The following is a 262,438-nucleotide window of genomic DNA, read 5'->3' on the forward strand; positions in this document are numbered from 1 at the left end:
TAAAAATGGTTTGTTAGAAGTAAAAGTCTTTGTTTCGGTAAAGTTTCAGAAACATTATAATCAGAGTGCACAGAAAAGGTGCTCATTATGCAGAAGGGCCCCTGTTAGAGTACTGTATTATTATAGAAATACTTTATAAATCATCATCACTGATATATCACGCAGCATTGTAATTCTGTAGCTAAGACTGAGCTACCTTTAATTACTTTACATACAGCTGGGTAGTTTAATCTACAATCCAGATTTCATATTTTGAATGTAAAACCTTAATCAACCTTAATTGGCTAAAAATTGTACTGAAGTGCAGCACTTGAGCACTTTGAGTTACACTTTCTTCAAGGAAATGCTGGGATTGCTTGTTTTCCTCTGATCTTGGTATCTTTGCATGACAATAGATGAGCTATAAACCCACTGCCCACACGTGCCAGGCAGATGGAAAACCCCTTCCCTGCAGCACTGACTGGACCTGAGTAGTGTGGGACAGACACAGTCACATAGGACTGACATGCTGCGAATGAAACAGCAACAGAGCCCATGCACCGCCACAGATCCCCAACACTGCAGAAGAGCCCTTTAATTTACCGCTGAGGCCCTGTGTGTTCCTTAATTATCATAATCTTTAATTTAACACCACTTATCCTAATTAGACGAAGTAGGATTGACTTCTCTAACCAGGTAAAGTCATCACACGACGCATCAGCACAGTTTGATGCACATGACTAAGAGCAAAATTTCCACCGCTGATGTAATTCCTCTGGGGACCTATTGCATAATGAACTCTCTCTGGACTGGAGCATGTTGCATAGATTTACACGCACAACATAAAATGTCGAGACTTAATTGATTACACTGTTTGATTGGGATCTTTCATTAACATGTGTAATGCATTCGTTGTCATCACTATCATTCATGTACAGTCACCAAAGCCTGTGTGTTTTTTAAACATATTTGGACATATGGATATTCAATATAAATTTTAACAATACTGAGAGATTCAAGTAACATAACTATATATAACTAACAATTAAAACTGAAGAAAAGACTTTTTAAAACTTTCTGTAAAATATAATTTAAAAAAAATTCAATTTCTAGTGAGGAATAAATTGGGACACCATTAAAATCACACACAGTTGTATCACATCAGGTCCACATGATTAGAACATCGTTACTCAGCATTTTGAAGGAGGATAGCCCTATTTAAACCTCAGACATTTAGTCTGGTGCGCTCCTGACTGTTCAAGTGAGAGTGAACACCATGGTGAGATCGAAAGAGCTGTCTGAGGCCATCAGAAAGAAGCTTGTAGCAGCTTATGAGTCTGGTAAGGGATTTAAAAAGATCTCAAAAGAATTTGAAATCAGCCATTCCACTGTCTGGAAAATAGTCTACAAGTGGAGGACATTCAAAAACAACTGCCAACATGCCCAGGTCTAGCTGTTCAAGCAAGTTTACCCTGAGAGCAGATCGCAAGAAGTCTCCAAAACCCCTAAGATATCATCACGGGACCTACAGCAGGCTCTTGCTACTGTCGATGTGAAAGTGCATGCCTCTACAATCAGAAGGAGACTGCTCAAGTTGAAGCTCTCTAAGAGGAACATGAAGGCCTGACTACTTCACCCCTCAAACATCTCACAGCTTCACAGCTAAAAGAATTCTGCGTTGAGGAATGGGGCAAACTTTTCTCAGACCTACATCAGAGACTGGTAGACGGCTACAAGAAAGCGTCTCAGTGAAGTTATTTCAGCCCATGGGGGTAACACTAGCTGTTAGGGGGTCCTAACTTTTTCCTCAGGTAGAATATGCATTTTTGTTTATCTTTTGTTTAATGAGTAAAACAAGGTTAATTTTTGTTGTTTATCTGCAACTAAATCACTTTCTTTTCCAGAGATGAATAAAAACAAGATCATCTATGTGAACATTTCTTAAAAAAGAACTGAATATTTAATGGGGTGTCCTAATTTTTTCACATGACTGTAGGTGCTGTTTGCACCTCTGCGCCACTCTTAGCCGGCATCATGTTGTTTTTTTCCTTTATTTGGGCAAACGTAAAAGAAAATCTCAATATAGTTGCATCCATGGAAAGCTGCTTAATAACTACACTCATCTATTGTTACCCTTTTGTTGAAAGTTGAAAAAGCTCTTGTAGCTAAATTTACACCAGTTACATCACACTTAAAGTTTACTTTTTTCCCGTAGTTGTTTACTCTCAAAATATGAAAGAAATAGCCACTTCCCGTTTTCGTTCAACCAATGTGTGCTGGAAGATCGACGAGGAAATTACATATGACGTTTTAGTTTTCTTATTGCTGGCGCTCCTGCAGGCCGATCAGAGGGAATCCCCCGAGAAGACCTATAAATCTATCTGATGAGGAGGCAGCAGCACAGAGCTGCCAGACTCGACCACAGATACCGATCAGATTAGAAAGATGGCAATCCTCAATTTCTGTAAGTCAGCGAGCCACTTGGTTCTGCTGTGTTTTGTGCTGCACCTTGAGCACCACTGTGTAGACCCATAAATCGCACATGTTGATGATGGTCATTACTCTCTTGCCATGCAGGCTTCTCCAGCTGTGTGCTGCTGCTGCTGCTGACCTTCAGCTGCCGCACATCCACAGGACTGCCGGTGCCGGAGCGCACCTTGGACGCAGAGAATTGCGCACGGTGCTCGTTGCTCTTCAAGAGCCTCCTGCTGAACATCACGGAGCTTCTCAAGAATGTGAGCAGAGTTCACTGCAGCCTGTCCGTGTTGTTACTCTGTTTTTAACTCTTTAGCTCCGTCACACACCTCTGTAGTTTAACACCCTTACTGTGTGTTACAGGATGTTTTGTGCTTTGGCATCACCTCTGACACAATGGTGGTGAGGAGTCAAACTGACACGGTCCTGGCCTGCTCGCCCAATCTGACTCAGGTGAGACTTTATTGATTGATTGGTGATATAAATGATAGATTATCAGATTATTATTATTATTATGAGTAAAGACCGATTTATTTGCCCATCTGTTTTGTAATGGGAATATAAGTCCTAATACTTCTTCAGTGCATAACTTTCTTTTTTTAAAATGTATTAATGAAAACAGCCTCAAGCCTCATAATTCAAGTTCAGCTTTCACTAACTTTTATTTGGTCTACATATAATGATTCCAGTGTTTGGTTCAAACACGCTTATGAGCGCCTGCCTTGACCAGTAAAACTAATTAAAATGTAAAATGTTTTGTTTTTACCCTACAGAACTCAGGTTGCATGATGCTAAGAAATTCTTCCTTCAACGAGGTACGCTTTACTTACTATCTCTTTAGAAATGCTTTTTAGATTTATCAGACATACTGTATGTTACTTAATTTGTAATAACTAGAAACGTAGCGTCTATTTTACTCAAATAAAACTAGTTGTCTGCTATTCTACTCATCAGAATTAGGACATTTACACCCATTCAATCACTTACTCACTTACTTATTTACTCTTACTCATTTTTTCTAATGGAGCCAGATGACTGATGGGTATTTTTTCTTGTATGTCTTGACAGAGTGAATGTCTGAAGAACATCATGAAGGACTTGGCCCACTATGCTGCTGCTATTCAGTCCTACCTAAACTCCCCACTCAGAAGTCCCGTGGAAGAAGTTGCACTTCTGAGCCCAACTCTGGGAATAATAAAGAGCCTGCGGAAGGTGTGTTTATTATGCATGTGTGGGAGGCATGAAAAAAAAAAAGAGTCACGATTTTAAACACAGAACAAAAATAGTGAGAGAATCTCCTGGGAAATTACATTTGAAAGTTGCCTGATGAAATCTTCTTTGGTTTATACAGAACTGCTCCCTGATGCCAAATGGAGAGAAAGACTCCTCAGAGGTATTTTTCTATTGCTTCTTTTTTGTTTGTTCCCCATTTACTCCTCACATTTCAGTCTTTAAGAGGAAAATTGAGTTCTATCCTTGTAAAGTTTTTTTGTAAGACTGACTGGGAAGTTTGGGTGATTTTGTGTAACCAAAAAACAGCCGGAGATTTTTGTGTATTCATGTTGTTTCCGTCTGGGTTGTCTGTTAGGACGACACCGCCCAGATGTGGGGAACTGACACCTTCAGTAACAGGCAGGAGATGTGCAAAATTATGAAGGGCTTCGAAATTCGAACCATCACCATCAACCGAGCCATGGGCTACATCGCCTCAGGAGACTACAGGAACTAAACGCCCTGCAGTCTCGTCACCATCGTTCCAATTAATACCACAATATTCCTTCTTCTACTTTAACTCATCACAACTGAACAAACCTTCCAGATCATTCATGACTACTAACAAAGTGGTGCTTAACACTGCACATGCTGCACAACTGCCTGCGTCATTACTGCTCAGGCATAAGCTATCCTCACTCAGTGAGAGCTGAGGGAGTCAATCTAATGCTATGGTTAGCAGTGGAGGCCACGTTGGCCCATGTAAATGTATGAATGTATTCCAATATTTGGGGGAAATGTATCTATTTATTTGATCTATTTATTACATCTATTTATTTATTTATTTATTAATTTTGATGGCCTGTGGTGTTATTTGTTATTTATTCTAATAAAGTACTTTTTTGCTATCAAATGCTGAAGTGGAAGTGATTTTTGAATCAAATGGCACTTAATTACAGATAGAACTATTGAAGAAATTAGATCAAAAAAGAAACACCCAAGAGACCTTATCTTGTTTTATTCAGTCAATATTTGTCATTTTACAGTTATTCCACAATTCTTTGGAGGGACTCAGACATCAAGGACAGCCTGGATCGCTGGTGGTAAACTGTTAAAAAAGGAAGTGCCCCATGTCTCTGGACGGAAACAATAATGCTTGATATCGGCACGGAAGATTCGACGTTCCAGATGCCATTTTGCAGCTTTTCCCAAATAGTGTTGAGATGTCTGGAGTCATTTGAAATTAAGCAAAACGGAAACAAAAGCTGTGACTGATGTGGGGACGTTGAGAATATTTAACTTAAATATTTCCCCAGGCAGATTACAGTATAGTTTGTTTTTCAAATCTTAAATGTTCTAAGCCGTGAAATAAGCCTTAAAAAAGACGCCTGATAAACATTCATGAATGTTGCCAGGCTGTAGCTGCACACACACAGGGAGAATACTTAAATTCATCCCTGAATCCAAATGCATGAATTTTCTGCAGTGGACACTTTTGTAACACGCACAAACATTTATACTTAACAAACAAAAGATGTGCATTCCAGTCACAGGAGGGCAGGAATGGATTCATAATTCAAGTGAAACAAAATCAAGATAATTAGGAAACTCAAGTTAGTTTTACAGGTTTAGACACAAACTGGCATAAACAGAAAAAAACAGACTTAAAAAAATAAATCACAGGTTTGAAAAGTTGGTAAAAAAAACTCAACATATATGCATTTATTACATACGTATTCAGTCACAGGCATGTGCTTGTGATGTAACGCTTAATTGTTCTGTAAAAAGCCCCACAAGCACAACATTTAAAAGTGAAACAAAAGACACAGGTTGGATTTTTCCCATTTTTACAGTTTCAACACTGCAGCACCTACATTTACATCAGTTACTGGCTACATAATTAGCTACTGAGAACCTCAACGACCTCTACACCTCCATCTCCACTGGTCATTTTTAAACCTGGTGATGCTAAGCATCGAAATCTGGCTACACTAAGGAAGCTTTAAGTACATCTTGTCTATTCTGTATTCACTACAGAATCTAACAGATTATATTTGAACAAAATGTAGGGAAAATGCCCGTTCACATATAAGACAGTGGCCCTTTTTCATGAAATGCAGCAATACAGAAATGTCCAGAAAATATTCATTAGAGAAGCATAAACATGTTGTCTTCTTTGTTGTGTTCCTGAGAATTTATTTTTTTTCTTTGTGATGATGACGATATCCAACAGTCAATTTAAGTCAAATCTCTTTCACTTAGCTGCTCGATTGTCCATCATGTCTGAAGAAAGATACAACAAAAAACAAAACACCATAACTTGTCTGTCCATTGTTTATGTGTTGTTTCTCACTTATTATTTCAACCCAAACCATGACCTCTTCCTAAACCTAACTAAATACAAAGATTTGGTGCCTTAACTTAAACAAACTGCAACTGGAAACTGTTAGTAGAAAACTGGTAATACTAAGTCTACATTAACATTTTGTCTCACGCAGGATTCAACCTCTGGTCTCCTGGCTGAAAGTCTTGTGTCTGACCCACCACGTCCTCCTCTATATGAAGACTTCATCAGTATTTGTACTATGTCACTAGGTTGCGTGTAAACACTTCACATGAAAATAATAATAATTCATGTGACCTCATCAGCAGGCACAAAAATGTGAAAGCATTAATTTCATTTTGAAGTGTGACTGAGAAAATAAGCACACTTCAGCATTTGTAAAACTCTTTATATATTATTATATATATATTATTATATTATATTTTATATTTTTAGCAATTTTAGCGACACCAACAGGTTGAGATTTCAGAATTTTAGTGAAATGTCTCATCAACTATTGGATGAATCATAAAGACATTTTTGACAGACATTCACCAAAAAGTTATTAGATTTCATGTTGAAGGGAAAATCCTCAAGATGAAATGTGATAACTTCATGAGCACATGTGTTTCTGTTCATCCGCCGTTATTATATCTATTACATGGTGTTTATATGTCTGTGTGCAGTTCATTACCTTGTAGTGTCTGATGGACCTCATTTGGCAAGTCATCCAGTTCCTCCACACTTTTCCACAGGTGGTACGCCGTGGACTCTCCCGGCTGCCTTCTGCTCTTCCACTCCACCAGCATCTTCAGCTTCTGCATGGTCACATCTTTCTCCGCTGACTGGATGTCATCCAGCTCCCTGGAGTTCAAGCCTAGATAGATGGCCACCTGCTTCCACTCCTTCCCGAGCCGCTTGGCCACCTGCAGTAGCTGCTTCTCTGACATGTCCTGGCCCTGAGTCATCGCTGTTTTCAGTCCATCTGGAAATAGACACACAACACACACACACGCACACAGGTACTTCATTTCAGTTTAATTTCAAACAGGCGGGTGTGCCTGGAAATGGTTTCCGTCGACTTGATTGGGGCAAAACAAAGCTGTTCTTCTCAAATCAGTAGTTAGTAAAAGACGAGGAAAGTCACCTGGCTCGTCCTGCCATCGCGGTCTTTTACAGGCCGTTTCTTCTTCTGAGGGGCTGCTGCTCCTCTGCCTGCCTTTGAGAGAAATAGAGGAGTAGATTAGTCAACGTGTAGATGCTAAAAGCATGTTGCGATGGAAAAACCGGATTAAAAATAAGAAAACACACTTACTTGTCGTCCTTTTCCTTGCCTTCTTTTCTATGTTGTTTTCCACACAGTCACCTAAGAGTAGAGAAGAAAAGGTAATCATCACCACTCTGGGGTAGAAACCAAATCACGCACATGCACATGAAAAAAAGATAATTTTCCTGTTATGGCCAGCTGACCAATAAACATAGAAAGGGACACGACATAAATATAGTCTGAAATGTGATCAGTGTGAGGCTAAATGCACTGGTACCTTCTCTGATGGTGGCAGACCACACAGTCTCATCAGTGTTAATCTCTATGAGAGACAATGTAAAGGGTGGAGGCTGCTCAAAGAAAGCTTCAAAGTAGCCTTTCATCTTAGTCACCGCAAGGGTGAATTTTAGTTCCTGTACAGATACACATAACCATAATTAAAGATCAGTTAATGGTGTTAACAATTCATGAGAGATGATGATGATGATGATGATGCTGTTGCTGCTTCAATGCAGAAGTTGTGATATAAATTGTTTTTTCATTGTAGCAGACGAAGAGACACACCTGAGGTTTGATCTCTCCCTCCGGCTCGCTCAAGAGGCGATACGTCCCCTCATCCAGTTTACATGTGGGAGGCTTCTCTATCCGAATGTAGCGATTCTTGTAGCCCCGCACCTGTTTGGCTATATCCTGGTTTACATGAGGTCAGCAGGAAGTTGAGATGAAACAGAGGATAAGTCACTTCCTTAGATGAAGAGCAGGCTGAGTGGTGGCAAAACACATTTGTCGGTGTAGAAAAACTGAAGGTGGTTCAGACAAACAAAACCACTCAGTGCCGGTCAGTGATTGTTGGACAGAGCAAAATAGACTAGATGGAAAAATACAAATAAAGAAAAATTTTCTGGATTGCGATAAATTTAGTATGATTGTTCACCAGCTGCATCAACTAAAATACACATTGTGACACAACAATAACACACTTCCTGAGTGACCTCACTTTGAAGATGACAGATCTACATGGCGCACTTACAGTAACACACACGTGTCATCAATACCATTCTCATACATACCACTGACCTTTTTTACTTACTACCATGAAGGCTGTTAAATGTGACTCGAACATATATCAGAGGGCTTTTGGTAAAGTCAGTAATACCAGAATCAGTGATCACTTGAATTGATCATCACCAAAATACTGACATTTCCTTTCAACACTATAATAAAGTGTATCAACTTTGCATTAGTGGAAACCTGGAAATCTGGTGCTTATTCGAAAATGAAGTCTTACAGCATTAAAGCCAGTACAGTTACAAAAATGATCAACCAGTGAAAGTTTTGGCTCGAACTTTTTTATTTTTCATATGCAATTTCACAGGCATTTTGCCGGAGTTTTATCCAGTAACGAATCTGAATTATTGAAAGTCACAATTGAAAAATGTAGTCCCATGAATGGAATATTTCTTTGCACTGGATGAAAGGGAAGGGTTTTTTAGTTTGTTTTTCCTCACACCTCAAGGGAAAAATCCCACAAAAATACACAAGTGAAAAGTCATGAGGAGATTGTCACTTTAAAAGTGGATTGTTAACGTCATAAGAAATGGTAAGATAAAATATGACATATTACTGTTTGGAGAAGCCGGGCATCAAGATGTGCATTTCATAACTCTGTGTGTGTGTGTGTGTGTGTGTGTGTGTGGTCAAAAAAAATTCAGACCACAGCCCTGTGAGCACTGTATCTTGTAATGTAACTACAGTATTTCATCACCATGCAGGAACAGATACTGAAATGTTAGACGGATGGTGGAGGCAAGTTTATAGTAACAACAAGGTTGTTTTTTTCCATGACACTGACATGTGAAATTGCCAGATATGTCAAAGTTACAGATTAAAGTGCCTGTTTTACTGTGGTTTCCACTGTGTATGGCAGACTTACAGTTTTTCTTTCTTTTCTGTCACTATAGGAGGTTTTGAAGAAATTTTACCACATTTTCCAAACAGCTGTCATGCTTGAATGTGGCGCACGCATCACTGCTTCCAATGCTTACCTTGATGTCAGATGAACTGTTGGTGGCCAGGTAGACGTGGAAGCTGTAGTTGTTGTTATTGCTGTCACCACCCAGCTGCTTGTAGATGAGGACCACACCATGGTGCTCTAGTGATTGGCTCGTCTGAATGATAGGACCCACGGGTGACAGGGACGTCACATTCCACTTGACGTGACTACCTGAGTGGTCCACTGTTGGCTCAATGAGTGGACGGTTGTCCTTTATGTGCAGGACACTGAATGTCATCTCATTTTCTGGATCTGAGTGAAGATTATGTGCCAAGAGAAGGTTTTATGTTTCACCCAGAGCAACTTTAAATTATAGTTAAAAGATTATGACACTCACTAAAATTAACTATTTTGTGTAAAGGCCTTTAAATGGATCATAATCTTAATTAGTAATTAACAATTCTATCTTTTTCACAGAAATCAACTAAATTAAAGAGAACCTCCCAGCAAAATCTTTTTGGAAGTATTTGATGTTCACAACATTGCCTTATGGGCATTATATATTTCTATATGTGCGAGTGAGCCAATCTGGATATCCATTCTTACCGGCAAGGCAGACGGAGTGAGGGAACTGGATAGACTTGAGGACAGACGCATCCTTATCGACTGTGTCCACATTAAAGATGGGTCCAGCAAATTTCCAGGAGTCCCGGAGGAATGCGCCAAACTTGGACCAGGACAGGACCGAGTACCGCACCAGAACCCGCTCTGAAGCTTCAAACACCAGGCCGGTGACCGAACACTCAAACGTGCCCTCTCCTTCCAGCTGCACCCTAAAACACACACAGACTCAGTGACACTGTACAGAGAGAATCAATGTGCAATCACAAAAAATGTGCATCAGTGGCAGAGAGGCGCCGTCATACTCACTGTAATCGTCCCTTGATGTTCCTCCTCGGGGTAACAAGCTCATTGCCGTGGCTCTGTCAAGCAAACCAACACGGTTTGTTTGGAATTATAACATCATAATATGATTTTTATTGAAAAAAAACTATAGATGGATAAATGAGGAGGAGGACGGGATTATACAAGGTTAACTCCAATACCTCAAGAATGTCAAATATAATCAAGTATAATTTAAGTCACCAGGCACACAGGACATTTTAAATCAACACATTTTGTCAGATAAACATACGGTGTCTGCGCTCACCTGCTGGATGGCTTTGCATTTTTCACAGCATAATTTGAAGTGCCTCTCGACTGTTGAGGGGAATAACAAAAACGGGATGTTATTTACAAGACCTGTGACGCTGTCTCCAGAACATTCATTGTGTTGTAACATCAGTTGCCCCCTGCTTACCTTTCCCATTTGAAACCTCTGCTTCAAGTCCCGGGACGGACTCTGAGGGGTAAAATATGTCTGATATTATCATTTTAGAATATTAAGTCAGTGGCTGAGGCCTGTGTTAAGCCTCTGGCAGACATATTAGAGAAACTTTTCACATGATGGGCCAGTTTCCTGGTTGTGAGCGAGGGTGGAGCACACTCAATTACATGTCGAATTTAATTCTGTGTTCCAAAAAAGCCAGCAGAGTCTAAAATTTACAGCATAATTATGTAGTATTGCTGCCATTTAAATGTGGTTGGGGCAATAGTCCACTGAGTTACGACTGAAGCCATGGTGACTATGACAACAAGCAGACATGATGGTCTGGATGTAAACAACACAGTTTTAAAGAGCACATCAGCTGCTTAGTAGGCAGGTAATGATATTTTGTAGATGTGATGTCGCACCATTTTTAGACTCCTCTGCATCGGCTTCTTGATTGTCTGCAAAAAAAATAAAAAGGAGATAAATTCTGTTAAACTGTTCTAACACCATTCACTCTCAATCTCATTAAATTCTTGAATTTCAAAGATTTAGAAGGATTGATAATGGGATGTTAGTCATCACCTTCCTCTCCTCCATACTTTTCAGCACCACCTCCTGGTGAAAGCCAAAATACAAGAGAGAAAGGAGGGTGAGAAACAGAGAAATTGTTAAAAGTTTAATCGCTTTCCTGCAGAGCTTGAGGAGAAATCCAACACCACTGTCAATCCTGTTCAGTAAAACATGGAGCTACTAGCAGCAGCCACTTAGCTTAGCTTAGCTGGAAGACTGGAAACGTGGGGAAAGAGTCACCCTGGGCTCTATCCAAAGGTAACAAAATCTGCCCTCCAAAGTCTTTGCACTCATTAACACGTAATATCTGGTGAGTGGTGTCATTCTTCCCGAAAGCGAAAAATGCAAATTTCCCAAAATGTTGAACTTTCCCTTTACTGATGTATGTGCTGTGATCAAGCAGTTCAATGTGCGTCTCTCACCAAAATCCCCTTCCTCCTCTTCATCCTCTCCATCCTCATCTTCCTCCTCCGAGCTTTCCTCTGTGGATGTTCCTGCGTTCTCTGTTCGATAAATCAATATGTAAGCTACGTGCAAGAGCGCGGAAAATTTTGCACTGAATTTCCAATATGTGATAAGTAAAGGGCAGGTTAAATGTCACCAGGAAACAAAAAAAAGACTGGGGGTATTAAAAAAAGAAGTTAAATGTCAGAACCAATGAGGTTTTCTGCAGATGACCAAGTTTTCTTATGAGTTGTGGTGTGATATTTGTGCTCACCTGAACTACTGCTGTCACTTTCTGTCAGATTATCTGTAACAAATTTGATTAAATGGTTAAACGGTTAGTGCTGTTTGGGAAAAAAACTGATGCAATCATATCAAAATGTAAGAAAAAGCCCACATACATTTCCACCTTAGTAGTCATTACTATTACTGCATCATTATCAATATTTGTTATTATTATCATCATCATCATCATCATCTTTATGGGAACTTCACAACTATTAAAAGGTCTGACAGCATCATCAACCCATTACTTCTGTGGTTGTCATATTACCCAGCAGTTCATACATGACCAGTGGGAGGTTTCAGGAAGAGTTACGCTATGTTTTATGCTAATTCAACCTGAACATGAACCATAATGCTGCAGTACAAACAGAAAGGAAGTTATCATTAGTCACTTTCTACAAACTCACAGCTCACTGCATGCGGGGGGGAAAAAAGCATACTCGTGCTAACTTTCTCATGCACCAAATCCTATTTCACACAGAGAAAACCTCAGGTGCAACCACATTCCTTGTTATCAAACTCATCTCACCACTCACACCATTTGAACTGGCCTTACATAAGGAAAGTAATAACAGACAGACTCATGATTTAAAAGTACAGAGTTTTACCTCTTGTCGCCGGGGCTCTTCCTTTAGCAGGTGCAGCCCACGTGAGAGAAATCTACTTTTACTTTACTTCTATGTTTGTGTACTCATTTTTTTTTAAGAATAGTTTTCATCCATATTAGTCATCAAAAAAGCCCTCAGCATGTCTGACTTACACCACCAGCTTTTACAAATCCATCATTCCTTAGCAGCTGAACTGTGGCACCCTGTGAGGAAGCCTGTGATAAGTGCCATGCATTAACATTCTGGCACATTTATACAGATGGGTCCAGAGGATCTGCTTCTCCTCTCTTCCCAGCAGCAGTGAATGTCCGTGGACCGGGCCATCTGGCTGAGTGCCTGGCCGGCTAATGGATGGAGCCCGTCCTCTCTGGCCCACAGAGTTTTATCTTAGACTAACAAGCAGATGCTGCCATCGCTGCACCACTCGCAGCACCTCCCTCATCAATCTCTCTCCACCACTCCGCTCAATCTGTCTGCTTCACCTCTCTCTGCACTTTCTCTCTCTCTCCTCTATTTCTCCCTCCTTGTCCTCATATGCCTCCCATGGACAATCTCCATCTCTGCTGCTGCTGCTGCTGCTCCATCTGAGCCAGCAGGCACTCCTCTTCACTCTGGCATAGCCGCTTCCCTTCATCAGACTGACAAACAAGGTGGAGAGCAAACACCCAAACGGATACACAAATATACACACACACACACACACACACACACACACACACACACACACACACACACACACACACACACACACACACACACACACACACACACACACACACACACACACACACACACACACACACACACACACACACACACACACACACACACAAACACACACACACAGCTTCAAAGGTTTGGATAGTTTCATGGTTCTTGCCTGCCATCTGCTGGCTTAATGAAATACCAAAACCAAGCGTCTAACATTGATGTGGGTGCACAGCAGGGCTTCTTAACCATTTTGGGCTTGTGACCTATATTGTCACAAGCACTGATCCAATTAGGAAGTCAGTGTCTGGGGAGATAAAGTCAGATCACTGGATTCCTGATCATCGCCATTTGCACGTGTCTGTCTATTGTTACTACGTCCACTAAAGTGTTTTTTTATCATTTAATTTGAAAATGCACACGTGGGAAGACGAGCAATCACATGACTGCACATAACTCTTGCAGCCCTTTAAGGCAAACGATATGGAAATGAGGGAGGCCAAACAGTGAGAAGAGAGAAATGTGGGAAGGGATAAAGAAAGAAAAGAAAAGAAAAGTAATACTGAATAATAGATGGGGACGCACACCTTTTGAATATTAAAAGAAGACAGAGGAGGGGTGCAGCACATTCACTGTATAAAAAAAAACAACACAGACGCATGTAGCCTAAAATGTGCTCTGTGAGAAAGTGAAATGAGAAAGAGAAGCCAATAGTGAGAGGGAGGGAGGGAAGGAATGAAAATGGGTTGTTTACCTTTGTTTTCGGGCGCAGGGATATCACCATCTCTGTAGGGCAGAGGGGACAATATTCAAACAACTTTAAATTACATGGAATTCGCCAGGAGTCGTGTGGGACGACTGGGGTTTGTGAAGACAATTATAGAAGAATTCAGAGGTTGTAAGCGACAGCTGTTAAATGTGTGCAGCTGCAGACTCTTGCAGAACACCACTTCTGCTTTCGAATAGGAACACACGCCGTTGGATGAATTCGAAAAACAGGAAATGTGTACAAGCTCTCTGCATCTCACTTTCTCACACGAACCCATCCTGTCCAATGATAGATTCACCTTCCATTCGCCACCATGACCCACATTCACATGAGGGTTGATGATACAGGAAACCAGCCATGGAAAGATACTGGCTGGGTACTTTCGTTTAAACAAAACTGCTGCGGTTCATACTCTTCTTTTTTTTTTCCTTCTGCTTTCATATCTCAGGTTCCTACACAGCAGTGGGGCTGGACAATTCATATTCAATGTAATTAGTTCTTTACTTTCAGTGATACCATACTGTGATAATGTGATTGTGTGGTGTTATCATTTTATAACATCTTGGTGTCTAAATTATTGATTTTAAGCACATTGTAATTAAAAACTAACCCATGAGAGGATGTAAAGTGTAACAGTGGAACACAGTTCACTGCACTGACTTATTTTGCATGTGATTTTTTGCATTCCCCTCACCTTATTGTGATATACATCTCAGAATTAAAACATTAAGTTCAACCATGTTGCCCAGCCCTGCACAGCAGACATCAATGCCAGTTATTCCTGACTATTCAGCTATCAACAACTTTAGATAAGAGCGTGACTGTCCAGGAATGTAGTGTATCAAACAAATAATGAGTCATATACAAGTAGAGTAGTTCATATGTTGTGTCTGAGCAGAGGACTGGAGCTGGAGCAACCTGTTGACAAAGTCGGAGCTTCAACAAGAGGCAACACGCCTGAGATCCGTCAGGGAAAAAAGCCAACCCCACAAGAGCCAACCCTACAAGAAGAACTAGTTCACCACCAGCAGGCGTAGAAAGAAGTAGGTCACATCCCGCCCTGCGTCTCTTCTTAAAAATGCACAACTGGGTGATCAAAAGCAAAATCAGGAAATTAGGATTATTAAGACTGAGCAAACTGTGGTGTTTTATTTGACATCTGTTAATCCCGATAAGGCACTGTGGTTTCCTTTATGTAGCAAACATCTGCCCAGGAAACACAGTTTTCTTCTCTTCAAGGTCAGCCCGTTCGTGGCTCTGCCAGATAATCACACCACAACAGCACGGAGGCTCATTAGTTGCCATGGTGGTTATCACTTCCTTTGAGAGAAAAAAGGTTGCGTTTTCATCGCCACAATGTCTTCAGACAATAAATAAACTCCCTGCATGAGTTCTCAAACTTTCCTCTGCTCTCACTTGTTTCTATCTTCCTCCTACAAAATATGATAACTAACTCCTCTGTGAGGGTGTTGGTCCGTATCTGGCTGAAAGATAAAGGCACAACATTTACATGCTTCCTACAACTTCCCATAAACACAATGAAGAGAGAAGACATCTGTGTGTAGATAAACAACAGCCAGTTGGTCTGCGTCTAATACAAGGGAGTGCCAAAAAAAAACTGCTGACCTTTCCCACCTTCAGTCATTAATATCATACCTCTCTGCTTTCACTGACATTGAAAGTGGGTCAAACACATTTTGTCCTACTGCTGCTTCTCGGATAAAGTTCCCTTAAAAAAATAACATTTAATTCAAATTTCAAAGTCTTTAGGTGGTAGTTCACTTTTTCTAAAAACCTGTGTTGTATTATTATTCATTCAGCCTGACAAACGTATGCATGCATTCGTCCACGGCAATCCACAGATTACAATTTATACAGAACTCAGCTAAATGAGTAGCACCCAGGACAGAAACGTCAGGCCATGTTTTAAAAATGCAACTCAGTATCCCCCCCTGTCGGTCTATAAAGCACTGTTGTGGCTGCTTGTGGCTCCACAGAAACATTTCAGACCTGCTGTCACTTTACAATCCCAGCAGATCTCCTCCATGAGCCTGGGGCATTTCCAAAGTCATCTAAGTGCATCTAAGGGATGGATCAGTGTAGCTGCTGATCTTAGATACTTGCTGCAACACTGTGCTCTTTTAAACCCAAACTAAACAACTTCCCTCTCAGTCGGGCACTTTCTCAAATAAATACACCTTATTTCTACAGTATGTTTGACTGTATCCACTTTTTTTGCCATCTTGCGCTGCAAAGTACTTTGAGCTGCTTTTGCATGAGGTGGTGCCACACAGGAAACATTTGAATTGAATAGAATAGAGCTGAATTGAATTGAGGGACTTAACGTGCCCTCAGGGTGAATGATACCACATAGTAGAGTTCACAAGGGACAATGAGTCATCAGTATCACCTCACCTGTCTGTTGCCACAATGCAACACATGAATACTGTATAACTATTAAAGAGATTGGTATAAATCATATGAGGATCATCCTGTTTTTAAATTAAAACTATCTTAACTGGGAATGCATGTCAGATGCGTTTTTATAGCTTCCTCAACCACAATGACAATCTATTTGTTTGTAACTCTCTGTATGATCAGGTTACAGTGACACAAATGGTTATTCTTCTCTTATATTATTCCTTTTTGTTTATTAAAAATAATTGCTTTATTTTCTTCACCCTTCCTTCTCAAACACGCTACTCGCTTTGCAAACATCGTGGTGTCATATTGTCGCCAGCAGCTCATCACGATGTAACAACACGACATCACGTCGACTATCCTCTTACTTCCTCTTTGCATCTGCGTTCAACTCTGCGTATTTGCGACGAGGAAACAAAGACTGTTGCTTCGTCTCTTTCAATGAGAACGCAGAAAAACAGATGAGCTCATAACAAAAGACACCACTTCCTGTGCTGACTGGATTTTTGGCGCTGCATCCTCTGCAGGCATCTTGGTGTCCAAACTGCGCACGATGAGACGGACACGGACAACAAAACAACAAACACAGTAGCCTGCTCTCTTCGTGGCAAGAAAGAAAAAGTCTTACCCGTCCTCCAGGTGACAAGCAGCTCCGCAGTTCGCCATCTCCGCCACCATCCTCCCTCTGTAACCAAACCCCGTTACGCTTTCTGTTTCCCCCCTGCGTGCAGCACCTGCGCATAGAAACACCTAAATATGATCCTATCATCGGCTATCAGAGTCTCGTTAAAGTGCTGGGCAGTAACAGGCGCAACGATGGTTGATCAGAGTCCTCGTGGCTGAACAACTTCACATCACTTATCCCTTTAGCTGCAGCATCCCCTCTTCTGTAAAACAAAGCATCTGGATTTAACCAGGGAAAAAATGCGTTTCTAGTTTCCCAAACTGAAGCAGAAAACAGCCAGCGGTTCTGCAGTGTGAATGTGGATGTATTGTTTCCTCACGCAAACACTGGCCTTGTGTGAGGGCGCTACATAAACACCGATCTGCACATCATGTGCAATGCTGCGCTGCACACAGGCAGTTTAACGCAGCAGGAAGCGCAGCTTTCAGGATCGGCGGTGCTGCGCAGTTGCGGCGCAGCGCATGACAGCGCATCAATGAGTGCCACATGTGGGCGGGGTGCAGCAACCCGCCTTCAGCGTGGGCTTCATCCAGTTATGTTGATGATTTACAGCCGCACTTTTACCACTTTTTAAATAAAAGGATCCATACAAGTAGATAAGGAGCTGTTGCTGTTATGCTGTAAAACCGACTGATATCAGCTGCACGTCTGTCCCCGGTGTATGTGATAACAGAACAAAGGGAACAAAGTGAAAGCAATCAACATTTTACAGAGTCGCCGCACACACTCACATTTGCATTGGATCACACTTAAAAGTTGATCCTAAAAGCAGCAGTCCATGTGTGCAGAAAGTTGTATGTGAAGTTGGAAAATAACAAGCAAAAGTTATGTTGTTTACCGGGCTTTCAAAATAAGATGCCTGCATTCATCTGAGACTTATTTGTAAGTTGCACATCTTCTCCCACACATGAAAGGAGCAGCCAGCGCTCCGCACAGCAGCGCAACTAGGTCACTTTGAGCGGGAAAACATGCACACCAGATTGCGGTGCTGCACTACTGGCAAGGCACCACCAGATGGCACATCAGACAACAAAACAAGACACAAAGCAGCAGCAAAAACCCATGCCTCCCCAAAATATCCCTGCTCTGGAAGACACATTTATACTAGACTCATGTATTTGACATGAGAACTTGTCAGAGGGTCAATGTAGCGTGAGGTTAAAATGAGAAGAGCGAGGAATCAAAGTGCCTTTCTGTGGCATAAGCTCACTGTCCATCAGTGAGATCAAGAAAGGTAGGGAGGGCTCTCTGAGAGCGACTGAGATGTCCACTGGGAGGAATGAGTGAAGGATCAAGGGCTTTCCTATTGATCTGCCACGCATTGATCTTTTCCTTTGCTCCTCTCTCCATCCACCCGCCCAGCCCTCACGGATGGATATGTAGCTTGTAGCAGGGAGGGGAGAGAGAGAGAGAAAGAGAGAGAGTGAGATGCCGCAGACTAACAGGGACCTTATCCAAGTCTCAGAGTCTAAAGGGAGAGATCAGCTCCTCGGTGCAGGAAGAGACAGCGCAACACCAGACTGAGTGGCGAGACGATACCCCCAATACCTCAGGAAATTAGAGGAGATAAAGCAGTAGAAGTGGAGGAGAGGGGGGAAAAAGAGAAGAGGACAGGGAAGGTCAGGAGGAGAGAAAAGATTAGCTCAGAGAATAGAGGAAGAAGAAGAAAACGAGGAGGAGGAGGAGGAAGGGGTCGTTGGGACTTAAGATGCAAAAATAAGGACTGACTTGTGACTCTACTCAAAGCCTCCTGCCTTAAGATTCAACTTGACCCGAGACAAAAAGCTGAGGAGATTTGACCACAGATCAATAAATGATTAACAAGACCATGACTAAAGCCTTTCTGGCAGCTCAGTGAGGCTGCACTGTGGCACAGTGGTGCTTTGAACTAAATGCTAACACATTTTAGCCTTCTCACATTTGCCAATCAGCACTTAACACAAACTACGGATTAGGATGACAGGAATGTTATTAGTTTGCTGGTATTTGATCTAACATGTTCAATACATTTAAAATTTGACTCGATGATGCAAGAAACATGAAGGGGTCAGCTGAGGGGAACATGAATGTTTGAAAATAATCCATGGCAATGACTCCAGTAGTTGTGGAGAGGAAAAGTCAGGAGATCATTGAAGTCATTTTCATCCTCTGGGAACCACAAATTTTATGCCAGTCTACCTCGAAGATGTTTAGATTTTTCACTGGATGAGTGACAGTGCGACCTGCTGGTGGTGATAAAGAAAAAGCCACAGGACAACCAAAGTCACTGGTGTTGATCCTACGGGGACGATAGAAGCCTGTATTTATCTGAATCTATCCAGCAGTTGTTGAGATTTTTAAGTCTGGACCAAAGTGTTGGACGGACTGCAGTTGTCAATTACAGAGCCATGAAGCTAATGTGACTAAAAATGCTGTACTGATGTGCATTTCACCCACATTGAGATGCTTTGGTTCACTGCTTGAAACTTTGAAGATTTGGGCTATCGTGCTACTGTAATTAACATGTAAAGCATTAATAGACTGGAAAGCTTTTTGACTTGTAAAGTCAAGCGTCAAAGACCTGAGATTTGAACCAAAAGACTTAAACACGACCCTGGAAATTATGTAAAGAAATATCTGCTGTGTTGTACTCGTAAAAATCTGAACTTTAAAAAAAAAAAAAAAACAGGTATTGGAAAAGGTCTTTATCGAATTTAACAACTGACATCCACCTCTGTGGGGGTTAGTTAAAAGCCTTTCATTGTGGGTGTGTGTGTGTGTGTGTGTGTGTGTGTGCGTGCGCGCGCACATTATGACAAGGCTCTTTTTCCACAGAACGACCAACCTGTGTGGAAACAACGATGTCACACACCCTCGAGGGTTAATATGAGCCCTCATTGTGTAGACTCATTATTCATCACATAGACACACACTCAAAATAACACACAAAAACACACAGTTACTCACATACAAGGATACTCAGTCAGGCAGGGAGAAAACCCATTCCTCTGTGCTCCAGCATTCCCTTTATAACATACATGTATTCCCACACGCAGATACACAAAAGGTATCCTCTTACTCTGGAGATGAGGAATGCCACATCCTTTCAATTTCAATGGGCCATTTTGCCATCAGGGCTGAGTTATCACTGGAAAGATCCATAGTAACAAAAGAGCCGTGCCTGCCGCTGCCCTCTATAAAGAAGCTGGAGAGAGGTGAACAGGGACAAAGAGCAACACCTTTGCACAGAGAAAATGGGAGAGAGGCTCTGGAGATCATCCAAACGAAAGATTTCACAGGCAACCTCAATGCATAATGCATAGGCCTAAGAGTTGGCAGTTCACTGATATTCTTTCCCATGCAATCAATAGGATGAACTCCCTATAAGAAAGCACAAAAACAGCTCAACAGAGCCACGTTGTTGTACTCAGATACAAGGTTTTGGATCAAATAGGGACAAATGTTTCGTGAAGTGTAAGTTGGTTTAATAACAGATAACTCCTGGATTCAAAAGCCATTGACTTGTGACCAAACCTGTGGTTTCACTTACTATCATACACCCCCTTTCCCTTTGATTTGAATTTGCATCAACCGAGGCCTATATTTGTTCGGTCTTTAGCTTTATTTTATACATTTTGTCATTTTTCAGCAGTCTCTTTGCTGTTGCCATCGTATGTTATTTTTTCTCATCTCGTCCACTTATTTCTGTGAGAAATAGTAATAAATACAATAACAGTTATTATAGTTTTCATTATAACGACTCTGAGGCTGTACAAGATGATGCTTTGTGCTAAATGCTGACTTTAGCATGCTAACATGCTCACAATGACAACTGTGTGTTTTCTAAGAATTTAGGCACATCTGTCCTTGATGTAGTGTTTGGATTTGACACCTACACAGTCCTACTAAGAGGTTCTTGGGACGGTTTCATTGTTCCCACTTTCACTTGAGGGGATTGAATTTAATTGTTGTGCATTTCCAAATATTAACAGATTTCCTGTCTCCAGACATCCATAAAACTGGATGGAGGGAAGAAACGATGTGAGAGAGAATCAGAGGGAGATCATAATTTAGGCACCAAAGGGGATAAAAAGCGGTTAGTTCCTGCTTGATCTCTGGGGAAGTTGGATGTGAGATTCTGAGTTGAATACCCCTCTTCCTTTCCTTCCTCACATTAGTTTACCCCTTCCCATTGCATTCACAAACCCCTTCACTCTATATTACACTAAGCCTGTAATCATTTCTGTGTAATGCGCGTTATGTCATGGCCTCTTTTCCCTTTTTATCTTTCCCGCGTTCTCTCTGTGCTGTTGATTCTGTATTTCTGAGCCCTCGGGGAAACCTGTGCATTCAGGGGCCAGAAAAGAACAAGTCCCCCGATGTAGTGTGGGCGTATGGTAGGAGGGACGCGACTCAAGGCCGTAGTTCTGTCACCGTCTGAGACGCAGACCCCCACCTCCTTTAGGAGTGACTCAGCGCTGTAGTGCGGAGGCAGGGGGTCAAAAATCCCCTGCCCTCCGCCTCCACTCAAAACATGTGGGAATGGGAAAACTTTATCCTATATTTAACCTCCAGGTGTCTGTCTGGTTTGTGTGTGTCTCAGTGACTGAGTCATTGGCAGCTGCTGTTGTAGACGGGTTATCTTATAAGGGGAAAATGAGTTGGGTCTTCTTCTTAGGGGGTTGGTTGGGGGCTTTTAGCAGTCTAGGAAAAGCTCTGTGTTTGCCCCCTAATGCTCCACACTCACCTCCCTCTGATGAGAACTTTCCCCATTAAATGTGCCTAAGGTTTAAGTGTGTGTACATTAGATTTGTGTGAAATGCAGATACTTATACTATGAGAAAAGACCGTAATTGTGTATATCTGATTTCATTCTGCGCTGTCAGCTGCATAATATCACATAATGCAACAGAAAAACAGTTCCCTTCCGTATAAATTAAACAGAATTTAAACAGAATTTGTTACACAGAGAGTAACATTAGTGAGGTTTAAGATCTTGAGTTGCTTATTTCTGTGGCAGTATGGAAGGACGGTGTTCCCAAAAGGTAAAATAGACAGTGATTGATGAACAGTGTAACTATATAAACCTTTCTTGGCAATATAATTTCAACAGAAGGCGATGATGCTGAGTCAACTCACTTAGTGCTATTACCCATCAAACCTGTCTAAACGATAGCGCTGCAGTATAGTCTATGATCATCATAAGGGAAACCATATACTGTCATCACCGTAAAGTCAAAAGGCCCAGCTCAGCACAAACCTCCCAACTTTTTAAGAGCACTGAGACAGAAAAGGGGATTTTAGCCCTCTATCTTCTGTTAAGGATTGTTTGGTCTCAGTGCAGATTTTCTCCTCAAAGGAAGTCAGGACTCTGACTCTACTCCAAGCCAAAAACGACACAACGCTGGGAGAGCGAGCCACATAAAGGTAAGAGGCGCACACTTTCTTTCAAACATATTTGCTAGAAGTGACCACATCCACTCACTTGTTTGGTTGAGATCTGAAGAAAAGCATAAAGTTTATACTACGCAGTGTTCTGAATAAAGTCTGTCCCCACATGTCATCCCTTCAACCATATCCCACTCAACTACATATTGTCCAGTGACGTTAAAAAAAAAAAAAAAGGGAGAAAATGCTTGAAACCTCACAAAGACACCCACACAAACGAACTAAAACATAAATATAGTCGCTCCATACTCCCAACACACACACACACACACACATGCAATGCTGTACTCTTAAAGACCTCTGAGCCAGCAGAGCGATAAGATTAGAGGAAGTATGTGGGTGTGAAATAGCTGTGGTGTGGGACTTTCTGAATTCACACAATCTACACTGACTGCAGGCCCTGCTTTTTATTAGAGTTCAAGCTGATGGGAATACACAGACGCTGATGACACCCACACACGTATCCTGTAATTCTGGGCTAAGAACTGCACAGATACAGTATTTACACACATAAATAAGGCAAAACTTGTGCATTCATCCTCATGTTTCCCACACATATCTGTTCTTCTGCATGCTTATAGAGCAGGAGATGTATGTATGGACGGCATATCACTTCATGTAAACATCAGATTTTCTTAAATACAGTAAGTAAAGAAGTCACAGAGGCTGACGTTGGTCTCAGGGCAGTTACCCTGAGGTTGTGACTTCTGCTCTGGTGCAAACAAAGCGAAACCCAGAACCATCAGTGGGTCCATTAACAAAGCCAGAGGCCTGACAAGGCTTTCTTTGTTTCATAATTAATGCAAACGTGATAACCGTGACATTGACAGTTGGGCGGTCCATACTTCAACGTCTCTGACACGTGAAAATGAACGCTGCCATTCATCATTACATAGGGCTAATGGACCCCATAAGACTGAATTATTAAGCACAACACAAGAGACCTTTGTGCCAGATTAATGGAGGCATACAGCACAGCACATTCATTACACTGATATAGTACTGTCAGTGTGTTATTGCATTAATTGTTAGCCATACAGGAGGCTCAAACTTCAAATTATTGTGCCAGTTAATGCAACAGGAGCAAAGTTGCCTTTGTGTTGCTGGTGTTAACAGATCTGCTGTGTATATACGCTGCTCGCTCTGTATCTATTGACCAGTATCTGCATTTCTGCCTCTGTTTGCATCAAGGATTCACTCATCTCATGATATCTGTTGGGGCACAGATACTCAATTTTCTGTAAATTCTTTTGTTTTTCTTTTTAGTGCACTGATGTGATGTAAAGCACTTTGTAACGTGTTAAAAAATGGTGTTTTACAAATAAAGTTCTACTACTTACTAAGTATACATGCATTATGAGAGACCATAGTAGTAGAATACTTGTCCCTTTGTGTTTCCTATGGGATGTAGTTGGTCTCCAATTAGCTGAAAGCGGCTCCTAGATGGACGAAGAACAAGAAAGAGGGGAGGAGGATAAAAAGAGAATTTATTCAATCAATCTTACTCACACAAGAGCTGCACTTTGTGGTGGATTTCAGGGAAGGAGAGAAAGGAGGCAGGAAGTGGTGGGTTAGAAACGGACCTGAGGAGAAATAGAGAAAGAAGACAAACAAAAAAGGAAAAGGGAAAAAATACTGAATGTTATGTACTTTTCATTTATACTTTGAATTTTCGTCAGGATGAATGAAGTTCTTTAATATCGTATTTCTTATCTTACCTTCATAGTTGCTTTCATAGGTTTGATTTGGGTGTGATTGAAAAGTTTAACGGTCTCTGGTTGCACTCTCTACTGTGGAGATCGCAGCATGTTTCTACTTTCCAGAGAATGAAAGCTGTGATCAAAAATAGCAGTTGTTACCTATACATGTCAGTAACAGCCCACTGGGTAGCAGAATAGCAGAAGTTCTGGGAAAACCCTTGAAACTATGGACTGAAAAGGGTTTCTCTCGGAGCCACTGTCCACAGGCTATTGATTGTGTATTTGTTTATTTGGTTAGAAAGGGGCCCTGCTATCACATTTCCCTAATCGACACAGATCACATAAAGAAATACGATGCTGCATAAATTAGGCTGCATGATGTTACCCTTCCACTGAATTTCACGTCATAATGCTTCAGTAATTAGATTTGCCTTATTGTGCATTAGGCCTTGTTTAGAAAAGAAAGGAATACAGACTGGCTGTTAGTGACAAAGAGTAACATGAAGACAAGAGGGGGTGAAGTGTTCCTGTAATTTAAAAGGATTCCCTACATGATTTATACCATGAAGACTTGACAAAAGGCTGTTGAGGCCATATCTCATGCCCTTTATTCAAAATACAGGCTAGTAACAGGCTATGGTCCTCTTTGTTCTGCCTTAATATCATAAATCCAATTCTTGGAGGAGAAGGGGCCATAATCCTTTCAAATCCAATAAGGGCATAAGGCTTTAAAAGTGACCTTGGTCACTCCACAACCACTGACGAAATGTATTCATAGTGTTACTGTTTCATTGCAGTGCAACAAACTCAGCAGACTGGTCTAATTAAACAGTTAACACTCAGTACTTGCAGAGCAGCTTACTGAGCCGTCTGTCATTCTTGGATCTTATCCATCTATAGTGTAAATTAACACGTTGGGCGAGGAGGCTGTCGTTTAAAGTGGAGATTTAGTTTTATGGTTATGTTCTTCATTGCTGCAGACACATGGCCCTCTAGGGTGATGCTGGACTAATGTGAATCCAGACACTCTTCTAATGGGGGGCCATTACAGCCCACATTGTAAGAACTATTCATTTTTTATGAGGGGTAGATCTGTTAGCGCCTTATATCAGGGGCCTTCACCCTTACTAGTTACATCTGGTGCTGTGTCCACGCAGGAGTCAGTGAAGGTACACGTTTACAGCGCTGTTTAGCCTTTTGGGGGCGATGGATTATGAAGTGGGGTCTGGGGACTTGCAGGGATGCTTTAGAGGTTCGCAGGCCCTTAGTGGTGGGTTGAGTAGATCTACTCAAGTACTCTACTGCAATATGATTTTTAGATCTTTGAATTTTTATTTCCGTTTTGTGCATCTTATATTCCACTCCAGTTCAGATGGAGATATCATATTTCCTACTCCACTACCATATATCTGACAGCTTTAGCCATCAGTCAGGCTACTTTACAGATTAAGATTTCATGGAGAAACACATGAGGAGTTTAAAAGAAATGTAAATCACTGTTATAGATTTAACCATCAACCTAAAGTAGTTCCAAGTAGCTCCATCACAACAAACTGCTATAGTAAAATCACTTTATCAATATCATTGACTCTAAAATGCTACTTAGACATAAATAACTATAATCTGATAATATGATAAACATTATTTAACACTCTCAACACGTTTACATGCAGGCCTGATTAAGTATTTCTATATTGCCATATTGCTGCTTATACCTATATAAAGGATCTCAATACTTGCTCCGCCACTGCAGATTGAAGGCTCGTTTAGTTTGACAGGCTATCTAAGCACAGGATTTCTCAGGATTTCTCACTCTGTCTCTCTCCCAGCTGTGGTTGTCACCCCTCCTACATGTACAGGATTCCCCACAGAATCCTACCAAACAACATAAATCCCGGGGCTCTGCAGCAAACATTGAACTCATCTGAGGGAGGGAGGGGTTGTTGAGATGAAATAATTGGGCTCGCAAGTCTTTTGGGCAGTTCAGGTAAGGTTGAATGTGACAGTGTCAAGTGATGGGGGGGGGGGGGGGGCATATCATGTGTGGGCTGCACCGGTGTAAGGACATGCCGGGGAGCTGATAAAACTGTCTTCACGTAATAATGATGTAAGATTATTCATGTCTCTCATCACTGCTCCCTCCATTCACTGATGTTGCTCCCCTCCTATCGCCCATACTACAGCAGACAGGTCGTCCTCAGCGGGGGGGCACCTGCCGTCCCGCTCCGCGCTGCAGTGGCTCTGAGAGGATGAGAGCACATGATTAGTGCACAGCTGGAAATACAGGCAGACCTGTAACACCTGGACGGACTTTGACACTACAGCATCTCACGCACGGGAGACGCAACACGCGGACTACTTCTCATCCCAGAAATGATGCCCCGTCTGCCGGGCGGCGGCAGGACACCGTGCGGCACCACTGGCACCTTTTTGTCGGCATGTCTGCTCTCGGCTTGTGAAGCCCTCCGAAGCTGCGGGGAGGTCCAGTGCGGCGATGGCCAGCAGTGCTGTCCGCCCATCGTCACCGGGAACGGCAGCGCCAGCTCCGCGGTGCGCTGCTGCAAACTCCCCATCCACATTTTCTTCGACAACGTAGGCTGGTTTACGCGGAAGCTGTCGGGCATCCTGATCCTGTTGCTGCTCTTCGCCATGGGCTACTTCATCCAGCGGATCATTTGCCCGCGGCCCCGCCGGCACCCGCACCACGACCGCAGCGAGGAGCCCTCCCTCTTTCACGGGCACGCATCGGCGTCCCAGGACTCCCTGCTGGACCGGTACCCCGAGTACAGCCTCGGGGGCTTCGCCTCCCCGAACCTGCCAGCCTACGACGAGGTCAAATATTTGCCCACGTATGAGGAAAGCATGCAGGAGATGCACAGGGACCGGTCCGATGATAACTTGCTGGCGGAAAACGAGAGGAGCGGGCAGGGCAGGGTGAGAGCGGCGGGACCGAGAGCTGGAGACCAGAGACGGGATGTCCTGGAGGTGTCAGGACCGCAACACAGCCCAAGGACATCACGGAACTCTGTCTGATGGAAAACAGAGATTGGGCAAAGCTACAGAGACAAAACAGCATTCTTATTTTAATATAATCAGGGTAATTATCTTGCAGAGATATAAACTCAAGTGCAATTATAATCCTGAATGTTAAGAATAAAGGAGGGGGGGCTGAGAAAATGTACGTGTTTAGTGAGATTATGGAGGATTACTCGCCTTTTGTATGCAAATGGCCGCTTGGGTTAAGGAAAGGAGATTATAAAGTAAGCGAAGGCGGCTGAAATTGATGCTCTTTGTGCTGGGGACAGCTAATTTGGCTCCGGTACAATCGCATTAAGTTTTACTTCAGCACCTCAATCATAAGTGGCACCGTGAACCAGTTTTTCTTCTGTCAAAATCTCGTCCTGTCTCAGTCTTAATGCTAAATATTCTGCTGAACCTGAAAGACCTCCTTTCTTTTATTTATTTCTTAATGGATTTGCATGCAAAAGCAGGAATATTTAGATTTTCTCCCTCGGTGACCTGCAATGTGGGGATGTAGGAGGGAGTGATGGGAGGAATATCAATTTTAATACTTTCTGAGGTACACATTTTTATCTGCCAGCTTTCGAGCAAGTTAAATTATAGCAATATTCTCTCAAACTGACTCTAAAACACACACACACACACACACACACACACACACACACACACACACACACACACACACATACACACACACCACATCACTGGGGGTTGACAGATGAGCTTTTTATCATGACCTGAGCCATGTCTGATATGCCTCCTGCAAAAGCTGAAGCCACAGCAGAAAAGTGCAGTTTTTGAAAATGCTCTGATCCTGGGGGCCTTGCTGCCCAAGGCTACGTGTATCAGTGTCTCCCAGGTTCTGAATTCAGGAAAAACAATGGCAGAGATTACAGCTGGCATACGGATGGGGCTTTGGCTGCCAGGAAACAAAGTTGTATTTTGATGATAGCACGTCAGACAAGATCACAACTGCTGCCCCAAGCAGAACTGACATGGCCCAGCTCAGACCAAGCAAAGACAAAGGAACATCTAACAGGAAACAAGGATGAGACAGAGACAGAGACAGGAGGCAGACATACCCCCACAGCTACTTGTGTGTTGACCACACTGTGTAACTGTCTACTGCTAATTTGCATTTCTGACAAATGAGACGGGGAGTCATTTTTTCTCTGGTGACATTACACACTCCTAATTACATCAGGCTTAATGGCCCATTTACCTGAATTCAAGATATAGGTCTATTTGCCATTAACTGTGCATTAAAATGCCTCATCATGTTACAAGATTGAAAAAGTTCATTTGTCCTTGGGCGTTATTTTACTTTGGCATTAACTGGATGTGCGGTAAACTGTCACACTTTGCATACCCTCTTTCCAGCACAGACTTGAATCATTAATCATTAATCCCAGGCTAAACGAGAAGAAGTAAATCACTGAGAGAATCTCCATTAGGGCTGTAAGTAACGATTACTTTCATTGTTGAATAACCTGCCAATTATTATCACGATTAACTGACTTATTGTTGTTCTATATACTGACACACAACGAATGGTGAAAAATGTACATCCTAGGTTCCCAGAGCCCAAGATGTTGTCTTTGACTTGCTTTTTTAACAATAGTCCAAAACACAATGATATTTAGTTTACCATCATAGACTCACATATGAGAGGCTGGAACCATTCAATTTTGCTTAAAAAATGACTTAAGCGATCAATTCTCAATCTTAATCATTACCAAAATAGTCGCCAACTAATCGTTTCAGCTCTAACCACCATTATCAAATGAATCTCTCTAGCTATGGCAAATGAATAAACTAATTTACGTGCCTGTCCAGACTGAGAAACCTTTATTTACCTATACTTCAATCATAAAGCATAAAGCATCCAGTGACCAAGCTCTAGGGGAGTTCTGTGCCATGAGAAAGACCAACCCATACTCGTCAGGACAGCGTAATAAAAGGGAGTATATCAAAGCATTCTTATTCACCACACAGTAAAACTTCAATTTCTGTGAAATGTTTAGCTATTAAAATATGGAAGAAGTGGCTGCTGAAGCATCTGTATCCGCAAACCTAGACTTCACAATTAGAGACCCTGAGCTCCGCTAATGTTCCTGACAGTAAACGTCTGAGTGTGATTGTGGTGGCTTGTGTAATCCAACACCGCCAGACCATGATGGCAGAGCCAATAGTGAACACTGATGGCTTTGCTTTCCAGAGGGAAAATTGTGGGTGGGTGGAGTTTGCACTTAAAAGCATTAAATCCATGCTTAAAACCCACTGATGGGTAGATGAGGTGGAGTATGTGACCCTCAGATGCATGAAGCCATGTATGAGTGCTACTCCAAGCATGGGGAATGTGAATGTTAGGTTTCACTCTCTCCTTCATTGTCATCACCGTTCACTGGGAACCAGCTCTAAGACTGGTTTGGTAGATGGTCTTCTACAGTCTCCAGCATGAATCTTTAAATCACATCACATAAAGCTGGGACGTCCACCTGGCATGGCAGAGGACAGTGATATAAGTAGTTTTCTTAAATGCATCAAAACTTAACACATACTGTATGTGCATAAATGCAGAGAAGAAAAGAAGACATGCACACAAATAAACACAGAGATGAATACACGACACACACACACACAAAATGGATTTGGCATTTACAGCATTAGAATGTGAGCCAGTGATACAGTTATTCTAGTGCTCACTGGACCAAAGAACAGACAAACTATAAAGGTCAAATCAATGAGCATTATCCTCCTCATAAATTCTACATTATATCTGGGAAGTGTATTTTGGGGGGGAGCTGCATTGTTTGGCCGTCAATCTAATATATGAGAACCTGCTAGTCACTGAATGTGAGTGCAGCTCTGTGGTTTAATAAAAATGCAGTATCCATTTAGTATTTTGTGTCAAGTGTAAAGTGAAGAACTAGGTAAGAATACCAAATATATAGGTCTAATAAATACATTGTCAGATTAACTATTTTTCATTATCAGCATGCAAAGAATCCTGGTCACTAGGATTGTTAAAGGTATTAAATGCATAGTTTACGAGGAAGTATGAATACGGCACACAATTCATTTAAATTCTCATTTTCACTGTGTGTGGCCGCTCTCAGTGGTAATGCATGCGAAACCTGACTCCTCGCTGATAAGTCTTTTCATAGATTAATGGTGTTTGGTCTGGATGACTATGGTTTATCACACAGTGGGAAGGCTTAGAAAGAAAGCGGATGGAAGGAGTAAAATAAGAGAGAGACAGTGAGTCAGAGAGAGACTTAGGCTAGCTAAAAGTGTGGGCCGCTGAGGGGAAAAAAAAAAAAGCAACAGCATGAGAGAATGAACCCATTGATAGATTTTCCTACATCTACCGTATTCTCTGATGTTTCAGCATCTGTGGCCACTCACAGTTTCAGGGATTATGCCGATCACTTTCTACCGTATCTGTCCACATCATCGTGATATGGTCTAGCAGTTGTTCCTGGAGAGCCCTGAGACAGATCTTCTCCCTCATTCGTCCCTCCTGAACCACTAGAGGAGATGGATAGGCTATAATGGTCCGCTGATGTGCTGGCCTCCTGCCAGCCAGGGGGTGGAGCTGCATGGCAAGCAGTTGGTTTCACACCTCAGCAGAAAAGGAAATACAAGAATAACTCAAAGCACATAGTGTAGATATATTGGAGTCTAAAACACACATGCACCCAGAAATACCCTCTGGGTGCATGTGCAAAGCTGAAAAAACATCTCAAAGATACCCTATGATCTTTGTATAAAACCAGTGAAGCATCAAGACATTAAAGGAATATAAAAAAATAGAGAAAGCAAGGTAAGAGAGAATATTTTGGCTGAATACATACAGTATTTCCATTGTTTTTATTAACTGGCATTCTTAGTGGGCAAGAATATATAAACCATAAAAATGTCTATACATATAAAAACACAAGACAAACATTGTCCACAAAAAACAAAGCAGTACATTTTGTATGACTGAGCATACCAAGTTCATTTTGATAAATGTAAAAACAATCCACTTAGAACTTGACACACTGGAATCACTGAGAAGCTGATATGACAGAAAGGCCATAAAGGTGTTGTTGCTGAGAAATACAGATTCTCCTATTAAAAAGGTCAAATCATCCACCCACAATAACACAACGCCATGTACAATGTTTTGTAAATGTTTCACATTACGCATATGTATATGCATCTATTACAGGATTGTAGTGTAAGAGTTGAAGTGTCATATTCTTCATGGCCTTCTACTTATAACATTTCCAAAAGTCCCCTTGTGTTTTTACTTAAACTCACTGTATTAATGGTAGACATTGTGCATCAAGTACAGAATGTTTTTTTATTACTCTGGGACCGAGCCAAACCACCTAACATTCACAAAATGTCAAAAACACATGGGAATCAATTTCTGCGAAGCTGGTGTTTTAGAGAACGGTCATGTGAGCATCAGCGTCGCGAGGTCACGCTGCTCCTCACAGAGGCATTAGCAGCTTTCTCTCTCTCTTTAGACAGCTCCATCTCTATCTTCGCCTGGATTTTCTCCCAGTCCACCTCAACCTGGCAGAGACGCAGACAGACGAGATGAAATGAGATAAGACGAGCTACTGTATATTGCTTTGATCGGTGTGGGATTGATAACGCAAAGCAGCTAAATTAGTCACATTACATGATGAGGCAGGGATCACATTGGACGCCTGACAAGCCTGCTGAGTTTTAATGCTTTTCCCGTCCCAAACCTGATCGCACTGAGGAGTGTTTTTTGCTGCGAGAGGCACCCAACTAATGCTCCTCTAAGCGATCAGTGACATCAAACAGCTCAAGCAGTAGACAGCGAAAAGAACTAGGCTTTCCTCCATTTTTGGTTTAGTTTTGCAAGCTCCTCTGAATGGAGAACAGAGAAAAAGCCGAAGTGACATGGAGTGTTTATCCTGTGAAAGTCGAGCAGTGGCTAAAAAGCTGAAAACCCACGGGACACAATTAAAAACAGACACCGTCCACAGCTAAAAAGGCATCCAGTGTGATTGCTGTCCAAATTAATGCTTAATTAATGCAGTGCAGCAAACAGCTGCCCTAACTTACCCCTTCAGCGTACTGCAGGAATCTCTTATTGGTCTCCTTCCTGCCAAATTTTTGCAGGAACTTCTGCCTATAGGCCAGCACGGTGTCCACATGGGTCTTGTGTTTGACTGCCAGCTCCAGTGCCCTGAACACAAAATGACGTGATATAGATGCACACCCATCCTGTGTGGACAACTATGCTTCACCAAAACTCTTGCTCAAACTTAATTTTAGACCTTCTCCTAAAAATAACCCTTATGTGAGCCTAGAAAAAGCATCCTCCAAAACGACTTGTCTGTCATATACACAATCACACAAACGCTAAGTTGTACCTCTGCCAGTTGAAAAGGTCAATGCTGACTTGTATGGCCTGGTAGATGAGACCAGCTTGTAACAGAGTGGCCTCGGCCTCTTGGACCTGCCCGCTGAACAATAGCATGTGGGCCAAAGACGACTCCTTAGATGGCTGCTCCTTTATAAAGTTGATGTACTGTACCCGCGGTAACTGAAAGAAGAGAGGGAGAGGACATGCAGAGAGAAAAGAAAAAAAAGATATTGTGAATGAGATGCCTTGAAAACTATGCTCTTTGACTTACCTTTTCTGTCAAAATCCTTGAAGTTTCAATAAATTTAATTTTGTGTTTTGTGTTGCAAGTTATGGTAGAAAATCAGTGTGTTCGATGGAATTGACCATTAACTAATGCTCTCACCTCTCCAATGGCAGCATAGGCCATCTCCGCTGTGGTCAGCTCCCTGCTTGCCATAGCCATACCAGCGAGGCATGCCCACAACGTTTGGTCCTATAGATGTAGGGAGCAGAGATAGTGAGGATCTGAATATCTGACCATCTGACACAATGACCTACAGACTAGTTTTTGAATGCATTTCCCCATTTTCCATTTTGTTTTTCTTTTTTCACATACTTCTTAACAAATGTTTACTTATTTACAAATATATCATTTACTATTTCTTGACCTTGTGATTTATAGCATTTCTTGTTGTGATAGCTGCGTTTTTCAGTCGTCCATCTCAGGTGTGTCTGATAAAACACTTCTATTTTAATCAGTCAGCTGTCTACACATCCAAACACACACTACCTTGTCCTAAATGTTTAATATAAAATGTAAAGTAATTTGAGTGATTGAGAATATAGCAAAGCATGATGGGGTATGTGCGTGTGTGCACAGGGACAGGTTATGACGGTGTCTTTGCAGTCATTCAGCTTATATCCTGGCAGGTCTCACTGTAGTCGTGCTCCACGGCATTAAGAAAACACACATCACACACGTAAAAACAAACATACACAGACATTTGCCGTACACATCTATGAATGCAAACAAATGTGTCACCACTTTATTACATGCAGCTGCATTCATTAAAATGAAGCCATAACCACCAATTGGCCAAGAGTTGAGCAAACTTCACACTCGAGTCACCACTCTGTAATTCTCCCTTTAATCAGTGTCCATCACTAAGACAAACAGCTCTATTCAGAAACCACTCCTGGAAACAATAAATAACACTGTCAGCCACTGCCTGAGGTCATAAACTTGATACTTGACAAACTATCACAATTTCAGGCGAAACCTTCCTTTGGTGTGACTGTATCACAATTAGATTATAAATGTCATGTACTCTATGCTATGGATGTTTGTTTGTGTGTATGACTCTAAACTATCACATGGATCAACTCCCATTAGTTGAGGCCTTACTGACAACCACCACTGTGATTCTGGGAAAAGCCTTCTGGTGAGGGTTTACCAGAAGTATGGGAAGGAAGGGGGGTCCAGGAAAAAATCTCTTTAAACCAGAGACTCTCTCTGCATCCTTTTTGTCCAACCCTCCTCTTGGTACTAGCGTCCATTTCTCCAGGGTTGTGGTTATTGCATCATCGTTGCCCAAGAAAAGACACAGTCTAACACTGCATTTAATATGTGTGTGTGTGTGTGTGTGTGTGTGCATGCATGCATGTGGAGAGTTTACACATAGTTGGTATTTATGAATGAGGTCTATGGGGACTAAATCCGGTAAATGGTGTCACCAGGCTAATTGAAGGCTAATTAAAGCCTGCTGGTCTGCTCCCATAAACCTGTCTACTACCTTCTCATTTCAGACTCTTTGCATGCGTGTGTGTGACACACACCACAGGAACCAGGACTGTGACAGAGCCCTAGACTGCAGGACATGTCGCGCTATCTTGAGGCCACTTATATAAATAAAAAGGCAAAATACAGCGGTAGTTCTGTTTGGGTATCTAAAATGTAAAGACATACTTAAAATATACACAAACACTACCACTAGATGTGAGAAATGATGAGGCAGCAGGTATAGCCAAGTTCAAACCGACAATTTCTTCACCAGTAAAATTAGTTCAAATTAGTAGAGATCCGCAGGTATTTTACCTTGGCAAAGCGGCAGAGGCGTAGTGCATCTTCCCAGCGTGCAGAGGTGCTGTATTCGTGTAGGAGGGCCGGGTATGGAGGTACACTGCTGTACACCAGTGAACCGTCTCCTTGGCGTAACGTCACCTTGGTGCCAACGTAGCTCAGAACTTGGGGTGCACGGCTGAACTCACTTTTGGGGGGACAAATATGCACATCAGAGCTACAACAAATATATGTGAGCACATCTTAACAGCAATCAGCAAGGAACACTCTCTGTCATTATTGGGTGTGAAAAAAGTATGAATGCTTTGGGGGGAAAAGACTGACAGTTCAATTATATAATTAGGGTAATGCAATATGTTTAAAAAAATAAGTAAAACATGATTTATCGTGTTAACGTGTAGGGGATGAATTGTGCAAATTAAGAAAACAACAATTAACTTATTGACCATGTAGGTTTTGACAGTGTGCGTGTGTGCCAGAATTTCAAATACAAAGAGTAATTTGTGGCAGCCCACCACATATACAATTTTGCTGAATTGATGAAATAACTTACTGACAGTGCTGCTTTTGTAACTTGCACTGTACTTGGTCCAACCAGCCTTCCATCACCTATTTTCTAAAAACCTAGACACATTTGTAACATTGGAGCCTTTATATTGGTATATTTATTAACTCGTACCACTTGATATCTCATGTTCCCCATTTGCACATTGCATAAAAACAAACTTTTAATGACTCCCATGATAAAATCTGGCTTCTGGAGAACCAAAATAGTACAAGCAAAACAACAAAAAAAATTGGAAAAAATAGCAACTCAAATTGAGGCTGTGTTAATAAGCAACCAACTGTAAAACTTGATCCCATTAAGAGTCTGAAAAAGTATAAAAGTATATGTATAACAGCAAGCCATAAACTGCAAAAAAATAAAGAAGTATACAGTTTGTACTATATGAGGACAAATAAAAAAAAAATGTGCAACCAAATGTTCAAATTAGTGTAGCAGAGACATGCAAAAGTAGTCCAGGATCGCCTGTGTAGACAGTGCAGGCACTCTGCCTCAGTACCTCCTGTACTGGCTGAAGCTGAGCACTTTTGGGCAGGAAGCATTGTACAGTCTGACAGCTGCTGGCAACAAACAGTGCCTACAGCGCTTTGTGTTGTACCTTGGGGAATGAGCTTGAAGGTGCAAAAAAGCAGCTTCTATCCCTTTTTTCAGCTCTTATTTTACATCTTTTCATGCTACTTCTCTTCAGTGACTGTTTTAACCTCATATGAAAATAGTGAGGGCAATTTGGCTGGATTTCTACTTCTCTTTGAAATTCTGTCCGGCTTCTAATTTGAACATAACCATTCTGGTGAAAAGTATCAATCGTTTATGCTGAAATGCCAGCACATACGCGAAAACTAAGGAGTTTACATGTCTACCTGCCATCCTTTATGTACAGTGTTTTCGGCAGCAGTTCCTTGTCGGTGAAGACAGCACTCGGGTAGTACCACACTGTTAGCTGGTTGTCTTGGACTCCACACAGGATGTTAGCAGCATCATTCCATGCCATACTGTGAACCATGCTACCTACAGGACAGACCACACATACAACAAACATGTTCATCCGACGTTAGCGAAACTTGTATAGAAAAATAAAGAGAGTCACTACACTTCATGGCAAGTTCCCTCCTCCATGCCTCACCAATTTTGCAGATTTTGGGTTCTCGCCCAAGATGACGTACAGAGGTCAGGTAAAGGTCACGGTTCTTGTCTACCAAGGCAATCTTCCTCTCAGTGGATGGGCCACACTGGTCCAAAGCAACATCCACCACCTCCAGCTACATATGAATAATGACACACACAAGTCCAAAGGTGAGAGGGGACTGAAGAATGAATGATGGAAGGACGACAAAAGATCAGGAAAAGGGAGAGAGCGATTTGTACCGTGACCGAACAGGCTTTTCTGCCAAGTGTGTGTGTGTGTACACAAGACAGAGAGAGACAGATAGAGAGAGAGAGAGAGGGACAGAGAGAGAGAGAGAGAGAGAGAGAGAGAGACATCAAGTGGGTATATGTGTGTCTGAACCTGCGTGTGTGTGAGTGTGTGCGCGTGTGTGTGTGTGTGTGTGTGTGTGTGTGTGTGTGTGTTTGGCCAGAGCCAGCTGGCTTCGGTGCAGTGTCTTGGAGCTGTGGAGTACTGGCAGACAAAGCCATGATGACAAACAGTAAGTACAGCTACCTCTACTTCTTTTCCTTCCATTCTAATTCTTTCCTTCTTTTTAGTCTCTTTCTTTCTTAGGTTGACTCCAAAGCCCTTCCCCCATTCTCTTCCTGTGTCTTTACTGTCTGTCCCCCTTCTGGACATGGGTAATTTTTTTTAGCACAGAAACTCATTCTGAAAAGACTGTTCCCATTCACTAGGTCTATATAGATGAAATGCAGCATGTTTGAATCATCACAGTGAACAATGAACCACTACCTGTAGCTAAAGCTTAAAGGTTGCAGGCAAAATATCAGCAGCCTCACTAGTTGACTTTTTTTGTGTAGAAGACATACAAAAATAAAGAGCAGCATCAATCCAATAACGCAGGCTGGGATCTAGCTCAAATATTAGTGCAACATTTTAGGGAAAAATGTTTTTAATGTTAGGATATTTACAATGACACAACACACTTCGACAAACCACACAAAAGTGAGATTTATGCTTTATTGTCAACATTTTCACACAACTTGCTCCACATTTTTCTAATAAAAAAGGCTTTGAGAATGACAGTGATGAGTCATCTCCCTGTGCCTCTCCTGAACAGAGCTGTTTCTAATGTAACCTGCAATCCTATGAAATAATATTGTTACCTGAAGTTGGTTAATATTGTTAGTAGCATGCTGGCTAGCTAGGCATGCTAACACTCTTTGCACTGTTTGTTTTTTCACTCTGCAAAGGTGAAACACCCTCTTTAGATACAAAGTATCTCTTTTATAGTCACACCAGCATTTAAAATAGCTAAAATCTGAAATCAATTATTTTCAATCAGCATGATGAGCATGGTAAGTGGAATTGCAAGCAGAGTTTGAGTAAATTTGCACTGTGCATTTTTAGTAGAGGTACATTTTAGGGAACTTTAACACAAGTTTGTACTGTTGACCAATTACAAACTGTATTGATGGTAATGACCTTTGAGGGAACAGAAAGGAGCACAAATTCTTAAATAAAAAAGCTACCACATTTGCTATTTTGTACAACCCACATTATGGGGTCACTATGTCACCAAGCTTTCAGCACCACATACTGTATTTTGCAAGGACACACAAATAACTTTCACTGTGCCAGTTTCTCGTGAAAGCAGGCACTCACTACTGTACCATGAACATGGCTTTGGTGTTGCTAGGTTATGATGATGTTTGTGGGAGGGGTTAGTTTGAACTTAAGCTAGTAAGAATGATGAATGATGATAGGGGGCAGGGTGTCATGTCCTAATAGGTATAGCAACACACAGGAGAGTGAGAGATATGATATGACTTGACACCAAGACAGATATCAGATTACAAAAAAGATGATTTTTAGCTTACAAGTAGCTCCACTAGCTTCCTGTGTGTTGCAGCAGCAGTTTCAGTCAAGTATCAAGATATGTGCTAACTAATCACTCAGAGGATTACTCACCTTATGAATCAAGGGCTTCCCATCGCCAAGGGCTTTCCCAGTCAGGGCATCAAAGATAAGGATGACTGATAAGGAGAAAGGAGAAGAGAGCATCGTAAAAGGACAGTCATTCCTACTTATATCACTATAGTGGTGACAGTGATTCCCTCACCTTTTTCATCACTCTTGTCTCGGATGGCAATGGTGTCGTTACTAAGCGAGACACCCTGGGCATTTAGGATGTCAGCTCTCATACCAGGGAACCTGGGGGAGGATATCAATCGACCCTCATAGGAGAACGTATACAATCCTGCTCCATCCACAAGCAGAAAGTGTCTGGGGTGGGGGAGACAAGAGTGAAAAGTGAATCAACTGACGCAAGCAGGTCATTTAAACGTGTAATGCACATTAACATAGCCTTGACATACTCAGCAACTTACTCAAATTCAACTGTCTATTTAGCTCTATACTGAGAGTATTGCACAAGAGCTACTCCATAATAATCTAATTTCCCCCCAGTGGTTTCACTCTCAGCCTTATTGTATGACAGGGCTGGCTAATCTAGAGCCCCTGTGTGTGTGTGTGTGTGTGTGTGTGTGTGTGTGTGTGTGTGTGTGTGTGTGTGTGTGTGTGTATGCGTTTGGTCGTCTGCTTGATGATTGGTCAGTGTGGAGTAATGAAGCATTAGGGAAGCTGATAGATGATCAAGCAGCCTGTTCTCTCTACTTCAGGAGCAGTGTAACAAGAGAGAGACTCACTTCTCCGCTTGCAGGATGAGGCTCACTGTTCCCTCCTTCAGGTCAAAGATGAGGGGAGTATTCCAGTTCCTTGAGCTGGCACACATAAGCAGCACAAACACACACAGTAAAATGTGTGAAAATGTGTGTGCAGAAGTGAGAAAACCATGGAAACATAACCAGGAAATGAAAGGAAGCATGTCAGTAACAAACAATGTAAAACAAGCATCAAGTAGAGCAGATAAATCTACAGATAGGGCATAAGGGGTGCAGTGATAGACGAGGACTGACACAAACAATAATTACACAAATAAATAAAGAAGTAAAAAGGAAAAAAACATCATGACACAGACTTTGAGGAGTCCTCCTGTCGTCCATAACAAGTTCAGAGACTGCCTGTGCTCTTAATTATGTCATGTACATAACATGCGAAAAGTAAAAATGACACCTCAAATTAACCTACCATATTTCATAACACACGCAGAGATGATCCGATAACCCTAACCCTGACAAAAATTTTGGTGCGAATTTTGAAGGCTTATCTATTTATACAGCATGGAATTTCAGTATATTGCAGTTGGGTCTGAAGATTATGGTCAGTATTTGGTCATTAATCTAAATGAGCATGTGTCACACAAAACCCTGATGTGAGAGGAAGGAGAGGAGCGGAGGGAGGAGTGGGCTACTGACTTGTAGACATAGCACTGGAGGGAAGTCGCGACCACTAGATGACCGTATGCCAGAGACGCTTTGATGACTCGATCTCTAAACTCCAATATGTCCACTGCATCGTTCATCACATTCCTCACCTGAGAAAAAAGATGGAAAAGAGAAATGGGGGGAAAAAAGATTAGGAGCTGAATTAAAAAAAAAAAAGATGATCAGGAATGAACAAAGTTCCCAAAAATAAGTGAACAGGCATAAACTTTATACTTCTGAGCAAACACTTTACATTTAAACACGCAAACAACAAAGGGGGGCACTGGCTGCACTAACAGAGGGGTGGACATAGTCACGTACACACTGGAGTGAATTTATTCTCAGTATACACAGGAAACAGTCTACAGTATGTCCAAGAATACGTAGGGCAACTGTGGTCAGAGAAAGCAGTTTTTACTGTTTTAAGTGTGTGCGTGCAGTGGTTGGTACTCGTTTTTTTCACCTGCATAGATAAATACTTCCCTCCAGCTCTCCCTGTGAATGAATGAAAAGGCCTTTTCCAGCACCAGGTGAAAGGTGGGGTTATTTTTACAGCTTTACAAATCTTCCTCCTCTGCTCCCTCCAGCAAGCCAAATTTACATGCAACACAACCAGGAATAAAAAACATTTGACCGCAAGGTGGTAAATTTAGCTGGCTGATTCACAAACCACTGGCAGATGTGCACTTTTAAAAAGGCCTGTGAGGAGGCGAGGGGGAGGAGGGAGACAGAAAAGCGCCTGCAAGGCTGAAAATAAATAGCTGATGACCTGACTTTGTTTGGTGCACTTGGTAAATATGTTTGTGGCAAATACGAGCATGTGTGTTGGCACACATGCATGTGCTTGACCTGTTTTCTGTTAGTGTGCGTGTGTCTGAAAGTATAGCAGTGTGTGTATATGTACATTTGGGTGTGTTAACCGCATGTAAACGTTACCTTGTGGTTAGCATGAGTAAAACAGTAGAGAATAGTGGAGTGAGAGAGGCAGCTAGACAGGCTGGTCATTGTCATTGCAGGGCTGCACACTGGGAGGGTCCTGCTTCAATATATAGCCACAACTAGTCAAGGCCTGGGAAGCATTTAAACTTTACATATAACATTCATAAAGCTATAACTCTTATGGTGGACCAGGAGAATCAGTCCAGCCTGATTCTTTTGCATATATAACTGCTAGATTTACCAAAAATGTATTTCTCTTCCTTCTGTTCCTGTCATTGCTTAGTATTATATCAGTCTTTTATTTGCTTATGTTTCATTAAACAAACTAAAACTTCACAATGCGATCAGTAACTGAATCCCTGTATAAGACTAACGCGACGTTCTTTAAGGTTGAAAAGGAGCAGAAACGTAAACGTGGATGCTTGTGTGGCTTTTGCTCTACCTGCATGGTCCTCCTCTTGGTAAGGGTGATCACAAAGTTCTTCCACTCCCAATGCTGCTCCACCACATGAGCAAAGATGACATGACCGTTGCCACAGGCCCCAGCCAGCTGGGTGCCATCTGCAGACCAGGCCAAGCTGAACACACTCCCTGTGTTGGGCTTCTCCAACGCATAGGACCACTGAAAGGAGGGGGCATGGGGAGGGAAAGGAGATGGGAGAGAGAGAACAATATGCTTAATGGCTACAGATATTTATCTACAAGCTTAAACAATTACCTGGGGGGCAGCTTAGGGATAGAAACAATGAGAAGTTTAGAGAAGAGAAGCGGTGAGAGTCCCGTATGAGTGAGTGCACGTGTGTGTGTGTGTGTGTGTGTGTGTGTGTACACATAATGTAAACTCTGCTAGAAAGACAGGGGCCCAGTCAGTCAGTCATTGAGCTGTGATGAACTGTGAGACACTGAAGTAGCGCTCGGCTCTGCCAAGTCCAGCACTCGCGCTCGTAACATACACTCTGCTATCCTCATCTATTACATACACGGGGGGCAGTGGTATAGGGAGGAAAAGGGAGGGTTTATATACGAGCCCCCAAACTAAAGCCAAAAGCTGATTAACAAGACCTCTCCCTTTGTTTTATAAGAAAAGGTTTGAAAGAGGTAGAGCTATGGGGAGTTTTTCTCCATGTCTGCTGTGCTGCATTGTCAGCCAAACTCTGCACTGTTGATGACCGTCAGTGATGGCGAAAGACACAAATGAGAGATATGCAGTCCTTTCCAGTATCTAAGACAAGAATTCCTCTCTCGTCTTTCCCTGTTTCCCCCAGTCTCTTTTCTCTATGTAATCCCCATATGTTTTCTCTGTTTCCAGTAGTTTTTCCTTCTTCTACCACTGCCTTTTCACACTGCATTTCCTCAACGCTTCTGTGGAGTATCACAAATGAAAAAAATAAAATCTTGCGCTAACACAAACCAGTTGAGACAGTCTGGATCCACCAGTAAAAGTTTCCTGATTTATTATTTTCCAAGACGATTACTCATAAAGTAAGGCCTTAGCTAGATTAGCAAAGTAAGGTACACTAAATAAGATTCTACCTCCTTCAAATATAATTAGTTTTTGTCTGCTATGCTCACCTGTATCTTTCTGTTACCACCAACCTTCCTCATCCTTCCCAGCCCTCCCTGCCTTGAGTGCCACAAGTGGCTCATCTGAGTCGGGCTAGAGGTTTCTCAGCTGCAATCTTCCACGCAAATACATGCATTCGCACTGTAAACTGCTTATGAGGGAAGAAGTGCTAATGTTAACCTGGTGCTGTCTGCTCGCCTGCGATGGAGAGACAAGTGTGGTGCTGCGGGCCAAGCGCTGCGGTGAAGTGTGGAGAAAAGGCCTCAGTGTGTTTGCTGCCTCATACACATGCAGCTGCGGGATGTGAGGTGTGGGGTGAGGTAACAGTCGGCAGGCTACAGGTTACAGGCCTGCTGCCTGGATCTCTCTCCCTCTCCTGGTCTGCCTGTCTGCCTCATACACACACACACACACACACACACACACACACACCGCTCAGCTGGTTTTGGTCAGCACCCTCCCAGCAGTTAATGTCATATCAGGACCCAAAATAGTTGTGGGAAGAAATAAGACCTGTGTAGGCATGTGGACAAGAGATAGTTTGTTAAAGTAAAATTAATTGCTATTTAACTTCTTTTCCCTCCTTACTCCCTTTGATTTATGCAGCTTGGAGCTTCCTTACGTATAAATCCTGTAACAGAACTTGCCTTTCTTTACATATTCTTTATGTAGACTTTTTTTCAAAACCTGAGTCTAACCATGTGCTCATGCATGGGGCTTGCATGAGCTCCACAGCCAAGCAGCCTGGACCAGAGTTTACAGTAATGAGGGATCTCATCTATTCTTCAGCTAACATCTTGAGATGGCCCACTCTGTGTTAAAGCACCCCAGGGGGAAAGGAGAGGGGAGGGATGGAGGAGAGCAGGATGGATAGATTGAGGGTCAGAGATGCAGCTGAATGTATACACCAGACTGTAATGAAGCAGGACATATGATATCGGCCTGAGGAGCACTGCTGGATCCATGCTTACCTAATGCTTTTAACACATTGAGCCATTTGACTCCTTCTTGAGCCAGCCGGCAAGCCAGCAAGTGAGAATGTGTGTGTGGGAATTGGGGGGGTCTTTGTATGTGTGTGTGTGTGTGTGTGGTACTTGTGCACGTATGTGCCTGTATGTTGTTTGTGTATTTGTGCGCCAGAAAGTATTGATAAGATGGAGAAAGTCTAAACACACTAACTGTGAGAATTGAGGAAATTAGAGGACAACACATCAGTAATTAATGTGTGTGCAGACAGGGAGAAATAAATGTGAGTTCACCCCCTCCCTTTCATGAGTGTCCAATATCTGTTTGGAAGGTGTGTGTGCATGTGTGTAAAAGAGGTGAAAATCCTCAGGCTTGTCAAGAGTTGTCAGCCAGTGTCTGACTATGGGACGCAGGGGGATTCCTATAGCTGTCCTGAAACGGACAGATTGGGCCAGCAGAGGAGGAACCCGGGACACAAATACCTTTTCCAGGGCAGCATTCAGACACAAAATCTCTGCATCTCTCCCTCCTCAATCTACCGTTTCTTTTATTTATTCCCTCTCTCCTTACTGGTGAAGAGTTTAGATGTTCTGACAGCCTAACAAGAAAGTGCTCAGGAATAAAACTGCATCATGAAGTTCCACAATAAAAAACGAAAAGTTAAGACCAACTGACTTAGGACATGTCCACACTAAAGCTGTGAAACAAGACAATAAGAGAACAACTAAATGTTTTCTTCTCCGTCCTGTTATAGTTTGCAAACATCAAAATTGTGCATCTTGTAGGCATAGGGCAGGGCTAGCCTCATTGCTTTGCTTGGTCTCAGTAGGTTGAACCATTGTTTTTTCAGATCTAACTTTCTATTATTATTTTTTTCAGTGTAGCTAAATGCAATTTACTATTTCATGGTGCCAACTGTCAACATACATATAAATACTGAACAATGGCAACATCTGTATTGTGTGATGGGGATTTGTAATGCATATTGCTACTACAAACCACCTGAGATTGTCTGAGCAGACGTATGTGATGTATACTATCATGAAGACAGGAGAGATAGAGGAGACAGGGAGAGGGGAGAGCAGCAAGGGTAGGTGAACCAGGCAGTGGCAGCTAACTGTAACTTGTTCAGCAAAAAGGGGTGAAGGTCTACTGGACCAGGCTAGAAGGAGTTTCCAGATTAGTATGGAGAGATACTATACAGCTAAGGAACAAGCAAGTAGGCATTCAGAAAGATTTAGAAGGGGCAAGCTGGATGCAGGTCTGGGCCTTCATCTAGCTGGAGTCCAGTCTCTGGTCACTGAACCCTGTCTGTCCATAATGGGCAGCTTTGTGGCCACAGAGAAGGTGGCAGACATGACGTGTAGTTCTCAGCTGAGCTCTGGTGGAGAGAGGGGGAGGCCCCTCAAACTTAGAATGAGCCTACACATGACACTTGTGATGATCACTTTGAGCATAGGGCAAAACACCCACGCATGCATCCTGTGTGTGTGTTGACATGTGTGTGTTAACGTGACTCAGAAGCACACACGTTAGTTGCATGTAGGTGATGAACCCTCGAGTGCGGAACTGGTAAAATGACCATGTGGGATGCTGTAGTAACACACAGGATAATCTCATAACGCTGCTCTACCATCTACCATCCTTCACCATATTTGGCTGGTGGCGTAACTATCTGGATTTCTTTTGGTTTCAGAGGCAGACCTTAGTGATGATCCACAGACCTACCACAGGCCCACACAGACATGCTGACAGTTCTGCAGACATCGGCACGTTTGCGCATACACATGTGCATGCACGCACACAAAAAAACACAGCCAATCTACGAATGCACAGCCTCTTTAGAGGCTCTTTAAGGAGTGTGCTCTCCCTCTCTCCCCTCCCCTCCTCCTCCTCACTCTTTCTGCATTTCTCGACATATGTTTACCATTAAGACTGGCAGGTGTTGTGGGCCTGCCCCTTCTCTCTATTGTTGCCCTGCAGCCGCAGCCAACATGGAGAGGCCTGCAAAAAGGTTACGTAAAAAAAAAAAAAAAAAAGTTAGCTCAGAGGCAAGGATGTTCTTTCTTTGAGAGCCCCCAAACATTATCACTCAAACCTGTTACTATATGCACCCTCTGCCTCTTGTTCTCTGTGTGCTCCTCTAAGGATAGGTACATCTAACTCTGCCTCGTTACTTTTTTCAGTTCTGTCTTTTATATATCACCCCACAATTAAAGTGATACTCCACCCATCAATTTAGTATGAAATTCCCATACCCATTCCCATTCCCTGTGGGCTTGAAAGGTGGCTGTTAAAAGTTCAGTCCTCTTCACAAAACAGCGGCTGTGTTCAGCTTGACAACTTAGTGACAACTTTTCATGGCAGAAAGAAACTATAAAAAAGTCAAAAGTATCAAGTTTGTACCTTGTATTGTGAGTTGTTTTCAGTTGTCACGAGCCACTTAATTTGTCACTACAAATGGAGGCTGTGTATTTAGACATATTTCGGCTAAAATATGAGTTCTTGGAACATATTGCACATGTGGCAGGATAAAAAAAAAATGTAGATTATGTAGCAGGAGTAGTTTGAGAAGTTTCTATGATGACAATTATTAGGATCCATTGTGAGAAATGATGTAGACTATAAGATTATCCCTTATTTTACATCCTATAATGTAAATGTAAGTATTCAATGGATAAAATAGTTTTTTAGTGGTATATAACTCTATCAAACATCCTTATTTTAACTTAGGTTATATACAGGACTTGCCTGGTATGTGAAGCACTGACTGACAAAAATACTCAGAAGAGGCAAAGGCCTCTTTCTTAAAAACAAAGCACTGGAAAGGAGCGAAGCACAGAGACTGAGAGGGGAGCAGGGAACATATCAGAAACAAAGTCAGAGCAGAAAATGAAAGTGTGTGTCTGCGCCATTGGTTTACCCCTTCCCCCTCTCTCTATCTATCTGCACTACCTGACACAGTGCTCTGGTCTTCATGGCCCGGGCTGAGGGGAGTGGGGCTGGGCGGGGGTGGAGCTCGGGCCAGGGAAAGGGTTAATGACACATGTCTGGACTAATGACTCCCAGTGGAGCTATCTGCTGATTCAGCCCCATTACTTCACAAGCATTAAATATGTCTGCCCTGACCGCTCTCTGCTCCCCCCAGCCCTGATGCAAGTCAACAACATGTTAATCAGAAGGGGGCATGAGATTTTCCAGGCTATTATATTTCTATGCTTTTCTCACCCTATATCTCTGATACTCCTGTTACACTGCAGCAAGCATCTAGGAATAACTTGTAACATCCATTAGCGTCAACCTGAGGCTGTGACCCTGCTAAAAACCTGCACTTTATGCAACTACAGCACTGTTTGGCCAAAGTATAAAAAGATGGACAAAATGTATGTATAGTACATGTGCAGCAGTGTATAACACAATAAAAATTATACAGCGCTAAATACTGACAGTGATCAGTAGCAATGTCCACTCCTCTCAATTTCAACAATGTTTTAACATGACTGTCAAGTATTACTTAAATGAAGAGACATGTTTTTACATGACATTACAGTATAGGCAAATCAATAGCCTATACTGTAATGTCATGCAATGCCATTTGACTGTCATCTTTTTTAATGAAGTGGAAACATGACAGTGACATAATCCAGGTCTCACAAGTGCTACCAAGAAACTTTCCTCAACAAAAGAGAACTTAATGAAATTGCCTGCATGGTGAACACCCTCTCTTTTTTATTAGAACTGCATATATTTGGTAAAAGCTTGAAACTTTAAGTATATTTCAGATAAAGTGTTGACATTATTTTCCAATAATGTTTCCATTTTTCAGGCATACTTTGCATCCATGTGTGACTGTTCTGTCTGCCACTGTTAAGTCACAGCAGTTCTTCACATGAAATGGTAATTTTGCTGTTAAAGTGTTAAAAGTGTTCTTATTATTACATAACCAATATTGCTACCAAAAGACCCAGCTTGTTCAGGCCTATAACATTATGTACACTTTGTACATTGGTTAAAGGAAGGCTACCATCTCTATTAGTTTATCGCTGTGCTAGTGAGCTTGTGGGAGCTAGTGGGAGCCAACCTAGTCCAGGGTTAACAGTCTTACATAAATCAGAACAGATGGCAGACTCTCTGCAAAGCCAGCTGGCTTCAGTTTGCTTGTGTGTCTGTGTGCAGGACAGGACCTGGCAGTGCAGGTACAGCGTGTAACTCCCTGCACATAATAAACACAACACACATGTCTGAGTGTAACGGACACTAGACATATACAGGCAAATATCTAGCCACAAACAGACATAGGGTGTATGAAATGCTGATACAAATCTACTCCTCAAGATAAAACCCATTTGCAAACCAATTCTGTAAGATGAAGTCGTGTCTGAGGATGAAACTAAAAACAAAGCCATTTGTTGTGAAGGAAGGAGGAGGTGGTTCTAGATGAGGGTTCATCAATCTCTCAGCAGATTAGGTGGCCTTGTAAATGTCAGCTTGAAGTGACCCCTCTATGGGGGATGGGGTTGCCTATTAGGATAAGGACAAGCTGGGCCTATATCCAAAACTGGTCAGACCTATGTGTGGAAGAGAATTAGCTTCTAAGATGGATCCAAGTCACCACTATGAACCAAAATACTGTGAACCAAACTGTGCATGTTTAAAGGCAGGGTCTACAACTTATTTTAGAAGCATTTTTTGTAGTATTTGTTGAAATGCTCATAACAGCCTGAGGTTGTCTGACAAAAGAAGCAAATAAATCTGGTGTCTGTGGCTGTCACTGGTCTATGATAAGCCTGTCCAATCACTTCATTTGGACCAAATGAAATGACTGATTTGATGTCAGACAATGTGACAATTAATTCTACGTTTCTATGTAAGTAATGAATATGTTTATGCAACAGTTCTACCAAGACGGCATTCTTAGTCATATTTGTAGCATGTGTGTGTACACGTGCATTTGTGTGCATGCAGAACCTTAAGATAAATCATTTTTCTAATGCCATATACTTTATAAAGAAAAATGTAAACCCTGGTGTCAAATTCATACTATGAATGCGAATGAGGAACCAGGTCCATAAAGCTACACACTGTCAACACTCACAAATCACCTGGGAGAATCTAACCAACCTAGATACAAGCCTCAGGTCAAAATGCAATTCTACACAAGAAAGTTACGGTGAAGAGAGTTGGAACTTTAAACTCAACCTTCAACCTCTGATGCACTATCCCTGGTAAATTTGTAAAGAAATAAGAAAAACAGGCCTTTGAGGAATTTGTGAGGTTGTGAGAAGAACTAGAAAGAGTTCAACCATTCTCTTAAGTATTAGTTAAAGTTTGTGTTTCCAAGACCACTGTGGGAGGCACATGTCACACAAAATCAATCCATGACTTAAAAAATGGCATCCTTGCAAAATAGAATTCTTTTGTACTTTCTATGTACTATGCAGGTCTTTATTTCCTCAGAAGTTGTCTTCTCAGTCTGCCTATTCTGCAAAGGAACTGTATGCACATGTGCAAGTGTGTGTGAAAAAATGGCATATAATGTACAGTGGAAGATAAGCTAGAAACTAGTATAATAGTATAATAGAGTTATGGCCTACATCATAACACAATGTAAATCTGTAAACTGTTAAAGTGCCCAATATACACCAAGTAAACTTACCAGCACTTACTTTCTCTGCCTGCTTCACAATAAACCATTTGCATTCCTTGACTCTGCAATAACACACAATAACTATAGCTATCACATAAGCCATTTCTAAACATAGGCCAGTGAGAGGAGCTCTGCAAATCTCTGTAGTGAAATACCCACTTGGCTCGGCTAAAGAGATACAGAGCCTGGCCCTGGGACGAGTGCAGAGTGGCTCAAGTTGGAGCTTTGGCAGTGCAAGGGGAAACGAAGAGAAAGAAAGAGAAGGGTGGGTTAGTGACGAGGGTGCAAGACAAACTAGAAGATAGCAAGAGAGCGAGAGCGAGAGAGAGAGCAAGAGCGAGAGCGAGAGCGAGAGAGTAATGATCTACACATGGTTTCATGCTGGAGCCTCAACATAGTAACCATAGACACATGCTGGGGCCTCCTGGGACTCATCAGCAGGACACAGCTGTGAGCTGGACAGCAGAATTCTATTAGCACCAACTATGCACACATGTGCTTGCAAACACGCACGCACGCACACACACAGGTAATTTGGGTATTTGACTGTGTTTGGGCATACTACAAATGGCAGAATACATAAGACTCTTCACCCTCTGATAGAGTTACTACATCACTGTTGGCAGATCTAGAAAATACTGGATCACATGGTTCATCTAATGGCCTACAAACAGGTTGAAGCGTTAAAAAGCTGTGTCAGCTGACTGGCCTAAATTTTTCAATGTGGTTCCTACAGACACAAAGAGTTTTTTGTACCACTGACAAGCGCCTCTAAACTGTTCTTCAATGGGTTATCAAATACCTGTTGATAATAGCCAGTCCAAATTTCATCCTTAAATCTTGGCTAATCTGGTATGATGCGAAAATCACATTAGATCTTAACTTAAACAAACACAGGTATCCACAAAGCAATACAAACATTAGCCATTACTTCTCTGTGGAGGCAAACATATACAACAAATTATACCAAATGAAGGATCCAGGCAATGAATTAGTCAAAGTCAAAGTGTAGCACCATTCTGATCCATGTGGTAGCCAGCAGAAGGGGGGAGGAACCCTAGGGTGCAGCCAAAATTAAACCCTTTCAAATCATCCTTTTCTGGACCCTGGTCCATTGCCTTCAGCCCAGCCCTAGTCCTCAATAACAGCCCTTAATGAACTCTGGGTTGGCAGTAAAGCTTGAAGTGATACCCCAGTTACACACATGCTCTGCTTTCATGCATTTGTGTGCATCACTGAAGCCCTTTATTTGCTCCCTGCCTTCGTCACTCAGAATCACCCTCACTCCTCAAACCATTTCATCCGTCTTTCCTCTCTTTCTGCCTCTGTCTCTCTGTGAGTGTGACATGTTTGTCTAGCTAGTGGAGGTAGTGATTTAGTGCCGCTAAGAATGATGACTCTGCCAGAGGGGCTGGCAGGGCACTGTCTCACTGTCATACGCTTACTCCAGCCGTGGGGGGAGGGAAGGATGGAGGGGTGGAGAAGTAAAGAAAAAAAGGGAGAGGGACGTGAGCAGAGAGAGAGAGAGAGAGAAAGAGAGAGAGAAACTTGAGGGAAAGAGAAACCACCGTCTTTTATGGAGACCAATCCTCCAAGCCTCACTGCCTAGGCCAACTTTACAGGATATATTGGACAGTTCCACACTACCCCGCCCCCCACCCCTCCAACTGCTCTCTTTTCTCAGCTCTTTTTCATGCTCCCCTTTTTTTTGGTTTCCAACAAGGCAAGCCTTTAGCCGAACTCTAGAGAGGTGTAAAAGTATTACCATGTCAACAAGTGCCTTTTACTCTAACCCACTTTATGCACACAGGCATCGTCTCTCTCTCTCTCTCTCTTTCTCTCTCTCTCTCTCTCACATACACACACGTCCACATTAAAAAAATTGGGGTCAATCATCTGCAAGAACGACCTTAGTATACACTGTTCCACAGAGTGTGCCAGAATAAGTTCAGCAACACAGCAAACCAAAGCCTGTTCGGCACAAAGGACCTAGAATACAAAGGAGAAACCATTATCCACACATTCTGGTAGGGAAACTAATGAGCTCCTTGGGATGATAGATAAAGTCTTCATGTAAGTATTGCATCTTCTAGTCCTATGCCGTTTAAAGACTCAACAGGCCTGGCAACTTCATCAAAATGTGTTGAAAGGAATGAGTAAAAATATTCCTGTGAAAACATGGGAGAAAACAGTGGCGGAAGAGAGCTCTGAGGGGTGAGATGGACCCCAACTGCCCTTTCAGGACTTGTGGTCTCTTTCTACTAATTCGCAGTGTACGGAGCAAGCTTACTACAGTGAGAGAACGGAGAAGAGGAGTGCAGAGCGAGCAAGAAATAGCATGCAAAAGCACAGATTCGTATGGGGTGGGAGGGAGGGGTAAAGCAAGTGGAGAGAGAGAGAGAGGAGAGAGAGAGAGAGACAGACAGACAGAGAGAGGGAGGGAGAGAGAGAGAGAGAGAGAGAGAGAGAGAGAGAAGTAGCCCTGCCCAGTTGCCTGGGGAGAAAACTGCTCTGCTGCTGACTCAGGACTCTCTTTGTTTGACAATACTCCCTCGCTTTCTCTCTCTCTCTCTCCCTCTCTCTCTCTCTTTCTCTGACATACTCACACTCTGAAACGTACTCGTCTTTTTTCAAACACTCAGTCTCCATCTTTTTTCATGTGCACATACTCTTTCTTTGTCAAACTTACGCCGATAATTTCACTTTGACTTAGTTTTCATGCTGTTTTTCCACCCCTTATTCTGTGTGTGTGTGGGTGTGTGTGCATCTGTCTGTCCTACTTATGCTGCCTTTCCCTTCTTTTGCGGTGACATTTTTCTCCGTCTGAACTGTATTGTACTAAATGTCCCCCTCTCATGTGATGAAAATAGATAAAGGCTTGCAGTCTAATAAATCTACAGTGGTTTCTTTTGCCTTTTCATGCTCCACTAACAGTGGTTCACGATCAGGAACATAACTGTGGGCCGTTTTATTCTCTTCCAGCAGCGGCAATTTCCAGATGTTGGCCGGTCAGTGGTTGGCAGCAAACTGCCAGCACAGGCTCAGGTATATGCTCCCCAATGATTGAGGGGAAAACTGTTACTGTTATGAGTGACTCATTGAAAAGACAGGGAAGCCTGGAGTCTGGCAATTAGGGAGACGGTGGCGTGTCAGAGATCATGAGAGTCTTCGGCTCAGAAGAACCTAAAAAAAAAGACCACAAGAAGACTGGCAGAATAACAGACAGTCAAGAGTGATAGACTCTGTGAGAGAAAATGACGGTTGGCAGCTATAAGGATGGCAGACAAAGATCCTATAGAGAACGAGGCTGTGCGTTAAAGAGGGGAAGGGAGGAGAGAGAAACAGAGAGAGAGAGAGAGAGAAGCGATGGTGATTCCAGCTGGACGTGGACCCATTCCCAGAGTGGCAATGCTGAGCAAGGCTCACAAAGACCTTAAGGGGACCCCCCGGACTCACCCAGAAAAAAGGGGGGTAGAGAGGGCCCTGGGGAAGGCTGCAGGGAAGGGGAGCCAAGAGGGGGAGCACTGATAAGCACAAGGTTGTCCAACACACCGTGACACAGGGAGGAGGGAGGCATTAGGAGTAAAAGAAGGAAAGATAGAGAGGGATTTACTCTTAGCCTCAACATGGGAGAAATCCCTCTTTAAAAAGAAAAGTGTGCTTGTATCTCACAGACAAAGAAGAGGGAAAATTACATTGCTCAATCTTCCATTTAAATACATGCAGAATAGCAGTCAGACTTCTTTTTGTCAAAGATAGTGGTGCTGGCAGAAAATCACTGCTAGAGATATGATAAATCATTGATGTATGGAATAACGGCCAGTGCCCACAATTAGATACCAGTGGTTTTGCAAAACCTGCTCCTGAAACAATGCTGCCATTATGAGTTATAACTTTGATACATGATTTGTGAGTACTCATCCCCCACTGTGAGGGTGACAGCTGTTATCACACTGTCTGAGGAAAACTGCAAACATGTACAATGCTCGGATGGAGAAATTTTACTTATTACACATGACAAGGGTGTCTTTAAGAAATGGGGCTTAGCCTGAGACTAACATTAAAACCTTATGATCCTAACCAGGTTGCCTGTGGTTAAGTGTAACCTACAAATGGGGGAGTAGAAAGAAGAGGGGCGGAGAGTAGAGGGGAATAGAGGGGAGGTACACTCGCTTATCAGAAGGAGTGTGACAGGAACCTGGATCATACCAGGGCTAAGATCAGCCACGTCTTCAGTATGAACTCAGTTAAAACAGACCAGGACAGGGAGGGAAGTAGTTACCACTAAGTTCGATGAGGCCTGGGTCTAAGGCCACAGTCAAGTTATTAGCCCTGCTCATTCATTTCAATGAGGCTAGACTGGTAAACACAGGGTTGTTCAGCAGTGGTGGCCTGCATTGTTTGAAAACAGGGCTGTCGAAGGTTTGAATGTCCGCTAAATCGAGCATGAGCATCAAACCATAAGGAGGGAGGGTAAGATAATTATGAAATCTGGCTTTGAAGCTGTGTCTTAATTATACGATTCTGCCCTCCTGATGTGACCTTGTGCAAAACACTGAATTTCTATCAACTCTTAGGACAGTGTCCTGCAGTCTGTCTATCCAGTAGTAAATGTCGAATTTTCTCTTCTTTTATCATGAAGGTCTCTGAAACACCAAACAAAGAATAACTGCAAAATTCAAGTTACATAAGCAACATGATTTTTCATTCAACCTGTGGAAGTTTTAAAAAAAAAAAAAAAAAAAGGGGAAAAAATGACCGTGCAGGAATTGGAAAAGCAAAACCAAACAACTATTATATTTATGTATGTGAGCATGGGTGTACAGTGGAGAGAGAAAAAACAAGCGCAGAAGAGAAGGGGTAGGAAAAGGGGGGGGGCAGAGAGAAAGACGCGAGAGGGTGCTCGCCTGGCACAATGAGTCCTACTTGTTAGCCAGTGACAGTGTCAGGGATCGTGACAGGGTCCAGACGCTAGACACCAGCTGCAGCGCCTCGTAAATAGACTGCTGTCTCGCAGGCACATTTGCACGGCAATGGTTGCACACATGCACGCACACACACACAGGCATGTGGGCACATGCATATACTATGGGAGGCACACAGACAGACACTGACTTATTGTCTCTCCCAAATCTTGTAAAAGGGACAGTGAACCTCTTTGTGCCTTGAGTCCTGTTAAAGCTCCTGTGTAGAGAAAATGTACTTCACACAACAACAAAAATTTTTAACTAAAATAATTTAATATGTATTAATAATTCAATAACATATTCAATAACAAAATAATGTGCAAAAACAAAACAGAAAAATCTGTGTATTCAGTCCATGAGTTGCTTGCTGTAACAACAAGACTTATCTCTCCCAGTACTTTTGCCTTGATATAAACTTTGTGTGTCTGTGTGCATGTGTATGTTGGTGGGTGTGTTTGAGAGTGTGCGTTCCCCCTCCCTCCACAGTGATAAAGAGGGGGGTAACACACTACATCTGCCCTGTGGTGCGTGGAGGGAGAAAATGTGGAGGAGAAAAGGGAAAAGAGTAGGGGAGAGCTGAGCGCTTAGGTCGAGAGGAGAGCCGAGCTGGACGGGAGGTGAAGGGGTTAAATGCGCGGGACTGATCCTGCTGAGCCAGCAGCAATATGTTAAAGTGCAAGGTTTCAATGTAGCAGATACAGAATGAAACTCCTTCCCATTAGTCACGCTAGTAACTGAAAAGGCTTTTCGCACTGCTTAACCCTTACTGCACTGCAAACAAACCACAGCAACTATCCAGGTAAAGCCCTTATAATTGCTTAATGGCTTCTGTGTTTGTGTATAAACTCACATGCACAATAAGATTAGAGTAATCATAGCGCAGTGACCAGGTCTGCATATGTTTGCAAACTAAACTATCTCTAACCTGATGTGTGATGGGAATGTAAGTCTGAATTCACACATAGAAAGCGACTCAAATGGAGTTACCTTTGAGGGGGATTTTCTCTTTCTAAACTCTTTTCTCCCCCCCCCCAATCCTCATCTTGAGCAAGCCTCCCACGCCACGCTACAGCACACACTGTCTCTGAGGGGCTTAGGGAGGAGAAGACAAGCATACCCTTCCTCCAGTTAGAGCAGGGCAGAACCATAATCATCATAATTATCATCATCATCACACTGCCTCAACCAAGACACACCACAGCAAAGCAAGTGGTGCAATGACGAAACAATGGAGCAAACCAACCACGTAAACAAACCCATAATGGGAGGACGTAAGGTGAATCAGGTCATTCTAAAAAATAAAAGGGAGCAAGTTGTGCTCAGTTCTGTCTGTGGTAGTTTTAATAGCGCAATGTGTTTTATTTTTGTTTATACAAAGAAAATGGATACAAGCTGGCCTCATGAATGATTTCATCAACTCACTGATTCATCAACTCACGGACATAATTTCTCTGAAATCCCTGATTTAGATAACTAAAACTGATGGTAAAGAATAAAGTATTTCCCCAGTCTCCTTTCGGATGGTCACAGTCGACAAATTATATTAGCGTAACCTCTCCAAAACACATACAAACACACACCTTAGCCCTCTGGAGAAGACATATGTGTTGGCTCAGTCCTCTCTCCAGCCCATTTGTTTTAGTGCTCCAGAAAAAAAAAGCCATTTGATCCTAATTAAATCAAAATGGAGCATGAAATGCCTGGTGATCAGCACACAAAAACCCAGCGCTGGCTGTTTGTTTTCATTACAACAGGTCTGAAACAGCAATGCAGTGACATCTCTGAGTAAACTCAAAGAAGCCCTAAACGCCCCGCAAGGGCAGAACGCGGAACCAGTAATGTTGTTCCTGGCCAAATGTTCAGCAATAATAAAACAACAATTACCATTCATCATTCTCTCATTTCCCCTCTCATTACAACTCCAGTTACCATCAGCACCAGGTAACAAGAACATGTGGCATGCAGCCTAATGCGGTTTACAGAGATGAGCAGTGTATGGGAGCATAAGACCTGCAGTGAGCTGCACAATATAAACCATACTCCACTGGAAAAGATGACAGTGCACCACATATGCTGTATGTTTCAGGGACAAGGACACAAAACACAACACAAAAGCTACAGTATGTGGAAAGTAAACAGAGCCAAAGCTCTACAGTTGCATAGCTTCTGCAAAAGTTCTCAGCAACAGCTGCTCATATCTGAGGTCAGGTGTGGTCTGGTGGTCTGGTCACTGCAGCCTCTCAGCGGCATTCAAATGTCTAGTTCTTCTCATTGAGGGGCAATAGCTCATTATTCATCAACATCAGAGTGCTGATGTCAGTCATACAGTGCTCAGGTGTGTTAAGCTAGTCTGAGATGATTTAACTAACTATGTGCTCAAAACCAATCAAGGTCAGGGATGTGTTCAGGGTTTAAATGAGTGCATCATTTTGTTTTGTTATCTAGCACATTGAATGGAGAATGTTAACATATTCGCTTTTTATATCTGCTAAGGCATTCTTTTGTGTAAGGCCTCAAGAATTACCACCAACATGCAGTGAGGGCTGAATGGCTTCACTCAAAGGCGGAGAGAGAAGCCGTGAAAATGGGGGTGTGGGGGGCGCAATATAGTTTAAATATGGGAATAACAGCGCATAGTCAGACAGTCTTTCTTGGAAGACATTCATGATTTTTCACTTAGTTCTACATGACAAGTGACAGAAATCGCTATCTAAAGTACAAGAAATAATTGCACTGTTAATGCAAGAGCGCTTGCAAGTGTACTTGTAGTGGTAGAGAATGGACTGCCTGAATGGTGTTTGCACTGACGCAAACACCACTATACATAGATTAACAAACTATCAAATTTTTCCATCAAGTCTGAGAGGTAGCAGATATTTAAAATCTCCCACTATTTTTTCTTTTTACAGCTATACAGCTGTGTGGAGAAATAACAGTCATCCCTCACCATGTTTTGAGTTGCGAATTGTGTGAATTGAGTCGTGATGGGACACAGCAATACAAAAATATGGCACTGATGGAGAGTAAAAGGAAATTTTCTTACTCCAGTCTTGTCACAGAGCCGCAGGGTGTTGAAGGAGCCCACAGAAAACACCTCTCCATCTGGTGACCAGGACAAAGAGGTGATCGGGTAGTCATGAGACGATGAGGAGTAAAGCAGGCGGCCAAAGCTGTCCCATACCTGTTGAGGAAGGGCATGGTTTGAAAGGTAATAGAAAAATCTAATACCTCCGAAAACGTCTAAAAGTATACCCAAACATGGCCCACCTTATATTTACAGTCTTCTCCACCTGACAGTATGAGGTCGTTGACTGAACTCCAGTCCACCTTCAGAACAACCCCATCATGAGCCTTCCACTAGAGAGAGACAGATGGAGAGAGAGAGAGAGAAAACACTGTTTTAGGTAAACACAAAATCACAATGCTATCCACACATACCTTCTTCCCTTTGTTGAGGAGAAGTGGGAGACATCTCTAATAAATCCCTCCACTGCAACAAAGCGAGAGTAAACATGAAAAATGACTGGGATGAGTTCAAAAGAGAGAGAATGGCATTTTTTCTGTTAATGAAATGTTTAATTTGAGCCTTACTGAAAGTTTACTCTCTACATTTTGTGTTACAGTGTAACAAAGACCAGAGAGCCTGTCACCAGCTTTATCTTACCATGTTCTTATCTTGTTCCTGTTCTCTCTACATGCCTACACTCTATTTTTTTACACACTACTTGCTCACTCCATGTGCCCTAGGGAAACGCATATAAATACATGCACATGTCTGCTGCGTGTATCTGTGCCTGTGTAAAGGATGGCAGAGGTCAAAGGGGATATTTTGGGAGTCCTTTACACAAAGCTGTTTGTCACGCCTCTTTCATATCAGCCAGGCAATATCCAACCCATGTTTAATCCAAGTTTTCCAACATATGTTGAGCCTTTCAGATGGAGCCCACACAGGTTCAACTTGCATCACTGTGTCTCCAGGGGGTCTGAGGGAGAGGTGATGAAGTTTGATGTGTGTATGTGTGTGTGTGTGTGTGTGTGTGTGTGTGTGTGTGTGTGTGTGTGTGCTCGTGCCTGTGCATGCATGTGTGTTAATAGCTGAGAAAGAGTGAAGGGTTGAGAAGGCGCACATTAAACCCTCCACTGTTTATCTAAGGTCCCAGGCGCTATTCGGCTTCAAGAGGAATAAAAAACAAATGTATACATGAACAAGAAAAATACTCACTGGTGTGAAAGCTCCTCAGTACTACACCCTTTGCTAATGCAGAAGCACTTAAAGACATATAGATCTATTGCGATTATATTCTTTTTATTTAGCCTTTATGTAAGACTAAAAAATTGTGCTTGCAATGCAAATCACTAAACCTCAAGTTTAATTTATAAAGACCTGAAATGAGGCAAAGGGCCTAATGATGTCATTATAGAACAGAAAAACTGCCCATTACTTATGATAGAAGTAAAGATATATAATCAATGTAGCTATAGAGCCCACAAACTCAAAAAAGAGACAGAATATAAAACACTGAGCAAACCTGTAGGGTTACTATAGGTACTTGGTGTAACATACTTAACTGGGTGTAACATAACATAGACACATGCTGGCTCTGATATGTGGCACACAGCTAAACGACAGCCACTGTCACAGCAAAGAAACTAAATTACAACCTCTGTATAACATATACTGCTTAGTGAGGTGAATTCAGTTTGAGTTCGTATGTTGAACCATCCAAACATCCAGTCCACCCTGAATGTCTGCATGGCCACATTAAGCTTGCTGTATTTTTAATCAATTTTCAAAGAAGAAATAAGAAAAAAAAATCTTCTTTTTACTACTTGTTATAGGTTTTCACATGTAAGTTGATATTGACTGATTTGTGACCCTGACCCTAACCCTAACCCAATGTAGCTAAACATTAAGTTGTAAAATGTTTCCTTTACCTTTTTTAATCTTTTTATTTATAAAAAAGAGCCTGCATAGACCATAAAAAGGTGATCCATATTGGAGAGGTTTTTGATTGATTTCAGGTCAATTACTGCAAATTTGAAGTCAGTCAGTCAGAGTTAGTTACAAGTAGATGTGACCAGATGTCCCAAAAGAAATTCAGGAAAGTACTGAACTACAAGCAGGTATCCCAAATCCTGCCTTACAAGATCCACTCACACACTCATTGTTGATTTTAACCTCTTAAAAGAAACGCATAAAGTAAGCGTACCTGTATGACTTTGGCGCTGGGTTGCAGAGGCTTGATGATTAACTGTCTTCCTAATGTGTAGAGGATTCTGTCTGAGTCTGGACCCCAGGCCACAGAGTACACAGGAGACCCTGGAAGATATGCAGAGACACAGAAGATGAGATCTTGTATTAATCCCAAGCCAAGAGCAGTGGATTGGGCTTCAGCACATAAGGACTTTGAGTCTTACTTGATCTAATATATAAAGATCTATGTGTCTATGAGTTTAACAAACTAGGAGATGTTATGAACAACAGCGCTAGGATACAGCAGTGCTAATTCCTCATCTCAGGAGGTATCATATTCCCTCAGAGATCTCACCTCATTCAACTTATGGAACAGCACTTAGCTTGCAGGCGCACCAGCTAAGAAAACCTGCCTAACCTCGACAGTATACGCACAAGTGTGTGCATGTGTGCTTGCATGCACATGTGTGAGGGAAAATGTGTGTGTGTGTGTTGTTTTGTGGCTAGGCACGTGTGGAGGGGAGCGGGCCTGACATTTAACCCCACTCCAGGTGCATGTGGTTTCTCACAAATGCCAACTGGTCACATGATCTAAATCTGACAAAGGTGACGAGAGGGGTTAAGACAAGTTCCTCCCTCCTCCCTCTTGCTCGCTCACCTCCAATCTCTTCCAAGAGCTCTCACTCTCTTAAAATGGGTCATAGTAACCAAGAAAAACAGCCCACACCTACAACATGTGTGTGTCAGTGAGTGTGTGTGTGTGTGTGTGTGTGTGTGTGTGTGTGTGTGTGTGTGTGTGTGTGTATATATATATATATATGCAGTTGTGGGCTCTGTGGAGAAGCAACACCTGCAGTGACCTGAGTGCCATGTGGAGGATGGTGTGTATCTGTGGCACTGCCACTATATCCAGGTGTTCTACAAATCTGTCCGTCTGTTGAGCAGCCCACCACCCAGCAGCTCATTCTCCAAACAGCCAGCTCAGGAAAAATGTTCCTACATACTGGGGCTGAATTGCTGTTCCCCTGCCAGGTTTTCCACGGCACCCGTTATTCAGCAAGTGTGCCATCCATTTCCCCAGAAGCCAACTTTCATCCACCCCCCCATCTTTTTTCTGTCCCACAACTGAGAAGAAACGTTTAACAAGTCAAACAGCACGATGAATCAATTAATAAGTAAGACATCTGTAATGTGACTGCTGGATAGAGAAATGTATCATTAGGAGTCTTTTTTATAGCTTTTAATAAAACTCCACTCCTATATAAAGCTTTGGAACTTTATGGCTCTTTTAATAAAAAATAAATAAATAAAAAAAACAGAACTGGAAGACCGACTCTGCTTTTGGTTGTACTGAGCACAATTACGTCCTAACAGGCCCAACACATACACACACCACACACACATGTTCTCACAATCGCACAGAAAAAAAAAAACATTTACTCTTTGTCATTTTAAATTATCTGGCTTAAGTAAAAAGGCAGCTTCAACACAAAAGAAAACCTTGCAGATCGTTCAGCGAGTGTGCCGACATGTGACGTACATGCTCACGAATCTAACAACGACACACACACTTTGTATGTAGAATTTAAGTCTGAATAATAAAATCAAACAATGTGTATGGTGTGGCAATTTATTTGCCATCTGAGACCATGTGCAAGACTGGATTTGCAACGCCCATCAAGGGTCGGTTATTCTGAGCCTGGTGTCAAACTGGAGCCAGATGAGGTTGAGAGCTTGTGTGTCATAGCACCACGAGAGAGAGAAGGCCTCCCTGCTACACATGAACGAAACTGAAGGTGTGAGTGCTCTTTGTCAGGTCTCTGCTTCCTGCTGCTGCCTGCACTCTTTGAGCTAGAAGGTCCAAAAGCAATCAGTACTATATGTGTGTGTGTCAGTGAGATAGGTAGAGACAGAGAGCGTATAATTGGTCGGCATGCTGTGTTGTGTTTACTAAACGCCTGCAGCTGGTTGGTCAGTGACTGGCTGCACATGGCTCCTGCTGCTGTCTTGTAGCTGTTATGGATGTGACATACTTTAAATTGTATCAGTCTAAACCCAGTTCAGCTACTTCTCACAAATTATGTCAAGATTCATATAGAGGGGGTCATGAACTATGGCCACCTTACATATACAGCTATGAGTTTTATTGTGCACACAAGGTTATTGCTACTGTTTATTTACAGTTGGTCACAAGTTAGCATATCATGACTGATTAGCTAACTTATAAACAACAAATGAGAATGTGAGCAGTCTATCACCTGCCATGAGTAGCTTTGTACATACAAATGAGTTTAAATGTGAATGGCATAGTGGCTTTAAGGTCGTAAGTTATAAGAATAAAAAAGGTAAAAAAAAAAAGGTTACTAGTTGTCTGTTATTTACACTCTGCAAGTATACCAAGCTTACTGCTGACTAACTATTGTGAGAAAATGATGACATGCACTCGTACTCACCATTATGTTCAGTCTTATAACATCACAAATTCTCTGTGGTTTTTTTCTTTCTCCAAAAACTCATATTTGAACAAGTATAAATAGCGCACACACACTGACATGCAGAGAGTACATTAAACAGATTTAACTGGCAAAAGTTTCACTTTGTACACTTACAGAGTTTTGTTCCTTGACTACAGCTGATTAAATTTGTTGGCTACAGTTGTCCTTTCAGGCAGTAAAAATTAAACCTAAACCTTCACCTCTATCATTTAAAAAAATCATAGCTGCTGCAGTTTGAAATCTTCTCTCTTTCAAAGGACTTATTTTAGAATTGACAACGAACTGGCACTAGCAACATTAAATTTAATCAAATTTTGGTTCAGTGATCGCATGAAAATATGTCGCCTAAATTGTCTTGCACCTTACCTTGGCTGGCTAGTGTTGAACGTAGCATCCCACTTTTTGACCAGATCTTGATCTGCCCATCTTCCCCAGCTAAGTAATAAGGGGAAAAAGTTGAAACAGACGTCAGTAATGTATATATTTTAACAACAGAACTAACAAAAATCTAATTAGAATTAGAATTTTATAGCAGGCTGATTACAGTAGTATTTGTTGAATGAATATATCCACGTCTCTGTCGTCTTTACCTGTGATAAGAGCAGTCCCGTCATAGTTCCATCTTCCAGCCAAAACAGCTCCTTTGTGTGCTTCAACACTTTTCTCAATGCGCCCCATCTTGGAGGCCAGGTGGAACTTCCCTGAAAAGAGACAAAAAGAGGCTTTCTGTAAGGCAATTCTCTCTAGGCCTGGATTAATGTAAAGGCTCATAGATCATAATTTGCCTCTGGTCTTTTTTCCTGGTTTTTATACCCAGTAAGATAATAGTGTCACACTTGATCATTAGAAGACCTGCGCAACAACTTAGGAGTCGTTGTTGATAGTTTAAGGGAAATCATCTCTGCCAGTTTGATATTTGTGCTTTTTCACAATTTTTGGTATTTTTTTTTAATCACTCGAGGAACGCTAGCGTCTGAGGTAATTCACGGGCTACTACATGGATGTCATCTTACAGAAAGAATACAGGCTTCTAACATAGAGCGACAATGGTTTCATAAGTCTGATTGATTCAGTTTTGGGCAAAACAATTTTTTAAATTTCCAATCCAGGAGACCAGTAAGGAGAAAATATTCATCAACCTAAAAAAAAAAACTTCATAATCTAGCACTATAAATTAAAGTATAATAACTATCAATCCCTTGACACACAATTAGCAACAACATGTTCCCTTCCAAACCAATATCATAAAGCAGATGAGAGAAACTAAAAGGTTTCTGCTGGCTGAATTAGGCCAATTTTCTATTTGTAAGACACGAAGGGTGATCAGGCATGGAGACAGTTATTGAAGACGCTAGCCTAACATATACTTTGTGGCAGTGCGTATTAAAAAATTCTGAATGTTCTATGTAATTTCTGGTGGCCTAAAACTGCAAATCAGCATGCTGCTGCTCTCTCCCATTTCTAAATTTGGACAACCCAACAAAAGTGGATTTTACTGGGCCAGCAGGTAGTGAGTGTAGCCGGCGTGTACAGCTGTACTGAAGGATTCAAAAGAAAAAAAGAACACATTTCAAAATATTATTTCGGTTTCTATTACACGTGCACTCATGTCAACAGTCCTTATCTGTGTAGCCAAACATTGTGTGTGCAATGCTTTTTTGTGCTGATTTGTTTGCTTGTTATAAAGCAGGTGTTTTTTATTATATCTTATCATGGCAGTATATTAACCCTATCCTATTTTATACACGGTTTGTTGAAAAATTCCTGATGATACATCCGTGTGAAATTTATTATGACGCCACAATGTAGTTCCACAGGATAAAAAAAGAATGAGGCTGACAGACTGTTGTTCTAAACAGAAGCTGTGGCGATATCCTTCATGCTTAATTTGGTCCTCTTTGGGACAAGCCTATGTCCTTTCTGGTAGAATGGAAAATGATGCATCTAAGCAATGAAATTATGCTTAGACATGGGGAAACATTAAGCATCCAAAAATAGGGAAGTATTCTTATTAATTAAATGTTTGACATTTGAGAGCACAGATGGAAAATAGTTATAGAATATATTATTACATATACAGAAAAATGAATTTAATATGCTGGCACTGGAAAGGGAGGCTACTAAATCATATAAGGTTAGGAAAAGCCCCAACATTAATAAAGAGTCCTCCCACCCAATAAAACCCTGCCTGGCAGCTAGACTGCTCTCTTTTTAACAATATCATGCGGATCTCTGAGAAAATGTCAAATATCCAGATTTCATCCAGATTTCAAAAATTGTGACAATGTGATTGTCATATTTTGGTTTTCAATCAAAACCAAAAACTTATTCCAAGCAATAACTATAGAAATAGTGATATTTGTAACAAGGCAAAAAGCAGAAGAAAGCAGCAAAAGTGAATCATAAGAGAGTTACAGAGTACTCTCTGGTCTGCCAGAGAAAATTGCTGCTTCAGTTTGTGGGTGTGTTTATGCAACCCTACACTGCCATTACTGTTGTGACCACACATTGCCTGCAATAACAGTACCTCCATATTCTGTGTGTTTATATCTAATATAGGCTGAAGAAGAGGCATAAGAGGCCATGTGGATGCATGTCACACAGGCAAATGTACAGATTCAAAACAAAAATACACCCTCTGTGATTTGACATTGAAGACCTAATGAAAACAAGAGCCGACTCACTCATTACTGTGATAAAAATACCAAAAGTGAAATTGTGAAAAAGTACAGGCTTTTCTCGAGTTCTCTCAAGTATCAAACTGGCAGAGACAATTTCTCTTAACCATCAACAACTACTGAGTTGTTGCCTAATTCTTCTAAAGATCAAGCGTGACACTATCATCCTACTCAGAATAAAAACAAGGAAAAAAACCCAGAGGCAGACAAGAGAAATAGTGAAACATCTGTTATGGTTAGTTAGGTCAGTTAGCGCATGAGCATTTCTACTCTGCATGATAATGTAACTAATTTTATTTCCCTGTATAGACAGAAGACAATCACTGGTCCTTGTCACATGGCTATTCACTGAATGAAAAATGTGTGAAACAAAACTGACTCCCTGATTTTAGAGAATATGGAGACTTGCCATCAGTGCTGGTGAGGACAAATATCTCGCTCTGGTTCTGTTTCTTGCCACCGACGGTTTTGGGGAACCAGTGTAGGTCAATGGGGTAAATGTCCTCTGGCAACCTAACAACCAGACTGGTCTCACTGGTCAGCAGGTTCCACTTGAGGATCTGGTGGTCCTCCCCGCATGAGTACAGCTCATCTGCTGTGGTCCAGCCAACACAACTCACAAGTTCTTTATGTGATCTGCTGTTAAGGAAAGTGATCAAGGTGAGTTATTAATGAACATATTCTAATCGATCATATGGAATGACATTGTAACTTCTGCAATAAGTAAGATCTTTTAAACAAAGGAATCACCAGATTGTATATTTGGTACTGGTTAAGTGTTAAGTGTTGTAGTGCTAACAGTGATAGTGGCAACAATAGCAGCAATATGTTTTTGACTTAATATTTGAGCTACACAAAAATATAAATATAAGGCTGTATAGCCAACGACATAATAAAAAGGATATGTTTGGGTTCCTGCAGCAGCGATGTTTTCAACCTCATGATGGAAGTTTGCTTTGTTGATCCCTAAACGAACAAGAAATAGTTAGTTAGACTGCAACTCTCATACTAAAGATCCTTATATCACACTAGTGTCAAACTAACACACAGAAAGACACAATATAGACGATAAAAGCCATGAAACTATGAGCCCGTACCGTGTAAATTAGCTGCTGGCATTCTCTGGTAGCTGTAACAGTGAATGAAACTAGCGTCTGCAGTTGCTACGGTACCTGTCACTGTTGCTAACGTGAATCCTCAGATGTCCCCGACTCTTGCCTGTGACTTCAATGCTAATGTTAACTTGGTTAAAACAGACATTGTTCTATCCTTCCCGACTGTACTGTAGGTCAATACGCAGTGTAGGCATGTCATTTCCTCCAGCAAAAGATGCATGAATAGTCGACACAGTGCAGAGCAAGCCTATCCATCACTAATCAGCAACTTACCGCTAACGTTTTCAGAAGCTAACCTTTGGTAGCCATTTAATCTGGGTCATAAACAGCTTGAAAAGTGAGCTATCGCGAGAGTTGGAAGTCTCGTTTTATTGAAAACGGATATTTCGAATTATTAGTAAGTGCAGTGTGACATCTGTTAAATATATGTATTTAATAGGACTCATTAAAATGAAAATAAAGCAGCGTTGATCGTCGATCTATCGGAAAATATTTCTTAAAAAATGTAAACTGTTCTTCCGGGCGGGACTTGGTTCTACTGTAACCAGGCAACCGTTTGAACACGTAGAAACATTGGGCTTTGAATCTAACAATAATCTTAAATAATATACAACATAGTTGAGAAATGTTGCTGCTTCCTACGTTTTTGTCAGATTTTCTTGTCGTATGATTATCGTTTGTTTGCGGCGAGGCGGAGTTGGCTTCGTCCCCTTTTTTGAATTTTGTGTTTTTTTCCCCTGCCCTTTGAACGTTCCATGGTGCCTTGCGTCAGTTTGTAACGAATTTGGTTCGACAGCACAGTTTAGGCGCCATTTACAAGTTAGAGTTTTCAATAGGGGAGCGACTCGGAATGACACGGGGCTAATTTCTGTGGATTATATTTGCCAAATTTTGGATTAACGTTCACTTTTTTTTCGAAATCGTGATTTGGGTCGGAAAGGAAGACACTTGGCAGACCGTGCCCATATTGTGGAAGGTACATGGAGACGTTTTAGCTGAAAGTACTGACTGGGTTTCGTCTATTTCCTGAAACGCATAACGTTAATTCCAAACCAGACTTGACATTAACAACTCGTTAACTCAAGTTTTACCATTCGCTACGCTGGAAAACTTACTGTCAAACGTTAGCAACATTTCGGAGTGTAATGAGAGTTAATCACTTTCTTTCCTTGACTTATATTTAACGCAAAATTAGCCCTTTCGTAGACACACACCCCTAACAGTAACATGCAACTTTTTCGATTGTCTAAGCTAATGTTACTGTTGCTAAACTTTTAGCTGCAGTAATTGTGCCTGGTTAACTACCTATCCTAGTTTTAGCCTAAATTAGTCGGGAAAACGCGAAGTTAAGCGTCACTTTCAATTCAAATAACGCTAATTTGAACACACTAAACGTTGCGTTAATGTTATAGATCCGCAACGCACATCGGTTTGCCACTCAACATTAGCCATTACATTAGCTTTAGCTTTGCTGCGTTATTAAACATAAGACAGTTAGCCATAGCAGCTAACTTAACGTTAACAGTAGCAAAGTGAAAATAGCGCAGTAACGTGGCATAGCAGACGCTACGTGTTATTTTTTTAATCTAGTGGCCAGGCTAGCGTTACCAAGTAGCTTCGCTGGCAAACATATGTGTAATTAAAACGTTACTATTGGTCCAACGTTACCGTAAAGTTACATTGGTCTTTTGAATGTGCTTTCCAATTAGATGGCGAGTTAGGTCGTCCCATGTACACCTCCGCCCACAACATGAAAGTTAAGGGGATTAAAGTTAATATTAGTGTCAATCTGAGACTCGATCAATTTAGGACGCTGTTTTTACCACCGACCAGAGAGCGTGTTTTGTTGCGTCTATTCATTAATGACCATATAGCATACGATAGGCTGAAGAGAGAACTTAGCTATTTGCGTATCGGCTGAATATGTTTTCCATTGGACCTTATTTTCGTGTTTTTCCCAACATTGCGAGGGACATTAACCGTCCCAACTTTGTGACGCGCACATGTAATGCTTACCGTAAATACAGAAGGACACTCAAACCAGTCTGTCACAGGGGGAGGCCATTCATTTTACTGTTATTTGAGTTTAGAGTCAGAGTAACATCTAATTCGCCACAATCATCTTGGAGATGTGCAGCCTGATCGCAGCCACCTCTTCTAATGTTATCAGGCCGAGATCCTTTTTTAATACCTCACTTTGTGCAGGTCATACACACTCTTATCCACGTTGTTACTTGAGCTATTGTTGTAGAGAAAAAAACGTGTGTTACCCAGTGAAAAATATACCGTCTAACAGTTTCATGGGCGGCAGTGAGATCTGACTGTGGTAATGATTTAAGCCTGACAACGGTAGCTGCGTGTGACCGACTGAAAGTGGAGTTGGGAGATTGACAGGCACAAAAACCACTCATGGATATTCCTTTTTTACCAATGACCCCTTCAGATTTCAAATCATGCCATCTAAAACTGCAAAGAGCTCCACTGCCTCCGCCAAGCCAAGAGGGAAAGGGTCGCAGCCTCGGGATGACTCCGAAGACGAGCTGGATGTACCCCCTCAAGAAACCAACTCCAATGGCCAAGAGGAGGCACCGCCGACAACTGGCAAGTAACAAAGGGTGTTTTGGTGTCTGTGAATCTAAATAAGTTGTGCTCACTCAATGGCGTTGCGTGTATTGCTGTATTGGTAGTGGCCAATTGGCACAGCTGTGAAGCGTTTTTTTCTTACTTAAATCTCAACACGTAGTTAGAATGGCTGAGATATTTTTTTCTAAAGTGTCAGTCATCAATAAATGTCTTATGATTTTTGAGATGGTTTTGATATCGTCGAGTGCACTTCTTTCCCGGAGCTTCTCAGCAAACGAGGTAATTTATTTCGGACAATGAAGTGTTTTATGCAGTAGACCAAAATGGTGTTTGGCTTAATTCTTATAACTGGATATTTTATCATTTGTATATCAGTTTGTACGCGAAGCTAAAGATGCACATAGGCATTAAGTAGTGTTTGTGCTCTTTAGTATACGCTGAAATGCCTCTCTGGGTGTGTGGCTGCAAGAATTTAATTTACAAACATCGACCCCTTAGCTTGTTTATGCTTATGTGAGCACAATAGATTTTGGACAGGTCGTTGTGGCTTGGTGTGATGGCAACATGATCGGGTTTACGTTGCACATTATCATCACAAAACAAGATTTTCCCTGTCTGTGTTTTGAGTGCAGTTCAGCATGAGTGAAAACGTGACGTTGATGATCGAAATGTGCACTTTAGTTATTTATTATCGACGAAATGAATGTGGCGCATCCACTGTCACGTATCAACGCTTCTCGTGGGGAGCGTTTGTATATTAATGTGGGTTTGTTCATAAGCGGCCATGGTCTCTTTTTTTCTTTTTTGGGTTGGCTCTTGTTTTCAGAACAAAGAAAAATAACGCCTGTCAACTTTCTCGGGAGTCGTTGTTTGACTGCTGTTGTAACTTGCTGCCTGTGTTTTGTTTGTTTGTTTTTTTGCTCCTCCACCCCTCCCCCACGCACCACTGCCCCCCACCTGAAACGACTCGCACAGAGGAATAAAAGTTGTACTTTTTTCTGTGCCACAGATCCGTCTCACGGGGAAGCTGCCGAGGCGGCTGATAATCGAAGTTTGGAGGAGATTGTCGGTAGCATCCCTCCACCCCCGCCCCCAGCAATGACCAATGAACCGGGCGCTCCTCGCCTGATGATAACACATTTAGTTAATCGCAACTTTAAATCATACGCAGGCGAGCAGATTCTGGGGCCTTTTCACAAGGTACGACCAAACATGGTTACAAATGTCAACCCTGCGTGGGAAATCTTTGTTTATGTGTTGTGCTAAGCTCACAGATTTCCCCTCATTTGTAGTGTTTCTCAATTTTATTTTATTTGTCTTACATTTCATATTGAGCAGCTGTAAACTAGTTGCCTTGGTTAGAGATAGACACAAAAAGTACAAAAATACTAAGGACACTGCATTATAACATTTATTTAATTTTTAGAATTTTTTTTTCAAACTGGAAAAAGTCACACTCCTCCATTTTGATTTAGTCAGTGTATTGTACAAGGGATAGTGATCTAATGATGTGCTGACATTTCCCTCAAATTGTGACTTTCTTTAAACTTTGTCTTTTCACATTTTTCTGCTCCCCTCATTGCTCTGCAAATATAGGTATATTAAAATAAATCTTAACTACACCCACATGGAATACAGTCACTATCCCATTGTTACTATGCTGATAATGTTAATATAAGGGCTGTAATGTTATGAGATGTACATTATTTGTTTGTGGATGCTTTATGTTTTATATAATTAATTAATTTATATTTTTTTTCATCTTCTCTCTCTCTCTCAGCGCTTTTCCTGCATCATTGGTCCAAATGGGAGTGGGAAGTCCAATGTGATAGATTCAATGCTCTTTGTGTTTGGATACAGAGCTCAAAAGATCAGATCGAAAAAGCTCTCAGTGCTGATTCACAGCTCTGATAAGCACAAAGATGTGCAAAGCTGTACTGTGGAGGTGCATTTTCAAAAGATTATTGATAAGGTACATATACATATTTCCCTATATCTCATATAGATTCACATAACACTCACTCTGGCCTCTCTGTAATTACAGTTGCACTGTCTGAATTGAAAGGGTTGATTCTCTGGTGGACTGATATTTTTCTTGAATTTTAGATATTTTTTATTTCCTAAATGCTCATGAGTCAATATTGCTGTACACATATCACACCAGTGAATAAACACAGACTCAAATCAGTCGTGAAAGTTACAACTAACACCCACATATGTAATAGTCAATTCATAATGTGCTAGAACTGATTCCTCTATTTTTGAATAATTTTTAAATGTGCCACTTAAGTGACTAGGCTCCACTGACATGAATTTACTGTGAAATGTCAATAAAATGGGTGTTTGTATAAAGAGGGGAATTTAGTCTGTGGCACTAGATCACAAATTACTTTAAAAATTGTCTATGGCTTAAAAATTTTGAATAGAACATGTTTCTATATTTGATCTGCCACAGGGGGTGTAAGTTTTGCCTTGACCACTGTTAAATATGTCTAAGCCTTTCTGTTCGGTCCATTAGTTCACAGTAAATTCAAATTAAGTTGTTAAACAAATGGCATACTTTCATGAACTCTACAGGCTTTACAATCAGCCATTTCTGAAACCTAAAAATAGTTTTTAAGAACTGGTGTACACAACCTGAATTATTAGAGCTGTTTTTAAAATTAATTCACTTTTAGGCAAATTACTGACCTTTTTGCATTGCATTTCTAATCTCATTATCTCATATAACATGTTTAAATTCTATAAATGCAACAGGATACAATACACTTGAGTATTGATGTGGTTTATTTACATGTTAGTGTAGCTGGTCTAGATTGGTTGTGTGCTTTTTAAACAAACCCTTTTTTAAATAGTTTTTTTTTAATGTGGGATGTTTCTCTCTAATCACCCTCAGTGGATTTGTCAGTATTATTAGTATTATCATTTGATGTGTAGAGCTGTTTGAGTTTCTCCTGAGCTGTTCTTCACTAAGCTGCTCTGTGTCCTCTGCCCCTCCCCCCTCTGAGCCAGGAAGGAGATGACTACGAAGTCATCCCCAACAGCAAGTTCTATGTTTCCAGGACTGCCAACAAAGACAACTCCTCAGCCTACTATATCAATGGCAAGAAAGCTACATTCAAAGAAGTGGGGGCTTTACTCAGAAGCCATGGTATTGACCTAGACCACAACAGATTTCTGATCTTACAGGTAATTTTATTTTTTTTTATGTAGTAAACTCTTCTACTTCTAACTCTTTTTTTTTTTTTTTTTTTTTTTTATTACCCTTGCTGTGACCATCCCATTCTGTCAGAGATTTCCTGCACTTCGTTTCTTTGCCCATTTCCCAGTCCACTTTGAGTCAAATGTTTCATGGCTGCCTTGAAGCCATGCCTGTCTGTAGGAATAACCTGTTGCACTGGAATTGGAAAAGAGCGAAAGTGTCCTCTGCCAGCCCTTAGACTGCTATAGCAGCGCATCATGGTTTGAAACAATGTGGAAAAGGTGCGAACCATTATTTGCTGCTTTAGAATTTTAAGGAAAAAAATGCAATTTTACCAGTACATGGACCTGGACAAACTCACATTTTGTAGTGGGGGAATCTGTGATGGGTTTTGACCACCAGTGGGGACAGGTTGGACCTCTCCCCCCTCCCTCCCTCTCTGTCCCATGTACCTGCCACGCTTTAGCAGCACGTAAATATTGGCGTGTGAGAATAGACCCCAACCCCAATATTAGCAGTGCTGCTTCAGTGTGGCTGGATCAAACACCCTCCATTACCATGGCTTTGATATTGGTTCAACATTTTCTTTGCTTTTTTTTTTACCTCCACTGTGAATGTAATGCATTCCTGTATATTTTTAATTTATTTTTCCTCTTAGATTTTTTAAAATTATTATTATTTTTAATTTAGCATGACCCAGTTCACTAGTTTACACTCCTGTCCCTTCTGATTGTATGTGTAACCTACCCACCATTACTGATTAACCCAAGGCTTATGGGCTGATGACTCATGTCAGAGTAGAACAAAATGGCTGGTTAAATCTGTGTTTTTCAATAAAATTTTATTTCATTATTTTTACAGTATGGGGCAATTTCAGGTGAACACTTAGTTTCTCCCCTCAACTGTGGTTTTGTGGTTAGTTGGTTGATTACATGTGTCCTGCTGTCTTCTGTGCGTGCATGTGTGCGTGCGTGCGTGTGTGTGTGCGTGCATGTGTGCGTGCGCACAAGTCTATTCTCACTCTCCTTGGATGTTAGATTCTCTGTCTATAACATGGCTGTATGGGAAGAGGCTTTAACTTGTTCTTCAAGGTCACTTTTCCAGGCCTCTGGCTAAGGGGAAGCTGTCTATTTTGTGCACTGGTCAGAGCAGAGGATGACGTGGGATTCCCCCCTCCTCCTCCTACTGGCTTCTTCTTTCTTTAATACGTAAAAGTAATATGTGAGCTGCCGTTTTTCACTGCATATAAATGAAACATAATTTGAGACTAAGGTAGTTCTTACAATATCTTGATTTAAATTATGTTTTAACTTTTATTTATCGTTATTCTTAGCCAGTCTATCTTAAAAATAAACAAAAATGAAAATGAACACATGTTCAGACAAATAATTACACCCAAGAGTAGGCCCATGTTGTATACATGTACAGTATTTGGAAATTCAACTAAGGCGTCGCTACAAAAAGTAAAAATTTGCATGCTATCCAGAGCATTTGTTTAAAAATCACTTTAATTTTGGAAATACTGTTTATTTTTTTTTATTTTTTATTTTTTTTTAAGACAAGTTTTGTAATGTGTAGTGATTGTTGGTAGGATCGGGTGGGGTGGTGAGGCAACAGTATGTCATTACAACATGAAATGTCTAAGTGTTTTGAAGCATGTTTTTACATGTCTGTGATAACACTTTCCTCATTCATCAAAATCAATCATAGCTATTATTTTTTCTCATTGAAGAATGAGGAGCTTTGAAGTATTTTAATTTCATATTTTCAAGCTTAATGTAATGCTGGGATTATTTTCAATTTCTTTGAGTGGGCAAGTCATTGTGTAATCAAAGGGAACCGCTAGAATACTTTTTTGTTACACTGTACATGACTGTATGTGGAATGTGTGTGTAGCAAACTAGCATTATTGTAAATTTAGACTTGTGAATTCAATTGACCACATAGGGGTAATAGTAAGTGATATGGACAATTTTATTTTATCATTTTTACAAATCATCAATCAAGAGTTTTGGTTTTATTATAACTTTTAGCTGTGTTTGATGTGAATGATTGCATGCATGTCTTGTCTATGTGTTGCTCTGGACTCTGCTTAGGGCGAGGTGGAGCAGATTGCCATGATGAAGCCTAAAGGTCAGACAGAGCATGATGAGGGCATGCTGGAGTATCTGGAGGACATTATTGGTTCCTGCCGCCTCAAGGAGCCCATCCAAACCCTGGCTCGCCGCATTGAGCTACTCAATGAGCAGAGGGGAGAGAAGGTGACATACACTATCTGCTCACACACTCAAGTTAACCAACTTTCCTTCCTGTGTCCTGACTTCGTTTTCTGAACATTAAGGGGCTTTCTTTTGTGTGTGCGTTGTGTTCGGAGGCACGTATCTGGGATGAAAATAATACTTTTTTATTGTTGTGTAACTGTGAAGAATGTCAGATAGCAACTACCTCAGTCATGATTAATAGCTTTTCATAGAAAACATTTTTGTGCACTGCATAGATATTAACTCGGAAGACTATCTTAGCATATTGGCAAATTTCCTTTCTTCAATTACATTTTATTTTAATGTAATTTGTATAAATAAATGAATGCTGGAATAGCCTTTATCATATTTATGTGACATCAGAATGGCTGTAAAAATGAAACATCTTTTTTTCTTTTGAATATTTGAACATATAATTATTGTCTAGGATCTATATTAAAGTTTTTTCACATGATATTAAGTACTGCAATCTGTTCACTGTCCTAGCTAAACCGAGTAAAGTTAGTGGAAAAGGAGAAGAATGCTTTGGAGGGGGAAAAGAACAAAGCTGTGGACTTCCTCACCCTTGAGAATGACATCTTCAAAAACAAGAGTCGGCTCTGCCAGTACTATGTGTGAGTGCACCAGCACCATCTCTTTGCTCTGTACAAGACAAATTTAAAAAATGATATAATCTCATTAAATTTCAAGGTAGATTCAACTGTAGTGTAAAAAAAGATAAAATATGTAGAATTGATGCAATTTGTACATTTTTATATTCAGACACCATTTTCATAGTTTTATGTGTACATTTCCACCGTTTTACTGTTTTTTGATATCTCTTGGTCATTAGTCATGATCTGCAGAAGCGGGTGGTGGATAAAGAGCAGGAAAAGCAGAAGATCTTGGAGGACACCAAGGAACTCACTGAAAAAAATGCAAAGATATCACAGGAGATGGAGAAAATGAATCAAGAGCTCAAAAATGTGGAGAAGTAAGGCATTATTTTTTCTCCTGCTTCCCTCTTATTAACCAATGTAACATGCTTAGGAAGTCTAACTTTTCTACTAATTCAATAATTTTGTGGCGGTTGTCAGGGACTTTCTTGCTCTGAACATTTTTGTTTAGAGTCAGAATTGCAGTTCAGGTCTGGATTAAGTATAGAAGTAACACAAATGTTCCTGTGGAAAATAAGGACACCATCAACATCATTTCATAAATGTCTGACTTAATGACCATAAATCATTTTTAAAACGGACAAAATTTCTTTGAAATGAAAAATATGTAGGGACTAAAAACTGGGTGACCTTTAATGTACTATGAGCTTGTTGTGTTATATTGTGGAAACTGAGGCAATTATTCTTTGTTATACACATTGTTTTGTGTAATTTTCAGATGCTCATAGTTTATGTAGTAGTTTAGTTGGTCCCTGATTGACTTGACTGTATCTAGTAAAAATGCTGTTCCTCCACCAGGAAACAAAATAAACTCAACAAGTACATTGAGACCCAGAAGGAGAAGTTCACCCAGCTGGACCTGCAGGACGTTGAAGTGCGTGAGAAGATTAAACACTCCAAGAGCAAGAACAAGAAACTACAGAAGCAGTTGGAAAAGGACAAGGAAAAGGTGTGTTGGCCTTTAAATTGTCATCCACTATTAATGCAGTTTAATTACTTCATTTAACTTGGTATTAGTGTTTGCTACTCTGCAGTATTGGTGATTATTTTACTCCATTCTCACAGTGTTCAGAGGCACACATGCACATTATCTGTCAGGAACATAACTCTAGCCTTTTTTTCATAATTTACAATACATATCCATTAAAATATACAGGGTTGCACTAAGTCAAGACAAGCTAGCACCAGTGGTATGACACTCTAGTGTTACTGTGTGTTTATTTTGTCCTGTGGCCAAGAAAGAAACATGGGCACTAGAAATACAATTTCCCTTGCTTATAGAAAACACACAGGGCTGCTGTTTTGAGGCTTAGAGAAACACATTTGTCAAGGCCATACAGAAACCTACATATAAGTGATAAAGAAATTGCAGAATTAAACAACTACATTTTAATTTCTATTTGTGCCTCGTGTGTTTAGTTTGCAATCACTTAGAATCACTTGTAGGAGGAGTTCCCCCCCCACACAGCATCCCTCATTTCACAGGTTCTTGTTTTACAGTTATAAACACAGCAGTGTACTGTTTCTGTGTTTTCTTGTGCTGTACAGTTAATTTTATGTTGTTTGCCTTTTTAGATTTGTTATTATAAGTGTTATTTGTCACAATAAACATGAATTCTTCAGTCATGCATTTCTAGATAAAGAATGAAAAATGTGGTAGGCTTTAAATTGTATTTATTTTTTCTTGCCTGGAGTAAAGAGAAATCCCCATATTTCATGTAAATTAATTGACATTATCCATAGGAAAAAATATAAGCTCTAAAGACTGGTAACTCAAATTTCATGGCAGGAACGGCTATCTGCCCTAAAGTAGCCACTAGGGGGCTGTGAAGTAACACACAAGTGGATTGTTGGTGTGTGCCTAGTGACAGCCCACTCTCGCTCTGATTCCCTGTTGCTGATGTTCCTGTCTGTCAGACTATTTTTTCTCCATCTTGCACACTTACTGAAAAAGCTTTTCACACAAACCAAGAGTTAAGAGTTCCCTTGTAACTGTAGGTCTATCTCCCATCTCCTTCTCTGCTCTAAACCCCTATCTGCTCCACCTACAACGGCTGCGCTCTGGAAACGTCTTGGTCAGAGGCAGGCAGGCCTCTGGGGAGCAGTGTTCTGCTGTGTGGTAGTCAACTATGGCCTGGCTTGTGTAACACTCCCAGCAGCCACATTCACATTTCACCCGCAGTTAACCCTACAAAACATAGACTATATACACACACACCACTCCTTGCCTTGTTTCAGCCCTGCCAAGCAGCAGGCTGTTGTGCCAGTCTTAACCAGGGCTTGCTCAGTCCTAAGTGTGTGTTTATCGTTGATTACAGTTGTGTGTTTTAGCCTGCTACTGCTACTCTAGTACAGTTGTTTGTAACTGGCACCAGCACAAAACTTATTCATCCCATTTAACTTAACTCTTGTCTCTTAAAGTCATTGATCCCTTTATCTCAGCATCTAATCTAAGAGGTAAAGGGCTGTCACTCTGTATTTGGTTGAAATGTGAATCACTGAATTTTGTTAAACCTAGACAGGTGTGTAGTCACTGTTGGTTGATATCCAGAGTCAGACGCATCTCATCTGTTTTTGTACATTTTCCTGTCTGGCTCTTCTTTCAGCTGGAGGAGGTGCGCGGTGTACCAGCCAGCAGTGAAAAGGCCATCTCTGAGGCAACAGCTCGCAAGGATGAGCTGGAGAAGCAGAAGGTGAAAGAAGAGGAAAAACTTAAGGCGGTGATGGAGAGTCTGAAGGAAGAGACAAGCGGCTTGCAACACGACAAAGAGGTGTGTGTGTATATGATTTAAGATATGTTATTGTTGTGTTATTGGATTCTTGGTTAGTAATTTTAGATGGCTTTGCATTGTTTCTGTAAAATCTCGTCTCGTCACCTTCTAAACTTACCTGACCTATTTTTGTGCTCTCTAGACCAAAGAGAAAGAGCTGATGGAACTCAGTAAGGCTGTAAATGAGACCCGATCTCGTATGGACCTGGCTCAGTCGGAGCTCGACATCTATCTTAGCCGCCACAACACGGCTGTGACGCAGCTCAACACGGCCAAGCAGACACTCCAGACAACCTCTGACACGCTGCGTGAGCGGCGCGCTGCCATTAAAGACCTGGAAGTCAAAATACCCCAGAAGGAACAGGAGCTCAAGAAGGTCAAAACACCCTTAACATTGTTGTTGTTTGAACGTTTACATGGGATATCAGAAACCACGCATTCAGCTGTACTACGTCTGTTGAGCATTGAATGGCATCATTTGTGTGAGCTTCTTTTTGAATGGCTCTTCTTTTTTACTCTGCAGGATGAGGAAGAGCTGGGGCAGCTGATGAAGATGGATAGTGAGACTAGGGAGGTGGTGAGGGAAATGAGGCAGAAGGTGGATGAAGCCAAGAGCTCTCTGTCCTCCAACCGCAGTCGAGGGAAGGTTCTGGATGCCCTGATGCAGCAAAAGAAGAGCGGCAGAATCCCTGGCATCTTTGGAAGATTGGCAAGACATATTAATACTTCAGGATAGCACAGCAACAATTTATTTATCTATTTGTGCACAACAGCTTGAGTCTCATCATTGCCATATTAACATCAGTTTCAACATATCAAACTTATTCTGTTTGACTTAAAGCTGGATTGCAGGACTTTTACATATAAATCAACATCCATTACATTCAAGCCCTTACCAAACAAGTTTACACAGTGCTGATTCAGCCTGTCACCACCAGGTAAATCTTTGCATTTAACAGCATGCCAAAGTTTTAAATCTGGTGTCTGGTGTGACATTTGGTCATCCAGCAATGATTGGTTTGCCAGACCCAAAGGGGGAAGTGACTGTAGCAATGGGAGTAGACTACAGCAACGAGGAGTATGGCGGAAAAACCTAAGAAGCTCCAAGAAAAGTTCTTGATGCTTCAGATAAAAAGAAACTCAAGTAAATAAGTACACATAAAATCAGCCCGTGTCATAAGCCTGCATTGACAGCGTTTGTAAAATTATTTTCTCACCACCAAAAGAGTAAGACAAAAAAAAACACCTGTGTTTAAGCATTCAGTGTCTGTAATGATGAATGGATTTATGTGCTTATAGGGAGACCTTGGAGCCATAGATGAGAAGTTTGATGTGGCCATCTCTTCCAGTTGTGGCGCTCTGGACAACATTGTTGTGGATACCATTGACACAGCTCAGAAATGTGTTACATTCCTCAAAGAGCAGAACATCGGGGTCGCCACCTTCATTGGTCTTGACAAGGTATAAATCATTACTCGTTGGGTCCTCAATCAAGAGAGTGTAAGCGGATGATTTGGCCCGATTGACAATCTCTTATATTGCTGCCCTGTCTCATTTCTTCTCACCTCTTTTGCTCAGATGAAGGTGTGGGAGAGGAACATGGCTCCCATTCGCACTCCAGAGGACAGTCCTCGTCTCTTCGACATGGTGCGAGTGAAAGATGAAAGTGTGCGACCAGCTTTCTACTTTGCCCTAAGGGACACACTGGTGGCCCAGGACATGGAGCAGGCCACTAGGATGGCCTTCCAGAGGGACAAGCGCTGGAGAGTGGTCACCCTGAAGGGACAGATAATCGAGATGGCTGGTGGGTGGCCTGCTTTTTCTGTCATAATCTTACCTGGCTGATCTTTTGTTTTCTCTAGCTAGTGTAGAAAACAGTACATAAATTCTGATTTTACAAGTCAAGTGTGTGCTTTACAGGAACTATGACTGGAGGAGGAAGAGTACTGAAGGGCAGGATGGGCTCCTCTCTTGGCACTGAAGTCTCCCAGGAGGAGGTGAGTGCAAAATACACACATCAGGGTTAGTGTTTATCAGATGTTTTGGAAAAGAAAATTTCTCCTACCTGATTTTGCAGTAGATACATTTACACAACCATGCCCACTCTGCAGAAAACACATTAATCTAATTTGTTCTTAACTAAAAGCTATTAATGCGCCACAACACTAACAATGCAGTTTGCACCACAAACCCAAATATGCTGTATGATAAATAAAAAAACAATAAAATCCTTTAAACTACCATTAAAGATAACCTGAAGGATTCAAATGCATACATGATGCTTGATATTTTGGCCAAATGGCACACAGGTGCAACTGGACCACCACCCCAGTTTTTAACCACAGAATGACATCAGTGCCAGAGCACTGCATAATTTAATATACCACACATTTCTAATACGACTTTGTATACATTAACAACATCACAGATAGGCAAATTAAACGCCATGACTTGTAATACAACTTCTCAACTCAAAAAGATTAAATTTTATATTTTTCAGTTCATGTAAATTATATTCTGTGTGAAGCTTTTAAAGGTGACACCATTTTCTCTGTTTAGTTTGTTTTTTCCTGCATGAAATAATTCTATCGTTCAGTCTTGTGGATGTGACTCTAAACCAGGGGCTGTATTACAGAAAGTTCCTAAGTCAATGGTCTTACCCCAACTTAAGTTAGAATTAGTTTCTTTAATTCCAAATTGGGAAAAATCCTATTTTTCACTCTTCCTATCTTATCTAAAAGACATCATCATTGTCATCTGTACCACAAAACGGTGATGCCATTCGCTCTTAAAGGAGAAGTTTGCTCCTCACTCCAAGTGGGTGAAAAAAGCTTCATAATTAAGTCCTAGTTCCTGCTGTTTGCTCGTCAAGTTTCCTAGAAGGGATTCTGAGGCACTGGACTGCTATTAGTGAGATGATGATTTTCATGTGTTTTCTGCAGCTTGACCGTATGGAGAGCAAGCTGAATGAGAAAGTGTCCAGGCTTCAGGGCTGCCAAGAGAAGAAGCTGCAGCTGGAGGAGAACATCCAGCGCCTGCGGCCGCAGCTCCGGGATATGAAGAACACCCTGGAGAAATACGCCAACAGCATGACTGTACGGCAAATACACCTCTTCCTTTTCATTCTCTCTCTGCCTCACCCATTTGGGTGTATTTGTGATCTAAATAAGAGACATTATAACTCATAACCAATCATAAAATGTGACGGTGTTAACTGATAACTTTTTGCTCTTAGCTCACTGGTGTGACTAAATATTTTTCATCGTTTCTTTATTCAGAAACTGGCTGACCAAGAGACTCACTTGAAACTTCAAATGAAGGAACTTGAGGCCAATGTTATGGCTGCAGCTCCTGACAAGGCCAAACAGAAACAAATGGAGAAGAGCCTGGAGGCCTTCAAGAAAGGTAGGGTCCTTCTGTAAAGATCAAATATTGTTATTAATTTGCCATTAAGTTAATGCTCGATCTCATGTTAGACTGAGCTCTGATTTGTGTCTCTTGCTCTCTCAGACTATGAGGCTGCATCCAGTAAGGCTGGGAAGGTGGAAAATGAGGTGAAAAGGCTCCACAACCTGATTGTGGACATCAACAGCCACAAATTAAAGGCTCAGCAGGACAAGCTCGACAAGGTCAACAAAGAGCTCGATGACTGCTCCTCCACCATAACCAAGGCTCAAGTGGCCATAAAGACAGCTGACCGGTGAGAAAATAAAGCACGTTTAAGCTCTGTAATTACACATCTTTGCTATGTTCATGCTTATGTTTTTGTTTAAAATCAGAGGGATCAGCTACTCTATTGGCTTGATTATAAATTCTCATGTTGAGCTATGATAACATAATATGTTTCTAATACTGGGGAGTACTAAACTGCTTTTCTTTGTCTCTCATTAGTCTTTAATTTTAGTCGTAGTACGAGGTCGTTAAGTTATGCGTTACTGAAGCATCCCAGATTGTCGACATCCCACGCTGGGTTTCTAGGTGTGGTTTAAGTCGCTCATCTGACCCGCCAAGGAAGTAACTGTTTTGTTCTGCTTATGCCAGCATTTGTGTGAGGTCTGTACATCACGTATTAGGAGCATTAGCTTACAGGAACACTCTCCTGTCCTCTTCCTTCTGTTGTCATTTGAGTTAATCAATGTTGTGGCAGTAACAACTAAAAAGGGCATTTAGTCATCGGTATCTGTTGCTGGAACATTAAGATCGATTGTGTGGGCAGGACAGGACAGCCTGGCTGTCTGCTGTAGAAATACAACTTTGGTGGCTACATGGGACATTTGTCCTGCTGGAGGAGCTGTCCAGCCAATTAAGAGCACAGTGGAGCTTATAAACTGAGACACACAGTGGCTCTTAAGTGGTCCAGTACAGCCTTAATGCAGTACCTAATGTCCAAGCTACGTTTCTAACCATCGTTACCCTAACATACGCATCATTCTCTCTCTATTTTAGCCATCAATTCACACTAATACCTGATTTTATGTGACACAGACCACAACAACTGTGATTGGTCGTTGCATCCATTTCTCTGTGGCCAGAGAAGTACAGGAAATTCACCCTCTTTAAGCTACGAATGGTTCAGTGGTGGTACACACCATCTCCTCTGACCTCTTCTCTCTTTCTGCATTTCTGCAGTTTCAATAAAAGTAACTGTAACTAAAGTAACAATCCGCTCAGTTTTAGCCATCATTGTTTTGAAGTATACAAAGAAACTGGAAAGAACTCCTCAGTGGCACAGAAAGCTCACTGCCGAGTAGAGTCTCTGCGGTGTAATTGCAGAGTGACGCAGTCCCTCCAGCGCACAAGTATTAAAGCTCACAACAGTGAGGCCTCTTACAAAGATTACTGCATAGGTTCAACTCAGAAGTATAAATCCAGCTCAAGCAGGTATTTTTCCATGAGGTTCTGCTGTATATGTAGATAATTTTGAGACACATTTTATTGTCTGTATTCTTTCTGGTAGTTAATTTCTGTGTGCCAGTCTGAGTCATCACACAAATGTTGCCACTGATCTGTATTTCTGTTCATGTTGACTTCACTGGCATGCCTTATTAATTTGGGAGAGGGTCTCAATGCACCACTGCAGGGATCACTGTTAGTCTTGTTTAGCAAGTACTATTTATGAGCTGCATCAAATCACTACCATACCTTCGTACAGTTGCCTGACAACAGAAACAGTAAATATGTCTGTTGGAACATCTGGGATGTGCATGCAGTTGTATTGAACCGTAGTGGAAGTGTTGATAAAGGGCAGGGGTCTGTCATGCTGAGAAGCGCTGTGTCGAACAGTGTTGTGTTCTTCTGCAAGACCGAACCTGACATTATCAGCATCACACATTAAACACGACCACTCAGACAGGCTAATAACTGCTTTCCTTGCTGTCCGTGTCCTCTCTGCAGCAACCTGAAGAAGTGCGAGGAGAGTGTGAATCGAGTGCAGGGTGAGCTGGAGGAGAATGAGAAGTCGATGGCTGAGCTCACAGAAAAACTGACGAAACTGGAGGAAGAGGCCGGAGAGATCATGAAGGCCTGTCAGGAGGCTGAGGTTTGCACTCTTTACTCATCATCATGTTTAAGATTTACACGAAAATGTCCAGATATTTGATAACAGTATATCTAAAAGTCCTAGCTCCCTGATCTAAAAAGGCATTCTTGTCAGCAGTTCATTGTAAACTTGGCCTTCTTGCGAAGTAGATTGATAGGACTACACACCTTATCACTTTTATGAGAAAAAGTCCCTCAGAGGAATGAAAAATACAATAAACTGCTTAAATACAGTCCTGAAATGAGTTTTTACACTTTTTGATCAAAAGAAATACTGATAAATTCCACAACTTCTATTTTCATTTTACCAATGTGTTTTAAATGTGTAACTGTCCTGCTTTGGGGCTAATTAAAACAATTTATGTATGTATGATTTCTATCAGATTTTGGCATATCTGTAGATAATTGATCATTCAGGGCCATTTCTTTTTTTGTTTTTTTTTATTAAAGAAGTCTCCTGTCATGAATACTTATGACCATCTGTGCTTTTTTTTCCTGAATCACCACAACCAAATTAATTTTAAATAAACACTGAAATAAGTCGTGTACCTCCGTTTTCTTTCTCGTCCTCCAGGCTGCACTTCCAGAGGTGCAGGAGCAGTATCAGGGGGTGCTGAAGGAGATAAAGGTCCTGCAGCAGCAGGAGCACACACTGCAAGAGGAGTCGCTCAGCGTCCGCCTCCGCATTGAGCAGATAGAAACGACTATCACTGAACACAACAACAAGATCAAACACTGGCAGAAAGAGGTGACGATAACATTATACCGCAACTCATCTCCTTATTTAAAACAGTGTAAAGAAAATGTGTCAATTTGTCATTTTGGCCATGTTCTAATTGTTTAACTTGTGCTAATTTTTCTTTTGTGTCCAAATTATTCTCATCTGTGTTCTTCAGGCCACCAAGCTGTCCCTTCATACCATTGAGGACAAGCCAGCAGAGGAACTTCCTGTTCTTGCTCTTGCTCAACTTGAAGAAATCTCAGATCCCAACGTCATCATCAACAAGATGATCACGTTGGAGACCCAGTGTGCTCAGATGAAGCCCAACCTCGGGGCCATTGCTGAGTACAAGAAGAAGGTATGAACAAATATTTATATTTCTTTGAATGGTCTTTACTAGAAGGAAAGTAAAAGTGAGAAGTGTTGGGAAATGACAATAAAACCATGTTTGTGTGTGTTTGCAGGAGGATCTGTACCTGCAGCGCGTGGCTCAGCTGGACGAGATCACTACAGAGAGGGACCAGTTCAAACGCGCCTACGAGGACCTGCGCAAACAGCGCCTCAACGAGTTCATGACTGGATTCAACATGATCACCAACAAGCTGAAGGAAAACTACCAGATGCTCACACTGGGGGGCGATGCAGAGCTGGAGCTCGTGGACAGTCTAGACCCCTTCTCCGAGGGCATCATGTTCAGGTGAGAGAAGTCAAAAGACCAGCGGCACATTTGGTTCATCGCCGTCTGCTCCGTCAGCTCTGACTTTGTGTCTCTCACCCCTCTAGTGTGCGTCCTCCAAAGAAGAGCTGGAAAAAGATCTTTAACCTGTCAGGAGGGGAAAAGACCCTCAGCTCCTTGGCCCTGGTGTTTGCATTGCACCACTACAAACCCACACCGCTCTACTTCATGGACGAGATAGACGCTGCTCTGGACTTCAAGAATGTCTCCATCGTCGCCTGTTACATTTATGTGAGTATGGACCAGTGTCTTGTGTGCGACGAGATACTGTGTGATCACTGCATGAAGTGATGAAATTTAAGGCTCCACCAGCTCTGGACATTTGTAATAGAAAGCTGGTGTGATACATAAGTCAGGAAGAGCTTCCTCTGACAAACATCTGCCTCTTACTCTGAACTCTTACTGTGCTTCAGTAAGGCACTAAATCCAGGGGATGTAATTTTAGGACCTGTGGAGCGGATCACTGACTCATGAGAGCTCAGTGTTCCTGTTGTGTAACTCTGGAATAATGGAGATCAGAAAAATCACCTGTTTCTTGGAAGCTGGATCAAAACTAAGAACTAAGAATTTAACCGTTTGGCTCCACTGTGTCCATTATTTTTACCAGCTTTTGGATAAGTGATCGTTTCATTAACGTTACAAGCTTACAGCAGCAACAAGTATCTGATCTTCCGTTGTGACAAAAGTCTCAATCAGTCATTTCTCTCTGCAGGAACAAACAAAGAACGCTCAGTTCATCATCATCTCCCTCAGGAACAACATGTTTGAGATCGCCGATCGTCTCATCGGCATCTACAAAACTCACAACACCACCAAGAGCGTGGGAATCAACCCCAAGACCATCGTGTTTAGAGAGCACGACGCCGTCACCGCTTAAACCCCAAGAGCCTCTGCTAGACTCAGGGCAGTGTGACAGCTGTTTTATTTTCCTTTTCTCACACTGTAAATATTCGTATATCTTTTTATCCTGTCCTTTACAATGAAATGCTGCTATTCTACAGTTTCTGAACTAATAAATGTTTTCTGGTTAAGATCTTTTCCTCGATGCCTCAAATGACACTCGTATTTTGAGTTCTTCTCAAAACATTAGAAAAAAGCAGTCGTTGCTGTTTACATTGTGCCACATTATTCTACAGTTTGAAAACATGTAAAAGGTTCATAATGAATTCTGTTTTATTTGCACAGCATAGGTCCCATCACTGTGCAATTTAAATCAAAAAACACTTACAGATTTAGAACTTTATTCATATAGCACCTTTTCAACAGTGACAAAGTGCTTTAAAAAGAGGATAAAAAAGGTAAAGGAAAGCTTCGCAAAATGGTTACCAAATGCTTAAAAACAAACGGTCTGCAGTTTAAAAAAGAATCAGGGTTACATAGTGCCTTTATATCAATAGAGGAATAAAAAAAATAACTTGCAACAGTGCAATAAAACCTAAGTAGAAACAGAACAAAGTAAATGGAGTGATTCACTAGAACATAAAATATTTATATAAGAGTTTTCAGGTATGATGTAATAGGACACAAGCAGCCATCCTGAGCTCCTTAATGAAAAACAAGAATAACACTTTTGGACAAGCAGCATTTATCAGCTTAGAGTGACTGCATTATTATAATTATCATAATTTTGCATGCTGAAAATGTAAGAAAATTTTTTTGTGACTAAACAGGACGCAGATTCCTAAAACTATGTTCATCAACTTGAAGCGATAAAACGGGCAAATTAATTACAGACATGATGCTCAAACTGCTGCATTTAATGTAATAATTTCTACCATCTTAACATAACAATCCCAGTTTTCCTGCATGAACACTGGAGACTGTGCTGAGCTCATGTGACTGTTCGGACATCGTATTTCACACTACAAAGATGACTGTAGCGACCATCAGCTAACTGAGCACCACTGCAGCGCTAATCGACTGATCGACCATCTCATACGGGCGCTCAGGCGGCTTTTGAAAATTATGACTGCTACAAAAACTAAAGGCATTTGAACAAGTTTATTGAGATTTCTTTTTTAAATAGAGAAACAAAGTTTATAAAAAACAAAATCGAACCACTACAACAGGTCTGGGTAACATAACATTTGTAATAAACTGCTGACCTGCATCATACTGATACCTGACTGAAGCTTCTGTAAAGGCAGTGATTTTAACAGACCATTTTAGTAAAAACAACTCTGTCCTACTGATCCTGGTAGGACCGACAGTCCACTACAATAAGGCAGCTATGTGCGGCGAGCTAAAGGCCTGATGGGTAAAGGCACGGCGAGGGAGCCGCTCAGAGCTGCAACACGATCTGTGGGCTCTTTAGGCTCTGAGGTTCACCTACTGTAAACACTCGTGTAAGGAGAGACGTGTGCGGCACCGTACCGCCGTCCTCTGACGCCACGGGAAAGCTGCTGTGGTGTCCCACTGCATGATGGGAAAGGTGACATAAGAATCCTTCGGCACCAGTTTAATATTTCAGGTTTTCACCTTGAACAAACCGTAATGTATGTAAAAATGTTTGATATGATAACAGTTCATTAGTTGGGCAGTGTGACCCATAACCTGGAATAACACACTCCAAAGAGGAGCGAAGCACTTGACCGTAACAATATATATTTAAAAAAAACACAGCTACATAAACTGCTCAGATTTTGAACTTGACAATATTTTTGAATGTCCTGTTTAATTCTGTAGCAGAGAAAAGGGGGGCACGTGTGATGCTTTTCTTCAGGACTCTTTAAACTGAGGCCAAACAGATTAACATTATTGTCTCCATGTGGCGGCTAACGCATTTAAAAATGTAGGGCTTTTTTCCTGCTGAAGTTTTTGCTCATTTTTTTCAAGTGGAGTTTGAGGCGTCGCTGCAGGTTCAGTGTGGCTCTAAAACCCTTGTTTCATTGTGATCCACTGCTAAATGTGGTTTTGCTATCAAACTTAAAACAGCAAAGTAGTCCCAGGAACGCCTGATCACGGATAGCAGGTGTTTAAAGGTATTTTAGAGTGTGTGGGAGCCCTCAGTAAAGGTTGAGGGTTCCAGCTTGGTCTCTTTCAGTGAGACGTCAGAGTTTTAAATAAGGCAGCCAGCTGCTGGAAGGCCTTTTCACCCACCGAGGAGAGCTGAGAGCCCCATCTTTCGGCGGCAGCCTCCGTTGCTGTGTACGCCGACCCCGCTGTGTCCCAGATAGATGTGACCAGTTCGCTGCTCACGCCGTGGACAAGCTGGCTGAACTGAGAGAGCAGAGAGAAACCGAGCGACGCCCCTCCGACCGGGTTCGCCCACAGCGCTGCCAGCAGGAGCAGCAGCCCCAGCAGCACCACGAAGGGCGTGGGCTGCAGCTCGCACCACAGGTCCTGCGCCCAGCCCTCGGGCCGAGCCCTCTCGACTTCCGTCTCCACGCTGCCGCACCTGGCGCAGCAGCACACCTTGGGGACGGGCGCTTCCTCCAGGCTCCCGATGGTCACAGCGGGCCAGTGATGCTGGAGGTACTCTGCCGCCCGCGGGGTGACGGACAGGTTTACCACTGAGGGCAGAGGGGTTTTAATGAACTCCTCCACCCTCTCTCTGAACAAATGCACCTTCTCCAGGAAGACCAGCGGCGAGTCCTCCTCCTCTACTGATGAGCCCAAGGACACCAGGTCCAACTGCTCTTCCTGCAGGAACAACAAGACCATTATCGGCGCCGTGGAACGCCAGCAGTGCTGAAACCATTGGTTGAATAATCAAACGAAACAAAATGAATGGACAATCTGATAATCATTTTGTCATTTATCAAACAAAAAGTAGCAAACTTGCTTTTCTCTGTTTTCTATTACTTTAAATTGAATGTATGTATATATTGACGTTTGTAGGAAAACAGTCTAACTAAAGTCACACTAAATGTGTGATGATGAGTGCAATGATTTGATGTGAACCAGTCACGAGCCCTGATGCACACCTGTAGCTCCTTCACTCTGTGGATGAGGGGGTCGTAGGCCCGTGCCACCTCCGCACCGGCTTTATCCAGGGCCTCCATGTAGGCGTGTCTCTTCTTGGCCACCGCCACCTCCAGCTTCTGAAAATACTGGCTGACGTCCTGTCTGTCCTGCCTCACCACACCCTCGCAGCGGGCCCTCTCCTGCTCCAGCTGCTCCCCCAGTTCACACACCTAAACAGAGGGGACGGGACACGCCGCAGGTTTTTCAGAGAATATTTCCATGTGAATTTGCCTCAACTCGGCGTTCGTCCACGCCAAAAGGACTCCCCACCTGTGCCCATCTGCGCTCAGACAGTCTGGCCAGCAGCTGCGATGGCGTCTGTTTCTCTCTGATGAATGCCGCCTGCAGGTCGTCTATGGGATGGCCCTGGTGCTGCCCGACAGTCAGACACAGCCCACAGATCAGCTGCCGATCCTGGATGCAGTACATGTTCAGCGGCTGCCTCTGGTGCTCCTGGCAGGAAGGGGGTCGTGGCTCGCTGTCCTTCTGGTACTGACACAGCAGATGAGCAAACAGACATGCGACACAGGTGAGCACAGACTGAAGCAGCAAAGGGTTTCAGACAGACAGGGAGTCAAAAGGTAAATGTTTCAGCCAAACACAAGTGATTCAGTCCTACTTTCTCGATGATGGCCCGCAGAGATACGTTGGTGGGCAGAGCGTCTACGCCCGCAGGGGGCAGCTCCATCACGCTGCGACAGTTGGGGCATTTTAGCGGCAGGCGGAGCGGACGCCAGATGGAGTAGTTGGTCGACACCTGGAGCAAGTTGTCCAGGCAGGTCTTACAGAAGGTGTGTGAACACGGCAGGACTCGAGGGTCGGAGAACAGAGAGTAGCACACGGAGCACGTCAGGTCCTCCTCTAGGTTGTCCATGGCGGAGCCTAGAGGCCGGGCTCAGGGCTGAGGGATTAGGGAGAGGAAGATCTGGCAGGACAGCAGGACGGATGAAATACTACGTGTTCCACCTGTTCAGCAAAATATATTGACTTGCTACAACCGCAAAATGAATATAACCTGGTGATAATTGGGACAGAATGTGAGTTTAGACTCAATCAACCACTTTGATTATCACTAATTTTCTGAGCAATACTTCAAGGTTCCAGCTTCTTAAATGTGTGATGATTTGACGCTTTCTTTCTGTCATATCACAGTGAAGTGAAATACAGTTTGGACTTGGCCTGCTGGTCACACATGAAAAGACATTAGAAGAAGAAAAATAGGCATTTTACCCAAGACGATCAATTGAGAAGCAGATTAATCAATAATGAAAATAATCCTCTGTTGCAGCCTTACCTCAGGAAAAAAATATTTAGTACACTCCAGAGTTATTTTCATGACGGTGTAAAACCCATTTTTAATTATCATCTCCGCTCCTCCAGCCTGTGACTGTCAGCACACCAGTGTTACACTCAGTGGCCTCTTTATCAGGCTGCATGTGTTCACTAATGCAGTCGTAGTTAAAGGTGGTGTTGTATTGGAGGATATTTTGAGAGGGGTTCTTTTTTTTGTTTGTTTATTTTAAATATAAAGCAGTGGAGTACAACACCAACATTGATTATGACCTCCATGCTATAACATATTTTATCAACGCCTCTATAGCTGTCAAAAAAACATGATGGCCATTATAAAAGTAGACTTTAGGGCAGAACAGTTGCATTAGACAGCACAAGTGTACCTAATAAAAGTGGCCACTGAGAATATAATTAGTGTTTCCCTGTTAATATTAAGAGGTTTAACTAGTAGGGAATGTCTCATTCACCTCAATACAAGAGAGGAAAAACAAGAGAACAGCTCATGTTAGAGGATCAGAGTGTGTGTGTGTGTGTGTGTGTGTGCTCCCTCCTCTTGTTACTGCCTGCACCGCAGCGACAATAGGAGGCCTAATGCCAGTCCCCCCCCCCCCCCCCCCCCCCCCCCCCCCCCACCCCCCCACCCCCCCCCCACACACACACACACACACACACACACACACACACACACACACACACACACACACACACACACACACACACACACACACACACACACACACACACACACACAGTTGTGAGGACAAGCTGTCCAGCTGTGCAGCCGTCCCCCCCAAAACCTGATCCTTGTCTGGAGACACACTGAATCTGGGCTAACAGGTGTCCTGCTGCGGCCCGATCAATAACACCAATTAAACCCATTGTCACGGTAATCTTAGCCATGTCCACACACGTAAAGGAGAATTAAATGTTTGGAGCCGTTTTTTCTTTCTCCCTTTACACCTTATTGTGAAATGTCAAATATTGCACGCTGTTAGCCGGACAGGTTGAGTTTGTATGCGAGTGTTGCATCAGTTTTACTCCGCATAACATTATCTGATTAAATCAAAGACACTTAACCGCCTTCACAGATTGACACCCACATAAACTCTCAATCTGTGTTTTCACGGAGCGGAGTTTCGGATCAAACTACCAGAAAATGTAGCGTCCACAACATAAAGTCTGTTTTTAGCCTTTATTGAAACTAACCAGGTTCTCCCACATACTGGTTGAGTCAGTCACACCAGAGTTGTTGCCACTACGTTCTACACAACCCCAACCCCATTTGTTATCTGGTTTTATAACCTCTTCGTTTAGAAACAACGAACACGGTTTGAAAAGAGGCGTGAGGCGAGAAACTAGTAACAAACTCACCGTCTGCTCGGAGCTAAGCGTCTGTCCAAAACACAGCTTTCATTTCCTGTTCCTGCTCGTGCTGCCTTCAAGTGCTCTCGGTAAATTCTCCTAACTGCTGCGAGCAGGAGGAGGAAAAATACCAAACTTTTAAGTGTACGTTCAAAAGCTAGTGTAAAATAAATATACGGGAAGTTGTGTGTTTGGAAAAGTTTTCAGATTTGTTTCAACCTGCTTCTCTTACATAAGTAGCTCTGTGTATCGTCTTGCCTTCACCCCATCATTATTTCATCCTTGAATTAAATATATTTTTGGCGCTTTTGCTGGTGTTTACGTACTTAGTTCCCGTAATAACTTCCACATTTCCGACAATTCCGAATGCACCGTTTCTTTTTAGCGTAGTGCGCATGCGTATTAACTGTTTGCCTGGCCAATCAGGTCCCGCCATTTCTCGATTTGAATTTCTCTACCTCTCGGCTCAACAGTCGCCAGAAACGCAGACATTTGGCTGTTTTTCATCTGGTTTAAAAAATGGGGAGAAAAAAAACAAGAAAATAGGCGCTAAAGGATTAATCACACCACTTCTCCACAACAGACCACACACACACACAGTCTCTCGAGTTGGGTTTCACTATTTATTTTCTCGAAGACAACCTATCCTGTAGCCTATCTCCCAAAAAAAGGTTTTTGGGCAAACCACCTTTTTTTTTTTTTTTTTAAACTTCCATGTCATAATTTTCGATTTGAAACCACATGTTTGCTAACAAGGAATGCTGCAAAAAATACCCCTATGTTCAACAGAAGGTGTATGAGCACAATGTGTAATCATTTACTACAGTGTTTGAAGTTAACACAAAAAATGGGTAAGCAGGGGTAAGCTTGTACACCTAGCTGGTAGGAGAGGAGAGGGGAGTATGGGGCTGAGGACTCTGCAAGGTACTAAAGGTACAGCAAACTTGTTCATGGGTTTATTTATTATTCAGGAGAGCCCGCTTAGGACGACTCCAGTCTGACATGTGGGACACCCTTTGACCTTGAGAAAAGGGAGGTTAAATCCCCTCTTACGTCTAGCTGAGATACATTAGCAGATTCATTACTGCTGCTCCTGAAATAAAGTCATTATTTTCTCAAGTATCACTAAAAAGCATCATTGGATTACTCTAGAAAGACAACAAAGATTGTGGTTGAGTGATGCATATTGTAGAGGCTGTTGGCAGGTCAAAACCTATGAAACCGACCAACACACCTTCAGAAAGACTTCAGGCCTCACTTTGCAGTACATGTGCAAAACCATAGATTATTTAGCAAATTGGACACTAGTGAGGGGGAAGGGAAAGGGAGACATGTAACATTGAAGCACAGTTTTACTTAAAATGAAAATTACACTGTATCCACAGCCTAAGGAAACTAAAATACCCTAAAAAATAACTGTGCTATAGTTTAGTACATGCAAAGGTTATGATTCACAATCCTACGTGAAATGGCCATTTGTTCTCTTCTCCCTTGGTGATAAGTCAAAGCTATGGCAACAATACTGCAAAGCAGTGATTTTGCTATAAATTGAAGGAAAAATAATAAGGTGTCACAAGGGGAACAGGTCATTTGATTGATTATAGTGATGGTGTCAGAATTTCACAGCATCAAGCCCATGTCTGGTGCGTAGGTTAGGGTTCTGGTGTGAGGGTGGAATACGATCATCGTCAATCACCTTTACAGAAGCAATGAAACTAAAAGCTGAAAATAAAAAATATCATAAAAAGGAACACACTGGAGGCAAAAAGAAAAGCCCAAAAGCCACCAAATGCATCTTAATACAATGCACTGCTGCTCCACACCTGCCAATAGCATTGTCCAGTGTCAATTAATACTAACTTAATAATAATTCAAAACAAAAAATGAATCCTTTGTGATGACGATTTCTTTTTTTCATTTCCAAAGTTCTTCCTTTCAGGGATTTTGAGGATCAGCCTCTCTTTCAAAGGCAGAATTTCTTTCCTGAAACCTTTGCTAACCTCATTGTTGCGTTTCTCAATTTTGTTTCTCTTCCGATGTTGTATTTGTGGGTTTCTTTTTTTCCCCGTCTCTGCATGCGTTCTCACCCAGACTTGCATACTCCCAGTCACGCACGCAGCCAAGCACACACAACTCATCCGTCCATTCTCTCGCACATGCGACACGCGCAGCCGGACTCCTGGCCCCGCCCACCAGGGGGAGAGAGGATGGTGCCCTGTTGGGGCGTCTCGTTGGAGGAGATGAACCTGGCTCCTCAGCACTGAGTCCAGACATTCATACACAATGGGTCCATTCACACACATGTCTGATAGCGTGGCCGATTGGGGGAGGGGCACTTTGAGGGTGGCGCCCTCTGTAGTCGGAGGACCGCAGAATTGTGATGGTTCGTGGTTCATCTCAGTTCATAATTATAGTTATATTCATGTCTGCGTTTTGCTGTATTGTAACGTGTCAAGATCACTTGATTTCTTATTTTTGGATGTCCTTGGTTCTCCCCGGGCAGACATCGAGTTTTTTTGTTGTCATTTGAAGTAGTTTTCCGAAGACGACAGCTCCAATAACACAGAAGTTATGTCGGCATGTCTCTCAACGCATTCGATGTAGATGTTTTGCTTTTTTGCAACATGTAGCCACTCATTCTCACTCGCACCCACTCGCCATCTCAAACTTCATTTGGGCTGGTTCCCCTGGAATGCCAAATGAAATCCACACATTTTTCTCTCAGATAAGATGCAGCCATGGATCCCACGAGCCAAGCACAATGGATCAAATTTCTCACACTCTCGCTCTCTTTCGCTCTTTCTCTCCTAATTTTTTTATGTTGAACAGAGTGCTGCATCGTGAACAAAACTCCAGAATACCCCAGATGCCGTCTAGAACTGGAATCCCTCGGCTGGCACGTTGGCTGAGTTAAAGCCGTAAGTCCCGCCCTGGATGGCCTCTGGGACCAGGCTGGTGTCTTCATCAATCTGAGCGAAGAGACGAAGCAGCGGGGCATTAGCGGTGTACAGCAAACATGGCAGGAGACCAAACACTTGTACTACTAGTCCAACTTCTGTACTATACAACTTGTGACTTACATCATCAGATGAGAAGAACTGATCAATAATTTCGTATGCCAATTTGTAGATATCTTCATTTTCATGATTCTGCAGTTGCTCCACTTTTTCCAAACCTGAGGAACAAAACGAAAACAAGTTGTACGTCATTCATTCACCCGGAAACACCTGAAGTTACTAAATACCAACACGATGACCCTCAGTGGTACGAGTGGAACTTACCTCCACATTCCTCAATAAGGTTAGCGATTGTTTCAGCCTCGTCATCGGCCATCTTGAGGATGTTGCTGAGGCCGTCAAGAACGACCTGCACGACCTGGGCGTCCTTTACTGTCAGCAGGTTGCAGAACGGAGGGATCACCTGCTTCTCAATCAGGTGTGCCACCTGTAAGCAACAGAGAGATGCATCAACATGTTAGAGAGGGAGGGAATACTTGATCAACGGGAGCATTTTCACTCCAAATTAACAAATTTTTGCAGATGTTCTTTTTTTGCATTTGACTATTTTAGTATTAAATGTTCCAATAGGGGTTAAACAATAAAACTCAGCCTTGTTCAGAAGATTCGTACCTGATCTTTTCTCCCACTTATTGTCAGGTTGCTGATGGCCCAGGCTGCTTCCTTCTGAGTGCCAAAGTCACCCTAAAAAAATGAAGGCGTGTGAAGTGAGCAATACATCTCTTTCCTATACGCGCTCCAAAAGTAATCGTAACATGAGCCACTTGTTCTTCACACAGTTTATAAAGACAGATGGATACACACCTTGTCGAGCAGGTGAATGATCATGGGAACTAGCTTAGCGTCAATGACAGCCTGCACCTGCTGCTGGTTTCCTGCTGTGATGTTGGACAGGAACCACACTGCCTCCTACAGGACAAATAGCACAAATACAAGAGTCAGTGGCAGCTTTCTGCTGTTGAGACGGCCAGTCGAACCATGGAGCATTAAATGTCGACAGGTTTTAACCTCAAAGAAGACTGATTTTACTGTCACATGTTTAACTAGAGGAGGAGGAACTTGTCAGAGAAACCCACCTCTGAAAGATTTTGATTAGAATGAAACATGACAGACTTTCCATCTTCTCCAGAGCTAAAACACTTGTCAAAATTGAGTTTGTGTGTCTGAACTGGATCAGAATCCAGAGGTCCAACTCAGAGAGTTGGACCTCTGAACCTCTGGAGACAGAGTGCTATGGGCGGGGCAAGGGTGGTTTTGAGGCTCTGATCATCGTCCAGGTCACAAAGAGGGCCTCGTTATTTAAGTGACCGGTCTCAGATGCACTCTGATATCAGCAGAGACACATGGTCCTCAGCACCCTGTGCCACCAACCCATGGTATCACACATTCAATCACATGCACACAGAAAACCAATCCCAATCCCCAACCCACTTACTACAACTAGACCCCCACTGAGATCCTCTTCGTTGTCCTCATCTTCATCCTCACGATTCTCGATGTTGTCGATGTGAACTGCTAAAAGTAGCTATCTGTCCCATCTATACCATTCACACAACATTCATACTAGCACCAAGTCTCCGATTTCATCACTTCCAACACAACTTGCAGTAGTTTAAGGTCAACAGGGTGCGTGTTCATGTTTGGGAGGAGGAGAATAGAGTGCATTACCTTGTTGATTTTCTCCTTCGGGTGTGTGAGGAGGGCAGGGAAGTGGCTGAGAGCATCACAGTTGAGCACCACCTGGGTCTGTTCGTCTGTGCCAGTCACTATGTTCCCAACAGCCCTCAGGGCAGCAGTCTGGACATGGAGAGGAAGTGTAGAATTGTAATGATGATGATAATACAATCTATTAAATAATTGAATTCTAAATATAATCAATCTCATCTCTCCATACCTGAACTTTGACTTCCTGGTGACTGAGCAGAGGTACCAGATGAGGGACGATGCCGGAGTCGATGACCATTTGGATCTGCTCGTTCCCGGCGTCTGTCAGATAAGACAGAGCCCACACGGTGTCTACCAAGATCTGGAGGCAGAAAGGAAGAAAAACTAATGAATACGCAGTTATAACTTAACAGGGATGCATTTTGTGGGAATAAAGCGCTGCTAATAGTTGAATGAGGCCAAAGCGCGGCAGCCTGTCTACAAAACTTGAAGAGGGAGTTGGTTTACTCACACTGACATCAGTGTGGTGGATCAGCACGCAGAGAGCAGGCAGGATCTGAGAAAACAACCACAACAAGAAAAGACAGGTGGAATCGTTAGGTGGAGAAAATTACAACAAAAACATCAACACAGTCCCCATGTGATCTACAAAGGCTTAGCAATAGTCAATATGGCTGCACTCTGCAATACCTGATACACCATCAGTTTCAGCACACAATGGCAACACACTGAATTTTCCCTCATTTAACCAGCTCAGGTAGGCCACTGATGGAGCTTACAATAAACACATCTCTCTTAGATTTGAGGAGAGGGGTGGAGGCACAGTGACTTCACATGCATACAGAAAAATTGAGCATTCACAGCAGCAAACAGACCTCAAAATATTTAAGCTCCCATCCAAAGATTTTCCTCTGGTAACCATTTTTGTAATTTGTGTCACATACTGTAAACCAGATTTCCTAAAGATAAGAAAGGACCCTTCATACGGTCCAAAGTTTAGAACTATTTTATCATTTTAAGACACCCTTTTCAAACCAACGTGGATGTTCCTCAACAGGGGTTTTCCTGGCTTTGATTGGGCCTTTGGTGTTTACTATGCGCAACACTAAGCACATCTGCAATCAGTAAAGGCAATTAGTCTGTGTTAACTAATTTTACAGAAATCTATTCATTTTCTGAACATAATGCTAGTTAACGCCCTTTCACACATGCAGCACACTACAGGATTGTCCGTGTCAGAAACAGTCTCACCTGCTGGAGGTTTGGTCTGGGAGAGGCATGCAGCAGGCAGTGCATGACGCAATAAGTATGCTGCTGTTGTAATAAGGCGTTTTTAAGATTGACAAATTGCTATTAAATTCATTCTGACAGGATTTGGATTGCTATTTGTATCCTCAATTTGTATAATTTTGGCCAGCAGACATTGTCGATCTCTTATAGTCATGAGTCAGGATATCTTGTGTATGAACTGAACAAGGCCGCATCCCTCACTGACTTCCCATTCATAAACACTGAAACAAACACCAAAATACTACCTTTCCATAAAAATGTTTCCCAGAAATCTTGCATACACGTGTAAAGTTCACTCATTTTCACGCTCCTCCTCCACACACATACACACACCTCCTGAATCGTCTCCATAGGTGGTGGAGGGTCCTTGTGGCGGCACAGATTGACCATGACCCAGGTGACATTGCGGAGGAAGGTGATGGGGATGGAGGGACTGATGAAAGAGAGCAGGGGCTTGACCACACCCAAGCTGATCACATAGTCTCTGCACTGAGGGCCATCACCTGCAGAACACACATGCACACACACGATCGTACGGATGGAACTCGTGTCGTCTCTGAAAAGACCGTATTTTTCTAAACACGCTCATGTTCACACCAACAGCGACTCACCTATGATGTTGCCCAGGGCCCAGACAGCCTGCTCGCACACGTTCTGGTGAGGAGAGTGAAGCAGCCTCAGGAACAGTGGCACAGCGTCTACACAAAGGAAGCAGACCATTGTCGATCACAATAAAGGACATCTCATGATCAGATGTGCTGCCTTAATTCAGAAGTTATAGAGCAACTCTAGTAAAAGATAAAGGTTATACTTTAATACAACTTGAATCATAGCGTGCTAAGAGAGAAAGAGGGAGAGTAGGAGAAAGTCTAATAACCATTATTGACTTGATTATTCTGACATAAAGCAATGCACAAACAAATCCAGTTCTTTACAATCAGATCTTTAAAGAAAATAAGATACGGATGAAATATGCTTCAAAGTCAAATCCAGAGATACACACACGCTGCCGTTAAGCCTGCATAATTAACCACACATTATAATGTTATGTATTGCGAAAATCAATAATCCTGAAGTTCCCTGATTTAATTGCGTCAGTTGCCTTATGTTCCAGCTTGCGATAAGTGGCAATATTAATGTGACAAATCACATCCTTTGAATGTACAAGCAGCAGGCAGCTCTATTAAGAGAGAAAATGTCACATGGGCCATCTCACAAAGTTGAAAAGAATCAATAAACCCAATATTACAAAGGAAACTGATGCTGATGTAGCACGGCGTCTGATTTGCAGGCTGTTTTTCGTATTTTTGGACGCAACACCCATAATTGAGTACAATTTAATTATAATTTTGTTTGGTAAGTACAAACTAAGAAAAGTACTGCTGACTATCCAAGTGATCAAGATAAATATTCATAGTGTTTGTGCTGTAAACAAGTTTTCATTTGTGATTCTTGCAGCAGACAAATGCAGACCAATGTAACATAAAGTCAACAGTTAGTTGAGCATTCAAATTCTTCCTTAAAGATGGTAAAAAAATAACAAGAAGAGGGAAGAAGTGGTGTGTTGTGCTAGTGCCACTCACTGGACTGGACCACGGCCTGAGTCTGCTCTGAGGTACCAGAAGCGATGTTGGTTAGAGCCCAGGCTGCCTCAAACTGGAGAGATGGGCTGTGGAGAGGTGAGAGGCGGATGAAGGCAGCGATAAAACCGAGTTTGACTGGGCAGTTGCGTCAAACAGTAAGAGTGTGCTGATGAGTCATTTATATTTCTGCCATTCCCGGAAGGTGAAAACTAGAACACATTAACATAACAGCAACAGCTCTGATGTAGGCAGGGCTAAACCCTGGCGGCTCATTTGCATAACTTTGAAGTGTACATAAACGCAACATGATCAGGGAAAAAGGGCTAACTTGTACTATAATTACTGCACATGAAAAAGCATGATTCACTGCTGCATGCAGACAAACAGAATTACAGCCTGCTTACTTGTCATCCCTGTCCAGGCAGTGGACCAGTATAGGAAGGATCCCAGACTTAATCAGGTCATCTATGGGAGGGTTACGGTCACTGGACAACAACTTCCTACAAAAACAAAGAGGAAACAAAAGACCATTACTCACACATTCATACTCGCGTAGCTTTACTGACACATACCAGCGAGAAGGACCAATTACACACAGAGAGAAACAGCCAAAGAATGTGAACTGTCTACACACTGCAAGTCAATCACAATCCCTGTGACTGTACTGACAGGAGCCATCACGATGCTCATGACCAAACATCAACATGACAGAACAGCAGGTACAGTCTGATGGCATCTCCAGTGTGCAGATAACGCTGCAGGGTAGACTTCAGTGATATAGAAAGAATGCAAGACATATGGTAAGGCAAGCATATGAAAAACAACAAAGAAAAGCTCTGAAATATGAACATGTTTCATGAATTCAGCCACCTTATGCTGCACATAACCCAACTTAAAGAGGGCTGCACCACTGAGCTGCGGTACCATTTATAATGTCCATTAATCAGACGAGGCTGACTTAGTGTAAATCATCCCCGTCTACCCACGGTGGAAAAACATTCAGCCCCTGAAATGTCAACACTGAAACGGTATTTTTCAAGCGGCCATCAATATTAATCAGAGAACCCCTTAGAACAAAGTACTGCTGTTTTGGTGCAGAACCTCTGATTTACAAATGGATGTGAATCTGGATTACACTCAAACTGGTGCAAACAAATCCTCAGCATGATACAGCATTAGGTTTGGGTGACCAAGGCATTAGTAACATCATGATAATCATGAGAGTATTGTCTTGATATTGATGAGTAAGTATTTAAATCCACATAATAGGTTATATGGTGTTTCAGGAGTAATAAAATACTCCTCTCTAGTATTGGAATCTCATGCCGTGTCAGATGCCACAACTTTCTTTAGGTCACTTTCAGATCTGTAGATTATTATAAAGATCACTAATAAGATTCCCGTCCTTGACAGATAACACTCAGACACATTCAGTCGTAGCATTTCTTTTGAATTCATACTGACACCACAATCCCAAAATCGTGTAGTCGATCCACTTTGCCTTCACACCATAAATAAACCACACCAGCATCTGCTTAGACTTTTCTCACATGATCTCAGTCTGGTTGTTTAGCCCGCACCGCTTTCATACCAGCCCAACTGAACAAAACTAAACAGGTTAGATGTGAAAACATACCAAGACACTTAGAACTAGGGTCGAACGACATGGAAAAATAACCTAATTGCAACCTTTTAGACAAATATTGGTATGTTTCGATTCAGTGTGGCATTTCTTCCTAGATTCCATATCTTCTGTATTATTCACTATAAGCAAGCAAGCTATATATCCTTTTAGTATACGACCAACACAACACTGGATACAGTCAAAAACATAAAGTGCTCTTTCCTGTAGGCCAGGCCTTCATGTTACCATGAAAGGAGATGAATTGATGTGAATATATAATTTTGTAGCCACTGAATCTTTTTTTTTTTTAAATCAGAAAAAAGAACTATAAGTGTTGAGAGGTGTTAAGATTACTTTATAAAAAATAAGTCTGATCTCCGGTCAGTTACCATAACAAATCAATGCTTTTTTTAGTCTCAATCATAAGGAGTCCTGACTCTTCAACATTTTGATCAGTGATACCTGCCGAATGGTAGTCAGCCTGCTTGAAACACTGGTAGCCTGTTTTTTCAGCCATTTAATCGTCATACATGGGCAAGTGATGCTTTTTTAAATGCTAAATCGTGTGTTAACGAGTGTTAACTCGTCTGGTAGTAAGACATGTTCTGCCCAATACCAGACTGTCTAATCCCAAAAAATGTCCCAACAACCAACAAACTGATTCGCTTTAACACTAAAGTCGTCTCTTGCTCTTTGGCGTTCGGTTCTGCCGAGGCCATTTGCACACGGCAGTACTGTCACAGCTTGCAGGTGGCATTTTACAAGTTGTTTTCTTCAGCTAATCTCACTCATGTGTCCCCTGTGAAGCAATAGAGCAGCATGTGCCATGTGTGCATGTGAAGCCCACAGGACCAGGCCTTTCCACCACTCAGTGTTTAAAAAAAAAAGTCCTACTTAGAACTGAACATCAATACTACAAGACACTAAATGATTAATTCAGAGACAATAACAATTATTGTCCAACTACTGGTGTAAACTGATGGGATAATCAGTATTGAGCGTGTAGAGTGTGAGGGTGTTTTCTCCTACCTTGCAGCCTGCACAGCACTCAGCTGGACACCCTGGTTATCACTGGTGGCATTCTAAAACAATGCATAAGCCAACAGAGTCATAAACAACATTGAAATTACCCAATAACATTCCTACAGTCTGTATGCTGTGAGCAATTGTTTTTTAAATAATCTAAGTTAAAGATCAGCCAGCTTCCTATTTATATTTGATAACAATATAGTGATAAGAAATGTGACTTTAGTTTGGAGGACAGGACATAATATGTAAACTGCACATGAGACAGGCTAAATGACAATTTAATAACTACTTACTTGTACTATTGCTTCAAGAGAGGTGTTTTGCTAGAAAAGAAAAAACAAAATAGTCATAAAGTTGTAAGTTACAAGATGATCAGTAGCAGGTAAAATTGTAAAGTTGTGGTTAGGCAAGAAAAACAACACTGCCAAAAACAGAAGTCCCCATAAGACAAAAGCCATCTGAATTTCCTGAGGAGCGAATACCCTGGCAGTACAAAACGCATGTGAGCGAACATCTGCTAGCTTCTTCCTTTGCATTAAAAACAGTTGTTCCTAAAACTGCTTTTGTATGCGAGGCTGACAAAGCAGGAAGGAAAGTCACCAAAGCACCAGTGAGATCAGCGAGGGGCGGCGATGATTGGGAACTGCCTTCAGAACAATGTGATCACTTGCATTTTCACTTGAGCCAGTGTGGTGCTGTGGTGTAACAGTCAGCAGGCTGGACGTGCAGGCCAGCATTCAACATGATCATTTGCCAATTGGCAGCCTCGCCTGACGCCCTCTACCGGGAGTTCAGAGCCCAGTGCAGGCTTCTCCTGGTGGGAACCCTGAGTATCACTTTTAATCAAGCACTGAACCGTGACTGCGGGCCACAATAAATAAAGTTGACCAATGCCTCTGATAGCCAGCAGTTGCAGCTGATTGCCTGTGCTTCCTCAAACAAAAGGGGGGCAGTAGACCTAGAGCTAAAATCAAACCAGAGGGAAAAGATTCAAACACAAACCTGCATACAAATATGTGCGTACTTGCAGTAGATTTATATTTGTGTATTAGATTCCATGGCTGTGGGGGAAGATTGAAGAGACAACTGTAGCCTAGTTGGGCCTCTGGGAATTAATAGTGGTGATAAGAACTCAGGCAACGGCTGAAAAGGCTTTTCAAGGTTGAGGGAAGTATGGATCTGATATAAAAGGGTATATATGTATATATTTATAGCCTAACAAGTTCAGCAGGCCTAAATTTTTGCTTTTTAAAATGGCAACAAACAGCAGCAACAATGTGTTATTTTAGGCCGACTGAAAACAGTCACACGGCGGCCATTGCTTTGTCAAGTATTTAAACTAGATTGGCCAACATGCTTTTCCACAAAAGCTTCTCTAATGTCTTGCAGTGAGTCATAGCAGCATGTCAGTGTTGATGCACTGCTAAGCAGCCCGTTTCGAGTCAGCCCTCTCAATACCACTGGGCAGTTACTGTGATTGAATTTCTGAACTGCTGAGTGGCCATTTTAATCCAGCAATGCCACCAAACGTAGAGCCCTATAGTGATGGTGGGATTCTTGGTTGGTCTACTTTTGGCGATGTCGTTAGCCTAAACTATGTAGGTCTGATGTGTGCCAGCACTGCACACACGAGGGGGGTGACTACCAAGGCATTTACTGGTGACCTTTAAGGTTCATTTTGAGCGGAAGATGCACAAACATACCGATCTGAAATCTCCATCAACATCAGAGTCCTCACAGAAGTCCTCATGGGGCACATTTCTCCTCTTCAGAAGGTGCTCATCTCTTTTGTTCTGTGGTGGAGGGGACATAAATATCATTTCATGTATATTCCGGCAGATACTAATGATGATAAAATGGAAAACTTAATGTAGTTGTAAGAGTCAGCTACTGCAATTATCTGGTAGTTTGTATTTTATGGCACATCATAGCATAAATGTATTTACCTTTCTGAGTTCCACCACGACCTCAGTCCTCTGTCTTCTCATAGTCTGTGGGTGAGATAGCGCTTTAACATCACACATCCAGGAAATTTAATCCCAACCCAGCTTTGCCCAAGAGAGTGACACCAGCTATGGCATCAATTTTGGGCAGAGGCTGAGACCAGGATCCAGTCTGTGCGATGAGAGCTGATCCGCAGTATCAGTCATACCTGGGGCATTAGGTCAACAGCCCACACTCTGCGTATGATAGCACCCAAACACACTTCACAAGAGCCTGGTCTCATATGACTCAGCTGAAGTTACTGTAAGATCATTTCATGTGCTTCAACAAACCAGCTAACTAAATATTCTATATCAATGCTGTTTTCAGCATGTTCTCACCCATAAAAAAAAAAACATACAAAAGTTATGATAATGAACTCAGTTCCCAATTAATTGTGCACATTTAGCCAAAACTAACAAATCCTGCAATAACACCTACATTCATCAAGGTTGTAATGTTCAGTTTTTGCTGAATTCTGATTTGTGGTCTTTATCCAAGATTGTAGTTTGTGCTGTTATTCGGTTGAATCCCATTATATTTCATTTAGCTTACAAACATTGCTATGAGCCGGATATAACATTAGAAACACCTCCCAGATTATCACAAACTCCAAAATGACCATGAAGTTGAATCAACTCCTGAAACAGTTCAAACACATGAGTTCATGAGTGAAGGATTTATTATAGCATCAGTTTTAGGTAAATAATGTTTCATACCTGAACATATGGCTCACTACATACATTTAAGCAGGAGTGTTGTTTTAGTAGGACTTTAGGAGCAGATGTTTGTCAGTGATGCTTGTGTTCATCAGACAGATCTCCACCGGGGCGGTAACTAGTTAACAGGTTCACAGGCAAGTCATGTCAAGTGGCCTGGCTGGCAGCACAAACTACTTGTCAAACAGGATGTATGAGTGCATCCTGCTCACATACATCTTAGGAGAGCCCGCCTGAAAAAAAACCACACATCCCCTGCTAACATTAGTGAAGCAGGGTCCTGCTGAGTTGCCTGTAAATCAACTGGTAACTTATGGATCCGGCGTTGGCTAACATGCAACATTAGCTTTGATCAATCAGTCATGTGATGGTGTTAACCAGCTGGCCGTGTTAACCTTGTTTTCTAAGCTTGTGTAACCTTAGTAAACCACAGAGTGCAAAAATTAACACTGCGCCACAGTTTAAAAGAGCCAGGTAACTGGCCGGCTAAGAGGCTAACTGGTTTTCCGCCATTGTTTTTGGTGATAAAGACGGGGGATGGGTGGATCTGTAGCCACCAGCACCACCGAGCTTAGCGGTAGCTAGCACGCAGGTTAGCTAACTGCAGTATCAAAATAACGCTAATCTGCCGCTGTTTTAACGCGCCAATCAACCAAATATACCTCTAAACTCACACGGATGTTAATTATATGTACTTTTATGTGCACCTTAAGACGTTTTCACGAGCCTACACATCGACCTAACCCGCTCCGGTGGCTGATATGCTTCAGTTAAGCTAGCATGTCCCCCGTGGGCCTGGCTAGCAGCGAGCTCCGGCTAGCTTCTCGGACGTGTTTTATAACGCGGCCTCACGGTGCGACGGAACCGGTGAAACCCGACGTGAAACCGCCCAGCCGAGGCCGGCGGGCCGGGCCGGGTGATCTGTGAGGCCCCACGGCCGAGGCTTTGGGCTCCAAGTCCCCGATGGTGGACATTAGAAAACGACGTCACAAGGAAGCCAGGAGGCGAAGCTGGCGCCGAGGAAACACCGATATGCACAACTTTTACCTCCAAATCACGGCCCTTATTCTTGAAATTCTTCAGCCGCTGGTTGTCCAGTTTCTCGTTGTCGGCCATGTTCGCAATTCTGGTTTCGTTAAATACAGCTGAACTGGTGGATTTGGCTTCAGAGCTGCCCTTTTTGCTGGTTCCCCTTTTTTCTCAGGCTTTCGCTAACGGACTATTTTCTGCTGCTCTGTCCGCGGTGCATACTGGGAATGCCGGTGGTGGAGGGCAGCCTCGCTCTGGCGTAGAGGAAGGGTGGGGAAATCCCCTTTACTCTCATTGGCTTCACTGTGAACATCCATCTGCAGGGCGCGCCTCTCAGCAGCATACAAACTCAGGTTTCACCACTACATCCAATGACAATTAATTTGCACTGTATACATTTACATGCATGTGCAGTTTGCATGTTCTGCAGTACTGAGTAATTCTGCTTTATGCCACTGTATATTTCTCTATCTCATATTTGCATTAATTTTTATATATTTAAAGTTTTTGCACTAATTCTGCTACTGACACTTTATTTTTGCACCTTCTGTCTCCTCTGTTGCTGTAAAAAGTACATTTCCATTCCATTCCATTACATGTATTTTACTGCTGTAGTTACTTTGCACATTAAGATTTCACGTATCAAATATGTGGTCATCCTAAAAAATATGATGCACTTTTACTGTAATTAAACAGTTAAACAGCCAATTGTAAAGCCACTAAGCAGGGCAGACAATTACCCAAACATCACTAAAATCTGTTTTATCCTTTCACAGGAGGACGTTTCCTTGTCACACAGATTAAAACAAAGAGGGAATATTGTGCTTAAATGGCAATAACTTTGATTTGACTCAGTCAGACTACTGAAGCTTCATATTAAATTTGGATGAATTTAAAAATGTATTTTCTTTTTGTGAAAGCTTTCGGTAACGCTTGATATATTTTTATTTTTACCGTTCTTATTTATCTTACCTTATCTTTATTCTTTGAATTGATTTTATGTGCTTCTTGTCTGGTTTTGTAAAGCACCTAGTCAAGAAAAGTGCTATATAAATAAAGTTGTTATTATTATTATTATATTTGTGAGTACATTTTACGAGGACTGTAGATTTAGTTCCACATCGCCTACATTGCATTGTATATTCAAGAACTCTTTCAACATACATGTGAGCATGTGAGTAATGTTTTAATACAGACTTATAAAGATGAACACATTCTTTAAAGCTCTATTCTATATGGGCCTGAAGGCAAAATCTGTAGATTATAGATTAAATAATCTATAGATTATTTTAGTATATTTACATGTAATGTCATTTTTACATTCTCGTATTAGAGCTTTTTCTTAAATAAAAAATTTGAATACTTGTTCTACTATTTATTTTATCACTCAAACTCCAGAAGAACAACCTCATTTGATTCCACACATTTCAACAACTTTATGTCATTGCAACAAATAGACAAAACAGACATTTATAGACAGATTTGACACTTTTGTAACTATTTTAATTTGTTGAATGTCACAATTTGTTTTCTTGTACACAGCATATTGTGAGACAACACTAGCAGTGCCACTCCAAATAGATAAATAAAGCAAATCTTGCAAAATAGAATGTTTTACACAAATTAATAAAAAATAAATAAAACAAAAATGGATAATACAGGATTGGAAATCAACATTTCTTTGAGCTGGACAAACTTGAGTAACAAACACGGGCCAGTTTTCCATGTACAGTACAGTATGTAGGCTACGCTGACAGAATGAATGTATTTCGCAAACAGCTCATATCAGACACTCACTGTTTTCACAAAATCATCCCCATAATCCAGGAGTACTCGCCACCTCCTCGTGAGTTATCACCACGGTGTGAAGACATTTTATCCTCACCAGGTCTGAGTAGAAGAGATTAACCCTTAAAACTTTGATCATGTCATCAGTTTGGTTTCGGCCACAGTGAGCTGATAATAGAGGAGGAGTCCTGCTTAGTCGGTCAATGAATGAATCTCCAAGAGGGATTTTCAGCCTTCATCTGCTGCAGGGCAAGACTTGTTTCATAGCTGTGATACTGAAGCCCTTTGACCTCATCTTCACCTTAATGTCCTCCTGAGTCTGTTTCAGTGGAGTCTTCATCAGATAGACAATCCTCCTGAAACCTTCCTCTAGTCCCATGCCGCTGGCGGCTGAACACGGCTGGATGAACCAGTCCCTGCCCTCGCACACTTTCCTCAAGTCCAGTTTCAGGCAAAGCGCCTCAGGGCTCAGTGCTCCCTGAAGGTCCTGTTTGTTGGCAAGGACCACGAGAGGAACCGCTCTGAGACTCTCATATCTCAGGACCTGTGGAGTGGAGCCAACACAGAGAAGAACACTTTAACTACAGTTTTAAGATAAATCTTTCCAAAGCATGAGGGTGCTGTGTTTAACCGAAGTACGAAAACACTCAATATATGGCTGATAACACACTGTAGTGTAATTGTATTTAGAGATTAGGACATTTTAGCATTTATTAATGTATATGGCAACAAAAATATATATAATATAACACAGTTGATATAAAATATGTCATATTCATTTATTCTATTTGTTTATTTATTAATCATGTATTTATGTAGAAATCATAGTACATGACAACTGAGTAAACTCCATCCTTACAAAGGCAGTGAGCTTCTGCCAAAAACTGATTTACATATATATATATATTTGTGTGTGTGTGTGTGTGTGTGTATTTCAAACTACTATTTCTGAGTTCAAGAATGGCCCCTCAAGCTCAGCACATGTTCATGAGTTGAGTAACATGCACCTATAAACAATTTTAAACCTGTTTTAAGTAGGTCGTGTAAATGTGCCACGTTTCTGGGTCTGATATGGTTTCATTCTGTGATATTCAAAGTGAGCACAGAGAAACTTTCCCCCTTTAAAAGACGAATGGTAAAACCTTCTGGTGTCAAACTCTGCACCAACATCATTCTGCACAATGAAGGTCAAACATCCAAATAAAGTGACAGTAAGTAAAACACATGTACTGCTATATAAAATGCTAAATAGTGCTGTTAAAGTGCTATTCTGATCACTAATCAAATATTCTCTAATCTAATTACCCGATGAAGTTCCTTGCGGGCCTCGTCCAGCCTCTTCTGATTCCAGCTGTCCACCACAAACACCAGTCCGGCTGTGTCAGTGTAGTGATGCTTCCAGTGGGGCCTCATCTTCCTCTGGCCCCCCACATCCCACACCGTCAGGCCTGGGCTGCTCCTGTCTGTGTCCAGTGTCTCCACGTTGAAGCCCACAGTTGGCACGGTCACCACGCTCTCGTTGTACTTCAGCTTGTAGAGCAGGGTGGTCTTTCCTGATCCGTCCAGGCCCAGCATCAGGACCTGGGCTTGTTTCTGAGGCTTGGATCCATGCACACCCATGTTGTAGACAGTATGGCTTCTTCTTCTTGTACAACTGTGTAAACTCAGCTGTCTGCGCCCAGTGGCTCCCTTTGTACTGTCTATCTGTAGGCTTAGTGTGTCTGGTCTCTTATGGAGGCTGTGGGCAATCAGCATGCTTTATGTACGCCCCCGGCAGAGTGATCCCTCCCCCTCTGTTGTGATGGGAATCCTTCTGTCCCTGCGTAGCTTTCAGTAAACCTATTTATATCCAAAGTGACGGTGCATGTGAGCAGCGCTACATGCAGTTCTCTGGTTACCACATCACAGTTGGAGGAGTCACATCACACCTGCCCCAGATCATCATGCACACCGGCAGCCAGGAAGTCCACGTTTGGTACAACGAGAAGATTGTGTTACTTGCTGGCTGGATGTCCCGCAGTAATGACATCACAGGGACATTTTGGTGGAGGGCTGGTTTTAACTTTAGACTGAAGGTGCGACTCCAGAAATCTGCCAGCAAAAAAAATTTCTGCAAATCTGTTGTTCATCTTAAATTAATACGAGTGTATATATACAATGTTTTTAATCATTTTACTACAGTGAGACAGTGGATTCAAACAATCAACGTATTGACTAGTGTGATATGATAAACCCTGGACTGATCAGAGAATCATAATGTCAGTAGCAACATAAATTCAGCTTTCTGTTTCCCAGCCCTGACATAATGGTAAATGTGGACCGCTGTCCTGAACATCTTCTAATCACCCAGCAGGTGGCATAAATTGACTAAAATCAAGATTTTAAAAGTTAAGGGCTTTTTCAATTTCAAGTGAAGTTGTTGAATCTGTTTTGCGGTTTTTCCTTCTGTTTAAACAAGAAAAATAAATCATGACAGAATATTTAAGGGAAAACTTGGCGAAAGAACAAGCAGTCATGGTATTCAATGAGAATAATGATTATGTTTTTGTTTAGAGTGTTTTTAACTGTATCGACTAAACTGATGTTCAAACCTGTACAGTATGTAGGAGACAAAGGTTTTATTTTTTCAATGTGAGATGTTGAGTCCATAGGATTAACACTGCATAGGGCTATGGCTAGTTTGTATTTATGTTGCTGTCTAAACTATATCTGTATATATTTACACACACATTTACTTTCTTTAAAAAAAAAAGAAAAGAAAGTCACAGACACAGGCAGGCAGATACTGAGAATGATACGATCATTTGTCATTTTAATGTTACCCTTTTGATTTACATTTTAAAATTTCAGATTTTTTTTTTTTTTACAGTTTATTAAAGTCAACAAAACAAGTACAAATGCCACATAAACATTCTGTAACGTACATGGTCAAGGAAGAATGTGAACTGAAAAAGCAGTTTTATCTGTTATATCTCTCTGAAGTTAAACAACCCAGGAACAGGCGCGTTGCGTTCTTCTTTGCAGTATAAACAGTGGAGGGTTGATGCTAACATGAGGACAGTATGTACATTCATCTTACAATGTCATGTCCCTGTGAGACATTCTTTCAACAATGCAAGAATATTCTACATGTGAGTGAACAATCTACGACTCTGAGGTCGTGCAGTGTGCACGGTATGATCGACTGCATTACATTAAAAACCCAGAAGTAGTTTTGGCAGCAGACATCATTACAGGAAATGGACAGCTGAAAAAAATAAGGCAACAATAACACATTTCATTCAAAGGCTTGTTACATTTTGAATTACAGTTCAAGGAAATGTGATATGGGATCTGTATCGGGATGGGGGACTTTTCAATTAATGTGACATGGCATTAACAAATGGCATTTTAATTTCAGTATATCATCTAAAAGTCAGATAAAGGAGTAGCATGTCAGTATGTCAAAAAAAAGCCTATTCTAAGGGTTGTAAATAATGGTAATGGTTAAAATATTGCCAATTATTTCAGTTATTACCATCTCACAAATTCAAATGAGCAGCCAGTGTTATTATATTATCGGATAACATTGGAAAAACCTTTTGTAGAGCCATAATGAGATGTTACAACTTTATCACTGCATTATCTGAGAAGGTATTGCTTTAAAAAGTTATTATTACATTTTATACCCATTTACAGTGAAATCTGGTGACACTTCGACAACCTACTGCATTATCCCAGTTATTATATCATCAGTAGTTACATGGAATATGAGTAACAAAAAGGAGATCAAACAAGAGTCTCAGCTTTAAAAAGTCTTAAAATATATCAACAATCACAACAGAAATGAGACTTTATCAGCTTCAACTGAGACATTCAACAACTAAAAGTAAAAAAAAAATGGTGCATCAGGACAAAATGCTTCAACCGTTCTTACAACAAGAATCCCAACATTCAGTGAAGAAGGTACAACATAGTTATAGGTTCTCTTGCTGTACAATATGAATGGCGAATATGCATATTATCATCTGTGCTGTTCATGTATAAAGGGAATACAGTCATATAGATTATTTGCACCAGTGACATGTATTTGCTCTATGAAAAAAATCTTACAATCAAATCAAATATCAATCAATTAAATGGCGCGGAAACAGAGAGTTAGGACACAAAAAATATAAAATTAGTGCTCACACAGACACTGGGAGAAAGACATCATTGCTGAAATGAAGTGGAAGTGAAACTACATGCAAACTTCTACTTAATCTTTAAATTTCTCATTAATGGCTGGACAATGGATTGGTTGTTAATGTGACAGTTTATCTCACACACACACACACACACACACACACACACACTCTCATTTTTATTTGCATAACAGTGACCCAGCTCGTATTACGGTGTCTGGACGATATGGCTAAGCCTGAATGAAAGTCATTTTCTTAGAAGTGTCACCTTTTCAGCAGTTAAAGTACAGAGGACGGGATGGGACGTGTTTTGATGCACTGAAGGTCTAACGTCTGTAAATATCTGTGATAGAAATAGTTCTTGCTCAAAAAAGTTGCGGCCTTGGTTTTTAAATCTTTCATCTTAAGCCTATTTTATTCTTACTTATATTCAAACATAATAGAGATACTGTGTGTGGTAGACGGGCGGTCTACTGCTCGCTGGCCTTGCCTTTAAACTTGACCACCATGACGGTGATGTTGTCAGGGCAACCACGATAGAAGGACTGGAGGACGATGCTCTTTGCGCCAAGATGGGGCTCGTTCAGTCGTTCCCTGATGAAGCGGACCGCTTCCTCGTTGCTGAAGGTGTCCCACAGGCCGTCCGACGCCAGGATCATGAACTCCGGCTGCAGCTTGTTCAGGTCAAACGACATGATGTCGGGATCAGGGATGACCACGTTGAGGTTCTTCAGCGGGTAATCGCCCAGAGAGCGGGACATGGCCAAGATGCCCTGGACACGCCAGGAGCCATTGAAGCTGATGAACCCTCCTGAGGAGGAAGAGAGAGGGGAAATGGTTGGATGATGATAAAGCAAGGAGAAGGGGGGAGGTGTTAGAAAAGAATGTGAGGAAGAAGGAGGAGGACGACGTGAGAGGAAAAGTAGAGAAACAGATGTTTTCCACGGTACTATTATTAAAAGAAAGATAAAAGATTATTTTTATTCCTCTGAACCAACTTGCAGCATGTCTTCATTTTTATCCACTATGAGTCTGCTGCAGACCGCAGATGATGATATAGATGAGTGCCACTGACTTGTTTTCACTCGATGCTCATCGTTCATGCTCATGGAACGAAATGTTTATGTTGGATAAATTTCAATTCATGTCACATCCTGCTAGTACAGCTGTGTCTTTTCGGTGGCTTCAACACATTTGCGAGCAGGGAATTGTACTGGAAATGACTGGGTGATACGAAGACTTCCATACTAGGACAGGATGTCCTCCTACTTCCTTGTGAGCGAGGCCTGAGCCAGGACTTTAAAAATACTGAGGTTGAAAGTTCAGGCATTTAAAAAATCCCATTATGTGTCACTTGCTATTATAAACCCCATTAAAGTTAGTTAAAATCTCCAAATTCCCAGAAAAAGCAGAGGGCATGACCTCCTGAAGGGATGTTTGGTCTCTAATTGCAATTTGTACAAAACCTTTCCCAGCAATGAGGACTGTAGTTAAACTAATAGATGCATTAATTAGCAAACATTACCTCCCTCATATTATCATTAGACTATATTTAACGTCAGCACCAACTTTACTGAAAATGCAGTGCTTCAGTTAGAGGCCTTCAGGCATCAGACTAACAATATGAACATCGTCGTTGTCACAGACTGAAATCCCTAATATGACCAACAATGTATCTTACATTAGAAAAAAGGAAATATGAATCACTTATTTTGCTTTTCATGACAAACAAATAAATGAACAAATGAATGGATCTTTTACCGTCAACGACAAGGCTCATATACAGGAAATAATCTTCATAACTTAAAAAAAAAAAAGTTAGAAAAAAACATATTCACTGTGACATTTTTGATCTAATTTGGGTAATTTTTAAAATCAATTAATGGTAAACTCGCCTCCAGTGTTTGTGATTTAACCTTCTTTTTTTATAAATTGGTTGCTGCAGTCTGCGGCTCTGGTATCAAGATATAAACATTACATTTCCAACACACTTCATGCTGACGGCGTGCGTACATTTAGACTTTCTTTGGACATTTTTTTCTGTGCATAAACAACACTTTGTCTTCCATTTAGGAGTTACACCAGTTTGAAAATCAGGTTGCCCTCATTAATATGCAAATGTATGCAGCTAGGTGCTCCAAAATCTAATCAGATCATCAGCTCTGCCTCTGGAGCCTGTGGTGTAGGTTTAAAGTTTCTGTCATTAATTGTTCCTGAGTGTCTGTTTACAAGAAGGTGTCACAGAGAGGCAGACAAACAGCACTGTAACGAGATAGAGCTACCCCCTGAGAGGGAGCTACTGTATAAACAGTTTTTGTAGTATACTAGTGGCTCCTGTGTGAGAATTTAAGATTAAAACATCAGGTGAGGCCCCCTCCCTGAGGGTCACTGAAACAAAAGAGAATCACAGCTGCTGTATCATAATTGCAAGCATATTACATGAATAAGATAACAGTAACATAATGCAAAATACATCCATGAGGGGTTTTTTCAGTACCCAATTAGACCATTAGGTGGAGATGGTGGGCTACCCTGACAGTGACCACACTGCCTGACTTATCTGCCAACCTGCCAGCAAACTCTCCTCAGCCCAGAGAGTATGCAGATAGGGTAGGAGGGAGAATTATGACTACAAACACACCTTAAATACTGTGCTCTGTCTGGCTGTGTTTGATAACATGCTGCTTTAGAGGCAGACTGGGTTATCAGTCACCAGGGTTTGATGTCAGCCTGAGACACAAGATGTGAAAAAAAAAGATAATGGTGCTTAGCTTTGATCATAAGAAGACTTATTTTATGCTTTCATGACAACAATCTGAGTTTTGATGTTGCCTCAAGTTTTAACCAAAGCCTTGCTTGGCTGCTCAGAATCAGTGGAGGGCCGTCTGTTGCTCTGGACTGCAGCTGTGTTCTCACCAGCCTTCTTGATCCTCTTGCGTTCTTTGAGCTGGTAAGGTTTGTGGTCATGCGATAGAGGGATGGCGTTGCCGTCTTTGTCGCAAAGAACTCCACGCGAGTCTCCGACGTTGGCCACTGTCAGCTCCTTATCAGACAGCAGGGCCACCAGACACGTGGTACCTGAAACAGATGGGAGAGATGGAGAAGAAGAGAAATGAGAATAAGTGAGAAACTTTTCATGGATAAAATTACATTTATGCATTGATCATACAGGATAAGACTGGCTTACTGGCATATACGTTTTGCCATGTTCACCATCTTAGTTTAGTGTGTTAGCATGCCGACAGTAGAAAATTAGGTCTAAACACATGGTACAGCCGAGGCTGATGTCTTCAGTTGTGCAGGTGTTTGGACATAAACCAAAGTGCTGGACTATTTTAATTTGGGCCTGATGATGAAAATTACACGATCAAAGTTTTTACAATTCATCCTCAGGTGACAATGACATTTTATAGGAGTTCATCCTATAGTAGAGACATTTCACTCAAAACATCAAATGTCAACCTCATGGTGGCCCTTGATGAAAAAGTCACGGGATCACTGAAATCATTAGGATTCATCCTCAGGGGACCATGACTGTCTGTGCAAAATTTGATTGCAATTCATCAGCTGATTATTGACTAAATTCAGCCTGGACCAAAGATGTGGAGCCACTAACAGAACAACACTAGCATCCGTTGAGCCACAGTGCTAACGTGGCTAAAAGAAATCCAAAATTTCCATAATATTGCAACTTTAATTGAAAACTTCAGTTATCTAAGCAGGAAAAAACACTATTTTTCATGATGCCTGGGAAAAAAAACACACTACACTTCCAGTACACCCCCCCCCCCGCACTAAAGTGAAACACATGAAGCAATGTGCAAACATTGCAAAAACTCTTTGAAGTAACTTCTCTTCCTTGAACCACTCTCCAAAACGCTTTCATTCCTTCTCCTCCTTCCTCTCTTTGTTTAGCTTCCCAGCCAGGCAGAACAGACTCTGGACTCAGAATCTGAGGCCTATTGTGTGAGATCCAAAGTCCTGTAGAGAAAGAACAGATTTGCCTGTTTGGCCATCTGCTCACACAGAGCAAAGACAAAAATGGAGAGAGAGAGAGAGAGAAAGAGAAACATGGGAGAGTGGGGGAAAAAAGAGGAGAAAGTAGGGGGTCCTACTGGCCTGGACCACCTGGACAGAGAGAGAGAGAGAGAGAGAGAGAGAGAGAGAGAGAGAGAGAGAGAGAGAGAGAGAGAGAGAGAGAGAGAGATGTGAAAATGATACATACAGTTTTCAGGATTTTAGTGTAAAAAAGGTAGAGGTAGAGGAAAGACTAAAACAAAGCTGGTTTTAATATCATCTGAAGAATGTGGATGACGTACTAACTTTTGAGACTTCCCTTTCAATAGCTCCACGTCTGGGTGTGATGTTGACTGTGTGACTGTCAGACCAACAGTTTACGCTGAGCTGCATGAAATAAATCCGCCACCCCCCCATGAAGGGTCTGTCCATTTAAATCACAGTTAGTCTCTGCTAGACATGACAGAGTCAGTATGCGAGGAATGAGACAGGAGGGAGAGGTAACACAGGCAGCAGTGGATGCAGATGAAGGCTATGTGTTGAGGAGGGCACAGATATGAGGAAAGAAAGAGAAGAGAGATTACTCTTGAGCGAGACAATGATTTTATTATTCCCATTTATAGCTTTGAGTGAGAAAAAAAGTGATAAACAGAAAAGAAGGAGACAGAAAATAACTGAGAGAGCACCAGCTGGAAGCGAGGCTAGGATGAATGAAGTGAATATTGATGCCACTTAATTGTAAATGACTTACTAAATCTTTTACACATTTTGTGAAAAATCCATTTCTAATACTTTCATCATTGTATGTATCCCTAATCCTGCTGCTCATGCCTATGGCTGCTACTGTACTGTACCATGCTGCCCAGCTAATTATCCTTATCTGTTTCCCATGGTGATAGAGATAATGGACTGAGGTGCCTTGCTAGCACACCCTTCCCCAATTAGCGCGGCCATGCCAAGCACACGTTCAGCGTTCCCTATTAAAATGGCACCACGGCCTGCATGCACCCTGTGCTCATGCTAATTATTGGCTTAGCTTGGCCAGACACACCTTCAACAATCCAGTAAGATTAACATCTCAGCCCCAGTTAGTCTCCCATTCTCATTTGTATCACTGCACTGATTCACTCTCTCAGAGTTAGCAAAGAGTCTCTGTGCTCTCGATAAGTCTGGAGAGTATACTAAGTGTGTGTACAGCGCCACAATACGTGGATTTATGTTCTTTACCAAGCTGCTTGGCATTTAGGTGAAATATGTGAGGACAGGCCTGCCACCACCCTGCTCACCCTGGCTCATTGTCTCCGTCAGAGCCGCTCTCTAAAACACTACCTGCCCATTAGACCATCCATATCAATTTTTCCCCCCCTGTAAGAGCTGCCATCCTGTCTTACTTGCCCTCTTTGGACTTGCACTGTTGACATTTAAGCTATTTTTAGCATTTTGCACTGCATAAAGAATTTTCAAGTGCTTTATCAAGTCTGTGCATAACTCTGAATTTACATACTATGTCACAATGAAGCTTTAGTCGATCTCTTTCTATAATGTGTAGTTTCTATTCCATTTATAACTTTCTTTCATAATGAATAGCTGCCTCAGGGCCTGCTTCAGCTTTATGTGTGAGATTTTGCTTTGGGTATGTTTGAACCACCTAATCATTTCCCGTTTCCCTTCTATATATATCTTTATGATGAGAATCAGAAAAGATATATAAATGTAATAAACTACAGTGACATTCAGGTCATGTGGGGGAAAAAGCATATGATTTGACAGGCCTATGGGTCCAAACATCTCTTCTAATTATTCACAATATGGTTATGGCATCATTGACAATGTTCGCCCTGTGGGTCAGGAGGTGGTTTAAAGCAGTACTCCAGCATCACGCTCCTATAAATAACACTGTGGGATTCGTGATAGAAACACATTCACACATTGATCTTAATTATCAAAAGCCTGGCGCCTACAGTACCCACAATGCAACCCGACCGCCGACAGTCGAGTGAGAGCTTTGGTTCGTTAGTAGCTCATGTTGCTTTGAGCTGCTCGCCTCAAACATAGATGGAGATCAGGATGCAGAGGTCAGGTATGCTCACGACTTTCTAACTCCTCCTCCTCAGATTTCTTCCCTTTTTCATACTTGTAGTCTCGAGCCTCAAACTTCGAGTTGCTCCTTCTAAAGCCACAAAAAGGAAGTTACTCCTTTAGGATAATCGAGCTCTCAGTCTCCTTCCTCTTTGCAAAACCGAGTGGGAGAAGAAAAATAAAAAGCTCCACACATGGACTCTTTACACACTTTAACAGCTTCAGTGAAATCGCTGAGCTCTTCATGCAGAGGTCAGACAGTTTGAGCACTTTTAAATCCGACATCAAACTTGCAGAGACTCGAAACCTCCTTGAGATGATAGATAATTCATGGAAAACCTCACCGTCTTGGCTATCTAATGGTCCTGCAGCCATGTAGTGAACAAGAACTGCTTTAAAAAAAAAGTCTCCTTGGTGAGTTCAGGCATTGGAAATATAAAAGTCAGCTGCCAGAAACCACTGCAATGACGAGCTGTGTTGTTATATAACAAGAACTGTCACATCTCAGTTGTCAGAGCTGTCAGAGAACATGATTGTTTTTTGTCAAATGTTTAATTTCACTCGTCTAAGCTACAAATTTCCCAGTGCACTTTTGTCTATACCGCACATTTATAAACCTTTAGGAAGGGATATTGTTTCAGTCTTTTTGAGTTTTGAGTCTTTAAGTCTTTAACTTCACTTGATTCCATAAAGTATTCAGAAGCCTTTGGCTAAATAATTTGGGCACTAATACTGTAAAGCAGGACCAAATATAAAGAATGTCCTGACACAATATGCAAGAATCAGTATTAGTATGACCATGCCACCTTTTTTATGGATTGCTGTCATCTTTTATCCTTTATTGTACACCTACACATCATTTATGTATTTGACATGCTGGGTCCACTAATGCCTCAGTGGAACATGAACCTATTCATTAACACATTTCCATTTATTCTATTTATAATGTCTGCACCGACTTTGAACTTTGGGTTTTGTCTCATTTCAGTGACACAACACAGACATGGTCAAAAAGTTGTATTTTTGTCTTGTGATGATCAAAATTATTTGCAAGACATAACAGAGGTTATTAAGAATGGTGTGGGTGTCATTCTTGGGTTCCACCGCAGTTCAAATGGTGGTAACTGTGCGACAGACAAAGTGATCTAAAGGAGGAAAACCTGCAGTGTTTGAACAAACTGCTGCAAATATACTTTGTGTGAACAGCATTTACTTAAAAGAGGAATGGAATATAAAGTGCTTTTGAAAGTAATCAGACACCTCAGGGAGAAAAAAGAAAACAATCCGAACGAGTGAGAACAGAAAAAATGACTCATACCAATAAAGAACAACGACATCAACCCTCAGCTAAAAATAACTTAAACAGCAAACAAATGCATAGCTTAGGAAAGCTAAAACATAATGACTGGTACTTAACAAAATGAAGCTTCACTCTAAAGTAGAAAGCCTGATGAGCATTTCTAGGAAACTAGGGAAGAGCAATATAGTTATTGTAGTATTATAATCTACAGTGATACACCTTCTTGATAATCAACAATATCAGCAGTCTGGCACCAGTAATGTGAATACTTTTTGTTGCATTACCGAGGCAGAAATACTCCCTTCCTTCCTGTATTTGATTTTTAAAATGTTCTGCTCTGTGCAGGCAGTTCAGCCTTGTCTCAGTTTGACATTGAAATTATGCCATGTGTTGCTGTGTGTGTAAAGAGGGCTCGGTCTCTACGCACTCACTGTTTTTTGCCTGTCTATAAAACATGAAGCACTCCAATATGCAGTGAATAAAGAGAATAATGCATTTTTAGAGGTGCATTTTTTCTTTTTCTGAAGTCAGATGGTGGTGCACAAAATGTTTTCCCCAAAATATTTCCACACATACTTCCATTAACTAATCTCCAAAATGTCCTAATCTTAACCATTCCTAACCTGAACCCTTTACGCAGGATGGCAGAACTAAATTGTCTGCCTGGTCTCTACATTACTTCTTGCAACAATACCTACTGATTATTGAGCTAAAGCACAACTGTGTGCACTTGTGTGGGTGCAAGCGTATGCTGAGAGACATGTCACATGGCTACTTAGAGGTTAGTACTGACAGAATACCACACCGCATTAAGAAGACTGTTTCCATAATAGACTCTAAGCTCCTGGCCATTCCATCAAAGTCCCATCTCCCTTATCTTTCTTTCGAGCGCTTTTGTTCGCTGATAAACAACAGAGGGATGAACGAACAGGGGGATAAATCTGATACGCCGTTGTCCTGGGGTCTGGGAGCTGAATTGAGAATGAATCTCTTTATTTTCCCCTCTCTCTTCTTTCCCTGCCAGCTTAATTTAGGCACCGATTGCGACAGAAAGCAGGGAGCCGTGCACCCTAAATGATGCGATTGTTGAATCAGATACAGGGACAAGAATGCACAACAATTACCTGATCAGCAGATCCACTCCCCCTGAGACGCTGACAGGAAAGCTAGGAGAAACACTGCAACAAAATTCAATCCCTGACTGTCTAATGCTTGAATGCTTTCCATTGTAACGGAGCCTGACTGCAAATTTATCTATAACCTCGGTGTCAGGCCTTCTTGCTGTGCTGTCCAAATACAGCATGATAGAAATATAGAGGGATAAGAAACCCATATGTACAGGTCTTTGGAGTGTGGATGCAACAGGTCATGTAGCTTAAAAACAGAGGTAAGCAGAGGGATCAGGAGGGGAGATTTAGTTGGTGGCCGTTTTAGGAGCAACATCAATCAAAAAGCCGATGCGTTATCTTTAGCTGAGGAGGAGGAGGAGGAGGAGAAAAGAGGATGATGAGGTTGAGTGTAACAAAAGGTAGCTGCTGCAGCGTATCAACCTTTAGTGCTATGAGCAGGTAATAATCAGATGATGCCTCCGGACTGGGTGTTCTAAGTCTGTGATTATTCTCTTTGACAATCAGCGTATCATATGATCCATCATTCCCTGGAGGACATGAGGCCTTCTCAAAGGCCCTTTCATACCAATGACCCCCTCGCCAAACTGCATGTGAGTCAAATGTCAGCTGTGCAGGTTTTCATTTAGGCTGCACACTGTTCAGATTCATAATCCAGAGGTAAGCTGCCACGTTCTTTTTCCTCTTGTCTCTTTTCTTGAGGAGAATTCCTGTGTTACAACATCTTTTGTGTAGTTCTAGCCATCATTTCTATTGGCTATGATAACACTGAACTCACCGAAGTAATTGTTAAGATCTGGGAACAAGGTGTCATTGCTGCAATAAAGTCTGATGGCGAAAGAAACACAAATAGATATAGATTACATAAAATACCTACGTCATTTTCTTTTAAGAAAGAAACTTGACTAGTGAATTTTACCATTCACTTTCATTTCTCTTACAAATAAGTTTGGTTTACCTGGAGGCTTGTTTCAAACCTGAATGATTGTGTGACTGCTAGTTTTCTCACTCAACTGAGAGAGTTAGTTTAATCAGGGGCACTGGAAGGAAAAGTGACCTTCCCACAGGAACGCCGAATTCTTGAGGTTGCAGCATGTCACTGGAGTTAGTCCGTGTGATCATCATCATCTTGTAATCCATATTTCAACTCTGCCCTCTGCATGTTCAATGAGCCAATAATGTTTCTCCGGTGGAAAAATGCGTCATAATCACAAGTGTTAAGATGTGGCCTTGGCCTCCTCTCATTTCTTGTGATCCTGCATTTTCTCTCTTTAGTATTGATGTTAAATTAATGGAGGTGGATGAAGAACCACATGAAACTCTGCTGCACCTCTCCTGTACTGTTAATGCCTCTCTGATGTCTACAAACCCTATTATAAAGATGATTTTACCTTTGTTGTAATCTTAACAAGGCTGTAATAGAATCTAGAGCAAAGTCAAATATGTTCGTGAATTAAACCCATATGTCGCTACATTGTGTGATTCTGCTATGAGACTTTTCGTTCTCCTCTTCCTCTCCCCCAAGGTTTGTTTTCGTTCATTCAGATTCTTCCTTTCTCCTCACCCTTTGAATGTCCCGCCTGCTGTTTGTTCCTTTCCTCTCCTCTCCTCTCCTTCCTAACCCTGTGTCTCAGCACTTATCTTTTCTTGTTCTCCCTTGATTTTGCCTGTCGCACAGGTCACTCATCCCTTTCTACATTATAGCTCTTACTTGCAAACTGTCCTCCTTGCGCACACATCCTTTCCCCCTGACCCTTCTCCTACCTCTTTCCATCCATCACTCTCCCTCCCTCTCTCTCTCTCTTGCGTTACTTCTCCCTCCCTGCCTCCCTCCAGACATAATTACTACAAGCCTTGTGAAGATCAGCTTGTATTTAAACAGCTGAATAAGCAAGGCCTGGGGCTGCTGACAGTCACTATTCAACAACAGTCAAGTGAAACAGTGGAGTAGAGAATAATAGTTAGTGTGCGGCATTATAGGGGACATTTAAAAACATTGCCCGGGCTGATCAGATGCTTTCTTACTGTGTCCCCAGCAATGGGCATCACTTGTGGGTAAAATCCATCTGTATGTGGCTTCTGGTCACACACTTAAATTGATATTCTGCATGGAAACATTTCCATCATTACTAATTAATGAACCAGGGTAGCATCTAGACAGACAAAACCACTGCGGGAAAAACTGTCTTATATGCAATACATGAATAGCACTGAATATCTCATGTATATAGTTATGTTTTTATAGGTTGGGATTTTTTTGTAGGCTCTTATGCTGTAAAACACACACTGACACACACACACACCACACACAACACACACACCTGCTTCATTGTAAGTAGCGGAGAGCTTGTCCAGCATTTCCCTGTCCAAAGACAGGATTTGCTCCTCCAGGATGGAAGGATAGGACCGTCCGCCCCTCTCCTTTTTTTCATCTTTCTCCTTGTCTTTGTCTCTGTCTCGTTCTTTCTCCCGTTCGTAGGTCAGTAGCTGCTGGCGGAGAGCCTCGGGCAGGTGGGCCTTGGCAAACTCAGCAGCAGCCTGATAATGGAGAGCAGAGGGAGACAGAGGAATTAGATGGCTGCAGATAAAGCATTAGTTTGGTCAAAAACACTATCAGAAGTGTAACTAAATATATTCTGACCTCCACATTGATGAGTGTTTTCTTTTAAACCGAGCTGGTTTCAGCCTCTCACAGGGAAGAATTTTCTGCTCCTATCTGTTTTATATAATTGTAAATTGAGTATTTTTACTTTTGGGCTGTTGCTTGAACAAATACAGAAATGTTAAGAAATCAACTTCAGCTCTGGGAAGTTATGACATTTTTCCCACGTTAATACATTTTATAGACAAAATGAAAAAGGAAGGATCAGAAGCTTCAATAAAAAATGTTTGTTGCAGCCCTAATGCTTATGTCTCCGTATCAAATTGGAAGATGACGAGCAGGGCTACAGCTAATGACAGGCTGGAAAATGACTTGAATTTATTGATTATCTAAATAATTGCCAATTGATTTCCTGTTTCCTGTCAGCTGATCATTTATGGCCCTCAGGCACGTTATGAAAACCTGGCAGCCAAAAATAAGATTCTTCTGTGATTCTTCTGTGTAGAGGCCATAAACATACAAAATTATTGATATAGAATATCATAATATTAGCATCTTTATTATTTACACACACAGGCTACAGTGGCAGTAGCCTGCTTGTCCTTTCTGCCTTGCTGAAGCAGATAAACCACAGATGAACAGAGATAAAGACAAAAGTGCATTGCCAATCAAACACACACGCTCACACCCTGCTGTGGGATAGAGCTGAGCCAGAGAAAAACTGTACCCTCACCTCTATCCATTTTACACCAAGCATAACACCAAGTAAACCTTTTCTTTTTTCCTGCACCCTTTCCCACTACTGTTTCAGAGCAAATAACGCCTCCCTCTCCTGGCTCAGCGCCAAACAGGGAAGACAAGCCAACCCAAGGTCATGGAGTTCAAAAAGTACAAACGTCATGTAATATTCTGCTGACATGCCAGTGATCTGCAGCATCCCAAATTCATATAGTTCATATTTCATACGCGGTGGAAAGCCAGGGACCTACAGACATTAAAAACGGTGGATTAAGAAAACAGAGTGAGCTCGTAAAGACTGCAGGAGAGAACAAGTTTGCAATGTTCTGTCACTGAATATAATGCTTTGAGGTCATATGACAGAGACCCATAGATGAACCCTCTGTCTTAAGTGCTCATGTTCCCATTTAGCTCTCTCTCTCTCTCTCTCTCTTTCCATCTATATCTCATTCTGCTCTGGGAAATTACTTTGAAGAACTCAGATAACCCTGCCTCCTCTGCTTCTTCTCTACACATGAAAACAACTCATCTACTCCTCTCTTGTTATATCTTGTCAGTGTTATTGAAGCTTTCCTCTGCAAGCTCCGTCACTTTTCCCCTATCTTCTCCGGTGAAACCCAAACACTCTCAGTTTTCCATTTCTCACAGTTTCTTCTCTCTGCTTCCATGGTGATATTCAATCCAAAATCACTGCGAATCCTGACTATATCCCTTTCTGATACTCTCCTTTGTCTTGTGTGATCACTGTTGACATACCTACATCCTGCAGTTACCATGCAGAGAAGAGGAGTAATAAACTCAGTTCAAAGGTCATAAAGAGATTGGATTATTACGGCGCCAATTAACGAGCAGTTTAATTGTTTGCTTGTCAGTCCTTTACAAAGCGCTGGGGTCACAAATGTTTTTTCCAGTGAGATTCCCCCTAAACATTTGACTGCAGATGCACGTGTATGGACCAATCTGTGTTTAAGGCACTGCGCCTGCATGTGTGTCTTAGCTTGGGAACAGCAGACAGCCTTGACTGAGCGGGAAGTTGAAGCTAAGCCTTGATTATCTGACAATCCAACCTGCTGGCTAACCAGATCGACACATCGAACACCTGGCTGCAGAATCTGCACCAGCTTAGCGGATGAAAGGAGGAAAGGGCAGATGAGGGGGGGGGGTAGAGGGGATGGATGAGGATGAAGATTGTGGGATAGAGAGATGAAGACAAGATGGCAAGGATAGTAATACAAAGGGGAACAAAATGGAGGATGAGATTAGCGGTTGGCACAACAGAGGAATGCAGGAGGAGCTGAAGGATTAGAGGGCAGAGGAATAGACGCAGAATACGTGGCTGGCTAGAGCGGTGGGAGAGTCATTTTATCTGAAAGAGAGATAGAGAGGGGTCAAAACACACACATAAAAACGTTGGTTCATAGCGCTACTAGTGGTCAAAACTGACCAAAAAATGACACTTTTATGTTGAAAATCACATGTACTGTATGTTTCAACCTTTTTTCGCTTCACTTTAAGCCATATTGCAAGATGAGTAATTGGTCATCCACTGATGCTGTGCTTGAGGTGAAGAGCTTTTCCACTGAAAATACCTCTCTGCTGCAGTTGAAAACAACGCAGATAAGAGGTGAGAATTAGTCAAAAAGGTTATGTCACAGGCAGGGAAACCAAGACAATGAGCTAAAAACATGTAGAGCTGAGGGGGACTGCAGAATTGGGTGATAATTATCTGTGGGTTTGTCACTAAGGCTCCGTTCACTTTACACATATTTCATTTGATTCACCGTTGACGCAAAAATATCAACTACTGCAAGGTTAAGCCATTAATTACAACATCTAAGGCTTTTTTCATTATCGATTACTGTGTCAATTCTGTTTTGGATTAATTGGTTGATTGTTTGGTTTATAACATTTTAGAAAATCGTGACAAAACACATCTACAAATTGCTGGTTTTGTCAGACTACTTGATACCAAACCCAGACATATTTAATCTGAAATAATATAAAACATCTAGTGAAACTGGAACTAGCATGTGTTTGTTTAAGTCAATTATCAAGCAAAAATAGCAAAGTAATATACAATGAATATTGTCAATTTTCTCTGGATCATCTCATTTATTCATCAGCCAAAACTTTCAAACTGGATGAGAAAATGCAGTGGAGAAAATCATTAGTCCCAGTCCCAACACAGGGGAGGCTCAGGCTCAGGGTGCATTCAGTCATGGCTGTGCACAGAGTCACATTGGGCTCTCCTTCACACCAGACTTCACATGCAAGCACAAAGGCTTGTATGCACATACAGCGAGTACACAAACCCACGCGCACACCTTCCTATCTCAACAGGGCCACCTACACACACTTTCACCCTTTGCATCATCTACCCCGTCACCCAAACACTCCCTCCTGACTGCTAACTGTGAGCCACTCACATGAACAGTCCAACAGAAATAGTCAGGCCTTTTAAACTCTTCCATCCATCACGTCGCCAGGCTGCCAGAAATGAGGAAAGTCATCAGAGTTTTCCTTTTGAATCACCCTGAGGGAGTTTCATAACTGAAGTAGAAAAATCTCTTTCTGCGGTCTCTCTGACAGATCAAGCAGGCAGATGGAGGGAAGAAGAGAAAAGGGAATGGAGGGGGAGAGACTGAGGAGGAGTGCAAAAACCATTCATTAGCATCACTCGAGCACATCATTAAAGAAAGAGAGACAGACAGAGAGGCAGTCCTCCCAGTTTAAAGAGATAAGTGACAGAAAACCATCACAGCCATGAAATACAGAGACAGCAGTGGATAGTGGAGAAGAGAGAGGCTGGAGAGAGAGAATTTCAAAATAATTCTCTTTGTTGTTTCGATTTCCAATTCACAAGTTTTGAATCATAATCACAAAAGCGATATCTGAGTAGACTACATTTGCAATGTTCCAATCCCAGTGTAGTATGCAATGACTATAAATTGCCATGTGCTGAATGCGACGGACAGTAAGGATTTACAATGGGTCGACACTCTATAGAAACACTTGTGCTTGCTTCTCCTCAGGATGACACTGCAGAGCTCAGGCTGTCCACAGGGCCGAGGAGAGCATGAACGTGGAGCCCTAATTTGATTATGTCACACCTGTGCTTTGTATGTGTCAGGGCAATGCCAAGTACAGTTTGTGAGGGGGGAGTGTGTGCACGGGCGTGTTTGTGTTGGTACAATGTTGTCAATGCAATGTAAATAGAAGCCCTGTCATTTGTACTTAGGAGGAATGTGAAAGCAGGCAAACAACACTGGGGTTAAGTGCACATGAACACACACCACACACAAACATCATTTGAGAGGTTCAGACTCAAAATGAATTATTGATCTTGGAAACAGCAGAGATGAAACGTCCTTAAAGTGCGAAAGTGGGAAAAATGTAAATTTGAGCATTTATCAATTCAATGATAACTGAGCCCACTCCGTCTGCTGGGGAAGATCATTTAATACAATCAAAAGCTCCAGAACAACTACTTAATAGACCTTGTGGTGAGATTTTTTTTCCAGGAAACGACGAGAAACTTATTTGTAGATTTTTTTTTTGACTAAAATTATTGCAAAATTGAGAAATTTCCTTGTGCTGATGGAGACTGGCCTCCAGAGTGGAAATTGTGAAATTATCTTAATAGGCTGACTTGTATATTATCAAGTTTTGAGATCTTATCTGTTTCTTATATTAAATTGCATTTTTAATCTGTTTTGTCAGTTTTTAGTTTGTTGGGATCATAAATTAGCTGTTTTAAAAAGATCAATAATGTGCATTGTCACCTGTAAAGAGCTACAAATCAATAAATAAATACATACATTTTCATGACAGGAGTGTAGTCGTCTCACTTGTTCTATGTGGTTTTAAAATGTTGACTTATTTCTAAAGAAAAAGTCCTCAAATAACTGCTACTTTTCAGAAAACCAACTTGTAGATCAGTTTCATTTGTTTTTACGAAAAAATGATTGTAAGACTAAGAATTAGGACTTAATAACTTGCTTCCTGTGCAGTGTGAGCCTGGAGCCAGATTGGAAGTGTTTGTGTGGCCTTGAAAATACCCCCTTGAGCCAAAACACACAGATTTTACGCAGACATCCCAAAACTATTTTGCTCTCCCAGCCACAACAAACATTCGGAGCACAGATGGGCTGAGGGATGGAAGGCTGGGGCAGGGTGGCAGTGGTGGTACTCTGAACTTCAAATCTCCTTTAGCTGCCAGCACGCACTCAAAAACACACACACATAGACACACACTTCGGGAGCTCAAAAAACATTCAAAAATAAACCATTCTGAGTAACATTTGTGTTAAAATACCAGTCATGTCTCAGAGGGAGCATGTAATGGGCCAACTCTGTGCTGTGTGGCTGACAGTGTAAAGAGGACAGAAATGACGTCTGTGAAGTGAATGAGGATTTCAGAAGTGAAAAGCGGAGCTATAAAAGTGGATCAGGACTGGAAAGTTGAATAGAAGTCCATTAAAAGTGGCAGGAAATGCTTCAGTGCCTTCAGCCTTCAGAGAGAGACAGAGAGACAGAGAGACAGAGAGAGAGAGAGAGAGAGAGAGAGAGAGACATGAAATACTGCCTCTTGGCTAAACAGAGTCAGCCCCAGCTCTCTCTCTCTGGCTGTGAAAGAATGAGAGGTGTGAGACTGGTATGATAAGAACATCTGGTAACCACGGTTACAGCTGCCAAAGCCTCTGATTGGCTGAACATCTGTCCCACCTCAGCAGAAGTCCCCTTAAACTTGCGATGATACACAAAGACCTGCCCACGAGGATGACAGACCGCAGGTTGTTGGCTCCGTCAGTTGCCAATAAGCAGATTTTACAGCAAAGGTGACCGTCTAGTGACTGTGAATCTACCACTCATGCACACAGACAGACAGACAGGTATGCACCCACACACAGACACACAAACAGATCCCGCCCCTCGTTACTCATAAAGTGAAGGGAACTATTATGGATGTGATTCACATTCAGGCAGTGAACAGACTCGGAGCCATCAGTCTGCCTCTCCTCTCGCAATACACACAACTTGGGAGTAAGATCTCACCGTGTGTCCTTCCTGCGACAGTCGGCTCCATTAGAGGAGGTGAAAACTCATATTAAACCCAAACAGTCTATTAGGACGAGGCCGTCTGGTTGATCCATGGCTTATTAAAGGCTAACCTCGTAGTAGGAACACCCTGTCAGTGTCTAACGCCTGAACACCGGCTTAATAATAGACTGATGTTTAGTTTATAGAAGGGAAGCTTAGCATCATTTCCAAGGCCCATAAGGGCTGGAGCCAATCCGAGCTGACAGTTGGGGAGTGGCGGGGTACACCCTGGACTGGTCGCCAGTCAATCACAGGGCCGACAGACAGACAAACATTCGTGCCAACATTCACACCTACGAGAAATTTAGAGTCACCAATTAACTAAACCTGCATGTCTTTGGACTGTGGGAGGAAGCCACAGCACCCGGAGAAAACCCACACAAGCACGGGGACAACATGCAAACTCCACACAGAAAGGTTCAAGGTTCAAACCGCAAACCTGCCGACCAGCAGATTCCACCCTGGGTCCTTCTTGCTGTGAGGCATTGCTGAGGCGTGCAGGAATTTGAGCTGCTTTGAGCCTGACTGATATTGGATACATGGTGATGATACAGATATCGATATTTGAGTAACAAAATGTTTTGCGTTGTGATCAAGATATGTACTGAGTGAGACATTTTGCATGTATTCATGCATCAGTAATTTTCAGAAACATGGCTGATGAGTACAGTAATTAATTTAAGAATTTGTGCCTCAGCTTTGAATTTGTAACTTCTCTTGAGAAAAGCAGGGATGTTTTTATTATCACTTTGACAAAACAATCTTAACTCAAGGTCCATTTACTAGCTTTAGCCACAGCTTTCAATGGCATCTCAAAGTCTTCATCAGTGCTCAGTTGTCATGGAACCAAGAAACAAATCACTTTTCATTAAATTTTCTTAAAATGTGTTTTTTATTTGACTGAGGCTACCAGTTTCCCTCAACTTCCAGTCTTTGGGCTAACCACACCCTGGATTAAAATCTGTCCTGGACAAACACACAGATGAATTGATTCTTGCTACATAAAATGCTTCACAAAATGTTGGTCTGTTTCTCTAATCTACCATCACGCTTTGGCTCTCTTTCACCTCTAACTCCATCAGTGTAAAGCTGTTATGTTATGAAACGTATGTTTCCCAAAGGCAACAATGAAAGTTGGACTGTTTGTATGGTGCACTAAAATACAATTATACATATTACATCAGTTAGGCAGAAGTATGCATTAACAACTCATTATCTGACTTCAAACCTGCTAAGACAATATGGCATTTTATAGCTTTATTGCAAACTCATTTTGCGACAGAATGACTGAAACAAGTGTTTTATAATGGCTGCCAGTGTTAAAAGTGAAACGGCCATTGTTTATTTATTGACTAGCACCGTCTTTCATTAACTAGGTAATAAACTTGGATAAAGTCAAGTTCTGTGTCATCTTGTGTCTCTCTCCCTCCCCTCATTGTCTGCCTACTCCCTACGGTCCAACACACTCCATTGCTGTGTGTTGACTGACCTGGCTAGGTTTATATATAGTTGCTTGCCTAAGTAGCATAACATGACACAGACACACAAGATGGTTCACCTTTTAAGTAATACATTTCACAAGTAAATGAGCCCCTTACCACAAACTTAACAACGCCACTAGTCTGCTTGGCTGTGATGTGTTTACATGGAAATTGCAGTGCTTTGTGCTGGACAAACTATGTAATTGTAAAGCTTTTTCTAAATCACTACATTTACTATCAGCTGCCAAATACAGATAAGTGTAACTAAAATCAGCCAGTAAAGTGTATCTAACCGGTGCATCAGTTTGTGTGAGTAACATTGTTTGGCTTCAATATTCACCTGATAACCTCAAGAAGACTTCTGTCAAGTATACAGCAAAATGAAAAAAAACATACAGAGAAATGCAGAGTGGAAAAGTTCAGAGACGTTGATTGGTCACACATGTCCAGCATGGCGATAAATAACCTTCAGACTTCTACCTCGCTGCCTTCGTTTCATGCACACACACACAGACACACAGTAAATGTGGCACCCATGAAATGTAATGCTGGATGTTAAGCACTTCAGCTCTGTAATTTCTTGGGTAATCTACATGAGTCTGAGTGCTAAGAACTGGGGTGTAATCAAAATACACTTTGGGGGGTACAAGTACTCCCAAATATTCAGAAAGTGTCAAACTGTCCCCTCAGCAATATATTGACAAAACCAGTATCTGACCCCAAATTGCTCTTTGGCTGTTTGACCTGTGTTTGGCATCATAATAATAACCATGAAAAGGAACAGAGACGTCAGGCTTTTCTTTGGAAAATTACAAAGGAGGGTGAGCTGAATAAGTGAAGATTAGTAGCCGGTTCCACATCTGTATTTGTATGGCAGATAAATGGCAGCAGAGGAGGCCGGAGCTGCGTAGCTAACAGTAACTACATACACTGTTGTGGTGACCGCTTCAAGTAATGCATTAAACATTTACCATTTTAAGTCTGTGATTATAACAGTTTTTAATGGGCAATTTAACTGGAAAGTCTCTAAAAGATTCTCCTAGTGGGAACCCCTTATGCGACGCACAAGGTGTACATTGAAAATAGTCCATCCAATGTGAAATAGATGATTATGGTCCTGATTAAGGAGCAGTAATGCAGAGGAGTAGCCTTGTGTTGTGTGTACATGTGTGTCCATGTGTCAATATTCATGTGTGTGTGTGTGTGTGTCACAGACAGTTATCACAGCTGGCCTGGGCGCTCCACATGTCACATGCCTGTCTCACAGAGCAGAGGGGTGACAATTTGGATAACTCCAGCTGGCATAAATCAGCATGGGCCATAAACACCACAGTGAGGGGAGAAGAGAGTGACGAGAGTAAAAAATGAAATGAGGAGGTGAGAAGAAGAGAGCAGAGGTGATAAAACCCTTTTAGATGTGAACTCAGGTGAGAAAAATGTGAGGGGGAACGAGATGGAGAGAGAAAAAGAACAAGAAAGAAACACTTTCTGCTCAGGTCTGCTTCCAAATTTCTTGGTGGTGTGGGACTGATTAAAATATACTCAGACACACACAGACTGTGCTAGCGGTCACTTTCCAGCTCAATTTATACGCTTTTATCACAGCGGATTTCCTTTTTAAGCATGCATTAAGCATGCATCATTTCAGAACTTCCGTCTTGAGAAATAATGATGACACCATATGTATATAACCAGAAGGAGCCATGACTGACCACAACAAGCACTGGAGTTAGGTTTTACGTCTAGAAATTCATTTATAGTGACACTTTACCCAAAGCCCATTTCTAGAGCTCTATTTCTTTACAGAAAAGCAACACTTACGCCATGATTACGGGCAAACATGCTAGAACATGATGTTACCGTGAGAAGGCGGTGTTTTCGTGTTTTGATCCGAACACTGACAATGCTTTGGATACTTTCTAATCCTCCACCTCCAGCAAGACTATTATTACCAACAGCTACCAACATCAACAATACATAAACCCACGCCTTTACTCCTGTTGCAAGAAAACAAATGATAACTCTGAATAAATATTACGCATTCCTACATTACAGAGCAAAGGAGATTTCCCACAAGCGTCGTCGTCCACAACTCCCTTGGAAAACTACAGACTGTGATTACATTGGCTAAAAAAGTTGGAGGAGGGGCAGGCGGGGGCTGCAGAAACAAATAGAGCAATGACACCAAGTTGCAGGGTCAACATTTCCACTGCTCAGATCACCGTGTGTCTTTAACACAGGCAAAATTAATTATTGATTGCTTAGTGCCAGCCAAGGCGTTACATACCGAGAATGATAGTCCTATCAGTCTTATTAATGTGATGGCATCAGGACATGATGCTGTCATATTAATAAGACTGATTATATTGTGTGTGACATTAGTTTATTGATCAGTGTAGAGCTGAAACAATTAGTCAATTAATTGATTAGTCAATCAACAGAAACTAGTCAGGAGCTATTTTGTCTCCATTACCTACTAATACATATAAAAAAAAAAATGAAGACATTGCACAACTCTTCTCCTGTACATCATCTTTCATTCACCTACTTGATGTCTCAAGTAGAGTAAATATGAAATTTGTTAAAAAGATGATTAATGTTGTTTTGTGTACGTTATATCTGTGGTAACCTATAAGTCACATAACTGGTCAGTTTAGATAAATGGCAACATTTAAGGCGAATAAAGAACTAACAAAGATTTGCAGCTTTTCATTATCTTAATATTATTCACTGGTTGTGTTTTTGCTTTAAAATACCAAACAAACGACCAAATGATTGATTTGATTGATCGCTTAATTCACGAAATAATCAGCAGATTAACTGGTAAAAAAAATACTCATTAATTACAGCCCTAGATCGATGAATATTGTGAGATTACCAAAGGGGGGATGGCAAATCAATTATTTTATCAAATTGCCAAAATGAATATATCAGTGTTGAAATAATTAGTCAACTAATTGAACATTTTTAATAAATTAATCATTAAGCCATTTATCAAGCAAAAAAAACAAGAAATCCTATTACCGGTCTGTCAGTTGTGATGATTTGATGTTTTTCTTTAACATAAAAACTATTTAATGAGAAAATAATCTCCAGGTTAATCGACAATCTAAACAATCACTTGTTACAGCCCTGCTGATTCCAGCCTCTCGGCCATTACAAATACTTTGAGGTTTTGAACTGTTGATGAAACAAAAACGACCACTCTGAAGCATCACTCTGGGCTGCTGCAGACTGCAGACATTTTAATGAACAAACACAACTAATTGATCTGAAAGAAATCAGAAAGAGAGCAGGTGAATAACCAGAGGAAGGGCCGGAGAGTTTGGAAAAGAGTGGAAACCTTTATTGGGGAGTGGAGGTGCGTTATTATTCATCAGTCTTTTTGAAATTGCAGTGTGTTGTGGAGTGTTTCTACATGTTTTTGTTTTACTTGTTTTTATCTGATGTGTTTCCATTTCCTTGTTAAATACGTAAAGTGCATTCTACTAAGTAATCTAAAATGAAAAGATAGACTACAACCTGTATAAGAGAAAAAAAATCAATATGGGACTCATATCAACTAATACACAATAAATTGATATGGTCTGGAAATGTCAAACTCTAGTGGGGAAAAAACAGCTTGCTTTGATGCCAATACAGAATTATGACAGGAAGCAGACTAAATTATTGCCCTTTTGCAGTTTTCGTAAACGAACAGATGTAAGGCTGGAGTGATGACCGCTTCTGTTCAGCACCCAGAGGGTTTGGCTAAGCACTTCTCAGATATCCCTCAGCCTACAGATGTCCTTGTGCAGAGAAAGAGCCACCACTATTAAAAGTTTCCGAAACATAGCTGTACATAACAATAGCTTCATATAGTCTCCTCACATGCATGCTTGAAACAGATTACTGGAAAGTGCTGATCTATAGCTAGAAGTAAGAGAAGAGGAATGAGGATCTAATCAAATATAGAAGCTTGATGTCTCCATAGGCTTGTCCTCTGGCATCTATTAGAGTTTCACTTGTCCTTCAGACCCCAACACCTACCTCTGGTCTATTTATATACACACCCCTGCATGATTTGTGTGAGTGTGTGGAGTACACTTCTGACATTTACTTGTCATCATTCTCCCTTTTGCTTTACAGGAAAGGAAAAACCTGGGGGAGTTTGTCTTTATTACATAAAGTTATAGTCTTCTTGTTTTCAGGTTTCCTGTTTGTCTGCTGCTATTGCCTTTATGTTTTCCTACTTTGTTCCAGTCTTTTAATGTTCACAGACAACCACTTACCTGATACACTGTTAGCAGGGGACCTCTTGAAAACAAGTTCCTTGCATTTCATATAATTCTTCATAAGGACCTTTGCTGTATTTTCACTTAAGCCGAGCGGTCCAAGAGAACCTAGCATTGTTGCCACTTATCATCTTACCTATTAATCATATTGACACAAATTTTCCATGGCGCACATTTCACTGCCTTGATTTAACTTGGAATAAATGATAACTCAATTTTATCAAAACAGCACAAGTATTCTATAAAATAATCTATTCAGAGATGTAGGCGTTGATTCGAAGGTCTGGGACCTCAATGGAGAAGTTTGGCTTCTCAGAGGGTTTTGTAGGAAAACATGTTTATATTTGTAAAAGTAATCTTTAAAAAAGTACCGCTTATGCAGTTGCACAGAAACCTCAGTACCATATTTCCACCAGTATCGAAAAACCTCAATCTGCACTCAGCACTAACACAATCCAAACATCTGAATCAGATTTAAAGGATAGGTTCACATTTTTCAAGGTTATCTTAATACAGCACTAACATGCCCACACTGGCAGTGAAAACATCCCTTCCTAATGTAATTCCAGTGGATAAAATTACATTGTGTGCATTGTATGTATGATTAAATTTAGCTTAAGTTAACATCAGGCCTCAGCAGTCTGAACTACTTAAGTGTATACCTCCAAGTTTTTTTAGTATGAAACTCATCGGATAGTGTTTTCTTGCTGAAGTGGGGCAGAGGTCAACTATAAGACCTTAGATTTTGTCCCCCATCTCTACCACTGGGGATCTTTTCCCTGCCAGACAGAGAGAACATTATAAGACAGATTTGGAAAAATCTTTAAATCACATGATCTTTATAGAGGCCATTGATAATTATCAGTCTAATGTCTAGTCAGAGTCATCTCTTATTTTATTTTGTACCGTCACATAGAGCTTTTTTTCTATCCACATGCTCTAACCAAACGCCAGGATGTAATATAGTGATGGAGGATGAGTTGTGAAGACAGCAGGCAAAAGTTTCAAAAAACAAGAGTGAATGTTTCTCTCCCTCCTTTGAATGTGGGGCACAAAAAGCCTAGAGCAGAGGAGCTAAGTAAATGTCAGCTACGCCTCTCTTTCTCCCTCTGACACACACACACACACACACACACACACACACACACACACACACACACACACACACACACACACACACACACACACACACACACCCTCCCAATTGCTCATGCACTCCGGGCCTATAATCTCCCTGTGCGCCCACACACAGATCACACACACACATATCCGCACACACTTGGCAAGTGTTCTTATTTGTATTCCTGCGATCTGGAGCCTGCGTTCTCTGGCAGACACTGATATATCAACTGCATGAATATTCATTCACGAGTCAGAGTGGCAAGCTTCACCAGCCTCCTCTCTTCTTTGCAAGCGTGATTGCACACATATATATGTGTGCATGTGCGCACACACACACGTCTCACACTATGGTGATGCATTCCTAAACAAGGCTAACCTTCCACATGCACATACAGTCTGTGAACACTGAACTGTTGAGAGCTGCCACAGCGGCGTCTTTCACCACAAGCTAATGAACCCTGTCAGTGTCTGCCTGTCGGACACACACACACACACACACACACACACACACACACACACACACACACACACACACACACACACACACACACACACACACACACACACAGATGTGAAGAAGTGCATCTCTGTGTCTTTCCCTCAGTGATTGAAACTGCTTATCAATCTTTTCCTGGTTGATTAAATGATACAGCGGATCTCCTGGTAAATTAATAACATCTGTGTAAAAGCCTTTTTATGTTTGAGTAGCTACACTTAGGATGCTCCCACAAACACACTACTATTGTGTCCTTAGATGCCCTTTTTCAGCCATTAAAGACATCAGCTAGAATCCAGGCTGATTTAAAGAAAAAGACATTTAAAAATCAGTAAATAATTTAAACGACTGCAGCTCAAACTTAATTTTCTCCACAAAGACTCACATTTCTTGGCCTTTTAGTTGGGCACTGATGTTGTCAACTTCATTAGAGGGGGCGTACGAATCTCCCTCCCTGTTTGTGCGGAGGAAGTCATTAAGGTGCTGGTGATGGAGAGACAGTTCAAGCCCTCTGCCTTTGCGCTATCGTCATCTCCGCTCACCAACTTTCTCTCCTACGTCGTCACGGCTCATTGCTCCCGTGCTTCGTCTCTTTCGCTCCCACATACAGATGTATGTTGCTGCCATACAGCTTCTCTGGCCTGATCTGTCAATTTGCATTTCTCTCCACTTCACTGCAAGCACAATGCACATGAACAGAGCGATACCATATCACTCCCTCTCAGTAAAACCTTGTCCTTGTTCTTTTCAGTCTCACTTTCCTCAGCTTTCATTGAAGGGCTGATTATGTATGTGGCCTTCATAAAAGCAGAATCTGAACTCCAGATTTCTCTCGTCGCTCCCCTCCTGCTCTCTTCAGTTGGATACATCATTGCTCTTATCAAAGACAAAAAGGCAGCACAAGAAGAAAGTGAAAGTGAAATAAAGAGAGATGGAGTACAAAGCTAGCACCCCCAGTCAGATCTACAGAGGATGGAAGAAACACAAAGATTTAGACATGAAAAGAGGGAATGCGAGATAAGAGAATATCCGGTATAAATATCAAAGCTGTTGTTTGAGAGGAGTTTCCTGTTTACAGATTACCACCTCTGTTGTGCGAGTGTTTTATCACATGACAATGCCTTCACAGTGGAGACAGAGGGAAACAGCGAGATAGGATAGGACGGCAGGAAGGAAGGATGGAGCTGTTTACATATTGGAGTAAGCACACACTGGCCTAATGCCTCCTCCATCTCCTTTATTCTTTATTCCTTCTTCCTGCAAAAGTGAATGCCCCAAGAAGGCATCTAATATAGAATCGTGATACAACATGCAACAGTGGCATACAGCTGGACAGCCAGTCATGTTGTATGTGTTGTACAATCCACAATCCTCTTCAACAATGTTGACAAAGAAGACAAAGGCGGTATTACTTTGTGCAGTTCAGGTAGCTGAAGAAAATGTAGACAGTTTGGTCTTGTCTGATTTTCCTTCAAGGTCCATTTTATTTACATCACAGCACAATCAAGACTACAGTGGACCATAACATGTAAAATACTACTCCAATAATGTCAAAACAGCAGCCATGTGGGAGACTGTGCCTCAGGACTGCTCAAACTGCAAGACAGCCAACTAAAATTTTGTAAATCCATCTGATCGTCCAACAGCCAGATTGTTGTCCGCTAGTGCAATCAATCAAGCATCACAACACCTCTCAAACTGAATGTCCAACGACAGCTGATCCAGGTAAAATTCAACTGCCTTCTAAATTAGCTTAGAGCAACCAACCTGGCGTGGCTGCATTACTGTATCATTAATTCATAACATATTTATTTAATTGACAAACTGATGAATCGACTTTAGCTCTGAATATAAAAATCCCTGTCATTACCTATCACCTGATGATTATTGAAATGCAGATTGAGTCGTCGTGGTCGTTGACACTCTGAAAGATTCTTGCCACCACGAGGCACACTCTGCCAAAATCCACTTCCACCATCCTGAGTCAACAGCTTCCTGGACTCCATTCATCCCTTCCTCCGTCCATCCATTCATGATCGCTCTCATCTCCATACAGCTGGCTTCTCTGGCACAACAACTCTTTCAATTAAACAACATGGCATATGTGAAAAATAACCCAACAGTGGGCATATGGTGCAAAGTAACCATTCCATATTTCACATGCACACGCACCTGATTTCCATATACAGCGCGTTGAGCAGCAGCAGGCGGCCTATAATTGGGGCACCCATAAATAAGGAACAGAGTGACGCCTGGATTTCTGCTGATCTGTTTTGCAAGAGATGCATGTGTGAATAAATTGATGTTTTGTTTTTTTTTTCATTTTAATAATGCCGCACTCCGCTGGTGTCATCTGGATTACTCTCTCCCTCTCACACCTTTCTGGTACTCCTCCTGCACCAGCTCACATCTACACCGTCTTTCACTTCTCAGCCTCTCTCTATTTATGAACACCCTCCATTCATTTGCTTACTCCTGTGCTTCCATCAACATCCTCTTCTTATTTCTTAATCTCACACTCTTTTTCTCAGTGTCACCATATCATATTAATTACAGACCGCCTGCCTCTTCTCTTGGTGTCATTGGGAACGTAGAAGAAAAGAAGCACCACTGAAGAAAGCCACAAACACAAGTGCTTCACCAGGGCTGTAAGGATGTGCGCGCACGCGCGCACACACACACACACACACACTTCATTGCAGGGTTATTCAGCACCAATCTTAACCTCTGTCCTTTTGATTAACTGATATGCAATGCTGAAAATTTGACTGTCCTTCACTAGTCCAAACGCTGGCCTCTTAGCATTTCACCCACTGTGCCTTCCCATTCATCAGAGAGAAGAGAAAACACACAGCGATCAATGCAACGTCTGTTTGTGTGCGTGACATGGAGCAAAACCAGACTGCGCTAGTTGATGAACATACAGACATTCATAAAGTCAATATTCATGTACTCCATCCACTGCTGCTGCTCTCATAAAGCTTTCTGAGGAAAATAAAGGCTTTTGTGTGTATGCATCACTTTGCGGGGAGTACAGAGCTCTATCAGTCACATTGATTAGATTCAATGGACCTCAGTGGCATATGAGGTGGACTGTTAAGTGCGTATATGACAAGGGTTTGCGTGATGAAGCCAAGAATATGGGAACAACACAGTAGAGTAGGACTGGGAGATATGAGTGAGAGTTAAGAGAAGTAGCTACTTTCAGCATGTGAGTCATGCCACATACAAGGACAGAGACAGCGGTAGATCATGCATCACATCAGACTGTGTGACAGGCTTGTGGGAGACCAAGACATCCCTTCCCACACTCTGGCAGACGAGATACTGGCTGAGAGCAATGAATGTCTCTGAGAAATAAAGATCCGATCCAGGATCACTGCACCTTCTACCACAAGTCCTCCTCAATCTGCAAATGAAAACAAGGCACTCGCTGAACCTAAAACTGGTCTAGAAGCAGAACTCTAATTGGCTCAGTGACCTTTCTGATGTTCATTTTCCTTTATTTATACCTTAAATCAATTTGACCTGAGGGAATGAGTTAAGTTTAAGTGGTAAATGGTATAATGACAGAAGATGACACATGCTGCTCCATGATGCCTCAGCTCTTCAGCATGGCCAAGTTCCCATACTACATAATGAGGACGGGATGTGTGGCCAAAGACCAAACCCAGCGCCCACTTTCCAAAACAATTCTGAATGTTGCCCATTACAGCTCAAAACTACACCGTGGGCATTTGGGCTGGCTACGTCAAATAAGCTGTACATGGAAGGCCTCCAAAAGCTCTGCTTTCAGTAGCGTCCAGCCAATGAATTGAATGGAAGCTTATATGCTGAATAAGCGTGCCCACGTAGGGAATAATTTTGGATTAAAAATGCTTCTAATCATTTCTGTTCACTTTTGGTTTGCAAGTTCTTGACAGCTTGTGCATTTGCTGTCGTGCCTGGCTGCCTGGTGAGGGAGGGCTGCAGGCGCAGTGGCAGAGCCAGCAGGCGTCAGGCCATGGGTCTCCAAGGCAGCCCAATTTCCACAGCAGGTGCAGCACCATCATGGAGCAGGCCCACTCCACTTTGGCCTGCTCACTATTTCCAGCCTTAGACAGCACTGCCCCCAAAGGGACTGCCTGCTAAGAATAGGAAGAGGATGTTTCAGCCTTTTGCTGCATCAATTTTTATGTCTTTTTTTTTTTCAAATTTCACATCTCGCTAAATTCAAGGAAGTGCTTCATGTTTTCCCTTTTTTCTCCACTAATTGAAAGGGGGGTTCCTTAGAGCTTGATATATGTGATACAGGCTGCACTTTGATGCTAACTTGGGCTATATAGATAAAATTGACATGACAATTCTAAATTGCTTTTTTCCCTTTACACTTAATTATATCATACTAATAAATGTTATCTTAAGATCAGCACAAATGCCTGCAAAAAGAGAAATTAGCTACTGACACATTTCCTTTTCATGGAATGATACATTGACAGAGAAAATCTGAAAAATTTCCCACAGTCACTTCAGCAAGGTCTTGAGTTTTCATGGAGCCACAATCCAGCAGCTATTAGGTTGGCTGCAGTGTCATTTTCTCAAATAATCAATTATTCACTTGGGCTTAAGATTTCAGAAAATAGCAAAAAGTGACAGTTTCCCCTTAGTCCAAGGTGATGAGTTTGAACGTCTTGTTTTGTCTGACTAACAGTCCAAAGCACAAAGAAGTTGAGCTTACATTGATATAGAATGGAGACAAGTAGATAATCCTCACACTGGAGAAGTTACACCCTGAAAAGTTTTTACTCACTCATCAAAATAGTTGCCAATTATTTTTCTGAAAATTGATTAATCGACTAATTAATTCAGCTCCAGTCAGGACTCCCTTGTTTTGCAAGACAGCATACTGTTAACTGGTGCCACGGAGCTGGGATTGTTACGGCAGACCCAGAGTCACTCAGGCGTACATGCCAACGGGCCCTCTGACAGTATATCACATTGTAATGGTGCAGAATATCTTCAGAAGATTTAGGTTGTGATTTAGGTTGTGTGTGTATATGCATTTGCACGTGCATGTGTGGTGTAAGTAAGCGTTGTGGACTCCCTTCAGGACTGGAGGCAGCAGACTCTTTAATATTTCAGAGCAGTGATAAATAAGTCAGACAGACTGCAGAGAGATAAGGTGACTCTGTGGGTAGGGGTGAGGCTTGAGGGGGAGGACGAACACAGAGGTAGGAAAGCAGAGGGGGGGAAATGGATATAGTGAGGTGGAGAGAGATATATAAGGCAATAGAGCAAAAGGTCAGAGCAGACATGAAGAAAAGGAATGGCGAAAACAGTGGAGACTTTTTATACAATAAAAGGCACTACAGCCTGGACCTGGACAGACTCAGTGTGAATGACAGATTTTGATTTCTGAGGACAAAAGAGATCAGAGGGGGATGAGAGGAGGTAAGAGATAAGTAGGTAAGGAGGAAGGAAGGGGAGAGGATGGAGAGGTGGGAGGGAGACGAAGAGAGGGAGCGAAAACAGAGACAGTTACTGTGGGGAAAGGTCAGCAGAGACAGAGAGCAAGTGTGAAAGAGAAGATGAAAAACAGAAGAAAGGGGTGGAAAAGTATGTCATGCTTTCTAAGGGGGAGGACCTGCCCCACGGTGCCGTGGCCTTCAGTCTGACAGACCTACGATTGAAAGATGAAAAACCTCCACAGGCACTTCATAGACAATCTTAACTCACAGCTTGTTGTACAGTTACGGTATGTTTAGCCTCTGTCAACACTTTGCTTCACATGGACTCTTTAAGCCTCTGAATCTACACAAACTTGGTGCTTACCGACTAACGCGACTCCAAGCCTAGAAAATCTTTAGGCTACGGGCAAGGCATCGCCTCTAAGCATCCAGGTCTTTATCCCCATCTCTTCTGAAAGAAATAACTTCTTCCCTGCCTTTTCTCCACCTCCAAACAGCAGCTTTAAGCTCCTTCTTCCACTATCTTCGCTCATACTTCTGTAAGCCTCTAGCATTTTTATTCCTCGGCTGCTTTGTCAATCCCTTTCCTCTTTTCCTGTTCTTGACAACTTCCCCTTCTTCTGTCATTTTCTGTCCGGACCGACTGAGGGCACTTATCATCCATGCCATCATTTTCCTCTCCTCTCACCCTCAATAAAGCATCTCTCCTCCTCTGAGCAGCCGCAAGTATAGCTGTCAGCTTTGCTGCTGGATAAGCTCATTAAATCAACTCTGGAAGAGGCCAACATACAGACTTCTCAGGATAACAAATACATGCAGGTACTGTATGTGGAAATGCATGCACTAGAAGGAAGGGAAGTCTAAAAATAACAAAAAGTCCAACAGGACGGGGAAGAGGAATTAATTGGGGAAATAAATACATAGGAAAGGGATGGTGAAAAAGACGACAGTGAATCCATGGAGAGAACGTATAGTCCCAATCTCCCCAGTGGGATTAGTGTAAATCTAATCTGCCCCGCTGTCTCTTCTATTCCTTTTAGCCTCGGCTTAGAGACGCTCTCAGGAAGAGAGCAGGGATCCTAAGAGCCTTGAGCTGTTAGCATTAGCTCACATCACCGTAAGCTTCCTCTGCACCACACTAATCAATTACCAACCCTGCTTATCTGCCTCTAAACTTCCCATCCACTCCAAGCCATCAGCAGCCCGTGACCCTCAGAGCGTGCGCGCGCGCACACACACATACACACACACACACACACACACACACACACATAGAGTTTTACAATAAAAGAAGGTTTAAAGAAATACACTGTATGTACTAATATATATTGATTCCATATTAGCATCAAATACTGGTGTGAACTGAGATACAGTAAAAAGATCATTTTAAACTTAATGACTGTGATAAAATTACATGGTTCCAATATAAAAAGCAGGGCTTGATGTGGATGAGAGAAGTCACGTCAGTGGGGTCAGAGCATGTGCACAATTCATTTCTCATTTTCTAAATGAGGCCAACGAGACCTCCGGAGGCCTCAAACATTAAGCTCTGGCACCCAGTAGACATCTCAGCCTATCGCTGACTGGGCCCTGGATGTGTTAGTTGTGGCCTTCAGCCACTGCTGACTTGCCTCAGGATTAGAAAAGGTCGGACAACTCCAGATTGAAACCAACATAAAATCCCATTGGAAGGTTGTGTTTATTAATTGCAGTTACTCTGATGAACATGTGGGCTTCATCTTTAATCTGTTTGTAAATTACTCTCAATCTGCTTCTTTACCCCTTATCCTTGTTTTGTATTTTTCCTTTCCCTCCTCAACCTCATTTGTTTTCTCCTAAGGACTAACAACTTTGTCTAACCCTCACACAGCAGGCTCACCAAAAAGCCTTACCAGTGTTAGATTGCCCCTACACCACCCTTCTCAATAAATGCCCTGAAAAAAGAGCGAACCACAGAGGAAAACAACAGGGTAAAAAAAAATCTAAGGGTCATAAATCCTAAAGCCATAATCAACAGTACATGGCAGAGATCCAGCAAGACCCAAAACAATCACACAATCTCTGCCTAAGAATGCATGCAGAACACACACACACACACACACACACACACACACACACACACACACACACACACACACACACACACACACACACACACACACACACACACACACACACACACACACACACACACACACACACACACACACACACACAGTCTTGTGAGCACATAAGATCCCTCCTCCACCCAATTTTAATCACAAGCACGAATTAATGACATGCTGTGGCGTCAGATCCTTTCTCTTATCCCACGAGCCTTTGTTACAGTGTAAATTAAAGACAACCTGGCACAGGGTTGGTTCACCGCAGAGTAGATTTGAAGGTTTGTAGCTCACAGCGAATAGAAACCATATGCAAATATCAAGCTTTGATATCAGCTGCATTCCTCCTGTCTGGATGGATCGATGTCTGGAAGGCTGTGCAGCACATGTGTGCAGCAGACTGGCTCCGGCATGCAAACTTTAAAACATACAAGCAAACATGTGTGCAGTGGAATCATGCGTTTAGGGTAAGTAACATGGAAACTGAGCAAACTCATTCTACAAATGAGAGACAAGCTGTCAAATGTTTTATTTTAAGCTGCGAGAGTTTAGAATTTTTTTAAATTAACAAACGGTTTATGTCCAACTTGTGGACATGTGTGGTGATAAGAGACCATGGCAGACAAGCACAACCAGGAGGCCCGCTTCCATTTACCAGGATGCACCTGTCCTACCCACTGGCCCATCTGGCCAGCGTGAAGAGAGGAAGAGCCACAACTGTGAGTGTTACAAAAATCACAGCCCAGTCTCTTTGCACACACAATCACACCAATGTCACTAACTCTGAACAGCTGCGACTTGCTACCTTCTCTCAGCCAACATTTTTCTGCCGCCATCCCTCACTGCCAAGACAGCAAGCAGGCAAACTCCAACTGACTCATCTATTTTTTCAATCAGACAAACAAACAATTGTGGAGCCGGCGCTGGCATACAGCCTTAGGCTCCTATGGTTGGATTCAAATTGTAGACGATACTTGAAAGATATAAAAACACAAGCATTCTTTCAGTTCAGCATTTGATACAAATGCCTTCTACGTGAGGAATGTCCCCCTTTCAAAACAAAGTGTAGATTAGACCAAGCAGTCCAGTCAATTCCAGCCACGTGATTAGATTTAGAGACTGCTAATCAGCGACATGCCAAAAATGCACAGACTGTACAATCTAATAGCTTTGGACAAATGTAGTTCTGCTGTAGGCGAGCATTATGCATTCAGACTTGTAGCTTTGCAACAAACTGAATTTTAAACCGACACGGCCAACACAATCAGCAGGGTTGGCATTTAAAATAGGCAACACATCACATGGGGTAGTATGTTGCAAAACATTGAGGGGCTGAACGTGGCAAGCGGCCGAGGCAAGTGTGGACACAGTGGGGGTCGGGGGAGATGCTATAATGGGGGGACAGCAGGTTGACACGGCCTTTGAGATGGAGTTTTTGTGGCCCATTCATTGACTGCCAGCCCCCCAAGAGAGAGAGGAGAAGATGGAGAGAGCGGGGGGAAAATAGGTGAATAGAGGGAACAGGGTGATTGCGGGTGACAAGGGAGGGGGTGAGGGTTGGCAACCAAACACAACAGCTCCATTACCAAACCCACCCTTCAGCACCATGTCAGCTCAAACTAGCCCCACTGGGAGAGAAGTGGGTTAAGTGGAGGAGTACAAAAGAGAGGCTAAACACCATGAAGCTCCAACTTCACAAACAACTTTACAGACAAGACCTCCACCCAAAAAAAAAAAAACCTCAACATGCACAGTGATACATGCAGTGTGTGTGAGAACAATGACCTTGTGGATTCCTTCTGCTTGGAGGTGCATGTATATTTAGTCAGGGGGTTTTAGCTGAAGTGTTTGACAGAGGGGGTGTTAAATTATTGAGCAGTCACTGCCAGCAGGGAATGACGGCACACTGAGGCTGAAGAAGGCACTCTTATCTGTCGCTACATGCTGTTGGCAAGCGCACACACACACACACACACACACACACAGACACACAGACACACAGACACACAGACACACAGACACATCCCTATCAAACTAGAGAAGTGCATGTTCTTTTTAACCTGGCCCTTATCTTAAGGAGTAGGTTTTTACGAGCTAAGACACACGGAGGCAAAAATATTACTAAAATCAGTGGATTTCTGAATGAGTCTCACATTTACTTTTATGGAAAAGGATGACAGTGGAAAAGAAGAGATTACAAATGTTTACTCCAGGGCTAAACATTTAGGTTGACAGCCAACAGCCCCATTCATTCATTTAGTTGGTGTGCTTTACTCTGTGACTCCACTCCTCAGTCGCTCCCTGACAGTCCTCTCGCTGCAAGGAAAACAACCCTCACCACCAGGGACGAATTACCAAAAGGTCAGAAGACTTTTCGGCAGAACCCTCCAGTCTCTTCTCTGCTGCACAAGTATTTTCCAGCAGAACATCACCTCCCGTGTGCTTTCAACGTTCCACTTCGCTTGACATCAAGGAAGGGCTGAAATGTTGAGGGCCAGCTTTCACCACAAGCGACAGACGTGGGTACAGGAGGATAACAGAAGTAATGAGCAATTTTACTGATCCTCATTAGATTAATTCCTCCTTTCGACCCTGTGCAAAGTAAACTGCTGGAGCTGGTGAGAATTCAGCCCTACTGAAGGGCACTTGAGTGTATAACTGAGGCCCTGCTGTTGATGCCTCAGCCTGAGCCTGGTGGCGAAAACCGCAGGGAAAACGTGTCAGTCACAGTCATGTCAACTATGACATGGCTGTGCAGAGAAGAAGTAAGAGCTGCTCAGTGACACCACATCCACAGAGGGATTTCATGTACTTGAACCGTCAATGACTGATTTATTGGCCACATGGGGGCAGCGGAAAAAAGCTATTAACACACATCACTGATATATCATCACCTTTTAAGTTGATATGGCAGACTTGTTTGAGCATTATTGCCTATTTACACAACCAACAGTTAAAGAGCAACATTAGCATTTGAGTTCTTTTAGCTCTGTATTTGGTGTCCACTAACTCTTGAGGGGAAAATCTGACTCTTTAACAGAAAAAACGCTCCACTGTGCTCACCAACTACGTGCTAACGTTGTCTGCCATTTGGTGCTAGGTTGGTAGCATACAGTGAGTTTTTAGAGCTTTTCCACTTGAAACAGCTGCCTGCTGTGGCCAAAAAATGAAGTTGCTGGATGTAAAATCAAACAATAAGCCAAAAGACACTATAAAGCTCTGTTGAGCTGAGAGAAATTGCAGATTTGGTTGAAAGCCTAATTCTACGTGCAAGCCCTTTCACATATAAACAAGCACATGACTCTTTGTCAATGTTAAATTTAGTTAGTTAAATTAATTTATTTGAAAAATTAGTGCCTGTTAAGTATATTTCATACATTTCCTGAGGGTGCTGATTGACGACGAGATGTGAAATAGTGCGAAGCAGGTGTCTGGTCCTGATAGGCCTTTGGCATTTCAGTCTCTCATAGAGAAGTTGTCTCTCCCTGGAAGACCAGATAACACCAAACTGCCCCTCTCATCTCCTGAATGTCCATGAAGGAGAAGGAGTACACCTTCTTGTGCAAGCTTGCAACACACACATAAATATTCATACACTCAGACACACATTGCTGTCCTTGGTCTTCACACACTCCCTCCCTGCATTTGCTTTCTCTCTAATCCTGTAAAGCCGACAGTGCAATTAGTCACATGCCGGCTCTTTCTTTCATCTGGTGAGAGCAAACTCAGGAGGAATTCAAACTGCTTAGTATCTAAACTACGTAACTGCTCCAGGAGTAAAAACACAAACATGCACATAAACACATTAAAACACCTAAAAATGCAGTCTTTCTGACTATAAAATGTCTTTCATTGTGAAGTCGTAAAGAAGGTGAGCTAGGCTGCGCCACTGCTTCAGTTGCTTTCAAAAGTCCCATCTACTTTGCAATTCAAAAAATGAATGATGAAGTTGAAAATGAAATGGCCAGCCTGAATACGAAGCAAAGCTAAACTAAGGACGAGCTAAGAGCTGAATAAAGACAGAAAGGATCCCTCAAAAAATGGCCATCGTCCCTGAGGCTTTAGTAGGTTTTTTTCCCCTACTTCTTTACTCTGAGCTCTCGCCTCCTTCACAGTTAGACACCGTATCTATCACGTCCCACTCACAAACACAACTGATGGAAACTACATAAAAGGCAAGTCACGATAAAAAGAAATCAACAGAACAAAAACTGAAAAGATGGCAAAACAGAAAGAGAAAAGCAGCCCCTGCATTCAAGTTAAACAGCCTCGTAGTGAGTGTCTTCTCTGTACTCTACAGTTAAGGTAATTTTGCAGCGCCTGAAACCTCAACCTGACAGTGAGGCAGGGAGGAGCATAGTGCGGCTGACTCTCTACATGCCAGTAAGGAACAAATGGCTCATGTTGCCATTATATGGATGGGGAGCCCAAGGTTATCACTTTCATGCAGGTTATTCCCATGTGTCAGCTAAAAATCAATCTCCATTTAACAGATAAATCCCTCCCTGAGCCAACATCTAATATGACTGAGACCGCCGATGGATATGTTCACATTAAACACTGATTTTTAACACTTTGAAAATTGAATTTGCGTTGCTATCTGTAAGAGGGTGTGTGGTGTGGAAAGATAGAAGAGGAAAAAAGGAGATTTCCAGATGTTATTTGGCTCTGACTGGTGATTTATCTGGTATTAAACTAGTAAATTGGTAGAATAGTGACAGGGTCAAACTAACGTAAAGATTCAGTTTTCCTTCTTAACTTTCTATCCTCCAACATGCTGGACTCACATCCTGGGATTACAGGATTTGAATCACCACTGACCATGTTGCAAATGCAGATTGACACTGTTAGGTTTGATATTTTGGGAAATGCGCTCGTTCCCTTTCTTGAAGAGAGAGAGGAGGGAAGACAGATACCACTTTCATGTTCATACCCCCAGTATGCAGATGGAGACAGGTGAAAATGAGTTAGCTTAGCATAACAATCAGGGGGAAACAGCTGCTTCTGTCAAAAGAAGCAAATATACACCTACAACCTACTAATTAACATTATACCTTGTTTGTTTAATCTGTGCACAAGCACAAGGGTAAAAACACTTTTTCTGCAAAGTATAGCCATGTGCAAAGTCTTGCTGAACAAAGGAGATCCTGCTCAGTAGTGAACTGGTGTTTGTGTGTTTCTGTAGGGATTAAACAAAGATGTGAAAACTGAAAACTATTGCTGGATTTTGGTACCTCTGGACAGCCAGGCTAGCTGGTTCCCCCTGCCTCCAGTCTTAATGCTAAGCTAACCGCTAACCGCCTACTGGCTCAAGCTCCATCATTAATGTCCAGAAGTGAGACTGATATGAATCTTCCCGTGTTTTTCTTGACAACAAAGCAAATAAGTGTATTTCCAAAAATATCTTAGCAATCTGAAACTGCACCTACCAGATGCATTGTGCTCTTATGCATCCCATTGTGAAAAATATCCATTACCGACATCATTTTCACAGGTGGGATTGCTTTGACAGTCAGTAATGATACTGTGATTGCCGCAATTCCAATTTCAAAAGCTCCATTTACAGCCTGTATTTTTTTCACATAACTGACAAACTGAGAACATTACACATTTTCACCCTCTCAATTATGAGAATTTGTTGCCTTTCTTTGTCTTATATGATGGTAAAGTGAACATTTTTTGATTTTGTCATGTTGGGCTCTAGGAAATTGTGACAGGCATCTTCACCTTTTTCTAACCTTTTAAAAACAAAACAAACTGATTAATCGAGAAAGAATATCTCAGTAGAATAATCAATAATAAAAAATAATCATTAGTTGCAGACCCCGCTGCATTTGGATCCACTATCTCTTCCCTTGGTGTTTTTCTTGAGTCTCTAATTAGCCGACACACTCACACGCCCGTGAAACTGTCTTTTACATTTCTTTGTAAACCGCGTCCAACACTTGCTGATGTTGATGCAAAGTCTTGGATGTTAGTTAGACGTTAACACAAGTCCAACATTGGTTTAATGACTGTGTATGTGGTTTGGATGAGCGGAGTTGTGTGCCGATAGAAAAGGAAGCGACTGACACCTCGCTAACTAGCCAGCTGAGGCAGCCTGTATTCCTGGTGTTGCCTTGGGCCACACAGCATCCCTCTGCTTTATTCAATGCCCTCTGGCTGAAAGGAGAATCTAGATTCACTAAACAGAGGAAGGTGATTCTGAAGGCTGCTGTCTGGCAACCATTTCACACACTTCAAAAGAGGGCGTGGGAACGAAAACAGACCAAATTGTTGCCCATGGACATGCAGTGATAAAACAGCCTCTCGCCTACATGGGCAAATCTGAACCTTCTCTTCTTGCATTGCACCACTGACGCTCTCCCACTCGTTTTCTCCTTTTTCTGTCGCATATACAATCATATATATCTTCCTCACTATTTATTTCTCCTAGTCTCTTGACTATATGTGTGGTAGCTGCAGCAGGGCTCACAGGTTAGGTCAGCGGTCTCTAAAAAGGAACTCCACAGAGGGGAGAAGTATGGGGGGAAAAAAGGCCGCAGGGAAAAACAATCCAATGACCACTTTTGGTCAAAAGCTGCAGCAGTCAGCACCACGGCCTAAAATTTAATTTCCCCTAAAAGAACAGCTATCCTCTATGCCTTTGGCTGCCTATTTTTAGCATGTTATCGTTCAGCCTCAATCAGACCACAGCAGCCAAACTCAGAAGACAGTCACTGTCAGGCCCAGAACAGAATGAAGCTCTGCAGAGACCAGAGCTGGCTGATCAAAAAGTGTGTAATGTTTAATGTACAAGCTGAAGTAAGAGAATAGAAGAGAAGGTGAGAGACAGAGGAATATGGGATACCCTGTCACTTGCACTGTGTGTGTTTTTTGTTTGTGGCACTGTCGCATCAATGCTGTCAGCTGAGGTCACGGTTGAAGTCCTAGGAAACAATGCCAGTGTTCAAGCATGCAACGACTTCATGATAAATCAGCGTTTTCATGTTCCCGTCGAAACCACGGCATCATCTCAAATGCTCTTTGTCCCTTTAACTTGACAACTTTTCTTTTTATGGGGCTCATTGTGAGTTGCTTTGTGAAGCTGTTCCCTCGCTGCCCTGAACGCACTGCGCCGCTCCTGCCCTCTTGTCGAACAACAACATTAGTTAGTAGCAAGAAAAGCAGAAGGAGAGGAGATTTCTTAGCTGCCAACAAGTATCGACTGGGGGTGGACAGTAACCAGCAAATCAGTGATCTAATGACCCACATCAGTTATGCTGTGCTCATAGTATCAGCTAGCTGCCACACCGTTTTGAGTTTATCCTCCTCCTTCCAGCTATAATCATGTTAGACCATGGGGCCTATGCTGTCTGCATCCTAAAACGTTGTTTTGGCAAAAAAATTATGAGGGATGGATATTTTTGGGACGATTTTCTGCTGTAAATAGACAAGATGCAGTCGCTTTGCCATTTGGAAGAGAACAGAGTAAGTGTGGGTGAATGTGTGCAGGGCTGTAGCGAGGAATTATGGGCTCCTACGCAGAGAATGGGATCGTGGGCACCCATTTAACCACAAATACTCGGTGGATTATCAGTCTCCTCCACCATAGCTGCAGACTTGCTGTGTTTAACCTGGTTTGTCCTCACTGAATTTAAATTTAATATGGGACTGACATGTGAGGCCCCGTCTTAAAGAGGGGCTTTAGGTCAAATTGTAGTTCAGACCTCCATTACTTCGGTCTTATACTTAGTCCTAAAAATCATTTGTGTTTAATCAGATTACCATTCAGCAAATCTGGAGACAGGTAGTATTTCAGCAGAGAAAAATGTACACATTGGGGTCCAGCAGCTCACTTTTGCCCCCTGAAAGGTTGATCTGGTCCTGCTAATGTCTATAACTTAATCATCACACCTCCACATTTCAATCATATGTAAGACTGAATCATTTATTCTTCAGCTGAAACAAATATTTGTTCTAAGAAGTTAAATTGTGGCAGCTGGTCATTAGAATCGAACCAATAATCTAAATGGAAATTTGTCATAAATTAACATTTGACAAATCTACTTATTTGTTTAATTGTGTAAAAAATAAATGAATTGGAGGTTGTTGTCCTATTAAAAATGGCCCTTTTAAAGTTTAAGAAGTACATATCTGGCTTGCTCCACTTTGTCTCACATGTGGATTTAAAACATATTTGACAGCAGTTTTCCCACGCCCTGTCTTGCAAAAACCTTTACTGAAAATGCAACATTTCACTAGCAGGTTCTGAATCAGGTAACCTGCTTAAGGTATGGGGACCAAAACGTTGCATTTGCAATAAATGTTTTTGCAAGTAAGGGGACAGTGTGAGGAAGTTTTCCTTTTTCCTCTTTTGCTCATTTACTCCTATGCACCCATCCACAAAATACTTGAGGTGTGTATGACCCTTTTTTGACAGCAGTTTTTGAAATCAGTGCCTAAACCAGACCAGGAAGCGCATATACAAAACAATGATAAACACATTCTTGAAGATCACTAAAGGCATTTAGACCAGACACTTTGGAGCACAGTTTGGGGGACCCACACACAGGTAATGTGAACTGGATGTCATCAGGGGACACACATATAAAGTCGACACCTCACCTCCCCTCTCCCCCCCACACCTCTCTCACCTCTCCTCCGTGGCCATCAAAGACCCCAAATATGGACGGGTGGCTCTTGTTGACGATGTCGGTGAGCACCTCGAACCTGTCCTCCATGTGGTCTCGCCGGCCTTGGATGGAGTACACGGCCACGTTGCTGCTCTTGAACTCCCATGTCTTGGCGAACTCCGCGTCCAGGACGTCCAGCCCGCCGAAGCGCTCGTTCTGCATCATCTCCGCCACTTTCCCCTTGACCATCTTGACCGCATCCCGGCTGGACTTGACGATGGTCTTCACTTCGTCCGTGTGGAAGAAGTAACTCCACAGAGCCAGGCTGATGCACAGCAGGAACAGGGTCTCCGGTCTGAGCAGAAAATAACGCATGATCCGACCTAACAGAGACAGCAGGGTCATTGTATCCTCTATCATTTATTTATTTACACGCAGGAAATCGCGGCAGGTTGTGTGTCGCTCGCCCCCCGCCGTGGATTTCACTCCATAGTCGTGGTTCGGTAGCGGGGAAACAGGCACATTTAACCGAGCGTTTCACACCGGGACACATAAAGATAACGCTGACTTAACGGGTGACACTTCACAGGGGTTGTTTTACCGATCACAGCAGGCACGCAGGCAGGCTGGAGGTGAGTTTTTACCGAGGGGACAGACGGCTGGCTCCCTCTAGCATGAGCCACCAACGGCTGCCCGCTGACCATCCGCTGCGGTCCGACAACACACCGACTCCCCGGGCGGAAAACGCAGGTCGCCCGTTGGGACTTTGGCTTAAGCCGGTGTTGGAGGCTGGAGGGGAGTTACCGGCAGAGCCTGTTCCCGGCCAGCCCTGCTGCTGTTGCCTGTCCTGAAAATAGCGGTCCGTCCTGAAGCCCTCACATTCCCAGCTGCCACACTGGCTGCGACTCTCTGCTGGTGCCTCAATACACTGGTGCTGCCTTCAGGTGCAGCTCGTCAAACGCGCTAACTGTGAGCTGACTGCCTGGCAACTAAATCACTCAGTTTGAGTTGTGTTGTAACGAATGTATCAGCTGCGTTTCTGAAATATATCTTTTTCATTAGTTTGGTATATTTAAATATTATTTCATAAAAAATGAACTTTTTTATGTCTTTCCAACATAAATATGTGTCGGTAAAAACACCCTGTTTAGGTTAGGCTACTCTTATGATGTCATAAGGGGATCTGTTGATCATGTGACCTACTCCAGCCATTCAGCTCAAGCCGCTAGGCTTTGAAGCCAATTACCCACAGTGACCAAACTGTCTAATTACAACAATGGCGTCCATCACGTGAGGCTGACTCGTTCCACCATTAGAATTTGACCCATTTTGAAAGTCTAGAAGAGCCTCACGATTAAATAATTTTATTCCCATTCATTATAGTGGAGGGCTTGCCGGCTCTGCAGACCTGAGGCACTAGTGCACATGCTCAATGGGCCCAACAACGTGGTAGATCCGAGTACTTTTACTTTTTTTGACCTCATGTGCCACTGAGCAGCTTTAATCAAAATAGAATAAAAGAAAATAAGGTGATGGAAAACAATTTTTGAATGATAACTGTAGTGAGATCATATAATCCATATATGATTCCACTGAAACTTTCTAAATGATAGTATTGAAATATCCCTCAGGCCTACACACAAACAGCACTGAGTGTTACAGCAGACAAGGCTTCAGCTGGGGTAGTAGAAACAGCATCTTTACATATTGTGGTTTAATTTATCAATCAATCAATCTTTATTTATATAGTGCCAATTCATAACATCTCAAGACGCTTTACATAAAGAGATATTACATCTTACATGAAGAGAATATACCAAACCACTGCAGCATAACACTGAACCAATCCAAATAATCTAAATTCCTGAGCTCCATTCAGTTCACTTGTTAGTATCCAGTCAGTCCAGCAATGCACTGAAATGCTCAGCTCTTATCGGTTCTGGGATTACAACAAAAAATTAATCAAAGCTGAGTAAAGTGGTGTGTAAATAAAATGGCTTTCGAGCAAACTGCAAATTGTCCATTCATTGTCACGTCTTGGTAGCTGTACGTTTTCCCACGTTTCCTGTAATTGTGCATTTAGTACTTAAGGCTTGAGCTTCAATGTGCCCTCCATTTGAGTGTAGATATTTCCAGCAGCACCTGAATGCATCCAGAGAGCTGCCTTACTACAGGTGCGCACCAGTACCATTGGCTAATTTGATATAAATGTTAAAACACATGGGCCTAACTTTCTTCATATTGACCCTTATGAAAAAGTCAAATATCACCTGACATGACAAGAGTCTTCAGGTAATCAGCTGATCTTCAGGTCCTGTGGTGAGGAGGGTTCTTGTGTCAAAATCTAGTGTTAAAGCCCTCATTATTTCAGAAACGTGGGGCCATGTAATATTCCAGTGTAGGAGTACTGTATCTGTTGCTCACAGAGTGGGAGGAACAGAGGAGTTAAAGGAAGACAGCAGCTCATATTTACCCCAAATCCCTCAACCAAGTTACCCTAACCTCAGCCACAGGGGGGAAATGCATTTTAGTTTTTATTTATGAATGTTTTGAATCATAAGGAACATAATTTGATCAAGCACTGTAGACGTTTTTAGCCGATATTAGGCTACTGAGCAAAACTCTAATCTCATACAAAACTCCCTATAGTAAATGTGCTTAATTCAGCCAAATAGATCCTAGAAAGTCTTTACTTTCCATTTATAATATTGTTGCTATTTTAGCAACAAGGCCTGAGCTACATGCTTGTGTGGAGTTTTTTTTTCTTTTTACAAAAAATAATGCCAGAAACGTTTTACTTTGCCTTATATTAGCCCTTTTTTATTTAATTTGAATGATTTGGATGTATTTTTATTCAGGCAAACAAAGACAGTCCTGGGGTCCTTCAGTGCTGCATGACGCCAGTCAGGCTCTCTCGGTGCTCTGTCAGGAAAACGTGGAGGACTCCTGTGCGCGGTGTGTTGAGGATTACACATTAAAATAACCTCAGTAAGTTTTGTCAACACACGCTTGTAACTTTGGTAGTTATCAGATACTTTTTGTTGATGTTTTGTTCTTGTTTTTTCCCAAATATCCGTTTTAATCACCCATCAAAACAGTTAAATTAGCCTTTAATGCTAACTGTCTGATAGCCTACCGAATCTGGAGCATAAGCTAGCAGCTAACTTTTGGGTGATTTAGCAGCCTTTATGCAGTTGTAAAGAACGAGACCTTACTATTATATTATTTACCTCCTGTTAGGAATAAAGTTTATAGTTATTAGGCGGTCACTACCAGCTAACTTTGACTATTAGCTAGCAGCCTAGCTACTGTCAGATGTGTCATTTCTCTTTGATAGGGCCAGCTGAACGTGTCATTTTTCTGTCCTCACAGGTCACTGGGCTGCACAGCGAGCCTCTGATATACACTGACCTATCAAATTGACAAGAATGGAGTACATGCAAGCTCCTGCCACAAGCAGCCAGGGGAATATGTAAGTGAAAAGATACGAAAGACCCTCATGTGCTCAAATCGTGTTGGTTTGCGTGAGCCCTGACTCATTTTTCAGAATGGCATTTTGACTTGTTAAAGGAGGAAAACACATCTGTGCCGACACTGATTTCTCTGTTACCTTTAAGTTTGTCATTAAGCCACACTAATAGGCCAGCTCACACAATAACTGGGCCCTGATAGCAGTGCACCTAAATGGAATGCGGCTATTATTGAAGGTACTAGTGTTGCCTGTGTTTGCTAAGTCAGGCTGCATTAACGCAGTCATTCCTTCCTCTATCCTAGTAAACATTAGGGCGTTTTCATTTCTGTCTTGATTACATATGACATCCATGTATTACAGACTAAAACACAATATAAATGTCATTTTGACAACTCATGATCTCGTAAAATTTGAGCTCTTTGACTGTTTTTGCTTCTTCTCTCCTCCCCAGTCTGTGCTGTACCTGTGGAGTCCCCATTCCTCCCAACCCAGCCAACATGTGTGTAGCCTGCCTGCGTACTCAGGTAGACATCTCAGAGGGAATCCCCAAGCAAGTCACAGTGCACTTCTGCAAGCAATGTGAAAGGTTTGTACTTTTTTTTTTTTTCCCAACAATGTGATACAGAGATCATACCTTCAGAAAACATTTGCAGGTGTTCAAAGTTTTCTTGAGAATCTTTGCTGTGGCAATTGAGGCTTGAATGTACATTTTCCTCTGTTATGTAGATACTTACAGCCTCCAGCCACCTGGATGCAGTGTGCCCTGGAGTCCAGGGAGCTGCTGGCTCTTTGCCTGAAGAAAATTAAAAGCTCTATGACCAAAGTAAGTGTGATTCTTACTAAACTTCTCAAAAGACCTCAACACATTTGCACTCAGGTGAAAGACATGAAAAGTGAACATTACAGGCGTAAATTCCAAAGTATCCTCTGTCTCCTCCTACTCTTAGGGATTCCATGATTTTTATGCTAAATTGCTTGTTTCAGTCCCATCTTCTTATTGAGCCACCCTATTGTTTTTATTATATTCTAATTTTATTTTTAATAACGTGGTTAATGGTGAAAGAAGTCATTTCAGTGCATCTGATATAATGCTGTGTAAAACAAATTATGAATTAAAACATAAGGTTGAACCAACACACTTCCAACACAGTTCCAACTAAAAATAAATATTGCAATATTCACATTTATGGTATTCTTTGCAGGTATCTTGTCAATGAGTGCATTATCATAATATTGCTTCCACCCAATGTATCTGACTTATAATGGTGATGTGCACCATGTTCACCACAGTACCTGCAAAGTACTTGTGAATATTCTGTCGAGGCTCATGCTACTCCATGGATATGACGACACCTCTGTCCTCACAGGTGCGTCTCATTGACGCAGGCTTCCTGTGGACAGAGCCACACTCCAAAAGGATTAAGATGAAAGTGACCATCCAGAAAGAGGTAAGAAAAGAGTGGAAGTGATAAGTGTGGGAGAGTGACATTCAAATTAACAGATAAAAACTGACGGGAGTGGGAACCAGCAGCAACAGTTTGTGTTTGGATTGAAGCTTTTTGGCTAACGTGTGAAAATAATAATGTTAAGATGTAACACACATTCAGTGACGATAAGAGGCATTGTGTAATTGGTGAGATAATCATATATGCAACAGACTTCAAGAAACTGTTGCAATGGAGTTGTCCTGACAGAGTTGTGTGTTTTTGATAGAAGTGAGTTTTGCCAGTGGCTGTCATCTCATCTCCTTGACCTTTAGTGAGAACCTGAGCCCTGTGCTTCTCAGGGCCAACTCTTTTGTTTGTGTTGTTGGAGGGTCTGTGTAACACTGTCTCCAGATCCCAGTGGTCAAATACATCTACATGGCACATTTGTTGTTGTTTGTTTTTGCAGAAGAGAGTGACTGTTAACAGATTTTTGTCGCTGCTTGCCATGCAGTTTGAGCACATGGCGTAACTTGTTGCTGTCTTTGCCTCTCCAGGTGATGAATGGTGCCATCCTACAGCAGGTGTTTGTGGTCGAGTTTGTCATCCAGCACCAGATGTGTGACGACTGCCACCGTGTGGAGGCTAAGGACTTCTGGAAGGCTGTGGTTCAAGTTAGGCAGAAGGTGGGAGTCCTATAGAAAATATTTGGATGGTTGGATATATATTCTGTGACTGTGGTTGTCCAGGTAGCAAAGGGCTTGAAAAACCGCTCACGCTCTGGACTGGAAACCGCGCAAGAAAAATGATACCGAATAGTTGTTAACATATTTACAAACATGTTGGCCAGTTACCTTTTTGCTTCTATTCTCTTAATTGTGACTTATATTTCACTCCTACTGAAATGTGTTTAGTTTGGTTCCTCTCACTTTTTCATTTCAAGTGAACTCAGTTCCCTCTTTACACAATCCTATAATTATGTGTTAATTTTGCGATTGAATGTTAAAACCTGAACCCATGTCTGTAGGTTTTATCTGAAACAAACCTTAGGTACTTGGCAGGAACTACAACACTAAACCTTAGGTTTGGACTTCGGACTTGAACGAAACAAAGCTTAGCTGCCATGCTACAGAGAAGGAGAGGATTTCTCAGAAACATGCAAATTCAGTCCAGTTGTAGATTAAAACCTGCAGCCTCTGCAAGCTAAGCTACCCCTCTATTATATAATTCAGCGCACTCTGTAGCTACTTCACAATAAAAGCCAAAGGCACCTGTCATCACAGTGAACTCTGAAGCAACTGTACAGGACGTTTGAATTAATGGCATACTAAAATCACCAACACACTTCTTGGTCTCACTTGTTTCTTGGCTGCACTTTGCTATACTTTTTAATGCATATCAATACAGCCTTCGGTGCTGCAGGTCTTATAACTGGTGTGTTATAAGACAAAGTCAAAGGTGGCAACAGTGTGATAGATGCCAAGCTGTTATTTATACCGTTAAATAATTGGAACTGGATGGATCTGTATGATTGTCTCTTTTTTTTTTTTTTCTTTTTTTTTTACAGGCCATTCATAAAAAGACATTCTACTATCTAGAGCAGCTGATCCTTAAGCATAAGCTCCACCAGAATGCCCTCAACATCAAAGAAATCCATGGTAGGTCAATGATATTATACATTGTATTGTTTAATGCACGTTGGTGCACAGATCTTTAAAGAGTGGGGCCTGCTATATTCCCGAGAGACCCGAATTCACCGAAAAGTGGGAAACCTGTCTCATTCGGCACCAGTGTAGCTAATGTGGATTAGAACTAAGTAGAACATAATGATGTGTCGAGTGTTAATTACCCTTTCCCGTACCAGACGGCAAGCGATGCATGCATATCACTGGCGCCAATCAGTCCATACAGCTGTCCTCACGTGGGCCTCAGAGGGGCATGCGTTGTACATCTAATCAGTGCGCTGTAATCAGAGCAGGCATGCCAGACTAGATTCCTGCAATGCAAGCTTGATTCATACCCTATTTAGAGATGCTAACTGCTACAAATCCACACTCTCAGGCACATGCTGTGCATTGAGTGGCAGCTCAGCAGCAGCTCTCTGTGCACGTGGTTGGGACTGTGAAGTGGAGTTTTGACTGAGAGTGCAATTTAAATCATCTCCACGTCTCGGCAGGACTTAAAAGTTTACAACATGTGGCTGCCATATTTTCTCCCATCTTCATCTGCACTCGTGTGTGTGTGTGTGTGTGTGTGTGTGTGTGTGTTCGTATACATGTGTGCTCTGCAATGGTGATGACCCGTGAAGTGCACCTGTGAGTAATTCATTGGTGGAGGGTTTGATGATGTGTTATTCTTCTCCTCTCAGATGGGATTGATTTCTACTATGCCTCCAAGCAGCACGCCCAGAAGATGACCGACTTCCTCCAGTGCACCGTGCCCTGCAGGTGAGCAACACTTCAGCCTGTGCCTGTGAAAACGTCGGTATATCTGTATTCAGTATTAGAACAACATTCCCCTTCTTATTTAAATGCTAATCACAAGATAATTCAGACTGATTATGACTGCCTGCTTTCAATAGTCCTCATCCAACAATCTCTAGATTTATGAGCAAATGTCACAGAAAAATTATTTGCTAGTAGGCGTGTATCAAACAAAAAACAGGAAAAAGCTGCAGGTGTTGCGTTTGGATGATAGAAACTCAAACATTCTATAATTTTGGATGCAGACGTGGCATGTTGACGTGACCTTCAACAGTTCAGATGAGGTAGACTGCACAATACACGGGTCTTTGCTGTATTTACTGTGTGTACAGCATGCTATTGCATTCAGGTCCTTTTGTTCTGTATAATTTGTCCAACTGGGACAAGTGTCAGACTCTGCTGTGTTGCTGAGTGACATCTGATAATAACCATAAAACACTTTGTTTTTTTTATTTTAAAGGTCAAAGACATCCCAGCGCCTCATCTCTCACGACATCCATTCTAACACGTACAACTATAAGAGCACCTTCTCTATTGAGATTGTACCTGTCTGCAAGGTATAAAGCGTTGTTGTTTTTTTTAAGTTGGATTTTGTTTCATTGAAATGATCCACTGTTGGAGCTGAGACACACCTAAACCCGTTCAACTTCAGACAAGCCAGAGCTGTCACATTTCTTCACGTCACCTCTGAAGCCTTCACTTTGTTAGTTTAGTAAAATATGTTGTGTTAGAAAGCTGTCTTATCATCTGCTGATGCATAGACCAAAACTTGGCCAAGAATCCATCATCTTATATTTGTTTTGTGAAGAAATGAAACTTATTCAGTAGTCAGCGAGCATTAATGTACTTTTACATAAAACGAAGGTAGGGATAGAGATTCTTGGCAGGCGTGTATTTGTCCTTTTCCAATAGCTGCTTAATCCCATCTGGCAGCTTCAGGTCTGTGCTTAAAATGGCAAAGTATAGATTTGGGTGTATTTTCAGACTGTGTTTGAATGACATAGGTCCTAACAGGGCATTTTCAAAAGAATTAAAATGGAAATCTGAATAGTGCTTTGCTAGTTTTAGTTCAACAGCTTATTTGACCTCAGTTCAGTTTAAACTAGATTTGCAGTTCCCATCTTCGTTTACTTTAGAAAGTTTAATGTTTGTGTCTCAGCTGTAGGCTAATGAGGGCTATCTTTTAGAAACTTCTGTAGCAAACCCAAAGTCCTTTCGACCTCAGTTTGATCCCTGGGCTGTGTGTCTTTGTCTTGTTGCCAGGACAATGTAGTGTGTCTTTCACCGCGGCTGGCACAGAGCCTGGGAAACATGGGTCAAGTGTGTGTATGCGCCCGCGTCACCAGCACCATCCACCTCATCGATCCAAACACCCTGCAGGGTGAGTATTTTCTATCGCCAGTTGCATTTATGTTTCATATCAAAAGCATGTCCTGTGTATCGCCATGGTGATATAATTAAGAGTCGTTGCCTGGGCGAACCCCTTCGGTGCAGCACTGAGGTGACCCCAGTCTGCTGAACACATGTTCATCACAGCTGTCTTGACTCAATGGCTTCCCTCTAGTCACGGCAAACAAACCACCATATTTTTAGTTTGTTCTCTGCGCTGTCATACCAAAGTCCACTTATGTGAAGGATTTATAATCAATACAAGTATGGCGACAATTAGTGATGACGCGTTTCTTCTGTATCTGGTGTAATCATTCATTATGTGAGAGGCTGAGACGCTCCTCAACTGAATTCTGACATTTTGGAAGCGGCACACGTTTTTAATTACTCTTCAAAGAGCGAGCTATTTTTGTTGTAGAAAGTTTTTTTTTTTTTTTTTTTGAGCAGCTTGAATAGCTGAAGCAGCCTCGAGGCAGGGCTCTGTTGAGCACATTTGGAGTGCAGTAGGCAGTTAACTCTAGTATTAAAAAAAAAAGTATTTGCGTTGCTGTTTGTCTGCTTGTGTTCAGATAGTCAGAAACACATCACTCTGTGTGGTTTATCTGGAATATGTACAGATATGTACAGAAAAAACACACTGATAAATTAGATGCATGTTATTTTTAGTACCTTATGGCTCTTAGAGAAAGGAGCTTAGAATATGTTGAAGTTTGAGCTTTCAGAAATATCTGAAATAATCAAATGTATCAAGAGTGACATGTTTCTTGAAAAGCTGTGTGCGAAATGACAGCAGATGAAATGCGTGTGCTTGATCGAATTTTTCAAGTTCTTCAACTGTCAAGTCAAAATGAGACAGTAATGAATAATTTGTGCCCTAATGACTAGTCTTATCAGAGTAGAACTCTGTGATAAATATGTAAATGATTTCTGATTCACCAGTTGCTGAGGTGGATGGGAATACATACTGGCGTAACCCCTTCAACAGTCTCTGTAACCCACGGCAACTGGAGGAGTTCATTGTTATGGACATTGACATCATTAGAAACCAGAAGCTGGGTGCAGGAGCCGGCATGAGGTCCAATAAGGTGAGAGTGTGTGTGTTTGTGTGTGGTGTTGCAGAACAGATTGCATTAAGGGAGAACATTGCTTTTCTTTTGGAAGCAAAATCAATACCGAACCATTACATTATCCCCGAGCCTGTATGCAGGATTCAAGCCAAAACGACAGAAACACACAGGAGTGTTTGTGTCGATGGCGCAGGGAATGAGGTTTGTAGGGACACTGTTGGCCCTCTCTTCCCTCTGTCTGAATGTTGCATTAGTATCGATGCAACTGTCTGAACAAATCCGAGGAAAAGAGCAAGAGTAATGTTTTTTTTCAATGGCTTGAATCTTTATGTTCCCTCTTTGTGTGTTACAGCACACCCTGGCTGAGGTATGGGTTCAGAAAACATCAGAGATGGACACCAGTCAGCAGTATCACTGCCGTACATTCCTGGGCCACCTGCTCAATATTGGAGACCTGGTACTGGGGTGAGTATGAGGGTCTGATGAGTAGTTCAAATGTTTATAAGGTTGGCAGTAAAGATTGAGAGCAGGCTGTGAGTGTTACACATAGTGACACATTTATTTCTCACCCTACAGGTTTGATTTTGCCAATTCCAACATCAATGATGAGTACCTGAATAAGATGAACCCTCACCACATTCCTGATGTGGTAAGACTCACCTGCTGATCATCCTCAGTGAATAAACCTGGGCCTCTGATGATGCCCTTAATAGTGTCGACTTGATTAACACTGACCTCTAGTGGCAGCATAAAATACTGACTGGATCACTTTCCTTGAAACTGAACACATTTCTGCATAGCGTCACAGAGGAAAAATGTCATAATCTGTTTGAATTTCTCCAACCTGAACGCGGACCCTCTCAAAGGTGCTGATCAAGAAGAGCTACGACCGCAGCAGGAGGGTGAGGCGGAGGAACTGGAAACTGCAGGAGATGTCCAGAGATCGTGACGGCATGGACACAGATGACGAGAGGTGGGACAGTAATGCTCATCTCAGTCACAGCCTGTCATTTTCAGAGGCGCTGTCCAGTTGGCAGCTCTGGTGTTTAAGAAGTCATCTAGAAAGAACCGGGTTAGCAGTAATCTATACGTTTTTGTTATTTGAAAAGGCCAAAAACAACAAGCACTAGACCCTCAATTCCCCTCTCAGCCAGTGGCACTCAGACCCACATATTCCTACTTGGGTTTACCAAAATAGCTGAGCGATGGGCACTGAAGTTTTAGCAAGTAAAACAGTAAATGGTAAATGGTCCATTTGCTGGGGTCTATTTTCAGTAGAGTAATACCTATTCGGTGCTCTAGTGCAGTCTTTCCTAGAGACTGGGTGGGTATTTTGGTCACCAAATACACTTACAGAATTTCTTCCTGTCTTTTGTTGAAGATTTATTTCTGCAGTGCAGAAATGAATGAGCCACATGAGTTTGTTGGTGTTTCTTCTAACTAAAGTTGCACTTAAGTTTCTGCAGCCACCGTTCTGCAGAGAGGTGTCTGTTAACTGCACCTAAATGCATTTATTTACTCTTGTTTTTTTTCTCTGATGATGCATTGCATGGGTTTCCTTTTCAACTTTCCTTTCTTTTCTTCAGACAATACCAGGACTTCCTGGAGGACCTGGAGGAGGACGAGGCTCTGAGGAAGAATGTTAACATCTTCAGAGGTGAGCAGCTTTTCTTTGCACCAGTATCCCCACAGAGTTCAGCCCCTATGGTCATGTATTTGTTTCCATTGTTGAAGCTGAAATTCGAGGTTCAGATACGACTCATTTAATATCATGGGCTGCTTAAGCTGCTAATTGAACTATTGTCACAGTTTATTGTAAATTATGTCTTGGATAGTTAATTAATTGAGGCTGATTTTTTTTTTTTTTCTTTTAATTTCAGATGCGTCAAAGATCCCAGTGGAGAGCGACACTGATGATGACGGAGCGCCACAAATCTCCCTGGTAGAGATGCTGGAGGAGCTCAGCCTGACAGATGCCACAGGAGGAGATGGTGCCGACATGATGACAGAGTAGCCAGTTGCCATACTGCCAGTGTGACGCTGACAGCTGATCTGTCAAATACAGGTCTGCTGACGATACAGTTACACGGCGAGCTGAGGCCTCTGATTTTGAACTAACAGCCGATCGAGGACTGATTGAACCTTTTGACAAATAATGTTTCATACTGAAAAAACATCCAAGCTCATCAGACTGGTGTGATGCCTCATTACAGTTAAAACCCATAAACGGTGCCACTTGATAACAAATACGTTTCTGCTGAGAAACTGGACTTTCAGTTGATTCAACTGATCATTTAACTCGTCCACCTCCTCAGTGAATTTCTATCTCCATGATGGGCCTTCAAAATTAAGATTTTCAGCTATTTCTAAAGTATTCTTCTCCTCCACCCCCCTTTTCATGTAAAATTTTGAAGTGATGTCGAGATGGAGTGCTTCTAGTTCATCATATCAAAATAAATAGATCTCCTATTGCACACTTTTATCAGATATTATCTACTAAGTTTTGGGTTTAAAGGACATTAGCTGTGTCCTACATACTAACCATTGTGGAAATTATGCGTGTGACATCAGATGTCAGTCAAACCTCAACTTTGGAAAGCTGCTGCCAATTAAACTTAAGAAAAGAAACCATCAGAATGGATGTTCCTTGATGTGATATTTTACTGGAGCTGTTTCATCATCACCTACAGTTAACTCTAATGTTTACCAGCTGTGAGCAGCTCCTGCTTTGTACCCAGTGGGAGAATAGTGTGCATCAACAGCAAAACTCTACCATAGATATAATGTCTGCTTTCAGTATACTTTATTGTGTCACTTTCAAATGTGAACACTCTACAATTATTAAAATCTGCTTACAATCAGTATGTCATACTGGGAATTGGGACACTGCGACTTCATTGTCAAGCACTTTTTTGTACTTATCCACCAGAGGGTGCTTTGAGCCACTAAGGGAAGTGATGCATTCAAATAGCCACACTCACAATAAGCTGAGCCAAGCCTGTTAATGGTGTCATTAGGCTGCCATGGCAATATTCAAATACTCACACAGCTGCACCAACTTTTCAGCCAAAGAGTGCTGTCCGTGCTCTGATATAGGCTGAAGCTGGAGATCCAAATTAGAGCTAAGGCTGCTCTGAATAACAGTGATGCCCTCATATGATCTGGAGTGATGTGCAACTGATTGGAGCGATGGCTCGTATGTGAGCAGCTCCCAACTCCAACCTGCCACTAGTTGTGCACCACAGGTTCAACATACGCAGATCCAGATTTCATCAATGCAAGATTCCACTCGATTTTTTTCAAAGCGACACACTAACCTTCACCCTCATTAACAAAATCCTTAAAAATGATCTTTCATTGTCTGAGCTTCTGATAGTAATCTAAGAATGTGATATTTCATGCACATGAAAGGATTAAGACAAGTGCAGTGCAGAAACAGAAAGCAAATGCTGTGTGTCAATTAAGTTTTCTTTCTTTCTGTGTGTCTTGATCTTCAATAGTAGGAAGCTGCATAGATTTGGAAACCACAATGGGGAATATACCTGTGCTCACTTTAATATCAAACTCTTTTCATGGTCCCTGATGATTCTGTGTGATTCTGTCAGTATTAAAGCCAAACAATTATTTAACTTAGAATTTAACAGCTAGTTTAAGAGTTTTTTTTTTTTTGTCACCAGGTTTGTTGCATGGTTGTGCAGCAGACATAGTGACATGAAGCTTAGTGTAAACTAAGACACCAGAGGAATGTGTGTATTACCGGGTGCATTAGTCCGTGTGACATGTCTCACATTCTGACATGAAGAGGGAGGAGGTGGCCAAGTCTTGTTTTTCACAAACCTGAGCTGGTTGTTAACGGTAATCAGATCTACTTGGGAAAGTGAATAAGGTAGATCCCCTCTGGGTGTTTGTATGTGCATGTGGGTGGGGGCAACAACACTGTAGAACAGGGGTTCTCCCTTTTTTTTTTTTGTTTCTGATCACCCTCCTCCTGACCTGATTTTCTCACCATCATGGCATGTGCACAAATTGAGCCCTCATGACCCCAATATTTTGCCTCTAGCCATCTTCACCCAATTTACAATATTACAGTTTCACTCTCCAAGTATAAGGTAACCAATAGCATGTTGTTGGAGCTTTGATTCTCAACACCTGAGCTATTAAGGTCTCCCATAGGCTAGTTGTCTGATTTGAATACTGATTTCCAGAGTTCTTGCAGCGGAGCAGGTCAAGACAGCTCATGCAAAGCCGACTGTCAACAAAACGAACTGTATATTACAAAGAGGTATTAAACCTTTTCGTGCAGTGTCTGCTATTTTGTTGGTGTCAAAGGATGAAGACTGGCGTAAAATGCCAGCGTGTATCCATGCGTAACCGGTGCGCCACGGCGGCACTGCCCGTGTTGACACATCAATAATGCAGAGTGTTTAGTGCGAGAACTGAGCAGGTCAGCACACCCTGACAGATAGGAGATAAGATTTCCTAATTGTATGTCTGATTGCCCCAAAACAAAGGGACAACTTCTCAGCTTATAGCCAAGCCTACTTGGATATCTTTTCAAGGGGTGTTGTGTTGCGTCACTTGTCGTTTTTTGAAGGCATCCTTCGGGGTTTTCACAGTTAATCCGGAAACGTCTTTAGGCAGAGACTCTGAAGAAAAGTAAAAGCAAAATAGGCTGTATGATGGTTTTCCAAGACAATCGAAGCCACAGCTGCCCTTTAGAGTTTGTCCACACTGTGGTTAGTGCGTAATTCAGCACACACACATCAACATAGCATTACCATTCATCATTATCACACAGAATCATATTTTTACCACCCAAATATCCAAAAGCATTGACTAAATGTATGCATGCAAATAAATGTATGCATGCAAAATAGCTGAGTTGGCAGTCTGAGAAGATATTCGCACATTTTTTCAGCATTGCTTAGTCTCCAAAATGACTTGGAGAACACTGGCCGTGTCAGTGCTGCACATCAGATGCACTGATGCGATCTTTTAACAGCCTGCAAACACACAAACCCTGCAGCCAAACACGAAGAAGCTGTCAAATCATTTTTTTTTACATTTACTCGGTTTCATATTTGTTTTAGTATTTGCTTTCCATGTAATATAACTAGTATAAACTACCACGTCTCCGGGCTGCAGCGCACACCAGTGTGATGCCCGCGCTGTCTCGGCTTGTTTTTCCATCCTGTGCAGCAGCTGCCTACGTCAGAGGTGGTACTGCGGCGCAGTGTCTGGCTGCAGCATGGTGGGACCGATGCGCAGAAGGATGCGACACGGACTGAAGAAAGTTTAGAGGTGCCGCACGGGGCAGCGGACTTTACATGGCTGAAATAGAGCTGCGACCAAGACGCCGACTCCTCCTGCGCCTCCAATGCGAGGACTGCTCGCTCTCAGCTGCGTAAACGCACACACACACACACACACACACCGGCCTGTGCGTTGTAGTCCTCGGTCACTCCACCTGCATGATCTGTGAGCCAGGTGAGTCGTGAGTGTAAGCACGAGTGGTGGGTGTGGTGTCGCTCTCATTGTCCGTATGACCTAGTACATATAGGCCAGTGGCAAACTAGCGAGGCAGCTTTCCGTTTATTACACAAAGCAGCGGAGCGGCGGCGGGACGCGGGCTGTTGTCTGTGGCTCCTGTTAAGTGTCTGTATCATTAGTTGGTATCCAGGAGTCTCACGGCGGCTGCTGAGGTGAGTCAATATATGGATTCGGTTATACACAATACAGGTTACAGTAAGCGCTCAAGAGCTGATATTATTAAAAAAAAAAAAACCACTGATGTATGCAGATAATTATTATTATTATTATATTTTTGTGACAGCCAGACAATTATTTTTTCAATCATTCTACATTCATACCGTCTGGACAGGAAGGATAACTTAAGTTATTTTGCAGTTTTTGTTTCTGTTAACTTGTTTGCCTCTGGTAGATCAGCCAGTATAAAAAAAATGGCATCCCCTTATTTTTCCTATTCTGCATGCTTAAAGTATATTCTAGAAAACCAGGTGAGTGCACATGCACCTGTTGGCCCCGCCCCTACTTGTGGAGCAGGATGTGTTCATGCCTGCGGCTATGTAAAACCATTCACATGATAACACAGCTTTTTATTAGATGTTTGGAAAGCTAATTGCAAACCCCATAACCCACATAAAGAAAGTTTTAAAACAAGTTATCTCGTCCATATGTATGCATGTTAAAGTGCATGTTTTGGCCTGAGGTGTCTCTCCTATAGGGGTGGAAAACCAGCTCATTACCCTCCTCACAGCACTTGCTTGCAACTTCTTTAAGTGTCCCATGTGTGTGGCAACACACACGCCTGTGTGTGAGGGAATAAGTGCGCTAAGAAAATAGGTGAGGACTGTTTTATGTCCATGTAGAGTCCCCCGGGTGTAATTTCATTGGCGTTTCTCTACCCATGCTACTGAATCCTGTAAGACCCTGAGCCATGAGGCTTGCTTGATTGCCCCCTCAGGGCTGTGCTGTGGGTTCAGGAAAATAATTAACACAGGGCAGAACATATCTGATAGAGTATGGAGAGTGTTTGTGTTCATGATGGATGATTATAAATAATATGTATATTGTAACAATGACAGTACAAATGTTGATAAATGAACAACATAAATGGTAAAGTTCTCTTGGTCAGGGTGTTTTCTCATTGAATTTACCTACTAACATGTAGGTTGTATCTATGAAGTAACTTGTGGAAAGTAACAAAGTAGATTTACTGAACCACTGCACTTAATTGCATTGAGCAACTTGTGCTCACCATCAGCATTTTATGCTTCTTTAAACTTCAGCTCCACTACATTTCAGAGGAAAAATATTCAGAGGACTAAATGTGAAGTAAAAAATACAATACTTTGTACTTCACTACATTTATGACAACTTTAGTCACCAATAGCTTTGAAGATGATTGATTTACGTACACACACGTACATAATGTAATATCAGCTTGTAAAATATGCATTGTCACATAAAAATAAAAAACAGTGAAGTAGTTTAAATGAGTTTTACTTCAATCAATATGAAAAGCTAATTACACAGTAATGATTCAATGACTAATGTCAAACACTGATGGTTCTTCTGCCTAATGAGTATTCACATTTTTGATACACTTTGCGTCTCTACTTCTACCAAAGCATTTTGAATGCACGGCTTGTGGAGTATTTTTACCTCAAGGGGCTGCCTCTGTGTCCTCTGTGTGCTCATAAGCGTGAATTTTCTTTTTTACAGTCCATTTAAATTCTTGAAATCACTCTCGTCCAAATCCTCTGTCTTCCTCCCTCACCTTCATCACTGTGTTTTTATCCTCTTCACACCATTTCTTTCGTCCGGCTTCAATCTCACAGCACTTCACCTCCATTTCCCTTCTGTCCAGCTTACGAGATGAACTTCAAGAACTTTTGGGATTACCTGGCCTGGCTGTACTACCAGTACCTGCTCATCACTGGCATCTATGTCTTGGAGCCCTGGGAAAAGTCCATCTTCAACTCCATCCTCTTCTCTGCCATCGCCATGGTGATCTACACCTCATATGTCTTTGTGCCCATCCATGTGCGCCTCGCACTGGAGTTTTTCTCTGAGATCTTAGGCGGCCAGCCTGAGAGCACCATGGCACTCATGAACTAAAAAACGGAGAGGATATGGGGCTGCGACTGGGTGGATTAGCATGAGTCCCCAAATAATGTCCTATAATTTAACTTCTTAGCTCCCAGAGCACCTTGAGGCCCACCACATTCATCCTGAATCACAGCGATCTGTCACCTCACCTAAACGACACTGAAAACATGAAGATCTTAATGGAATAATCTGGAAATCAGAGCCTTACCATCTTCTTTACATCCCAAACCCTCTGGCCTTGCCCCATGGTATTAGACACACGGCTGTACATTACTTTCACGCCCTCGCTGTGAAATGTCTTGTAAGATGTTGTTTGTCCTATTTGTTTTTTACTTTTTAACCACATGTCCTGTGTGAGTGCATACCACCTCAGGGTTTTGCATGATAGGGTCATACGTGGGTAGTGCATTTGCATGCTCGTCTCGCTACTAAATACAAACTCTTTTCTTTCCATCATCACTTTTAAGCTACAAGTTTAAAGGGGGATTCCAGCAATTTAGTTTCTCACCTCCATAAAGTTGGGGGACTTGTTAGAGAGAGTGGTCAAAGCAGCAGAGGCTAAGGTATCCTGGCTCTTTGTCTCAAGTCAAAAGACTGGATCCTGCGCTTCCCATAATGCAATTCAACATTATTGCTCCCTAAATGGATAATTCCTAATCTTTTAAACTCAACACCCCAAATGTGTAACACACTCGCTGCATAAAATTTGCAGTCTCCAAGCCCAAGCTGAATGACACTGATGACCTTATGTGGGTTATTCTTCAGATTTTGGCTGTGTCCGAAATCACTGTTCACCGTATAGTTCGCCATATTTACTCTCCACCATGTAATTGTGTCTGAGTTGTTCTATATAATGTACTCAAACATTACAACGGAACAAAAAAGGTGTGTCTGTGGCTACTTTTTACTATCGGTCCCACAATGCAATGCATCACAGTCTATAGATGCAAAAAATCGCCATTGTGCTGCTCTACAGCTGTCAGCGATGATGCAAAATGACGATGATTCATAAGTGTCTGAATTCTCAATTCACTGATAACTACAGAGTAAACTGTTGAGTGTTTAGCACAAATGGACTAATGAATACGTGAACAAGGGAGTGAATTCAGACGCAGCCTTAGGAATGCTCCTTTCAGAGCTGCAGAGGACCTTACACAGCTGGTTGAGTCAGACTGTCTCTTTCGAGTAAACTGAACTTGATGTTGAAAAATGCTGGAGTGCCCCTTTAAGCATGTGTGTGTCTTTGTTTACCCGCCGCATCTGTGACTCCGCAGAGTGTGGGTGCTCATCCCAACATTTTTGACATGCACTTAATGTTACTAGTGGATGTATGGTTTCGTATCAGAGCCACTATCACATTCTTTTTAGTTGCCCTCATGCACTGTGATGCTAATTGGCCGGTTACTTTGCACATTTCAAGACACTGTGTATCTGATCTTCAAAGAGAGATGATAGAAAAACACGAGCTACGCAATAAAACGAAAAGATCTCTTACACAATGTTTGTCGCAGGCCCACATTTACAGATTTACTGGTCAAAGTGGGTAATAAAACAAAATAACGGCCTGGATGTGTGCCGAGCCCTCTCTTTAAGCGTTGGTATGTCACTAAGGTGTGCTCAGCGCTGAGCATGGGCAAATATTGTTACAACACACCTTTGTCTTTTAGGCTTGGCTTTGTTAATGATGTAGCTTTACTCAATCAACAGCCTCTCAAAGCAGAGCCGTTTGCTGACACTGCAGTCAATAGGCCGACACTGTCAAAAACACTGTCTTCCTTACATATAGTTGATCTATAGAGAATGAAGTGGTGAGAGAATGAGTCGTAGAGTATCTGGTAGTTGTGACGAGTATTGCATTTAGTTGTATGCTTGAAGGCATCTTTGATTTGTGCTTTGGGTCAAGGGCTCGCTGATTACAGTTTAATCATGATCTCTAAGTTAATCTTATTTATATGAATTTATATATTTATATACACTGGTAAATGCTTGGCTGGTTACAATGTCAATTACCAAATGTCTTTGATTATTTATATCTGTGTTCTCTTGTGGCCATAAATAAGACATCATATGTTTCTCCCTCTGAAAGTGCTTTTATATTGTTCCCAATTTGTATTGTTTCATTTCAGTTTTGTTAAACCTTTGCAGTAGTTCCAGGCATTTCCTGTACCAAGAATGAAGAGCTGTCAGAGAAGCTTTTTTTTTTCACCATTCAACAAATTAATGTTATATTTATACATGATAGCAACACATCACTGCAATGTTCAGTAAATAAAGATATCTGAAGATACTTGGACAACTGTTCTCTTACTCATCCTTGTTTGGTTTTTGATATGAATGTCTGTGCATGCTGATAGTTGAAATATGAATTTGTGTGGCTTATCAAGTCTGTTGTGTCTTCAGTCAGGCAGAGCAGTTTCACTGAAATGGAAGAACATGCAAAACAAAAGCTGGCGGGTTGCCCATTCCTGACACAATTGACTGTACCACATAAACTGAAATCACACAATAAGAGGCCGAGTCACCAAACCAGTTCTCCCTAGACAGTGCAGGAATGAATACCCAGGGGCTTTACTTTCCATACTGCAGATACTAGGCAACCTGCCCATGCCCACAAAGCTCTGTTTACCTGCCACGTCCAGCCCCTTCGTTGGAACAGACACAATTTAAATCAATGTAAACAATCAGAACCTGGTCATAAGGATTGCTGGTAGAGTAGTGTGCAATCAACTGTGATGAAACTAAGTGTGCACTGCACATTTCCTGTAATGTTATCAATGTGGATGGTGGATGAGGGGGAAGGAAAAAGTTTAGTATATCTGTTTAGCTGCAGTAGAGGGACTGGCCAGGCAACCGTGTTTATGCCTCATAACTAGACACCTCCATCTTTTTTTTTTCCAGGAGCACAATAGATGCAACAACCTCAGTTATCAACCTGCACACCCGAGCGCTCAACCCAAAATACTACCAAAGCCTCTCCCTCTCCCTCCTAGTCTGCTCCATCTTTTTCTTTCTCTTTTCTCCCCTCATTTCCTTTCCTTTTCCTTTTATGTACTTCCATTCCTCTCCTCTCCCGTGACAAAGCTAGCTACTGTATTTTCTCATGGCGTCCTTCGTAGTATCCCTCAGGGTCTTTGAAGAACTGTCTTCTCTTTACACATGGCATGTTCATTTGTATCCCATGAAGGAAGAGGCCAGGGGTTATCTTGCTATCTCATAATGACAAGGTGTAAACAAAGCTATCTACAGACCCAAACACTCTCAAAACACTGAGAGGAGTGGTGTATTGTTTCTAACCCTAACCCTAACTGGGGGGGACTCCTAGCAACTGTTGGTTCCACAGACAGAGAAGTACATGACACTGAGAAAAACACAGGTGCACGCCAACACTGCCACAGCAACAGGCCCACAGTGTTCAAATATCGACATGATTACTTCCTCCAGTTTAGTCAAGTATTACAGTCACAAACACACACTTTTCTTCAAATGAATTTGCTTTCATATCCCATTTGCGTAATACAATTTTTGGACTTGAGAATAAAGTTTCCCTTTGAGAAGCTTTTAAGACAATAACTAAGCATGTATTTTATATACTGAACTGTAAGATATGACCAAATGTTTTCATTTTTTTTGGTATTTTCATTATTTTCCAGCGTCTGCCACACGAGTATAGACACTTTTTGTAGAAAGGTTTTAAGGCAGATATTCAGAGATGCATTCGGTATGTTGATACACATCATATTGACATTGCAGTACACAAAAATAGTGAATGTCACTGTCGCAGGACCTTTAAAGGTTATGATTGCCTAAGCAAACAGTTTTCATTACCTAAAATAAGCCATGCGATTTTGCGCAAAGTATATTATCTGATAGAGCCTATGACTTCATAACACAACATCTATATATTTTAAAGACATCAGATGACTTTTCGTGACTTTAACATTGAGTATTATGACCAACTAATGTGACCAACAAATCTGAATGTTTTCGAGTTACCTGTATGAGGTTAATGTCATTTTGAAACAATTGGGTAGGTTATGAGTCACTTAGGTAGAAAAAAACAGGATAAGACAATACCCTGTTATTATAATGCACCATAGTATCATTTAACAGGCTTGTTTTGAGGGAACATTATTTGCACTGTTGGGTGTCGGTCTGTTGTATAGTGTTTTAGGTGGGGGCTTAGTTAAACACAATCTTTAATTGTATTTGTTTTTGTGATGATAAGAGAGGGTAATTTCCAAAAAATCCCATTCATACTTCTATTCCAAGCAGTGTAAGCGCTTTATCCTCTAAGGATAAGCAATATGGATAATATCCTTTGAGGATAAGGGGGGAGACTGGAGCTGTTTCCAGCTGACACTGGATGAGAGGCGGCATGCATCCTGCACTTCTTGCTGTTAGGTGACAGTGCTAAACACTGTGTCGCCTTCCCATTCATACTAAGTAGATATTTTTATGGATATATGGGTTTTCCCATCACACCATAATCCAGGATGTTAGTCAACAATTGTCTGTGCTAGTACATTTTCCTGAGTCATTTTTTCATTAACTGTTAGATTTCTCATTTTCAATTGAAACTCTTCATGTTGAGAAAAACAAAGGCTCTAAACACATTGTTGGCAAATCCATTGAGCAAACAGTTAACCCAGATTAGATTAGACACAATGGCCCAAGTAGTAACATAATTTGTGAATATAATTCCATTAACAGAGATCAAGTACAGTATCACATTATTATAGTCGCAGGATAAATTAACATGATGTTGCTGTTTTTTTTGTCTGATCTCTGTGCAATTACACATGGTTTGTGCTGTGGCATTCAGAGTGATTGTGCAATTATTGCCGTTTGCTGTTGATCAAAGATGGAGGAGGAACAGCTCTCAACTCCACAGTATATCTGAGTCATGAAATCAGTCAACATGAGTCTAGGAGTGGTTGGCCTGATAAAAACCCAAGCCCAGCAAGGCGTGAAACCACAGCTAGAGCCAAACCCTGACGTGAGCAATGGACTTTCACTACCAAATGAAAACATGTTGTGCAGCATTTGGCTCATAGTAAAAGCTGTTGAAGAGCAGTGTAGCTTAATGAAGAGACAGGATTGTTATGCTCTTTAATATTCTTATAAATCATCTGCTGGGTATCATAAATTGTAAAGGTTCAAGTAAAGCGTAATATGAGTTGATTCATATTTTGCACATGCCTCAAATTCATACATGATTTTTTGTTTGGGTCTGATCAGCTATCTTAACAACTAAACTAAAGAATCTTAAGGTCTGTTACTGTTGGGGTCCTCAGACCTAAAACACAAGTCCACCACCATGTGGTCAAGTAGAGAAATAGTCTTGTGCTCAATGTAGTGCAGACGTGATGACAATGATCTAATTTTTTGCACAAGTTAAGTCATCAGAGAATCTTGTTTAAGAAGCACTCTAGTACTAATGATTGTCATTCAGACTGGTGGTTTACAGTGTGATATATCTCAATATATGGTGCTCTATATTCATGAAAAACAGAGGGACATTTTCATCAACGTGTGCGAGCTGCTGTGAAGGAATGCTTGACAGGGTACCAAGAATTTTAGTGTGAGACACACAAGGGAGAGGCCTAGACAGACTTGTAATTTATTTTTCACTTGATATGAAGTCTGTCTGATCTTCACAGGGTCATGGATTGTGTTAGAAGAGCCCCACCTGGGGAGGGATCAGTAAAATCCAATATTAAGAGATGTGCCCCATATGGCCTGGGCAGTAATAATTTCTGGTATTAATGTGGAGGCTATTGAAAAAAAGTCATGAATGTTCCATAAAAAGATTAATGAAAATGTGAAGACCTGCCTCCAATGTACCCTGGGTAGTCATAATTCCTGGTATGGATTTGGAGTCACTGGGACAAATTACATGGACGCTATTAAAAAAATAAATGCCATTTTTTTCTTTTACAGTGGTGTAATGGTGACCCGAGCAGAGAAGTAAGTCACACTCACTCTATCTGTGTTGAAATTTGAGCTTCTCTTTGTTTTGATTGTCAGGATGGTTGTGTGTGCGTGTAAGTGAGCAAACCTGTACAGACAAACCAAGCAGAAAAATGAGTCAGAGCTGCTGCCCAGTGACAGACTCAGCTAAGGTATTAGCAAACACAGTCACACAAAAGCAGTTGTATACGGAACGAACAGGAATGAACGACAGACCCGGCCACGGAGCCACAACAGCAGGCGGTGGAGAAGGATCTGACATATTCCTTTTGGTCAGAGATGCTGAGATATTGTATAAAGAGCCATCCATCCATCCATTTTCTATACCGCTTATCCGTCAGGGTCGCGGGGGGAGCTGGAGCCTATCCCAGCTGACTTCAGGCGAGAGGCGGGGTACAACCTGAACTGGTCGCCAGCCAATCGCAGGGCCACATACAGAGACAGAGACAGACAGACAACCTTTCACTCTCACACTCACACCTACGGGCAATTTAGAGTTACCAATTAACCTAATGTGCATGTCTTTGGATTGTGGGAGGAAGCCGGAGTACCCGGAGAGAACCCACGCTAGCATGGGGACCTTCTTGCTGTGAGGCAACAGTGCTAACCACAGCACCACCATGCTGCCAACTGTATAAAGAGCCTTTAGGATTAATATTTAATAATTAATCATAATAATTTACACATTAGCAATCAAAGCTTGTCAGTGGGCAACACGAAATAAATTCAGTATGATTTTAAAATCATAATTTTCCCTACAGGTATTGAAAAAAAATAATTGTTTTGATGTTAATTAAACAGTAATTTATTGATGGTCCTAAAGTCAGTCTCTAAGCTCAAGGTTCTGGGATGTAACCATCCTCCTTCTGCTAACACTGGGGGAAAACATGAAATATATATGAAGTGTGTCAACTGCCCAAACAGCCAGGGAGGCCAATGAGGAGAAGCACAAGGTCAGGTGACCTTCGGCATGAAGTTTTTATTTTTACGTAACACCATGACAACAGATCTATCCAACACCTTCTCCCTGACAGCCTATATGAGGGTGTCTGCTGCTGGCTGGCACATACCATTCACTGTCTTACTTCTTGATATTAACACATTAACATACAATAAATATTTACATAAAACCACTACAAAAACATAAACACAATTTCACAATAAATATTTACACACCCAACCACGACCTAATAAATACCAATAAATATAGTAGTAGTAGTGGTAGTAGTATTATTAGTATTATATAATACATCTCCTCACTCTGAATGTACATGTTAAATATTATTATTAGTAGTAGTGGTATTATTTGTATCATTATTATTATTATTATTATTATTATATAATACAGCTCTTTACTCTGAGTGTACATGTTGTTATATGTTATTATTGGTAGTAGTAGTAGTGGTAGTAGTATTATTAGTATTACACAGTACAATGCCTTACTCTGAATGTACATGTTGTTATATTATTATTAGTAGTGGTATTATTATTATTATTATTATAAGACTCTGGACTCACCTGGTGCAATAATTTACCTCTGTGTAATAATTTGTAATAATAATTTTTAATACATACTTTTTAATACATACTTTTTATATATTTATATTTTTTACTTTTGTGTTTATTCTTATTCTTTTGGAGCTGTGTGTAACAAAAAGCAATTTCCCCCTGGGGATTATTAAAGGAATTCTGATTCTGATTCTGATATCTTAAATATGTAATTACATTTAGACAGCACAACTGAACTCCCCTCTACCCACCTCCCACTTGTTGTCTCTTCCCACCCTGGAACTAATAAAAGGTGTGTGAGCCCCGGGAAATTCTTTTGTCCGAACACCCTGGGAGGAGGAGAACAGGTAGAGGCAAGTTTGTGCATTAAATATACAAACTGTAATTTACTATTGCGTTGTATTTACATACTCTTCACTTAACAAATACTCTGCTACTATTCATACTATCAATATGCATTATTTGCTCTTTTACAGGTAAAGGTTGGAAAGGCCCAGCGTCCCTGCTGTGAAACACCCAACTCAAGCTAACTACTAACTGCAACACAAACAATCTATCAATAATTATATTTGTTAAAATTGTGTGTTTATTTAAACCAGGAAATTAATATATGCAAGTCTGTGCCCACTTAACCATTTTCATGGAACAATACAACTTAATATTAACCAGCAATCCCAGAAAAGTGATCTGTTGTTATTCTTCCACTCCCCCTCTCCCAAGAGCACAGTACCTCAGTTTTCATGTACTTAGGTACCAGGTTGGTTTTTCTTGGTACTGGACTGTGAAGTCATAGGGCTGCAGGGACAGGGGTACCACCATGTGAGATGTCTTTGTGTCTTTGATGTGCTTCAGCCTCTGCAGAGCTGCATGATCTGTGTCAAGGAAGAGGTGATGCCCCAGAAAGTAGTACTTCAGTGATTCAGTGACCCATTTCATGGCCAGGCACTCCTCCACAGTGGAATACCTTGTCTCCCAGTCCAGTTGCGGCTCAGGGACAACAGTGGACACATCTCCAACAAGTTCCACTTTGGTCTCACTAAAGGTAACATCATCCAATTAATCGGCTGCAAACTGTGGCGCCTCCCTCAACACAAAGTTGCTGGTGCCCCCTGGAGACCAAACGGCTTCACCTTGAACTGAAATCCCCTCGGGTACTCTGAGTGCTGCAACTTATTGATGTGGGGCGTTGGGTAGGATTCATGCTCTGAGACTCTGAGGGACCTGAAGTCAATACAGAATCAAATATATTATATGCTATTCTGTGCTCAATTAATGGGTTGAGTAAGGACTGAGAAGGAACAAGAGGGTCCCCTTTATGGGCCACATTTAGCATTATCCTCTTATTCTGTCAATGCTGTTTGTATTCTCTTGATACACAACCCATGTCCTCAAAGCACTACATGCACTACTTGCAGGACGCTATTTGTTTCTTTTTTTCTGTCCAGTCACCAAATTGAACTGACAGGCCAGTAGTCAGTCAGTATGTTATGTTTACTGACCAACAGAAATATGCCACATAGTGCTTTCTACTTGTCGTGACTTAATCTTTTGCAATGTAACATCAAGCTTAAAAGCTGTGTTTTACTGCCTTTTTTAGTATACATTTGTTGCACCTCTGTTGGGTATGGTCGCAAGTCTGCTTTGGTGCATCTATAACCACACCTAAAAACAGTAGTGTGCTAACACCACCAAAAGAATGTTTACACACTGCAGCAAGCTCAGAAGTTAAAATACTGATGGCTTTTTATGGCTGGTGTGAGGTTAAAGCAATAGTTCTAGTTTCTTGCCAAGATTTAGATAAGAGCATTGTTGCTACTCTCTGTCTATTAAATTCAAGGCTAAGCAGCCAGCTTAATTCATTCTGCATAAAAACTAGAAACAGTTTGCCTGCTTTGTGGAAAAGAATCTGCATACCAGCACCTCTAAAGCTCACTAACCACCACCTTGTATGTTATTTGTTTAATCCCTTATAAAAGTAAGTGATAAACTGAGTGACAAAAAGCAATATGACAAAAATAATCCCACAAATTTCCTTTAACAGAAGCTGTCCAAGTACATAAAGGTAGAAATCAATCAACAATGAAGCACAGATGGAAAACAAAGAATGCAAATGCAACCTCAAACATTCATACAACAACAAAATCACAGATGACTTTATTGCTTTTAATATCCGATGATCTGTTTCTCTCAGACTTGTAGATCTCTGCTGATCACTTTTGTATAACCACCAATAGATTTAAACATAAATTGATTTGTAAATTAACAGATTTTCTGTTGTAAAGAAGCCCATTACAAACCAACCCTTATCATCAGAGAGGCTTGTTGGGGAAAGTGTGGCAGGAGAAAGTGTTTTTGTACTCTGTCTGACCACATGAGATGTGTCCTCACTGCCAGCAGATCTCTTGCCAAAGTCATTAGCTGCTAATTCTGTAGGATCTAGGTTTTCTTTGATAAGATCTCAAAGTAACGAACAAAATACAGTCTATGGCACAGCAGGGGAATAATCATACAGAGACTGTCTGTTTGCTGTGTTGGTTACTAAACATGTCTCTATCTTATTGTTTCTCTCTCACTCTCTCTAACTCACTTTATACACATTCACCGCAAGATCTCCTTTACAGGAATGGGGTTAATGTAAGGCAATACACCTCCATCCATCCAAGTCATCTTTGGTCTTCTCTCTGCTCGGCTGCACTTGTTGAGTAAGTTAACTCTTCCTTATCCCTCACTCTATAGCCTTTGTAGATGGAGGCTGAGGGCAGGGCCAGTGCCAGTGTTAAATGAACGGACAGGTGAGCGGCGCCTGGGTCCTCTGTGACCAGCTGGGCACTGTAAGCTGACCGCTGTTGTTGTGTGTGGTCTGAATGGAGCTGAGAGACGATGGGGTTGAGGTCGGGCATGGAGAACCCCAGAGGAACCCTTCTCTCTCTCTCAGGACTCAGCTGCATATCTTACACTCCACCTGTTTGTCTTTTATGAAGGGGCAAGTCAGGGACACTTCACCCGAGCTGCTGGGAAGAAGAGCATATAAATAGAGGTGAGGAGATAAAGAAAAGTGTACCTTAGAGGATTAAATGGTTTAAATAAACACAATCTTCTCTTGTTTAGTAGCCCTCTCCTCATCCCACCATCACCCCTCTCTGTTTCCCAAATTTCATTTCCCTTCTTCCTGCTCACTCATAGCTGGTCATAGATCCCTCTGAGGACATGAGGTCTTTGACAACTGAGGCATGTCCACTGCTCAAGCATTCATTTTCACTGGCAAGACGAAAGCTTCGACTAGACAGCAACCAGAAAATCACTTTTCTACAAAAACCCAACGCTATCTTATTACACCGTAAGAAGGAATCATTGTCCAGCCACACAGCATGAATCATAGTTAGCAAATGTAGCTGCCAGCAGTCTTGGGGGGCTCATGTGCAGAAAGTCGGTCACAGTGATCAGGCAAGCATTGCAACTGCACTGATTTGAGGGAGATAAGCTGGTTCTTTTTGACAAACAGCTCAGGTTTAGCAACTGTTGAGTGAGTAGATTATCAGTGCTCTTTCGGCTAAAGCTTTCTTCTGGATGTTTACCAAGTAGCTGTAGATTGTAAATACTGAGTTCCCTGTGCTTCGTGCCAGCTTGCAGATCGAGTAGTAAATTAGTTGTTGCAGACGTTGCCATCTAGGTGTACACTCAAATTGCGTAGTACACGTAAAGATCTGTAAAAATGGTTTGCATATTCCTGCTTGCAGCTACATGCAGAATACTGTCCGAAGCTACGCTTGAAACAAGGCTGTTGTAGTGCCCTGGCCTCTCACAGAACCCTCTTTGCTTGGCTTTGTCCCACGTAAGAGCCTGGGTAGTAGGTTGGATGTTGGAGGAATGCCTCCCATATCGGGTGACCCATTGCCCCACGGCCTTTGCTCCTCGCCTAGCTCGCAGCGAGGGGAGTGCTCCTGGCGGGCGCTGTATCCCGTGTCACAAAAGCACCTTTCTACACAACAGGGGTACAGAGAATGGGCCACAGCACAGTGGTTCTCCTTGGGTCGGCTCCAGCCCGCCATAGTTGGATTTCAGACCTCCCCTTGTACCTCCAGCAAACACCTCATTGGTGGGGATGTTCTTTCGTCCAAGCCTGGCAGAGATATCAGAGAGACCTGGAGCTCCTGGTGCTGCCTCCAAGCGACCGCTAGAGAGGATAAATGACCATACCACTTATGCATAACTGGGTGAGTCTTGTCAATTTTGTTGAATTATACATTTTGCACAGATGGTTGAATGTCAGCATGTTGGGTAACCTATTAAAACGATTAGTTAAGACTAAGTTTAAAGAATGGCGTATCTAAGTTGAGGAGCATTCTAGACTTACAAAATGTGCCACCACTCCAAAAAGATGCAGGTTTTTCCATTGCAGTTAAACAATGTAGCAGCTGAACTGACTAATAAACTACCTGAATGGTAAAACTGCCAATTTATGGTGTCACAATGGCACATGACAGAAAAACAGTGTAGCTCCAACCTGAAATTGGCAATGTAGGAGATGTACAAGTGGAAATGAAGACACAGAGAACAAGAATCAGAATGGTTAAAACAATAAGAACGATAGATGAGGGAAGAGACAGCATTGCTTGTTATTGATTTGCAAATGTGAACTGCTAATCAACATGTCCGGTTTTTGTAACCTATTGACTTTAAACCCAAAGACAAAGTTGGAAAATGAAATTAGCGCAGACGAACAGAAGAAAAGTGTAACATATAAACTCATCTGTTCTCAGATCCAAGTCAACCATGAGGATCATCTCCTGTCACTCGACCCTTGTAGCTGTAGTAGTGGTTACATTGACTGTGGTGTCCTGCGCTGAAGCTAAGACTACACAGAAGCCAAAGTACCAGTACACTAAGAAGCCTGTCCCTCAGATCACCGTTCACAACCCTGTGACCACCAACATGCCCAAGACTCTCAAGACTGTGCCGAGCCCAATTCCTGTGGAGCCCCACCCGCTCCCCACCACAGAGAGGACCACCTATCCAAGTCATGTCTTTCCACAGTACTACACAGAGAGCACCGGGGCCCCTGGTGTTGGCCCAGAGAACTACACCCTAGATTACAACGAGTGCTACTTCAACTTCTGTGAGTGCTGTCCACCTGAGAGAGGCCCCAGGGGACCAAAGGGAGACAGAGGCCTGGGAGGTATAAGACTCACCGATAAAGTGCAATAAAGAAAAAGCTTATTGATTTAATCAATTAATTTTTTTGTATGTTTGCTTTCAGCATTTTTAACCTTGCTTATGTTTGCTTATTTAGGCCCACCAGGTGACAGAGGCCTTACGGGAGATTCTGGTTTACCAGGACCACCAGGCATGAGTGGTCCTATGGGGGTAAAAGGAGACAAAGGTCAGTATAATACGGTTTAATACACATTTAAGATGGCTTATCACAAAATATTATCATATATTGCTCAACAGTGAGGGAAGCTCCAATGCTGAAAGCTACTGATTTGGTCAGCTGGACAACTGTGAATGAGTAGTCAGTTCACTATGAAAACTGATAAAGATTTGTTTGTACATGCACTGCACAACACTAGTTAAAAACAAAAATATACGTATTGCTAATGTTGGATGTAGTTTCATTAAATATTAGCTTTATTATGTCAATGTCCCAGGGGATAAAGGTGACAAAGGAAGCAGTGGGACAGCTGGGCCACAAGGACCTCCTGGGAAACCAGCACAAAAAGGTCTATACGTGCTCAGGTGATTCTTAAATTCTCTTATATTGTTGCCAGACTTCAATAGTTCTGACACAGTTTTCTTTACCTTGCAGGTGATATTGGCCCAAAAGGTGAGAGAGGTGAAATGGGGTTGCAAGGTGTCAAAGGTAATAGTGGGGAGAAAGGAGAACCTGGCCAGAATGGGACAATTGGTGAGAAAGGAGAACCAGGGAAAGAGGGGCCAGCTGGACCTCCAGGAGTGTCTGTTGAGCCAGGTCCTAAGGGAGACAAGGGGGATAAGGGAGAATGTGGCACATTCGGGGACAGAGGACAAAAAGGTGAGCGAGGTGATCCTGGGCCTTCTGGCATCCCAGGAGTGATGGGCATTCCAGGAATGAATGGCAAGCATGGTTCCCCAGGTCCTGTAGGTGTCAGAGGGGATCCGGGACCTCCTGGATCACAAGGAGAACCAGGTGTTAGAGGAACTCAGGGACCACAGGGCATAAGAGGGATGCCTGGGCCAAAAGGGGACAGAGGTTACCCTGGGATGAGAGGTGAGCGGGGCATGCGTGGATTCAAAGGAGCAAAGGGATCAGGGGTTCCCCAAAAACGCTCAGCCTTCAGTGTAGGTATCTCTCCAAGAAAGTCCTTCCCTCCCTCTGGCTTCCCGATTCGCTTCGACAAAGTTTTCTACAACGAAGAAAACCACTTCAATGTCACTTCCAACAGCTTCACATGCGTCCACCCCGGGGTTTACATCTTCTCCTTCCACATCACTGTACGCAATCAGCCACTGCGAGCCACACTAGTGGTGAACGGATCACGGAAGGTAAGGACACGTGACTCTCTGTACGGTCAAGACATCGACCAGGCATCCACTCTGGTGGTGCTGCGACTGGCAGTGGGTGATCAGGTGTGGATGGAGACGCTTAGAGACTGGAATGGGGCGTATGCCAGCAGTGAGGATGACAGCATCTTCTCTGGATTCCTACTTTACTCAGACAAGGCCTGATACTCCACTGAAAAATATCTTCCTCTCCTGAACTGCTCCAACTTGACCATATCCATGAAAAGGCCAAATACTGGTGGTGCTACACTATCCTCGTTACTTTTGTACTACTCGAACACTGTATGGCACACTAGTCTAAAAAAAAATTAAGAACTGGTAATATTAATATCATGTTTATTCTTTTATCTTTTATTTTCACCACACTAGTATCTACTTATTTTATGTGTTGCCTTCTGAACAAAAATGAATGGTATAGATAGTATGTTTATTTACAGTTCTTTGATCTACACTCCATCAGGTATATGAACACGCATCACAACAGTTCTTTATACATACATGGATGAAAGTTAAATGATCAAGTCCACAAAAATCTGGTCAATTGGAGGGTGAAACATGTTGAGAAAACACACATTACATGTTACTCAGGTAATTATGGGAAGAAGGCATTTTAAAAAAATCACACTATGAAAAGATTGGAAAAATAATAAAGGTAAATATTCATCATAAGTGAAAATCTTGCAATGTTATCATACATGGAGCACTACAACATCCATAACACGCCCAAACTGTCAACAGGGCTCTGTGTTTGATAAAATTAAAAGATTTCCATTTGTGATGAAAATTGGATAATTTCCCTAACATCAGTGTTCATACAGTATTTGAAACTGTTGTGATGCTTGTCCATATACTTGTAGACAAAAATGTTATTAATCGATATACTAGTAGTAAGCAAGACAGGAGATTTTTCTTTTTATTCAATCTTTGCCTCCCACCAATGCAGCTGTTAAACCTGTTACCCCCTCCAAGACCTGCAGTGTTCATGAATATACTTTGCCTGAAGTATTAATTAATGGTCTCTCTGTAGTTTTGCCGTCTGTTAAATGTTACGACCCCACGTCACCCTCACCTCACATGCCTGAACCAGCCTCATTTTGTGTTCTCGTCATCCTCCTCTTTGTACGCTGCTGTCTTTGTCACACTCTGACACCCGCTTCCTGTCAATCTACACTACCCAGCTATCTATATCTAATTGTGAAAGAGACATAGAAATGTATAATGTATGTGTTGAGTATACAGAGAATATCACTGTGACCTGTAACTGTATTACTGTTCTTACTGTAAATCTGCTTTCCATGTTATTATACCAATACTTATACTAATATGTAAGCAGTATTGCTGTACAATAGGGCTGTAAAAAGAGACTGTGTTCATAGAAAATAAAATCCAGTAGTACATATCATTTATGGAATATTTTATTTGCTTTAACCAATAAGACATTAGTTAATATCACCAACACTACTGATCCAGTTAGTTTTGTAGAGATGAGATCATGAAGTTGAAATTTGGTAATCTGTTACATGAATATTGTACAATGAATCATATAAAATGTTTATGTTAAAATGTTATATCGCAAAAGATGTGACAGTCTCATGTTATTGCTCTGATTTAGGACCATTCTTATCTGCAGTGGTCTGTAATGCATGATAACATATCACTAAAGGACATCGTCTGGAGACATATCACCAGATTCCTCATATGTACTGCCAACTTCTGGGATAGTTTGGTTGAGAGTCTGGGCTGTGGATAACTGTGGATGTGAAGTCTTCAGCAGAGGATCTGGGGATTGGTTGCTCACATTGTCGCGCTGAATAAAAGTAGGAGCTGCAGTGGATTGTTGAGGGAAGGATTGGACTGCTGTTGGCTCAGCTGCGGGAGAAAGGAATGGGGATGAGATTGGCGGAGCTAAAGGCCATGGGTTTCACAATTTTGACAGAGGGTCATATTTACATCAAAGTACCTATCACTTCTCCAAAGCTTTTGGGCTCACTCCACCTGAAGAGGCCCAACTCAGGCACCTTGGCCTTGCAGCTATACTGGCCTGGAGTCTGTCTGAATAGATCATGGTTCTCAGAGGTGGCTGTTCCCAGTCTGTTGTTATTTTTGTAGAAATAGTAGTGTATTGGAGGGACAGGAGCAGGGGCATTGTATTGGACGTGGCAGACGAGCTTCATCCGATTTACTGGAATCAGGTTATCATCTGCAACAATCTCCAAAATTGGTTGCGACAGAACCTCTGAGAGAGAGAAGCACAGGACAAAAAGCATTACTGACACATTGGAATAATTTAAACTTATTCCTAGAGAACAACATTTTTCCTTATTGTTAGTTGACAATTATTAGTAATACAGGAATAGTTCATCAATAGTTTTAGGAAACGGAACGCTCATTCACTTTCAGATTCAGATTCAGATTCAGATTCAGAATACTTTATTTGTCCCAGAGGGGCAGTTTAAAAGGGCATGACAGTAGCTTAAAAACACACATCCAACAATAGACACAAACCAACACTCACAGTACAGCAGACAACATTCCCAGATAAGAACACATAAATAATTTATATTATATAACACATCCACTTCCTTGCTGAGAGTTAGATGAGAAGATAACAGCTAGCCTGGCTCTGTCCAAAGGGTGAAAGAAATCCTCCAAACACCTCCAAAACTCACTAATTAAGTCATTATATTTTGTTTGATCTATTTGTGAGAGAGCGAGACAGGCCAGCTGTTTCAAGCCTTTGTGCTGAGCTAAGCTAAGCTACGGCTACTGGCTGTAGTTTGATATTTACCGTTAAGCATTGGTGTGAACACAACAATTTGTGTTTTTGCAGGTGGTTAGATTGTATGTGGAACTACTGCTTGGCCTTGCACAGTGACTTCCCAAAGAGTGAAAACAAGACTCCGCCAAGTACATAACACCCTGCAACTACAAATAGTTGTTTTTACACTGCAGTTTTTGTACAGATTATTAAAAAACAAGACATAATGTATTAATTAGTGAGCTGTAGAGAGCCAGGGTAGCTGTCTCTCACTTGTGCTAAGCTAAGCTCAAACAGAAAACATATGAGAGTTGTACTGATCTTCTCATCCAACGCTTGGCAGGAAATTCAATAAGTGCATTTCCTAAAATGTAACCACTAACCACAACCAAACTCAACGTATGCAACTCAGTATATAGACTCACCGAGGACCTGCACTGGAGCATCAGATGAAATTACAGAGCGTGTACGTCTGTTTGCGTCCCAGGAAGCCCTACAAGAATACATTCCTTGGTCCTCCAGGGTCACATTGGTCAGGTAGAGATGTGGGTTGAGGCCCTTTTGTCTCATAACTTCAACGCCATCTTTGTATAGAATCACCTCCTGAAGTTGGGGTTCACCTCGGACACGACACGTGACCTTCAAGGTGTCTCCAACAAGGCCGGGATGAGGAGGGACTTGTAGAATAGCCCATCCACCTGAACAAAGAAAACAGAGAACCGCAGCCTGTTTGAGATGCACTGTGAAACCAAAACATGCAAATATGTCATGTTATCTATAATCAAATGCCCAGGAAGCACCATACAGCGTTTAAGGCAGCAGGAGTTCAGTAGTTCACAATTTTTGCAGCAGAAGTAGGAAAAAGTGGAAGAAGAGGGCCGGACATGCCAATCAAGGATATTTCTAAAGATATTGATATACGTTACCATCCACATTGATCTCCACAGGCAGACTTTGGAGGGTTTTTATGTTTCCCACTATTGTGTCCCTCACTCCCTCGCAGTAAAATTTCCCGCTGTCTTTAACCATGGCTCTCCACAGAATAAAGTGCTCCTCAAACTGTGGGAGCTCCTGAGATCCCCTGAACCACCGGTAAGCCCAGGTGGACCTGTGGGTATCAGGAATGCTGCATTTCAGCCGGACACTTTCCCCAGAGAAGATCTTTGAATCCCCAGACACAATCTCCACCACAGCTCTGAACGAGGTCACAAGGAAAGCTATGGAGGAAAACATAACTGGGTTTGTTAGGGAGGAATGTCCCAAAAAAAAATCTAAATCATCACTGTTTTCGATCATGAATATTTATGTTCAACTCATGTACATAAAATTATGCGATGTCAGTAGACCAACAGAAGTATAAACTAACATATTGATTCTATTAATACTGTAATACTGTCTTATATTGTTAACACTGTGTTTCAGTTTGTAAAGGTGTTCCACATCTAGAATTCAATAATATGAATACTTGGTACATACCCTCAGGTACGACAAGCTGTGGTAGTGCTGAAAGAACTGAAAAAGGGAAATAATCAAGAATGAGACAAATGAAAAAAATGAAACGGTGTTAAAATTTGTTAGATATTGTGAATGAACCGAGGAAAACTCACCAAGGAGGGAAATGACCGAGTCCATTTTGACTGATCTCTTAGTTAGAGGCAACGACTGAAGTAGATTCCTTTATTTCTAACAAGGAGGGAAGTGAAAATAACGTTTTTTCTGAGCTTGAACACATCACACAGGATATCCCCTTTTTCAAAAATATCACTTTCATTGCTGACAAATGTAAATTATTCATTTTAGAGGACTGTGAGCATACTCTTCTGGGAAATGAATAGGATTTGTTTTTTCAAAAGCAAGAAACTGAAGAAGAGTGGATGGCCATAAGAGACTGTTATCTTAGTTTTAAGTTCTAAGTTTTATAACATAGAAGTATATGTGGCAACCAAAATTTCTCCATTTTCATTGTTTTCTTAATTTCCTATATCTCAATCCCGGAAAATTTACAAAAAATTAAAAACAAAGGGAAGTGAAACACACTTTTTTCAGAATTCAGATTTTCAGTAGTGTATGTACCAATGTACCAACGCCCAGCCAGAAATAAATTTGGTAGGAATACTGAGACAAAATAAATAAATAAATAAATGCTTCTTTTAAATCCCTCTCTAATCATATTATATATTGATTAGATAGATAGATATTGTATCAATTTTTTGTGTATCTGTTTTTCACATTATTACTTAGATTAGGAAAGGTTCACACTCACAACTGCATCTTAAAACACAACTCACATGCCCATATGTACATTGAGTTTTCAGACTCTGTCTCAACAAACTGTGTTTGCTGAGAGGAACAGTAACAGAAATTTGTCTAACCTCAAAGAACAAGTGGATTTTGTTTCCCATCACGTACGCTGACATTTTTAATATATTTGTTTTTAATTTTTTCCTGTTTTATTTTTTTTTTTACCACTTCAGATTGTTTTTGTTCGGCTACAATATTTGAATACCCCGTCTGGCAATTCATAAAGCATCATTGTTTTCAGCCTTTTATTCCTGACTATACAGCAAATATAAAATTACTTAAGTAATAATTACTTAATAAATTCTGTTAGTCTGAAAGAGCCTATTGACCACTTTTACAAAGGAGAAAATATGATCATTCACTGGAGAAAAACGTCAATGAATTCCAGAAATGGTACATCTTGATAAACACAAATTACTATCCGTTTCATTTCACGAATAGTTAAATTCTGAGTGAGTAACACTCTATTTAATCCTCGATTGCAAAATCATGAGTCACATGAAACAAAATGATGAACAGGAACTGCGCACAAGTGCACGTGCATTTTCAATTTTTATTAATCTTCATCACACACTCATAGATGCAAATAAACCAATACTGCCCCAATAAGTTACTTTTAAATAAAAGACAGTATTGACTTCTCCCATGTGATAGGATAACAAACCTATAAGGTTACAAAGATGATGTTTTCAACTTTTTTTTTTTTTTAAATACCTGATAAATGGCTTCTGCATACAGTGCAATATAAAGTTATTTAAGCTATTGTTTAAGTTTGAAATAAAAGTCTTCTCAAACTGAAATTGGACAGCAAGTGCATGCTGGCTATACTGTTGTAAATAATATAAAAGGATTCGAATCAAACAACATAAGCAAATATTAGCTTGAGCAAAAAAAACAAAAACCTCCCCCAAAGATTTCTTCCACTACACGACTGCCAAATACAAAGACACAGTCGAAACATGTCTGTGTGGCAACAGCCTACAACAGTTTTCATTAATTATCTGTCATCCTTTCTAGTGAGTACAGCCATTAATTCCTTCATTAAATGTACTTCAGAATAAAGAGCTTTAAAATCAAAGAGAAGAAAAGTGCTTCAAAATTAATTAAAAGGAAAGAAAGAAAGAAAACAACCTAAAAACAGTTTTTTTTTTCTTTTTAAATGGGACATGCTCATGACACCCTCTTCAGGACACAAGAGAATAGATGAAAATTTTACTATCATTCAAATTCATGTAACATGTCTTCAAGCAATGCTCTGTAACAAGAGTTCTACTGTAAATATTACAGGATTAATGTGTCCTATTGCTTCCAAAAAAAAAAATTGATACCTGCCTCTATAGAAAAATAAAATCACTTCTGTACATCCAGCTTATGCCCGGAGTGAGAGATCTGGCATGAAAACAACACTACAATATCCATACACGCACACAACTGGAGGATTTGATGATTCATCAGCACTAATGGAACATGTCCATGCAACACGCACTCACATTTACACACGCTTGCCCGCATGCACAACTGCAACACACGCGCATCTCTTTCTCTCTGGATATTTCGCTGCAGGACAGGGAGATGTAGGGTGACCACAGCACAAATCACGAGCATGAAAACAGCTTATTTCAGTGAGGGGAAGTTGAGTTTCATGTTATTTAGATTTCTCAATTTCCGTTGCCAAACACACACTTAACTGAGAAATTCTGTTGTGTTATTGGATGTTACTTGGGCAGTAAGTTTCTGCATTTCAACTTTGGCCTCCACTTTTCAATTTTCACCATGAGACAACACAACATATTAACAAAAAACTTATAGAAGAATAACAGCAGAAACATGTTGAACAATCACATCCAACCATTTATACTGATCACAACAATAACAAGGACGAAGATGTACTGAAGTAATGGAGATGCTGCTGTGGGTGACCAACAGATGGGTTCAGGATGAGTTTGGAGTGGAGTCAGTCTACTCCCTTGCCCTAAAAGGAGCCAACTGAGGTGATCTCTTGCATGCCAAAACTAGCTCAAGAAAAGACAAAGACATGGCTGGGTCAAGAAATCATCTTATCCAGAATCTGCACTGAAGCTGCTGCATCAGATCGGTGACTTTGCAACCAGGGCAAAATGCTTGGAGTGTACTCAGGGAGATGCTTATTCACTTCCTTGCTGAGTTAGATGATAAGATTAGTACCACATTTACATGTCTGTCAATTAAAAGTGAAGCTGAAGCCAGAAGATGGTTAGCTTAACTTAGCACAAAGACTGGAGGCAAGGGGAAACGGCTAGCTCAGACCTGTCTACAGGCCAGTGAACAAACGAGACATAATGTGTTAATTAGTGAACTTTAGAGGGGCCGGTAAGTCGATTAGTGTCATCTTTGGGCTGAGTCAAACTAGCCATTTCCCCGCTTTCAGCCTTTATGCTGAGCTAAGCTAACTGGCTGCAGTTTCACATTTGCCATACACACGAGTGCTTTTTGAAATTCTTATCAAACTCTCTGCAATAAAGTGAATATGTTTGCTTCCGAAAATGCAAAATGTAATTTAATTCCTTTATTAAAATGGTTCTGCTACTGCTCAGTCTAGTATCAGGGTGTGTACGACAATGGATGGATGGAATGGAGATGGCTGGATTTGAAAGGGGATCCATATTGGATGATGTAAAGTTTACTAGCAGTGTAAAGAGGGAGGGTGGAGTAAAGCCTCTAGAAGAATTTTTCAGAGAGATGCTCTTCACATCAACCAGCGAACACTTGCGGTTGCAGTGGTGGGGGCAGGAGCTCATTCTCAACGTTATCAGCATCGATTGCTGATGATGCTGTAGACGTTGTCCCACTAGCTGTGGTTGTGGCAGGATTTTGTGTCTCTGGTGGGAAGCTCTCAAGAACGCTCTGCACCTTCTGCTCCACTTCATCCGTCCAGTCAATGAGGTCGCTCTCCAGCTGGCGAGCCTTCTCCATGACCCGCTCCTGCCTTTCCCCAAGCCCTGTTAGCATGTCCAGCCGTTTGTGCACCTGACTGAGAGCTGCGCTGCTTGGGGAGCAGGAGGAAGCTCCGGTGGCCTGTGGCCAGTGAGGGGATGCCTGGCCCGACATGTAGAGCTCAAACTCCTCAGAGCTCAGGTTCAGAGACTGACCATCCAGCTTCTCAATGAAGGCCACTGCACAGCACTGAGGAGAGGGGGTGTGGAGGATCATTAAAAGCAAGCCTCATCTGTGGGTGTCATCAGTCTGTGACATCAGATCCACTGAGATTCTTTTCTTTTTCTTTTGGTATTTTACGTTTATTGGATAGTAGTCAGTTTAGACAAACAGGAAAAACACAGGGAAGGGAGGGGGGTAGATGGGGAGAAAGGGGGCAGTGGGAGCAAGAGGACCAGTAAATCTGGCACATGCTAGCTAGCTATCTAAATACTTTTCCATTGACTTTGACATTCAGTGAATTCCATGATGTAATTTGTGACAAAAACTCGTAGTTTACTTTTCAGTGTTACTTAATCTGTCTTTTCTCACTTTGCTACCAGGAATTAACAACAGTACAGTGAAGCAAGAAGTTTTCCAAATAAAGCCATTACACAAGGCATGTTAACATTTTGTGTTACACAACATTTCATGGAGATCCACTGATTACGTTACTTATACTCAGTTACCACTTTAATAGGTACATCTAGCTAAAAGTGCCATCTAATAGCATAACAATCCTGCAATATATCTTTCCTTTTCCAAAAAATGTAAAAATTTCGAGTGTTGTCGATTCAACTTGTGATTATGATCACTTTGGAGGGTGTAGTTTGTGATGCTCTGGAACTAAACTGAATTATGCAGAGATTATGCTGAGTATTTAGCCTACCCTCATTGATATAAATGGGATGGGCGAGATAACAGAATTTAGGATTTAGAAACATCAACCAATAAACCACATAAATGCAAGCAAGCATGTACTGATTTTCTCACCAGATTAGTGAAGTAGTAACCATCTTCTCCAGTCATGAGTCTGCTGGGGTTGCTGAAGCGCGTGATATACTGGATGTTGGACTGCAGTCTCGGAGGGTTTGCTTTCAGCACAATGTAGATAAGTGTGGGGAGGAAGTCGTCCGCAGACGCAGCCTCTTTCTTGCTGACTTTGATGGCGTTGAAGATGTGCTTGCTGCACCGAGTGATGCACCCCAGCTTGTCCTTGGGGACACACTTTGAATCCATTTCAATCACATCTGAATTTGTGGACAGATTGCAGATGTTAACACATTATTCAGTTAGTACCAGATAAGATAATGGGGTGGGGTCCCACTATGGCCCTCTCAAAAATAAGCCTAGTGAGTCTTACCTGTGATGGCCTTAACTACACTGTCAGACACCTCAGGAATCTCCTCATCAACAGGAACACACAGCATCTCAATGGTGACCCAATGCAAGGATCTGTAGCAGAACACAATAATGATTTCAATCTAACTAACTCTCAGATGTAGTTGTTTTGCCTGCAATTGTATTTCATTGCACTCAGAGGTAATGCTGAGAAATTAATCACAACTAGAAAAGCAAATTTTGACATTATTAAAATGTTTATTTTCTAACCTGATTCTCTTCTGAATAGCCAGATCTTTCTTCTCATCGTCTGTAGTCTCAGGGCAGAAAACTTCCTTGTAGAGACGAGTCATCATGTACTTCTCTACTTCATCCATTACGCTCTCTACATGATCTGATGAACCTAGAACAGAAGAACAAAGATTTACAGAGCTATGGCTCTATGCGCTGGATCATGTTAGTGATATTTACTGTTTATAGCTGATTCTTCTTGAGCGTCAGAGTTGAGCAGTACCTTTGAACTGGGTCTGAAGGCGGTCCGAGAGATTCTGGTAGAAGTCTTGCACACATTCTGACAGCTCATCAGCAGCCATGTCCTGAACAATGAAGGGAAATGAACAATGCAGATCAGATTTAATTTAATTCCAGCTTAGTAATACATTGATACAGGGAGGGACGGATATCAAAATCAAGCTAAAATATGACAGAACCATTATCTATCCTTAAGGGTTGCAGGGGAGCTGGAGTCAATCCCAGATGACATTTGGCAATAGGTGGTGTACACCCCGGACTGGATTTAATATATTTGACAATGTCATGTAAAAACTGAAGGCTCCATGTTCTTAGCATTTGAGCTGGAGCAATTTCAGCTCAAGTGATTGCAAAATTAGAAAAAGAGAAGTGTTTAGTGATAAATTAGGAGAGGTGAAACCGTAAAACAGATACAATTCATGGAAAGCAGATAAGTGGTGCAACGCTGCTGTCAGACTGTGAATAAAAACACAATCTTAAACCAAAATGAAATTAAGAAAAAGTTATTAGTGCACAGGTTGTCCAGACTTCCACAACTATTAATATGATTCTTACAAGCTCATTTCACCTGCTAACACACAAAAGCATGAGGAGTCCCTTAAGCTCACCCGCTTATAGACCATGCTCTCAGTGAAGGCCCTGCACTGTTTGAAGATCTCCCTGCCAGACTTCAGAGGTTTGAGAAAATCAATGAACTCTCGCGTTGCATGGTCATTTTCCGCAGAGGAATGCCGGCTTGAAGAGGAGCTGGGGCTTGGGGTGGACTGCGCCTCAAAAGGAGCAGCATCTGGGGGGTGGGTGACACTGAATGTTACTTTAATCAAAGCTACAGGCACTTACAGCATTCTCTCCTAATATCACAGGCTTGTGCTATGTGTTCAGTCTCTGTGTCAAGTCAAATCAAGGTAAGTGCTTGACCAGCAAAAAAAAAACCACAACACCCAGATTATTGACCTAAAATGTTTCAGTGACCTCAGTCTGGTTTTGTTCCAATAAAACAGGTCATCAGAGCCAGTTCCATAAACAATTCAAGCAGAGAAAAAGTAGTGGAATTAAGCAAAACAAATAATGAATAAAAATACCACTACCACCTGATAATGGCACCATTATCTATCCATTCAAGAACAGCAATAAAAACTTTAAACCTATAACGATTTGATAAATAATGACAGTATAATGGTATATCTAGCAGTTGACTCTGTGCAATAGTATGTACCTTTTTTTGGTGGTGTTTTTGTGGAAGGAGTAAAAAACTTTGTGACTGTGTTGACTTTGCTGGACTTTTCTTTAGTTTTTCTTTCCTCAAACTTGCTGAATGGTGTGATGGTAGACTGTGATAGGGCCCGCTGATGTCTGCTTGCATACGCTTCCTCTTCCTCTCTCTGCAGCCTGGGAGGGAAAAGAGAGCACACCACTTTGTCAGATGGATGGACAGGCACACAAGAGCAAGCAAGAGCAAAAGACACAATGTTTGTCTTTGAGGAATCATCGCACACTGGAAAAAGTGCGATGATTGACAGACCTCTCCGCAAGTGCCCAGTCTTCTTGAATCTGTTTTTGCTTTTCTCGCTGATTTTCCTCTCGCCAGCACTTCGAGCACAGACCTTGCCAACCAGTGTAGCCATAAAAACCACATCCTTTCTTGCATAGCAGCTCTGATTGGTCCAGATGGATCCCACGCCGCTGGCTCATCATCCTTCACCAGAGTAACTTAAAGAGGACTGCTGGGTGCATCACAAGACAAGCCAAAACAGTGAGTACGACCAGCATGGCAGCGACAAAAAAGCTAAAAAAAATAGGCAGATCCCTCTGCTCATTAATCTATTAAATCAAGGCCATGATCTCTACAACACTGACTTGTAGCTGACCTCAAGTCCAAATCTCACCACGTCACTGATCAGACTCGGCTAATTTGGCTTAACCCAGCTGTAGTTTAATGTCGTACAGTCCAAACTTTAATCAAACCCCTGACGACTCTGAATGGATTTGTTTTGCGAGGCAAATACACCTGGCTAGACGAAACGTCTCCAGCTTTGACCTATTTGTTGACATTAGCTAATATCTACGAGCTACATTTACCCTAAAACATATCCCCTAAAAACACCGTTGTCTCTTAATTACAGATACAACTTATAATTCTGATAGGTGGCTACCATATATTATTCTAACATTTGATAAGTATATTCGCGCTGCAAAGTTTCTCTCACACACAAAAACGCCAAATCAACAAGCTAATCTACAGCTAGCTGCTCATGTTAACCTCGGCTAATTACAGAGCTAACGCGACTAAGGTAACTGATTAAATTAACTGTATGAATTAATAAAGATGTTCTGGTTTGGCTGCGTGAGTTTTGTGTAAACATACACTGTCATTCGCAGTGTCGAGAAGCTATCGGGTAACCTTATCGTCGCTCCTTCTCCAGGCTCCTGTAGGTTGATGTTTACACTAGCCAGGCAGCTAGCTTTGTCCCTCAGCCATTTTGTCTGTCAGCTGTTTCTTCTTCTCTGGTGTTTTTTTAAGAGGGGTTACAAACCAGGTTAAAATGACTTTATCGCCACCTAGCGTTACCACAATGCAATTTTGTTGCTAACAAATTGTAAAGAAATGCCACATTTGCTTCAAATTATGACATTAAGACTTACACTTTTCAATACAAATATGTGCATATTTAATCCTATAGCACATGCCTTTTAGAAGCACTGTTTTAACCCCCAAATTAAAGACCTAAACTTGGAGCTGAGTTCCAAGTGGTCATGGTGAAGTAGGTGCATTGTAATCATTTGGCCAGAGGATGGTGTCAGAGTAATGGTCTTTGTGAGTACAACAAAACAAAAAAAAGACCAATTTATTATTTTAAGCCGCTTATGTGATTTTATGATATCATGTAAGTGTTACATTAAGATACTGTGTATTACTTGATGATTATCACTGATACACTGATATTTCAACAGTATATTAAATTTTGGAGCTGGTTGGATGGGACATTTCAAGTGATATATAAATAAATTTGTTTAGTGAAATCTTTAACAATGCATCATATTTTGTACAAAGTCCACAAAGCTCTCAATCAGGTCTCGGTACTCCTCCTCCCTGTTGTCAGTGATACAGCCAACGATGGAGGAGTCATCTGAAAACTTCTGCAGATGGCATGTTCCTGAGTTGTAGCAGAAGTCGGAGGTGTAGAGGGTGAACAGGAACGGTGACAGTACAGTTCCTTGGGGTGTGCCAGTGTTGCTTGTCGCCACGTCAGACAAGCATCCATACAGCCTGACATACTGCGGTCTTGCTGTCAGGTAGTCTGAGATCCAGGCCACCAGGTCCTGGTCCACCTGCATCCCAGAGAATTTCTCAGCCAGCTGGAGCGGCTGCACCATGTCGAAAGCGCTGGAAAAGTCAAAAAACATAATCCTCATGGTGCTTTGTGGCTTCTCCAGGTGTGAATAGGCTCTGTGAAGCATGTAGATCAGGGCTTCCTCCACACCGATGTCGGCCTGGTACGCAAACTGCAGCGGGTCCAGGTCATCAAGCACCAGGGGCCTGAGGTATTGTAGGACCAGTCTCTCGAGGGTTTTCATGATGTGGGACGTTAAAGCCACAGGCCTGAAGTCACTGGGGGCACTGGAACGTCCCTTTTTGGGCACAGGGACTATGCAGGATGTCTTCCAGATCTTTGGCACCTTTTTCAGCCTTAGGGAGTGTGTGAAGACTCCCGCTACACTGTAAAACATCACAGCCCCTTTTAGTTATGTCAATTTACATTTTCTCTTTAACTAAAAGTGCTCTGATAAGTTTTAGATTTTGAACTCAGCTATTCTAGTTTTCGTAGGTTAAATTTACATTTATTCATTGTCTTGACTACTTGAACATTTTGTCAAATTGACTGAACTTGCTTCATCAAGTTATCAGTTGAAAAAGTAAAGAAAAGAAAAAAAAGGGCGGGAGTGAAGGTCAGAGCTACAGAGCTTCCGCATTTGATATTTGGAAAAAAAAAAACCTCTTTAAACTAAGGGCAAGGTTGAAACATGGATATAAACAACTTGTTATATCCTGGAGATATGCTATGTTTTAATTTGGACTAAAGCAGAGAGACTACTGGTGCCGGCGGAGGGATATTCTATGTACCTACAACGGCTATCCAATTCAGGCGGAGTAATACGTTAACGTACAGTCTGAAATACGGAGGAACGTTAAAGCGCGCCATTCCATTACCGTTGGAAGACTGGTGGAGATGAGTGTAAGTGATTTTAACATTTTTAGTCCTTTGCCGTTAACTTTGTACATTGTGCTTACTAATATGTTTTCATAGAAAGCTAAAAATGTGAAATATAAGAACATGGGTTTGTTTTAATCTGGTGCAGTATTTGTTTTTCATTAATGAGCTACTTAAGTTCTTCGTTGGACTTCGACATGATGTTTGCTAGCTTCAGTTGACATTAGCAACGTTAGCTGGTTAGCTAGCTACACAGTCGAGGGCAAAGGGGGCATACTGTGGTAGCGTTAATTGACATTAGCAACGTTAGCTAGCTACACAGCCAAGGGCAAAGGGAGCATACTGTGGTAGCGTTAATTGACATTAGCAACGTTAGCTGGTTAGCTAGCTACACAGTCAAGGGCAAAGGGAGCATACTGTGATAGCGTTAATTGACATTAGCAACGTTAGCTGTTAGCTAGCTTCACAGTGGAGGGAGCATACAGTGGTAGCGTTAATTGACATTAGCAACGTTAGCTGTTAGCTAGCTTCACAGTCGAGGGCAAAGGGAGCATACTGTGGTAGCGTTAATTGACATTAGCAACGTTAGCTGTTAGCTAGCTTCACAGTGGAGGGAGCATACAGTGGTAGCGTTAATTGCAATGGGAGGGGGTCTGACGGTTAGCACTGAGACACAGCAGGGAGAAATGGCAGAGCTACAGCTCCACTTGATTTATGATGAAATAACCAACATTTCTTTTCATTTTGATGGTAAGTGTTAAGTACAGTACATACAAACTTTTCAAAAAATGGGACGATTGGTGGCAATGGACATGAGAACTGGGCACTTCTGAGATTCCTTCCACTGCTGATTGGCCACAGAATTCCAGAAAGGGAAAAAACCTGGTCTGTGATCCTTGACCTGAAAGACATTGTTGAACTGCTATCCAGCCACTCGTTCACAACAGAATCCCTGTGCTACCTACAAGCAAAAATCTCTGACCAGAGACAGTTGCTATTGGAAACATTTCCTGGTGTTAAATTACGCCCCAAGCATCATTATCTTGAACATTATCCTGTGCTGAAATTTGGTCCACTAATTGAGTTCTGGACAATACTATTTGAGGCAAAACATTGTTTCTTTAAAAAGGTGGTTCACAATACTGGCAACTTTAAAAATATTCTGCACACTTTAGCTACAAGACATCAGCTGATGTTGGCATATTATTTGGAGATGCCAACAATCTTCAAACCAGGCATCGAGACTGGCCAAGTATCAATTGTATCTGTGGGCATCTTAGATGTTGCTATCAGAGAGGCCTTACGGAATAAGTTTAAAGATCTGGACTCTGTTTCACTCACCTCCACTGCTTACTTAAATGGAACAAAATATTCTCAAGGAATGGTGCTCTCAGTTGGACAGATAAGTGGACTGCCAGATTTTGGGACAGTACTGGAGATCTGTGTAGTGGATGGTTGCATATCATTCATTATGCAACTATTCACAGCGGCCTTCCTGGATCATCTCAGGTGTTTCCAGCTTGCCAAAAGAGACCCTGCAGTAACTGTGGTTGTTGATCCTGACAGTCTGAATGACTACACCCCTCTTGCTGCATACCTAGTGGAAGGAAAGCTGCTGGTCACCCCAAGGACATTCATGTTACATTAAGGTAAAGTTTGATCGGGGAGTGTTGTTTTGTACATTTATATGCACATTTACTCTCTGGATGATGTAACAGCATCAATGCTGATACTCTGCAATAAATGCCTCTATTTCATTGTTGAATTATATGCTTCCAGTGGTTATTTCCTGATAATAGTGTTTTATAATTTGTTCACCGTGTTTCAGCTGTTGCGGACACTTCAATGATGCTTCTCAGAGTTATCATCTCACCTGAAGAAATAAGGCGTGTCACCCTAGAGCAGGGGTGTCAAACTCAATCAAAGAAAGGGCCAAAATTTAAAACACGGTCTAAGTCGTGGGCCAAATGGGCTCAACATTTAGTGAAGACTCTAATAGTGACTCTTTTATTATAGTATATAATATAATATAATATAATAATAATGATATATATTATCCGGAAATATGAATTTAAACAGCCAAACTTCAACAACTTTTCCTCAATAAAATAAATAGAATTTTAAATAATTTATTTCTTTTTTGTACTATCCTGATGTTTTGTCTCATAGTGTCGTCTTATATTTATATTCTTTAATTATGGCCACATCAGTTCCATGTGATTTCCTGGATTCTTTCTCCCCATTCTGTCTCTCATAGTTGAAGTGTACCTATGATGAAAATTACAGGCCTCTCATCTTTTTAAGTGGGAGAACTTGCACAATTGGTGGCTGACTAAATACTTTTTTGCCCCACTGTAGGTGTACATTTCAAGCCCTTATTTAGAGGAACCTATTTTTTGTGGTCACCTGCATTGTTAAACATTATTTGTATATTCAACAGTGTAGTTTGTACAGCTCAGGTCTGGTATGGTCAAAGCAGGTCAAGAAATAGAAAAAATTAAGGTGGAAAACCTAATACTGTCCTGAAGTGTATTGATTGTTTAAATTTGTTTTGAGGCAGTAACTTACCAACAAATATATTTTAGAATTGTTTTAAAACAATCTTCTATCTAGTCAAGGAAGTTTATTTATAGCAGCTCTCAGTATCCCTTATTTCTCTTTCTTCATCTGTCCTATTGTCAGTTACAGTTTGGGCAGTATTTGGTAAATTTTTCAATGTACCCTTTTCTTCATATTCAGTATATAGATTTTATTAGCTGTTTGGAAACTATGGGACCAATGTGTAAACAAGTGTCTTCATGTAGGCATGTTTAACAATGTGCAACATTGTTCTTGTTGATTGTATGATATTGATCATCTGTGTTGTGAAGGCAGGTTTGAGATCAAAGTTGTATAACATTGGTTTTTAAAATGAATTATATTTCTGAACAAATGCACTGCAACTGTTAATTGTGATCAATAAGTCAAGCAAACTTGCACTAATGAGTCAATATAGAATAGAATAGAATAGAAAGCATTTATTGTCATTGTACTGGGTACAATGAGATTAAAAAAGGGCAGCTCCTTAAAGTGCACAAAAAAGCATAACACAGTATAAAAAACACTAATAGATAATTAAATAAGTGGCATCAGTGCTGGAATGCAGTAAAGCAATAATGAGGTGACAGCAGTGCAGAAACGTCAGTGCAGATCAGAGTTCAAAAAGGTGACAGCTTTGGGGAAGAAGCTATAGCGCCTGCCAGAGGGCAACAGGTCGAAGAGGTGGGAGCCGGGGTGAGTGGTGTCCTTAACAATGTTCCTGGCCCTGCTGAGACAGCGGGAGTTGTGAATGTCAGTCAGGGAGGGCAGAGGGCAGCTGATGATATTCTGCGCCGTGTTTACCACCCACTGCAGTCTCTTCCTGTCGGCCTCAGTGCAGCTAGAGTACCACACTGAGACAGCGTAGGTCAGCAGGCTCTCAACTGAGGAACGATAGAAGGTCACCAGCAGCTGTGTGTTCAGATGTTCCTTCCTGAGCACCTTCAGGAACCGCTGCTGGGCCTTCTTGACCAACGCTGTGGTGTTCGCTGTCCAGGAGAGGTCTGCGGAGATGTGGACGCCGAGGAACTTGAAGGACTGGACTCTCTATGCATTCGCCAGTGATGTACAAGGGGGCGGGGTCGACGCTGTTTCATCTGAAGTCCAGGATGATTTCCTTGGTTTTTGTGATGTTCAGTGCAAAGTTGTTCACTGAACACCACTCAGCCAGTTGCAGGACTTCATCTCTGTAAGCCGCCTCATTTCCCCCTGAAATCAGCCCCACTACCGTCGTGTCGTCTGCAAATTTGACAATGGTGTTCTCCGTGTGGGTGGGACTGCAGTCGAAGGTGTAGAGAGAGTAGAGTAAAAGTAAAAAGTGTGAACAAATACGATTTGGGATGAACTTGCGAGCATTGTGTCTAACATATTTATATTGGTAAAATCACATTTATTCGGCTAAAACCGGAAGTAAGCCTGGAGGGGATCATGTGTTTAGATGCATGTGTGTGCGTCTGTAATCTGTATCAGTCTGTCTGTCCGCAGCATAAAAACTGACATCAATGGAAAATTTGGTCACATTTTGGTAACTCATGATATGATCCACTAACGATGGCACAATACAAGACAAAAAAATTCCTTGTTCTGTCATCTTTGCTGCCATGCTGACTGTAGGGGACAGTTTTCCTTCATGAGCACTGTGAATGACTGCCAACCAGTCCAGGGTGTACCCTGTTTCTCGACCAAAATGGTATCCAAAGTGATTTACACATAGATGAATGAAGGGAATTGGGTCAGTGGTGGGTGGGGAAATCAGGGAAGTGGGGAAAAGTTATGTAGATGAATGGGGTAGTCAATTGATGGGGAAAGGAGGGAATGGATGGATGGAAAATGGTAATGAAAGGGCCTGGGAAGTAGGGAATGTGACTGGAGACACACACTTTCTTAATACAAAATTTGTATTTGTAATCAGGCATGTTTGTAGTTCTACATGTTAATAACTGTGAGGTGTTGTGGAACCCGTGTCTGAGGTTACATCGCCCTACGTCAAGTTACTCCAGCCAACTTTCACACCAATTGGAGTCATGATTTGGAAGAAGTTGGGAATTCCGGTTTGCTTTGACAAACAAAGAGTTCCTCACGGATGTTTACGTAGTGCCACCTGAAACTGCTCTTCAAGAGGTTTATATTTCATTTGTCACTGTTATTTATTCAAACAATTACAGGAAGCAACAGAAGTGCTCCTGGAAAAACAGCATAGTTATGCTATTGTATTCTCCATTACCTGGAAAAAGTACAGCAACTATTTTGACCATTTCATTTTATGGATTTTTTTTATTCTTCTTTTTCACAGGAAGTGGAAAAAAAGCTAAACACTTGTGGATCTATATTTATCATAAAACCAGGCCCACACAAGTCCCTTCTAATTGGAAATCATTACTCCATCACTGCAGACAAGGAGAAGGCAGACATTCAACCCCAAGTAGGTTTCAACAGTTATACCGTCAAGGCACAGTACACTTGCTGTTGCTTTACTATCAGTTATTTTAATTTCATTATTTAAAATGGTCAAGTGTCATTGCAAAATGCAGTGACCCCGTTTATTATGTCTTCAGACACGAGAACTTGAATATAGTAGCAGAAATTTGTTTGAGGTGTTTATCAGAAATGCTGACAGCGACATCACCCTCAGACTTCAAAGTGAGACAAATACTGTGTGGACCTGTACTCTTCATAAAGGTCAGTGTTTTTTTAAAATAATTTTGGACTAATTAATTTACACCCTTATGAACCACTTGCTCTCTGTGTGTTAATGTACTTCTTCTACTGGACTTTTTTGATATTTTTTACAACTTTTTGCTTTTTTTACTTAGTTAAGAGGTGGACAGAGAGGTGGAGTTGAGAGTTGGAGAGGAAGATGCTGGACAAAATGTTATCCATTAAATTCATTAAACAGCAAAGCACTTACTTCATATCAGCTGTCTGATTGGATGTTGGACATGGGCTTTAATGTAACCAGCTTATTAGTGTTCCTATATATAATTTTTGTTATATTAGAAATTTAATGACCAAAAAGTCTGTCATTTGTAGTTTTACCCTCCAACAACTTCTTCCCACAAACCCACCAGCAAATTACCCAGCTTCCAGGCTGCTCATCCCCCGAGAACAAACAAGAGGATTTTTTTATTAGTTGCAAGAGGCATCACTTGGTTTTATTTATGTTTACCAAGTAGCAAATAGCTTTTAAATATTTTGTGGCTTCTCATATAAAGGTAGTGTCATTTTTCGTACACTTTATTTTTAATATTAACAGGTGTTCTTTTCATTTACAGGCTTACAGGGAACCGACGTAAACCAACCGAAGGTGTCATTTGTCTGTAGTCATTACACTGTGCAATCCACACTTGCATCATAATGACAATTTAAAGGCAGGGTCGGTAATAGAACTAGCTAGAATCTAGTTAGAGTAGAATACACGTTTCTGGGTCCTCTAGAAAACAGATCACGTCATCAGCAAAAAGTCCTATGGTGTGATCTTCTCCCCCAACTGTTATTCCTTTAAGATCTTTATTCTGCCTGATTGCTTCAGCCAGGGGCTCTATGAAGATTATAAATAAAGTTGGTAAAAGGCAACAGCCCTGCCTGGTTGACCTTTCTAAATTAATGCTCTCAGTGAGACTACCATTTATTCTTATCCTTGCAGTTGGTTTTTGGTAGAGTGTTTTAATACATTGAATGGCTTTGTCATTGAATCCAAATTTTCTAAGTACCTGATATAGAAAAGACCAGTTAACGCTATCAAATGCCTTTTCGGCATCAAGGCTTAGAAGGGCTGCAGTGATATTTTTATTTTGAATGTGATTAATAATGTGTAGAGTTCTCCTTATGTTATCATGGGTCTGGTGCCCCTTAACAAAGCCTGTCTGATCTTCATCTACAATGTCACTGATGAAATGTTCACATCTTTTTGAAATAATTGAAGTATACAATTTGTAATCTACATTGAGTAATGATATAGGTCTATAATCTGAACAAGTCTCACTGTTGTTTTTCTTGGGAATCACTGATATTATAGCTTCCTTCCAGGATGGAGGGGTTTCACCATATTCAAGTGTATAATTAAATGACAATTCAAGTAATGGTATAAGTTGTTCACTAAATGTTTTGTACCACTCAGATGGCAGGCCGTCACTTCCGGGAGATTTGTTTGTTTTTAGCTTATTCACTGCTTTCTCTATCTCTGCTTTGGTAATGGGTGAGGTCAAAAAATCGTTCAGATTTTTCCCAATTGCTGGTAAATCTAGCTCCTCAAGAAAATCTTTCATTTGATCTATGTCGGCAGAAGGAGGCTGGCCATATAAGTCTCTGTAATAGTTCACGAACTTGGCTTCAGTCTCTTTGGGTTCATAGATTATCTGATTTGTATTTTTATCCCTTATCTTGTAAATTGTCCTGTCAGCCTGTTGTTTTTTTAGTCTTTTTGCCAGCAGTTTGGTTGCCCTCAGCCCCACTTCATAAGGAGTTTAAGGAATCTTGTCTTCTTTTCAATTTCTGTGGTTAGTATTCTATCTATGCTATCCTTAATTTCTTTGATTCTTGGAAGCAGTGCAGAGTCTCGTGTAGATTTATGTTGTTGTTCAATTTTAAACAGCTTCTCCTTTTCCTTCTTATAGGCTTCCTCTCTAGTTTTTTTAATTGCTGCTGTCTTTGCAATAAGTTTTTCTCTTATAACTGCTTCAAGAGCGTCCCACAAGATAACAGGGTTGACCTCTCCGTTGTCATTTTCCTTTTGATAAATTGTGATGTCTTTCTTTAGCTCTTCAACTATTGACTTATTATTTAATATCCCAACATGTAACCTCCATAATGCACTTTGACTTCAAGACAAACCGCACAGTGATCCGATACATCTGCCTCCTGAATTTCACACTTCTTTACTCTATGTAGTTCCTTCTTGTTCATAAAAAAATAGTCAATTCTAGCATAACTGTCATTAGGGGCCTAGTAATGTGTGTAGTCTCTGTCAGTGTCAATTATCCCAAATTCTTTAAATGTTGTCTTAATCAATTTAGTAACATGGTTGGTGTTTTTGTTTTTGTTTGTTGTGTCCAGTTTGTTATTCATCAAAATGTTGAAGTCACCACCGCATATTAATATTCCATCCATTTCTAAGATCATTGTATTAAGCAAGGTTTTAAAGAATTGTTTTCCACTATTGGGCGGGGCATATACATTAAGCAATGTCACCATTTCGTTTTCCAGTTTTCCTTTCACAAGGATAAACCTCCCTTCTTTATCACTAATTTCTTTGGTACGTTCAAATTTCACTGAGTTTGGGATAAGTATGGCCACACCTCTTCTACATCCATGGCGATATGAACTATAAGACTTTTTATATCCAAATTTCTTGAGCTTCTCACTTTCCTGTCTAGACAAATGGGTTTCCTGTAAATATATAATCTGTGATTTATCCCTCCTTAATGTGGTCATTACCTTCTGACGTTTCACAGGACTATTCAGACCATTAATATTCAATGACAATATCTTGATATTGTACTCTGACATTACTGTTTATGGGTTTGTGTGGGAATCCAACTCAGAACATAAGAAACATAACTATGGAACGTTAATTGAACACAGAGCGTTGTGACTTCCAAAAAGGGGGATGTAGTTAGCCATCCCTCAAGGTCCCTGTTGGTGGGAGGAGGGTAAAGTGCCTCTTCGCTGTGGGGGCCCTCCCTGGTAGTGTGGGAATACCCACTTTTACTAGAATTGTCCAACATTTGGTGCTATACAAAATACAAAGCACTCCCTCTAATCGGTTCCTCTGATTTAATAACATACATTGCGGTCAGGTGGTTCACTTGGGTTGTTACTGATGCTTGGAATTCCCCATGGCGATCAATCAGGTCCCTCATCCTGGATGGTCCTTAATTGCTCCTAGTTGTTTGGTGTAGTTTGGAGCCCTGAACAGACAGAGCTGTCCTGATGGTGCTGGGATCGGCTGAGGCCATTTTCTGGCTAGATCATACTATTATGACTAAGACCGAGAATCAAGAAGGACCAAAATGTACGAAACCAAAACACTCTCAGGCAGTTGAAAACTCTTTAATGTCATGACAAATAATACTTACAAGAGGCAACTTGATAACAATGGCTACATGGACGCTTGTGCAGAGACGAGACGATCTGGCACAGGACAGAGGGGGATGCAGACTATTTATAGCTATATGAGGTGGAAACAATTAGGGCGGGGCAGACTCACAACAGCGGGAAACAGACAAGGGCAGGAAGTCAAACAAGCTGAAGCGAGAGGAGTTTAGATTTCACAATAAAACAGGAAGTGGGAGACAAAACTAGGCACAAGTGAACTAGACAAGTGTAACAGGTACGACGGGACTTGGCATAACCTCAACCACATGTGAGGACATTAAAGTCTATTATTTTAATTTCCAGTGGAATTATATCTGTGTATTGGCCTTTACATGATTTGGAACATTTACTTGAATGTGCAATAAGATCATTTTGAAATCTGATCATTTTCAAACTGAACATTTCTATTGTAGATTACTGTCATGATATGTGTGGTTGTTGCGTTGTGTGGCTGCGTAAAAGTTAAGAGGACATTGTAACTAACAGAGACAAGAGTGCCTTATAAAGGCCGGATTGATTTCTCCAAAGCCTCCACTTTAATAACTAATTAAGATACTAATGTGAGGTTCATCTTGCATCTTAGATGAGCTGTTTTAAATGTGGTTTAAGATGAGCGCACACAGACGTGTACCGCAAACTGCACACTTAGGAGCAGTGGATCCCTTTTCAAAGTCCCACGTAATCAGCCCACAGCAGTAATTCAGTATTTCAGTCAGCGCGCTGTAGCGCTGATCAGCTACTCGACGTGGAACAGGAAACACCCATCACCAAAACTTATCTTCCCATTACGCGCCCGCCCTGCACACAGGCTGCTGGAAGTTGGGGAGTTTTTCAGCTTGCAGACCTCATTTTAAACAATTCTCTGACACGATATCTGAGAAATGGCAGGTAAGAGTTCACGATTTAAACTATTTTTTTCTAGCAACTTTGACTTTCGGTGTCGATCAGCCAACAAACTTACGTAAGCTGCGTTTACTGTCAGTGGTCTGAGCTATGAGGGCCGTGAGGAGGATGCGGACTAAAAATATGTTGAACAACGAAAGTGTGTCTAAGAAAAGTTTTGATGATGCTCCATTTTGTTGTGAACAACTCATTAGTTTCACTTTGCTGGAGCTCGTGCCCGCCCTAGTGTGTTGCTCCGACGATTGAGTTGTAAAAGAAAAAAAAGCAGAGAAAATAATATGATCCAGCCCTTTCAGATTATCAAAATCTAGACAAAACGTTATTTAAAAGACAGCTGTGACATGTTTCACATTATATTCATAGGTGGTCAGTTAATGTCTTTGTTCAGAGGTGGAAAAGTTTGAGTTTATGGAGCTCAAAGTGCACAGGTCAGCCCGTAAAGGTTTTTTCATTTACGAAAATCCCACATTAAGTAAATAGAGACATTGCTGATGGTCTAATTATTCATAGTGTGATGTGAGACTTTTACAAACTCTTATGTAAGTTTCCTTTTCATAAAAGGCAGGACCACAGTAGCGTTGGTTCTAAGTAGGCTTCTTCTCTGAAACTATGAGGGGAGGAAGGGCAGAGACCAGTCAAACCTCCTCTGCAATATACAAAAGCAGGGGCGAACTCAGACTGTTTGAGGGTCAGGGGCAAAAACGAGAAAAAGGGCACCAGCTGCCTGCCGGGGCACCATCAAGCAGAAAGTTATGGTGCATTTATGAAAACTATGAAGGAACACATAAATTATATAGTAAACAAAAAAAGTGTTAAACAAACCAGACTGTTTTATATTTTATATTCTTCAAAGTAGCCTCCTTTTTCTTTGATGACAGCTTTGCACACTCTTGGTTTTCCAACAGTCTTCAAGGAGTTCTGAGGTGCTGAGCACTTGTTGGCAGCTTTTCCTTCACTTTTGCGGTTGCAGTTCCTCCATGCTTGACAGTGAGAACTACACATGAACTCCTCTGAACGGTGTTTGCTACTTAAACTTTATGTGACTCTAATCTGAGGTGCTGTTAATATGCAGTTTCTAAGGCTGGTAACTCCAATGAACTTCGCCTCTGCAGCAGAAGTAACTCTTGGTCTACTTGTATTGGGGTGTGGTCCTCACGAGACCCACTTACGTCACAGCGTTTGATAGTTTTCGCAGCTGCACTTGAGGATACATTCCAAGTTCTTGAAATTTTCTATGTTGACTGACCTTCATGTCTTAAAGTAGTGATGGATGGTCGTTTCTCTTTACTTGAGTGGTTGTTGCCATAATATGGATGAGAACAGCTGTCATTCAGCGTATATAGAGCTGTGTACAAGCCATACCTCTGCTCAACACAACTGATGGTCTCAAACACATTAAGAAGGCAAGAAATTCCACAAATGAACTCTTGACGTGTTACCTGAAAACAATCCCAGGAAACAGCCTCGTACAGCTGATTGGGAGAATTCCAAGAGTGAGCAAAGCTGTCATCAAAATGTCATGAAGAATATAAAATATAAAACATAGTCTGGTTTGTTCAACCGTTTCTTTGTTCACTACATAATTCCATGTGTTCCCTCGTAGTTTTGATGTCTTCAATATTAATCTGCAACGTAGAAAATAATAAGAGTACAGAAAAACTATTGAAGGAGAAGGTGTTTTCAAACTTTTGACTGTTATTGTATATGAACGCTGAAAACAGGACTGAAAACAGAAATTTTGGAAATAGCTTTTAGGACAGCAATTTTTCTTATTCAATGTTATTACCAAAAATTTTAATTGTGCATTTCTTTGCTTCATATTCTCCCCTCTAGCTAAGGAGCTTGCCAGGGTGAGGGTTAAGTTTGTGGATAGTGTGTCCACAGAAGTTATCAGTCAACTCCTGGATGACATTTTAGAGGATGGTATCGTGAACGATGGTGAGAGAGACGCAGTACTTGAGGCGAAAAGCACGAGGGCAGAGAGAGCACGATGTGTCATTGACTTGGTGAAAAGGAAAGGAGACGAAGCCAGCAGGAAGATGATCGCTCACCTTCGGTGCAGAGATGAAACACTTTACAATGAACTGGGTCTGTCCTCCGGACAACCTGCTCAGCCAGGTGAGCTGACGTATTTCAGCTAGAGACCTTCACCCTGCTTGTGTTCAAACTGAGATTATACTTTGACACTGTCATGAATACAGGCGTGTACTGTACATGTACATTATTTTTGACCAGAAATGTTTTTGCTGTTCCCAGCTGCAGAGCCCCCGGCGAAGCAGGAACGGTCCACCACGCTCAACCCCACCACTGACGATGATGATGTTAGTCATTCATAAAAGCCATATCAAATATCCTACAGGTCTTAACTGATAGATTTACCCCAAGATATTTGTCAATAGTGGATGTGACCAAGTGGGTGAGCACAAGTCTTCTCACCACTTGTCCTTGGACAAAGTAAAGTTTTAAAGTAAAACACATTCAGTCATTTAGTTCAGTTACCCTTTATTAATTTGCAGGTTTAGATATGGGTCAATTGTTCATTCCTTTGTTATACTTAACTTTTGTTTGTTCTGGCTCACCTTGTGGGAGGAGTGTTTGAGAGGAGGCTGGCCCCGCACTTCCCCATTTTATGGTTTAGGTGATGTCAGCATGGCATCATTGGGTCAGACCATGTGGAGTTTTTTTTTTGTTTCCTTTTGACAAATGTTTGTTGTTAAAATACATAAATTGATGTTTTTTGCTTGTTTAGATTATGGGGATAAAGATCAAGGTCTAGAGGTTTGTAGTGTGTGCAGTGGTATTTTTTTATTTGCTGATTAGTTGAAATTCACTGAACAGACTGGCCCCATGCTACCAAATGGTTGCGCTGAAGTGAGCAAAGGAGGGAATTGGATTTGCTATATAAGCAGTGGGTACTTGGATGCTGGGGGAGGCTGCATTGACTGGATTGAGTCGTGAGGGCTGTGCTGTCACAGTATAGGTTTCTTTTGAGTAGCTACAGTTTAATTTGGAAATTATTTAATGGAGCACTGTAAAATAAAAGCACCTCATTGCACTCAAGAAGTCTGTGGAGTCTGTCTACCTACCACCTTCCTTGACCTGTTTGGCCGGATGACTTTACAGTGGAAACAATGGGAACAAGTAGTTTTAATGTAACAAAGTATTAAGGTGGTTCCTGTGCATCTTGCCGATGCTGTTTGACAAGTGGGAATACAAAGTCTATAGTTTACTTAGCTCCTGTAAATGATTATGTTGAGACATATGGTAAATGTTTGTCTAACTTTTGTCCTTTAAATTTATTCTTCAGATTTACCCTGTGACCAAAGAGTCCATAGGGAATCGTGTGGCCCTGCTAATCACTAATATCAAGTTTGCTAATGAGAAATTCAACAGAAATGGAGCTGAGAAAGATGAGATGAACATGGAGAAACTACTCAAAGATTTGGGATACGAGGTGGTGAAATATACAGACCTCACAGGAAAGGTACTTTATTAAAAAGGGAATTTAAAAAACATATGTTTGTCTGGTTGATTTGGTGGCACAGTAACTGTCATTTGACTTTTTGTGTTCTCACAGCAAATCGATGCTGCTCTGATGAAGTTCTCTGGACACCCAAAACTCAAAGCGACAGACAGCGTGGTGGTGGTTATCATGTCTCATGGGAAACAGGGAGCTGTCCTCGGTGTCAACCACAAACATGAGACATCTGGAGATGATGAGTTCCCCATCGACAACATTTACAAACACTTGGGCTCAGAGAAATGTCCAGCGCTGCTGAACAAACCCAAGATCATCATCATCCAGGCCTGCAGAGGAGGTGATTCACATCTATTCTTATAGATACACCAAACATCAACATACATTAATTTAGGAGTCTGCTAATGTCTTTTAGTTGTCTTTAAGGGAGTGGGGCTCTTGCACACTGTATTAAAAGTATGTATCACATGTCTTTCAGAGGACAGAGGATCAGTACTTGTTTGTGATTCTGGAAACTCAGCTGTGGTGTGTGATGATGTGGACCAGCCAGGTCCATCATCGCCTGTTAATGAGGAAAACATTGACGATGATACTGTGCGATGTGTACACCGAGAAATACACTTCTTTCCTCTGCTTTCCTGCACCCCTGGTCAGTCAGCTAAAATGTTATCAGTTCATATTCTACAGCTCAGTATGCAACAAAAGTTACAGCTACGACAAGTTAGCTTATGTAATAAAAACTATGAAATATTATTTTCTGTTTCTGTATGCTTTTTCTCCAGGCACTGTCTCATATAGACAAACAGACCGTGGTTCTCTTCTTATCCAGTTCATTGTTGAGGTTTTCAACAAATTCGCAAAGAAGGATGACATTGATGAACTTTTCCGAAAAGTAAGTTTTGCAAGTGAAAGTATGTGTTCTGGTAGTGAAATATGAATGTACAGTAGAGCAAATACTAACAACTGACATTCATCACAATGATCTAGTGGAAAGTGATCTCAACTGTGAAGCAGCAACGCCACATAGCAAGTGGTAATAATGACGTTCTTGTTTGTTAGTCTTGGATTTGTTAATCTCATACACTGTTTCCTTCAACTACACAGGTCATGCGACGCTTTGAAAAATTTTCCATTAGCAACAAAAGGCAGATGGCAACCAAAGACAGATACTCTGCAACAAGGCGGTTCTACTTCTTTCCAAACCAGTGAGACAAGACTGAGTGCTGGTGACCACACACTTGTAACCACATTTTATATTATGCCTGTAATGCTGTCTTTGGTGTTTCTTGGTGAATAGATAAAGCTTATGGATGGATTACTGATTGGTCTTACCAGGCACATGCCCAAGGGAACAGGTGCCTAAACTTTGTTTCATACTAACTGCTTCTAAATTTCTATATAGTGTGTTAAGCTTTGAATTAAGGGCATTTTTACTAACTTCTATTTAGCGGGCTGCTAAATGATGGATGTCATGCAACTCAGTGACTGATTGCCTGCACCAGGCTCCCAGTTCCTCCGCCAAATTTTAAAACCTACCTTCTTGCAAAATTATGATATATCACTGAATCTGCATATGAACAAGGCAGCATATGAAATCTTACATACTCTATCTTATGGTAAAGAGTATTATAAAATTCTTAAATGTCTCAAGACAACTCTGACATTCTGCAATCAGCCATTTTTGTGACAGTCTATAGAAATCGTGTATTATTTGGAAATGTTGAAGGGATGATTGATTTTTCCAATTTCTCACCATTTAAAAGAAATGGTGGTAGCGATTTATTAAACAGGGGCAATAATGCAGTGAAATCTATTCCAGGGTTGAGACAAGCAGCATATTGAAGTGTATGTTAGCTGTGGTAAATGTGGGTTTCTCAGATGTTGTAATTGATTTGCTCAACTAGGCTAAGTGAGCATGATTAAGCTCTTTAAAATGCATTTTATTCATATTTCAGTGTGACATTATGAGTATTTACTTACTTTGTTTTGAAATTGTGTTTTATGAAAATGTATGTTTTATGTCATGTAAGCGGCACCTACAACAGTTAAAGGTTCAGTTTAATTTTTTTTTCTTAACTTGGTCCACTTACTCCCATCAACAGTTATATGAGAAATGTTTAAATAATTGGAATAATCACATTATAAGAACACAAACAGTCATGGAAGGCAGCGAAAGAGCGGAGGAAAATTGTTATATCCCATACAGTCTGTCTATGGGATTCTCATCTATTCTAACAGATACACTAAACATCAACATAGTTGCAGTTTGGACCTGTACTGCAGGAGACCTGCTGGAGTCTGGAGATAAATCGTAGCTACAGGAGGGTGAAGGTCCCCTTCAGCAAATGTTCGACCAGACGTGGCCAGTTACTCCACTGCTTTAGCTCTCTGAGGTCAGATTAAGAATTACCAATTGGTGAATTTTCCCTCAGAGCATAGATACAGCTTGTATACTTACCTGTCACCTCTTGGAATCCAGCCATTTTCGCTTTGACGAAGACCTTGACTTTGCAAGAGTTTGATTGGAGCCAGCTATGTATTGTTTCTGCACCTGCAACTAGAAATGACTATTTCTATTTGTCTATTTGTAACTGTGAGCTTGTTCCTTATCAACATGGCAAATTAAGCCACAGCCTGCTGCTGCTGGGGGGCATCATGGAAAATAGGAACCCCATGAGTCACATTAGACTGGCCCACGAGGGCTAAAACATAGTGACAAGGTGGAGCTACTACCTGTTGCAGGTTAAGATGTGCTGACTAGTCATTTGTCATTTCTAGTGAGAGCCGGAATATGTTTTAGATGTGACTTTTAATTGCAATGCAGCATTTTAAATTTGTGATATCGCTACTTCTACATGAGTAAAAGACCTGAGCATTTCTTTCACTTCTGGTTAAGGGTACTGTAGCGACTTCAGCGAACAAGAGTCGTTGAGGGACTGAGTTTGGGCCTGCTAGTCTGACGCGCGTAACCAAAGAATTCACTGGGATTTCAAAGAATAAATTTTGCCTTTTATTTGAGAAAAAAAGATGATCAACTCATGATAAGGTGCGTAAACTCATAATCAAAGTAATCACAGCGAGCACAGGAAAATAGCGGACAACAAAAATACTGCGACCCAGCTCACCCCCTCTCTCTCCCTCAAACAATCCAAAATGAAGGTGAGTCTATTAGCCTAATATCCCCGCCCATATCCATGTGACCCGCTATCCCGCTATCCAATATAATCACAAAATAATATCATAGCCAAAACCTAACAACAATCAATATGCCCCTTAACCTTACAACAATTTACTCATGGCTCCTACACGTATGTAAAAGATTAAAGGGAGTTATTTAAACTAAAATCATAGCCGGGACAGTATTGATTTTGTCTGTGTGAAAGAATCACAGTGATTAACAGTTGTTGTCATGTGTAACAGTGATGATGAATCAAATGTGTCAATCGATTTCTATGATTACGGAGTGACAACGGAGTGATAATGGGATAAAAAAATCTGATAAATATGTGTTAATTTGAAACAAATGTAATGTTAAATCTCAGTAGGTATGTGAATAGAAGAGGAAGTAAAAGTTCTATGTGCTTTGACTATTAGGAAAGGGGAACTTCAGAGTCCAAACAGAAGCTGAAAGAAAATAAAATGCCAAAAGGACATGGTTGCCCGACAAAAGTGGGAAGTAAATCATTACGAAACAAGATGTTTCTGTCGGCACATGCTTACTCGTGTGGCTCTAATGTTGGGTGTCCAAAACAATATCTTAGCCTTAGAATTAAGAAAAATAGATATGTGCATTCACACCTAAGATGAGTATGGGGTCATCCCACTCTTGGGGTTTTCTTCATAGATGGTGGACAAGCACTATGGCCATTGTTGTAAAAGGGAGAGAGAAACTAAACAGGTGGTGATGTCTGACTAAAACCCAGTGCAAATTTCTCATTGTTGTGGATCCATGGCGGAGTCCCCAATGGTGGTATTCAATGTGTGAGAAACATATTGGAAAAAAAACAAATCTAAATTTGACATGCCACATATGGGTGATGCTCTCGACTTACAATACTTACAACTTACAATTATTAAAATCTACAGTTCCTTAAAATGGCTGCACATTTACTCATTATGATACTTAAATAATTTTACAGAAATATTTGAGTATTACCATTTTATACTACTTTATACTTAAGAAGCAAATATTGTACTTTTTACACCTGCTACATGTATCTGACTGATATGGTTAACTACTCACTTTGCAAATAAAGATTTTAAATGCAAAATATTTGATTGTTTGATGAAGTTGAAGTACATAAGCACATTATTATATAGTGGGCCACTGGGCACGGACACATAAAAGCAGCTGACATGTTTATGTATAATAATGATCCAGTATATACAGTAATACAGCACATAAAAAGGCCCATTCTGCAAATGGAGTACTTAATACTCTAAAATATCTTTCTGCTGAGGACTTGGAGTATTTTTATAATATTTTCATATAATTACAAAGTACATAAAAGTTCTTGTTCTGCTTAAAGCCAGTTTTACTTCTGAAACTTCAAGTGAATTCGCCTGATAATAGTTTTGTACTTAAGTAAGATTTCAAATGCAGGAATTTTGCTTCTTTCACATGAGTTATACAGCGCTGCACTGGAGCCTCTTTTCCTGAATGTCTGCAACAGCAGAGACAAATGCAAAGTAATTATGATTCATATTCACAATTATGAAGAAAATAAAAGCAGACATTCCCTTTAATGAACGTACAGAATCATCCCGTCTCTGTGACTTATGCAAAGCAACGCACAAACTCGAAATGTGATTATTCAGACAAAATTTACTTGAAAAACAAACAAACAAAAAATAAACCAAGTTGAGGAGGCAACATGGGGGCATAGTTGCTATCTGTTCACGTTTGATACAGCAGCAGCCACCTAGAATTGCCGCCACCAATCAAAGGCCTAATCTTCTTAGCCATAAAGCAGCCACTGTCCCCCAGTTACAGGGCATGCCAGAGTTATGTTATGTTAGCTGCTGAGCCAGCAACGGTAGGTGGCTGCTGTGTATGTCACCAGAAAATTGGTATCAGAGTCTTTTACGGGGCGACCTCGAGTTCATGCAGACACTTTCTTTGACTTATCAAGTTCACTCATGAAAATAAACAGAAATGTAGCTTGACAGAATATATGCTCTGTTTAAAGCTAGGGTTTTTTAAATGTTCTTTTTTTTTTATAAAAGGACATAAAACAACAAGGGTTTGTCACGTACAGACCAGAATTATCAATCCAACCAGACTAGACTCCATTTTAACAGCTTATTTGAACATAGTGGCAGTGTTAGAGAGCTTTATATCAGTTTACACTTTGTACAAAACAAAGACACAGGTGGCTACTAAGAAGCACTCATGTTTTCATGGCATGGATTGCACTCAGCACGTTCAAACATGTAGCTACAGATGAACATGCACGTATCCTCTTTCACATGCGCGCACACACTCACCCAACACTGGAGCAATGGTTAGAAATGCTGCACAACTGGTAAGGCCAGATGAAACAAGGTACATTAGTAGTTGTTTTAGTCGTTAACTACAAGAGAGGACATTATAAAAGTTTGGCAGTGTGATGATTCTACGAGCAAAATATCCAACATATGTTCTTTATCCTCTTCACCACGTTACAGTGAACTAAACCATGCAGGTCGTTGGAAGGGAGGTAGAGGACAATAAAAAGACTACAAAAGAAAAAGTAAATAAACAGAGGCTTCTAGACAACGTGACTTTGAAAACACTGCCTGTCACTTTGCCTGTACAACACAAAATAGACATTACAACTGATTAAGTGTCATATTTGGAGGTTGGAATGTATTAGTATAGTGTTACATATCATTTAGTAACTTTTTTTTCCATTCAAGAATTCACTTTTGGAAACATCATATCGTTGACAACACTCAACACTCAGATAAACAGTTTGCAGCACCACACGTTTACAAAATAGCAACTCATGCGAAAACACCTCTGGCCCATTACACTGCGTGTAAAATGTCTCGTACAGTATGTAACGCACCTTGCGCTAAACATGTCTTAGATTGCATTCATGGAAACAGGAAAATATGAATCTGTTGTGTTTTTGCTCTGTTGTTTGAGTGGCTGTGTGTTTGTATGTCTTTCAGCGTGACTGTGGTTGAGGTTTAGGCCACCGTTCCCCCAATGATGGAAGCAATGACAATTCCCAGAACCACACAGCATATAATAATCATAATTTTCTTCTGTAAAGTGTTGACAAGAACAGATCAACAGTCATCCAATGCAGCAAATGGGGGAGCAGATGAAAACATGTCAGAAATATCACTTCTACTTTATACATGTCAGAATATTTATAATAAACAGACCAAAATGCAGTTTTGAAGAAAAGCAGAAGAACGCAATGCAGTCAGGAGGGTTTTACTTTAATGTATTTGATGTTGGAGTGTGACTGTAGTTTGGAAACACTTCCATATCCTCTACTTTTTAAATCCTAAATCTTTGGTTCCTGCATTGTGTTCATATCACATTAAACAGTACAGTATGTGTGTGTGTGTGTATATATATATATATATATATATATATATATATATATATATATATATATATATATATATATATATATATACAGTATATTCCCACACATGCCACAAATGTGAATAGTCATATTTAAAGCCACTGTGTGTGGAAAATGGGAGTCTCAAGTTTTTGCACCATCTGGTGGTAGCATAAAAGAGAGTAATGTGTGTTCAACAGGATTTTTTCATTTTCCTGTAAAAATCCACACAATGACTTTAAAGCAAAGTTAAATTGTTAAATATGTCTTCTTAGCATGCAGTCCTCCACATTTGTCCATAAACAGCCAACGTCCAACATTTGAACCATGTAGAAACAGTCTCCATCAATGCTGAACAGAATCGTTTGACATTTTGGGAAATACACAGATTTCCTGTTTCCTGTAGCGGATGGTTTGAGAATCGATACCCCTCTCGTGTACAGTAAATAAGAAGCCAGAGCCAGCAGCTGGTTAGCTTAGCTTCGCATAAAGAAAGAAGGAGGGAAAGTCGGAGAAAACCGCAAGACAGAAAATGAAACAAACACCACCAGCAACTTCAAACAAGGACAATTAGACCATTACTGTTTGAATTTTGAATTTCTAACCTGTTACGTGCATTACATCCTCCTAATGTAAAGTTCTCAGGTGTCATAATACATCCATGGGGTTCATTCATATTTCTCGTCCGGGTGCAGTGACTTCCTGAAACAGTGTCATTGATGTGGTAACCAGCAGAGAGAGCTAGGCCAACAAAAAGTCCAGCACACAACTGATATAAAACCACAATAATTTGATGTTTTTTACACAAGTTTTTATAGAGCCTTTCATCTAATGCTTGGCAAGAAAGCAAATACGTGTATTTCCCAAATTGCTGAAGTTTTCCTTTATATTTTCAAGACAGTGTTCATGGACACATCTGTATGTATGTGAGGGGCTGACTGTTCATGAACTTGCTGTGAGGTATGCACACTATGAAAAGCATTTCCCCGTTATCAGTTAACACACCCACACAGCTTCCTGTGTTTGTAGATAAGCATGCAAAGCTCTTCAACAGACTGCAGAACATGCACATGACGACATGTGAATCACGACACAAGCAGACACAAGGTACAAGATTTCGGCTGTTTAGATAAGAAAAAAGTATTAAAAAAAATGCATTTAAAGTTAAAATATTTGAGTGCACAGAAACATACTGGACTGCCTTCAGAGCAGTGATGTAAGCACGCCCCCTACTTAATAAGAAGCTACGGACTGCACATTAAAGAGCCCACTTTATAGAACATTTCAACTGCTGAAGACGTGAACCTGAAAAGGAGGCATCACATCCTGCCCTCTCTGCTCTGTCGGGAATTCTTAGAGTCCTAACTGAGTCCAACTGTGAGGGAAATAATGAGGACGGTCAGACATATGGCAATACAACCTCCTATCAGGATCACCTTCTGGATGGGGGAAACGGGAAGGGAAACAAGGAGGGCAACGTGTCAGATAATGGTTGAGCTGATGGGAGAGAGAATGACTGAGAAACTGGCAACAAAAGGAAAGAAAGGAAGAGAAAGAAAGAGGGAAACTTTGTGGTTGCGCTGTCTCTGATTAATGCACAAGTGGGGAAATAATCAAGTAGATCGGGGTGTTGTATAGTATGACGTTCCTCTACTTTTGAGTGTTGTTATAGATATTAGCCAAGAGGTGGCAGAGTTGTTCCACTGTGATGCAGGTTGTTAACTGAAGGAGGGATATGATCACTTTTAAAATACTTTTGAAGTAACCCAGTGAATAATAGTGATGGGAATTTCGGCTCATTTTAGAGAGCCGGCTCTTTCGGCTCCCAAGTGGCTCCTCAGGTTTTTTGTTGCTTCAATAAACGTATTACCAAATTATGTGTAAAATGAATTACTAATGTAAAAAACACATTATATAAAATATTTATTGTTTATATTGCTTTATTAATTTTAAATTATTTAGTTTTACTGGGGTTATAGAGCTCTGGGCTGTAGGTCTTGGTGGCTGTGGTGTTGTCCTGGATGATGCTGTAGACACACTGGCACCTTCATTAACAGCAGGGTCCCTTGCTTGTCTTTCCTCCTCTAACTGAATTGATGGGTGAACAGTACACACATGCCTGTGCAGGTTGTTTGTGGAGCCTGCCTGATATGAAATTTTAATGTTGCAAAGTCTGCACTCTGCCCTCGAACTATCAATTATATTAGAATTTGTCCAAATTTTACTACGTTTTCTGTCGCTCATGTTTCTCATCTGTCCTGCCTGTAGTCTGACCATGTAGCAGTGCTCTCTCGCTCCAGTTTGTGTGCCCCCCCCGCTCAGTGTGGACACACAGACACCACCACACATCTTGACCAATCACGTACGGCTTTAACAGAAAAAAGACGAAAAAAAAACATATCGCCTCCTGATCATCAGGGATGTATTGAGAAAGCTAGTTTGTCTTTGTTTCACTCCCACACTTTGCACATTTCAGTAATTTATCAATTACTTTTCGGTATCTATTTTGACATTTCACGTACTCTAGCAGCAGGTGATGTTCTGTGCAGACTCGCTAGCAGTTCATTGATTCTTGTGACAACAACAAGTATACCTTTGATCACCCTAACATCAATTTTTAATCCTGAACATACCCCAGGTTGGAAATCACTACGGTAGAATATGTCAAATAACACTCATGACACACATGCTCCACATGCAGAGAACAGGCAGGTGAGCATGCACACACTGACAACAGTTACAGTTACACACTACAATACATACATGCAATGCTTTTGAGGCGATCTATCACTTCTTTATGTGATAACATGTTTGTGCACATGCGTTGTTTCACTGTATATGTGACTCACCCTCCGGGCTTTACTCTGGTATTTAACCGCCTTCTTAGTGTCTGATACTGCCCTCTCCACATAGTCTACTGAGTGCTCCACATTGTACTCTATGCGGTCTATCATTTCCCCCTGGGAGAGTTAGTTACAGAGGAGGTATGGAGGAGGACATGCAGACAGGAGGAAAAAAGAGGGAGACAGATGTGGAGGCAGGAGGAGGAGGAGTGGATACACATGGAGAGGAGGTGAGACAAAGGGGAGGGATAATGGGTGAACGAGAGGGAGAGAGAAAGAGAGGGAGAGAGGAAAGAGGAGAAAAGGGAGTAATAATAAGTCAGTTTGTAGATTGTGTGCATCTTGCCTCTCACCCGTCTGCTGGTCTTTTTGAACTTTTTGCATTTTGGGATGTTCTCCTTTGCCTGCTCCACATGTTCCTGAGTCTCCAGCACATTTCGCTCAATGTTGTTCACCAGTTCACCCTGCACATAAACAAGAGACGGAGTCACATTCAGTACCATCTCTAACCACATCAAAAATTAGATTTCATAGAAGTAATAATTTGAAGACGAGTGTGATGAATGATTAATAAATTTTTTTCTTCAGGTTCTTTAGCTCTATTATTCATATATTTTCACACTGATGCCTAGTTTCATGCTTATTTAATGAGCTTTTAGAGGATGAGAAAGACTGGTGTATCATAAGGGCTTTGAAAAAGACACTTATTGATCTTTTCTCAATCCCTCTTTATTCATGTACCTATCCACTTTTTCCTCCTATCTGACACTTTAACTTATGACAGTAGAAGTCAATAACCATGTTTAACTCAGCATTCCCTAGCAAAGGATGCCTAATATTGCATGTAACATTGACCCATGATTGTTAAAAAAAAAAGAAGAAGAATTAACCCATGCGTGAATATTAAGGTAAACCAGTGTATACAAACCTAAATGCATGCACTGCAACAATGATTTAAGCATTAAAAAGTGAGGGATCACAGGTAAATTACCTTGCTGTATGCGAAGTGGAGCGCTGCTGTCTGCTCTCAAGAGCTTAGAGTCATTGTGGTGGTGACAGTGTTGTGTTGTGGAAAAGAAAAAGAAGGAAAAGAGAGTGCAAAGCTGAGAAAAATTAACAGACAGTCGAAATATAATGTCAGTATTCTGTTAATAAAGGAAGAGTTAGTTAATTGAATTATTTACATTTAGAGCATTCATATGCTTGACAAGAGAATAACACAAGTTTGCACACAAACACACACAATACTATTGAATTATTAGACATTCACACAATTATCACTCCCACACTAAAATTATGAGGTGAAGCCTGCCATTGCATTGAGTTGCCATTGTAATTCATATCACTTACATGCCACAATTTACTTTTCTATTCGTCATTGAGCATATTTTTTTATTCATGTCATCACATTTCTATTTGCATAATTCAGACTGAGGATTTCTGATGAGGGAAACAGTTAATCTCTACGGGGGTTCAGCCCACACACTCATGCAGTCACACGCAGAAAATCTGTGCATGGAATGAACCTGAAGGTCATTACTTTAATAAGAAGATCACAGGCAACTCTTACATTTGTGGATAATCTAAGTTTGTGGCTTTAAAGAAGCTATATACTAAGAGAGCCACGTATTGTCAGTGCAGTCATGTTCATTGCTGATGCAAGTTCCTCGGACAGAATAAAACTCACCTCATCATGAAGAAAAAGCTCCTGTGATAAGTTTTATGTGTCTGTTCACCAAACTTTAGCATCATTGGTTAGTGGGGCATGGTGATACTAGAATGGGGTGGTACACTGTTTGATCAGCTATTGATAGTCTAGCAGAAAGTAACCTGTACAGGAAATATGCTTTGTGAACCGGAGAGAAAAGGGAATAACCTCTGTCAGTTGGATGAAAGCCCTAGTAATAAATTAAGCAAATTAATGCATCGCTATTTAGTTGCCAACTTGAAAATCCCAGATGTCAGATTTTCCTTCCAGCTCATGAATGCAGCATGATAATTACATATCAAAAAATGGTTTAATGGCACAAATCCCAAATACAGATAATAACCAAATTCCAATCAACGGATCCTTGAGCCAATAATTATTTGTGGCCCAATTTCTGTTCAAATCTATGGAGATATTTTGCAAACAGACAACCAGATGGAGCTGAAAACATAACTTCCTTTCAACTGGCAGAGATTTGCTGATATCTATACTAACACTCTACAACTTGTACACAAATTAGAGAGAAAGATTGCCAGTTGTCATCTGTCTGAAGTGAAGTTATTTTCATGACAGGGAGAAGCAGCAGCTGCTGCAGCATGCTAGCCCCGCTTGTTAATGATTATACTATACTGTGAACACAGTCTGCTACTGAACTTTTGCAGAAGCCGGGGCACTCTTTCAAACCAATGACACGAAGAAATTCTAACACTAGAAACTGGAATTGTAACTGTTCTTCATGTTGTCCATGTTGGCAGATGGATTGCCAAGTTATGAATGAATTTAATATCTGTAGGTTTGTTTTCACATGCGTTTGGCTGAGTCCCAAACAACACAGCTGTTGGTACAGAGAGAGGATCAGTGTTTTCACCTGGCTTTCCACCAGCATGGCCATGTCCATGAACATGTCGTGAAGCTCTCTGATACTGTTTTCCAGCTTGATAATCTCATTGTGCCGCGTCTCGATCTCATTCATAGCTTGCTCGGTGATGTTGTCCATAATGATCTAAGATGGTGCAGCAGAAGGACGGAGTTAGAGAGGAGTAGAATAGGATTGAAAACACACTTTGTGTGCATCCATGTTGTATTTGTTGCATCACCTACCCCCGAGGTAAAGATAGCCGGGTTGTCACTCTCCAACATGCTCTCCAGCTCCTCATTTGTTGTATTTCTCCCAGCTAAAAGGGCAAACACACACCCAGAAAAATCTATAACGGCAATCATGTTGGTAGGTGTTGAAAAAATCTACCAAGTGTGTGGTTACTGCAGTAAATCTAAGCCGAGGAATTAAGACGCGTAGGTGCATTGCTCTAAGATTAAAAGGTTCTCCAAACAACAGTGGATGAAATCCACATTAGGAAACACAAATAAAACACTCATCCTCCTTCAAGTCTGTCTGAGGATTAATTTTAAAAAAGCTGTGTGTCTCGCTTTTGCACATGCTCATTTTCTCTCAATCCACCTGTCTCTGCTACCCATACTGCATTTTACACTCTTTATTCTTCCATGTCTCTGAACAGCAGTGGCATAAATTAGGAGTCTCTTTTACAGGAGTCAAAAACTTGATGCTGTAATGTGAAAAAATTGTTTGCGCAAAGGATGTTGATCTACATCATCATGGATATGGAGGACAAGCAGCACCCTTAATGTTACAGGATTAAATGTATGTTTGTGGATGTGTCAGTATTCAACCAGGCATCTCAAATGTTGATTTGAATTCAAAACAACCCACAACCACAACCAATAGCCTCGACAAGCACACTACAACACTAGACACAACTTAAGCTTTATAAAAGCAACCCTCCCAAAACTTACACACGTACAGTTCAAATACAGCTGTGTAAACTGAGCAGAAACATACGTAGATGCAGTCAGGCACTGAATTCTTGGGAGTTAAAAAGAAAACAGGTCATGTGCAAACGCTGAGTCAGAAACATCAGTCATGTCTGAGAGTATCAGAGTAAGAAGCTGGGGTCAGTCTGCACATCATTTGGGATGCTTAAGATAAAATCCTGTACTTTTTGACATTTGACATTTGCCCTTCAATGGTCAAGATAGGCAAAACATGAGTAAACAGGCCTTGGATGTGAAGCTATCTAAAGTATGCAGAGTACAGGAAAGTTAGGAACATCTCCTACTTATTCAGCACCTTATTAAGTTTGCCTCAATACTTCAGTGGTTCTCCCATCAAACTCTTTATCTCTCCATCTACTGACCCGGCCTGTATGACAGCTCAACTTACTGCGTCTTCCTGCTGATGCGTTTGCACCTCGTTTATCTTTATTTTCCCCGACAGAGTTGTCCTACTTTATAAACATACCTCTACACCTCTTTGCTACACCTACATTGATATTCTGACTTATGAGCGCTGATTTCGCCTGCAGAGCTGCTTCTCTTGGGATGCTGTAAGTCACAGTCAGACTGTGTCAGCATCATTCCCAATCTTTCCTCTGCACATTTTAAATCCTTTGTGGGGCTAGATACAGTATATACAGTACGTACTATCTCTCTCCCATGAAGGCACCCTGCATCCCCACAAACCATTACCTGGTGCACAGTCTGAGCTGAACAGTTAGTCAGGCACCCTCGGCTGTTATACTGATTATGCTAATGTATAAATGGCCAATAAGAACAAAACAACGACTTTAAGGAAACATTATCTTTTTACAGCATGTTGAGTAGCAGGAGTTTTAAATGAAAAAGAGAGAAAGCAAACAGGATATTATAAAATCTCAGCAGAGCAACTGCATAAAATTTACAACTAATTAATTTGCAGGAGATTTCAGATGTCACAACACTAAAGCTGATGATATATTTCTAGACTTGCCATTGTTGTTTTAACAGAATAGGTCAGAAATGTTCTTCTTGCATGCAAAACATGCAGGAAGCCAGTGGTTACCAACATATCTGGCATGTGACCCTTAAAAATTAAAATGTCTACTCAGGACCCCAAATCACATGTTGTCACTAGTTATTTTTTTTATTGTTAAATTGAAGGCTAAAGAGGTTAAAGAACAGGACAAGAATGGAAAGGAATAACAATAAAGAATAAGACAACAAGACATTTAAAAAAAGCAAACAAACACACACACAAAAAAGTACTGCTTTGCCAAGTTAATTTGGTTATGAGCTACAGAGGTTGGTGACTTATTCTGTCTGTAGAATAAAATGCAAAGTGCAAAAAAACCACTGGCTGGCTATGCTAAGCTAACTGCTGCTGGCTGTAGCTTCATATGAATAATGATAGCTTTGTCAGATATTGCACTTTTTCTCTACAGCTACACAAAACCACCATTCATGACCTAATCAGAGTGTGTGTGAGTACGTGTGTGTATTGTGTTTATGTGTGATGAAGACTGGTGGCTGGTGTGGGAGGGGGGGAGGGGGCTTGTGACAGAGCAGGTAGGTTGATGGGGAGTGATAATGGTCGCCAGTCAGAGCCAAAGATTGCCTTCATGAACAGAATACTGATGAAGCTACTCTCTAACATTTACTGGTGCATGAACGTGCGTCATGTGTCCATATGTGCACTTCTGTTAATCTCGCTTCTCATATCCTCGTGAGAACATTGTGTCTTATCCAAACTTCATATCCACATCAAACCCATGAATTTCATTTAGCTGTGGTGAAGTGGTTCAACTGTTTGATTACCGCGCTTAAGAATCTCCTCATGTTCAGCCGTGTCATTTTGCAGTTTGACAAATGAAAGGATGAAGACAGCACACAGAGGAGTGAGAGACCCTGGTCACCACATCACTGTGATCAATTCTCTATCCTCCAGGCCTCGCTGATAATAAATAATGTCTCTTTCATTAAGGCTAAAAAATTACAACACTAAAGAGGGTCAGAGTTAGAGTTGAAGGACAGAAAGGAGTGACAATGAGTCATGGATAATCATGACGGGGGAAAAAAAACAAACGCACTCTGGTGCTACCCTACCCTATTTATCTCACTTCCCACTTCCTACACACACACACACACACACACACACACACACACACACAGTCCTCATTGGGAGGCTCTTATTTGTTACCATGGAGACCCAAACCCTGAGAAGCCCAATATGAAGCTAAGAAGTCTCACTTCACCCATAGCATTAATGGTCTATTAAATCATTCATACCATGTTGCTACCGGTAACAGTATTATTTCATTTCCATTGTTATGTAACAAAAAGACCCTCAAGGAACAGAGTCCAAAGGCAAACCACAATCAAATAATGCAGAATGAGCCATTCTTCTGTTTCTGTTTGCTGCAATGTCATCTGCAGAGGAATGAGAAAAACATGCATACCTGTATGCCGCATTTGCACACATATTGGTCGATCCGTTTGTTACACAGGAGGAATGTGTTGGCGTACATCTCTGTCTTTTTCCCTAGTCCTGTGTCTGTCACAGTGTCCGCAGGGAAATAAACCATAACAATCAAATGTCAAAGAGGCCCTGCTGCCTGTGACCAACATCCCCTCCATCCTGCTGGGCCTGCCTGTCTGCTTATGGAGGCAAATGAATATGTGATGTTCTTCATTCTCAATCAATAATAAACTAAAATGCTGCAGAGTTGCCATCACACTGACTTGAAACGCGACAGGAGTGTTTCATTTGTAATTGGTGATGCAAAAATATTCAAACATGTGTTACTGTACAGAGGATGTGTGCCTTTGAAGGAATAGTTTGACATTTTGGTAAATACACTCTCTGTCTTGTAGAGAAATAACCCTTTCATCCGTCTGTTAAATATGAAGGTGGACCCAGGAGACAGTTAGCTTAGGTTAGACTCAGGAGGAAACAGCTGGCCTTGCTCTGTCCAAAGGTAACAAAATCAGCCTACCAGCTCCTCTACAGCTCACTAATTAAAACATTATATCTTGTTTGTTTGACTCATACAAAACCAAAGTGTAAAAATGTCATGCAGTGGTTTTATGGCCAGCCAACAGATACTCGACGAAGTTATTGCTCCCAGTCAAGAGAGCTGAAGTTCACTAATTAACATGTTGTCTCTCGCGTTTGTTCAACCTGCATGAAAAAAGTGTGAACATGTCGTGCGGACTATTGGCTGGCAGCAGTGCCCACAACATGTAATTTTTACATTCTGGCTTTTGCATGGATCGAACAAACAGCGTATAACATACTCATTAGTGAGGTTTAATTGTTTCCCCATCTCCAGTCTTTATAGTAACCTAAGCTAAGAATCTCCTGGCTCCAGCTTCATGTTTACCTTGCAGATATGTGGGTCGGCCACATCGGTCTCCTTATTGAAGTCTCTACAAGAAAGCACATAAACATAGATTCCAAAAAGTGACATTTCTCATCTTATTTGAGGAGCAACATGACCACTCACAACTTACGCTGCAGACTTATAACTTTAACCAGAGAGGGCAGTCAAATAAGATAATTATTTGGGAACAAGCACAGCCATTTTATTCAGACTGAAGAAATACAAAAGAACATATATAGAAAGGCGTCGAGACGTGAACAGGAAAGAAGAGAAGCAGCTGAGGAAACAATGATACTAAGTCTGACAGACCAGACTACGTTTTCCCTCTGAGTGTGGCACACATTGACTCTCATTGATTCACACACCAACAAGTCAAAGGGATTGGCACAACAGAAGCACAGCTCTCTTGCCACATAACCCTCTAGTAATTAAACTCTATTAGATCAAAATACATATGTAATCTAAATGGAAAATCTTTACTGGTTTCCTGCAAAATCAAAAACTGAAGTTCTGTCTTTGCCTCATACTCATAATTTTCCCTCTCTGTGCTTTCATTCCACCTTCGGACCCTCCCTGTGCCTCTAATCCCTACCTTGACGACCGGTGATACCAGCCTAGGCCTCCTGCGACTCCACCACCTGACAAAATCAAATCCAAATGGATCTGGATGAGCTCAAGGAAAAAGTGAGTCAGGTGTGTGTGTGTGTGTGTTTTTACTTCATGAGGAGGGTTTGTGTTGGTCTTTTGATTAACCCCACAGAGAACTATGTATTGTCACTGCTGTTCTTTTGATTGGACCACATTTAGTGTATACTGGGCGGTGCTCGCACACACAGACCTGCTGCATGTGTTCACTCTAAACTGACAAATGGCCAGAGAAAATTACATCCATGGCAAGCACCCTGCAACACAACTGCCCCTGCTCTCCTCTGCTATTAACACTAAATGAGTCATAGTGTTTTTGTCTGTATGCATGTGAATGTGTGTGTGTGTGCCATTGTGGATGAACTGACTGCATCACGATGACTGTTAGGGGCAGCTGGCACAGTGCAGCCTGCCAGGGTGCCCTTGCAGAGGCCGTGTCAGCGCCTGGTCCGGGAGCCTGGGGCCTGCAGCTAATATTGTCAAATCATATTACACATACAGTGTGGCACGAGTGTGAGGAGCTCAGATCTGAGCTGCAGCAATCTGGCATGTGCATGCATATGGGTGTAGGTGTTGGTGATGTATGTGTTTTGGAAAGTGGTTTCAGTGTGAGAGTGACTGTTTTGGTACACTACAACAGACAAATCTAAAAGAAAAACATTTATGGGATAAACTGAAATGTATCTATAAACGAAATGAATAAAGGACAGTTTTATTTGTACCAATTCCAAGTGCCATAGATGATTGGATGGGATGATAATGGTTGGAGGTACTGTAGGTTTTACGTTATGCTGCCATTGAAGTACACTGATGCTTTTGTCATTTGTTTTTACATATTTGTAGCTATATTACCATACCATATTTGTATCATGTGTTGTGCATTTATCATGTTCAATAAGTCTGTGCTCTGTGTTTTACCAGTGAGACAAATTTCCTCTTGAGGACAATAAGTTGAAGTGAGTGAAGTTGGAACTAAATTAAATTATTTTCACCACCCAAGTTAAAGCCTCATTTTTCATTAATAATAAATGAACTGCAATAAATTCACTTAATATATTTGTGTAAGTGTTTCATGTGGTTTTACAAATCAAACTGCATGTCAACCCCGTAGAGAAAATTTTGATGGATGGCTATTCATTTGCGGGTACTTTAATTGTTACACAAAGTAAAAACAGTTAATCAAAAAGAGGAATTACTTTAAATCAAAACAATGCATGGGCAGTGATTATGGTACTAGCTGGATGTTGTGAGGAGGACGTTTTCTCTTGGCAGAATTGATAAAGCAAAGGCACGACACTTCACACATAATAATTTGTTTCGATGCATAGCAGTACTGGCACCTCCTTATATCACATCCTCAAACCTTCATAACAATATGTAGACATGGTAATGCCCTTGCAAAAATGGGTGATACTGATACCCTGCAGGTGTAGAAAGATTGAAAATGAGCATAGAGGGCAACAGTCACTGGTTTTGTACCCTGTAGTGTGACATAGTGAAAGACAACCAATGTGGCATCTGTGGCACCAAATAACACACCAGCACAAAGATTAGGATGTCAGAAATGTTTTCTGCCACTGTTCCTCAAGTTTGACAGTGATTCCCCTTTTCTGACACAGTTAATTCCTCTCCAAGCTCCTTCTCCTCCTGCACATCAAACAGGATTAAAAGTTTGCAGTGAGTCCCGTCAAGTGACCATGACATATAGAGGTGACCGTGTAGTCTGATGAATGACGAATGATTTGAGCTCACTCAATCTGCACGAATAGTTCCATAAATCTCTAATACAAAACTGGATGATATCCAAACTATTTGTGACTGAGAGGAGATGCAGATGTGTTACTGTAAATCATGCAGTGTTCACATGTTTAGGGTTTAGTCTCCCAAGTCTACTCACTGATCTCCAGCTGTCTCTGAATGCGTCCCTTGCAGCGCTCCCTGTAGTCCGACTGGGTGGTATTGTATTCTGACATCACCTCGACAAACTTACGGGACAACGTGGAGTGCTGGAGATACAGAAAGGAACGACAAGCATTTCACTTAAACCTGCTTAATGCCAGCTATAGGCACAAGCTTAATAAAAAACTTAAATGATGAATAATCAAGGGGTGAGCTGTTGCAAACATGCATTGAATGTCAGTGTAGGTGTGTCCCCATGCCGTATTACATGTTAATTCTGAGCAGGTTGTACATGTAGTGTGTTTACACTGAAAAAGTGACAAAATCTGAATGTGCTGGTGATGGATAATATTGTCCAACAATACAGAGGAAATGGAAGAGCCGCTCACAGCTGCTAAAATTAAAACAAATTGCAGGTAGCAGTGAGAAAAGCTCTACAAAGATTTTGGCAAACAAAAAATAGTATTGCATTTTTGTAAAACAATTTCCAAAACAAACTGCCAACAATTTACACTATGATAATAAGTATAATGTAGAAGGTATACAGTAAGTATGCATATGCAGTTGGGACACAGCCGTTAACTCTGCTGCTTTTTCTCCTGAACTGTACCTGTGTCTTGCGTATCCTCAGGTCAGCTGATGACCTGTTCTGGGATTCTTCTTGTTCAATTATTTGCTGAATACCTGAAAAGATAGATAGATACATATAAAATATACATTCAATTACAGGGTGATAAAAATAAAGACTACCGTGCCATTAAGCTGTCGCTAGAGCTTCACAACACCACACAATATAAAAGTGCCATCAAACTAGTCACTCAGATGGAAAGGGAATAACTGGAAGTGTGACAGAGGTCTGACTATTAAGATATTTAACAAGGTATAAATTACTGCGATGGGTGTTTTCTTTCTTCTTCAAAAAACCAAAAAAACTGCTTTTGGCCATAAGAAACACTTTCCCTACTGCTGCCTCACAGTCGCACTCACACATTGTAGAAGGAGCTGCTGCCGATCATAATGACATAAATTAGAGAGACTGTCAATGTGAAGCCATGTGAACTCAATCAATCACTGAATTATGCAGAGACGTAAGAGCCTGCTCATTTACACTCCCATTTTTCTGTTATTTAAACTGCAATGAGATGGCTGTACCAGCTCAGGCACGTTCAGGGATATTTGGCGAAATGTTTATGCAAACAAGGTGAGCAATGTCAAGATCAAGAATGTCAGGTTCAGGTCATTCGTGACACAGGCATTGAAAATTTGAGATTTACCAGAACTTCAATCAACATTAACATCAGTTTATCACTCCATTCTGATTGATCCAGCCATCCGGTGCTGGACACTCTGTCAGTCCCTAAACATCGACTTGTGAATTGTTTGAATGTCACTGATAAACCTTGGCGCATCCTCACATAGCAACAGCATACACTGTATTTTGATTGTTCCAGGAAAACAATATTGGTTTTGACTGGGTATGGTAAAGGCAAAACCTTTGTGGGAATGATTAAATCCACTGCTTGACTTGAGATTTGTACTAAAGTGGCACGGACAAGTTATTCAAGAAAGCTTGTTGCTTTCATTAGTGTTTTTCTATTTTGAAGGTGGAATCGCAGGGCTCACACTCACACCGACGGGCAATTTAGAGTCACCAGTTAACCTAACAGTCCATGCGTTTGGACTGTGGGAGGAAGCCAGATTCCCCGGAGAAAACCCATACAAGCACTCCACACAGAACGGTTCAAGGTTCAAACTGCAAACCTGCTGCCCAGCGGATTTGAAACTGGAACCTTCTTGCTGAGCTAACCACCGCACCACCGTGCTGCCCTACAAACAGCCTTTCTTCCTCAAGCTAATTATGCTGATGATCACGTCTGAAACGCACACTTACCCATGAACAGGTGGCATGAATCTAACGAGGGTTAGCTGAATCTCACTTGAAAACAACAACAAAAAACTCACTTGAACAAAATGGTTTCAGATAAAAACTAACTCGCACTATGCAAAGACAGTGTTTCTCTCTGGGAATTTCAATAGCTGCTAAATACATATTAATTTAGATATTCCTAAATATACCAATATCACCATCTTTTGAAGAAGTGTACTTACTGAATCCATTAGATTGATTGTGAATTGCAAAGAAAAAGATAAGATAAAATAGTGCTTCACTCTATAAATTACTGTGCAGCGGTTCAGAAAGTAGTAGTAGTAAAAAAAAATGCAAACTAGTTAACAGTAAGACTAAATTCTTAATACACAAAGGCAAAAGTAACAGTTATGGTATGAAACGTTATTTAAAAGATTATCACCGAGGTGTAAAAATCAAATGTAGAAATACCAGACAGATACAGTGAATGCTGTCAGACCATCTTGGGGGTCGATCCCAGATTGGAGATGAGGTCACTTACAGTACTGACCAACCAAATAGATACACACACGCACACAATTACAAAAGTGGATCCTGTGGCAACGGTTGATGTGAAATGGAGTGACACACTTAGAGGCCGGTGATGCAGAGCCTGTTCTGCCTGATAGCACTTGTGTCAACTGAGTGTATCAGTGTACATAATATACATACACATACACACAACACTGTGTGTATATGAATGTGTGCATCTGTAGGTTGTAGGCATGCAGGACAAAGGCTAGGGGCTATCATCCTCTAGCTCTCTCTGCAATGAGAGGCCCTGCTCTACTTTGCTGAAAGACACTGAACAGATATTCTATCTCTGACCCCTATTCTTTGGCACCTGAGTGCTACAGGGAAGCACATGAGACTGTTTTATATAGTAAGAAAATTAGATATGTGGTGGACACTGATGTATTCATGCCACAGGTGGCACATGAATCAGAGAATAATACGGTACACACACACACATGCACACGCGCACACAAAAACACACACACACACACACACACATATATATAAACATAGGGACTATCCTCGTAAATGTTGGAGGTGTGATGCAGGACCAGCTACACATCCACTACGCCTGTAACATTACTCAGTTTGTGTGAATAAAACTTATGTGTGGTCATACATATGAATAACAGCCGCTACCTCAGAGAGTAAACTGAGTTGTCTGTTGGCTGCCAAGTGCTACAGTTCACTGTCCGTTTATATCCCACTTGCTACCCTCTCTCCTCTCAGGGGCCGTCACATCACATAAAAGAAGCACACACTGGTTATGAATATGTTCATAATGTCTTAATACAGATTTCAGGCCTGTAACTAATGATTGTTTTAATTATTGATTAATCTGCCATCTGTTTCTTTAATAATTAGTTAATGCTTTAGTCTGTAAAATAAAAAAAAAATAGTGAAAAATGCTTGTCACTATTTCCTAAATCCCGATTTGACGTCTTCAAATTGATCCTCTTAAATGTTTTGTTTAGGATGATGTAAGACCAGGAAAAGCAGCAAATCTTCACATTTGAGAGGCTGAAATCTATCAAACTATAGCATTCTCGCCTAACAAAGAACTTAAATGACGAATCAACAATTAAAATAGCTGCTAATTAAGTTGACTAATCAATTATCTGACTAATCATTTCTGCTATAAACCGACTTGTTACGAAAATCCCTCATACTGGAGCCAAAGCAGCAAAAATAAGTCATTGTATAACAGTTAATTATTATGCAAAGTCTTGTTTCATATCTAAGGAAAAGTATAATAGTTTTTTTGGTTCTTGTAAATCTGTGCACACACTGTACTGAGCATGTAATTATTTTAACACAAACAAGGACGGGTTTGATTGATGACGGACACAGAAAATAACCAATAGTTGCAGGTGTAGCAGGACAAAATAGAAGACTTGTACTCACTCTTTAATTTGGAGCGTACTTTGTTGGCCAACTTCTTGATGTCTGCCATAAGATCCTCAAGCTCGGCCTTAGTTTCTGAAGAGGGGAAAGAAAAGATGAGAAGAGAGGAAAAGAGGAGAAGAAAAGAGAAGATCAGACACAAATGTACACCTGTACAAACCCACTCGAACAAATCTGTGTGCAGGCAGGTTTCACAAAGACAGAATCAATACTGACACACAAGAGAGGACTTGCGAGTGTAACTCAAAAGGGACAAACAATTCATCAGCCTCAGTCCACAGCAGCGTCTTTTCTCTATCAGTGTCCTTCACTCTATCCAGGCTTACGCCTTCAAACACATTAGGCCACTGAGACATAAGATGAAACCCATGTGGGTAGCTGGGTATACCTGGGTGTGGACAACTAAGATTAGCTATTTTGGTGACCAGAAGAACAAGTGAAATCAAGATGGACTGCAGCACAATCTGGTCTACAACGGGAAAAGTTCATTGTTACCTGCAGTAATATATTATCAGTAGACGGAGTGGGCATATTTCCATTGGTGTTCAGTTGTATCAACAATGACATAATGACAGTTTTCTAAAACTGTTCTTGTCCGTGGGACATCTAGTATGCTGAATATAAATAAAGCCCAAATAAATGACTAAAAAAATTGTTTCGTGAAGGTCAGGACACATGGAGGAAAAATAAAAAATGGACATGACTTGATTCCTCTGCTACTGATGAACTATTTACTACTCTGATGTGTCACAAAGCACATTAGTTTTGAAATTTTAAATTAAGGCTAGAGAATGCATTCAATGAACTAGTTTGAATGAAGTGTCGTTGAAACACATCTGAAGTCAAAAGTGTTCGTAGCTTGTGTAGTGTAGTGTGTCGTAGTGCAGTGTAGCTTGTTGGTAGTGAGACCACACATTCTCACACATCAGCTTGTAGGCATATGCACAGGACTGATCATACTTTTTACAAGTAGATATTTACTGTTAGTATTTCTTATAAATAACGAATGCATTGTTGAAGTTTTAACTCTATGCTTCAGTCTGGCGTTGATATTAAGGGGCGTAGTGATGCAAGAAGGGATTACCTTACATGAAGTTCTCTTTGTTGTGTGAATGATGAATGACATTTTGGGTATATATGTGTGTCAACTTCTTTACTACAATCACTACTATTCCTCAGCCGAAGAATTAACTAAAAAAAAAGATTTGTCAGAGTGATTCAGCTTGAGCCTGATTTAGTTTGAGTTTCTCTGCTGGGCTAAAATAAACTTCCTTGAGCGTTAGCCAAAGTATAAAAATGAACAAGATTATGCATGTACATATGCACATATGCATGCATGTTCTTCTCATCGGTGCAATCTTTGAAAGGCAGCTGAACACTGAAGGACGGCCTGAGTGGCGCTCACATCACGCCGTCACGTTGTTTATGACAAACTGAAGAACCAACCATCTTCACTCCCGGCTGTCGCTCATTACAGCTACAGCCAAACCAGGTTTCATCATATTTTACACACACTGCACTGACAACACAAAATAAGCTTATAATTAGCTGTAAGATTCATTGAGCCTTGTCTCTAATATCAATAATAGCTGTTGTGATTATTCTGTAATTACAAAGACACCAACACTGAGAAACAGTAGCCTGTTTAAGGCGGTTATACATTCTCAACAGAGAAAATGAATTGAAACAAAATAATCTCACTTCTCTGTCTTTGGAGGTGTAGGTGCATTTGAACGGCTCACTTGACTAATCTTGTCTGATGAATTTCTTTTGTACTTGCATATCAAATTGGAACGGAGGAAAATAGAATGTCATTACTTTTCCAGTGTGCTATTCTCACCACTATAAATTCATCTTCCTTGTTGTTTTCATGACCTGAAGTTACAACCCTAATACAATCCACTTACAAAGACATGACAGTGTGTTAAATTTATCAAATGTTTATGTACTGCTTACAAATGCAAACAGTGGTTTGAAGTAGAGGTTTGCACATTTATTTAGTTTAAACTACAGAATCTGAGTGTAGAGAGGAAAAGGAGAAAAAAAGAAAGGCTTACACACACTCTCTCTCAAGCACAGTTCACCCTGGAGCATTAATTGCCATTTTTAGCACATTGCAAAGAAGTGAGAAAGTCATTTATCATCTTAATGCCATAAGAGAACGAAATCTCCATATGTTAACAAACCCCTGGAAGGTGGCAGACATAACGAATGCTCCTTAAAAGTTGCTCGGCTTAAAACTGTTCAATCAAACCAAACTGCCTACAGTACTTCTTTAAAATGATTTTGTTTTCATATGTTAGATGCTTCTTTAAAGGTGCATAAATCAAAGATAAATAAAAGAAGGGGGACGGCCCTACGAACTGAAACACATAGCAAACATCTGCATCCAATTCTAGACGGAGCCTCAATGGATAATTTGATTACACAGAGTACGTTTGTGCATAATTTGTGATTAGAAAGAAGCTTAAAAATGATAATCATATTTTCTCCTGCTCTACAGCTGCACTACCAATCTACATTATATATACACTCGTTATGGCAGTTTGACAATAAAAAACAGTCAAGACAGCCCACATGGCTGGAATACTGAGCTGAAAACTCATAAACACAAACAAACAATAAAAAGTGGGGATCTACTACGAAAGTAAGGCATGATTTTATCCACAGTGAATGATGCATGACATATGAATCCTAATCAGCAGCTTATACCGCACACTAGCTGAGATAAATCCCCTGACCAGCTTGTATGAAAACGAAACAAGCTCAGTGGAGATAGTGAACCTATTACACAATGATCAGCGAATTTAAAATCTGTTTAATGGACATATTTCCATATCAGCGAACATCAGCCTGCGGTACATACAGCTCAGTGGGACAAAGCCGTGGACATGCAGGGGGCTAACTGATAACTTCAGACTCGTTCACAGCGGAAATGAAATCATTTTGCATCCAGCTACAAAAGACAGGTTCATCATGGCATAAGCAGGTGGTTTCTCTCTTTTTTTAATAGCAGCAGCAGAGAGTTGACAGGAAAAGTGGTGAGAGAGAAGAGGAATGACAAAGTTCTCTGACCCAACTCAAACCAAAGTTGCAACATGGTCAGCTTAAATCCCACATAGATACCCAGGCAGGTGTTCTCAGTATTTCTTAAAGACACCTGTGAACACCCACCGACAAAGGCAGAGAAAAGGACATTATAACATATATACATTACAATTATGCTGTCCCACCTCGGAGAGGAAGCTGATGACAGGCACAAGTGTGCAGATGGAGAAAGAGAAATTAAATACTATAGTAAAATGATGTGATTTGTTTTTTTCCCCGCAAAAAAACACTTGCAGCATTTCCATGTCCATGGTATACATTTGAATGAAATTGAGTCTCTTGTCAATAATATTGTTGCCGGTGGCAAAATGTATGCAGCACACGGTGAGTTTCTCAGGGTCAAAAGACTGATCTCAAGAGGTGGGATGAGGTTTGCAAGGCAAATGAATAAGCAGTACTCTGAGGTGTGTTGTGTGTGTGTACGTGGAAAGCGTAACCAGGAATGCCAGTACATTGTTTACTTTTGGTCTAAATGAGGATTATGGCATTGTAAATAAATGAAAGTATGTTTCATTTCTGGATTTTTTCCCTAAATCTAAATGTATGTTTGTGTCCACTTGTCCACATATATGCACAACTTCAGAGTTGTAAGGTTATGGAAAAGTGTCTCTCACATTTCTGTGTAACCATAGCAACCTCTGGTGACCTGCTCCATGAGGTCAGTCGCACCGGCATCACAGACATAACGACATAAAAACTGAGCCTTGTTTTGGGCCGTGTGTGGAGTGTGTGTTTGTGTGTGTGTGTGTGTGTGTGTGTGTGTGTTAGGGAGTTAGATTAGATTTCCCCCTCGTGGTTACCAAACAGAGGAGGCCAACCTGCTCGATCAAGTGTCTATTCAGCCTCATTATTGGCTGCCTGAAAAGAGGAAGAGTGCAGACACTGATGAGTAAGTAGAAGGAGAAGTGAGAGGGAAGCAAATTAGAGGGCAAAACTGAGGAGTCAATTGAGCTGTGGCTTCACACTCCATCCCTCTCCCAGACGCTCTCAAATGGAATCTTCAGGTCACGCTTGTTGCCATCATTAAGACTGTGTTGCTATGGCGATGTGTGCAGTCGGTCCTCTCGCCAGCTTCAGATTGTTTCAAAGTGGAAGAGAGAAAGAGAGAGAGCGAGAGAGTTGCTGCAAGGCAGGAAGCAATGTGGAAGCTAGGAGAGGGGCAGAGAGAAGATACAATAAATTGTATTCCGAGATATTTATCAAAACCTAATAAATGTGTTTTTAATGATAAGTAAACACAATAAGATTAAATGCTCATCTATATTAGGAAATTACCTAGCCTTTTTAAAGCCTTTGTGACCCATTTTTTTTGATAAAATGAAATCTAGACAACAGAATAATGATTTACATGCAACAATGACCCTCAAAAGTACTCCAATCTAGGGTTTTATAGTTACATGCATGCATCTTCCAGAGCACAGGGGCAACTCTGAATATGAGTTTTCCACAGTTAATAAAACCAGAATTAGTGAAACAGTGCAAGAAACAAAGCAGACCAGTGAGGCACAAGTTCATTCAGCACTTTCTGATTTTAGTTAAACTCTTTTCATTTCACAAGATGACCATTTATAGGGGATGGTTATGTGGTAAAATGCTGGAAAACAAAAAAAAACTACAATGCCCCCCTTGACAAACGTGTATGTGAAGGTTAAATCAACAATACCAAAACATTTGCACATGAGGAGGAAGGTGATGTGGTGGTGTCCACTTATTGATTGCTGTGCTCAACATCTGTAAGAACATGAGTGGATGTTACTGGTCTGCTGGTGGCCAAGTAGCTGATAAATGAGTCAATGACTGTGAAGCATGAATGAAACAGCTGAAGCAAATCAGCTAATACTATCACATCTTCAGTGCAGCTGCCTGAACAAACACTACGGTCCATAAATGTCCAGACCCAGCCAAGAACTAGTCAGAAAAATAGCTATTTGTAAGTTTTACCCTTCGGTTTTTGTACAAATTAAACAAACGAAATACAAAATGTTAATTAGCGAGCTTTAGAGGTGCTGGTAGGTGGATTTGGTTACCTTTGAACAGAGCCAGGTTACCAGTTTCCATATTTTGTGCTTGACTAAGTTAGCTGGCTGCTGGCTGTAGCTTAACATTTAGTGTACAGACATGAGCGTGGTGTTGATACCCGTATCCATCTTTTTAGGCAAGAAAATGAATGACCATATTTCTGAGTTTAGGTAAAATGCGCAATATCACATCCGTCATGCTGGACACCATCTGATCTTATTTCACTTGTACCATATTACCAGCTTTCATGTCCACTGATCACTACGGTAGCTACATCACTCATCAGGAATAAGAGGTTGAGAGCATATTACAGAGATTTATTAAAAAGTAAACACCCTGGAAGCTAACTGTTCGATACATTAAGCTTCAATCCTACAGCAGCAACATTTATCCCCCGACACAAGAGCATCCTGGTCTCTTCTTGACCGTCACAATCAGCGGTGTGTGTGTGTGTGCGCGTGTGCGTGTCAGACTGATGTCAGGGTGCCATGACACGGACAAGACACCAAGCCGATACTGTTTCCTGTGCTCTAACTCAGGGTCAATTGTTGCCATTCCAATCTCTAACTTGCAGACATTTATCTTTCTCTCCATCTCGCAGCCTCTCTCTGTTTCCCTCGACTCACTCTGTAAATATATTACAGGTCTTTTGTGTGTTTGCTCCACTTATTGATCGTCTAAAGTCCAGGTGTCTGATGTTTTGAGGCAGAGTCTACTGCTCATTCTTCAAACATTGCTGATATCAGCTGCAGGAATGCAGAGTGTGAACTCAGGTAATGACAAACTGACAGCACAGATAAAGTTTAACCACTGAACTACACCAGAGAGTGAAGCATTTAAATCCAACACACTTGCTCATCTCCACCTTTCCATTCTAATAGTTTACTGAAGTCAGACAAGTGTTACTATTCAAAATCCTTGTTATTGAATTCAGACTTATTCTTTGTTCCCTGATGAACCTTGAATCTGGTATAAGGGCACAGTTACACATAAAAAAAACCCAAAAGAAACAAAAAATATGGTAAGTGGACTGTGACACTTGTTGAGGAGAAAAATGATGAGCAATAAATAAATGTACAAATGAGCAACGAGTAAATATTTAGTGGTTTTTATTCACTTAACAATTAATTGATTAACTTGAATGGTTTTAGTGTTGAATATTTTCAATTTACCTGTGCTTGGTATAAACCTATAGTATTGTTTAAATTCTAATTTTTCCTTACCACCAAAAACCAGGACAAACCTTGATCTACTGTCAAACATTAAGTACAACGTGTTGGGACGTTGCCATGTAAATATCTCTTTGTTGAAACTGGCAGTTCATGGCTACCTCTGTACATTGTCCTGCACAAAAAAGCATTTTTTCAAAATCAGTCTTAAACAGAAAGTGCGCTAATTTTACACATCAAAGTATTTCTACTTGGGGAGTGCAGCTGCATATGTGAAAACAGAAGTGATGGGACTTAAAGTAGCCGGCTCAGTCTCTATTGGGCAAAACAGACTGGATATGCAGATGGATACGCAGTGCATCCAAATGCTGCTAAAGTTTCGAATTTAGTTTATTTTTTCTTTACTAGCACATCTTCCTCGTGTGACTGGCTGATTCTCACTGTTCGTTGAAATTTGGTCACAATGATGAAGAGCGACTCTCATTAAATCTGCATTAAATCTACCACTCGAGGCGTGGATCGGTGGGGTTAGTAAACCTCTGTCGCCCACTCCTCATCTCAGCTTGAGACTAAGTTAGCCTCTACCAGCACTTACTTACATCTCCAAATGACACTTAAACCTCCTAAAGTCAGTGGCCGAGCTGCATTGTGGGTACTGTAGAAGCATGGTTTCAGCAAAGAAGAATTATTTGTGGAATTAAAACAGTTGTTCTGTCGCGAGTCTAACAATGTTTGCACAATACCAATATAGTTATAACGCACACATATGTAGTTATAAGACTTAAGGTTATAGAACTCATCATGCTAACGCTGAAAAATCCATATCCTTGAACTTGAGGTTAACATCAAATGTAATGTATTCTGGATGGATATCTCCACCATCATGCTATGAATATCATAGCCCACATTCATCAAGAGCGTCTTTAATCTTAGCAATCCATTTAGATTATTACTTATTACTGTCAAGCAGTTTCTGCAGCAAGCCAAACACAGTGCACGATATCTTTTTTTGGGCACCACTCAAGAACAGATGTGGGTGTACCTGATTAAATCTCTGCTAACAACCCCCTCCTTCTCTCTAACAACGTCTCTTTCTCCTGCAACAGTTTCCAAGACAATATAACAGGGTTACTGTCAGTTATCATGGCAGTGTTAGTGTCATTTTGAAACCTCCCCCTGCCTCCCAGCACTTGACATTTCAGTCTAGATCAGAGCACTTTCCCCACACGCCTCTCACTGACCGCCAGTTCAGGAGTCAAAAGGACAGGGGGCAGTTAAACTGATTTATCCTTGTGTGAATGGTGTCATCTTTAGCTTTGACCTCCATTGTGTGCATAAATGTGTGTGTGTCCTTCACCCCGGCTTTGACCGTCCACATTTCATTAACTTAAAGGTATATTATAATTGCACAGTATAAAGCTGTGTCTTCAATGGGTATAACACCACAACAGCTCGGACATTATGAGGGAAATGTAAGAGAAAAGGAAATACAAAAAGATAAAGGAGAGGAACAAAGAAAAAAGATGGCTGAAGAAGAACAAAGGGAATACAGAAAGCTGGGGGAACTTGCACAATACTTTCAAATTTTGGTTGAGGGTGGTGGAGCTTTGGCAAACAGCACTGAGGGAGGGAACGCACTCAGCCAAAAACTGACGCTCTAAATAGTAACACTCACAGGCTGCAATTAAAACAAGCATCTCCAGAGCTGTGAGCTGAGGACTTTAAGGAGTCACAGGAAAATATGCTCTTTAGAAACCGGAGGCTGGAGATGTCAGAAGGAGCAAACACTAAGTGGCTGGAAAAACAGGGCGAAAAATCTTGTTAAGTAAACTCTCAAGTATCAGGGTTAAAGAGCAAATTCTCTGCACCTAATTAAACAGAAGGTCCGGTGACATTTCGCAGTAGTACAGTGGCGGTTCAGCAACATTCAAACTGTGGATTTTGTACCTGATTTTGTGGTAATTCAGAAGTGCGGAATTACAACTGCACCACCTGTGTCATCATTTGGCTCAAACCAAGTCACAACAGATGTATGTTCCTCTGGTCCAGAGCAAAAATGCAAATGTGAAAATTGAGTTATAGACAAACAGATGGAAGTTAACATTTCATTTCGCTTCGACTAGCCCAAATTGAGTTACTCAGTTTACACTGATTTGTGGACTAATTTTCTAGCAGCGAGCAGTTGAAGTTTGACATTAGAATTGATCCAAAACTCTGCAGGCACAAGTACTGACAGAAAACACACATCTAATGTCCCTCCACTTGTTTTCTGTTAGTTTTGCATTGATTTCTGCATCCTCTAACTTGTATAGACAGCACTAAAAGTATTATCCCAGGCTGCTTGTCTCAGATAGTTTTAGTGTACAAACCAGGAAGGTACATTAAGTGCACTGCAATCAATCTCTCATGATTACAGTGCACGCTCACTACTCAGGTTTCCTTCCACAGTCCACAAAGACACACAGGTTAGGCCCACTGACATTGGCCTTAGGTGTGACAGAACAACCTACATGTTGTGATCTGCATGGGTCAGATTATCTTATTTATTTATAACAGTTGAGATTTAGATTTACAGTAATCTTTTAGAAGTAGGTTGAACCACAAAATGGCATGTTTGTGCTGTTGTTTAGCTTCTTCTAATGCATAATACCTAGAAGTTTGTAAAATTACAAAGAAAGAGGATAATAAAAAGAAGATTTTAGCCGTTTCCTTAATTGGCTACACAAGCATTTATAACAATGGATTTTCTGGTTTTGCTCTTAATACTGCTCCAGAAAAACAATGTACATTTAGACAACAGACAACTGTGTCAAAAACCAGAGTTTAGGTAAATCGCATTGATGAGTATTTTTAGTCAAATGTCATACACAACTGACAAGTGCTTAGGATGCTGCTTAGATTACATAAAGAGGCAAGAAAAATCTGGTCTGTTACCAGATATAATCTTAAATTAAATGTAAATTACACAGGGATGCAGATGCATCCAAATCACACTTTGTGTTGTCATCTCAGTTTTAATGTAATGCAACAACTACAGTTTCAACAGATTCACCTAAGCTTTCCTCTAGTCAGGACCATGATAGGCATCTAACCTTCAACTGGAGAGAAGGGCGGTGAAAGTTTGAAGATTAGGTGTACCTGGTCATCAAACAACAGAAACAGAGAGTTAGTGACAAAATTCACTATCAGCAACAAACTGTCCTTATCTCTGATAGCTACTATCTGATAACACACACCATCAGCCACTGTAGGAAAGAGGAGAGGAAATAGAAGTGCTGTCAGCTAAAAGAATGTGACCAGTTTAACATGGGAAAACACCTAAAAATTATGTTTCAGCATCAAAAAAGACTTCTTTTCCAATAGTGCTCTACTCCAATGTTGATTAAACAGGCACTATTAAAGGCTTTAATATCTTCATCCAGCAATACATAGTTTTTCACTTCACATCAGCCTCACACTATCCAAGAACAAACTCACGGATGCTCCTGCAGGATAAACGACCATCGCTCACTTTCGACCTTTTATTATGAAATCTATCAAGCACAGTTTCATCGATCAAAAAGATGAGAAGCATAGCTGCACAAGCCCAATAAACAATACTAGAAAGCAAAACAAATTATGGAATTATTTCATTTCATGTAAATTCAATCATGCTTCTAAATATAAAACGCATTTGTGTCTTCCCTTCCTGCATTAGAGGAATGCATTCACAAGGAAACACAGGTTCAATACCCATTATGACCTAATGGCTATTACCTAATCTATCATCATTACTGAGTCTATAACTGTACACTGCTACTGAGCACAGCCCACACACACACAACTCCTTAACACCAGCCAAGCAAAAACAAGCGTGCACATACACACACACACACACTATAGCGTGCTAAGCTTCATTTAGGGGGTGGGTAAACGGTGATATGGGATAATGCGTAATGCAGGGGCAAAGGTAATATTACACAGAGGCTCTGTGTGTCAGTATGTGTGCGTGCATTTATGTGGGCTTCGCAAGTAGAGCAGTCAGCGAATACAAAAACTCCCCCAGCAGAGGAAGAGGAGGAAGAGGAGGAGGAGAAGGGGGGTAGGTTGGGGTCGTGAGACTGGCCAGGTGGGTGGTGGCAGGGGAGATGTGATGTGATTATGAAACTGATAAACCGTGACAGAAACAGAAGGTTTACCGTCTCACAATGTTACGCTGAGTTGAGAAACTACTACCGCTACTCCTCCATTATCCTGTTTATCAGCAAACTGGAGGGAAAATAAATTATCACCCTCATTCTGCATATCACGCACCCAAAGTCTCAAGCACCTGTTTCAGAAATATTCATGATACCTGTTTTTGTTATGGAGAGAGAAAGTGTGAGGAGAGGTGGATTTCGATGAGAAACTACTGTGAGAAAAACACTTGGAAAAGTGGAGGAGACTCACTCTCATTAGGAAGGAGATGAAGTTTGATGTGGTAGGAAGAACAAGCTCAGCAGAAACAGCGCAGGCTACTCACACCACAGGGGAGAATATAAAAGAATGACTTTAGCTATTCAGCTATATATACCTGGTTCAGTCATGTAGTACAAAAGGTGGAGTGAGGTGACCGAAGGATTTACAGTGGTGTGAAAAAGTGTTTGCCCCCTTACAGATTTCTTCTGTTTTTGCTTTTTTTGTCACACTTACATGTTTCAGATCATCAAACAAATTTTAATATCACACAAAGATAGCCTGAGTAAATACAAAAAACAGTTTTTAAATGATGATTTTATTTATTAAGGGACAAAAGCTATCCAAACCAACCTGGCCCTATGTGAAAAAGTAATTGCCCCCTAAACCTAATAACTGGTTGTGCCACCCTTGGTGGCAACAACTGCAATCAAGCGTTTGCAGTAACTGGCAATGAGTCTTTCACATCGCTGTGGGGGAATTTTGGCCCACTCTTCTTTGCAGAATTGTCTTAATTCAGCCACATTGGAGGGTTTTCGAGCATGAACGGCTTGTTTAAGGTCGTGCCACAGCATCTCCATCGGATTTAAGTCCGGACTTGGACTAGGTCACTCCAAAACCTTCATTTTGTTTTTTTTGAGCTATTCGGAGGTGGACTTGCTGGTGTGCTTCGGATCATTGTCCTGCTGCATAACCCAAGTGTGCTTGAGCTTAAGGTCACGAACTGATGGCCGGACATTCTCCTTCAGGATTTTCTGGTAGAGAGCAGAATTCATGGTTCCATCAATTACGGCAAGTTGTCCAGGTCCTGAAGCAGCAAAGCAGCCCCAGACCATCACACTACCACCACCATGTTTGACTGTCGGTATGATGTTCTTTCTCCAAAATGCTGTGTTAGTTTTCCGCCAGATGTAACAGGACGCACACCTTCCAAAAAGTTCCACTTTTGTCTAGTCAGTCCACAGAATATTTTCCCAAAAGTGTGGGGGATCATCGAGATGTTTTTTGGCAAATGTGAGATGTGCCTTTGTGTTCTTTTTGGTCAGCAGTGGTTTTCACCCTGGAACTCTCCCATGGAGGCCATTTTTGCCCAGTGTCTTTCTTATTGTTGAATCATGAACACTGACCTTAACTGAGGCAAGTGAGGCCTGCAGTGCTTTAGATGTTGTTCAGGGTTCTTTTGTGACCTCCTGGATGAGTCGTCGATGCACTCTTGGAGTCATTTTGGTAGGCCGGTAGTCCTGGGAAGGTTCACCACCGCTCCATGTTTTCTCCATTTGGGGATAATGGCTCTCACTGTTGTTCGCTGGAGTCCCAAAGCCTTAGAAATGGCTTTGTAACCCTTTCCAGACTGATAGATGTCAATGGCTATGTTTCTTGTCTGTTCTTGAATTGCTTTAGATCGGGGCATGATGTGTTGCATTTTGAGATCGTTCAGCCTACTTCATGTTGTCTATTTAAGTGATTTATTGATTCTACAGCTCTGGCAGTAATCAGGCCTGGGTGTGGCTAGTGAAATTGAACTCAGCTTTCAAAAATGTGGTTAATCACAGTTAATTCATGATTTAACAAGGAGGGGGCAATTACTTTTTCACATAGGGCCAGGTTGGTTTGGATAGCTTCCTTAATAAATGAAATCATCATTTAAAAACTGCTTTTTGTGTTTACTCAGGTCATCTTTGTCTGATATTAAAATTTGTTTGATGATCTGAAACATGTAAGTGTGACAATAAAGCAAAAACTGAAGAAATCTGTAAGGGGCAAATACTTTTTCACAGCACTGTATATGCAGGACACTCACCATGGAAACCAGGGTTTGAAATTGGTGTACAGCCAGCAGTCAAAATATATTTCTTTATTTGTTGACTTAGATTTCTACATTATTATCAGTTATTATTCTTAGTTTGTTTGGGTTTAGGCACCAAAAGTACTACTTGGGAAAAGATTATGGTTTGGGTTGGAATAATAAGTCAAACAAAAATATAAAAGGTAGGGAACTTAAACCACTAAATATACTCTGTCCAACATACACCTGGGTGTAAATAGCCCCACTGGCTATTCCTCCCCAGGTACAAATAGCATTGTTGGCTACTGACATCCAGGTGCAAATAGTACCTGCCTAAAAGAATACCAGCAAGGACTTCATAATGTGAAAAAAAAGACTGAATAAGCTACAAGACAGGCAGAATATGAGGAAGATGAAATGCGTTTTTTTTTACTAGAAAACATAAAGAACCACACTACCTTTTATGTAAGCATAATTTTCAATACAACAATGAATCAGAGTAGCTCTTAAAGTACATTTGATTTCACATTAAAATGTTATTTCTTTGATAACACACTCCTGCTTAAGCTGAAACACAGAAATGTCAAAATTGTTACCGCAGCAATCACAGAGACAGGAAGACTAGACACAAACACACTCAAGCACGAACAACATTTACAATTAAAATGATTACAATTCATCCCGAGGGCAACTATGTCTGTACCAAATTTCATTGCAATCCATTCAGTAATTGTTGAATTTATCACTCAAAACCATGTACCAACCTCATTCTGGCATTACGGAGAAGTCAGAGGATCACTGACGTCTTTAGGATACATCTTCTGAGGACTGTGATTGTTGGCCAGTGCCATTTCTAGACCAACACTGGTAGCATAGCTAAAAACACTATACAAATACATTCATTGTGCCTTAATTTACTTTTGTAGGTGTTTAAAAACGGTGATCTCAGTTGCCTAAAAACTTCAGTCATGCTTTGGTGGTCAGGAGCGGATATTGACAATCATGCTGATACATTCAATATGAACATTTTGTGCTTTTTGAATTTTCTTTTGTCACATTTTGCAAAGCCCAGTTCCTAGGGTAATACATTCCTTGGTTGGCGCTTGTTTTGTTGTTATGTCAATAAAAAATGTAATCTAGGCAGCATTGTGTTTTCAAACCAAACATATTAGTTGCATATGGATTTGGTTTATGGAAGAAAGAGTTACGCAGACACACTCACACACACACATGCTATAAAAAACGCTGCTCAGGCGATAATTGTGGTCTCCGTCAGTGGCCACAATGCAACAGGCTGACAGCGAAGAACATACTGACCTCCGTGTAATGAACGACCCTGACATTTACATCAGCTGCTGACTGATCACACACACACACGCGCACACACAGTGCATCAATTTCAATCACAAAGGAGACGACCTGTGGGAGAATTTATATCATCAATGCAGCACCTTGCGTCGTTGCTGCTCTGCTCTGTGTGTTATCTGCACTACACGGCCAGTTAAGGGGCTCATCTGAAGCCTTCTGCTGCAAGCAGATCGATGATTTTGCCGGTAGATGGAAGGTAGGGAATCAGGGAGCGGGAAGGGGGGTGTTACTCGTGTGAGTGGCCTCCCCATCGTGAGAGCAGGGGTCCAGATCAATGCCCTGACATAATTGAGAGGCGTGAGGGAACAGAGGTGGGGAGGAGAAAGAGAGAAGGAAAGATGGATTGTAACATCCAGCACAGACTGAACAAAAGTAAAGAGGAAAGTGGTTAAAATGGGGGAAGGAAAGAAAGAGAAACTGGGAAATAAAGGAGACAGTGTTAACAGCAGGTCAAGAAGTAAGCAGGACTAATAGACTAATGGAGAGGGAGCAGAAAAGTGGAGAAAAATGGACAAACAAGGGTGTAAGAGATTTCACTATGAGAACATAAATGCTCAAAAGGACAGAGAGGACTGATTGGTGAAGGGGCACAGCTCTCAATACTTTCAAGGTTCTCTGACTTCTATCACAGTTCCATCAATGGGCTGGCTTTTTGCTTTTCTGACAAATTGTTCTTTACCTTCTCGATTTCGTTGAGAGAATTGAGTCGTTTTTCTATGTTTAGTTCTGCTGTTATTAACAGGCTTTTTGCTGTGGTACAATAGATGACATATAAAACAGTGACGTTTAGCCCTATCTTTCCTCTGCTTAAAAGCTTCCCTGACTCATTACGGAGTCATTGCAGAACTAAACATTAAAGTTATCATTAAAAAGCATGTGTGAAAAAAGGGATCAGTCTTGGATTGGACAATGTAACCTTCTCTGGGTTGAAGGAATAACTTAAATCATGATTAATCACATCTCAATTAGAGGAAAAACCAACAGAAAAGTTATAATCCTTAAGACTTCAGTTCTGGGTTGATTTGGTGATACCTGTGGTTACTGGTGCTTAGACTAAAAACATCTTGATAATACAAGTCTCTGCCAGTGACCATACAAACTATTGTAATTACATTTAATGCTCATACCTGAATAAGTGCCAGGTGTAAACAGTGTCAAAATTGGATTTAATATGATGCATATCTTAAGGGTTATAACTAGTACTGAGCACATGGTGCTCTGGGGCTGGTTTTATAGAGATAGACTAAAGATAGACTTTGACTGTGGCTTAGATGTAATTAATAGTCAGACTTTAAATAGATGTCTAAATTCATATGTTGGACAAAGCTAAAAGGACTAATTTGGCATAAACTCTGGGAAACTACAACCTTTTGTAGCATAATATCTCAGCTCATTGTTCATTCCACAAGTTCTGGCATCGTGTTTTCCTTACTTTTGTCATTTGATGGCACTGATTGTTACCAGAGAATCATCTCTCTTCGTTTAGAGCTAGCCTGGCTAACTTTTTAGGATTAAAATAAGACAGTCTTTATTTTTGTGAAACTATCTAACCTCCATATAGGTGCAGAATCAAGGTACATCAAACACAAGTGTCAGTGTAAAATAAATTGGTGAAAATCCCCATCTTCAAAAGAATTTTCATCCCCTGGAAAGGTTCCTGCAGTGGAAATGCTTTGATTTACTGAGACTTTTCCTTTAATGTCACCCTCCTGTATGGTAGCTTTGAACCAGAGTGTACAAATACAACTAGACTCAGATGAAACCAGTACAAAACCTCTACCTGCTACTCAAGTGCAGTTTAAAGTAAAATATAGTATTTTGGAGCAGTAAGAGTTGTGAAGTGGTGTATTGCACTTGTTATCCGGAGAGAATTACGTTTGAGAGAGTTGGAGAAGGAGAAACAGAGAAGACAAGACAAACAGCCTTACTTTCATCAGGGTTGGGTGAGGCGAGGATGGCGCTGTGCTTCCTCTTCACCTCCTCAACTTTTTCTGCCAGAGACTCAATAAAACCTCGAATCTCCTCCACCTGACGAGAGAGAGAGAGAGAGAGAGAGAGAGCAAAAGGCACTTTAGATCTCCTCAGTGCACAGGCAGGAAGCGCCAGTGATTAGCCTGAGTGATGCTGATAGTAACTGAACTGAAGATGTCATTATCATATTAGAGACAGAATGAAAGCAGAGTGAAGTGGGTTTAAGTGAGAGAACACACAAATATGAAAAAAAAAAGTTTTCATGTTTATCCAGGCTCAATCATCATTTCTCTGTGACTTTACAAACACTTGAGCAATCTCTTGTATATGTGGGGACTACATTTGCAGCAAACAGGGCAGCTCAAACTAACATATCTCAATTGACCATACCATACACAGGCACCCTCATGTTCCGCTGGTATCACTGATTAATACAAACAGAGCCACATCCACTTTATTCAAATGAATGTGTTTTAGTCAAAAACAACTGGCAGGAAAGATGAGTCACTATGTGCTGTGAAAATGACTCAGTTTTCTACTTTTTATACAGAAAGCTGCCACTCACCTGAGTCTTTACAACCTGTGATGTAACTCAGGATGTTCAAGTGTGAATGTGGGAATCGTTGCTTCAATAAGACTGTGCAGTGGAAAAAGAGGCTGCACAGAACTCCAACAGATGATGTGGCTGCACTAAATGGCAAAAACTATGTGGATAACTGAACATTGCTTCAATATTTGATTGTTAAATACGTCATTACAAAACCATGGGTATTAATCTGCTGCTTTAACAGCATCCAGCCTTCCTTGGAGGTTTTCCATGAGCTTTGAGAGCCTAGCTGGAGGGATTTGCTCCCATTCAGCTACAAGAGCATTAGTGAGGTTGGCCACTGATGTTGAACGATAACATATGGCCCAAGGTCAACGTTCCACATCATCCCAAAGGTGCTATATGGGTTTGAGGTCAGGGCTCTTTGCAGGCCAGTCACGTTTTTCCACAAACTAAGAAAGCCATTTTGCACAAGGGGATATTCATGCTGAAACAAGAAAGAGCCTTCTCCAAACTGCTCAGTATCAGTATTAGTTTCTTATGATAAGAACATTTCCAACAGCTGCAAGCACACTTTTGAATCCAGTTGTGTCTTGGTTTGATGTCTACCTATTATAATCAGCCGTTTTATATACAAAGATAGCAGATGAAGCAAGTAACTAATGAGGTGTAAATAAAATCCTCACAGAAGATCATAAACAATAATAAAATAGCTTTCTATGTGCTCATTCTCTCTCTCTCTTTCTGGCACACATTGTTTTTACGAATTGGTATTTGTATTAGTGATCTTTAGATGTACTAGTGGACAGACTTAGTTTCCTTTAAAACAGAGCCAGGATAGCCGTTTCCCCCTGTTTCAAGTGCTTATGCTTAGCTAAGCTAACTGGCTGCTGACCGAAGCCTCATATTTAGTGCACAATCCTCTCATTTACATCTATGCAAGAAACCAATTTAAAAGTTGTTAAACTGTTCCCTTTAAAGGCAGAGTCTACAATTTTGGAGAAAGTAGCAAGAGCAGCTAGATTTGGAAAGTATTCAACCAAAAATATCCCAATGCCACCCTCCCCCCTACAGCAGTGTCCACACCAGTGATGTGGACCGTTCGTTCTGCACACAACTGCTGACTGACAGCCTCTCTTTTTTTCACTCTAACAAATAATCAACTGTCAAATGACTCAATAATATAAACACAAGCAAAACAGCCATCACAAACCTAACGTTTGCTCACTTGGCTCAGAGGCTGAGCTTTGTGTTGTTTGCTCACTAAACAACCGTCTGTCGTGGCTCTCTCTCGTACTTGGTCTCAGTGGATGTGTGCTCCGTGCAGGTAACACATGACAGTCTGGTCCTGAGCTATAATTTAAATTTTGGCTGCACTTTCCCTGCCATTTTTGTGCAAATAGCTCCCTAGCTGTAGCCTTGTGGAAGAAACCGTTCATGCACTTGCAGGGTGCACGCAGGTAGGCATTTACGTAGGTAGACAGGCAGGTCGGCTGTCCAATCATTTCATATGATGAATTATTTCATTTATTGATGGCTATTATGAACATTTCCATCAATACAACTAGAAGTGATTCTAAAATAAGTCCCAGACCCTCCCTGCCTTTAAGCACATTATTCACTTGTAGTAAAGAAAACTGACCCTGGAGGTGCATCACATGCAAACCCTCATTTGAACTCTGCACTTCACGGCATCATCTGCCACCAAGATCCAGGTTTGACACTCCAAATCACCAATCACCTCCCTCCTCTTCACTGCTGCCTTGTCACCAGCTGTGCTGCCTCTGGCTCAGGCAACAGCTGGACGAGCAGCAGGTCACATCTGTCACTGACTTCATCAATCCCTACTTTCATCTCAGTCTGTCATCTACCCTGATCACTTTCTCCTCCTCTACACCTGTGCCACTACAGGCCAGCCTGTTCTCCATTCATTCTTCTCTTGCAAACATCCATGTTTATTTCCCTGGGCATGTCTTTGGTTCGGCTTTTCCATTTGCAGTCCACTTATAGCCTGTATGAATACGACGGCAAATCAATGCCAAAATCTGCAAATGAGATCCATGTACGTGGCTATAGAGGAGTGAACGCTCTCACAGCACTGGTACACAACCTGCCTGCTCCCAAGTAGTTTTTCTTTTCGGCAGTAAGTGGATGGTCCATACATGTAGAAACATAAATAGTGGCCGCTACTGTATGTCACCACTATATGTCTGACCGTCAGCCATAATTGGGGCTGTCAAGATCTTCTAGTAAACAAATACAGTATGCATGGAGAGATGCAGACTTCACTACAAAATCCACTTCAATAACTGAATTTAACTAGTATCATGTTCAATTTCTCTTTCATACTTCTCTTTCTTTTATGACAAACCAAATTTCGTGAAACTTGGTTCAGAGTTAGCCAAGTCATAGTAAGTGTGTTCGGGGCTCAAAGCATGGCTCAAAATCTTATGATTAACTTTCATGAAGTGAAAACATTCAAAATTTTAAGACAAAAACATGGACAACAACTAAAAACAAGTTCGGGCTTAGTCAAATTTACAGTGTCATGGATAGTCTATTCTCTATTATGATTAACATATTGCTATGGTAACAACCCTGCTTTATGGTCTATTTTAATCTAAACATGATCATAATTTACAAAATAAACATCATGCTGTGTTGAATGACTTGAAACTAGTGACTGAGACCATAAACACATTAGAAAAGTGTTTACTGAGGTAATAAATCAAGAGAGAAGTAGGATCATTTCCATGAGTCCACCTTTCCTCCGTCACTCCTTACAGCTCTATGCTCCATTCGTCTCTCCATCCATATATTCTCGAGCTTTCCTCCTCTCAGCCCTCGGTCATTATTCTCCCATTATCTCTTTAATTAGCTGCTGATTGGATCTGTTTTTTAATAACAACATAATTGGCTCAGGAAGACCACTGGGGAGAGACCAGGCACCACAGAAGGCACACTGAGGTGAGCACAGGGTTAAACAAAGTAAGACAGACACGTGGGGAGAGATCACAAAGTTAAAAAGTAAGAGTGAGGCGGGAATACTGAGAGGACGGAGGGAAAGAGATGGAGAGTGAGCAGAAAATTAAACCATTTTAAGCTGTGTCTGTTGAGAGAGAGTTGTGTTAGTGAGTCACCGTGCTTCTCCCAGGTCTCATAAGACATCAGGCACATTTTATTGGTGTGGGGGAAAAACTAATTTCAGACACTGCTGAAAAGATCACATACATGCAGAGGCAAATAAACAAACACTCACATGACTGCTTCACCGACATTATAAGTATTCTTCATGAACATGACATGCTGGTATACATGTTATTTGTCTGTATCTTGTTCAAAGGCTGGATAACACCAGCCACATCCCTGAGGTCTAAAACTTTTTTTCCTACTTTATCACCTAATTTTAGTTTTAGTTGAGTCTAATTTTTATCTGGTAGTGACAATGATTAGAAGACTTGGGGCCACAGTAAGTCTGTCTTGCTTTTGTTCATTTCATTCTTGCATCACCTGGAAAAGGATGTTGGGGGCATGAAATGAGCTTTGCTACACAATAAGAAGAGTACTGACAAGTGTAATGGTGGTTAATATGCACCTCATTGTATGACAAATACATAAAGATGAGGCTGAGGATCACTTTTATCGAGCAAATTTCCCTAAATATCCTAAACATCAGTGGTTAAAGGGTGAATTTTTCTTAATTACAAACTTTGAGGTATATACCGTTAAAAACTTAAAGTAATAGATGGAAAATCTGAATATTGTGTGTCTCTAACTTGATCATAATTCAACATATAAACCTGATTTCCAACAATACTGATGTATACAAACCTTTTACAGCCTGATAAAACATTGACAAGTTTGATGTAGAAGATTTAATTAACATTTAAGTGCTGACACACAATAGATACTTTAGCATTATCAGTGTTACAGCTTAGTTCATGATCACGTGAGATTATAGCCTCAACTAAGCATCACATATTGCAGACACATGCGTGCACACACTTCTATCAAAAGTGTGAAATCAACATACAGCATATGGTGTAGATTCGTTCTTACACATTCAGACTGAAGGCAAAAAGTGTGAAGGTAAACAGCCTCCATCAGATGTCATACCTGCTGTTGAATGACAGAAGGTAAAGACTTCATCGCAGCTGCAATCTGTAATAATCTAGCCACTCCAGAAAACATATCACCAACTTCAACATCTCATTTTCGAACTCAAAGGTTGTGCTTCTACACGGCTTTGCTAGTTTGATGAGATGAGAGGAATAAATTTCACTGACCATGTTAATTAAGAAGAAGAAATATGTCACTCATACGTGATAATAAAGCTCTTCTAGTGTTTTAAACCTGACAATCAGTGGCAAATTCACAAATATGCCTGGAATGCAACACTATAAAAAGTCCAAAAATAATGAATGCACATTCACTTGACTTACATAATGAGATTTTCAGGCGTTTATGTCTACAATAATATTTTTACTGTAGCAACAAAGCATATGTAATTGAAAGCCACAAGTACTGACTAATTAAACCGCCCATTAGATTCACTTTCCACTTGGGATCTGAGAGGATTTGGATAAAAGTTCACATCTTGTTAAAAGGACACATTTATTGCTGGCATTGGTTTCTTTGACCGTGATAACATGCAGCCTTATCCTTGCATTGCCATATAGTTACATCCACACAAACACACATATAGATATGTTGCTAGAGTGTATATCACACCTTTATATATATAATGGCACAAAACCAGAAAGAGACGGAGCCACAAACACATTATGAAATCAATATTCACACTCTGAGGGTCATGGTAATGGTGTGAGTGAAGGACTGAGGGCTGCAGCTGTCTCGCCACCGTCTGCTATCCCTCCAGATCACCTCTGAAAGCTTAATTAATGCACCCAGTCAGGGTGAGAGGCTGATTACTTCTTCTCACCCTCTGCTCCCTTCACTATCTACATCTCCCTCCGTCACATGTTACTACACGTTCCTCCTCGCTGGTCTTGCTGTCTGACTTATCCAAATCACTCTCATTTCAAAATGTCTCCCTCGCCATTGCCCCCGGCTTCTAGCTCAGTCTCAAATTGCTCTCTGTTGATCCCCCTATCTTCACATTTCACTCAAATTGCTCTTTCTTCACTTACTAACTTGAGACAGATGTAACAGACTGAAATTCCAGGCAGATAAAGAGACGTAAATTTCGATATCATGGATGGATACAGACTGTCTGTCAGTGTTGAGGAGCAGCGGAACGGAAATGACAAATGACTGCAGTGTTCCCTCGGAGCTTAAATAATTAAAGTGTTTTAAGTGTAATTTTGAAGTTATACACATATTACCCCTGTAATGATTATCAAATCTTAAACTGGGTAGATTTTGTCCTAGGTATAGACATAAAATGCTAAATTTTCACCTTACGCTAAAAAAATGAAATAAAATTGTATGCTTTATAGAGTTCTAGACTGCTGTTGCTAGAATATGGGGTGCAGGGAGAGCTGGGAGGCATTCATTCCCATTACACTCAGAGTGAGATCAAAGTGAGATATTTGAGTAAATTTCAGCATGAAGACAAGCAAATGCAATGTAGGCACTGAACTTGACAAGGAGGTGCTTTGTCATTACCTCTTTTTTTGATATTAATTGGCAGGATATGAAGGCAGTTGGTGATATCAGGGTGGCACTTCTTCTATTTGCAGATGATGTCCTTCTTGTTTTATTGGACTTTGGCCTCTGATGTAAGTCTGACAACATCTCTCTCCATAAATGGTGGAATCCTTAAATACCTACCTGGGGTCTTTAGGGAGGACACTACAGGTGAATAGGGTAAAAGGTTTATCTAACACGTGTGTCACAGTCAGTCTTCTGGATAACCCTCCTCTCAGTAGTTCCCCACTCACCTGCCAGACGCTTCCACCAATCAGCCAACTCCCATCACTTGTTCCACTGACCTGCTACTGATCACTCATTAGGCCAGTATTTAAGCCTTCATTGATCACTCACTCACTGGCAGATTGTTCTTCGCTCCTTGATGCAAGACTCCCCAGCATTCATTCCTGGACCGATCGCCTCTCTCACCAACCTGCTGTCTCTGTCCCGGGTTTTGTCCCTGTCCTTCCTGGAACCTCTTTGCTTGTTGCTCCCTGCCTTTTGGCTCCTTTGATTCCACGGGCTGGTTTTCTGATCCCCCTCCTGGCTCCGACTCTCCCTCTGACCGCTCACCTGGTTCTGGACCTAGTGCTCTGCTCCTGCTGCAGTCCTCACTGTACCACCAGCTCCCACTGACCTGTCCTAGGTTAGTGTGAGCTCACCTTCCTTGCTCCGCTCCCCGGCTCGCCTATCCGACTTCACCAGCTGGAATCCCAGGTGTCCCACACACAAAGGCTCTGAACCAGGTTGTTATTCCGAACTGCATTCACGTGCTTGCCAAGCATAATAGACGTGACTTTGAGTTTTCGGACGTACTGTGTGCTGCATTTGAGTCCTAAACACTCCTGTTAAAAAAAACTGAAACTTCTCCAATTTATTACTTGCATTGAGACAGAAATTTTGTTTGAAGATTCAAATGGTCCCTTATCTAATTAAATATGTGCTAATTTGCAAACATTTCCAGATTTGAACATTGAATAGAACCAGAGTCAAAATGATTGCTTCATTTTGTTGACTTGCTATAGCCAAAGGTTTTTACAGAATACATTTGCACCTCTTTTTTTCACTCCATAAAATCAGAAGATACACTAAAACAATTTTCTTTTTTTGTATTCCCCCCCCCCCCCCCCCCCCCTCTTATCAGAACACAATATTATATAAATCAGGCTATGAATGAGATCAATTTCAGAATATAGACAGGAATTAAACTGGAAAGTTTGTGTAAAGTTTGTGAAAGTTTTGTAGAGACTTCTGGAGTATAAGGAAAAACTCATTTTAAGAAAACAGGCTTTAAAGATATGAATTTATGTATATAAGTGTAAAGTAAAATATGTAAAATAATAGTCAAATAAATGTACATATTATTTATTTTGGATGTTTTCTTTCTATTTGCCTGAAAGAAGACATTATGGAAGAAAAATAGCCCAATCCCAAAATTGACCAGTGCGTGAAAAAACAATGTTTTTGCCTGCAGCGTCTTGTCTTTAGCGACCTGGGACTATATTACACCCTGTCTGATTCATTGATTTCATTCAATTAAAACGTTCTAGTATCAGAGATAATTTTTCTGATGTTTTTATCTAAAGGGAGGTTGGAGACCCAAGGTATGTCAGAGTTACATGTTTTATTTACATGTGTTTGATGCAAATGATAGGGGGTCATGCTGTGTTTTCCTGTTTGGCCTCATGACACAGTTGTCTCCCTGCTGCTATGAATAAATGCAGACACAATGATGAAAAAGTTTTAGTTTAGCTTGCTGTCATAGTATCATGATGCCGCAGCACCTGGGTGTCAATATCTTTGATATTGGGATGTTTTTTGATTTTGATGACAGGAGCTCAAGAAATGAAAATGTACCTAGAGTTAATCATTAATCAATTAGTTTTTATGCCATTTTTAACAATCAACAAATGTTGCTCTGCCTGATATTACACTATGCTCCATTCATGGTGATACAAAGAGCTGAGCTATAAAACAAAGCTCTCGGTTTGGTTGTCAGTCCTCATTCCAACCCTAAGCAATGGTTACAAGCTTTAGTCGAGGCTTTGCAGGGCTCGTCCGCTCAGTGGCTCAAGAACTCAGAATCAAGCTGCAGCTTCTTTACATGTACCAGTTCATGTAGTTTGGGCACCTAGTAAGGAAGATCCTGGTCACCTCCAATTGGAAGCTTTCAAGGCATGACCAACTGGGAGGAGACTCACAAGTTGATCAAGCACACATTAGAAGAACTCGGGTGCCTGGAGGAACTTCTTTGGATCAGCATATTGGGGCATTGTTCTGTTTCCACTATAACCATGGCCAGGACAAGTAACTTGGGAAATGGATGGATCAATGGATAAGGCACCATTACAAACCTTTCTATGAAGGTGGGTCATATTAGGCCGTACAAACAGGTCAGTCAGGATTCTCTTTCACTATTTATCATCATATATATCAATTATATTATATTATATATTATATACATTTTGGTTTAGCAGTGTAGCCTTGCAACCATGAGGCTGTAAAATAAACCTGCACAAGTGTGACTCAGACAGACACAGATGCACAACTCTTAAATTTACATGAACTCATACTGAATGGAGAAATCTAAATGCTAATGCGTAAGGAGGCGGGGGAGGTGGAGGGAGTTAAACTGCTGAGGAGCAGGCAGTTATAGCTGCATGGGAGCAGCGCTGAGCAGAATGACTGAGTACCAAATCTATTCATGTGCCGCCAAATTGCTTGAATTAATGGTCGTGGTCATATATGGCTGAAGGTATATTGAATATGTGAATTTAAAATGACTTCTAAGCCTACCTCAACTACCAGTAATTGTCAAACCCCTTTGTTTATGTAGCAGGTCCAACACAATATGTGACGATTTTTGAGAGTGCTCTCCATGATGTATTAAATATCTGTACAGGGTTTATGACTGATGCACCTGTAGCTCAGTTAACGGTGATTTAGCCTCTGTGATGATGTGTTTGTCATCTCATGTTGCTTTGAAAACTCACATATCAAAGTGCTGATTGTCAGATCTCTTTCATAACTCACAAATGCTGATGAACGGCATTCAGCCGCTCAGGATCTGCCTTTGTAGCAGCATTTGCAATGGTGATTTAAATACTTCAAAGTTAAATCCCCCATGTAGATAAATTGACATGTACAGAGACATTTTAAAAACTGGATGGACTGGCTCATAAATCATGAAATATACACCAATCACAGAGAATGAAAGGCATGGTAAATGCGGCGATAAATATGGATTATTTAGGAGATGCAAAGTCTCCCTCAGCCTGATTCTTATTTGAGCTGAGTTACCCTGCTTTTTCCCTCTAGACCATTTGCTGTGGGAGATGTATGTAGCAGCCCCCCCCCTGAGTGGCATGACGATGTTCAGTTTCTGTTCCCAGCACATGTGCACAGCGTGAACAGGGAAATACAATAATGCATGCGTAGATGCACTTTTGCACAGGCTTTGTGCGTATAGTATCTGTCATGCACAAGATGAGAGACTGGAAAGAAAAAAGTGAAATCACAAATGCTGCTATTCAGAGCTGGGCAAGAAGAATGTTGTTGTGTTATTGAATCATTCAAGGCCATTTGAAATGAAATTAAATACATAACGATCCATGCCACATCAGCAACATCAATAGCTATACGTCACATCACTGCTCCCCACGGGTGAGAAATGGCATGAAATTGATTACAGAGCTCTGAAAAACCATCACAATTAGATTCAATATCAGGTGATGATATGATACCTGGGCAGATTTTAGTGTAGCAAATGACCTGGACTTTAATTTAAGATGGTGAATTACTAGCCTACTATCAACCCAATAAATGTGTGAATGGAAATGTTAGTGACTGACAGAGAGAGAAGAGGATCAGGACTGTGAGAGAAACAAACCTGTTCAAAGAATTCGTCCATAAAGCCTTTTTCCATCCCCACAGCGACTTCATCCTCCTCCTCTGTCGTCTCCTTCCCCTGGACAAACACACACACACACAGTTATTGAAACAGCTAATAGATGAAATAATGAAAATGCTCATTGAAATAATTTAAATAGCTTAAACATAAAATGTAAGACATGTTCTATAATGACACTGGTCACAACAGGACTGGACTGTGTAATGCATAATTCAAGGTTAAGTAGAACAGTATTCACACCCTCCCCACCTCTCCACCCATCAACTGATTAGAAACAAGGAGCACTTAACAGCACTTGTAATTAGAACCACAGGTCGAGTGATTAGCAAGTTATTATTGAATTAGGACCTAGGGGCAGAGTAAACCTTGACTTCTACACACTTCAGTCTCCACAATCATACACCAGTATGTTCAAGTACAGATACATGAAAACGTTTCGACTTGAAGGAATAGTTCAGTACTTTGTGAAACATACTTATTTGCTTTCTTGCCAAGAATTACACAAGAAGATCGACAGCACTCTCATATCTGTCCGTTATGAATAAATACACAAGTACAGCTAAGAAACAATTAGCTTTGCATAGAGAATTGAAACAGGGGGAAAGGGTTAGCCTGGCTATGGCTATGATCAAAATCTACCTACCAGCACCTCTAAAGCTTACCAGGACACAAGTTATGTCTCATTTGTGCATTTTGATCAAAAACCAAAGTGTAAAAATGACACATTGTGGTTTTACAAGAAGGTATGTGCCAGGCAACAGCAGCATCAATCTAATTTACTGTAGAATAACTATTCCTTTAACTGTACAATATGGGAAGCAAATATAAGCAAGAGGAAGACTTGACCCCGCTTTAAATATCAAAATGACTACAGGTCTCTGAATACGTGGAGAGAAACAAAACAAAAAAAACTTTTAGATGTTTTCTGTTGCTGCAATATTATCTATTTACTTCTGCAACATCTGAAATTGTTCAGAAAATAACGCATGTGTTGTTATTACTAAAAGGTTGGAAACAAAAATAGGCTGCTTTTACATTTGTAACTCTAAACAATAACCAAACTAAAATAGATTTACATGGTCACAAAAATGACTAATTAGGCCTTTAAAGCCTGTTTGACACTTAAAGAGAGCTCTCAGCATCCCAAAATAAAGCTTTACGGTTCAACCGGTTCATTTAAAAAAGTTACAGCTTCTCAAACTTTCCGGCATCCAGCCAGTGATTCATTTTGAAATATGCTCATTTCTAATCACATACCAGCCATTTCACTACATTAGTGGGGATCTCATGTGGTGTCATCTCATTCATCTAGCTTCTGTCAAACTAATTCACTTCCCCATTAGTGGTCTATGAGATCCATTTGCTTATCAACACTGGGGAGAGGGAACGTACTTTTCATCTTCTTCTTCCTGCTGAAATGACTCCTTATACTCAGCCCAAAAAAATACCAAGAGCAGGGAAAGAACTGGTTGCTTAACTGATTGGTAGATTGACAGAAAGTTTACCTGCAACATCTTTGATAATCAATTAGTTGAATATTTTCTCTCATAAAGGCGTGATAGTAAACTGAATATCAATAGACTGAACTGTTGAATATAAATTGAATATGTCACCCTGGGCTCCAGGAATTTATAATCAGCATTTGACTTTACACTTTCTGCATTTCATAGACAAAATCATTTTTCAAATAATCAAAACACAAAACTTTAAAAGATTGGGTCCAACAAATATTAAAAAACAAAACGAAAACAGTCATATCAAGATATTATTCACGTGTTTGTGCAGCTGTGTCCAGGTTTGTCCAGACAAAGACACTAATGTGCATGCGTTATAAACACCGGGAGGCAGAAAGCAGGTGATGCTCTTTCAGCATATAAGGGGAGCAATTTTCAATAGATTTAATCAATGTATTTAACAGTTGACTCCTCTTTAACTGTTTAATACATCCATAATTACTTCCCTACATATCAGCAAAATGTTATCAATATCTCATTGAGAGCCATTATCAAAGCGTTTGTATTTGAGAAGAAAAGTCTCTGCAGAATCATAGTTTTCTGTACACATTAGAGCATGTTTGAAACGTGCATAAACTTTGTGTAACATAGCATAATGGAGTACATGGAGTAACTGAACCTGTGAATAACTTTAAACTGAACTTGCATATGTCTGGTGTTCACTCAGCAATTATAGGTGCCTGTACAGACTTTCTTCTAACCTCAAACACAAATCCATTCTGTAGAGAGTTAACATGTGAGGTGCCGACTTAGACACTTAGACCGGGGAAGGAAGAGAAGAAATGTAGGAAAACAGGGGGAGGAACAGTGGGAGAGGAACGGGCTCTTGAGGAAAGTGTCTGAGGGGACAGACTGTAATGAGAGATGGTGAGGGACTTGGCACAAAACAATGTGAGAGGAATTCGGAGCCAGTGTGATCACACTAACTTTATCTAAACCCACTCAAACTATATTTAATCTAACAAATTTAATTCAAATACACAAAACAACATTTGGAAATTAAATAATTCTGTAACAGTCAATATTTTGTGTATAATTTTCTTAGTGAGTGTCTCAACAAAACTCTTCACATGGTAATAAATGAAGGTTTGGTATTGGTATGGCAATGAGGTGGAACTGCAGATGATAAGAAGCTGAGAGAAAAGAGGCAGCGGCAGCAGCAGGAGGCAGAGGAGGAGGAGGACAGGCAGGGAATCAGAATAAGCTCCGAGAGCCCCAGTAGTGTGTTCTGCCTCCGCAGAGAGATGCTGTAACTCCTGCGGAGAGAGGAGGTTTTACCGAGCGGTGCACCCCAAACCTCCACCTCCCGCCCAGATCTGAAGCTCCTGCTGAGCCACAAAGAGGCTGGGAGAAGACCTCAATGCTGCACTCTCAACTCAGCCTGCAGACTTGGACTTGAGTGTCCACACACAGCAGATGCTCTGAGTCAGACACACAAACATACAAGCACACTACAGCTGACACACTGATAATATGCAACAGACGGTTAACAACACAGAGACCAAGGCCCATACAAGCCAGTCCCCATTAGGCCATAAACCTTCAATTCCCTCTACCACTGGGGCTCACACTCGGGTGAAACACCCCGGCAGGAGCAGTGGCCTGATTATACTGTTTATTAGATTAGAGAGTTGTTCTAGGCACCATGCCAGCAGGGAGTCGCTCCATAAAGACAAAAGGCTGTGCCTGCACATCCAGTGTAAACAGGAGGGGAAGGAAACATAGTCCAAGAGTGAGCGAGCGAGAGATTAAACAAACATCTCATGAGCAGGCTGCAAGAATCACATGTCAGCACAGAAAAAAAGAGGAGCAGAAACTGGGCAACACACCAATCACTGAAAGTTGTTAAAGTGTAATTTCTATGTGCAATAAGCGGACGCAGAGACACAGAGTGTGTATGAATAAGTCATCAGGTTAAATGGAGAGTATGCGAATATGCGAGCGCGTATGCATTCAGGCTCAGGCTTCCTGGTTTTAACTGAGAGCAAGAGAGAGAAGAGCAGTGAGCGGCAGTTCAAGTAGAGATAGAAATCCATGTGGGCAGTACTTTATTATCCTATTGTGTTTCCATATTAAAGCAGACTTGCTTCCTGCATCTTTGTATGACAGCCAATACAAGCAGCTTCCTGCAGCCCCAGTAGAAATGATTCATAAAAATCTCTGTCAGCTGCACAGAGGAATATTGAGAGCATAACCAGATTTATTATCATAATACAGCTGGGTAACATTCATTATGGATGTGTGCTCACTAATACACACACACACACACACGGTTGAACATTTGATTATTTATTCATGTTCCTTACAGTAGACAAATACAAAGACATTAACAAGCACTGCTGCTCACACACTATGTAAATCTGCTTATAGGCTCATTTCGCACACCCACACACTTATTGTTCTTCTGTATGTATAGTTGTGTGAACCCTCACTGACAAGACACAAAACACACCATTGCTTTGTCTCTAGCCTTTGCCTTATGTCGCGTTCACGTTTCCAGTAATCACCATAATTACCAATTACCAATTTCCGCCTTGTAAGTAGTGTTCATGCCAACATCAAAGTTGTAAATACTCAGATTTTTTGAAAGCTCTGATGTATCCAACTCAATACTGCGAGTGTTTTGATTTTGTCATCTTAAAATTCAAGCAAGCTAGTGGCACAGAACTGATGCTGACACAGCAAAGCCACAAACCAACAAAGCGGTCTCACTGACTGATCGCCCGGCTGGTCGACTGACTGAATGACTGTCTGAGGAAATGACCGGCTGATGGAGGAGGAGGAGAAGACAGTGCAGGGCTATCGAGACAGGA

At 41.3% G+C, this 262,438-nt stretch overlaps 16 protein-coding genes and 1 long non-coding RNA gene across 19 annotated transcripts in view; 8 read left to right on the forward strand and 9 right to left on the reverse strand.

Annotated features, from left to right (window-relative positions):
• Positions 1-2,424: 2,424 nt before the first annotated feature.
• Positions 2,425-4,183, forward strand: il12a (interleukin 12a). The gene is made up of 7 exons (XM_070829380.1): positions 2,425-2,443; positions 2,557-2,723; positions 2,818-2,907; positions 3,228-3,269; positions 3,523-3,666; positions 3,806-3,847; positions 4,043-4,183. The coding sequence occupies exons 1-7, from the start codon at positions 2,425-2,427 to the stop codon at positions 4,181-4,183; spliced, it is 645 nt and encodes a 214-aa protein (XP_070685481.1).
• A 484-nt stretch (positions 4,184-4,667) lies between these two features.
• LOC139200564 (uncharacterized) lies at positions 4,668-17,388 on the reverse strand. The gene is made up of 17 exons (XM_070829889.1): positions 17,055-17,388; positions 13,991-14,022; positions 11,910-11,942; positions 11,614-11,694; positions 11,204-11,236; positions 11,044-11,079; positions 10,610-10,651; positions 10,460-10,509; positions 10,180-10,232; positions 9,856-10,082; positions 9,302-9,561; positions 7,821-7,946; positions 7,534-7,669; positions 7,305-7,355; positions 7,137-7,208; positions 6,684-6,974; positions 4,668-5,949 (listed from the first exon to the last, which is right to left on the reverse strand). The coding sequence occupies exons 1-17, from the start codon at positions 17,102-17,104 to the stop codon at positions 5,921-5,923; spliced, it is 1,602 nt and encodes a 533-aa protein (XP_070685990.1). The 5' UTR covers positions 17,105-17,388; the 3' UTR covers positions 4,668-5,920.
• A 9,223-nt stretch (positions 17,389-26,611) lies between these two features.
• On the forward strand, positions 26,612-27,271 carry LOC139200146 (uncharacterized membrane protein C3orf80). Its single transcript, XM_070829381.1, has one exon. The coding sequence runs from the start codon at positions 26,612-26,614 to the stop codon at positions 27,269-27,271; it is 660 nt and encodes a 219-aa protein (XP_070685482.1).
• A 3,880-nt stretch (positions 27,272-31,151) lies between these two features.
• Positions 31,152-62,248, reverse strand: ift80 (intraflagellar transport 80 homolog (Chlamydomonas)). Its single transcript, XM_070829091.1, has 17 exons — positions 62,138-62,248; positions 61,914-61,982; positions 59,069-59,178; positions 57,126-57,215; positions 56,902-57,039; positions 41,157-41,336; positions 39,767-39,885; positions 39,098-39,172; positions 38,512-38,675; positions 38,361-38,425; positions 36,405-36,540; positions 36,142-36,289; positions 34,732-34,903; positions 33,040-33,129; positions 32,662-32,834; positions 32,351-32,474; positions 31,152-31,828 (listed from the first exon to the last, which is right to left on the reverse strand). Exons 1-17 carry the CDS (start codon positions 62,223-62,225, stop codon positions 31,718-31,720), a joined length of 2,052 nt encoding a protein of 683 aa, XP_070685192.1. The 5' UTR covers positions 62,226-62,248; the 3' UTR covers positions 31,152-31,717.
• Positions 62,249-66,172: 3,924 nt separating this feature from the next.
• On the forward strand, positions 66,173-84,839 carry smc4 (structural maintenance of chromosomes 4). 2 transcript variants are annotated; one of them, XM_070829196.1, is made up of 24 exons: positions 66,173-66,316; positions 67,784-67,941; positions 68,933-69,123; positions 69,704-69,895; positions 70,936-71,112; positions 73,222-73,386; positions 73,873-74,000; positions 74,219-74,359; positions 74,841-74,991; positions 76,649-76,813; positions 76,956-77,189; positions 77,337-77,522; positions 78,113-78,274; positions 78,392-78,617; positions 78,734-78,810; positions 79,756-79,908; positions 80,092-80,218; positions 80,324-80,513; positions 82,208-82,352; positions 82,926-83,099; positions 83,248-83,430; positions 83,537-83,769; positions 83,856-84,039; positions 84,521-84,839. In XM_070829196.1, the coding sequence occupies exons 2-24, from the start codon at positions 67,794-67,796 to the stop codon at positions 84,683-84,685; spliced, it is 3,897 nt and encodes a 1,298-aa protein (XP_070685297.1). In that variant the 5' UTR covers positions 66,173-66,316; positions 67,784-67,793; the 3' UTR covers positions 84,686-84,839. The 2 variants fall into 2 exon arrangements, with proteins under 2 accessions (XP_070685297.1, XP_070685298.1); XM_070829197.1 differs by lacking the exon at positions 66,173-66,316 and having other exon boundaries at positions 67,651-67,941.
• Positions 84,840-85,564: 725 nt separating this feature from the next.
• On the reverse strand, positions 85,565-90,544 carry trim59 (tripartite motif containing 59). Of its 2 annotated transcripts, XM_070829167.1 has the most exons (5): positions 90,439-90,544; positions 88,394-88,740; positions 88,045-88,266; positions 87,735-87,944; positions 85,565-87,450 (listed from the first exon to the last, which is right to left on the reverse strand). In XM_070829167.1, exons 2-5 carry the CDS (start codon positions 88,646-88,648, stop codon positions 86,848-86,850), a joined length of 1,290 nt encoding a protein of 429 aa, XP_070685268.1. In that variant the 5' UTR covers positions 88,649-88,740; positions 90,439-90,544; the 3' UTR covers positions 85,565-86,847. The 2 variants fall into 2 exon arrangements, with proteins under 2 accessions (XP_070685268.1, XP_070685270.1); XM_070829169.1 differs by lacking the exon at positions 90,439-90,544 and having other exon boundaries at positions 88,394-88,840.
• A 489-nt stretch (positions 90,545-91,033) lies between these two features.
• On the reverse strand, positions 91,034-104,611 carry kpna4 (karyopherin alpha 4 (importin alpha 3)). The gene is made up of 17 exons (XM_070828676.1): positions 104,387-104,611; positions 102,584-102,628; positions 102,341-102,430; positions 100,931-100,960; positions 100,638-100,690; positions 98,389-98,484; positions 97,985-98,070; positions 97,013-97,099; positions 96,735-96,904; positions 95,623-95,667; positions 95,341-95,472; positions 95,115-95,243; positions 94,251-94,355; positions 94,059-94,130; positions 93,711-93,873; positions 93,510-93,604; positions 91,034-93,398 (listed from the first exon to the last, which is right to left on the reverse strand). The coding sequence occupies exons 1-17, from the start codon at positions 104,453-104,455 to the stop codon at positions 93,303-93,305; spliced, it is 1,563 nt and encodes a 520-aa protein (XP_070684777.1). The 5' UTR covers positions 104,456-104,611; the 3' UTR covers positions 91,034-93,302.
• Positions 104,612-105,854: 1,243 nt separating this feature from the next.
• LOC139199775 (ADP-ribosylation factor-like protein 14) lies at positions 105,855-107,899 on the reverse strand. Its single transcript, XM_070828927.1, has 2 exons — positions 107,462-107,899; positions 105,855-106,700 (listed from the first exon to the last, which is right to left on the reverse strand). Exons 1-2 carry the CDS (start codon positions 107,774-107,776, stop codon positions 106,392-106,394), a joined length of 624 nt encoding a protein of 207 aa, XP_070685028.1. The 5' UTR covers positions 107,777-107,899; the 3' UTR covers positions 105,855-106,391.
• Positions 107,900-108,986: 1,087 nt separating this feature from the next.
• On the reverse strand, positions 108,987-151,698 carry ppm1lb (protein phosphatase, Mg2+/Mn2+ dependent, 1Lb). Its single transcript, XM_070828926.1, has 4 exons — positions 150,841-151,698; positions 121,164-121,380; positions 113,236-113,397; positions 108,987-111,130 (listed from the first exon to the last, which is right to left on the reverse strand). The coding sequence occupies exons 1-4, from the start codon at positions 151,237-151,239 to the stop codon at positions 110,790-110,792; spliced, it is 1,119 nt and encodes a 372-aa protein (XP_070685027.1). The 5' UTR covers positions 151,240-151,698; the 3' UTR covers positions 108,987-110,789.
• Positions 151,699-153,717: 2,019 nt separating this feature from the next.
• On the forward strand, positions 153,718-163,516 carry nmd3 (NMD3 ribosome export adaptor). The gene is made up of 16 exons (XM_070828931.1): positions 153,718-153,807; positions 154,192-154,291; positions 154,743-154,877; positions 155,018-155,114; positions 155,659-155,739; positions 156,273-156,401; positions 157,283-157,373; positions 158,084-158,162; positions 158,659-158,755; positions 159,462-159,579; positions 160,527-160,672; positions 161,007-161,119; positions 161,231-161,303; positions 161,521-161,627; positions 162,241-162,311; positions 162,535-163,516. The coding sequence occupies exons 2-16, from the start codon at positions 154,248-154,250 to the stop codon at positions 162,666-162,668; spliced, it is 1,515 nt and encodes a 504-aa protein (XP_070685032.1). The 5' UTR covers positions 153,718-153,807; positions 154,192-154,247; the 3' UTR covers positions 162,669-163,516.
• Positions 163,517-166,118: 2,602 nt separating this feature from the next.
• Positions 166,119-169,765, forward strand: sptssb (serine palmitoyltransferase, small subunit B). The gene is made up of 2 exons (XM_070829417.1): positions 166,119-166,356; positions 168,045-169,765. The coding sequence occupies exon 2, from the start codon at positions 168,053-168,055 to the stop codon at positions 168,293-168,295; it is 243 nt and encodes an 80-aa protein (XP_070685518.1). The 5' UTR covers positions 166,119-166,356; positions 168,045-168,052; the 3' UTR covers positions 168,296-169,765.
• Positions 169,766-180,538: 10,773 nt separating this feature from the next.
• Positions 180,539-182,470, forward strand: otol1b (otolin 1b). The gene is made up of 4 exons (XM_070829830.1): positions 180,539-180,941; positions 181,056-181,145; positions 181,414-181,485; positions 181,572-182,470. The coding sequence occupies exons 1-4, from the start codon at positions 180,539-180,541 to the stop codon at positions 182,468-182,470; spliced, it is 1,464 nt and encodes a 487-aa protein (XP_070685931.1).
• Positions 182,471-183,718: 1,248 nt separating this feature from the next.
• On the reverse strand, positions 183,719-186,735 carry LOC139200087 (high affinity immunoglobulin gamma Fc receptor I-like). Its single transcript, XM_070829317.1, has 6 exons — positions 186,671-186,735; positions 186,540-186,575; positions 185,990-186,280; positions 185,489-185,761; positions 184,266-184,541; positions 183,719-184,174 (listed from the first exon to the last, which is right to left on the reverse strand). The coding sequence occupies exons 1-6, from the start codon at positions 186,693-186,695 to the stop codon at positions 183,963-183,965; spliced, it is 1,113 nt and encodes a 370-aa protein (XP_070685418.1). The 5' UTR covers positions 186,696-186,735; the 3' UTR covers positions 183,719-183,962.
• Positions 186,736-187,904: 1,169 nt separating this feature from the next.
• Positions 187,905-194,667, reverse strand: rabgef1l (RAB guanine nucleotide exchange factor (GEF) 1, like). The gene is made up of 9 exons (XM_070829254.1): positions 194,554-194,667; positions 193,711-193,884; positions 193,405-193,577; positions 192,797-192,975; positions 192,172-192,253; positions 191,928-192,060; positions 191,680-191,771; positions 191,310-191,566; positions 187,905-190,526 (listed from the first exon to the last, which is right to left on the reverse strand). Exons 1-9 carry the CDS (start codon positions 194,559-194,561, stop codon positions 190,095-190,097), a joined length of 1,530 nt encoding a protein of 509 aa, XP_070685355.1. The 5' UTR covers positions 194,562-194,667; the 3' UTR covers positions 187,905-190,094.
• Positions 194,668-201,057: 6,390 nt separating this feature from the next.
• Positions 201,058-201,650, forward strand: LOC139200029 (uncharacterized). Its single transcript, XR_011584160.1, has 3 exons — positions 201,058-201,097; positions 201,270-201,398; positions 201,532-201,650. It is a non-coding gene; the product is annotated as an uncharacterized lncRNA (long non-coding RNA).
• Positions 201,651-205,863: 4,213 nt separating this feature from the next.
• LOC139200075 (caspase a-like) lies at positions 205,864-211,517 on the forward strand. Its single transcript, XM_070829305.1, has 8 exons — positions 205,864-205,957; positions 207,806-208,090; positions 208,229-208,293; positions 209,280-209,456; positions 209,550-209,790; positions 209,929-210,099; positions 210,233-210,342; positions 210,555-211,517. Exons 1-8 carry the CDS (start codon positions 205,951-205,953, stop codon positions 210,657-210,659), a joined length of 1,161 nt encoding a protein of 386 aa, XP_070685406.1. The 5' UTR covers positions 205,864-205,950; the 3' UTR covers positions 210,660-211,517.
• Positions 211,518-215,485: 3,968 nt separating this feature from the next.
• LOC139200023 (syntaxin-1A-like) overlaps positions 215,486-262,438 on the reverse strand; it is a 56,374-nt gene continuing 9,421 nt past the window's right edge. Inside the window, exons 2-10 of the mRNA XM_070829251.1 lie at positions 258,091-258,168; positions 247,960-248,059; positions 232,148-232,222; positions 228,932-229,005; positions 228,320-228,428; positions 221,666-221,739; positions 221,433-221,567; positions 218,863-218,973; positions 215,486-215,702 (exon numbers count right to left, since the gene is read on the reverse strand). Of these exons, the coding sequence (XP_070685352.1) occupies positions 215,625-215,702; positions 218,863-218,973; positions 221,433-221,567; positions 221,666-221,739; positions 228,320-228,428; positions 228,932-229,005; positions 232,148-232,222; positions 247,960-248,059; positions 258,091-258,168 (834 nt within the window). The 3' untranslated portion in view covers positions 215,486-215,624. The remainder of the gene's footprint in view (positions 215,703-218,862; positions 218,974-221,432; positions 221,568-221,665; positions 221,740-228,319; positions 228,429-228,931; positions 229,006-232,147; positions 232,223-247,959; positions 248,060-258,090; positions 258,169-262,438) is intronic.

Source organism: Pempheris klunzingeri, chromosome 4, assembly GCF_042242105.1.
Source record: "Pempheris klunzingeri isolate RE-2024b chromosome 4, fPemKlu1.hap1, whole genome shotgun sequence".
Classification (NCBI taxonomy): Eukaryota; Metazoa; Chordata; class Actinopteri; order Acropomatiformes; family Pempheridae; genus Pempheris; species Pempheris klunzingeri.

Excerpts from the sequence above, each read along its gene's own strand:
- LOC139200146 (XM_070829381.1), top strand. The coding sequence starts at position 26,612 with ATGATGCCCCGTCTGCCGGGCGGCGGCAGGACACCGTGCGGCACCACT.
- LOC139199775 (XM_070828927.1), bottom strand. The coding sequence starts at position 107,776 with ATGGGTGTGCATGGATCCAAGCCTCAGAAACAAGCCCAGGTCCTGATG. Across the intron at positions 106,701-107,461 it reads CCCGCAAGGAACTTCATCGG|GTCCTGAGATATGAGAGTCT; the intron begins GTAATTAGATTA and ends TCCACTCCACAG.
- smc4 (XM_070829196.1), top strand. The coding sequence starts at position 67,794 with ATGCCATCTAAAACTGCAAAGAGCTCCACTGCCTCCGCCAAGCCAAGA. Across the intron at positions 69,124-69,703 it reads TTCTGGGGCCTTTTCACAAG|CGCTTTTCCTGCATCATTGG; the intron begins GTACGACCAAAC and ends TCTCTCTCTCAG. Across the intron at positions 83,431-83,536 it reads TTGCTGAGTACAAGAAGAAG|GAGGATCTGTACCTGCAGCG; the intron begins GTATGAACAAAT and ends GTGTGTTTGCAG.
- LOC139200564 (XM_070829889.1), bottom strand. The coding sequence starts at position 17,104 with ATGGTGGCGGAGATGGCGAACTGCGGAGCTGCTTGTCACCTGGAGGAC. Across the intron at positions 11,943-13,990 it reads CCCTGCGCCCGAAAACAAAG|ATAATCTGACAGAAAGTGAC; the intron begins GTAAACAACCCA and ends AATTTGTTACAG. Across the intron at positions 7,209-7,304 it reads GGCAAGGAAAAGGACGACAA|GCAGGCAGAGGAGCAGCAGC; the intron begins GTAAGTGTGTTT and ends TTTCTCTCAAAG.
- sptssb (XM_070829417.1), top strand. The coding sequence starts at position 168,053 with ATGAACTTCAAGAACTTTTGGGATTACCTGGCCTGGCTGTACTACCAG.
- nmd3 (XM_070828931.1), top strand. The coding sequence starts at position 154,248 with ATGGAGTACATGCAAGCTCCTGCCACAAGCAGCCAGGGGAATAT. Across the intron at positions 160,673-161,006 it reads CCGGCATGAGGTCCAATAAG|CACACCCTGGCTGAGGTATG; the intron begins GTGAGAGTGTGT and ends TGTGTGTTACAG. Across the intron at positions 162,312-162,534 it reads GAATGTTAACATCTTCAGAG|ATGCGTCAAAGATCCCAGTG; the intron begins GTGAGCAGCTTT and ends TTTTAATTTCAG.
- trim59 (XM_070829167.1), bottom strand. The coding sequence starts at position 88,648 with ATGGACAACCTAGAGGAGGACCTGACGTGCTCCGTGTGCTACTCTCTG. Across the intron at positions 88,267-88,393 it reads TGCGGGCCATCATCGAGAAA|TACCAGAAGGACAGCGAGCC; the intron begins GTAGGACTGAAT and ends CTGCTGTGTCAG. Across the intron at positions 87,451-87,734 it reads ACAGAGTGAAGGAGCTACAG|GAAGAGCAGTTGGACCTGGT; the intron begins GTGTGCATCAGG and ends TTGTTCCTGCAG.
- ift80 (XM_070829091.1), bottom strand. The coding sequence starts at position 62,225 with ATGGGGCGCATTGAGAAAAGTGTTGAAGCACACAAAGGAGCTGTTTTG. Across the intron at positions 61,983-62,137 it reads CGGGACTGCTCTTATCACAG|CTGGGGAAGATGGGCAGATC; the intron begins GTAAAGACGACA and ends CTTATTACTTAG. Across the intron at positions 34,904-36,141 it reads CTGTACATAAAGGATGGCAG|TGAGTTCAGCCGTGCACCCC; the intron begins GTAGACATGTAA and ends TCCCCCCAAAAG.
- il12a (XM_070829380.1), top strand. Across the intron at positions 2,908-3,227 it reads GCTCGCCCAATCTGACTCAG|AACTCAGGTTGCATGATGCT; the intron begins GTGAGACTTTAT and ends TTTACCCTACAG. Across the intron at positions 3,667-3,805 it reads TAATAAAGAGCCTGCGGAAG|AACTGCTCCCTGATGCCAAA; the intron begins GTGTGTTTATTA and ends TGGTTTATACAG.
- ppm1lb (XM_070828926.1), bottom strand. The coding sequence starts at position 151,239 with ATGATAGAGGATACAATGACCCTGCTGTCTCTGTTAGGTCGGATCATG. Across the intron at positions 113,398-121,163 it reads CGCTACTTACAATGAAGCAG|GTACCACGTGTCTGGTGGCC; the intron begins GTGTGTGTGTTG and ends CATCTGTTTCAG. Across the intron at positions 111,131-113,235 it reads CAAGAGGATCAAGAAGGCTG|GAGGGTTCATCAGCTTCAAT; the intron begins GTGAGAACACAG and ends CTTCCTCCTCAG.
- LOC139200075 (XM_070829305.1), top strand. Across the intron at positions 208,294-209,279 it reads CCACCACTGACGATGATGAT|ATTTACCCTGTGACCAAAGA; the intron begins GTTAGTCATTCA and ends TTTATTCTTCAG. Across the intron at positions 209,457-209,549 it reads ATACAGACCTCACAGGAAAG|CAAATCGATGCTGCTCTGAT; the intron begins GTACTTTATTAA and ends GTGTTCTCACAG.
- otol1b (XM_070829830.1), top strand. The coding sequence starts at position 180,539 with ATGAGGATCATCTCCTGTCACTCGACCCTTGTAGCTGTAGTAGTGGTT. Across the intron at positions 180,942-181,055 it reads GGGAGACAGAGGCCTGGGAG|GCCCACCAGGTGACAGAGGC; the intron begins GTATAAGACTCA and ends TTGCTTATTTAG. Across the intron at positions 181,146-181,413 it reads GGGGGTAAAAGGAGACAAAG|GGGATAAAGGTGACAAAGGA; the intron begins GTCAGTATAATA and ends TCAATGTCCCAG.
- rabgef1l (XM_070829254.1), bottom strand. Across the intron at positions 193,578-193,710 it reads GACTGGGCACTTGCGGAGAG|GCTGCAGAGAGAGGAAGAGG; the intron begins GTCTGTCAATCA and ends TTTCCCTCCCAG. Across the intron at positions 192,254-192,796 it reads AGAGCATGGTCTATAAGCGG|GACATGGCTGCTGATGAGCT; the intron begins GTGAGCTTAAGG and ends TTCATTGTTCAG.
- LOC139200087 (XM_070829317.1), bottom strand. The coding sequence starts at position 186,695 with ATGGACTCGGTCATTTCCCTCCTTG. Across the intron at positions 186,576-186,670 it reads CTCGGTCATTTCCCTCCTTG|TTCTTTCAGCACTACCACAG; the intron begins GTGAGTTTTCCT and ends TCCCTTTTTCAG. Across the intron at positions 184,175-184,265 it reads AAGCTTTGGAGAAGTGATAG|CTGAGCCAACAGCAGTCCAA; the intron begins GTACTTTGATGT and ends TTTCTCCCGCAG.
- kpna4 (XM_070828676.1), bottom strand. The coding sequence starts at position 104,455 with ATGGCCGACAACGAGAAACTGGACAACCAGCGGCTGAAGAATTTCAAG. Across the intron at positions 94,131-94,250 it reads TCATTCACCTGCTCGACAAG|GGTGACTTTGGCACTCAGAA; the intron begins GTGTGTATCCAT and ends TCATTTTTTTAG. Across the intron at positions 93,874-94,058 it reads TAAGTGGGAGAAAAGATCAG|GTGGCACACCTGATTGAGAA; the intron begins GTACGAATCTTC and ends TGTTGCTTACAG.